Source organism: Nomascus leucogenys, chromosome 3 (assembly GCF_006542625.1).
Source record: "Nomascus leucogenys isolate Asia chromosome 3, Asia_NLE_v1, whole genome shotgun sequence".
Lineage (NCBI taxonomy): Eukaryota > Metazoa > Chordata > Mammalia > Primates > Hylobatidae > Nomascus > Nomascus leucogenys.
This window is the reverse complement of record NC_044383.1, coordinates 105,501,373-105,789,730: the sequence shown is the minus strand read 5'-3', so window position 1 is coordinate 105,789,730 and position 288,358 is coordinate 105,501,373. Positions and strand designations below refer to the sequence as shown.

Genomic DNA, 288,358 nt, shown 5'->3' with positions numbered 1-288,358 from the left:
GTTACGCCTTTTACCATAAGATTCTGAAGTAACTGTTTAACCTTTTTAAATCTTTTCAAGAAATCTTAAGAGAAAGGAAAGCTTGCCCTCAAGAATACGTTTTCTGTTCTTATAAAAATCAGCTCCTCTATAAATAGCTGCAATGAGGCAAAGCTTCAAAGCTGCAGCCTAAAATGCCATAAGTACTGTCCTGTAGAGACAGCTTTCAACCATGTCTGAGTCGGCACAAAAAAAGGAACTTCCTGCCAGCTGAATGTGTGTCTCCCAACTTTCTCTCCTCTTGCATATCTAAAAAGGATACTGAGCTAGAATCGCTAGTAGTTTTCCTATTTAAGGCCTGTATGCAAGTGGTTCCCGCAATAGAAGCTGGAAACACACACACAGCCCACTCCTTCACTCACTCATAACCTAGCAGGACCAGCTCCGGGCCCGCTTAGCTCCCTGTGCTGCCTGATTTCTCATTTCTCGAAGCACACAGAGGCTCGAATGAGCCCACCATCTGCCCCAACCACCAGAAACAAAAACATGCCTTTTTCTATCCCCGTGTGTGCAGGCAACGTCCACCCATGCTGCTCAAGCCCTTTGATCCTATAGACCAAGCCACCACATCCTCTTCATACCCCCACATGCACCCATGAACACAAGCACGCACACACACACACACACACACATGCACAAACACACATGCCCACACAATGCTCACAGTGATGTCAGGACTGGTTACCCTTCCTTCCATATGCCTATCTACCATATGACAGAGACAGCAACAAAGAAAAACATTATTTCGCCTCCTCCCCAAACCAATCCTAAAGTCTTTCTTCAGTGAAAATGGTTCATGTTTCTGCACTGGGGTCCTCCGTGTAAGAGCCAGAAGTTCTGGGCTTCTCCAGATATGTACACATCGAGAAATAATAAGCACAACTGTATGGTAGTGAAGACAAACAATTGCAGTACAGTTAAAAACTGCTCTGTGTGGACTGATTACCCACGGAGTTCCATGCTCTGCCAGGGTCGGTGTGGTAGAGGGACATCTCCTCCGGTACCATTCTTCTAGGATCAGCTGTGTCAGCTCTTGTAAAAAACTCCTTACCAAAAAGAATCAAAAACAGAAACCAAGATAGCACTTGAGAGAAGATGGAGGAGATGTTCATTCCTATACCCATCTCTGGAGGGCCACATGCTTGGCGACTACAGCACAGTTTGCCTCTATCTGCTTACTATAATCCTGAGGATGGATTTTGAAGCATAGTTAAATGGTGTTGGCCATTTCCCCTCACTTTAATTATTCAAAATAAACAAACAAATAAAATGACTTTGCGAATGCTTCATCAGTGTTTTTATAGGCATATATATGCATCTTTAAAAATTAAGATGGTACTATATATGCTTTTGTTAAGCTTTTTCATTTAAATATTTTGTTTTTCATGAAATATACATTGATAAGAATTTTCTTAATTATATGTTCTTTGACACAACTTTTTTTGACATTTATCAATTTAATTAGATATTAAACATCTAGGTGTAATTGGGGATGAACTTATCTGTGGCATGGATCAGGTATAGTCTGCAGAAGCCTGGATTCTTACCAGCACCCAGGAGACTTATTTTTCTCTGTTCTGTAAACCATATCCAAAAAATGAATTTGTTTGTTCTTACTGATGGCTCTCAATTCTTGAGAATTAATTGGCCTTTATTACATCTAGGTGTGATACTTGCTAGCTAGGTATGAAATATCAGTTGTCTCATTTGTAAAAATAAATAATCCTTTGCTTATTCAAACTACAGTCACGTTTGTAGATAACCCATATGTCCATTTAGTTCTAAATTTTTAGGCTAAAAAAGCATGAGTCGAGCTAGTAATTTTCAGTGTTCCCTATCTCAGTGTAGACCCTGTTAAACTTTAATCACCTTGTGAAGACATTTGTCAAGACAAAAGTATAACAAGTATTGGCCACACAGGCAGTCATTTTGGTATAAATGAAAGATTGTTGACTGTCCTAGGCTTTCAACACTGCAAACCAAGAGCTTTAGTTTAAGCTGGATGCCCCCCAGCTGGCAATTCTTACACAGAACCTTCTCTTTAGCATCACCGTGAGAATTGGGATCCATAGAAAGCTTCCTAAAAGATCAAATTATAATTTAAACCTCTTAAACTTTTATTTTAATGAGGCAAAACCCCCTCAGGATATTTAAATGCACAGTCTTCAACTATAGAGAGAAAGAAAAATATCCCTTTCCTATGCTGATGACAAAGTTTTATTGTCATGAACTAATAACAGTAATAGAAAATTAATTGGTTCAGCTGTCTGAGTGTTAGAAAGAATAGGTTATGACCAATAATTCTGAAGATAAAAATCATTATTTTTGGCAGCTATTCCCTGGTTTAATTAGTTTATATTCAATAATTCCATCTAACAAATCATTCATGTGGTTACATAGGAACTTGGCAGTTTCACTGGGAAGCTCTGTTGCTCAGTTTCACTAAACCAGATGTTTTTTGAACAAACTACTAAGAACTCCCTATGACTGTTACAGGCAACCGACAAGTCTTCCTTTGAAAATGTTCCAGGATATATTACATCCACCACCATCTACACGCACAAACATACACGTGCCCATGCATTCTATAGTATAGCTTTGGGACACTGATCATATATATATGTTTTTTTGATAGTATAGATGTAGAAGGGCTTTCTACAGAAAAGTCTACACTCCACCCATAAATAATCTTTTGAGCCACCTCAGTGTAGAGCTGCAATGGCCATCTATTGAGCCATGAGTTTTAGTTAGATTTCAATAGGAGCATCAAAAATGAGACTGGTTGCTGGTGAGGAGATAATGGGGTCAGGGGAACATCTGCAGAGGGTGTGTCCTCTCATAAGCCTGAAGGGTAGGTGGGCTGGAGTTTGCTGGGGGAGAAAGACAAGTGGCACTCCAGGTAGAGGAAGCAGTGTGTGGAAACGGCACTGGGCATACAGCAGCGTAACACGCTCTTGAACTCTCAGGTTGTTGAGAATGGGAGGAAGGATGGTGCAAGAGGCAGGGATGTGGCAGGACATGTGGCTAAAGCATAGTCAGGGAACAAGCCATGAAACACATTCCATATTAAACCAAACATCTGATCCATATTCTGAAGAATATGAGCGGTTACGGAGGATTTAGAAAGTAGGGCATGACATGGTATGATTTGCCATTTAGAAAGGGTCCTCTGGCAACAGTGTGGACAATGGGGCCAGCCAGGACTGGAGGCAGATAGAACAATTCAGAAGCTGCTGAAGCAACGCCAAAAGGAAAGGGCACAGAAAAGTAGTGACAATGAGAACAAAGAGCAAGAGAAGGATGTAAAAGATATTTAGGAAGTGGGGTTAACAGGACCTATTGAAGATGGAGAAAGAAAAAGAGAGGAGAACTGTAAAGAGTAATCAGATTTCTGACTTAAAAGAATATGTGAATAGTGGTTCCAGTCTCCAATATAGGTAATACTGGAGTAAAATCAAAATCTTATACCAAGATAATGAATTTGATTTGGAATATGTTGAATTTAAGGTGCAAGTATGATATCTGGATAGAGCTCTCTTGCAAACAAGTAGATTATGTGAATATGAAGCCTAGAAGAGAGGTCAGGAACATGAGTATAGGTTTGAGAATCATCAGTACATAGGTGATAGCTAAAGCCTTTGGTTTGAAGGCAGTCACAGAAGAGTAAGTGAATAGAGATAAGGCAGAGGAGTCAGAAATGAAGATCATCATCTAGTGAAAGTCATCAGTAAGCTTAGTGGTAGCATTTGCTCTGAAGTGTTGGGGACCAGAAGCCTCACAGCAGTGAGCCGAGAAGGGAATAGCAGAAACAGAGATTATCAAATCTTTGGACTTTGATACAAGCAATCAATGCACACATGTGGGGAGAAATGTGTGCCTTATCAGGGATGTCAGTTATCAGTAAGAAAACTGTGAATCTACAATAAAGTCAGTACGAAACTGATTTGGTCACAGGCTGGATTAAAGAAGTGCTAGAACTGGAGCAAATAAAGTTGAGTGTGGCACTCAGTGCCACACCACATCTTACAGGCCAGGTTAATGAACTTTAAAGTTCAGAGATTCACTTCTCCTTTCCATCACTATTGCAAGCAAGGAAGAAAAAAGTGTGGGGAATTAAACCAAAAGAGGAATCAAAGAATTAGACTTGTTATGACAAGTGTACCTTCAATGTGCTGGGCTCTCTAGAAAAACAGGAGAAAGTTGGGGGCCTCCTCCTTCCCACCCACTCTAAATGAAAAACAAGCTTACAGGGCATAGCTGACCTAAGCATTCACCCAGGAAGTAGGGAAATTGGAAATTACAGCAAAAACATGAAACTTCCTTCTAGGCTGCCTCTCTACACTGAATGTGTTCACTGCTTAGAGGCAGAAAAGAGGAAGGAGGAAAGCCAGGTTCTTCCTGTGGATCCATGAGGCCAAGGCAGGCAGTGGAAGAGGCAGTACAGAGCCTGTTTGGCACCTCTGAGGTCGGGGAATCCTGGCTACTGTGAGAACCTTGGCCCAAAGGATATGGGATTCTCAAAAACCAGGTTTACTGTAACTCTTCCTCCCAGAGGGATGAGAGAGAATGTGGAGGATGAAACCAGTGTTCACACCCACTCTCCCCAGAGAGAGGGAAGAGAAATTCCCCTTCTCTTTGGAAACGTGGATTGGAACAGAAAGCTCCTCCTGGAACAGGGGATCGTGCACTCTAAGCAGATATAGTGGAAAGTAAACAATCTAAAGCTATGTCAGGTAAGAATGATTGGAGCTAGAGGAATGTGCTTTAAACGTGTCAAAATGGATGTTGTTTGGAAGAAAAAATAGCATTCTTCGCATAGCCCAAGATGGAGAATAAGGCCAACAGATGGCAATTAGAGGCAGAGTGATCAACTGTCCTGGTTTGCCCAGGACTGAGGGATGCCCTGGGATGCAGAATTTTCAGTGTTAAAACAGGACAGCACCAGACAAACCAGAACAGTTGGTCACCTGGGATGACAGATTTCAGTTCAATTAAATGAAGACATAGAGTCAGAGCTTTCTTACCACAAAGAAATGATCCATGTTTGAGGGTATGCTAAATACTCTGATTTGATGATTATACAATGTATATATGTATCAAAACATCACACTGAACCCCATAAATATGCACAATTTTTATGTGCATATTTATTTTTATTTTAAAATAAAATAAAACAACAAAAAGACAGCTGTTCAAAGGCAGATAACAATTTTACTACCACTGGAAACGCTCAAATATAGTTTAGCCTTTAGCTCAAGGCTGCCAACAAGAGGGAAGTGGGAGTTGAGGACCCCAAAGGAGAGAAGGAGAGTAATCTGGTACCATGAACTTTTTAAAGAATTTATTGGAATATAAGCATTTTCCAGTTGATTATTTGTTTGCTTTTGGCAGTCATTTAAGAACCTTTCTCTAAGCAACTCATTGGTTCATATGTTTCTTCCATTAAGTGTGTGTGTACACACACACACACACATACATATATACGTATATATGTATCTCACAGTTTGGGCAGGGAAGCAAATTTAGCTCTAATTCCAATCCCAGTACTTTTCTACTCTGTTTTCCCACCCACTCCACCATGCCCAACACACAAACACACACAAACTTACCATAACAGCCTATGGGTTGAATTAGACATTGTGTTAGAAAAACAGAAGCTTGTTCTGTCAAGCCTCTCTCTCAGTTCCTTCTTTCTAAAAGTGAATTTTTGAGGGCCTACTTTATTTTGTGGGAAGTGGGGTGGGAAATCTTTTTTTTTTTTTTTTTTTTTGAGATGGAGTTTTGCACTTGTTGCCTAGGGTGGAGTGCGGTGGTGCAATCTCAGCTCACTGCAACCTCCGCCTCCCAGGTTCAAGTGATTCTCCTACCCTCAACCTCCTGAGTAGCTGGGATTACAGGTGCCCACCACCAGGCCTGGCTAATTTTTGTATTTTTAGTAGAAATGGGATTTCACCATGTTGGCCAGAGTAGTCTCAAACTCCTGACCTCAGGTGATCCGTGCACCTCAGCCTCCCAAAGTGCTGGGATTACAGGCATGAGCCACCAAGCCCAGCAGGAAATCTTAATATGGCCCCTGTTATCATGAATTTGTGAAAAGATAACTAAAATGCACTTATAGCAATTAAAGAAGGCTCTAGTTAGTGACTAATTGTGCCTCTGTACACCTTCAAGCCTGTGGACCAAGGGCAGTAGTACTGAGTTACAGCTGCAAAGGCCAGAGCCTTTGTTTGGCTTGGGGAAGGCTGGATAGTTCCACACTTATTTTATAAAGTTAGGGTTAGAATGACCATATGTTTCCATTTTCTCAGAACAGCCCGTGTCTACTCATACTATTCCAGCATAATTATTAATAGTGTCCCAGTTTGGATGATAAATTAAATGACCACCCTAGATACAGCTATTGGACATGGTCAGAGTAAGGGCTGAAGTTGAACAACCAATGGTACTGGGTCATGCTCTGGGCATTTTTTTAGCGTTAGATTTCTAGCATATACGCATGCTGAGTCCAGGTCTCAAGAAAATGTTTATGCTTATGCTTTGTGCATATAGGAATATTTGTGTTATCATTAAATCATGGTTCAAAGAAAGAAATTCAAAGAAAACATACAGTGAAATTATCACTAAAAATTTCTCGATGATAACTTTGTGGGCTTTGTTTTCATGTTTGTTTAACAATAGAAGAATGGAAAATAACATTGTCTGGCTGGCAGTTGGTGATATTTATTAATTGGATATTCTTTTTGGTACTTTCGCTGGTTTTCCCCATCATGCTGGCCAAACACACCCTAGAAAAACATACAGGTTGGACTTATCATTGGAACACGCCTAATTTTCACTGTCAGTATGCTGCGCAGGACGGCCACAATAGTTTTGTGGCTAAATAACCAAAGTCAAGTCTGCAAATAACTTTGACCCAGATACTTAAGATTTCACAAGACTGGAGACAAGATCTGGAGCTTAGCCAGCTGGCCCTAAAACAAGGAAGTTTTCCAAACTATGGGGCAAATGTAAGACTGCTACATTCCCAAACTGGTTCTGAGATGCCTGTTCATTACCACCAACAGAGAAGCCTGTAGTTAGTGTTTAGAAAGAAGGAGGTTTTATAACTGAGGCTCATATTGAAAAAGAAAATAAAAGACTAGAAACCTGTGGCCAGAATAATGTCAGTGAGTCAGAATAAAAGAAGGAATAAAGGGAGGGAAAGCCCAGATCCAAAATTAGGCCGATCATACATGGGGCTTAGATATGTCCAAAAATGAGAGGGCCCACCAGGAAATCTCCTTGATTGACGGGCAAGGCAGCTTGTCAGCAGTGAACTCATCCTGATGTTAGAGAGAGTCAGGCACACAAACTCCATCCAGTTAACAAAAGCTGAGTTGTTGAAGGGGAGAGATGATTCTAAATAAAGCATTGTCTGTCACTCCAGAGATCCTTATTGAGCATCTGCGATGTGCCAGGCACTGTTCTAGGTGGAGGCATGAGACATACAGTGAACAAATGAACAAATAAGCACAAGATAAATTCAGATAATAAGTGCTATGAAGAAAATGAAGCAGTGATGTAATAATACCACAGTGGGGGAAGGGAGAGAATATTTCAGGCTGAGTCATTAGGTAAGGCCTCTCTAAGGAGATGTGATTCTGAAAGAAAAGGTGGAGCCATACTGTGAGCAAGTTAACTAAAGACTGGAGAGCATCCATTGGTTTGACAGCATAGAGCTCATCGGAGACCTTCACAAAGGCAGTTTCAGTGGAACAGTGTTGTAGATGCCAAATAGGAGAGGGCTGATGAGGTGGGGATAAAGAGAATGCGGGGTAAGGAAGCAGAGACAGAGACTGCAGACAGCGGTCCACTTCAGATCTAAGCTTCCTGGAAATTGAAAGGGTATATGCAGCTGCAGGAGAGCTTTTAAGAGAGGCCAGCCTGGAACACTGTGGAATGCTAAGAGAAGAATCCCCACTGAGAGGGAGAGTTAGACATGCGGAAAAGTCCTTGCGAAAACAGTAGGGAGTCAGATCCAGAACACAGGTAGAGGCTGGTCTTTGACAAGAAGAGGGACACTTCCTCTACATTAACAAGAAGCAAGGAAAGGAGGGAACTAATGCAGGGGTGGTTTTATGGACCTGTCAAGCTGGATCCCTATTAACTTCATTAGGGGTGGTACCAGGTTCAAGAGGCTCAAGAAGAGACCCAGACCGAGCAAACAAGACATAGGGTTTACTAAGGGGACTTAGATACAGAGTGGCCCAGTGGCAATGGGTTGGATGACAGAACTGCTACCACTTGCAAAAAACATGCAGTTTATATAGCATTTTGCATAGCATCCTCCCCCGGCAACCTCCACCTCACAGCCTTCATTTAACCCAAAACAAAGGGCCTCAACCCCCTGTACAGCCTGTGTTCCATGGGACAGGTGGAGGTTCATATGTTCTTCATAGATAAGAAATGAATTTCTGAGTTGGCCACTCCCAGTTTCCTTAACTTGTAACTCTGAACACATTCACGTGCATCTGCCATACAGGATCATTCTCAGTGTATGCTTAAGTTACGGCTATCGGGCGTGTCTGCCATACAGAGCCTGACAATGGGAAGTTTAAAGAGTTCCTATCTCATTATTTTTATTTTCTTAATGAAATAAGAAATGAGGTCATCAGTGAGAGTGAGTAAGATGTAAGGGGGAGGGGAGAAAGTATAAAATAGTTTTCTTGAGAATGATTAAGTTTATTAGGGAAACACTGTCAGGCAGTGCAGAGTACCTATTTAAGGCACCTAAATATGATGACGAATTTATTTAATGAAACAGGCAGCCTCCTTATTGATTTTTCTCCAGCCATACACATTTGTTCAGATCTAAATACAAAGAAGGTAGATAGGTCCAACCAGTGCTAAAGTTGTGGCAGATGAGTGTGCTCATCGCAGAAGTGAATAAGGGAGGTGAGAGTGTCTGTTGGGATATGATTATGACTTCTACCATAAAATCTAAGCTGGACAAAAAGGGAAGCGAGGAATAGTTGATAGATAATGAAACTGTGGTGGCATTAATGGAGTGGAGGTCTCAGTGAAATGGTACTAGCCTGCACCTGGAAAGCAGAATACAGTACCTGAGTCAGAAATTTCAGAGGCAGGATGCAGGATGTTTTGGCAGTAAGGTAGAGAAGCTAAAAGAAGAACGTTGTCACAGAAAAGGTATAATAGTCCATTCTCACATTGCTATAAAGAAATACCTGAGACTGGGCAATTAATAAGAAATTTAATTGGCTCACAGTTCCACAGGACGTACAGGAAGCATGACAAGATCTGCTTCTGGGGAGGCCTCAGGAAATGTACGATCATGGCAGAAAGCAAAGGGAAATCAGGCACGTTTTACATGGCTGGAACAGGAGCAGGGGCAGGGGGATTAACCACACATTTTTAAACAAATAGATCTCATGAGAACTCTATCACAAGAACAGCACCAAAGGAGGAAATCCGCCCCCATGATCCAATTACATCCCACCAGGCCCCATCTCCAACACTAGGATTACAATTCAACATGAGATTTAGGTAGGGACACAGATCCAAACCATATCAGAAGGCAAATGAAATAAGAGCAATGGTGGAGAATGAGTCAGCCTAGGCATTATGAAACAGCCTATGAGAACTACAGCAGAGTTGGCTTCGAAAGCTGTCAGCCAGGGATATCTCCCCTGAATGAAAAGAGGTTGGTAAAACATCACCTGGCCATGCATAATGACTAAGGATACGTGCTCTAAAGTCAGACTGCTAGAGTTTGAATCCCAGCTTAACCACCTTCTCACAGAGCCCCTAGGGGCAACAAAAATAACACCAAACACTCAGATGGTATCTACTAAGTACTTCACATATATTTATACCTCACAATAAGCCAATGAGTTAGACACTTCTGAATTCACATTACACAAATGAGAATAAGTTTTTTGTCCTCTTTAAACTTCACAATGATATGATAAATTTGTTCCTACCTTATGGGGTTTTTGTGAGTTTTCAGAGAAATAATTTTTGCAAAATGATTAGTACACTGTCTAGCTCCTAGAAGTGTTCAATAAATGTTAACGGATATTATTAGGAGAAAGTACAAGGAGCAGGGTTTTAATAAGGAGTGATGGTCTGGAAGCAACACTGGGGAGCCAGGAAGAAACTCACCCACTGCTGGCCTTGAAGAACATGGAAGGTTTTGCCTTTGTTTGGTAGGAAAAAAAAAAAAGAGAAAAAGAAAAAAAAGAAACATGGAGCATGGAACAAACCAAAAAGTACATCAGATTTATACAATTAAAAAAAAAATTTCTGCTGGGCATGGTGGCTCATGCCTGCAATCCCAACACTTGGGGAGGCCAAGGCAGTGGATTGCTTGTAACCAGGAGCTCAAGACCAGCCTGGGAAACAAGGTGAAACCCTGTCTCTACAAAAAATACAAAAATTATCCAGGTGTAGTGACCTGTGCCTGTAATCCCAGCTACTCAGGGGGCTGAGGTGGGAGAATCGCTTGAGCCCAGGAGGTTGAGGCTGCAGTGGGCCAAGATTGCACCACTGCACTCCAGCCTGGGGGACATAGCAAGACCCTGTCTCAGAGAAAACAAAAAACAAAAAAATCTCCTGGCTGAGTGCCCATCTGGGTGTCAGGTAAGGAAAGGAATTGGAGAAAAGAGTCAGATAAAAGTCTAGCAATACTGGACAGTTTGTTACTCAAGAAAGAGGGGTTTTACAGGATGGAGCAACAGGGAGGATAACGCAGGGCTGCTGAGTCAGAAGAGCCATGTACAAAGAAGTGTGCGGTTGGGCTGAGAGTTTAGTGACCCTCATGACATGCACGTTTACCAGACAGGCTGACTTTAGATCTTCCTAACCCTGTGACTCCACTTCAATGGCTGTGAAACTAATAGCTGTTCAAAGAGAAAAAGCAAGTTGGAAAAACAGGAAACAGGTGGCCGTTTTCGAAGAATAGTACACATGTTCATCTGACCAAGCAAGATTTAGCCTTGAATCCAGCAAACATTTTTCGAGCATCTACTATATGGCAGGGCCTGAGCTAGGCTCATCTGCATATGTTATCTTATTTAATCCTCAGAACCACAAAGCAAAGTGTATGTGTGTTAAGATTATAAAGGCTTAATACTAAAAGAGTGAAGTAATCAGCAGTCAAGCTGGAACATTCCAGAATCCTCAACCCTTTTTACCACCAAGGATGTAGTGGTTACCTTGAAGACAGTTCAGACACACCTGCCTATATCCTTTATCTTTGTTCTTTCCTCTTGTCCACCTTGGTGGTTCTCAAAGAACTTCTGAACAGAGCTACATCTTCAAAACTATATTCACTATCCTTTATGGATAATTTAAAGGATTTCCAAAAATAATTCTAATTTTGTCTTAAATACTGTGTCTGGAATTGGTGAGTTCTTGGTCTCCTGAACAAGAATGAAGCCGCCGACTCTCGCGGTGAGTGTTACAGCTCTTAAGGTGGCGCGTCTGGAGTTTGTTCCTTCTGATGTTCGGATGTGTTTCGAGTTTCTTCCCTCTGGTGGGTTCGCGGTCTCGCTGGCTCAGGAGTGAAGGTGCAGACCTTCGCGGTGAGCGTTACAGCTCATAAAGGCAGCATGGACCCAAAGAGTGAACAGTGGCAAGATTTATTGCAAAGAGCAAAAGAACAAAGCTTCCACAGTGTGGAAGGGGACCTGAGCGGGTTGCCACTGCTGGCTGGGGCAGGCTGCTTTGGTTCATTTTACAGAGAGCCTAGTGGTCTGTTTTGACAGGGCGCTGATTGGTGCATTTACAATCCCTGAGCTAGACACAAAGGTTCTCCACCTCCCCACTAGATTAGCTAGATACAGAGTGTTGACACAAAGGTTCTCCAAGTCCCCACCAGAGTAGCTAGATACAGAGTGTCAATTGGTGCATTCACAAACCCTGAGCTAGGCACAGGGTGCTAATTGGTGCATTTACAAACCCTGAGCTAGACACAAAGGTGCTCCAGGTCCCCACTAGATTAGCTAGATACAGAGTGTCAACACAAAGGTTCTCCAAGTCCCCACCAGAGTAGCTAGATACAGAGTGTTGATTGGTGCATTCACAAACCCTGAGCTAGACACAGGGTGCTGATTGGTGTATTTACAATCCCTGAGCTAGACATAAAGGTTCTCCACGTCTCCACCAGACTCAGGAGCCCAGCTGGCTTCACCCAGTGGATCCTGCACTGGGGCTGCAGGTGGAGCTGCCTGCCAGTCCCGCCCTGTGCGCTTGCACTCCTCAGCCCTTGGGTGGTCGATGGGACTGGGCGCTGTGGAGCAGGGGGTGGCGCTGGTCGGGGAGGCTCGGGCAGCACAGGAGCCCACGGAGGCGGGGGAAGGCTCAGGCATGGCGGGCTGCAGGTCCGGAGCCCTGCCCCGCGGGAAGGCAGCTAAGGCCTGGCGAGAAATCGAGCGCAGTGCCAGTGGGCCGGCACTGCTGGGGGACCCAGCACAGCCTCCGCAGCCGCTGGCCCGCATGCTAAGCTCCTCATTGCCCGGGGCCAGCAGGGCCAGCCGGCCACTCCGAGTGCGGGACCAGCTGAGCCCACACCCACCCGAAACTCGCACTGGCCCGCAAGCACCACTGGTTCCCACCCGCGCCTCTCCCTCCACACCTCCCCGCAAGCTGAAGGAGCCGACTCCGGCCTTGGCCAGCCCAGAAAGGGGCTCCCACGGTGCAGCAGTGGGCTGAAGGGCTCCTCAAGCACAGCCAGAGTGGGCGCCAAGGCCGAGGAGGCACCGAGAGCGAGCGAGGGCACATGCTGTCACCTCTCATAACTATATAATCCATCCTCCAAGTAAGATGTGATTCCTCTGTTCAAGAATTTATTGTTGTAGGGGAGAGGGGTGGGTGGGGAAAGAGGAGATGTTGATCAAAGGGTGCAAAGTTTCAGTTAGACAGGAGGAATAAGCTTTTGTGATCTATTGCATAGAATGGTGCCTATAATAAATAATAATGTATTGTGTATTTCAAAATTGCTAAAAAGAGTAGACTTTAAATGTTTTCATCACAAAAAAAGGTACTTAAAGGATTTGTTGATTGGCTTGATTTAATTATTCCATAATATAAACATGTATCAAAACATCACATAAATACCCCATAAATATATACAATCATTATGTCAGTTAAAAATAATTTTTTTAAAAAAATCAAGAAAAGAAGAATTTATTGGTGCATGGAGAGGCTTGCATTTGGGGTGGTGACGCATATAACAAGAAAAGCGGACAATATGGAATGGTTCCTACCCCTATCTCCACTGATTTAAGAGCTAGTTGCCCTAAAATCTCATTAAACAATTGGGACACAAGGCAATGGTACTTTGGCAACTTTCTAAGTGTATTAAACCAAATAAAGAGAGGATGTCTCCCCAGACTGGCTTAGAGAAGACAAATCTTGGAAGTGCAGCTGAAGGAGGAGGGAAAATAGGACAGGGGAGGGAGAGTGTAGGAGAGCAAGGGTAAGGCCACTTAGTAATTGATGAGACTTGTTTGTGTGCATATACATGTGAGGACTTCCAGACATTCCAGGAATTTATGAGGCTAGAGTCCTCCATAAGTAGGTAGAACAAGAGCCAATGAATGACGTTGCAGGTAGAAATTCTCACAAACGAGAAATATTTAGGTGGTAGATTTGAGAAGGATTTGCAGGTTTTGTGGGAGTAATAATGTTTATATTTTGGCTATTTGTTTACTTTTGACTTTTTAGATTAAAGCATCTTTAGACATGTCAGTTTATTAGACTGGTTTTCAAATTTACTTTGAATTATATATCTATTGTTTTCACCATTCCACACAGGTCCAAAAATGTCTAAAGAATAGTTGTGTAAAACTTTGCAACTGTAGTGCCTGATAATACATTTTAGCTCCTAATAATTCCAGGATATCAAAATTCCTGGCTGATTTTTTAACAATTCCAGGAAATACAGGCAAAAGCCAAAACCATTATTATAGGTCAAGGAGATAAAACACTCAGTTGACTGAATTAGTTTACTCTTCAATCATTACTTTTGACAAAGTAGAGACTAAAAATGGCAATGGAAACTTACTTTCTTATGGTTGTTAAATTTTCTGAATTGGTAAAAAAAAAAAGGGAAGCACTTTTTTTCTTTTGATTTTGAAATTATATAGTTAACAATGATTCTTATTTTGTACTTTGTTAATTGAGAACTTATACAACAGTCATGTTTGAAAAACATTACAGATTACAATAAAGCCAAGGAAATGTTAATTTTTCTAGAAGAATATCTTAGGAAAAGCTTTATTACAATGGATCCATTTTTATATACCTTACACCACTGAAAATAATAAGCAAGATTGCTTCAAGAGTAATTATCAGAGGATGTTGCATCTTGTCTTTTAGTCATGTATATATACTTTTATATTTCTTTGACATTACAAAATCTAAAATATATGTGGCTAGTAGACACATCCTTAATTTCTAACATATATTCTGGTCCTAAAATTCTATACTTAGGATATTCTATTTGTCAGGCCTCTGAGCCCAAGCCAAGCCATTGCATCTGCTGTGACTTGCACGTATACATCCAGATGGCCTGAAGTAACTGAAGATCCACAAAAGAAGTAAAAATAGCCTTAACTGATGACATTCCACCATTGTGATTTGTTTCTGCCCCACCCTAACTGATCAATGTACTTTGTAATCTCCCCCACCCTTAAGAAGGTACTTTGTAATCTCCCCCACCCTTAAGAAGGTACTTTGTAATCTCCCCCACCCTTAAGAAGGTACTTTGTAATCTCCCCCACCCTTAAGAAGGTTCTTTGTAATTCTCCCTACCCTTGAGAATGTACTTTGAGAGATCCACCCCCTGCCCCCCAAAACATTGCTCCTAACTCCACCGCCTATCCCAAAACCTATAAGAACTAATGATAATCCACCATCCTTTGCTGACTCTCTTTTCGGACTCGGCCCGCCTGCACCCAGGTGATTAAAAGCTTTATTGCTCACACAAAGGCTGTTTGGTGGTCTCTTCACAAGGACGCGCATGAAACTATTATCAAAATCTGTCCAAAGGAAAAATAGAAATCATCATCACAATTGATTCTGTCTTCTAGGTACCAAAATTGAGTGGCTCTCTCAAATCTCACTATGAGCTAGAACAGAATCTCAAGTTCTTTCTTAGGCTGTAACACAACAGCTAATTTTATTTTCATCTTCATTCATTCTTTTCCATTTACTGAACAACAATTACTGTGTTCTCAGTCACTGAGAAATCAGAGATAAAGGTTCCTGCTCTCCAGGAGTTTGGGGAGCAAAATAATTTTAATATAAATGAAAAAGCCCTATGAGCTAAGCACAGGATTTACAGTGAGCTCACAAGACAGACAATGAAACCAAACTGGAACATTTCTCTGAGGAGTTGATCCCTGCCCTGAGTTTTGAAGGATATACAAATGTGAAAGGGACAGGAAAGATGTGCCAAACAGCAATAATAGAGTGTGTAAAAATACAGAGGCAGGAGAGCACTTCGCCTTTTCCACAAACTGAGGGTGGTCTGCTACAATTTGAGTGATGGCTTCAGGTAATAAATGGCAGAGTGTGTTACAAGATGAGTTTGGAAAGTCAGTAGGGGTCAAATTAGGAAGGACTTGCTCTACCATGCTAATGAGTTAGAATTTTTCTCTAAAGGCAATGAAGAGTTATTAAAGGTGTTAAACTGGACAATGAATGACATGATCTGGTTTTGTGTTTTCAAAAACTTAGTATTTTTTAAGATGAAGAATGGATTTTAATGGGATCAAGGTTGGATTTAGAAAGAGTAGTAGGGTAACTGTTTCTAAATTCAGCCAGTGACAAAAGAAGGGGATGGATTCAGAGATATTAAAAATATAACATTTACAGGACTCTGCCACTAATTAGACATAATGTGAAGAGGGTACGTTGAAACCAAGATTGTTTCCCAGTTTATCTTGGTTAACTGGCTAGCTGCTCATCCATTGAACAAGAAAGCACACAGAAGAGGACCAGACTCAGTGGAGACTTCAGTTTTGTTTGAACACATTGGCTTTGAGGTGCCTGTAGCAGTCGGGATCAAAGGCCCAGAAGAGAAACCTGGGATGGAAATGTGGGTCTGAGATTCATCTGCATGCAGGTCATAGTTGAAGCCAGCAACCTAAATAAGGCCTTTCACAGAAAGTGTGTAGATTAGAAAGCAAAGCGGTCTGGCCGGGCATGTTGGCTCACTCCTGTAATCCTAGCACTTTGGGAGGTCGAGGTGGGTGGATCACTGGAGGTCAGGAGTTTGAGATCAGCCTGACCAATATGGTGAAACCCCATCTAAACTAAAAATACAAAAATTAGCCGGACACTGTGGCACACGCCTGTAATCCCAGCACTTTGGAAAGCCGAGGTAGGCGGATCACATGAGGTCACAAATTGAAAACCAGCCATGGCTAACATGGTGAAACCCTGTCTCTACCAAAAAACAGAAAAAATTAGCCAGGGCATGCTGGCATGGGCCTGTAGTCCCAGCTACCCGGGAGGCTGAGGTGGGAGAATCACTTGAACCCGGGAGGCGAAGGTTGCAGTGAGCCGAGATCATGCCACTGCACTCGGCCTCCAGCCTATGACAGAGTGAGACCTTGTCTCCAAAAAAAAAGAAAACAAAACAAAACAAAAGAAGAGAGGTCTAAGCACAGACTACTAGGGAGTATGCATGTTTTAGGAAAGCTAAAAGAAGAAGGAGCCAAAAAGATATCCCACAAGCTATAAAAGATTGGTATAATGGGAAAACAAGTGATGAGAATGTTTCATAGACAACATGGCCACTAATGCCGAACACTGAGAGATACAGCGAGAAAATGGCTGAAAAGTATCAGATTTAACAATGAGGACCCTGATGATTTGGAAAGATAAATTTTAATTATATGATGGAAGTGGACTGCAGTGAGTTCAGGTGCAAAAAAGAGATAAAGAGGTGGAGACAATTGTCATCTTCTTGGGATAATTTCAGTTACAAATGAATTAGAAAAATAAGATAGTGAATAGAGTGGAAGTCAGCGGATAGAATAGAGTCAATAAAGGGTTTTGTAGAGATGTGGGTTTGTGAATGTGTTTTTGCTTTGTCTTATTTGGTACAGAGACAGCACCGTGTTTACAGGCCAAGATGAGATCCTGGGAAAACAAAGGTGTAGGAGAGGGAGTAGTCTGCTACAAAATACTCAAAGACATAGACAGGAAGAGGATCAGCAAAACAAATGGAGATTAAATTTCAGACAGTGGGAGAAACAATTCCTCTAAAATGAAGAGAGTAAGCTACGTCCTGGCCTAGACAGAGCTATGTTAATAGAAAGAGGTGGAGGAGGAAATAGGAAGTTGAGAAAGTTGTCTCCTGATAGACTTGATCCTCTCCGTGCCTTAGGAGATAAGAAAAGCCATCTGCTGAGAGCATGGGGAAGCAGGTAGGATCTGGCTAGCAAAGAATGTTAAGGTCTAAAATTGTTCAATAGATGGAAGCCCTCATTTGCTTATTAGTAAATAGCTTATTGGAAAAATAATTTCAAAAATAAAAACATTTGTCAAAATGAAAGAATTAAAACTATTTTTATGACTACTTTCACTCTCTAACTTTTGTTTCTTAATTTCATTTGAATCCTTGATCCCTGCCAGTAAGTGGCACCAGCACTATAAGCATATTCTACACAGTCGGCAATGCTTTCTGTACAGCAAATTGCAACACTACTGCAACAAACATAAAAAATTATTGTCCCACTATATTTACCTTATGTATACATTTACCATAAATTCCATTATTTTCCAAGACAATGGAATTCCTTTACAATAGTAGTATTGAGAGACAGGCCTAAGGCTGTATCAATAGGAAAACTATAAATTTAATTTTTACATTGAAGAGAATACAATGTAACCACAGTGTATCTAAATCCTTTACAAAGAGCTATATTATAATAGACTTCTGCTTATAATTTTTTCTCTTAACCTTTCATTTTGTTCTAATTCCACTTTAATTGCATTTTGATTATCCAAAAGGGAATAGTAAAATAAAATAAATGACACAATGATTAAGACACGGCAATAATTTTAGCTTGGATTGAGGATAGATGATATACAACTGAGGTAATTGAAATATGCTATATAAGTGAGATAAAAAAAAAACGAATTTCATACAAGGCTAATAGTTGAATCCCTATGGAGTTACATTCTTAAGCCAAAAGTAATTATCTAAATCTGAGCAAAAACTTTTGGTGTAAGTCTCCCAATAATTTATTGAGGATATAATGCAATGAAGTATAAATTAATATTACCTACAAAAATTAAGCTGAACATTTCACAAAGTAATAAGTTAGCTCAATATATTTTTGTCAAAATCTGTTTCATTCCTAAAAGGACATATCACTACTGAGAATGACAAAAGATCAGTCAGTCAGAGAATATGGTACAAAATAATGTAGCTATGCCAGTAAACCTTTTTGTTATTATATGATCTTAAATTTGGCACTACTCCTCCCAACCACTTCCGTAACTGGACCATATCAAAATTAAATCCAAAGCTTTTTTTTTTTTTGAGATGGAGTCTTACTCTGTTGCCCAGGCTGGAGTGCAGTGGCACACTCTCGGCTCACTGCAACCTCTGCCTCCCAGATTCAAGTAATTCTCCCTGCCTCAGCCTCCCTGAGAAGCTGGGATTACAGGTGCCTGCCAACATGCCCAGCTAATTTTTTAATTTTTAATAGAGGTGAGGTTTCCCCGTGTTGGCCAGGCTGGTCTCGAACTCCTTGACCTCAGGTGATCTGCCCACCTCGGCCTCCCAAAGCATTTTTATTTTACAACAGTTAAAAATTAGTCATTGGCAAAAAATTTTAAACACTTAACCCAATACATCTTTTTAGTATTTACAAGAACTGTACAAGATTTGTGCATAGAAAACCTACACATATAGTCTCCTAATTATAGTGCAGTGCCTGATAAAATAATAGAAAATGAACTTGTAAAATGGGCAATCTGTTGATGAACTTTATCCATTAAATACTAATGCATAGTTTAAGCAAAATGTTTAATTAAAAATAAAATTCCCTTTTAATTCCCCAGCTTTAGAGTTTATAAATGTAATATACTTTTATAATGTAAAACAAAAATTAATTTGAAAGGAAAAATGGAAAGGCAGTGGGGAATTTATTTCTTTGTTGCCTCTTCTCAACCTTTAAACTTAAGATTAGAGAGTTGTACTTTTAGAATGCTATGTGACACTGTGGTGTATTTAGCAAATGTGCTCCTTTCCATTCATGAAGCTGTTGTAAAGGCATGCCACTGAAATTTTCAGCTCAGTAGCAATTCCATGAAACATTAGGCAAGCATTCAGAAAAGAGCTGGCCAACCTAACTAATGCAGAATCAGAACATACAACAGAGAGAGAGCTAACTGGCTCAAAGACAGACAATTCACACTGTTTTACATTAAAATTAAGTTTAAAGTTAGGGCTAAATTTTATTGCCTGCTCTAACTAATTGAGCTAATCACTCATTATATAGTGTTTACCTTCTTGCTTTTTTTTTTGCTATTAATTGTAGTAAAAAAAAATCCCATGTAACATAAAATTTACTACCTTAACTATTTTGTGTACAGTTTTGTAGTATTAAGTATATTCCCATTGTTGTGCAACAGCTCTCTAGAACCTTTTCATCTTGCAAAACCGAGATCCTATACCTATTGAACGACTCTCCATTTCCCACTTCCCCCACCCCATGGAAGCTACCGTTTTACTTTCTATTTCTAAGCGTTCAACTGCTTTAGATCTCTCATATAAGTGGAATCATTACAGTATTTATCTTTTTGTGACTGCCTTACTTCAATTAACATCATGTCCTTAAAGTTCACCCATGTTGTAGCATGTGACAGAATTTCCTTCCTTTTTAAAGCTGAATAATATTCCATTGTATGCATATAGCACATTTTCTTTGTCCATTTATCCATCAGTGGATAGTTAAGTGGCTTCCACCTTGGTTGTTCTAAATAATGCTGCAATGAACATCATGTGAAAATATTTCTTCAACATCCTGCTAATGTTTACCTTTTTTAATCAAATAATTATAAACTACATAAAATCTGTTTACAGAGTATATTATTCTGTAATGATGAGACAGATCTTTTATAGAGAAAGGGCTCAAACGAAATTAGGAACAATTACACACACAAATTGTAACTACTTAACTGAACGATGACATCAAAAACAATAACGACCTCTCAGATATTTGAAGTTTTGTTTGTTTGTATCTTTTAAGGCTCTTGCCTAGTTGTTTGACTTGCTTTAGTAATCAAGTTCAGTTTGTTATATCCAGGCAGAATAGATGCCTAAATGTCATTCTGGGAGAGGTTCAGATGAGGCTTATGTTAAGGGCTGCTTATTAGCCACAGGATTGATCCACGCCCCAAGCTTGGAGGCAGAGCAATCAGAAAGGAAACACAGAAAAGATGAGAAGAGGCCATCAGGAAACCATTTATATTATTTACTTTTGGGTCTGACTTATGCATATTTTTCCATCCTCTCTGAAAATTGAAGTTTTCAAAAGACTGCTGAAAATTCAGGTTAAAATGAGTGTTTTTTAAAATATACTCCATCCTAAAAGATTTTAATTTTAAATCTAAACTCATGCAATGAGAGTAAATCAGTAATGATAAAATATCTAAATTATAGTATTGTTAATTGACTTCTAAACATTCTTATTCACATGTTTAGTAAAAAGATGACAACCATATATTATAAACAATTTTAAGTATTAAGTAAAATGGATTCAGCAAGATGAAATCTCAAAAGGCCTTAAAATATTTGTCCAAATACTGTATTAGTCCGTTCTCACATTGCTAGAAAGAACTGCCCAAGACTGGGTAATTTATAAAGAAAAGACATTTAATTGACTCACAGTTCTCATGGCTGGGGAGGCCTCAGGAAACTTACAATAAGGGCAGAAGGGGAAGAGGTATGTCTCATATGGTAACAGGCGAGAGTGTAAAGGCGGAACTGTCAGACATTTATAAAACCATCAGATCTCATGAGAACTCACTATCACAAGAACAGCATGGGGGACACTGCCCCCATGATCCAATCACCTCCCACCAGGTCTCTCCCTTGACATGTGGGGATTATGAGGTTTACAATTCAAGATGAGATTTGGGTGGGAACACAAAGCCTAACCATATCAAATACATAGATTTTTTTTCTGAATCTTTTGCCACGAAATCTCTTATTTTTATCAGAAAGAAAAAATATGATATAGATTATTTTTTAAGTACACCAAAAATCAGTTAAAAGAGTCTATTGATCGGCAAGTGTGTGAGAATGTGAGTTAGAAAAATACTTGATGTTCACAGATCTGGTCAGGTGTGGTCAGAAAGAACAAAATTTGAAGTGTAAATATCAAACAGTGCTGCCATCTGATGAATCCAAGACTTTCTGGTGTCAGGTGAACTTTTTCATCCCTAGAGTGCTGGTGAAAATCTTTTTCTATGCACTGTAATGAAAAGCTGTGTCCTTCTAATGGCTCTATGGTGATTTAGCCTAGATTAAATATTTAATGCTACAATCTTAGAGCAACTAATACTAATTATCTTCCTGTTCGTAGTCCCAAAAAAGATCCCCAGATGCCCTCAATCCGGGGCCTTGCCTTCTGGAGCCAGGTTAACATCTGTCGTTGAAATAGTCTGGCAGGCTGACGCTGTTTCTTTCCTATCTTGGAGCTACTTTGGAATAAAAACTAAATACATATGCCTGCAGAAACATCAACTAGCACTTCTCAAAAACCTACAAGTAATTTATGAGGATTCCATCTTTTCTGATTTGTCAGGGTATTGAGGGGATTGGAGGAAATGTGAAACTATTTTCAGACAGTATTACTCTCTTTTAGCAGATCTAATTAGTTAACAAATAAGGGAAGCATTTCCCTGGCTTAATGGGAAATGAATAAAAATAAACATAAATAAATAATGCTGGAATGAACAAAGAATGTATGAGAATCCTCAGATCAACAATTTAGGCATACTCCCAAATATTTGTTTTGGCAATAAGACAAAACCACTTATTATATTTCAAATAAAGCATTTTTAATTATGAATGTTTCTTTTTTCCCTCACTTGAAATAAAAGTCAAGAATTCTGCTTTAAATCTTTCATCAAGCAGAGCTGCCCAAGAACCTGATATTTTAACTCTCTATCCAGTAGTTCTCAAGTTTTGCAAACTTTGCGAAAAATGCATTGTATGTTTATTAATATGCTGATTCACGGGCCTTAGCCCTAGAGGATCTGATACACTAAGAATCTGATTTATATTCCTGCACCAAGTGATTCTGAGGCAAATGGTCTGAGGAGCAGGATTGGCTACATAATTTGTAGAAAATGAAAATTCAGGCCCCTTGCTAAAAAATACTTGGAAATTTCAAGATGGTGACAGCAAACTAATAAACCAAGAGTGAGGACCTTCGAAAGGTGGGCCCCTCTGTGACTGCACAGGTCACAAGCCCATGAAGCCAGCCCCACTGGGTAGATTAGAAATGCTTCTCCAGGTAAGGTTTAAGTCAGACAATGCTAGATGTTTCCAGAGCCCTTAGAGACTGAAATAAAATCTATCCCCACATTAGCTCAGAAAGCATAGCCCACGATGGCTTCTCTTCCCAAGGAATCCTTGAGGAATGATGACAGGACCCTCTTCTAGATGAGAATGGAAAAATATCTTTTTAAGTTCAGTTTTTGGAAAAATTCAACAAAGAAAAAAATGTAAATAGCCAAATTTGGGGCCATATGTCTTTATTTTTATTTTTCTATTTGATAGCTATTCTATGGTTCTATTTCATCAATGAGAGACCATTATAAAGTATAAAGCAGGGATAGAGGATTTAAGAAACAATCTGGTGCTGTGAGGCTTTTCTCCAGCTATACACAGCCCCAGCTGCAAGCCACAGCATGATTTAAATTCTCTCAGCCACATATGGAAAAGGACAAAAAGCAGGAAGTGACCATGGACCAGGATGTCCATGTTTTCTCAAGGACTGTTCATCCAGTGGCATTTCAAGGGTCATGGAGAAAAAGAATCGGAAGAGTCCAAACTAAGATAGTAGTGTCTGACAATTGAACCACACAGCCAAAACAACCATGGCAATGTGGAAAACAAGAATATTATGCAATCAGAGAAATCACCAGTGCTTAAATGTCACCTGGACAAGGAGGCCTCAGGCTTGTTTTCTGAGGTACAGAGATTGCACATATCTAGACTGCATAGTTTAGCACAAGAAATGCATGAGGGAAATCAAGCTCAGCACAAAGCCCAAAAGCTCTGAGAAAAAGTAGAGAATTTGTTTGAGAAAAGATAGCAAGACATAATCCTCAACCATTCATGAAGGAAAATCCCCTGAGGGAAATTGAAATTCTATGTCAATACTCAGGAGGAGGTGAGGATCTGAGGAAAACTAAGAGGGCCTGACCAGGACTCAACAGCCTCTCATCCTGGAATGAGGAAAATAGATGATAGATAGATAAACAGACAGATGACAGATAGGTAGTAGATAGATGATAGACAGATAGACAGATGATAGAAGATAGATGATAGATACAGATGATAGATAATGATAGATGATAGATGATCATGATGATAGATAGATAGATAGATAGATAGATAGATAGATAGATAGATAGATAGATAGATAGATAATAAATCAATAGAGAAAATCTGCCTTATCTTGAGGAGGGAATAGTAATTAAATACAACCTTTTTTGTTATACATATTGCAGTGACTTCCCAAATAATTTGTTTTCTAATGTCCTGAGTTTACAATATTTTCTAAAAACCTCAATAATTATAAGTAAACATTTTAAACCAAAATGGACTTACAGACCATATCATGCCCTTTGGTTCCTAATTGGGGAAATTAAGTTTTCCAAGTCGCAAGTTATACATATATCCGTTCCTGTATACTGTTAATTCAAATCAGGTGTAGCTCTGATTGAGCATGTACAGATTATTTCATTTTATAAATTGTGTCAAAATTAGAACATCCCAATTGTGCTTTATTAAAGACAGTCTTTAAAGTATTGGCATCAAAGAGCACATGGTTGAAATAATCTAAACATATATCAGCTAATTAGACAAAAAGAGGAGTGGCAAGAAAGAAAATAGTAAGGCATTAAAGTTACATCAGAATATAGAGAGAAAAGGGAATTACAGTAGGAAAAATATCACATTAGACTACTTGAATTACAGGCTCCAAAAACACTGCTTTAATATTATTCATTAGAAGCAAGTACATGGGATTTTCACAAGACAATGGTCAAATCATGTAATTTCTCTGTAATTATGACTCCTTGTCAATAAAATGGGAATAACCTTTTGGAATTGTGAACATTACAACATAATATACATGTTAGCTATTTCAGGCCACCAGGGAAAGGAAGGTACATTCTGGTTGCTTCAGTCTCACAGCTCCAGTGCCACGCCTCCTGGATGGAAAAGCAGCTGAACTCTCAAAAATGAGTACTTCTGCTCCCTCCTCTAACAACTCTAGTGACTGCCAGCCTCTCTCTGTCTCTGCCTCTAAAGCCCTTTTCCCTCTGATATGTTATGTTCTCATGCTTCCATTGCCTCACGACTTCTGCTGCTGCTTTTCTGAGTACACGTGTTCCCAACCACTTCTGCCTATTCTAGTGACCTGCATTCAAACTCTCAAGAGTGATTAATTAGACACTATCCAGAAAGAGCATTCCTGCTAGACAGAGTTCTCCCATCAGGCTGCTCAAGGTCACTGACCTACCTAAGGATGGTGCCTTCAGATGAACCCTTTGTTCAATCAGCTGCAGGGCAAATCACAGGAATTTACTGCAATAATGTTCCTCAGGAGGAAAGGTTGGTAGGGACCCTTGGAACACCATATCCTGTCCCTTAGAATGGAAAGCTCTTAGCTCAGCAAAAAACAACTAGTATAGGTCCATTGTAGTGCTGCAAGTATGAAATGAAGGAATGGTGATAGGAACCAACCAAACCTTGATAAGTATCAATCTTGATTAATATTATGAAGCAAAAAAATATTATGTGGGTGTGCATTAGGGGGCAGGAGAATGTAAAAACAAAAGAGAGATATAAAGAAAGAGAAAAGAGAAGGTATATAGGTATGTGTCTGCAGGAATGAAAACAGCAGTGAATATGGACAATTGACAGAAAATGCAAACAAAGAAATGGAAGGATAGACCCAAGTAAAAGTGAGGCCAAGAAGAAAAATCCTAGGGAAAGGAACAAGAAATAAGAGTGCTTGACTCTACAATCACAAAAGAACATAGCTCACTGCAAGAGGCCAACCTCCAAGACATCATGCTCTTTCTACTTTTATCTTTATTCCTAACCAACCTCAGAGTCAAATGGGAATAAAGACAGAAGACAAGCGTCTGAGTCAGCTTCTCATTCCAAGGCACTTAAGTTCTGCCCCTTGAACTTCTGCATCTTTTCTCAGCTGAATCTATTTTTCTGACAGTAGCAATGTCTCATCAGTCATGTGTTAATTAGGAGAAAACATACTGGCCTCTTGCCTCTTTGCTATACTCAGAAATCAAGGACTTGATAAAGACAGAGCTTCCAGTGCAAAGAAAGATAGAAAACAAAAGGTTTCTTCTCTCTCCTACCTGTTCTTCCTGCTTACCCCCATAGGCCCATCTCAATGCCCTTAAGTTGAGGGATTATCAGAGTAAACAAATGTATTTATTAACTCACTTGAAGGTGGAAGTATCAAATACACTCAGGGCAGGTACAATGACTCCAACTAGAATAAAACTGGGACATTTGTCATCCCACCTTCTTTAAGGATTGTTTTTACACACTATCCCATTCAAAAGATTCACTTCTTTTGGAATTCATTTCTTTTGGATTTAGAATTCAATCCAAGTTCAATGACCAAAAATAAATGAAAGCAATTAAAGTCTTTACTGCTGTCTCTCAGAAATGCCTGAGTCATTATATTTAAAAGGTACAGCAAAAATTTAAATTATCCTTTACCACATCTTTCTCTCGATTTTTTACATAGTACGAAGTGCTCTCTCCTCACCTCTACTCCAAAAATTCCTAAAACATTTTCCCTGAAATGAGGTCCTTATTGAGTCTCTTCCTTTCTCTTTCTTCCTTCCTTTCCTGGATCTAGTCTTTTTCCATCCTGAAGAAATGTTTTTACTCTATCTAATGTAAGTAAAAAAAAAAAGTCTATGTAACTTCTTTGCCTCTCCTTTACCTGTTAACTGAATTCTGCACAAAGGCCCAAGGATGATCTACCCAAGACCACATGACAAGAGAAGGAGGAGAATTGGAGGATATTCATACATCAATTATTTTCTCCACCAAGTCATTTTTTTCATGTTTAATCCATGACCTTACAACTTTAGAAGGCTTGGAACACAGAAAAAGCTTTTCCCAGGGAATAAATATCACCACAGAAGTTTAGCTTAAAGGATCTTCAAAACCTTGCTTGGTGACCAGGAGGTTTTATTTCCATCCCAGCTTCAAACATATATGTCTTAACAAAAATTATACTTTAGGCTTTCTGTTTCTTTTATGTATTTGAGAAATCTTATTGTACAAGTAGTTTATTTGAGAAACTGTATTATTTCTAGAATATTTGTCCTCTCTACAGAGGAAAAGTAGGAAGCCTTCTCTCTCTGGTATTTTATAGAAAAACAAATAAAAATAAGTCAGGAAACTTAAGCAATCAGTCAAATCTTTAGCAAGCAAGAAATCAACCAACTAGCTCAATCAAAAATTTCACCCTATTTTCAGGGAAGATAAACTAGACAAAGCAAATAAGCAGTCAAGTTTACTAAACACATTGTGAAATATCATGAAAATATTTCATGTTAACTTTTTATTTAAACAATATAATCTATGTCTAAAACTTACTAATTTAAACTCCAAGTCACTAAAACAATCATTTCACAAATATAGGTCCTCATTGTTTTTTTTCTATGAAGGAGAAAACTCCCAAATCATCCCTGTATCCTATGGACCAAGGTTACTACTAATGAGAAACACATTCATTGTTATAAAAGTTTAAGAATGTAGAGTAAAATTATCAAGGTATGTTGCAAATAAATATACATAGCTTCCCACATCCATTCTTCTCTTTACACAAGACAAGAAGTAGGCTCTTTGGAGATACACGTGTAGGATGCTCTCTTCTTCCAGTTTATCATGTTATATTTTGTTTTCAAAAACTCACAAGATTTGCAGTTCCTTATAACACAGAACACCACCTGGGCCCTATTCCATTCTCCTCATTGTATCCTGCTTAATATTTCTGGGAACTGACAAGACAGCAGTCTTTGTAGACTGCCTGGACTCCCAGACTCTCTCTTCATCTGTCACAGGAGCTCCACCTGGCAGGAGAGGAGATTATTAGGGAGTATTGACATGTGTGTTTGGAGTCATAGCCAAGCCAAGGCTTTCTCACTAGACCAGCTGGGCACCAGTCTGAATTCTAAGCCGATGAATCCTAACTCTAAAGCTGGCCTCAGACCCAGGCATGCCATGGTCAAATCTCCTGGTATGCTGTGGGATTTGAAGTGTGGTGTTGCTGTCACACTTTCAAAAGAGAAAGTATGCTTTTCTGGCTTATAACAACATATCAAGACATTCGGAAAGTCTTCTCAATAGATTGTCCTACCTTTGAAAGAGGAAACAAAATGCATAATTTATTTTTAAGTTTATATAATTATAAACACAACATATTGTGTTTTTAAACTATATATGTATATCCAAAAAAGGAAGAAAAATTATCTGAATTATCTGCCTCGTTTACAAAACTTATAAAAGCATGAAGAAATATTTGTGATTAAAATTATGTTAATCAACTAAAGCAAGAAACAAAGTGATTGATTCTGCACTTGCTACTTTCACTTTAACTCAAATCCACAGAGCAGAAATTGTGCTGAAAGTCACTCTCCAAATACAACTGTTAACGTTTTGGTATAATTCTTTCTAGTTTCCTCTGCATGTGTTTTTAAAATCAAAGCTGCAATATATTTTGCTGGCAATGTTCTAAAAGTCCCTAGATGACTCTCTGTAATCACATCCTCCTATCTTTGACTCCAACTTGTGTGTTCATCATTCCTTGCTATTCTTTATATATTCGCCCAATGTTAATGTACCTGTAACATAATATTACTAATATTGCTCAATTTTGCCTCAGTTTTGAATGTTATATAATTGAAATCACGCTTTGAGTATTCTTTTGTGGTTTGTGCTTTTCTGCTTTTCTATCAACATTTTTTTATGAGAATCACCCATGTTGGTGCATGACTCTAGTTCATTCATTGTCATTGCTGTGTAATATTCCATCATACAAATAATCCATAGTAATCCACAATCTATATTTTCCATTCTACCATTAACAGGCATGTAAGTAATCTTTGGTTCTTTGCTACTATGAACAATGCTGCTATAAATATTTTTGTACATGTCCTCTTTTGTACACAGGAAAAAAGCCTATCTTAGTGGTGGTATAATCCAGGGTGCAGTCTTTGGACCCTTCTATTTTATCTGTACTCACTCTCCTAATCCCATAACTTTAAACACCATCTGCATGTTGCTAACTTCCATATTTATATTTTGATCCCAGCACTCTCCTCTGAATTACATATCCATATATCCAACACCTCATCTCCACTGGAAATCTAGCAAACCTCTTAAAGTGAATATAACTAAAACTCAACCCTCAACTTTCCCCCTCAAACACTTTCACATATATCCTTCTCATTTTAGTTCAGGCAAGGCCATCTCTCCAATTTCTTTGGCCATAAAATCTGTAGTTATTTTTGATGCCCTTGTCTCTCACATACATCCCCATCCAACCCTTCAGCAAATACAGTTGACTTGTTTCAAAAGACACCTGTAATCTGATCATTTAACACCACCGACACTGCTCTACCCCTGGTTCAAGCAACCATTTTCACTTATCTGCATTAGTATAATAACTCCTTACCTGCTGACACTGTTTCCTTCTTGCTCCTCCACAGTCTACTTAGCAACTGGCTTTTCACTGTTAAAATGTAATTTAGATCATGTCACTCCTCTGCTACTCATTTCTTCCATAATAAAAGCCAACATCCTGGCAATGACATTTAAAGCCCTAACAATCTGCCTTGTTCATCTCTCTGATATCATCTCTTAATGTTTTCTTCTCATTTGCTGCACTCCAGTCACACAGGCAACTTGGTTTCCTCAATGGTACCAGAGATGTTCCAGCCTCAGAACCCACTGTGAACTGAATTGTGTCTTGCCCAAAATTCATATATTGAACCTCTAATCCCAGTGTGACTGTATTTGAAAATAGGTCCTATAAGGAGATAAAGTTAAATTAGATCATAAGGGTAGGGCCCTGATCCCAATAGGATTAATGTTTTTACAAGAATAGACACAAGGGTTTCTCTCTCTCTCTCTCTCTCTCTCTCTCTCTCTCCCTCTGTCTGTCTGTCTCTCTCTGCCATGTGAGGAAACAGTAAGAAGCCAGCCATCTGCAAGCCAGGAAGAGAGCTCTCACCAGAAACCTAACCCTGCTAGAACTTTATCTTAGACTTTAGCCCTCAGAATCATAAGAAAATAAATTCCTGTTGTTTAGGCCATCCAATCTGTGGTATTTTGTTACGATAGCCCCAGAAGACTAAGACAGATATTGGTAATATGAAGTAGGGTGTTGCTATAAGAAATACCAAAAATGTGGAAGTGGCTTTGGAACTAAGTAATAGTTATGGGCTGAAGGAGTTTTGAGGTGCAGGCTCAAAAAAGTTGATATTGTCATAAAGAGATTGTTGGTAGAAATATCATTGTTACTGGTTATAATGGTCAGAATTTAGAAAGAAAAGAAGAGGACTGGAGACAAAGGCTCCATATTCTTAGAAAATACATAAATAATAATGAAAAGAATGTTGGTAGAAATATAGATGTTAAAGGCCATCTCGGTGAGGTCTCAGATGGATGAGGAACATGTTAATTGAAACAAGAGGAAAGGTGATCCTCGTTAGAAAGTAGCAAATAATTTGGCTGAACTGTGTTTATGTTCTAGTGTTTTGTGGAAAGTAAAATTTACAAGCAATAAAATTTAGATATTTAGCAGAGGAAATTCCTAAGCAAATTAATGAAAGTGCAGCTTGGGCCTTGCATAATGTTTATAGTAAAATGCTTTATAAAACTATTCAACTCTTCTAGTTAATGTCAACTTTTTTCCACAGTGTTTTGGGTTTTTTAATACTTTAAGTTATGGGATACATGTACAGAACATGCAGATTTGTTGCATACGTATACATATGCCATGGTGGTTTGCTGCACCCATCAACCCATAATCTACATTAGGTATTTCTCCTGATGCTATCCCTCCTCTTCCCCCAACCCTCACAAAAGGCCCCAGTGTGGGATGTTCCCCACCCTGTGCCCATATGTTCTCATTGCTCAACTCCCGCTTATGAGTGAGAAAATGTAGTGATTGATTTTGGGTTCCTGTGATAGTTTTGCTGAGAATGATGGTTTCTGGATTCATCCATGTCCCTGCAAAGGACATGAACTCATTCTTTTTTATGGCTGCATAGTATTCCATGGTGTATATGTGCCACATTTTCTTTATCCAGTCTAACATTGATGTGCATTTGGGTTGGTTCCAAGTCTTTGCTATTGTGAATAGTGCTGCAATAAACATACGTGTGCATGTGTCTTTATAGTAGAATGATTTATAATCCTTTGGGTGTATGCCCAGTAATAGGATTGCTGGGTCAAATGGTATTTCTAGTTCCAGATCCTTGAGGAATCACCACACTGTCTTTCACAACAGTTGAACTAATTTACATGCCCACCAACAGTGTAAAAGTGTTCCTGTTTCTGCACATCCTCTCCAGCATCTGTTGTTTCCTGAATTATTTTTGTTTGTTTTGTTTTGCTTTGTTTTTATTTTTTTTTATTATTATTATACGTTAAGTTTTAGGGTACATGTGCACAATCTGCAGGTTTGTTGCATATGTATCCATGTGCCATGTTGGTGTGCTGCACCCATTAACTCATCATTTAGCATTAGGTATATCTCCTAATGCTGTCCCTCCCCCCTCCCCCCACCCCACAACAGTCCCCGGAGTGTGATGTTCCCCTTCCTGTGTCCATGTGTTCAGTTCCCACCTATTAGTGAGAACATGCGGTGTTTGATTTTTTGTCCTTGCGATAGTTTTCTGAGAATGATGGTTTCCAGTTTCATCCATGTCCCTACAAAGGACATGAACTCATCATTTTTTATGGCTGCATAGTATTCCATGGAGTATATGTGCCACATTTTCTTAATCCAGTCTATCGTTGTTGGACATTTGGGTTGGTTCCAAGTCTTTGCTATTGTGAATAGTGCTGCAATAAACATACATGTGCATGTGTCTTTATAGCAGCATGATTTATAGTCCTTTGGGTATATACGCAGTAATGGGATGGCTGGGTCAAATGGTATTTCTAGTTCTAGATCCCTGAGGAATTGCCACACTGACTTCCACAATGGTTGAACTCGTTTACAGCCCCACCAACAGTGTAAAAGTGTTCCTATTTATCCACATCCTCTCCAGCACCTGTTGTTTCCTGACTTTTTAATGATGGCCATTCTAACTGGTGTGAGATGGTATCTCATTGTGGTTTTCATTTGCATTTCTCTGATGGCCAGTGATGATGAGCATTTTTGCATGTGTTTTTGGGCTGCATAAATGTCTTCTTTTGAGAAGTGTCTGTTCATGTCCTTTGCCCACTTTTTCGATGGGGTTGTTTTTTTCTTGTAAATTTGTTTGAGTTCATTGTAGATTCTGGATATGAGCCCTTTGTCAGATGAGTAGGTTGCAAAAATTTTCTCCCATTCTGTAGGTTGCCTGTTCACTCTGATGGTAGTTTCCGTTGCTGTGCAGAAGCTCTTTAGTTAATTAGATCCCATTTGTCAATTTTGGTTTTTGTTGCCATTGCTTTTGGTGTTTTAGACATGAAGTCCTTGCCCATGCCTATGTCCTGAATGGTATTGCCTAGGTTTTCTTCTAGGGTTTTTATGGTTTTAGGTCTAACATGTAAGTCTTTAATCCATCCTGAATTAATTTTTGTATAAGGTGTAAGGAAGGGATCCAGTTTCAGCTTTCTACATATGGCTAGCCAGTTTTCCCAGCATCATTTATTAAATAGGGAATCCTTTTCCCATTGCTTGTTTTTGTCAGGTTTGTCAAAGATCAGATAGTTGTAGATATGCGGCATCATTTCTGAGGGCTCTGTTCTGTTCCATTGATCTATGTCTCTGTTGTGGTACCAGTACCATGCTGTTTTGGTTACTGTAGCCTTGTAGTATAGTTTAAAGTCAGGTAGCGTGATGCCCCCAGCTTTGTTCTTTTGGCTTAGGATTGACTTGGCGATGTGGGCTCTTTTTTGGTTCCATATGAAATTAAAAGTAGTTTTTTCTAATTCCAAGAAGAAAGTCAATGGTAGCTTGATGGGAATAGCATTCAATCTATCAATTACTTTGGGCAGTGTGGCCATTTTCATGATATTGACTCTTCATATCCATGACCATGAAATATTTTTCCATTTGTTTGTGTCCTCTCTTATTTTCTTGAGCAGTGGTTTGTAGTTCTCCTTGAAGAGGTACTTCACATCTCTTGTAAGTTGTATCCTAGGTATTTTATTCTCTTTGTAGCAATTCTGAATGGGAGTTTGCTCATGATTTGACTGTTTGTCTGCTATTGGTGTATAGGAATGCTTATGATTTGTGCACACTGATTTTGTATCCTGAGACTTTGCTGAAGTTTCTTATCAGCTTAAAGAGATTTGGGGCTGAGACAATAGGGTTTGCTAAATAGACAATCGTGTCATCTGCAAACAGATAATTTGACTTACTCTCTTCCTATTTGAATATGCTTTATTTCTTTCTCTTTCCTGATTGCCCTGGCCAGAACTTCCAATACTATGTTGAACAGGAGTGGTGAGAGAGGGCATCCTTGTCTTGTGCCAGTTTTCAAAGGGAATGCTTCCAGGTTTTGCCCATTAAGTATGATATTGGCTGTGGGTTTGTCATAAATAGCTCTTATTATTTTGAGATACGTCCCATCAATACCTAGTTTATTGAGTGTTTTTAGCATGAAGGCTGTTGAATTTTGTCGAAGGCCTTTTTTGCATCTATTGAGATAATCCTGTGGTTTTTGTCATTGATTCTGTTTATATGATGGATTATGTTTATTGATTTGCATATGTTGAACCAGCCTTGCATCCCAGGGATGAAGCTGACTTGATCATGGTAGGTAAGCTTTTTGATGTGCTGCTGGATTTAGTTTGCGAGTATTTTATTGAGGATTTTTGCACTGATGTTCATCAGGGATATTGGCCTGAAATTTTCTTTTTTTGTTGTGTCTCTGCCAGGCTTTGGTATCAGGATGATGCTGGCCTCATAAAATGAGTTAGGGAGGATTCCCTCTTTTTCTATTGATTGGAATAGTTTCAGAAGGAATAGTACCAGCTCCTCCTTGTACCTCTGGTAGAATTCGGCTGTGAATCCATCTGGTCCTGGACTTTTTTTGGTTGGTAAGCTATTGATTATTGCTTCAATTTCAGAGCCTGTTATTGGTCTATTCTGAGATTCAGCTTCTTCCTGGTTTAGTCTTCGGAGGGTGTATGTGTTGAGGAATTTATCCATTTCTTCTAGATTTTCTAGTTTATTTGCATAGAGGTGTTACAGTATTCTCTGATGGTAGCTTGTATTTCTGTGTGATCAGTGGTGATATCCCCTTTATCATTTTTTATTGCGTCTATTTCATTCTTCTCTCTTTTCTTCTTTATTAGTCTTGCTAGTGGTCTATCAATTTTGTTGATCTTTTCAAAAAACCAGCTCCTGGATTCATTAATTTTTTGAAGGGTTTTTTGTGTCTCTATTTCCTTCAGTTCTGCTCTGATCTTAATTATTTCTTGCCTTCTGCTAGCTTTTGAATGTGTTTGTTCTTTCTTCTCTAGTTCTTTTAATTGTGATGTTAGGGTGTCAATTTTAGATCTTTCCTGCTTTCTCTTGTGGGCATTTAGTGCTATAAATTTCCCTCTACACACTGCTTTGAATGTGTCCCAGAGATTCTGGTATGTTGTGTCTTTGTTCTCGTTGGTTTCAAAGAACATCTTTATTTCTGCCCTCATTTCGTTATGTACCCAGTAGTCATTCAAGAGCAGGTTGTTCAGTTTCCATGTAGTTGAGTGGTTTTGAGTGAGTTTCTTAATCCTGAGTTCTAGTTTGATTGCACTGTGGTCTGAGAGACAGTTTGTTATAATTTCTGTTCTTTTACATGTGCTGAGGAGAGCTTTACTTCCAACTATGTGGTCAATTTTGGAATAAGTGTGGTGTGGTGCTGAAAAGAATGTATATTCTGTTGATTTGGGATGGAGAGTTCTGTAGATGTCTATTAGGTCCGCTTGGTGCAGAGCTGAGTTCAATTCCTGGATATCCTTGTTAACTTTCTCTCTCGTTGATCTGTCTAATGTTGACAGTGGGGTGTTACACTCTCCCATTATTATTGTGTGGAAGTCTAAGTCTCTTTCTAGGTCTCTAAAGACTTGCTTTATGAATCTGGGTGTTCCTGTATTGGGTACATATATATTTAGGATAGTTAGCTCTTCTTGTTGAATTGATCCCTTTACCATTATGTAATGGCCTTCTTTGTCTCTTCTCTTTGTTGGTTGAAAGTGTGTTTTATCAGAGAATAGGATTGCAACCCCTGCCATTTTTTGTTTTCCATTTGCTTGGTAGATCTTCCTCCATCCCTTTATTTTGAGCCTATGTGTGTCTCTGCACATGAGATGGGTTTCCTGAAGACAGCACACTGATGGGTCTTGACTCTTTATCCAATTTGCCAGTCTGTGTCTTTTAATTGGAGCATTTAGCCCATTTGCATTTAAGGTTAATATTGTTATGTGTGAATTTGATCCTGTCATTATGACGTTAGCTGGTTATTTTGCTTGTTAGTTGATGCAGTTTCTTCCTGGCCTCGATGGTCTTTACAATTTGGCATGTTTTTGCAGTGGCTGATACCAGTTGTTCCTTTCCACGTTTAGTGCTTCCTTCAGGAACTCTTTTAGGGCAGGCCTGGTGGTGACAAAATCTCTCAGCATTTGCTTGTCTGTAAAGTATTTTATTTCTCCTTCACTTATGAAGCTTAGTTTCGCTGGATATGAAATTCTGGGTTGAAAATTCTTTTCTTTAAGAATGTTGAATATTGGCCCCCACTCTCTTCTGGCTTGTAGAGTTTCTGCTGAGAGATCAGCTGTCAGTCTGATGGGCTTCCCTTTGTGGGTAACCTGACCTCTCTCTCTGGCTACCCTTAACATTTTTTCCTTCATTTCAATTTTGGTGAATCTGACAATTATGTGTCTTGGAGTTGCTCTTCTCAAGGAGTATCTTTGTGGCATTCTCTGTATTTCCTGAATTTGAGTGTTGGCCTGCCTTACAAGATTGGGGAAGTTCTCCTGGATAATATCCTGCAGAGTGTTTTCCAACTTGGTTCCATTCTCCCCATCACTTTCAGGTACACCAATCAGATGTAGATTTGGTCTTTTCACATAGTACCATAGTTCTTGGAGGCTTTGTTCATTTCTTTTTTTTTTTTTTCTCTAAACTTCTCTTCTTGCTTCATTTCATTCATTTGATCTTCCATCACTGATACCCTTTCTTCCAGTTGATCAAATCAGCTACTGAGGCTTGTGTATTCGTCATGTAGTTCTCATGCCTTGGTTTTCAGCTCCATCAGGTCCTTTAAGGACTTCTCTGCATTGGTTATTCTAGTTAGCCATTCGTCTAATTTTTTTTCAAGGTTTTTAACTTCTTTGCCGTGGGTTCAAACTTCCTCCTTTAGCTCGGAGTAGTTTGATCTTCTGAAGCCTTCTTCTCTCAACTCATCAAAGTCATTCTCCATCCAGCTTTGTTCCATTGCTGGTGAGGAGCTGTGTTTCTTTGGAGGAGGAGAGGCACTCTGATTTTCAGAGTTTCCAGTTTTTCTGCTCTGTTTTTTCCCCATCTTTGTGGTTTCATCTACCTTTGGTCTTTGATGATGGTGACGTACAGATGGGTTTTGGTGTGGATGAACTTTCTGTTTGTTAGTTTTCCTTCTAACAGTCAAGACCCTCAGCTTCAGGTCTGTTGGAGTTTGCTGGAGGTCTGCTCCAGACCCTGTTTGCCTGGGTATCAGCAGCGGAGGCTGCAGAACAGCAGATATTAGTAAACAGCAAATGTTGCTGCCTGATCATTCCTCTGGAAGTTTTGCCTCAGAGGAGTACCCGGCAATGTGAGGTGTCAGTCTGACCCTACTGGGGAGTGCTTCCCAGTTAGGCTATTTGGGGGTCAGGGACCCACTTGAGGAGGCAGTCTGTCCGTTCTCAGATCTCCAGCTGCGTGCTGGGAGAACCACTACTCTCTTCAAAGCTGTCAGACAGGGTCATTTAAGTCTGCAGAGGATTCTGCTGCCTTTTGTTTGGCAATGCCCTGCCCCCAGAGGTGAAGTCTACAGAGGTAGGCAGGCCTCCTTGAGCTGCGGTGGGCTCCACCCACTTCGAGCTTCCCAGCTGCTTTGTTTACCTACTCAAGCCTCGGCAATGGCGGGCGCCCCTCCCCCAGCCTCCCTGCTGCCTTGCAGTTTGATCTCAGACTGCTGTGCTAGCAATGAGCGAGGCTCCGTGGGTGTAGGACCCTCCGAGCCAGGTGCGGGATATAATCTCCTGGTGTGCCATTTGCTAAGACCATTGGAAAAGCGCAGTATTAGGGTGGGAGTGACCCAATTTTCCAGGTGCCGTCTGTCACCCCTTTCTTTGACTAGGAAAGGAATTCCCTGACCCCTTGTGCTTCCCGGGTGAGGCAATGCCACGCCCTTCTTCGGCTCATGCTCGGTGCACTGCACCCACTGTCCTGCACCCACTTTCTGACACTCCCCAGTGAGATGAACCTGGTACCTCAGATGGAAATGCAGAAATCACCCGTCTTCTGCGTTGCTCATGCTGGGAGCTGTAGACTGGAGCTGTTCCTATTTGGCCATCTTCGATTTCTTCTTTAGATATAAATTATTTCTAAATATGTTTTTAAAAATGCTCTGTAACACTTATTCTGTGTTTTCAGAGGTCACAGGCACCTGCTGCCAGATGCTGCTGTGGGGCTGGCCTCATAGCCCTCTGCACAAAAATTTGGACAAATTATAATCTGCAGGAAGGACTGGCTTGGCCTCAGGAAGGAACCATTCATTTCTATACCATCCTGCAGTTAGACCTTTTCTGTAAATGTGAGGGCAAATGGCCTGAGGCCCCATATGTGCAGGCTTTCCTTACCTTGCAGGGTAATCCAGACCTTTGCCAACAGTGTAGGATTGATCCAGTCCTCCTATTTGCTATCTCAGAAGAGGCTGCAAGGGGCAACCCCAGGGAACTAAAGAAATCCCAGAGGCATCTCCAGCAGGGAGGCCAGCTCCCTCCAGCATGCTTTTCCAGGTCCACCCCATCCTTCCTATCCAGTTTCTCTCTCTTGCTTGCCCCCTGAAATCCTCACCCTAGACAAGCCCCAGTCTCACTCTTGCCCCTCCAACAGATGCCTGGTGAATATGGCCACAGTAAGGGTCAGGTCTCCTCTCTACAGGACTTAAGGCAAATTAGCAGGGATCTTGGTAAGCTTTCAGATGACCCTGAAATATATAGTCTTTCCAGAATAACCCAAGTATTTGAACTCTGCTGGAAAAACATTGTTACTTTTGATTCAAACCCTGACTAACACTGAAAAGCAGGCTGCTCTGCAAGCAGCAGAGAAATTTGGGAATGAGCTTTGTATCACGTGGTGTCAGGGAAAGGGTCAAACATTATCCAACTGGAAGAGAAGCAGTACCAGCAGATGACCCTAAATGGGATCCCAATGATGAGATGGGAGAATGGAAGAGGAGACATTTTCAGGTGTACATAATGGAGGGCTTGCATAGGACTAGAACTAATCCTCTCAATTATACCAATCTATCCATGATAGACCAGGGATTTCATGAGAATCCCACTGCCTTCCTGGAAAGGCTAAGAGAGGCCTTGGTAAAGTACATCTCTCTGTCTCCTGATTCAGTTGAGGGACAACTAATCCTAAAGGATAAATTTATTACTCAGGCAGTCCCTGATATCAGGAGGAATCTGCAGAAATAGGCCCTGGGGCCAGAGAGTACTTTAGAGAACCTCCTGAAAGTGGCCACCTTGGTCTTTTATAATATAGATAGGGAGGCCCAAAAGAGAGAGGAAACACAGGAAAGAGATGGAGGCTTTAATGGCCAACATGCAAGCACACAAACCCCAGAATTCCTGAGGTGCACCTGTTAACTGATACAAATGTGGTAAGCCAGGGCATTTTAGAAAGGATTGCAGAGGTAGCATGAGAAAGTCACCTCAGTCCTGTCCAAACTGCCACAGGGACCACTGGAAGATGGACTGTCTCCAGGGACACTGCTCACTGGGCCCAGAGCCAATCTCACAAATGGTCCAGCAGAACTGATGGGTCCTGGGGCCCCTCTCCCCAGCTGCGGTGGTCCAGACCACCATTACCATCCAGGAGCCCCAAGTAATTCTAGAAATTGAAGGAAGAAAAGTAGACCTCCTTCTAGACACCAGGGCTGATCTCTCGGTTCTCCTCTTCTCTCTTAGCATGACCATAAGGGGTGTCTCAGGAAGGCCTTTAACCCAATATTTTTCCCAACTTGTGAGTTGTAGTTGTGGAAGCCTCTTGTTTACCCATGCCTTTCTAAATATGCCTGAAAGCCCAACTCCTCTGTTGGGCAGGGATATTCTGACCCATATGGGACCACCACCCTGATGGCCCCAGGACAAACTATTTTTCTCCCCCTGGGGAGACGGCCCAGCAGTTTGGGCAATTCAAGGGAAAATTGGTCATGCCACAGCTGCTATACTGGTCAAGGTCCACTTTAAGGATCCCATCTTTCCTAGCCAGAAACAATATGCCTTCAAACCAGAAATTAGGAAAGGATTGGAAGCCATCATTGATAACTTAATGTTGCAAGGCCTCCTCAAACCTTGCAATAGCCCTTGTAATATCCTGATATTGGGGGTACAAAACCCAATGGGGAATGGAGACTAGTTCAGGACCTCTACCTCATTAATGAGGCTGTGGTTCCAATTCACTTGGTGAGTCCCAATTTGTATACCCTGCTAGCTCAAATACCTGAGGGAATGAAATGGTTCACAATCCTGGACCTAAAGGATGCCTTCTGTGTACTGTTACAACCCAACTCCCAGTATTTGTTTGCATTTGAGGATCCCTCTAACCAAACCACCCAGTTAACCTGGACAGTGTTGCCTCAGGAATTCTGAGACAGCCTCCACTTGTTTGGGAAGACATTGTCAAGGGACTTCTCCAAATTCCTTTATCTTCAGGTTAAAGTTTTACAATACGCAGATGATCTTCTTTGTGCTCCACCTGAAGAAATCTCTCAGGAGAGCAGTAAAGCTCTTCTTAATTTTCTGGTTAACAGAGGATATAAGGTTTCAAAATCTAAAGTTCAGCTCTGTCAGACTTCAGTGAAATACCTAGGTTTGGTCTTGTCAGAGGGGACCAGGACGCTGGGCAAAGAAAGGATTAAGCCCATCTCCTCCTTTTCCCCCCTCAAAACCCTCAAGCAACTAAGGGGTTTCATAGGCATTACAGGATTCTGCAGACTGTGGATACCTGGGTATGGTGAAGTAGCTTGTCCCTTATATCACTTAATAAAGGAGACTCAGGCAGCTAAAACTCACTCTGGAAATTGGAAACTGGAGGCTAGAAAGGCCTTTCACCAACTCTCAACTCTAACAAGCCTTACTTCAAGCACCAGCCCTTAGTTTCCCCATAGGCAAGATGTTAAATCTTTATGTGTCAGAAAGAATGGGAATGGCCCTGGGAGTTCTAACCAAGGCTTGAGGTCCAGCCCACCAGCCTGTAGGATACCTAATTAGGAGCTTGATTTGGTAACCAAAGGATGACTGGCCTGCCTCTGCACAGTTGCAGTGATAACCTTGCTGGGACCAGAGACTACTAAGTTACCATGGGCAATAACTTAACTATTTATACTCTGCATAATGTGGCAGGACTATCTTCTAAGGGGAGTATCTGGCTAAAGGACAGCCATCTCCTCAGGTATCAAGCTCTGTTATTAGAGGGATCTTTAGTACAATTAAGAACCTGCCCCTCCCTAAATCCAGCCACCTTCCTCCCAGAGGAAGCTGGGTTGCTTAAACATGACTACGAACAGGTAGCAGTACAAACCTATGTGGCCGGAGAAGACCTCAAGGAAACCCCCTTAGAGAACCCAGGCTGGATTCTCTTCATAGAAAGAAGTTCTTTTGTAGAAAAAGGGATCCATAAAGCAGGGTATACAATAGTTACTCTGGATGATCCTGTTGAGAGCGCCTCTCTCTCCTTGGGCACAAGTGCTTAACTAACCAAGCTAATTGCCCTCAAGAGGGCACTTGAATTAAGCAAAGGGAAAGCAGTTAACATTTATACTAACTCTAAGTATACTTTCCTAGTCCTCCATGCCCCTGCCACTATCTGCAAAGAAAGGAACTTCCCCACAGATAACAGGTCCTCCATTAAATACCTTCAGGAAATTAATAGACTATTATTCTCAGTTTTCCTCCCACAGGAAGTGGCGCTAATACATTGTAAAGGCCACCAAAAAGGGATGGATGAAGTGGCCAAGGGAAATAGGTTGGCAGACCAAGCAGCTAAATCAGCAGTGAGAAGATTCCAGATTTCTGGTCCACTTGAAGCCCCATTAATCTGGGAGGGCCCCATAAGAGAAACAGAACCTCAATATTCTCCTGTGGAAATAGAATGGGCCACTTCTTAGGGATACATCTTTCAGTCCTCAAGATGGCTACAATCAGAGGATGACAAGCTTCATCTACTACCTGCCAACTAATGGAAAGTTCATAAAAGCCTTCACCAGGCCTTCCACCTAGGACACTGGGCAAAGAAAGGATTAAGCCTATCTCCTCCTTTCCCCTCCCCAAAACCCTCAAGCAACTGAGGGGTTTCATAGGCATTACAGGAGAAAACCTACCAATTGTCCCAAAGATTGTTCTCAGGTACAAACCTGATACAAATGGTTAAACAGGTTGTTAATGCTTGTGAGACTTGCCTTAAAAATAATACCCTCAACCAATGGCTTCTTCCCTCAGGAATCCCAAGGACAGGAGGCTACCTGGGGAAAGACTAGCAAATGGATTTCACCCCTATGCCAAAGGAAAGGGGCATCCAGTATCTCCTAGTATGGATAGGACAATTTCCATGTCAGACAGAGAAAGCCTCTGAGGTGACGAAAGTACTAATTAATGAGATAATTCCTCACTTTGGACGCCCTAAGTAACTCCAGAGCAATAATGGCCCCTCATTCAAGGTCGTTGTCATCCAGGAGGTCTCAAAAAGCACTAGGCATACAGTACCATCTTCACCATGCTTGGAGACCACAGTCCTCAGGAAAGGTAGAAAAGACAAGTGATATTATCAAAAGGCATCTCAGGAAACTGTCTCAGGAGACTCATCTCCCCTAGACTACTTGTCTCCCCATAACCTTACTACATAGTAGAAATATGCCTTCAAGGCTAGGTTTGAGTCCCTTTGAAGTGATGTATGGATAGAATTTTCACACCAGTGATTTCTTACTAGACCAAGAAACCCGTGATTTGATTAAACATATAACTTCTTTGGCCCATTTCCAACAGGAACTGAAACAACTGTCGGACACCCAACCCCATGAACTAGGACCACCTCTATTCAACCCAGGAGACCTAGTACTGGTAAAAGTAGTCCCTTCCCTTTCTCCCTCTATAAGCCAGACTGGGAGGGACCTTACACTGTACGTCTTTATACTCCTACGGCAATGAAGGCCACTGGAATAGATTCTTGAATTCATTATGCCTGAGTAAAGGCCTGGGAAACCAACAGAATTACCTCTGTCAACCCAGAAGAGCACCCAAAGTACCAATGAGAAGATATTGGGGACCTCAAGCTAAAAAATCACAAAATAATTAACCTTCCGTCAATATCCACTTTACAGTCTTGCCTATGCTTGCTGTTCTTACCTTCATTCTGTTCTATACCATGGGGTACAATGTTGTTTTCAGAATAATTAGTATATTTCATCTCTTATTTCTGTAATCTTTCGCACTAGATTCTTTCCTTTTAACTCCTTTTTGTATAATACACATGTTTGATCCATGCATACCTAACCTTGTAAAACTTGTTTCTTCTCACCTAGAGGCCATCAAATTCTAAATGGTCAGGCAACCAGAGCCTTGGACAATGGCTCCCTTTTGCCAGGGACCCTTAGGTAGACCTGTGGGAGGAATCTGACTGCTGTCCTCCCCAAAACAATGCCACCTGTCAGCAGGATGTAGCTAAGACTGGTCATCATCTGTATTCTAATAGCAGTTAGATGTGCCTCTTCAGAGGTGGGGAAATGATAGGGACAGAGTGCAGGGAAATTCTGGGCAGAAGAGGATGGATCCCCTGCAAGCGCCCCACCCTCAAGCCAAAAAGCCCGATACCACAAACCAAAGTGAGAATTTCATATCACTGTTTTCCCGCTCGAATGTTGTCTTTTCCAAAACCACTCATGGCCCACTCCACCCCCATCCTGCACCCATAAAAACGCCAGGATCAGCTGGCAGAGCGAGGAGAAGCAGCTGGACATTAGAGGCTACAGTTGGACGTTGGAGAGAAGCAGCTTGATCTCAGAGGGACAGCTTGACAATGTACCTTCAGAGAGGAGTCCAGCCAAGGACAGCTGGACTTTAGAGGAAGATTGCCTTCCCATTCTGTCCCCTTTCAGCTCCCTTTCCCGCTGAGAGCCACTTTCATCGGCAATAAAATCCCCCACATTTACCACTTTCAATTCATTCATGCAACCTAATTCCTCCTGGATGCCAGACAAGAACTCAGGTGCCAAGAGTGTAGGTACAAAAGGCTGTCACACTGACCCTCCACTGAGCTGTTAACACTTAAGCCATCCATGGACAGCAAAGCAAAAAGGGCACTGTAACACTCTTCCTGGTATTTCAGGGGTCACAGACACGCCCCCAAGATGCTGCCGCAGGGCCGGTATGGAGTTCACTCTTTCCAGTGCCAAAAAGAACTTGCTCTGGCTCCTACACCCACTCACCTGCATTCCCCGTCCCATGAGGGGTGGACCAGCGAATGAGTGGAGTTTGCCCCTGCCAGCTCTGAAGCAGCCAGCTAGAGCTCGTGCACTCCAGCTCCCACCTGGGAAGGCATCAGGTAAATATCCTGCTTCATTTCTTCATTTTCTATCTACAGAATTTGTTTGTTAGATAATTATTTTATTAAAATTTTCTAGCTTAATTTTATTGTGGTCAATAATATGGTTTGCAAAATGCCAATCTTTAGAAAATGGACCCCTACTTTAGGGTTCAGTATGAAGTAACTTTTTTAAATGTTCTATTTATACACAGTTATGTGTTTGCGGAAAAAATGTTGACACTTTAGTTGTGAGACACCCTGATTATTTTATCGTTAATCATGTTCAAATAGCCTATATCTTACTTTTTTCTACTGTATTTGTCAGTCAGTTACCGAGACAAGTATATTAAAATCTCTGAAAATTGTTAATCCTCTTTACTTATTTTTATGCTTTTTGCCTAAAACTATTTTGTATGATAAAAATAATAAACTTATACCACATTTCTTTTGTCTGGGTTTTGTCTAAAACATCTTTCTGTTCTTTTACTCTTAAGTTTTTGTAGCATTATACTTTTGGTATGTCTACATTCTCAATTTTATTTTATTTTTCTGATTATCCAGCCAATAATCTTGGATTTTTTGACTGAAGCATTTGGATTTCTTTCTACCTGAATTTTTTAAACTCTGTCTTTTCTGTTTTTCACTTTCTTTCTTATGTCACTTTAGATTGTAGAATGTTTTATCCTATTATGAATTTGGTCGTTGAACATTCTATGTGTTCTCTTTTGGTGGTTACCTCAGAAATTTCAATATCCATAGTTAATTTCACAATGTTAAAAATTGATCAATATATTTTTCTTCTACCTGTATATTACAATGGTCTTAGAACACTTTAATTTCATGTAATTCCCTCCTAACTTGCATGCTATTAGTATCATGAATTTTATTTGTCTTGTTTTTTTAACTCCAAAGAATTGTTTGTATAGATAAATGTTTGCTAAAATTTATCCTCATATTTACAGCTTTCTTCACTTTCATTTCTCCTTGCATCTCAGATCTTTCATCACTTTTCTTCAGCTGAAGTAAAACTTTTCAAATTTCCTTTGGTTAGCCTCTGGTTGTGGCAAACTCTCAGTTTGTCTTGTCTGAAATGTTCTTATTTCACTCCCAAGCAGAAGGTACAGCCCTTTAGTGTTCCAGCTTAGTGAGAGATGTTTTCTATTTAATCCCACACTGTGGGCAAATTCTGGGCTTGCTTTCTCGTGCCTACGCCACACTCCAAAATCACTACCCCCAAAATGCAGATCAAAGTTCAAGTTCACCAGGTTATAATAATATCCCAGCCTCAATCCTCTGTTTACTTACCTGGGTTCCTGATTTTATTTTCGTTTTGGACTTAATATTTCATACTTTTAGGTCATGGATCCCTTTTCAAAAATTTAAAAATATATGCTTAATCCAGTATTTTTAAAAGGTCGGTCAAATTACTTAGTGCTATGTTTTTATTTACTTATATGACAATATTTCAATAATATTTTTTCAATTTATTTCATAGCATTTGTAAATAATGTTTTTAAAGAATTTAATGTTGGGTTTTCATTTCCAGTTTTTACTACTATAAATAATACAAAAAGGGAAACCATAAAGCAGAAAAAAAAAACAAGTGAAAAGAATATAAACATTTCAGAGACCATACATTTGCTTTTCTTCAATTATTTGAAAAGGTGAACATTTTTCTGTGTCCTGTTTTTTTTTTATTCCTTTTACAGATTTATCTATCAATGTCTTTGTGTATATATATATATATATATATATATATATATATATATATATATATATTTTTGAGACAGAGTTTTGCTCTTGTTGCCCAGGCTGGAGTGCAATGGCGCAATCTTGGCTCACTGCAACCTCTGCCTCCCGGGTTCAAGCAATTCTCTCACGTCAGCCTCCTAAATCAGCTTAGCTCCCATACGCCAGGTATCTTCAAATGCTAATCATATGTAACTACAACTTTGAGAGGTATATTGTAAAGTTGGAAATTCACAGATTTAGGAAGATGGTTTCTAACTGCTTTTAATTATTGTATTTATATACATACACAATTCATATTATCTAGAATTTTTCCAATATTATATTTTCTTGATTGACACACATATGAACACAGAAATTGACACAGATAATAATAGGATGTCTAAAAATGGAGATATTCACACATTTAGTTTCTTTATTTTTTTGCAGCTGTTATAGGTAGACATAACCTTTACTTTGAGCCAACCATGAAAAACAAGGTGATATAGCATAAGTTGGCCTCTTCTCAAAAGTTAGGGAAAAAAGAGGTATTGCAGGAAAAGAGGACAGTAGTGATAATAAAAATGACTTGCTTTGTCACCAACTAGAGTGGAAAGGACCTTAAAGAAGAGCTAATATCTGTCTATAGAGGAAGAAGACAAAACTAAAAGGTGTAGTGACCAAACCTAGCCACACAACTGGAGCTGCAATCCAGTTTTTCAGAGTACTAGTCCGGAGCTTTGTTTTATGCACTTTCTACCTTCTTAAGCCTTAGATGATGTATATGTCCTCTTTGAGCTGCAAGATCTATGACATGAAGAACTTTATAAAAATGAAATATGTACCCTTGTGTAGGATGGGATAAGAATTATAAATTAACGAGTCAACTATATTAAAAGAGAAATTGAAGAATGACTTAAACCTCCTCAGTCTCAAATTACTTTTATTGAAACCCTCCTAGTAGTTGGTGACTTTCAGATTGTTAATTTTAAAGTAACATAATGCCTAATGGATATACGTTTTTGATTAAGAAGATAAAAATTTTACATATTTATGAACTAAGGAATGAGAATGTGTAAAAGGCAAGTTAGATCTGATCTGTTAAAAACATTATGCTAATTTCAAAGAATGCTACTCTATGCCAAGTTAAATAGTTGGTTTCCAAAGTTGGTAGATAAAATGTTACCCTTAAATAGTTCAACAAATTAATTTTTAAATAAATATTTTATAGGCTTTGCAGCCATATTATAAGTACTTTAAAACAGCATGCTGTATTAAAACTGCTAAAATATACATAGTAAAATTATGATATTTGATAAGAAAATTGTACTACAATTTGTGTTAAATAGCTTAAAACAACTTATCATTATCTTTCATAGTTCTGAAGATTTCCTAGGCTCAAGTGAATAATCCCCACTTAGAGTGTCTTAGGCAGTTGCAGTCAGATGGTAGCTGGGCCTAGAGTCATTACAAGTTACAACTGAGTTAAACAGCCATGATGCCTTCATGTGGTTTGTGACTAATGATGGCTGTCAACTTGGAGCTCAGCTGGGTTTGCCAACTGGAGCATCTACATATGGTCTTTCCTATGGCTTCAGATTCTCAGAGAATGGCAGCTGCATTCCAAGAGATATTGTCCCAAAAGCAAGCATTCCACAGCTCAGGAAATGAAAGCTAAGATAAGTTAGGAGTTCTGCTTAGAACTGGCACAGAGTCTTGCTTCCACTAGATTCTGATAGTCAAAGCAGTTACAGTACACATCCAAACTCCACCTCTTGATGGAGTAGAAGTAAGATCAGATTGCAGAAGAACATGTGAGTGAAGAAATATTATTTAAACCACTTTTGGGAAACACAATCTGTTGCAACTTGTTACTAAGTTATACAAAAAAAGAATAAATTATCATTTAGTAATAATAAATAGAATTTACTGAATGTTAATTAAGTATCAGTCACTTTTCTCAGTACTTTAGTATGGATCAGTTTATTTAAATCTCAAAAATAAACTTACGAGGAAACTGAAGACTGTTTAAGGTCTTGCCTCTAGCTTGTATGTGTGGGAAGAGCAAGTGGTATACATTACTCAGACAAATAGTATAACATTCATATTAAAATCCACTGAATTAAAATATAGTAGTTATATTTAAAGTGTTATATTTAAGTAATGATTTATGCAGCTATACCTAAAGACCAAATCAGAATAATGGCTTTATAGTCCATGGGTATCTTACTAGAAAACTTATTAAATTATTTTATTTTTTAATGCATTGATTGATTGTTTTTATAAAAGTAACAGTCATCCATTGTAACCAGAAAAATAATAGGGGGAAAAAGTTGTGCTTCTTAATTCCCATTACCAGCAAGGTATGTTGATAGCTGATGTAAATCTTTTGCCACCCCTCTCCATTATCACACAAATATATACATTAATTTATCATCTATAAATGGTTTATTGTTCCTTGCTTTTTTTTTTCTTAAGTGGAGTCTTACTCTGTTGCCCAGGCTGGTGTGCAATGTGCAATCTCGGCTCACTGCAACCTCCACCTCCTGGGTTCAAGTGATTCTCCTGCCTCAACCTCCTGAGTCCTGGGACTACGGGCACTCACAACCATGCCTGGCTAATTTTTGTATTTTTAGTAGAGATGGGGTTTTCACCATATTGGCCAGGCTGGTCTCAAACTCCTGACCTTGTGATCCGCCCACCTTGGCCTCCCAAAGTGCTGGGATTATAGGTGTGAGACACCACGCCCAGCCTGTTCCTTCCTTTTACAAAAATGGGATCCTAATTTGTTATTCTGCAATTTTCTTTTACTTTAATATTACATTATGGATAGCCTTCCAGGTCTATAAATGTAAACTTAGTTGATTCTTCTGAAGAGTTGTGTTTTATTTTATGGAGTGAATATATTATAATTTATTGAACTGATCTTTTAAGTTGTTTCAAGCCAGAATTGGAAAATAAGATGATCTCTTAAAATAGCAGAATAACATACAATAAAAGGGTCCATGGATACATGTAATAGGAAACAATAGATCATATTTCTGCTTTCATTGTAAAGTTTCTTAAATAAAACTCTGCCTACTATTTAACTTTTAGATAGGACAAGTTATTTTTGCTGGGAAAAAATAAAAGTACATTTATCAGCTTTATTATAATGCAATTTTAATCACCTTATTGAAAAACACAATTGACATACAATAAATTAAAGTGAATAATTTTAACATATGAATATCCTCAAAACAGCACCACAATAAAGATAATGAACACAATTATCATTCCCAAAAGTTTCCTCATACCCTTTTGTAATCCCTTCATCTTGTAAGCTTTATTGGTACATATTCAATATTTTTGATGCTATTATAAATGGTATTGTTTAACATGAATTTTTGATTGCCATTTCAGTTATTTAGAAAGGCAGATATTTAGAAAGATTGATTTTCATATCAATCTTGTATCCTACAATCTTGCTAAACTCACCTCTTAGTTCTAGTGCCTTTTTTCCAGATTTCATAGAATTTTCTATATAATGATCATATCATACATGACTAAAGGTATTTCTTTTTCTTCCTTTCTAATGTAGATAACTTTTATTTGTTTTTCTTGCTTTATTGCTTGGCTAGAACCTCTAGTAGGATGTTGAATAGAACTAAGTGGTAAGAGCAAAAATCGATGCCTTGTAGGGGTAATACAGGAAGTCTTTCACCATGATATATGATATTAGCTCAGTTTTTCATGAATGCTCTTTACCAATGTGAGGATATCCCCTTCTATTACTCATTTGCAGAGAATTTTTATCAGGAGTGGGCACTGAATTTTGTCAAATGTATTTTCTGCATCTTTTGAGATAATTGTGTTTTTTTTTTCTTTTTAGTCTGTGTTATACACTGAAAGTTTGGGTCCCCCTCCCCCTCAAAATTTATATATTGAAACCCTAACCCCGTTGTCACTATATTTGGAGATATGGCCTGTGAGGAGATGATAAAGGTTAGATGAGGTCATAAGATTGGAATACTAATCCAATAGGGCTGGTGCCCCAATAAGCAAATGAAGAGACACCAGAATTACTGCTTTCTCCACCATGTGAAGACAAAAAAGTGACTGTATGCAAGTGAAAAAAAAAAAAAGAGTCCTCACCAGAAATGAAACTATGCCAGAACCTTGATCTTGGACTTCCCAGCCACCAGAACTGTGAGAAATAAATTTCTGTTGCTTAAGCCACCCAGTCTATAGTATTTTGTTAGACAGCCTGAGCTAATACAGTCTAGTAATACACGGACTTGCTTTCATTATTTTTTAAATGTTAAGGTTGGTTAAACCTTGCATTCTTGGAATAAACACCACTTGACTGTCATGTGTTCTCATTTCCATATATTATTTGATTGAATTGGCTAAAATTTTGCTATGAATATCTTTAGCTATATTCGTGATGTATACTGGTCTGTAATTTTCTACTGTTCTATTATCTTTGCCTGCTTTCTGTATTAGAATAATACTATCCTCATAGAATGAGTTAGAAACTTTTCCTTTCCCTCTATTTCCTGGAAGAGTTTGTGTAAAATGTATATTATTCCTTTCTTAAATATATGGTAGAATTCATCAATGAAAATATCTTACATGGAATTTTTATTTTGGAAAGATCTAAACTACAAATTCACTTGTTAAATAGATTTAGAAGTATTGAGGTTATCTATTTTTTCTTGAGTAAACTGTGGTAGATTGACTTTCAAGGAATTTGAACACTTCATTTAAATGGCTAACTACATTGGCACAAAGTTATACCCGTAGAATCTACCATAATTTTAATTCATATTCTTGGTGTTTATATTTTCTTTTAATCTTGATTGATTTAGCTACAGGATTATTAATTTTTTTGAGACAGGGTCTCACTGTGTTGCCAAGGATGGAGTGCAGTGACACAATCTCAACTCACTGCAACCTCCACCTCCCAGCTCAAGCAATCCTCCCACCTCAGCCTCCCGAATACTTGGGACCACAGGCATGCAACACCATACCTGGCTAATTTTTGGTATTTTTGGTAGAGATGGGGTTTCACCATGTTGCTCAGGCTGATCTCAAACTCCTGAGTTCAAGTGATTTGCACATCTCAGCCTCCCAAAGTGCTAGGATTGCAGGTGTCAGCCACCATGCCTGGCCAGGATTATTAATTATATTAATCCCAAAAACCATCTGGCGAGTCCATTGATTTCCAGTATTTATTTTCTATTTTCTAATTCATTTATTTTTATCTGATCTTTATTTCCTTTCTTCTGCTTATTTTATGTTTCATTTGCTCTTAGCTGAGGTCATTAATTTGAGACCTTTTTCTTGTCAAATGAATATAAATCTTTTGTGCTAGAAATATTTCTGTAATTACTATATTAACTGTATCAAATAATTTTTGTTTAGCATTTTATTTGTATTCCATTGAAAATACAATTAACTTTTTAAAAATTTATTATTTAATTTGCAGATTCTTTAGAAAAGTGTTATTTAGTTTACAAATATTTAGAGATTTCTTAGCTATCCTCCTGTTATTTTTTTATTATTATACTTAAAGTTCTCAGATACATGTGCAGAACATGCAGGTTAGTTACATAGGTATACATGTGCCACGGTGGTTTGCTGCACCCATCAACCCATCATCTAGGTTTTAAGCCCTGCATGCATTAGGTATTTGTCCTAATGGATCCCTGCCCTTGCTCCCCATCCCCCAACAGGCCTCAGGGTGTGATGTTCCCCTCCCTGTGTCCATATGTTTTCATTGGTCAACTCCCACTTATGAGTGAGAACATGTGTTTGGTTTTCTGTCCTCCTGTTATTTATTTATAATTTAATTCTATTGTGGTCAGAAAACCTACTTTGTGTACCTTGAATTTTGTAACCCATACATAATTGGGTCTTGATTTTTCTTCTACTCAATCCCTGCCTTTTAATTGGAGTATTTAGACCATTTATATTTAATAATTGTTCATGTGTGATTGAGTTTAAATCTATCACATTTCTATTTGTTTTCTATTTCTCTGATCTATTGTTTATTCCCTTTTTCCTTGTTCTCTTTTTTTGAATTAATTTTTTATAATTTTATATTCTCTCTTTTATTGGTTTATTAGCTATGACTTTTTGTTTTGGCATTTTACTTGTTGTTTATGGTTTATAGTGAGATATATATATATTTTTAAAACTGAGTCTCTGTCACCCAGGCTAGACTGTAGTGGTATGATCTCAGCTCACTGCGACCTTCACATCCCAGGTTCAAGCAATCCTCCTACTTCAGCCTCTTGAACAGCTGGGATTATAGGTGCACGCCAGTACACTCAGTAAATTTTTGTTCTTGTTTTTGTATTTTTTTGGTAGAGATGAGGTTTTACCATGTTTCCCAGGCTGGTCTCAAACTCCTGGGTTTAGGCAATCCTCCTACCTCGGCCTCCCAAAGTGCTGGGATTACAGGTATGAGCCACTATCCTCAGCCTATAGTGTATATCTTTAAATTATCACAGTCTACCTTCAAATAATAATTTACCACTATACCTGTAGTGTAATAACATAAAAAACATACTTCATTTCTCCTCTCCCTCCTCTCCCAAAACTAACTCAGGTACTTACTAGAATGCAGTTTTCTTTCTGGGCTAGTTCTATAGGCTAGCCACTGTTCTGGGTCCTGGAGACAATGAACAAATGGCTATTGTGCTATTGTTGATATATATTTTACTTCTTTTTTTTTTTTTTTTTTGAGATGGAGTCTCGCCCTGTCACCCAGGCTGGAGTGCAGTGGTGCAATCTCGGCTCACTGCAAGCTCTGCCTCCCAGGTTCACGCCATTCTCCTGCCTCAGCCTCTCTGAGTAGCTGGGACTACAGGCGCCCGCCACCATGCCCAGCTAATTTTTTGTATTTTTTAGTAGAGATGGGGTTTCACCATGGTCTCGATCTCCTGACCTCATGATCCGCCCGCCTCGGCCTCCCAAAGTGCTGGGATTACAAGCGTGAGCCACCATGCCCGGCCATTTTACTTCTACATATGTTATAAATCTTGTAATTTATTGTTATTTTTACTTTAAACAGTCAATTTTCTTTTTAATCTATTTAGATGTAAAGACAATAAAGTATTTTATATTTAGCTATATAGTCACCATTTCCAGTGTCCTTCATACCTCTGTGTAGACCAAATTTCTATCCAGTATAATTTTCTTCTGACAGAGGATTTCTTTTGCAAATATAAATACTATCATGTTTTTCTTCCACTAAAACTCTCCAAGAGAAAGGGCAAAGCAAGATGGCTGAATAGAAGCCTCCACCAATTGTCCCTCCTATTAAATTTGGAACAACAAATTTAATAACTACACCAAAAAATTACCTTCATAAGAACCAAAAATCAGGTGAGCAATTACAGTACCTGGTTATAACTTTATATGGCTGAAAAAGGCATCAAAGAGGGTAGGAAAGACAGTCTTGAATTACTAAAAGCACCCCTTTCCCATCCCCTAGCAGCAGTTGTGTAGCACTGAGAAAAATCTGTGCACTTGGTGGAGGAAGAGTGCAGCAACTGCGGGACTTCGCATTGAACTCAGTGCTGCCTTGTCACGATGGAAAGCAAATCCATACAGAAGGAAGATTTAGGCCAGCCCTAGCAAGAGGGGAACTGCCCATTCCAGCAGACAGAACTTGGTTTTGGCAATCATCGCCACTAAGACTAAAGTGTTCTGGGATCCTAAATATACTTGAAAGGCAGTCTAAACTACAATGACTGCAATTCCTGGCCAAGTGCTTGTACTATATGGGCTCACAGCCAGTGGACTTGGGAGGCAAGCAACATAGTGAGACACCAGCTGGAGCACCTAAGGGAGTGCTTGCACCACCCCTCCCCCATCTCCAGACAGTACAGCTCACAGCAACAAAAGTGACTCCTTCCTTCTGCTTGAAGAGAGAAAAGGGAAGAGTAAAGAAGACTTTGCCTTGCATCTTGATATCAGCTCAGCCACAGTAGGATAGCGTACCAATCATGAGGCCCTCAGTCCAGGCCCTAGCTCCTGGATGACATTTCTAGACACACCCTGGGGCAGAAAGAAACCGTTTGCTTTAAAGGGTAGGATCCAGTATTGGCAGGATTCATCACCTGCTGACTAAAGAGCTCTTGGGCCCTGAATAACCAGAAGTGATACCCCAGTATACACCATGGGCCTTGGGTAAGACTCTGAGACATGCCATCTTCAGGTGAGACTCAGCATATTCCCAGCTGTAGTGATTATAATAGAGATTCTTTCTGCTTTAGAAAAGCAGAGGGAAAGTAAAAAGGACTTTATCTTGCACCTTAGGTACCAGCTCAACCACAGTAATGTAAAGCAGCAAGGAGGCTCTTAGAGTCCTCTATGCTAGGCCTTGGCTCTTGAATTGCATTTCTGAACCTTCCCTGGGCCAGAGAACAACTCAGTTCCCTAGAGAATAAGTCTTAGGCCTGGTAGCATTCACCACAAGCTAACAGAAGAGCCCTTGGACTTTAAGTGAACATCAGTGGTACTCTGACAGTAGTCCCCATAGGCCTGTGGTGATCGTGGCCATAAGGCATGGTTCCTCTCCCTGTGGAAATTGAAGAGTGGGAAGAACACTGTCTTCTGATTTAAGTGCCAATAGCCATGGTAGGAAAAGCACTGGTAGATTTCTAAGGTTTTTTACTCCATTCTCTGTCTTCAGGATGACATCTCTGGACTCCGACCCTAGGGCCTGGAGGAACTTGCTAACCCAAAGAGAAGGACACAAACCTGGCTGGCTTCACCACCTGCTGACTGCAAAGCCCTGGAGACTTGAGTGAACATAGGAGGTAGCCAATTAGTGGTAACAGAAGGCCTTTGTTGAGAAACAGTGCTGTGCTGGCTTCAGGTCTGACCCAGCACAGTCCCAGTGGTGATGGCCACAGGGGTAATTGTATCACCCCAACCCTACCTCCAGGAAGTTCAGCAGAGAAAGAGAGAGAGAGACTCTGTTTGGGAGAAAGTAAAGCAAGAGAAGAGTCTCTGCCTGGTAATCCAAGAAAATTCCAGATTTTATCAAAGAAAACCAAGGTGGTACCTCTATAAGTCTGCAAGAACCATAGTGTTCTTGCTATGGGTGCCCCCTAACACAGATATGACTTAGATCTCAATATCCAAGTCCCTTTGAATATGTGAAAAGCCTTCCCAGAAGGGCTAGGTAGAGAGAAGCCCATACTGCAAAGACTACAATAAATACTAAACTCTTCAGTGCCCAAACACCAACAAACATCTGCAAGCCCATCCAGAAAAACAGGACCACATAAAATGAACTAAATAAGGCACCAAGGACCAATCCTGGAGGAAGAGGGATATGTGACCTTTCAGACAGATAATTCAAAATAGTTGTTTTGAGGAAACTCAAAGAAATCCAAGATAACACAGAGAAGGAATTCAGAATTCTCTCAGATAATTTTAACACAGAGTTTGATATAATTTAAAAGAATCAAGCAGAAATTCTGAAATTAAAAAATTCAATTGACACAATAAAGAATGCATGAGCTCCTTAATAGCAGAATTAATCAAGGAGAAGAAAGAATTAGTAAGCTTGAAGACAGGCCATTTGAAAATACACAGTCAGGGAAGACAAAAGACAAGAGAGTAAAAAGCAATGAGGCACATCTACAAGATGTAGAAAATAATCTCAAAAGGGCAAATCTAACAGTTATTGGCCTTAAAGAGGAGGTGGAGAGAGAAATAGGGGTAGAAAGTTTATTCAAGGGCTAGTAACAGAGAACTTCCCAAACCTAAAAAAAAGATATTAATATTCAAGACACGAAGTGGCTAACAAGAAGGATATGGAATATGAAGCAGATTTAACCCAAAGAAGACAACCTCAAGGCATTTAATAATCAAAACTCCCAAAGGTCAAGTGTAAAGAATGAATCTTAAAAACAACAAGAAGAAGGAAACAAATAACATACAATGGAGCTCCAATATGTCTGCCAGTAGACTTTCCAGGTGAAATTTTACAGGCCAGGAGAGAGAAGCATGACATATTTACTGCTAAAGGAAAAAAAACCTTCACCCTAGAATAGTATATACTGCAAAAATATCTTTCAAACATGAAGGAAAAATAAAGACTTTCCCCAGACATACAAAATCTGAGAGATTTCATCAACATCAGACCTGTGCTAAAAGAAATGATAAAGAGAATGCTACAATCAGAAGGTAAAGGACACTAATGAGTAATAAGTAATCATCTGAAGGTACAAATCTCACTGGTAAAAGTAAGTACACAGAAAAACACACAATATTATAACACTGTAACTCTGGTGTGTAAACTACTCTTATGTTAAGTAGAAAGACTGAAAGATGAACCAATCAAAAATAATAACTACAACAACTTTTCAAGACAGTACAATATGACATAAAGAGAAACAACAAAAAGTTAAAAAGCAAGAGAACAAAGATAAAGCATCGAGTTTTTATTTTTTGTTTGTGTGTTTATGCAATCATTGTTAAGTTGTCATCAGTTTAAAATAAAGGATTATAAGGTAGCACTTGCAAGCCATGTGGTAACCTCAAAAAAAGAAACATACAATGGATACACAAAAAAATAAAGATCAAGAAATTAAGTCATATCACCTGGGAAGTCACCTTCACCATAAGGAAGACGGGAAGGAAAGAAACGACAGAAGACCATAAAACAATCAGAAAACAAATAACAAAATGGCAAGATTAAGTCTGTACTTATTAATAATAACATTGAATGTAAATGAACTGAACTTTTAAATAAAAAAACATAGAGTAGCTGAATGGGATGAAGAAACAAGACCTATTGATCTGTTGCCCGCAAGAAACACACTTCACATATAATAATATACACAGACTGAAAATAAAAGGATAGAAAAAGATATTCTGTGCCAATGGAAACCAAAAAAGAGCAGAAGTAACTATACTTATATCTGACAAAATAATTTAAAGACAAAAACTATAAGAAGAGACAAAGGTCATTATATCATGATAAAGGGGTCAATTCAGCAAGAGGATATAACAATTGTAAGTATACAGGCACCCAACACTCGAGCACCCAGATATATAAAGCATATATTACTAGAGCTAAAGACAGAGATAGACCCCAGTACAATAACAGTGAGAGAATTCAACATCCCACTTTCAGCATTAGACAGAAAATAAAAAACATTGAATTCAATCTGCACTGTGGGCCAAATAGACCTAATAGATATTTACAAAACGTTTCACCCAATGGCTACAGAATACACATTCTTCTCCTCAGCAAAAAGATCATTCTCTACAATAGACCATGTTAGGTAACAGATATGGTTTGGCTGTGTCCCCACCCAAATTTCATCTTGAATTGTAATTCCCACAATTCCCATGCGTCATGGGAGAAACCCAGTGGGAGGTAATTGAATCATAGGGGCAGATCTTTCCTGTGCTGTTCTCATGATAGTGAGTGAGTCTCACAAGATCTGACTGTTTTAAAGCAGGAGTTTCCCTGCCCGAGCTCTCTCTTTGCCTGCTGCCATCCATGTAAGATGTCACTTGCTCTTCCTTGCCTTCCACCATGATTGTGAAGCCTCCCTAGCCACGTGGAAATTCAAGTTCATTAAACCTCTTTCTTTTGTAAAATGCCTCAGATATGTCTCAGATATGTCTTTATCAGCAGTGTGAAAATGAACAAATACAGTAAATTGGTACCAGTAGAATGAGACATTGCTGAAAAGATACCTGAAAATCTGGGAGCAACTTTGGAACTGGGTAACAGGCAGAGGTTGGAAGAGTTTGGAGGGCTCAGAAGAAGACAGGAAAATGTGGGAAAATATGGAACTTTCTAGAGACTTGTCGAATTGCTTTGACAAAAATGCTGACAGTGATATAAACAATAAGGTCCAGGCTGAGGCGGTCTCAGATGGAGATGAGGAACTTGTTGGGAATTGGAGTAAAGGTGACTCTTGTTACATTTTAGCAAAGAGACTGGTGACATTTTGCCCCTGCCCTAGAGATTTATGGAACTTTGAACATGAGAGAGATGATTTAGGGTATCTGGAGGAAGAAATTTCTAAGCAGAAAAGCAATCAAGATGTGACTTTGATGCTGTTAAAGGCATTCAGTTTTACAAGAGAAGCAGAGCATAAAAGTTTGGAATATTTGCAGCCTGACAATGCAATGAAAAAGAAAATCCCACTTTCTGAAGAGAAATTCAAGCTGGCTGCAGAAATTTGCATAAGTAATGAGGAGTCAAATGTTAATCACCAAGACAATGGAAAAAATGTCTCAAGGACATGTCAGAGATCTTCATGGCAGCCCGTCCCATCACAGACCCAGAGGCCTAGGAAGAAAAAATGGTTTTGTGGGCTGGGCCCAGGGTCCCCATGCTATGTACAGTCTAGGGACTTGGTGCCCTGCATCCCAGCTGCTCCAGCCATGATTATAAGGAGCCAAGGTAGAGCTCAGGCCTTGGCTTCAGAGGGTGCAAACCCTAAGCCTTGGAAGCTTCCACGTGGTGTTGAGCCCGCGGATGCACAGAGGTCGAGAATTGGAAATTCCAAACCTCCACCCAGATTTCAGAGGATGTATGGAAACACCTGGATGTCCAAGCAGAAGTTTGCTACAAGTGTGGCACCCTCATGGAGAACCTCTGCTAGGGTAGTGCAGAAGGGAAATGTGGTGCAGAGCCACCATACAGAGTCCCTAGTGGGACACTGCCTAGTGGGGCCGTGAGAAGAGGGCCACCATCTTCCAGACTCCAAAATGGTAGATCCACTGATGGCTTGCACTGTGCATCTGGAAAATCCACAGACACTCAACACCAGCCCATGAAGGTAGCTAGGAGGGAGCCTGTACCTTGCAAATCCACATGGATAGAGCTGCCCAAGGCTGTGGGAATCCACCTCTTGCATCAGCATGACCTAGATGTGAGGCATGAAGTCAAAAAGAGATTATTTTGGAGTCTTTAAGATTTGACTTCCCTGCTGGATTTCAGACTTGCATGGGGCCTGTAGCCCCTTTGTTTTGGCCAATTTCTCCCATTAGGAATGGTTGTATTTACCTAATACCTGTACCCCCACTGTATCTATGATGTAACTAGCTTGCTTTTGATTTTACAGGCTCATAGGCAGAAAGGACTTGCCTTGGTGCAGATGAGACTTTGGACTGTGGACTTTTGGGTTAATGCTGAAACAAGTTAAGAATTTGGGGGACAGTTGGGAAGCATGATTGGTTTTAAAATGTAAAAAGGATGTGAGATTTGGGAGGGGCCAGGGGTGGAATGATATGATTTGGCTGTGTCCCCACCCAAATCTCATCTTGAATTGTAACCCCCACAATTCCCACATGTCATGGGAGGAACCCAGTGAGAGGTGATTGAATTATATAGGTGGGTCTTTCCTGCACTGTTCTTGCGATAGTGAATGAGTCTCACGAGATCTGATGGTTTTAACAATGGAAGCTTCCCTGGACAAGCTCTCTCTTTGCCTGCCACCATCCATGTAAGATGTGACTTGCTCCTCCTTTTCTCCCACTATGATTGTGAGGCCTCCCCAGCCATGTGGAACTGTAAGTCCATTAAACTTCTTTCTTTTGTAAATTGCCCAGTCTTGGGTATATCTTTATCAACAGCATGAAAATAGATGAATACAGTAACAAATCAAGTCTTAAAATGTTTTAAAAAATTGAAATAATATCAAGCATCTTTTATCACCATAATGAAAGAAAACCAGAAATCAATAACAAGAGGAATTTTGGAAACTATAAAAACAAATGGAAATTAAGTAATATGCTCCTGAATGACCAGTGGGTTCAAGAAAAAACTAAGAAGCATATTGAAAGTGTTCTTGAAAAAAATGATAATGAAAACACAACATACCAAAACCTATGTAATGATACATCTTAAAGGACTAGAAAAGCAAGAGCAAAACAAACCTAAAAATAGTCGAAGAAAATAAATAATAAAAATCAAAGCAGAAATAAATGAAACTGAAATGAAGACAACAATACAAAAGATCAATCAAATAAACAGGTAGTTTTGTGGAAAGATAAACAAAATTGACAAAACTTTAGCCAGACTAAGAAAAAAGGAGAGAAGACCCAAATTGATAAAATCAGAGATAATGAAAGAGACATTACACCCAACGCTGCAGAAATTCAAAGGATCATTAGCGACTACTATGAGCAACTATATACCAATAAACTGGAAAATCTAGAAGAAACAAATTCGTAGACACATACAACCTACTAAGATCGAACCATGAAGAAATCAAAAACCTGAACAGACCAACAACAAATGAGATAAAAGCAATAATAAAAAGCCTCCAAGCAAAGAAAAGCCCAGGACCTGATGGCTTCACTGCCAAATTCTACCAAACATTTAAAGAACTAGCATCAATACTATTCAAACTGTTCCAAAAAATAGAGGAGAAGAGAATACGTCCAAACTTATTCTTCAAGGCCAGTATTACGTTGATACCAAAACCAGACAAAGACACATCAAAAAAAAAAAAAAAGCTACAGGTTAATATCCCTGGTGAAAACTGATGCAAAAATTCTCAACACAATGTTAGCAAACTGAATTCCACAACACATTAAAATGATCATTTATATTATGATCAAGTGGGATTTATCCCAGGGATGAAAGAATGGTTCAACATATGTAAATCAATCAATGTGATACATCATGTCAACAGAATGAAGAACAAAACCCTATGGTCATTTCAATTGATGTGGAAAAAGCACTTGACAAAATTCAACATCCCTTTATGATAAAAACCCTCAAAAAACTGGAAATAGAAGGAACATACCTCAACATACTAAAAGCCATACAGGAAAGACCCACAGCTAATATCATACTCAATGGGGAAAAATTGGAAGCCCTTCCTTTAAGATCTGGAACACAAAGGTGCCCATTTTCACCACTGTTATTCAAGATCATACTGGATGTCCTAGCTAGAGCAATCAGACAAGAGAAAGAAATAAAAGGCATCCAAATTGGGAAAGAAGAAGTCAAATTATCCTTGTTTGCAGATGATATAATCTTATATCTGGAAAAATCTAAAGACTACACCAAAAAACTATTAGAACTGATAAATTCAGTAAAGTTCCAGGATAAAAAATCCACATACGAAAATCGGTAGCATTTCTATATATCAACTGTAAACAATCTGAAAAAGAAATCAAGAAAGTAATCCCATTTACAATAGCTACAAGTAAAATACAATACCTAAAAATTAACTTATTCAGACAAGTGAAAGATCTCTACAATGAAAATTATAAAACACTGATGAAATTGAAAAGGCCACCAAAAAAAATGGAAAGATATTTCATGTTTATGAATTGGAAGAATCAATATTGTTCAAATGTTGATACTACCCAAAGCAATTCACAGATTCAATGTAGTCCCTATCAAAATACCAATGACATTCTTAATGACAGAAATAGAAAAAACAATCCTAAAATTTATATGGAACCACAAAAGACCCAGAGTAGCTAAAGCTATTTTGAGCAAAAAGAACAAAACTGTAGGAATCAAATTACTTGACTTCAAATTATACTACAGAGCTATAGTAACCCAAAACAGCATGGTACTAGTGTAAAAACAGACACATTACCAATGGAACAGAAGAGATAACCCAGAAACAAATCTATACACATACAGACAACTCATTTTTGACAAAGGTGCCAAGAACATACATTGGGAAAACGACAGTCTCTTCAATAAATGGTGCTGGGAAAACTGGATATCTATATGCTAAAGAATAAAACTTGACCCTTATCTCTCCACATACAAAAATAAAATCAAAATGGGTTAAAGACTTAAATCAAAGACCTCAAACTGTGAAACTACTAAAAGAAACCATTGGGGAAATGCTGAGTCTGTCTTGCAGACTCTGGCTGAGCAACGGATGAAAGGAGTACTCAGACACAGGTATCCAGTGAAAGAGCGGGATACAGGACTGCCGACATTAGGGGCTGAAGAGAGTTAGCAGTTCCCCTAACCCAGTGACACTCACATTTATTTAGTACAGATTTAATGACAAAGGCTTGGAGCATACAAAATTTTGGAGTAATAAGCATTGTTGACTGCAAGAGCAATCTTGCATGTGAATGATCAAAGGTTTGTTTCTGGAGAAAAGAGTAAATAAACTTATCTAGATAAGTTCATTTACATTCCCTTGTTATCTACCTTTCGCTCTCAGGCTCCAGATAAGAGAATCTGGCTGCCTTCAGCTACATCCTCATTCAAAGCTTTTGCAAAACCTCCTGACCTTCTAAGAAGGTTTGCATCTTTCCCTATAATTTTTCCCACCACCCTGGCCCATCTCCTACAGAGAAACTCTCCAGGATATTGGACTGGGCAAAGATTTCTTCAGTAATACCCCATAAGCACAAACAACCAAGGCACAAATGGGCAAATGGGATCACATCAAGTTAAAGGCCTTCTTCACAACAAAGGAAACAATTAGCAAAGTGAAGAGAGAACCCACAGAATGGGAGAAAATATTTGCAAACTACCTGACAAAGGATTCATAACCAGAATATATAAGGAGCTCAGATGATTCTACAGAAAAAAATCTAATAATCCAATTAAAAGACAGGCAAAAGATCTGAGTAGATATTTCTCAAAAGAAGACAAAAAATGGCAAACAAACATATGAAAAGGTGCTCAACATCATTGATCATCAGAGAAATACAAATCAAAACTACAGGCCAGGCATGGTGGCTCACACTTGTTATCCCAGCGCTTCGGGAAGCTGAAACAGGTAGGTCACTTGAGGTCAGGAGCTCGAGACCAGCCTGGCCAACATGGTGAAACCTTGTCTCTACTAAAATTCAAAAATTAGCCAGGCGTGGTGGTGCATGCCTGTAGTCCCAGCTACCAGGGAGGCTGAAGTGAAAGGGTCACTTGAACACAGTAGACAGAGGCTGCAGTGAGCTGAAATCATGCCATTGCACTCCAACCTGGGCAACAGAGTGAGACTCTGTCTCAAAAAAACACAAACAAAAACAAAAAAACAAAAATTAGCCAGGCATGGTGGTGTCGGTATGTAATCCTAGCTACTTGGGAGGCTGAGGCAGGAGAATTGCTTGGACCCAGGACGCAGAGGTTGCAGTGAGCCAAGATCATAATTTCACCCAAGTTAAAATAACTTTTATCCAAAAGACAGGCAATAACAAATGCTGGTGAGGATGTGAAGAAATAGGAACCCTAGTACACTGTTTCGGGGAATGTAAATTAGTACAACCACGATGGAGAACAGTTTGGATGTTCCTCAAAAAACTAAAAAGAGGCTACAATATGATCCAGGAAACCCATTGCTGGGTATATACCCAAAAGAAAGGAAATCACTATATCAAAGAAATATCTGCACTCCCATATTTATTGCAGCACTGTTCACAATAGCCAAGATGGGGAAGCATCCTAAGTGTCTGTGAATAGATGAATGGATAAAGAAAATGTGGTACATTTACAATGGAATACTACTCAGACCTAAAAAAGAATGAGATCCTGTCATTTGGAACAGCATGCATGGAACTGGAGGTCATTATGCTAAGTGAAATGAGCCATGCACAGAAAGACAAACTTCACATGATTGCACTTATTTGTGGGAGTGAAACTAAAAGCAATTGAACTCAGGGAGATAGAGAGTGGGATGATTACTAGAGGCTGGGCAAGGTAGGGGTGGTGGGAGTGGTAAGTGGGGATAATTCATCATACGAAAAAATAGAATAAAGAAGACCTAGTGATGGCACAACAGGGTGACTATAGTCAATAATAATTTTAAATAACTAATAGAGTATAATTGGATTGTAACACAAAGGATAAATGCTTGAGGAGAAGGATACTCCATTTACCCTGATGTGATTATTATGCATTGCATGCCTGTTGATATGGTTTGGCTCTGTGTCCCCATCCAAATCTCATCTCAAACTGTAATCCCCACATGATGAGGGAGGGAGGTGATCGGATTATGGGGGCAGTTTCCCCCATGCTTTTCTCATGACAGTGAGTGAGTTTTCATGAGATCTAATGGTTTCTTAAGTGTTTTACAGTTTCTCCTTCATGCACTCACTCTCTCCTGCTGACTTGTGAAGAGGGTGCCTACTTCCCCTTCCACCATAATTGTAAGTTTCCTGAGGCCTCCTAGCCATGCAGAACTGGGGTCAAATAAACCTCTTTCCTTTATAGATTACCCAGTTTCAGGTAGTATCTTTATAGTAGTGTGAAAATGGACTGATACACCTGTATCAAAATATCTCACATAGCCCATGAATACATATACCATATACCCACAGAAATTAAAAACAAAATACATGTACTTTTAACTCTCAATAGATTCCCATCATACTTAATGTAAAATGTAATATCCTAACCTATGACCTCCTAGGTTCTCTATGATCTGTTCTCAGAATACCTTTCTAATTGTTCCCTTCACACATACTCTGACTCTGCTCCAATCACACTGGTTTTCTGCCAAGCACATGCTTCCCTCAAAGCTTTTGCACTTGCTCTGTTACCTGGACAGCTCTTCCCTCAAATTATTGCTTGCCCTGTTCTCTCATTTTGTGGAAATCACTTATCCATACATTACCTCAACAGAAAGGATACACATACCCATCATTTCCTATACTTTATCTTGCTTTGCTTCCTTTCAAAGTACTTAATGCTACTTGAAATCATATTATATTTTTGTTTATGATTATCTCTCGGCTCTATCATTGGACCTAAGCTCCAGGAAACAAGAACTTTGTTTGTTCATACATTGTCTCCAGGTCCTAAAACAGTGGCTGGCATACGAAACTAGCTCAAAAAGAAAATTGCCTTCCAATAACTACCTGAGTTAATTCTGATAACCATTATTATCCTACACCAAACAAAATCCTAAAAAAGAGGATCCAGAACAGACTGGATTTTGGAAATAATTTGGGAGTAATCACAACTTTGCCTATTCTGAAATGACAGTTCCCTTTCTATTAATCTAAATAAGCTACCTTTGAATTTCAGAACTATAATTAAGGTTCTGCCTTGGGGCAATAGACAGCAAAGAACAAAGGGCAAGAAAGGCTCTGTTCTTCTTAATTATTCCTTCATTCTTTCCCAAACCCCTACATTTATAGAATACACAAAGGCATAAGGAAGGAGAGAAGGGAGAGGAAGATTAAATGCCAAACTTCTACTCTGGCCATCACAACCTAACAGGTCCAACCAGATTTTAGAGTCCAAATAATTTAAAAGTAGGTAAAATCTGGGAAGCTGTTCCATCTCTGAGTGCTCAGTTATTTTATACATTAAACTTGCTGTAGTTGTGAGGAATTAAATGATGACCAGAAGTCTGGATTTTTGGACCCAGCCAAAGGAACCAATACCATGGTCCTCTGTCCCTTATATCTTCATTTTTTTCTGTACTCTGGATACCCTGCTAGGACAAATGGATAGTCTTTCAAATTTTACTATTAGTCCCTAATTTATACGTAATAATTTTTTAACTTACATCATTCTCAGTCATCATTTTATGTGACCTACAGAAGTGAATTTATGCTACATAAATTCTGTCTAATGCTAATAACTTCCTCTTTTATATTTTTCACCCACAAAAATATCTATATTTGCAGCCAGAGGAGAAGCCATTATAAACTGTTATGGTAGTAAATTTGGAATAGGACTCCATAAGCAATAATTATTTTCCAAATTTTTTTACCACTATGTTTTGATAATTTATGTATTTCAGATGTACAAAATACCTCCAGAAAATAAAGATACCACACTGACATGAGAAACCATTTTTTTCTATGCACCAGGTCTGTTTATGATTACAACAGGAGTAAGATATTCTGACTGTTCTAACATGTATTTGTATCTAAATTGTCTAGATCCATTCTTATATAATCCATAGTTTACTCATAAGATTATTTTGTAGATTTAAAAAGATAATTTATGCATAGCTTATAACATATAATAAGCATTTAATAACTTCTTTCCTTTATAGATTACCCAGTTTCAGGTAGTATCTTTATAGTAGTGTGAAAATGGACTAATACACCTGTATCAAAATATCTCACATAGCCCATGAATATATATACCTAAATAGCATATAACATATAATAAGCATTACCTAAATATTAGGTGCATCGATTAATAAGTGACAATATTTCACTACATAGTCTTATGCAAAATATTATAAAATGATCTCCAGACATTTCTTCCAGTTTTCACAAACCTAAATTACAATAAATAGTCAAAACAATATACACTAGGACTTTGGGAGACAGAGGCAGATTGATAGCTTGAGCCCAAGAGTTTGAGACTAGCCTGGGCAACATGGGGAAACCTCGTCTCTACAGAAAATACAAAAATTAGCCGAGTGTGGTGGTGTTCCTGTAGTCCTAACTACTTCGGAGGCTGAGGCAGGAGCGTAGCTTGAGCTTGGGAGGCGGAGGTGAGCTCAGATGCGGCCACTGCACTCCAGCCTGGGTGACAGAGTGAGACCTTGTCTCAAAATACAACATGTGACAAATATTAACAAGGAGAATTCAAGCCACTAACAGCCTTCTAAATCAGAGGTGATCTGAATTGAGAAAGGCTTCTTTGAGGTAATGGCATGACTTTATATTTCATCTAGATATATGGATGTCATTTCTTTAGAGATTTCAAAATACCAAGAACTGAAATTTCAAATTTATATTTGTGGATACAATAATTTTAATAGAGTCATCTTAAGCAGTAGATTCTTTTGTTGTTGTTGTTGTTGTTGTGCTTTTATTTTTTATTATACATTAAGTTTTAGGGTACATGTGCACAACGTGCAGGTTACACATGTATACATGTGCCATGTTGGTGTGCTGCACCCATTAACTCGTCATTTAACATTAGGTATATCTCCTAATGCTATCCCTCCCCCCTACCCCCACCCCACAACAGGCCCCAGTGTGTGATGCTCCTCTTCCTGTGTCCATGTGTTCTCATTGTTCAATTCCCACCTATGAGTGAGAACATGCAGTGTATGGTTTTTTTGTCCTTGCGATAGTTTGCTGAGAATGATGGCTTCCAGCTTCATCCATGTCCCTAAAATGGACATGAACTCATCATTTTTTATGGCTGCATAGTATTCCATGATGTATATGTGCGACATTTTCTTAATCCAGTCTATCATTGTTGGACATTTGGGTTGGTTCCATATTGCTATTGTGAATAGTGCCGCAAAAAACATACGTGTGCATGTGTCTTTATTGCAGCATGTTTTATAATCCTTTGGGTACATACCCAGTAATGGGATTGCCGGGTCAAATGGTATTTCTAGTTCTAGATCCCTAAGGAATCGCCACACTGACTTCCACAATGGTTGAACTAGTTTACAGTATCACCAACAGTGTAAAAGCGTTCCTATTTCTCCACATTCTCTCCAGCACCTGTTGTTTCCTCACATTTTAATGATCGCCATTCTAACTCGTGTGAGATGGTATCTCATTGTGGTTTTGATTTGCATTTCTCTGATGGCCAGTGATGACAAGCATTTTTTCATGTGTCTGTTGGCTGCATAAATGTCTTCTTTTGAAAAGTGTCTGTTCATATCCTTTGCCCACTTTTTGATGGGGTCGTTTGATTTTTTCATGTAAATTTGTGTAAGTTCTTTACAGATTCTGGCTATCAGCCCTTTGTCAGATGGGTAGACTGTAAAAATTTTCTCCCATTCTGTAGGTTGCCTGTTCACTCTGATAGTAGTTTCTTTTGCTGTGCAGAAGCTCTTTAGTTTAATTAGATCCTATTTGTCAATTTTGGCTTCCGTTGCCATTACTTTTGGTGTTTTAGTCATGAAGTCCTTGCCCATGCCTATGGCCTGAATGGTATTGCCTAGGTTTTCTTCTAGGGTTTTTATGGTTTTAGGTCTAACATTTAAGTCTTTTGGATAAAGAGTCAAGACCCATCAGTGTGCTGCATTCAGGAGACCCATCTCACGTGCAGAGACACACATAGACTCAAAATAAAGGGATGGAAGAAGATCTACCAAGCAAATGGAAAACAAAAAAAAGCAGGGGTTGCAATCCTAGTCTCTGATAAAACACACTGTAAACCAACAAAGATCAAAAGAGACAAAGAAGGCCATTACATAATGGTAAAGAGATCAATTCAACAAAAAGAGCTAACTATCCTAAATATATATGCACCCAATACGGGAGCACCCAGATTCATAAGGAGAGTCCTTACAGACGTACAAAGAGACTTAGACTTCCATACAATAATAATGGGAGAGTTTAACACCCCACTGTCAACATTAGACAGATCAATGAGACAGAAAGTTAATAAAGATATTCAGAAATTGAACTCAGCTCTGCACCAAGCAGACCTAATAGACATCTACAGAACTCTCCATCCCAAATCAACAGAATATACATTCTTCTCAGCACCACATCACACTTATTCCAAAATTAACCACATAGTTGGAAGTAAAGCACTCCTCAGCAAATGTAAAAGAACAGAAATTATAACAAACTGTGTCTCAGACCACAGTGCAATCAAACTACAACTCATGATTAAGAAACTCACTCAAAACCGCTCAACTACATGGAAACTGAACAACCTGCTCCTGAATGACTATTGGGTACATAACGAAATGAAGGCAGAAATAAAGATGCTCTTTGAAACCAATGAGAACAAAGACACAACATACCAGAATCTCTGGGACACAATTAAAGCAATGTGTAGAGGGAAATTTATAGCACTAAATGCCCACAAGAGAAAGCAGGAAAGATCTAAAATTGACACCCTAACATCACAATTAAAAGAATTAGAGAAGCAAGAGCAAACACACTCAAAAGCTAGCAGAAGGCAAGAAATAACTAAGATCAGAGCAGAACTGAAGGAGATAGAGACACAAAAAATCCTTCAAAAAAAAGCAATGAATCCAGGAGCTGGTTTTTTGAAAAGATCAACAAAATTGATAGACTGCTAACAAGACTAATAAAGAAGAAAAGAGAGAAGAATCAAATAGACACAATAAAAAATGATAAAGGGGGTATCACTACCAATCCCACAGAAATACAAACTACCATCAGAGAATACTATAAACACCTCTATGCAAAGAAACTAGAAAATCTAGAAGAAATGGATAAATTCCTGGACACATACACCCTCCTAAGACTAAACCAGGAAGAAGTTGAATCCCTGAATAGACCAATAACAGGTTCTGAAATTGAGGCAATAATTAATAGCCCACCAACCAAAAAAAGTCCAGGACCGGACAGACTCACAGCCGAATTCTACCAGAGGTACAAAGAGGAGCTGGTACCATCCCTTCTGAAACTATTCCAATCAATAGAAAAAGAGGGAGTCGTCCCTAATTCATTTTATGAGGCCAACATCATCCTGATACCAAAGCCTGACAGAGACACAATAAAAAAAGAGAATTTTAGACCAATATCCCTGACGAACTTTGATGCAAAAATCCTCAATAAAATACTGGCAAGCTGAATCCAGCAGCACATCAAAAAGCTTATCCACCATGATCAAGTGGGCTTCATCCCTGGGATGCAAGGCTGGTTCAACATAAGCAAATCAATAAACGTAATCCATCATATAAACAGAACCAAACACAAAAACCATATGATTATCTCAATAGATGCAGAAAAGGCCTTTGACAAAATTCGACAGCCTTCATGCTAAAAACTCTCAATAAACTAGGTATTAATGGGACGTATCTCAAATTAATAAGAGCTATTTATGACATACCCACAGCCAATATCATACTGCATGGGCAAAAACTGGAAGCATTCCCTTTGAAAACTGGCACAAGACAGGGATGCCCTCTCTCAGCACTCCTATTCAACATAGTGTTAGAAGTTCTGGCCAGGGCAATCAGACAAGAGAAAGAAATAAAGGGTATTCAATTAGGAAAAGAGGAAGTCAAATTGCCCCTGTTTGCTGAAGACATGACTGTATATCTAGAGAACCCTATCGTCTCAGCCCAAAATCTCCCTAAGCTGATAAGTAACTTCAGCAAAGTCTCAGTATACAAAATCAATGTACAAAAATCACAAGCATTCTTGTACACCAAGAACAGACAGAGAGCCAAATCATGAGTGAACTCCCATTCACAATTGCTTCAAAGAGAATAAAATATCTAGGAATCCAACTTACAAGGGATGTGAAGGACCTCTTCAAGGAGAACTACAAACCACTGCTCAACGAAATAAAAGAAGACACAAACAAATGGAAGAACATTCCATGCTCATGGATAGGAAGAATCAATATTGTGAAAATGGCAACACTGCCCAAGGTAATTTACAGATTCAGTGCCATCCCCATCAAGCTACCAATGACTTTCTTCACAGAATTGGAAGAAACATCTTTAAAGTTCATATGGAACCAAAAAAGAGCCCGCATTGCCAAGACAATCCTAAGCCAAAAGAACAAAGCTGCAGGCATCACGCTACCTGACTTCAAACTACACTATAAGGCTACAGTAACCAAAACAGCATGGTACTGGTACCAAAACAGAGATATAGACCAATTGAACAGAATAGAGCCCCTGGAAATAATGCCACACATCTACAACCATCTGATCTTTGACTAACCTGACAAAAACAAGAAATGGGGAAAGGATTCCCTATTTAATAAATGGTGCTGGGAAAACTGGCTAGCCATACGTAGAAAGCTGAAACTGGATCCCTTCCTTACACCTTATACAAAAATTAATTCAAGATGGATTGAAATTCCCATTCTTAACCTCATAAATTGAAAGCTAAACTGCTCATCCCCACTGATGAATGGAAACAGGATGCTTATTAACCAAATTTTGGTTAAGTTTTTTTCCTTTCCCAAAATCCCTGAACTTTGGCTTACCCTCAAGTTGAGCCAGCACACAACTTTCCTTAAACAGCACCCCCAAGAGAGCAGACTGGTCTCAGAGTCAAACATACTCTGTCAGATCATGCCACCATTTCATCCTTCTTCCCCTGACCCAGTTCATTGTAGCCTAGGTTACTCCTCTCTATAAAAGAAAAGCCAAATCTTTTTTTTTTTTTTTTTTTTTTGCCTAACTCTTGAGATTCTTGCCCTTTCTCCACCTTGTAATAATCCCTGCAAATAAAATCTCTCTTTACTGTGTCCAAATTTGTTTTTTATTTGACACTATGCACTGGAAACCAATACAATATTTCTCAATAAGGACAATACAATGAGGTTTACTCCAGCATTTAAAGAATTTAATGTTTTCTAACTTCTTCAACAGATAAAATATTTACTTGGCCATGTGGGACCAAAAAATATGTGGCTTCAAATGCTACAATCACAGAGCAAAATGTTCACATCATGTGAGCCCTGAGAGTAACTGAGATTGAAGTTACAGCAAAGACCTGTCCTCTATCCCAACCTCATGCCAAAATATATGCCCCTTGAGTAGAGTGGCTGGTTAAAAAATATATATATATTATTTTCTTCATTCTTTCACTTCAACTTTTTTTTTTGTCCTGAATACATATAGTTGAATCCTGTTAAGTTAAATGCAAGTGTAATATGTCATCCCCATGCTCTAAAACACTACAATAAGAAAGGAGACAAAAGAAAGAAAATTATAATAAAATCTTACCTTCAGGAATCCTTAAGAGAATATGTCATTCTGAAATGTCAAAGATTTGCTCACTTGAATCTCCTTATAAAAATCTTTCTAAATTGCATTGCTTATTTCACTACATTCTTAAACAAAGTACTCTACACCTAAATCTATTCTTAGATGATATATGATTATTGTTATTTTAAAATAAAAGTCCACTCTAGTGTACAGCAATGGTGGCTACATGATCTACTGTGGTGGATAAGACTGAGTATTGCTGAGCTTTGTGAGTTGTTTTGTTTTGTTTTATGGATACTGGTATAACAGATTTGGCTCAGGGCTCCGGAATCTGTTTTTAATTACCCATTCCTGGTGTATCTTATCTTCAAGCAAATTTGGGAAACACTGCTATGTGGCATGGAGTTTCACCTTCAGGACCCTTTCATGTTGCCTTCAATGAGCCCTAATATTGGGAACTCTGCTGTAAAACATCCCCCATTCCGTGTAATAATTCAGTAAGTCTCTGCTGAGCATTTCTATGAGTTAGACGGTATGTTGAACACCATTTGAAGTCCCATTCCCAATTGCCATTTATCGTAAGAGAGACTTAGATATTAGCAACTCTGTAGCCATGTGAAGTTTATTAATATTTCTTTCCAATTGAAACTACCATTGCAAAAATTATAACTGAGAAAATCATTACAGTGAAAGAGATCTGATCTAATCAACTCCATCTTGCTTCTAACCTCCAAGCTGAGCCTGTTCATTCCTAGGCATAGGCTGCACTAACTTTGGAAGGAACTTGGTTTACAGTTTAACTTTGAAACAAGGACAATAATAGCCCTTTCCTGAAACAAACCCCCTTCTTGCCTGAGGACTAGATTGCCTTTGAAGGACTAACAAATTAGCCACAAGATTAGAAATCATGGTTTAGGAGTCATGCAGCTAGATTTTGACCCTCCTCAAATTGCTCCTGGGGATAACATCTTGAGATATTTTTGCAGACCCTGCACCTGATGGATCAGCTGGCACCACTCGAATCAATAAATTGGCTCATCTGGTCTTGTGGCCCCCACCCAGGAACTGACTCAATGCAAGAGGACAGCTTCAACTCCCTATGATTTTATCTCTGACCCAACCGATCAGCACTCCCGCCGACTCACTGGCCGCTACAGCGTTTTCAGGGAGACTGATTTGAGCAGTAATAAAACTCCGGTCTCCAGCTCTGTGTGAATTAAACTCTTTCTCTATGGCAATTTCCCTGTCTTGATAAATCCGGTCTGTCTAGACAGCAACAAAGAGAACCTGTTAGGCGTTACACTGTTAGGTATTAGCAATTCTGTAGCCATGTAGAGTTTGTTTTTTTTTTTTTATATATATACTTTAGGTTTTAGGGTATATGTGCACAATGTGCAGGTTTGTTACATATGTATCCATGTGCCATGTTGATTTCCTGCACCCATTAACTCGTCATTTAGTTTTTTCCATGAAAACTTCTTTATCTCAAGTGGGTCCTTTAGCAACATTTGATCAGAATATTTGATACTACAAAGAGGCCAAAACATTGCCCTCAGGGCATATGAGCCAATTTGTTATTCAGAATGAAAACAGTTTTATTTTCAACTGACTGCATCTGTAGCATATACTAACTCAATGGTTAATATAACAAAAAGTAAAAGTAGCATTATAATCTTTTCCCAAACAATACAAACCAGGCTAATGTTCATTCATTCATCATTCATTCATGTATTCATTTATATCACCCATCACATGGTTTTTACCTTAAAATTTCAACTTCTATTTTAGATTCAGCAGGTACATGTGCAGAGTTGTTACATGGATATATTGTGTGATGCTGAGGTTTGCGGTATGAATGATCCTATCACCCAGATAGTAAACATAGTGATGCAAAATTTTTGCTCCTTAGTTCAGCTAAATCTGGGTTCTTGTGTCACGACCAAGAAAGATTAGGCATACAGACACACTGAAGGGTGAGGAGAGCAGAATTTAGTGGGTGAAGAGGAAAAAAACAAAAACGAAAAAAAAACAGCTCTCAGCAAAGCTAGAGGGATTCCTGCCAAGGGGCTCCCACCTCACAGATTGAATACCAGGCCACCTTCAGCTTGAATACCAAGCTGAAGAGCCCAAGCTCATCTTTGCAGAAGGCACAAACTTCCAGTGGCTCCACCCCATTCCCCCAGTGTGCATGTGGGCATTATTCAGAAAGAATCAGTCAGGAAAGTGTGGGCAAACAGGGGCAGTTCTCCCTCTAGGTCGTGGGTTTCATCTGAGACCAGCAGTCTGCTCTTTCAGCCTTCAGGCTGTTTTAGGCTTGAAGGTGGAGTTTCACCAGAAATCCTTGGCTGTCTCCTGTCTCTGTCAATAGTACCCGACAGGTAGCTTTTCAACTCTTGCCCGCCTCCATCCCTCCTGCTTCTAGTAGTCCTGTGTCTATTGTTCCTATTATATCCATGTATACCTCATGGTTAGCGTCCACTTATAAGTGAAAACACACGGTATTTGGTTTTCTGTTTCTACATTGATAGGCTTAGGATAATGGCCTCTAGCTGCATCCATGTTGCTGCAAAGGACATGATTTTGCTCTTGTTTAGGGCTACATAGTATTACATGGTGTATATGCACCATATTTTCTTTATTCAATTCACCATTGATGGACCTAAGTTGATTTCATGCCTTTGCTACTGTGAGTAGTGCTGCAATGAACAAATGAGTGTCTGTGTCTTTTTGACAGAATGATTTACATTCCTTTGCATATATACCCAGTAATGGGATTGCTGGTTCAAGTGGTAGTTCTATTTTTAGTTCTTTCAGAAATCTCCAAACTGCTTTCCACAGTGGCTGAACTAATTTACAATGCCACCAAGAGTGTATAAGTGTTCCTTTTTCTCCACAGCCTCACCAATGTCTGTTATTTTTTCTACATTTTATTTTCACTTAACTTTTGAGTTCCAGAGGTACATTCAATGATTTACTATATAGGTAAACTTGTGTCATGGAGGTTTTTCGTACAGATTATTTCATCACCGAGGTATTAAGCCTAGTACCCATTCATTGTTTTTACTGATTCTCTCCCTCCTCTCACCCTCCACCCTGATAGGCTCCAGTGTGTGTTGTTCCCCTCTATGTGTCCATGTGTTCTTATCATTTAGCTCCCACTTATAAGTGAGAGCATGTGGTATTTGGTTTTCTGATCCTGTGTTAGTTTGCTAAGGATAATAGCCTCCAGCTCCATCCATGCTCATGCAAAGGACATGATCTCATTCTTTTCTGTAGCGCATAGTATACCATGGTGTATACGGTACCATATTTTCTTTATCCAGTCTACCATTCATAGGCATTTAGGTTGATTCCATGTCTCTGCTGTTGTGAATAGAGCTGCAAAGAACACGTGTGCATGTATCACATGGTTATTGAGCATTCACCGAATGGCTGAGTGCTGGGCACTTGTAAATGTTTATCTGTAATTTACTTTAAAATGCTTTCGCATAAACGATGTGATAATACATGTTGAAGTTGTACCCTAAATGTGTGTTTTTTTCTTTGTTGTCCTAAACAAAAACTGCCTGTCCCTGAACTTCAGGGTCATGAACTAACATATGCCATACTCAGAAAGGCCACATTTTAGAACCAGCTAGTACAAGGGTTTCAGTCATCCTTATACATGGCATTCTTATACATATCAAGCAGAGGTTTCCACGAATTAGTATGAAGAATATGAGAAAATAATTTTCTTTGGTAACATTAGTGGCTTGTTAGTTAGTATAGGGGATATTAGAAATGGATACCCCTTAGTGAAATTAGTGGTATTCAAAATAGGTGGTTAAAGTAAAGTATTTTAGAGCCCCCTTCCCCACTCCCATGTTTCCATGAACAGGGGATAAGAGTCTAGTGAACAGTTCATCTTCATCCTTCATTTTTCACCATTTGGGACGACATTGAAGGCTTGATCTCTTGAATCTAATCATTGGTTCAGACAATTCTGACATCTGCTGCTAACTATAAAGATAACTGAATCCTGACTCTAAATTGATGTTGCATCTGCTTTCAGTGAAACTTTCTTCTCAAATGTAATTGAAGTACATAAAAGAACTGAATACTGGGATTTTACAGTTTACCAGAATAGATAATATACACTGGCTTTGCCTTTTTATTAATCCTTATTTGTTTAATAAATGATTATTTGAGTGGCAGGAGTTAGTCTAAGACTTGCTTTCATCATGACCTGGAGAAGAGATTGTGGGGGAGCACCCAACCTTCACCCGTATCTATCAGCAGCTTCTGTTATCTATAAAACAGAAATACTCATTGTGCTTGTCCAGATTGGTTTACATCAGTTCTTACAAAGAAACACTGGTGAGAAAAGCCAAACAAGATCCTTGTCTTTGTGGAACTACCCTCCTAGAAGTAGACAAATAATAATCACACATCATCTAAATGAAATGTAAAATGCAACCAGGACAAGTACTCTAAGGAAGAGTTACATGGGACAATGAGAGCATACAATAGGGATTCTAACCTTGCCAGGGAGTTTGAGGAAGTCAATTGCCATGAATTGAATCTTGTCTCCCCATCCTCAAATTCATACTTAAAGTCTTAACCTCTCATATGATTTGGCTGTGTCCCCACACAAATCTCATCTTGAATTGTAACTCCCACAATTCCCACATGTTGTGGGAGGGACCCAATGGGAAGTAACTGAATCATGTGGGTGGGTCTTTCCCATGCTATTCTCATGATAGTAAGTCTCACGAGATCTGATGGTTTTATAAAGGGGAGTTTCCCTGCACAAGCCCTCTTCTCTTGTCTGCCATCATGTGAGACATACCTTTCACCTTCTACCATGATTTTGAGGCCTCCCCAGCCACGTGGAACTGTGAGTCCATTAAAACCTCTTTCTTTTGTAAATTGCCCAGTCTCAGGTATGTCTTTATTAGCAACGTGAAAATGGACTAATACAACCTCCATGTGACTATTTGGAGATAAGGAATTTAAGAGATAATTAGGTTAAATGAGGTCATAAGGGTGGGGCTCCAATATGGCAGGATTGGTAGCTTTATAAGATTCTCTCTCTCTTTCTCTCTGTCCATCTATCTCTCTCTCAACCTCTCTCCCCCTTTCTCCCTCTCTCCCTCTCTCCCTTCCCAAGCACACACCAAGGAAAGGTCATATGAGGACACAATAGGGAGTTGGCAATCTGCAAGCCAGGAAGAGAATCCCCACCAAGAACCTAATCTTCCAGCACCTTGATCCTGGACTTCCCAGCCTCCAAAACGGAGAGAAACAAATTTCCATTGTTTACACTACCCCATCTGTGGCATTTTGTTCTAGCAGTCCAAGCAGAATAAGACAGCAATCATAAGGGAAGACTATGAGGTAGAAGGTGTGAAGAAGGATGAACAGGAATTAACTATGTGGAGGGAGTAGGGGAAGAAGAGAATTCCAGAAAGAGGAAAGAGCCTGGAGGTAGGAAGCAAGGCAATTTCCCTGAGGGAGAAAGTGGAAGTGGCTGGCTGGAAGGGTAGTGTACAACATGATCAGATTTTACATTTAAAGGATTTGGGGAAGAATGGGTTGGGAGAAGAAAAGAGCTTAGATTGAACAAATACATTGTTGTAGTTCAGGTGAGACATGAGGATGGCTTGGACTCAGGCGTTGGTGGTGATGGTGGTAGAGCTGGAGAGCAGTGGATAGATTCAAGGACAGAAATCAATAAAATTTAATGATGGATTAGACATGAGTTGGAGAAAAGGGGATTATCAAGAATACACCCTGGGTTTTTGGCCTGTTCAATTTGTTCACTGAGACAGGGAATATTAGAAGAGGACCAGGATTAGAGAGGAAAAAATATTAGGGTGGTTTTAAATTCTGTGTCCAGTAGGATGCAAACAATATAAATGAACTCTGATTATCTAAAAACATGAAATTGGAGGAGAAAATCAAGAACTCACCAAATCAAAGGATGCTAGAGCAAAATGCCTAAAAACCAGAGAGTGTCTTTGGACAAGAATCATCTGGCCAGGAGACCCGACACTATAAGCATCATGCCACTGTACTACCAAAAATGAATCCTAATCCTGTCTTCATTTTTGTCCTTCTTACTTAAATTTACAATCCCTGGCAGCAGTGTCTAATTGATGAGGTGACACACCCAAGCCTTGGCTTCTATAAGTATACGGAGAGAGAGAGCATCTGCCACCTTCATGTCAGTAGCAGGAGATGAAGCATTTATACTTCCTAGACTATATTCACTGGGGAATGCTTCCAAATAGAGAGCACAGCATACAACAACAACATGGTTAAATATTAGACAGTCAGAAATAAAATGGCAAGCGTATACCACAACATTCACTCATATCCTTCTTCTCAAAATTACACTGCCCAAAAGATTGTTCCTCCTAATGTAATATAGGTATTACTTGTACAGGTTGAGCATTCTTCACCCAAAAATCTAAAGTCCGAAATGCTCCAAAATTCAAAACTTTTTGAGTATCAACATGATGGTACAAGCAGAAAATTTTACACCCAAAAGTGAAAAATTTGACCTCATGAGCCTGGTCATAGTCAAAACACATATATAAAATTACTTAAAGTATTACATAAAATTACCTTAAGCCTATGTATATAAGATGTATATGAAACATAAATGAATTTCATGTTTAGACTTGGTTGTCATACCCAAGATATCTCATTATGTACATGCAAATATCCAAAATCCAAAAAAATCCAAAATCTGAAGCACTTCTGGTCCCAAGCATTTTGGATAAGGGATATTACAAAAGTATATTCCTTTTCCAAATGAAGGTAATCACAAATCTCATCAGTTACTCTATTTAGTCACAAATCTACATCTCCAGGTTATATCCTTTCTCCCTCTAGTTTCATTGTGATATGTATTCTGTAGTCTAAACAATAAATTTTAGAATTAACCTCCACTAATAAAAGATATATATTTTATTCTACTATATACAGAAAAGAACTCTGTTCACCAGACTTGGTTTTTGGATAGTAAAATCAAACGTGGCCTTAATGGAATGTTCTATTTCAGCCCCAAGAATTCTATGATCCATTAGTCCCTGTTAGAGATTTCTGTAGTCATCCCATTTCATACCCTGCTGCCATTATGGTGACCAGGCCCACCGTTTATTCCTCCAGTGATAAGTGACTCACCTGGCTTCTCCCCTCTCAGGGACTCACTATTCCTACTGAAATCAAGAAATTGATTTCTATTTCAGCTTCTCGAACAACCTGCAAAGAACAACCAGTACATCCCCTTTGAAATATGTCAAAGCTTTGAATACAATGTATATCTCAAAAGCCCTAATGAATGGAATGTTTTCTGGGCCTGTTTTAGGGATACATTTTTGGATGGGTGGCAGGACACATGATAAATCAAATCCAAGATTTCAATCTCCCACTTATTTTAATAATCTTCATGTTATTCTAAGGCATTTGTGACACCTGAAGTTCAGATGTAAGTTCAAGTTAGTGTTAACCAGCCCAGCTTCTATCACATGGCATCAGGAATCCCTAGTAAGTGAACTCATTTTGATAAGTTCAGACTAACCTAAAACTTTTCTCCATCTCTGGTCATACACCCTAAAATTCCATTCTTATATATGTGATTGCTACTGATATAAACTGGGGGAGTCCTACAATCTTTTGATGTCTAAGCCTTCTCCTCCTGGGTTTTACTTTATAATTGTTGTCCTGAGGCTGCCTGGGTTTCTAACTCTAGATATAAATTTGCAAATCATTCTATTTCCTTCTAGCAGCATAACCACCTCATTTAAGGAAACAGTAGTCACATGTTGATTCTGTGAGCCTATGTATCCTTCCAATATCCTTCTAATAAATTCCTTTTTTTTTTGTGTGTGCTGAAGGAAACCAGTATAGTTTTCTGTTATTTGCAATCAAAAGCACTGTAACTGAAAGAATTTGGAATCAGGAAGTAGGGTGTTACATAAAACCATGAAAGTGTCCTTAATATTTTGGGAAGATAATGTAGAAGTATATGGCATAAAATGACTAAATGGTAATTAAATTATCTTCTTTGGTCACCTGAGCTCAACTGCCCAACAGGACATAAAGCTCTAGGAGACAATGTTGCCACCACCAGTGAAGAATTCAAACAATTCAGTGACTATGGGTAGAAGTCAGTGTTTTTGATGGTATTAGTAATCTTAAAGAAAGAGATTATCAAATTCAAATACATAAATTCTTGTCTCATGGTATGAACTAAAACCTAGGAACTTTTAGTTACTTGGCTAACAGCACCTTCTACCTTGCAAACCAAAACCAAAACCAGACATTCACCACTCCCAACATTAATCCACTTTTGGGCTGCCACATTTCAATATTAATCTATCTAGTTCTCACATGAAAGTAACAGTTGATTGTGAAAGAGTGATTCCAAAAGAATTTGGATGAGGGCACAGGGAAAGACTCCTTCCAAATAAGCTCCCTTATAGCAATCTCTACTCTTCTGAATGACCAGGCTTGAAAAATAGACAAAAACTGAGGTTACTTTGGAGTTCCTACAACCACAGAGGACCATAAACATGTTCTAAGAGAAACAGGGGTGTTGGAAAGAGGAGCATCTAAGAAAAGAGGCAGATGTCTATTAGAGATATGTTGAAATTGAGATATTTTGAGACATACAAAAAAAGAAGTAGGTACCTGGACATACAGACTTCAAACTCCAAGTCTGAAACAGGAATACTAATTTGAAAATATCTTGTATATACATACTCACTAAAGCAATGGGTTTGAATGGCATGAGTTAGGAAGCCAGTGAAAATTGAGAAGTTCCAGGACTGAGCCTTAAGGAAATGCCTACATTTAAAGGCCAGGAAGAAGAATCCATCTGAAACAAAATAATTGACCAGAGATGTTGAAACCAAGAGACTGTGTCTTGCAGAAATCAAGGGAAGACTGATTCAAAAAGCAGGGAGAGATAAGCGTTGTTGAATGCTACTGCGACGTGAAGTCAAAGGAAGATTTAAAAATACCTCAGGAATTCACAACATGAGGGGCATTGGTGACTTTCATTATTGCTATTTTAATGGAATGGTAGGACCAGAAGCCAGACTGGAGTAGGTTGAGCAGTGAGTGAGAGGTGACGAATTGTAGACAGCTGGTATCATTAACAACCACTTGGAGAAATGTGGCTGTGAAGAGGGAGGACAGGGCAGTACCTGAAAGAAAAGAAAGTCTTTTGGTTTGGTTTTGTCTAGTTGAAGAAATTGTATTGTTTTAAAGTCAAAAGGGCGAATATAAAAGGCAAAATTGAATATACATGAACAAAAAATGGATAAAAATAGTATAATGTTAAAGAGAAAATGAGAGGTTTTGAAATCCAACGCATGGGTGGTAGAGTTAGCCTCAGCCAGGAGAAGGGTATCATCGCTCTATGGTAACAAGATGTGAGGCTCAGTGCTGAAAAACGTGTTTTGTGTTTGAAATAGAAAAGATGAGGGAGTTCCCAAAAGCTAGCTGCTATTTCTCTGTAAAGAAAAGAAGGCATCTGCCGAGATGAAGGTGCTAGAGTAGGGTTTCTCACCTTGGCATATTGACATTGTGGACAAGACAATTCTATACTGTGTGGGAATGTCCTGTGAGTTGTAGGATGTTGAGCAGCATCCTTGGCTTTTACCCACTACATTTCAGTGGCACTCCTACCCACCCCAAACAGTGACAGTCAAAACTGTCTTCAGGTATTGCCAAATGTCACCGAGGGGTAGGAAGCATAATTGCTCCTCCCACCACAACCCCACTCTCTTGTGACAACCACTGGGTTGGAGAGAGTAGAAGAGAATGGAGAAACTCTGAAAGTGTCTTGTTAAGTGGGAAAGTAAATCAACCAAACAGACACAAGGGGCTTGCCAGACAGTGTTTAGGATCATTTGAAGTCAGATTTGAAACCTGATGGAATCAATCTGCCATACTGTACTTTTTCTGCTAAGAGCTGGGCTGCTAGGGTGCAGGTACTGAAAAAGTTGATGTTTGCTAAAGTTAGAGGGTTGGACAAAAAAAAAATGAAGTAGAAAAGGGCTTGAGATACTGGCAAAGCACATCTTGAAATTATGAACTACAGAATTTAAGTAGGTTGGTGGGCAGAGAGGACAGTTAAGAAAAAGATCTTTTAAAGAGGAATACTGAGGTAACTTCAGGAGCTAGAAATGAAGTTTTGGCCAAACATCTTAGAGATACACACACACACACACACACACACACACACACACACACACAACTATTTCAAAAACAGCTTATGCTTCCCTTCCTCGTGTACTAAATGAAGAAAATGAGAATATAAACAATTATGTGTTGTTTACTTTGTATCCTAATTACAACTCATTGTTATAGCATTCAGTTTATCAATAACTACTTCTGAAAACTGCTGCAAAGAATTTTATCTTTGCATTTCAGATTTCCGAGCCTCTTGTTTGCTACAAGCAATATATAAACAGCAAGGTATTTATGAAATGAAAAAGGACTCTGTTTTTACTTAAAGATTGGTCAACTAAAATGTCCTGTATGGCTTCTGTAGGGCAGTGCCCAGAATTAAATCTTTATCTCTTTGAAAGAACAGTAACACTGAAAGGGGAAATTAACAATAAATCTATTTTGAGAAGTGGAAATAATTAATGTGCCACGTTCTTCTCAGTAGATTTCGTATGTGACGGGCAAGAGAAAACAACAACAACAAACAACCAAACATTTTAAATTTAACTAAAAACTTCTAGCCAAGGAGAAAGCAAACCACAACAAAAAGTGGAGAGCAGCTACAGCTTTTAATTAACCAAACAAGGTTTGCATAATTTTAATCTACTAAGAAAAACAGCATAGGCACATAGAAGAGCTGATGCTAAGAGAAGTCTGCTTGGACTAGTTCAGATTATTCTCTCTACACTTCTATGGTTTGAAAAAGAAATTGCACCTGAATGGTTTAGCAGTTTTACATCTTTGTGTTTAAATATTTTTGGTTATATATAACTACATATATATATAACCATATATATAACTACATATATATAAAACCATATATATAACACCACATATATATGGCAGATATAAAATATATATATGGCAGATATAAAATATATTAAATATGATTATTTCTATGAGGTATGAATAACTGGTTCTTTTTATAATGTCTTTTATTTCCCCAAATCACATTGTAATGATTTGGCATCCAGTAAGAGTAACGAAATAGGTGGTGAGAGTAAACAGAAAACTCTACTGATTAGAAAGAGGAATCAGTGATAATACTTCTTTCATTTACCACTGGTTACTGTTTTTCAAAAATGAGAACATTTAGAGATTTAGCAAAAGCATTAGGCATCTCCATCTGCTTTCCATGTCAGGCAAGAAAGACAGATACTACTCACTACAAATAATTATTTAAAGGATGGAGGGAGGAGGAGGAAATCCAGAAACAATGTTTATTTGAACATCTTGAAAGACAGCACAATTATGCTGTTTTATAAGACATGTACAACTTATTGGAAGAACTTTAAGAGTTTTTTTTTTTTTCATTTTTTTTGCTGGTCCGTATATTCTAAGTTTTATTTATAGCTATGTATTATATTTGTTTTAAGAATATATAACAATAAAAAGTAAAGGATAAAAATCCATTTAAAATAAATATAAGTTAAATGGGGAATACTATATGAAAGCAGAATAGATCTCAGGATATACTGATACTAGCTATTGAAGGCATGAAAGATAATGGTTTCTATTTTGATGAGATTAACTGAACATGGAAGAGTCAGTTATAGGTTTTGCTATAAATTTGATAATGTCTTATTAAATATTCATGATTTCTCTAGAAAATGGAATAATAGTAAGTTCTTCAAAATATTTTAACTTTTTGAGTTCAGGATCTCGGAGGGAGAGTGAGAACAAGAGTGAGGGCAAGAGACAGAGAGAGAAATTTTATCCCTTTGGTCTTCTCAATGATAATTTTATCGTTTTTTGTTTGTTCGTTTTTGAGACAGAGTTTTGCTCTTTTGCCAGGTGGGAGTGAAGTGGCGCGATCTTGGCTCACTGCAACCTCTGTCTCCCGAGTTCAAGCAATTCTCCTGCCTCAGCCTCCCGAGTAGCTGGGATTATAGGCACCAGCCACCAAGCCCGACAATTTTTGTATTTTTAGTAGAGACGGAGTTTCGCCATGTTGGCCAGGCTGGTCTCGAACTCCTGACCTCAGGCAATCCACCCACCTTGGCCTCCCAAGGCCAAGCTAGGATTACAGGCGTGAGCCACTGTGCCCAGCCTGGAATTTTAATGCTAGGTTCTCCAACAACAATAATAAAAGTGTTAACAAATAATATTAGTGTTACATCTTTTTTTTTTTAGACCATCTTGCTCTTTTCTAGGCAGTACAGTGGCATAATCATAGCTACCTGTAATCTCAAACTCCTGGGCTCAAGCAATCCTTCTACACCAGCTCCCTAAGCCGGGACTACAAGCACATGCCACCATGCCAGCTAACATTTTTATTTTTTGTAGAGACAAGGTCTCACTATGTCGCCCAGGCTGACCTTGAACTTTTGGCCTCAAGTGATCGTCTTGCCTAGGCTCCCAAAATGCTGGGATTACAGGCATGAGCCACTGTTCCCAATGATTTATCATATTAATAATTGTTATTCCAGCACCTTACAGTTGTACAGCGTTCTGCAGTACACATACATCTATTCTGATCTTCACAACAAATTTTTCAGTTAGGAGGAGTCCCCACTACTTTACAAAGGAATTGAGGCTGTTTAAATTCATAAAACTCATAGCCAGCTTTAAAAATAGATCTTCTGATTCCCAATTCAGCTTTCTTGCCTCTGCATTATTGTGTATAAGTTTCAAAGCTGCTGGCCAGGTGCAGTGGCTCACGCCTGTAATCCCAGCACTTTGGGAGGCTGAGGCAAGTGGATCACCTGAGGTCAGGAGTTTAAGACCAGCCTGACCAACATGGTGAAACCCCGTCTCTATGAAAAATACAAAAAATTTCCTGGGCGTGGTGGCAGACACCTGTAATCCCAGCTACTCGGGAGGGTGAGGCAGGAGAATCACTTGAACCCAATAGGCAGAGGTTGCAGTGAGCGGAGATCATGCCATTGCACTTCAGCCTCGACCATAAAAGCAAAACTCCATCTCAACAACAACAACAAAAAAAGTCACCAACTACAAACAAGTTAAGTTCTCCTGGAAACATCTTGGTCAGTACAGTGCTGTGAGGTACATTTAATTTAATAGTAATTTTCCACACATCAAAAATATGAATGATATTACTTGACTATGTTTTACTTAATAGGAATGAGCATACAGCATAGAAGTGATTCATAACTTTAAAAAATTCCCTTGGTTTGACTACTAAATAAAAATACATATTTCTCAAGCTGAGAAACAATAGCATTTTCTTCTGTGTTTCTGAAAATGGTTCTTGACCTTATCCTCTTAGTACTTTTTGGACTTTAAAATTTAATAATGCTATTTAGTATCATGTCAACTTCATCTAGTTATTTTTATATATTTTTAGTAAGATATTCCATGGTTCTTAAGATTCTTATAAAACAGTTCTGAAAGGAAAACATTATTTTGGTAATAGCTTTATTGAAATATAATTCACATCATAAAAATCAACTGTTTAAAGTACAATTCAATACTTTTTTAGTATATCCACAAAGTCATGCAGCCATCCCCATAGTAAATTTTAGAACATTTTTATCACCTCCAAAAGAAATCTTATACTGTTATGGTGACCCTCCATCCTCCTATCCCTCCAGCCCAAGGCAACCACTATATCTACTTTCTGTCCCTATAGATTTACCTATTTCAGACATTTTATATAAATCTAATTATACCATATGTGGTGTTTTGTAACTGACATCTTTAACTTAGTATAATGCTTTCAAGGTTCATGCATGTTGTAGTATGTGTCAACATTTCATTCCTTTTTATTGCTGAATAATAATTCTTGTATGGATATACAACATTTGTTCATCCACTTAGTTGATGGACATTTATGTTGTTTCCAGCATTTGGCTATTATAAATAATGCTGTTATGAACATTCATGTACAGATTTGTGTGTGCACATATATTTTCATTTCTCTTGAGTGTATCTAGGAGTGGAATTGTTGGATCATATGGTAACTCTATATTTATCCTTTTGAGGAACTGCCACACTGTTTTCCAAAGCAGCTGCACCATTTTACATTCCTAACAGAGAGAAAAACACTTTTTTTTAAGAAGAGAGAAATGATGAAGCTACATACACTTAATAAAACGTACTTAATGGCACATTATATATAGCTCTCTAGTAACTGAAGTTTCACAAATTTAAATTTCCTTTCTTCTTATAGTAATTTTTTCTACCCCATGAATACCTATGAAATAAAAAACAATAGCCCTAGAATTACTTAAGTAAACTATTTATAATGCTGACTTGCTTTTAACAATACTGAAGTCAATTTCTTGGTGAAGATATACATGAATTTTAATAATAAAAATATAAAATAGGTGGCACTCTGTTAACACTTGATATTTTCATTTCTTGTTGGTTATTGTTGAAGATATGATAGTATTTTCATGGTAGAATATATCACACAAATTTAGCATTTGGAGAAAACTGGAGAACCTAATGATCTCAATGAATGTTCAAAAACTGTTTATAATCTAGGGGTCAGGCTAAGTATCTCAAACTCATCACATTTTAAGCCCAGTAATTTAGAAACCGTATATGAGATCCTGCCAGTTCCAGCCAATTAAGTCTAATAAATACATGGGTCACTGATTTGAAATTCTTCCCTTCTTTTTTCCGATGGTAATTTCAGCGTGTCTCTCTCTCTCCTTCCCCAAATCCAGACCAGTATTAATTACGCCAAATGAAATGACTACAAATCAAACATACAGAAATATAATTTGTCAAGGTACTATCTGCAACACAGATCTGCTTTTACCTTATCCCATAAATGAGTCTATATATTCCAGGAGAATGCTCCAAATGAACTTTAAAAATAAGTTTAGTGGACAAAGAACCGCAGGTAAGTTTCTATCAATTTACAGGGACCCAAGGCTAAGACAAGGTTCTGTCTTCAAGGACCATATGAAAGACAGAACATGTTGTGCAAACAGTACATTTATTTTGCAATGAAATTGGGAAGCCAAGTGCTGTCGTGTCATAGTTGTAGATAGTTTCTCCAAAATAGGAACAAGCACATGTGGTGGTTTCATTTCACTTTATTTCATGAAAAATAATTATAACTGGGCAGAATGACGTCTCACTATTTTTTTTCCCTTTCTGAATTTTTTGTTGTTCTGGAAAAGCATGTGGTTTTTATGGGACAGAGAATGGAGAGAAAAAAAGATTTCCTCAAAGAAAAACTGATTTATTTTAAAAATATATCTAATGTACTAGAAACTGAAAAAGGAAATATTTTATATCTTTCTCTGGCTATGGAAATAAACTTTTCCTTTGTTTCACTTAGTTGAAATAGTATATTCTCCTCAAGTCATAGAATTCAAATATTTTATATACAAGGACCCCAGTGGTCATTGTTAGCATTCTCAGTGCCACCTTTCTGCTCTAAGACCTTGGTTTCCTGATTCTTCACGCACTGAACCATAAGGCCATTCTCCTTACTTTGCGACTTTGCCATCACTCACATTTTCTCAAGGCTTTAGGAACTATAAAGAATACTATTCAGTCTTAAAAAAGAAGGAAATTCTGTCATTTGTGATGATGTGGATGGAAATGGAGAACAATGCTAAGTGAAATAAGTCAGGCATGGAAGATACCACATGTTCTCCCTTATATATAGAATCTAAAACAACTGAACTCAGAAGCAGAGAACAGAATCATCATTCTACCCTGCAGAGGCTGGGGATGGGGAGATAATGGTCAAAGGATACAAAATCTCAGATGAGAGGAATTTCTGTTTCTAGTTCTATCACACAGCATGGTGAATATAGTTTATGATAGAATACTGTACATTTACAACTGGATGAGAAAGCAATTTTCAAATGTTCTTACCACAAAAGATATTAAGTATTTGAGGTGATGGATATGTTAACTACCTGGATTTAAGTATTCTGCATTATATTCAGATACCATAACATCACTTTTTACCCTACAAATTTATACAATTAGAAATTGCCAATTAACAAGTAGTAGTAGTAGCAGTAGGTTAGTTGGTCAACTTTTTGATCCTATAAAAGGTGAAGAAACATTTTAAGACTCTCCAGCTACCAAACCCAAGGCTGTCCTCCCAACCATACTTTCTTCTCCAGTGGATATTATTCAAATTAGGGCTGGGAGTTGAAAAGTGACAACCATATGAAGAGCCACATAATCTAAAATATCCTTCCTGCCATCCTTTCTTGGGTCTTCTTTATAAGAATCCCACAGACACTGTTATTTCCTCATTCCCAACATTAATGACCCTTTTAAGAGAGGGGAAAAATGGACTTAAATTTCTTAAATGCCTACTGTGCCAGACACATTAGTTACATCATTTAACCTAAAAGGCACAACAAAGTTGCAGATGAAGAATGAGAGACACAGAATAGGTGACTTCTTGGCCAGGGTCACATAGTCAAGCAGATGCGCATGCACGTGCTCTATAATAAATTCCTCTCTTATTCAAACCCTTGCCCAGTGACCTCAGGAAAACCTCCCCCTGTTATTTCTTTCAGTCCCTTTGTTAATCAAATCAAAACAAAACCAAAGTAAAAATACCTTAAGGGCAATAGTCGTGATATTTTTCAAACCAAAAGAAAGCTACACACATTGAAGGAAAACTATACCTAAGAACTTCCATACACCTTTCTGACCTTGCAAGTTGATTTTAGAATATTTCTGAAACTATCATTATATCTCCTCTTTCAAATAAATCTGTTTGTCCTCAGGCTCCAACATTCATAATAAATAAAACACTTTCTAATTTAATGTTACTTTGATTACCAGCATTGCAACAGTACTTTTTCCAACATGTTATTCTTCCCTAGGGTGAGGTCTTTGCAGTGCAGGCTAGCAACCCAAAGCACCATTTACAACCCTGTTTCTATGAAGAAAAATGCTCTGAAAGTTCCAAAGAGCCAATGCACACAAATACTTGCAAGACACAATGTTTTTAAGTTGGGGGACAGTTAATATTTATGAAATGTGTTCAAAACAAAACTGTATCTTTCAACAGGAGCCTGCAGGAACAGAGGGCTCCTGCCCTCACTGCCCCTGGCACCCATGCCCCCTCAAAAAAATGTGATTGGAATTCTATAAAAATAATCTGCCACTCAGGCAGTTGCAAAGTAAATTGAGGAAGGCCAAAAACATGGAATCAGAAATATAACAGCAGACTCCAATTTGCATACAAATAACACTGATAGTTTCCTTTAAAACTCTGGTTAATTTCCACCTTAATATATCTCATGTAAAATTGAGAGTGCCCACTGAAGTATTGAAACTTCACGATTAATATTCACAATGAATCATTTTTTACGTGTTACATTTGGATTTTTTTAAAAATAAGAGCAAAGACCTATTGTGACCTAGAAAATCTCCCATTAAAAGATTTTATCAGAAATCTAACTTGTTGGAGAATTTCAGTCATTATTTACTATACATGTAGATTAAATTCATTTCTTTTATTCGATTAAGTTTTATTTAAAGTAAGAGAACAAAAATCCTCAAAAGGATTCTTCCACAAACTTCTAACTAGTACTGCCTAGAAAATTCCTACTAAGAAATGTTTTTGCACTTCAATTTTTGAGAACTTATAATTTTATAAAAATATAAATTTATCAGTTTTATAAAAATATTGCCAATTTTTCCTCCGTAACTCTGCTCATAATTATTACTGTATTTCATTTTAGGCATGTCAATGTAAAAATTAAATCTACCTTTTGGTAATTTCTTTTGAAAGTAGAAAAATCTAAGCAACATTTATTTGGGGATTTCTTTGTAGTGTTTTGGGGTATCACTGATGATCAGGTTTTTAAAAAATTACTTGATTCTAAAGATATAATCTTGAAACACAAAAATTTACAAATTATTAAAGAAATACACAAAACCATTAAGTATTGAAAAAGGAAAATGTAAGAATTAAGTTTGCAAGCAAACCTGCAAAAATTACAAGAGAGTTATACTTCAAAAGGACTGGCTGGCCAAATAAAAAAACATAGCAAGTATTTTTTTAAAAATCCCACAAAATTACTAAGGTTCTTAGGTTTACATTAGACCATCCATAATGAGAAGCAGCAGTTTCAGCACTATCATTGCATTCATAAAGATGGTGACATTACCTTCAGGTAGATGTGGCTAGGGAGTCTTGACTTAGGGGACAAAGTCAAGGTTTCCTTACTTGAAGGACAAGAACCAATCACCTTTATTCTTATCTCAGGGTACAAAGTACTTTTTTCAATGGTAGAATGTCAAGTGCTTTGTAGTACTGAAATCAGAGGAAAGTGTCCGATTTTGCTTCTACAAAATGCACAATTTTACTTGTTGACTATTTTCTACTCCTCCCTTACCATGAGCACACAGGGCTTCATGTGATTATTTTAAAGAGGATGCATAATTCGATTGCTATGCCTCTTCAGAAACCTTCTTTGTGAATTTTTCAAATTTGCTCTGGCCCAAATACTGGTGTTCCCATATAGTTCTTATCCCACCTAATGTACACAGACACCCTTTAATATGTACCTATAATCAACCACCCATGTTAACTTCTTGTTTAACATATTATTAAAGCCAGGCTGCAAGTATAACCCTGTCATTTAAGAAATACGGAAAATAAGAAAAAAATCTTAAAATAAGCTTCATGATGAACTTAAAAAGAGTAGTTACTTTAAAAGATTTAGAAACAACATAGATAAATTTAAGTTTTTAGGGGAAAAAAAATCCCTAAACCCACGTACTAAATCTTTAATATTTCCGCTACAGAAGTTAAATGCCCAGACTGATTTGGTATCAAAATTAAAGTGTCAGAAATAGAATTAAGTTATAACTTTCCTTCATCACCATTTTAACATATACTTAAAAGTGGAATTTATTGTTTTGCTGGAATACTTAATAACATTAATTTGAAATAAAGCTTCTAAATATTTCTGGGGCTGTAATTCCATTCTTAAAACATAATTTTTAAAATAATAAATCATTCCAAAAAAGGATGATCATAAAGAGATTAGCGTTTGGGGTAGTTAACCCAGTTCCTATTTATCTATCCATTCAAGAGGTAACTCAGTTTTAAGGAAGTTGTTAGAAACATTATTTCACAGTGATTCAAACCTTTCAGCCTATGCACAACCTACAAATGCATAATCGTTTGAAATAAAAATTGCCTTTCCATCATCAAAAAAAAAATCACCCTTGTTTTCTTTTTCAGTCCTTCTGAACTTATTACCCTGCTTGGATATGCTGCACTCTTCTGGACATAGAATTTCATAGCAGGTATCAAAATAACCAAGCCATAAAGCCAGCTTTATCAAACAATAATTTCCTATTAACAAGAACTTTGAGTGTATGACTCATTTTACACAAAACAAGTAGACGACAAATAATGATCGTTAAAATAAATAATTAAATGAAAACTAGTAAGGATTTCTGATTACTTTTCTACTTTCTCATACAGCTTAACGCCTGTAAACAACTGTACTGGAGCCACCTTCCCGAAAGGTGCCACTTGCCAGCTGTTTCCTTTGCCTTAAGCACAACAGAACTAACGTCACATTTCCAGAGAAGGGTGAGGATGAAATAAGGCGACTACAAACCAGCTTTCAGAAATGCGAAGTCAGTCAACGTTTTCCCCTCTGATAACCCCTTATTTATGGAGCAACAGGGGAATTACAACACAGTTTGGAAAATAATTTCTATTGGACCAACTCCTCACTTCGCTGGAAGTAGTCGGATCCAAGGCTTAATTTCAACACAATGTTCGACTTATTGCTTGAAGCTACCGCAGCATAAAACTGGTCTTCGAACGGAAAATTTGACCAACTTCTATGAGGTAAATGAATAGTGAAAGTAGGGGTGGGCGGGAGAGACATACAAGTTTTTTCGGTTTTTTGTTTTTTGGGGGAAGAAAGGGCGCATACGAAAAAAAGTCCTAAGCAAGCACAGAACTGTGTCTCTTAGGATGTAAAAGGATGTTATATCAGAGGACTCAAAAGCTCCCAGGGTCACGGCTCCCCTAACCGAGGGACTTGGGGTTTCACTGCTACCAGGCACCCGGGGAACCCTGGCCTTGGATAAAAATAGGGTAACTGGAGTAAAGCCGTGCTTCTGAACGACCCAGTGCCCGGGACCCCATGCGAGACCCCGCCTTTCCCGGGACCCCCTCAGGAGCTCCCCCGACAGCCCCGCGCTGGTCGGAGGAGGAGGCAGGGAGGTCCCGCGCCCGGCCCAGGCGCCTCCCGGGCCAGTCGAGGATCAACCACCCCGGGGACCCCGGCCGAGGCCGGCGCAGGATAAACTCCCCGACCCCGAACTCTGCCTGCCGCTTCTCGGCGCTGGGCCTCAGCCATGAGTTCGACAGTCCTCACCGCGGCTCCCGCCTACCTCGCGCCTCCCGGCCCCGCGACCTCCCCGCCGCCTGCCGGGCCCCGGCGTGGCTGCGCTTCCCGTAAACTCCCCGCCCCGCGCATCCCCCTCTTCGCCTCGGCCCCGCCCCCGCGGGACCCTGGGCGGCCCGTGATTGGCCCCACCGCGCCGTCACTCTCCGGCCGCGTCGCCTCCCTAGTTTCCTACCGCCCCGAGACCAGCGGTGAGATTAGTGCTCGCGGGGCCGCGGCGGAGAGTACCGTGCTGCTCCGCTTGCTGCCACTCGCCCGCAGGTCGGCGCGCTCGCCCACCTGAGCAGCGCCGGGGCTGCGGGACCGCGGGGCAGCGCGCTCAGCCCAGCCTAGGAAAGCGGCAGCAGTCTCAGCGCGGAAATGAGGAGCGGGCGAAGTTGACGAGTCCCCCGCCCACGCTGCGCCCCTCCTGCCCAGAGGTGCGCTGCCCCTCCCCGAGGTGCTTGCGCGCTGCCCTGCCCCCCGCCTGCACAGGACACCCCTCCCCTACCCACGGGACCTGAAAACTTCACCCCAAGTCCGAAGAGTGGGCTGCGAGGGCGGTGCCCGGAGCTGGACAGGACTCTGCTCAAGGGGAGCGGTCCTGGCGGCTCGCCAGGAGTCGGAGGGCGGAGACCCGCTGGAAACTTTATCATCGCCGTAATTACTACGTTTTACTGTTTTTCTCCCCGCAGGGGCTGCAGCCAGCGGTCTGTCGCGCGTGCCTCTGTGCCCGAGGAGCCGCCCCGGGGAGAAGACCCGGCGCGGAGTTGTTCTCCCAGGGGAGACCCGCAGCCCAGCCGAGGGGGTCGGGCGGCCTGGATACGCAGGACCCAGCCCCGCAGCCGCGGACTCCCAGCGGCGGCGAAGTTTGGCTGCTGAGCGGCGCGGCGCCGGACCACTGGACAGCGGGCGCGATGCCCGTGGGGGGCCTGTTGCCGCTCTTCAGCAGCCCCGCGGGCGGCGGCCTGGGCGGGGGGCTCGGCGGCGGCGGTGGCAGGAAGGGGTCGGGCCCCGCCGCCCTCCGCCTGACGGAGAAGTTCGTGCTGCTGCTGGTATTCAGCGCCTTCATCACGCTCTGCTTCGGGGCGATCTTCTTCCTGCCAGACTCCTCCAAGCTGCTCAGCGGGGTCCTGTTCCACTCCAGCCCCGCCTTGCAGCCGGCAGCCGACCACAAGCCCGGGCCCGGGGCGCGCGCCGAGGACGCGGCAGAGGGGCGAGCCCGGCGCCGCGAGGCGGGGGCACCCGGGGACCCGGAGGCCGCCCTGGAGGACAACTTGGCCAGGATCCGCGAGAACCACGAGCGGGCTCTCAGGGAAGCCAAGGAGACCCTGCAGAAGCTGCCCGAGGAGATCCAAAGAGACATCCTACTGGAGAAGAAGAAGGTGGCTCAGGACCAGCTGCGTGACAAGGCGCCGTTCAGAGGCCTGCCCCCGGTGGACTTCGTGCCCCCAATCGGGGTGGAGAGTCGGGAGCCCGCCGACGCCGCCATCCGCGAGAAAAGGGCAAAGATCAAAGAGGTGAGTGGGCCGCGCCAGAAATCCCTCCCGACGGGCAGTGTTTTTCAGGGAGAAACGGCAAGCCTTTGAAACTCTGAAGACTGCAACAATGCAGTGTATGGGACGATGGAGGTTTGCCCCTTCCACCAGGTGCTGTGTCAAAAGCTCTTTCGTTTCCTGTTTCCAATATAGTAGTAGATGTGTCCAGTAAGATCTAAGGTCAAATCTCGTTCCTTTAACTTGCATGCTTTTGCTCTGGTGAGCACAAGCCACACGAGGTGGGTATGAATACATGGGCAGGTGATACACAAACCTCTTTTTCTGGCCGCTACACGGTTAATCGCCCCACCAGTAACAGCGACGGCACTGATCAGCCCCCTGGTAAGGATTGGGGACGTGGCTTTAGAGTGAGGCTTCACGCGTGGTAAAGCGAGCCAGCATACCCCGGGTTCAGCTATGTGGCCCTTGTCTGCCAGGTGGCATTCTGTGTGTACTTTCAGACTATAAAGGTGAAACTTGAGAACTTCCCATCATCGAGGGATACTATTGTTTACTTTTTTAAAAAATGAAAATATGAAAAGCCAGTCGGCTGCCTTTTGTATTTCTAATGCATAGCCAGAAAGGGTATTCCATGTGATGCAACAGGTTTGCCTCCACAGCAGCACAATGGTGACAAACTTAATCCAGGATAAACATGGACTTTGATAACATCTTTCCTAATTTCCTTCTCGTAATTTTCAGTTAGAACTTGAAACATGTGATTAGGTCAGGACCAGCTTAAAGCTGAAGGGGGCCGTAAAAAGTCTTTTCAGGCTGTCATTTTCAAGATGAAAATCGAAGGGCCCAGAGCTCTAGAACCCGTTAGTGATGAGTCAGGACTTGAAGCCCAAGGTCCGAACTTCCCCCAGTCACCTGTCACCACGCGGTCTGTGGACATGCCTCCTCTCTGAGCTACTTCCCTGTGTGAAACGGTGCCAGCCTGGGTTTTACATAGAAAAGCTGTAGGAACCACATTAAAAGCATGTCATTCCAAATCTTGGTTCAATTTTCTAAAATATGAATGGAAGTAATATTTTTGCCATTTAAAAAATAATACAATCTGTGAAAATAAATATTGTGTTTTCATATTGGGTAGGTAATCAGGAGAGGAAGTCCCTGATCCCATTTTCAGAGAGTAAACAGATTTTTGAGGTGGTTGAGAGGTATTTAGTTTAAGTGGCTGCAGAATGAAGGCAGCAGGATTGTCATAGGATTTGTGACTTTGTAATATAAGACCAGCTGAATTTGGTTAAGCTGTAATTGAGCAAGTTAAAGTGGACGTGGATCCCTTTCAGTTTAGGAAGAATGCCTTCATCCCTCCTGTGCAGATAGCTTCCTTCCACAGTCCATCAGCATATCTGCTTTTCTGAGACCCCTCCTCAGGGACAGAACCCTCCCATACTTGGGGGAATGGATTCTACTTTCCAGAACAACTATCTAGCAGTTTCCTTTCTCCATGAAATCCTGCCTGTGCTACCAAATCAGGAAGGTGGAACAAAGCTCTACGTCTTACCAAATCCTCCCAGACTCCTTAATAATATCCAACCAAAACCATAGAAAATTAACCCCAAATGATCTGTATCTGCGTGTGTTTCTGTTAAATTTGAACAGTGTAATTCATACATTTCATGCCTCCAAAGCCATGCGAGCTGCCAGTTAGCTAGTACAAAATCACAGTTGTCCAAGGAAAAGATTTTAATACGAAAGATACATAGATGTTAAGCTGTTGGTACTGACCAACAGTGATTACAAGTGCATTCAGAGCAGAACCAGTGGGGCAGCAGCAGTCTCAGACTCAGGACAGCATATTAACTGTGCATATCCATCCATGGTAGATCCATGTTGTCTGTGTCCCTAAATCACAAGGTCTTAATTAGCCGTGTAAACGAGATTTATGTAGTCTCTGTCTAACATCTTAGCACCTAGATGTTTTGAAACCGCTCAGTCTTGCATAAAGTAGTGGAACTAAATGTGTTCTTTAAAATTCCTTGTTGCTGTAAGAACCCAAAAGAGCCAGCATAATTAGCTTCAGCGTTTACTCAAAGGCTAATGGGAAGAAATGGATTATGATTTTCCATCAGATTAGTTCAGGCAGATGTATTCCTTTGTAAACCAAAAGAAAAAAAAACGAAATTATGATGCTGTTCTAAAAACTGTGCTGTAAATATTTGGCTTTAGAGAGGCAAGAGTGGTTGCCCATTGTAAATAGGGCACTGGACTTTACGTATTTGGATTCGGTTTCAGGCACCACTGTGGACTTTTTGTTATCAACCAGTAGATCTTTGCCTTAGTTTTTTTCTTTACCATTCCTGTGTTTTCTTTTTTCTTTTTTTTTTTTTTTTTGGAGATAGAGTCTGGCTTTGTTGCCCAGGCTGGAGTGCAGCGGCGCGATCTCGGCTCACTCCAACCTCTGCCTCCTGGGTTCAAGCGATTCTCCTGCCTCAGCCTCCCAAGTAGCTGGGATTACAGGCACGTGCCACCGCACTCAGCTAATTTTTGTGTTTTTAGTAGAGACGGGGTTTCACCATGTTGGCCAGGCTGGTCACGAACTTGACCTCAAGTGATCGACCCACCTGGCCTCTCAAAGTGCTGGGATTACAGGTGTGAGCCACCATGCCTGACCTGTTCCTATATTTTCTAATTCTCTTTATACTTAGGTTCTCTATCACACCTGAGTGCACTAACACTTATAGTTAAAATTTAGAAAGTGCACTCAAGTCTAACATGTTGGAAGACTGGATTGTAATTTGAGTCAACCTGTTATTTTATACTTGGTTCAAAGTCAGTCAATACTATTTTTTATATCTACGGCACAATTATGTTACTAGTACTGCAGTAGATTTTTAACAACTTTGTGTCTTAGGGGAGATACTCTGTTAATTTCAAATAGGTCATTGTACAGAATGCTTCACAAAAAATGTTAAATGCTTTCCACTACTAATTTGATGGATGGTAAATCTCTGATGTAAAACTTCAAAATAGAATTAAGATCTTCCTCCCTTCACCTCTGTTAAAACTTTTAAAATTAACTCTGGGATTTCTCTTGAGATTTATGATATATACATAGTGTATATTTATTTTCATGAGTTTGATCTTAAAATTGTACTCAGGTTGTCCTTAGCTTTAAAAAGCAGTGTTAGAATAACGAAGAACAAAAGTTAAAATAGCAGCATGGAAGTTTTAGGAAAATAGTCCATTTACTTTTTTTTTAATCAGAAATCATTTTTAGCTTCCCCTCTCCCCGCCCCCCCAACCTCTCCCATTTCCCCAATGAGCCTGTGCTGTCCTTTAGGATTAGAACTTTAATACAATTTGGAGGATGATTTTTTTTTTCATTTTCTGAAATTAAGGGGAGTCCTGAGTAATAGGGGCTGGGGCTAAAGACAGTCAAGTTGTCAGAGGGGTCTCCCTTCTTCTCAGGCTGGAATCCTCACCAACCTAAGTGGGGGTAGGGGTATGTGCAGACTGGCAGCCTCAGATTTGTCATGTAAGGCTTTAGGACCCTGCACGTGTGGGGTCACAGTTTTCTTCTCTCAGTTCTAAAACAAGACTTTAGTATTTTATTCCAGACCTATTTGTGTAATCACGAATTTAAAGAACATTTTCATATTGGTGGCTAATAGTTAAAATTCACATTTATTATACTTTATACTAGCCTTAGGCATATAGCCTGTAATTTATGTTAACTATTGACAGTTTACCCTTTTGGTAAAGATCAGATGTGAGAATAATCTGCCTTGGCAGGTTTAAACCAAACACTTTTATTTTGACACTTAACTTTCCAGTTTATTTGTATGGGTAGTTCTGGGGTGGAAAATAATATTTACAAAATAATAAAAGCCATGATTTGGAGACCTGACCCAAGAAGCTTCAACATCCTTAGGTTGCTTGCCTGTGCCACTGTGCCGTGACACATTTCCTACTGAACATGGGCCAGTGTGGGATTGCTCCACCCAGAGGCCCTTCCCCAGAGCAGGGAGGACATGGAGTGTTTGTGAAGGTTTTTCTCTCCTTAGCAAGTAGGTAAGTTTTCAACAGTGTAAGTACTGGAGTAAGTGCTTACTGTTATTATACAAAAGCAAAAAAATACATATATACACTAATGGGTAGTTAATTACGTTCAGCTTCATTTTCTGTAAGCTGTTGATAGTTTCTCCTAGAAGAGTATTCTGTCTTCCTCTTATCAGGCAACTAGGATTCATATAAGGGAGCTTCTTATGTATATGGGACTTAGAACCTAGTTAAAAGCGTGAAAAGAGGTTTTAAAAAATGTATTTTCAAACGCATCTATCTGTACTTCTTAGGTGAGCTAATGAACTAAACCATCTTGAAAAATTTATCGTCGTATTACACAAAATGCATTTGTATGAGATCTGAATTGGTTGGAATTCATTGAAGAACTTACATATTTGAATCAGATTATTTCATAAGCTGTGGTGGTATAAATTTTTTATTGAAGAGAATTTTAAGCATGTGTCCGAAGGTCAGAGGGGAGGAATGCCTGCAGATCCGTGTGAGGGATGAGGGCTAAATAGACAGGGTAGATCAGAATTGCACTGGAACCTGGTTATACCCCCTAACCCAGTCAAGCACCTGTGGTCTTTTAAATTTCTTTCTTTATAATCGTGTGTATGTTGGTCAAAGAAGAGTTTGATTAGTCAAAATAGGAACAGCCACTGTGGGCTCCAGAGATACTGTGAAATGAGTGGCAAAACAGCCTCTCCCCCAAGTAGACGAAAATAATAAACAAGATACCTGTTTGATAGTTTAGGGAAGAGATTCCCTCTTTGAGGAAATAAGTCTTGACTTTTCCCTCAGTATTCTTAGCCTAGTTCCTTGCTTGGTGTTCAGTGATTGAACTATATCTTATCCCCACCCCCAACCTCTCAATCTGTTAAAAGGCCCTTTACACAAACTCTGCAAATTATGCCATGATAACTTTAAATCTCAGATTTTAAAACTAAGAGTATGCTCCAAGTCATAAGGTATTGCATCTGAATGAGATCTGAGAGATAGCTCATTCATTTTACAGTAGAGGCAACCAAGACACAAAGATAATTCTGGAAATCACATCACCAGCTAGTGGCAGAGTTGAGTTGCAGAGGGAAGCCCCAATCTAATGTGAGTGTTGCTCATGGTCTCCCACATGGCTTGTCTCCTAAATAAAACTCCAAAGAATTGTATAAATTATCCGTGCTTATTATTTGCACACCCTAATAGAGAGTACAGAAAACATACAACTCTGCATTATCATAAATTTGACCTTGTACTAGGTTGGTGGTTTTTCTTTTTTTTTTTTTCAGCCAACCATGGATCAAAGTAGTTTTTAAGTCAATTATAGTAATTTTTTAAAAAACTTACCAGTGGCATAGTTTAGAAATCTTCTTTGTAAAGACACCCAGGGAAAGCTTGATAGGACATCTTGTTTTCTTTATAAAGATCTCTCCAAGAAGCACAGGCATTTGTAATCATTCAGTTAAACATTCTTTATGAGGAAAAGTGGGGAAGAAGAAGGAAGGGAGAGCAGAAGAGAGTGAGTTACTGTATATACAAAGGGTGAAAGGGGATCACCCAGAGAAGGGACATGTGATGACTAGAAGGCTGCTTTAAAATTATAAATGTGTGTGCTCTTCTGATATTGCACCATGGATAATAGAAGAATGGCAGCTAACCTAAAGGATGATTGTTTTAAAAGTAGACATGTAAAAATCACACCAATCTGTGGGCAATTCTCTCCACCCAAGTAGGTTCTGGCGATTCTCTTTTGGGGTGCACTTACCTGTCTCTGATCCATCCATTCGGAGCGATGTAGTGGTTAGAAGGATGGTTCTGGACTCGGATAACATGGGTCTGAATCTGGCCTCTACCATTCTCTAGCTTTGTGACCGTCTGCAAATTACTTAATCTCTCAGAACTTTAGTTTCCTCATTTGTAAAATGAGGTTAATAGTAGTACCCACTTTGTTGGATCCTGAGGCTTAAATGTGATAGTAAAGCACTTAGAATGGTATCAGACATGAAGTGGGCACACAATAAATGCTGCTTGTGATTATTGCTGTTACTGGTCACCACCTAAAGCCATCAAGCCAAGATTGCATTGATCCATATGCTGTTTAATAACTCAGGAAAGTGGATAATGAAGTTTCAAAAGGGTATCAAAAATAGTTAAAATTGAGTTTTAGTGCTTAAAGGGATACATTTCCAGTTCATCAAACAGACCTTCCCATATAGCTATAATTTTATTGTGCCACAGTCAACTCTGATTTTCTTTGATTTTTACCACATTCCAAAAAAACTTAAGTATCTTTAGGATGATATACTTACTGCATATACATCTTCAGCTTCTTCAGAATATGTGCTAAAGAATTAGTCTCTTTCTCATAGTCAAATATGCCTATTCCTGCAGATACCATCTTTCAGAGTAGTCACAGTCGAGTTATCTTAATTTCTCTTTCTTCTAATAAATAATTTTTTTATTTACACAATGCGGATCGGGTCTCACTATATTTCCCGGGCTGGTTTCAAACTCCTGAGCTGAAGCAGTCCTCCCACCTCGGCATCCCAAAGTGTTGGGATTACAGGTGTGAGCCACCATGCCTGGCTGAGTTATCTATCTTAAGTATTGAAGTTATTCTTCTAAATAGAGAGAGATTGAGTAAAGTGAATTTCAATCTGTTTCATCTTGGAGGAATGTTTTTAAGAAGTGAGAATTATTATTTTAGGCTTGGCAAAAATTATATAATTATGATAAATTCTATAATCAGAGCTCAGTCCATCACCCGGTAGTCAAAGTTAGCATAAATCAGTTTTATTTTGTAGCTCAGAGAGTTTGGTCTTTTTGAGAGCTTCACATTGAATTTAGATTTATTAGGATTCCAGACCCACTACTCATTTTACACATGAGAAATAAGGCCCGTGAGCTGTGACCTCCTGAGATTACCCCAGTGTACAAACAATAGCTGAGAATTGCTTCTCAGGTGTTGAGAAGTGCTGAGAATTGCTTCTCAGGTGTTGAGAAGTACTGAGAACCAGGCCCCACTCCACTTGGGATAATCTTGACTCTAATGAGAACGTGTGCTTTGGTGACTGGCTGACCAGGCCCTCCCTCCTCCTCAGCCCTAAATGGCAGGCCAACTGCCAGAAGCCCCACTGAGACCATCCTAGAGGGAGGTGGGACGTCTTTGCTGGGTAGGGGATTGCCTAAGAAAGCAATAGCGGCTAATTCCTTTGCTCCGGAGAATGTGGCAGCAGTGCCCCGCCCCCACTGAGTTTTGATAAAGACTTCTGTGATCATTAGGTACTTGAAAAAAAACCAAATGAGATTAAGGCTTAAGAGTATTTAAAAGTCACAGCCCTCATTTCTGTCATGAATACTCTGGTAGTTGCTTTAGGTACTTTAGAGCTGAGCAGTCCTGCAGATAATCCAGAACAGAGATAATAAAATTGAAAGGCACACGTATCCTTTGTGTTTACTTGACTTTTGTGACTAGAATAAATGACTCCTCCTCTCTCGCGTTTCTCAGTCTGCTCATCTCCCTGGCTCTTAAGTTTATCAAAAGCCCAGTCCCTGATTTGCTCTGCTGCTTTCTCATCACTCTTGCTCTACATCCTTCATTCAAGTGACACTCAGAGCATATTATATTAACTTTTCATTTGCATTTTTCATGTTTTTATGTGGGTCACTAATTAGATCGTCCTGTCTTGTGTGGGAGTGTTTAGTATTAGCAACTTAGTATGAGAGAGGGTGTGGAGATGAGGGGATAAAAACCTGATGAAGGACACCAAGTTCTGAAAGGGTGGTTTAATAACACAGCATTGCCACCCTCTGAAACAACCTTTGTTGCTGGTGCCTGTTTGTCTGTGCTAGGAGTTTATGAGAAAGGGGGTGGCAGTAATTGGTGTCCGAAGGCCTGTGAATGACTATGGCCAAGACGTGAACTCAAGCCATCCACAGACTACAAGCTATTGCTAGTGTCTCCATTTCTGCCAAATCCTTCCTCATTAAATGGTCTTCTCAAGGTCCCTTCAGAACACTCAATTCTTCTAAGTGACAGGATGATCTCAGAAATAGGACAGGAGGCCCGGGATTGTAGCCTACGCTGAGGGTGGCATGTCCAGCTTCCTGAGCTGATGTTTAGGTCGTGATTGTCTGTCCCTAGTTCCTCTTTCACGGGAATACATGCTGGAGCTACGTACTAAAAGGGGAGTGTGTTTCCTCACTGTATCTCTCTCTATCGGGGCATAAGACAAGAGAACAGACCTGTGGAATGATTAGGGAAGCTCAGGGGTTTCTACCCAGTCTCAAAATCTCATTCCCAGCTGCCTAAAATTCACCACCAGTGTTTCCTTTTTACCGTTTTTGTTTTGTTTTTGTTTTTGTTTTTGAGATGGAGTCTTACTCTGTTGCCAAGGCTGGAGTGCAGTGGTGCAATCTTGTCTTGCTGCAACCTCCACCTCCTAGGTTCAGGCGATTCTCCTGCCTCAGCCTCCTTAGTAGCTAGGATTACAGACACCTGCCACCACGCTTGGCTAATTTTTGTATCTTTGGTAGAGACAAGATTTCCCCACATTGGCCAGGCTAGTCTCAAACTCCTGATCTCAAGTGATCCACCCACCTTGGCCTCCCAAAGTGCTGGGATTACAGGCATGAGCCACCGTGCGTGTCCATTTATTGATTCTTAAAGGCTTGCTTTAACGTAAATGGATAAAGTTGCTCAGCAGAATTATTAATATTATACTTTGAGATTTGTCTTATCAAAGAATAGAATAGGTTTGTTGAAGCAAGTATCTTCCATTGTGTTATTTCGCTTTGTAAACTCACGTCTGCTTGGGAAAGAAAAATTTGAAACCACACTAGAGTAGAAAAAAAAACAAATCCTTCATAGTTTTATCAGTCACTAAGTAGTGTCAATAATGCTCCTCCCTAACCCCAATATGTAAGTTCATCTCCCCCCGTTATAACCACAGTATATATACTTTTTTTTTCATTTTCTTTGCAAGTGTCATTTTATGTTGACACAATATATCCATGTCAAAACATGATACTTTATTTAACGAGTCCCTTGGACCTGAACATTTAGATTATTTCCACTTTTTTGTTTTTATTAAAAATGCTGAGACAGACACCTTTGTCCGGTAAATTTCTGTCTCACTTCTTATTGCACCCACCCTGGTAAGTGGGATTTTCTCTTAAATTCTTAAGAGGGGAAATAAATTGGCCAACAGATAGTACATTTTGAGGGATAACTTTCCAGAAACCATTTATACTCCCATGTGTCATATAATGAATGGAGTCTATTGATTCTTTGTGAATTTCTTTTTTTTTTTCTTTTTTTTTAATTATACTTTAGGTTTTAGGGTACATGTGCACAATGTGCAGGTTTGTTACATATGTATCCATGTGCCATGTTGTTTTGCTGCACCCATTAACTCGTCATTTAGCATTAGGTATATCTCCTAATGCTGTCCCTTCCCCCTCCCTGATTCTTTGTGAATTTCATAGGTGATGAAGCAGTATATGGCATTTTCAATTTGCTTTTCTTTGATCAACACTTTCTCCTGTGCTGATCATTTGCATTTCTTCCTTGTGAGTTGTATAGGTAGAACAAGGAAATTTTAAAAGGAGGAAGATAGAGAAGATGGCAGAGCTTGGAGGCCTAAGGAGTGAGATCCACCAGGGGAGATGGATCTGGCAAGCTGGCTGAATGAACGTGGACTCCTGTGGGAGGCAAAGTCCTGAAGGCGAGAGTTAGGATTTTATAAAGCAAAGTTGCAAGAAAAAAAATTTTTCCCCTAGATTGCACACTTAGGATAAAATATCCTTTATTGATAGGAGCTCTTACCAGGCACTTGGGACAGCCCACATCCTTCAGCTGAGACCTATCCAGCTTTACCAGCACATCTTCATTTTTAAGTGACAGTTGGGATTTTGCCTCAGATACTTGAGGAAGGTATTGACCTCTCTGGAGATCTGCAGGAGGATCTTTCTCCTTTTGGAATGAATCAGGATGCTTTTCTAATAGTTGAAGATCAAAAGTAGTCTAAATAGAATTTCAGAAGTGATTTTAATGATGCCAGAAAATGGCAAGTCTTACAAAGCTGAATTCTTTTTTTTTTTTTTTTTTTTTGAGATGGAGTCTTGCTCTGTCGCCCAAGCTGGAGTGCAGTGGTGCCATCTCGGCTCACTGCAAGCTCCACCTCCCGGGTTCACGCCATTCTCCTGCCTCAGCCTCTCCGAGTAGCTGGGACTACAGGCGCCCGCCACCATGTCCGGCTAATTTTTTGTATTTTTAGTAGAGACGGGGTTTCACCGTGGTCTCGATCTCCTGACCTCGTGATCCGCCCGCCTCAGCCTCCCAAAGTGCTGGGATTACAAGTGTGAGCCACCGCGCCTGGCCTGCTGAGTTCTTAAAGAAGAAAAATTAACCAAAAGGAAATCGTGAGATTTCATATAAATATTTGTTCTTATGTGTGAAGAGGCAGGCTAATCTTTTGTATGTGAGAGGCCTTCAGTGTTTTAAATAGGATAAATATGCATTTTGTCAAAGATATTTTATTTTTAAAGAAAAGCATGATTTTTTGTGTGTGAAGTTTGGGCTTTTTTTTTTCCACCCTAAATCCTTCAAATGTTTTTAGTCATGTTTTTTAAGATAGTGAAGAGCTGCATATTTCAAAATGTATTTATATTCTGACCTTGGTTCATAAAAGTCTGCCAAACGCCAGAACTATTTAAATTTGGCTATAACACTGTGTTAACATGATGAATAACGATTGACATAAATGTACTATATTATTTTTATAAATTGTGGTTAGACATGATAGTAATTTTAGAATATTTACAACGCTATTTTTGGAGACTTTTTTTTAAGTCAACTAGCAGTGTTGAATGTTTTATCTAGCCAACTAGAGGTTTTCAGCTCATAATCAGAAATGCCTGAGAAGCCCATATTATGATTTAAGGAGTTATTAGCCCAAGTCAGCAATTTTGTGAGGCATTCTTATTAGGAAGTATAAAATGAACTTTATGTAGTAAAAAACGTATTTTATAATTGGCATATATCTAATGCGTTGTATACATTCACTCATATTAAGCACTTTGGTTAGTCTTCATTATTTAATCCTCCTGTGGTTACTTAACATAGAATGTGTAATGAAGAACTCAGTAGCTTTAAAGGGGGGTGGTTGAGGAGAATAGAAAATGAAGATGATTTATTAACTACTGTTGAAAGCTGCTTTAGCAGTTAGGGTGAATAAAAATGATGATTTATTAAGTATTCCATCAGTAATAAGATAAAGCCACAGTGTAGGGTTGGAAGTACTTCTATTTTCCCTGACTCCCAAGAATACAGAATTTCTATGACATTGGCTTTTTGCAGTCATCTGTCCCTTCCAGAACTATCATATTGAGGGCAGGAGAAAGAGCTTCCCCTATTCATCCATGTGTCCAACAGATCAGTTAGCTCTGGGCCCTGCCCATAATAAGGCCCAGTATGTATTTGTTGAGTGAATATGCTCTTTGAAATAAAAAAATGCCTACAGGAGTTATTCAGGTTAAGTGTGATTCCGTGCTAAGTAATCTGGTATTCCAGAAGTGGTGTCCACTCATCTTTGAAGTCCTTTCTAATGTATATACTCATGGGCTACAAGTCTTTGTCTTTTTCATTTTTTTTTTTTTTTACAACAGTCAGGAGTCATTTAGAATCAGACCTAGTGAATAAACAGACTAATGAATATAGGAAATGCCTTTTCCAGTTTTCAAGTTGTTTTCCAGGATGATTTATAAAATGAAAACTGCATTCATTTTCTTATATGATCGTAAACTGGTGAAAGTGGTGCAAAAAAAAAAAAAAAAAAAATCTTTTGACCAAATACAACACTGCTGAAATAAATATAGATGATTGTGAGATTCCTTTAAAGGTCAACACTCGAATATAAAGATTCTGTTATTTTATTGAAAAGTGTTTATATCTACAGCCAGTATTTTTTTTAGATATGTTATTTTTAAAGTAGTTAGGGTCTTCATTTATTTTCTTTATTACCTGGAATACTGGACAGTATTTAATAAAGGTTGCCATTTTTCTTGTATTTCAGTTTTCTACAGGATATACCTAGAGTTGGTTTTGTTTCATTTCCATTTTGCCAAAATTTTTTGAGAGATAAAGGTGTCTTAATGAGTAATGCCTACAGTACCACACTAAAATGAAAAGTCATAGGTTAGCTGTTATTTTCCACTGGAGAAATCAGAATTACATAAACATGTTCCTCCCTAAGAAGGTGTGATATTTTGAGAAAGACAAAGAAGCTTGGTTTTCTCTTTCGCAATTTCATATTGCTTCTCCCGAAAAGTGCTGTCTCATATAAATAATTGCATGGTAGAGGCTCAATGAATTGTATGCATTTGTCAATGGTCCCTTTTCCAGTTTATTCTACAGATGACTATTAATCTTCCTAAAACATCACTTCTCTCGTATTGCCCAACTCAGGTTTTAAGGGTCCTCCATTTCCTATAAAGTAATGATTCAGACTTCAACATGCATCAGAATCAGCTGGAGGGCATGTTAAAACAGATTGCTGGTGCCGGGCGCAGTGGCTCACACCTGTAACCCCAGCACTTTGGGAGGCCAAGGGGAGGATCAGTTGAGGCCAGGAATTCAAGACCAGCCTGGCCAACATGGGAAAACCCTGTCTCTACGAAAAATACAAAAACTAGCTGAGCATGGTGGCGTGAGCCTGTAGTCCCAGCTACTCAGGAGGCTGAGGCAGAAGAATCGCTTGAACCCAGGAGGCGGAGGTTGCAGTGAACCGAGATTGTGCCACTGTGCTCCAGCCTGGGTGACAGAGTGAGACTCTGTCTCAAAATATAATAATAAAAAAATTTAAAAAGCCTGGAGTTTCTGATTCAGTAGGCCTGGGTGGGCCCCAGAATTTGCATTTTTAGCATGTTGCTAGGTGATACTGATGCTTCTGGTCCAGTGACTTCAGCTAGAAAAACATTTTGCTCTAGAGTGAAGTCGCAATGAAGTCACAAATGTTTAGCTTGGCATCCGTAGTCTTCCATAAATCTGCCTCAGTTTATTTCTTGAGTTGTATCTCTGTTACTTACCAGGAAGGACTGTGCTTCCACAAAACTTACATAGTTACTATCTCCAGAACACATGTAGTTTAGGATTTCTCCTTGTTTACTTTACGGTTCTCAAAAGGAGAGTCTTCTCACTTGCTCAAAATCCATGTCCTCATGAAGCCCTCTCTACACTCTCAACCTTTACTGATCTCTCCCTTCTCCAAATTCCTATGTTATTTATTATTTCTGTCTTTGGCCTGTGTGGCACTGATTTCATGTGCATATATGTTATCTTTCAAGTAGATTTCAGACACCCTAGAAGTGAGGACACCTTTTTTATCTCATAGGTCCATGGCCCAGAATTTGACAATAAAAGACAATTCATCTTAAATGTAACCCAGATTAAGTATATCAACAAAATATTTTATAAATGTGAGGCAGTATGGCAGAGTAGAAACACTTCTGGCCTCCCTTTCCACGCCTTCAAAATGGAGCTAATAATTCCTCTTTTTCAGAGTTGTTGTAAGAATTAAAATAGAAAATGTATGTGACTCTCTCAGCACAATGCCTGGCATGTAGCATTCATTATTCAATACATAGTATATACTTACAAGCAGCTAGGAATTGGTGGGAGTGATAAGGAAAGGGTTTGGTAAGTAAATTGGATTCAGAAAGTCATTTCCAGGAAAGAAAAGTATGTTTTGGCTGCAGTATTGCTGTATTGACCAATAGCTTCTATTTTCTACTTCCCTTTTAGTTGTTGTTGCCAAATTTCTCACTTCCTATGGCAGGAAAGTAAGCATTATTTTGCCTTGTTAGAATTGTTATTACACAGAAGGGATGCTCATCCTCAGGAAAACCATAGAGAGGGTGTTGAATGGAGTGGTTCCTCATTCATTCATCAGCATCCAGTTACTTCTGACTTCTGGGCCTGCTGTCACACAACACTCATATGTGGGGAGGAAAGAAAGCCAGGGAAAAAAGAAATCTGGAGAAATACCTTCAGGGCATAGAAAGAAATAATTTTTGTGAGCTGAAAAGCTAGAAATGTTTCATTCAGAGATAGCTACGTGTATAAATTTAGCTCAATAATTAGGCATATGGTGCTTTCATTTTAGGATGTATCCACCCTTTGTGATAATATCCGTTGATTATTAGAGCTGCTGCAGCTTTAACTACATTGGCAGCAGAGATTCCTAGTGCATTTAAGACAAGAATTCAAGAGTGAAATGGAAAAGTGAATTAATAATTTGTTCTTGGGTGGTTTTAATCTGCTCCTTATTAACTTTGTAGTTTATGCCTGGAGGATTAGATTTGGAAACAGAACACCAACTAATGTTCTAAGAGTTTACTGCCTTTTATTGGAACATTATACTCTTAAAGATTTTCTGAAGAACATTTTGGCTGTTTTAGTCTTAACATACGAGGTACACTTAAATTCTTATGATTCAACCTAAAACAATAGAAAGCTTTTAATCTATGATATTAATTGTAACTTTTAAAGTATTTCATGTTAGACTTCAAGGCAGGAATTGTTTAATAAAAACCAACTAATAAAAGGAAAGATATTCTTTTTTGGGCATGAGGATATTTGGGTCTCTTTTCCCAAGCTTTTTAAAATCCCCTTAGGTCTATATTTTTCAATCTTAGAATTTAAAATCTGTTTGCTGTTGGTAGTAAAGAAAACAGGAAAATTAAAATCAAAGGTTATTTCTGTTTACTTCCTGTACCTTGTCAAATGTTTCTAAAATTGATCGAAAATAAATCATTGTAATTTTATGAATTGAAAAAAGAGTTATATTCCAAGATATAGCATAGTAGGATGAGCTGAAATAGGAAGTTTAAAAACAGGTGTCTTTGGGAGAGTGGGGGATGGTGATGCTGTCCATCTGCTTCTTGCTTAAAGCTTTAAGTATGGTCCTATTAGAATACACCTGAGAGTCTGGGAAGTCAGTGTATTTGCTTCTGTGGTTGTAGTTCTCCACCCACCTGTGATCTGAAGAATTACACCCTAGGTTTTTATAAGGTAAAGGCACTAGAATTTAGACATTTAGAAGGGACTTCTTTGAAAACTAGGAAGAAGTTTGGCAAAGTGTAATACCAGGTATTGGTCTGAGTTAACCAGGGGTAGATTATTTATTAGAAAATTAGTCTGAATTTATGTATTCTTGATAAATAGAAGTTTTGACAGAAATTCTCCACTTTTGACTGATGTGGTAATAGAGGTTGAGGATTTTACAGCCAGATATGCTGCAGGTAATCAGGTGTTAGTTATAGCTTAATAATTAGCTTAATTTAGTATTAGCTGTCTTTTTCTGTGGTACTTTACCCATGCTCTTAATCATCTTCCATCCTTCAGTGTGTTCTGGTGGAAAGAGGCTGTACTAATGGTGCAAAGGCAGACAGCAGGAGAGTTGCAGAAGTGGTATTATATATGCTACACACGTCAGAATACTAGTCACCTTAATACTCAGTAATTGACTATGATTGGCAGCTTGGAATGAGCAGCCCTCTCGCTTCCTGGAACCTTGAGAGGTGAATTCCATACACTACCACTGGTGTTCAGAAGGATCACCTTTTTCTGACCTGTGGGCACTCACTCCTACCTTTTAGAATTCCTGAGGGAGGAAGCTGTCTAGTTATATGATTAGTTAGCGTGTCTGTGGACCTTTAGCTATCAATAGAATTGCTCGAAAGCTATCTTAGGAAGTAATGCCTTTGATTGATTTGAAATCTCATGCATCACCCGTGTTGCCAGTGTTTTCCAAAACACTGGGGAATTTTTGCAGACAGCATTTTCAGGGGCTGATTTGAAGGTAATAAACCAAACTGGCAGGGAGGGAGGGTTCTTCCTCCACCTCAGGATGAGATCTCTGCTCCTTTACTTTACTCTGGAGTGCCCTGTCTTCACAAACCCAGGGGTCACACAACACATTAGTAGCCATAAGAGTGTCTGTTGTGTGTTATGCAGCCCAGAGTCTTTCACTGGTATATACCAAGTCCCCAAGTTAGATATTTCTCTTTTAAACAGAATTTTGCCTCCATATTTAAAATAAAAATTATATTCCTCAATTGGCTTTTTTTTTTTTGAGATAGAGTTTTGCTCTTGTCACCCAGGCTGGAGTGCAGTGGCATGATCTCAGCTTACTGCAGCTTCAGCCTCCCAAGTAGGTGGGATTACAGGTGCCCACCACCACGCCCAGCTAATTTTTGTATTTTTGGTAGAGACCAGGTTTCACCATGTTGGCCAGGCTGGTCTCCAACTCCTGACCTCAGGTGATCCTCCCACCTTGGCCTCCCAAAGTGCTGGGATTACAGGCGTGAGCCACCATGCCGGGCCAGTTGACTCTTAAACCTCAGCTATTAATTTGCAAGTATATTTGGTTTATGAATAACAGCAACAATAACAATGTCTGATAATTTTCTCTTTTTCTCTAGGTTTAAAACAGAGGCAACAGTTAAAATTATACTTTTAATAAAAAGTGCAGCTTCTCAGTTATACTCCATCATATATTCACTTTTTCTCCTAATAGAATGTGTTTGTTATTCTTCCTGTTCTGAGAGTAGCTTCTTAATTGATTTTACACCATCAGTTAGTGTTATTATATATAATTAAGGCAATCAATAATGAGATTTTTAAAATCTCATCTTGGCATAGATTTTGTCTCCTTTATCTGCAGTTTTAATTCTAGAATGGTGAAAAGTATGCCGGTAACTACAGGATACCATTTGTTGAGTGTTCACTTCCTGTTAGATGCCATGCTCACCACTTTATGTACATATTCTCATTAAATTCTCAGAACAACAAGTATTTGGTTTTTCTCAGAATACTGGTATTTGACATTATTCTCCTCATTTTATACATAGGAAATTGAAGCCAGGAAGGGGCAAGCAAATTGCCCAGGGTCGAGCAGCTCCTGCAAGGTTGAAACCCAGGTCTGTCTGGTCCCTGCCCCCACCCTCTTCTTGTGCACTCATCTCTGCTGGGTTCCCCATATCACCTGGGGCCTTGGCAGGCTCCGATCTTACCCACCTTGAATAAAGAATCAGGACTCCTGTTGCAGTCACTCCTCTGCCTAAGAAGGAAGTAAAGGGAAGTGAGGTGAGGACTGGCACAATTTCCACCCCAGCTTGTGGCAGACAACATGCTTTAATTCTGCAATGCTCAGTTTGTTTGGAAAAGCCTCTCAAGAGTAATATTGTGCTCAACTTAACCACTATGTTTACTAGTATGTGTTCATGTATGTTTATATCCCCTTGATGATATATATATATATATATATATATATGCCTAATATGTACATGGTTATGTGTGTGTATATAATTATCTAAAATAATGCCTTAAGTATTAATGAAAGTTATTGGGGGTTCTGGAAAGTTGTTTAAATCAAGAGAAAAACAATAGTCACTGGAAGAAACAAATCTAAATTTGCTTCCTTTTTTCTCCCTCATCTTGGGGCAACTGTGACTCCTAAAGTTTAGGATACATAATGTCACAATTATTTAATTTTTAAGCAAGAGATTCTATAAAATACGACCACATTAACAAAAATGCAGTTTGAATTTTAAATTCACAGTGAGGTATATCACCAAAAAGAATTCTGTGAGTCAAAATAATACATTGTTACTGACTTGACACTCAAGTTTTATATAGGAGTGACAACAAAGACTCTGTTTAATTGATCCTAAGAGATCTGGACAGTATAACTTTCTGCAAATGGGGCAATACAGTAATCATTCAAACCCGAATAGTTTTTTTAATTTTAATATTATTTTCCTTTAGTAAATCAGATTAAGAATCATTTCCAACAACCCTCCTACAAATATTTAGAAGTACCACCCTGTGCAAGGCACTGGAGAGATGACAGTAAACAAGACCATTATCACCACTGCCCACATGGAGCCCAAAGGGGTAGAGAGTAAGGAGGCCCTGTGACAAGTACCCTGGGAGGGGCCTAGAAGTACTATGGGAGCCTGGGGTAGAACATAACTCTGGCAGATTGGGGGGTTCAGGAACACTTTCTAAATGAAGTAAAGTATTAGACCTGAGGATGAGTGGGAATTAGCCAGTTGCAGGCAAGATGAAGAGGGCCGCAGGATAGGAATGGAATGTATGAAGGTCCCCAGGGCAGCCAGAGGACTGAGCCAGAGTAGTAGTGCTGAGAAGAGAAAGTGGGCCACAGAAATGAAGCAGAGAAGGGATCTGACCAGGTGTTTAGACTTTATCCTGTGATCATCAGGAACCATGGGAGGGTTTTAAGTTGCAGAAATAATATCAAATCTGCATTTTTGGATAAGACTGGAGTCCAGGACATGTGTTAGAAGGCTCGGCAGTAATCCAGATGAGAGGTGAGGATGGCCTAAATGCATAAAGGGGTAGTGAAGATAGAGAAAGTGAACAGATCCTTGAGATACTTAAAACCGGAATTTATAGAACTTTGTGGGCACTTAAAAATGGAGAGTGAGAGAGGAAATGGAGATAAAGAGGTTCTTGGGTTCCTGATTGGGTCACGGGTTTTTTGATGGTTGGAATCGTCAGGAGAAAGAGAGGAGTAGAGAGGGGTAATGGATGTGGTTTAGGGTATGTGGCATTAGAAGAGAAAGATGTCCAAGTGGAGGTCTCTTGTGAGCAGTTGCATGTATACAACAAGCACTGCAAAGAGAGGTCTAGGCTAGAGATGCCAATCTTGAGGCCATCAAACTATGGAAATAAATAAGATCCGTTAGGGATAATGTGTCCTGTAAAAAGAGTCAAGGGCCTAGAAGCCTAAGGAACATCAACATTTACAGGATGTGCAGAGTAGGCAGTGACAGAGGAGGAGCAATCAGAGAGATGCAGGAAGAAAACTGGCAGAGTGTGGCACTCTGGAGCGTTTTTAGATATTCAGTATTTGAAGGAGTGAGTCTCAGCAGTGTCAAATGCTGCTGAGAGTCAAGATAAGGACTAAGAAGTGTTCTATGGATTTGGTAAGAAGCAGGTAGAAGATGACCCTTACTGGGGCTGATTCAGTGCAGTATTCAGGGTAGCAGCTGTATTGCAGTGGAGCTAAGGAAGGGCACAGACAATTCTTTCAAGAAGGTCACTGTGAACAAGGCCAGAGAGGTGGGGTGGTAGCTGCAGGATGACAAGGGGCAATGAGAAGGCTGAGTAAAGAAACAGAATACTTGCTGGGCACTGCTGAGCACACAGTCGGAGCCGGCAGCTGGCCCCCTCTGCTCACTAGTTTGATTTTTCCTTAGCGGGATTCAACCACTCTGCCATATTTGGACAAGGCAAACAAGTAGATTGACCTATCAAGGAAGACACATGTTCCCAAGTGCTTTTTTGAGAATCTGATACAAGAGATCATTTGTTAGTAAGAATGTAAATCCACTCAATTTGGAGTCGGTGGGGATATTTATTATAAAAACGGATCTCTCATGGATTTAGGTGAAGACCTCACAGAGCCTGGAATTACAAATGTGAAGGTACCGGGAACCAAGACCGCTATTCCTCATTTCTTACTCTGGGCTACCTAGTCTTTTGTCTTCAGTCATACCTGCTTTATTCTTTCCTCTGCAGACAGGCTGTCTTATGAATCAGTTCTCAAGTTTACATGGCCAGTAAGTTTAAACACTAATAGACTTTATAATAAGCATCTCAGAGGCTCAATTCCAAATTCCCAGAATGGAGAATCTGACCCAGCTTTAGTTAAGTGTCTAATCATCTATGGCCAGGGGGTGGAGTATTGATTTTTAGTGCAAATGTAGGCATGGCACAGAGCCTCCTAAGTGACAGAAAGAAGAGGATTGCCTGGCTGCACAGAGGTTTTCTGGCATCTCTGCTGCATCCAGACATCTGCTTTGCTGTATTTATCTTATTGGAGATTTCTCTGTTGTGGGCCTACTTGTCAGAGGCAAGTTGTCCAGGTTCTGCTATATATTCATTATGGAAGGTTTTACCTTATTGAAATGACAGGTCCCCACCTTTAGCATTTTATGTTGTTCCATTAACTGTCATACAAACATTCCTGCAAAATATCAGTTCATGAATCAAACTTACTTTCCCTGAGATAGTAACCATTTCACAGCCTCTCATATTGCTGCTTCATTATGTGATGAAGTCTAAACACTTAAATGGTGACCAGTTAAAACGCACACCTGCACACATCAAATCAAGAATTTGATTCCAAATTTACAAAATAATCAGGTCTTATGTTTTGAAATCCTACCTGTCTATCAAGACCCAATTTAAATCTTATTCATTCCATAAATTCTTGCCTGTTCTTATCCCCTGAACAGCAGAAAATTATTTTTCTCTGTTTTTATGACTCACTTTGTTTTAACCTACTTACTACATTCTTAGTGTTAAAGGCAGCACGCGCAAAGGCACTGAGATGAAAGAGCTTGTGTCTTTGCCACTTATTGACAGTCCAACCCTGTGAAGATATCTATACAGTGCATTTGAGCTTTATCTCTTATCTGTGAGAGTGATGATAATGCCTACCTTTCCTGGATGTGAGGAGCCAGCAAGTGAATGGATGCAAAACTATTTGCATGCTAGGAAACCTTTGCAGATATTGATTACTTAAGGAAATAGTTTTGGGGTTTGAAGACCAGGTTTCTAAATCCCTGTCTGCCGCTTGGTAATTCATGGTATGGCAGTGGGTGACTTACTGTTCTTCCTTGGGCATGTTGTGTGGTGTGTTTTCTTTCATTGCTGTGACCAATTATCAAAGAGTGACTTAAAACAATACAAATTATTATCTTACAGTTCTAGGTCAGAGTCAGAGTGGGCTTGTTTGGTTTCTCTGCACTGAGTCTCATAAGGCCAAAAATGAGCTGTCAGCTGGCCCAGGCTCTTGTCTGGCTCCGGGGGAGAATCTGTTTTACAAGCTCTTTCAGGTTGTTTGCAAAATTCGGCTCCTTGCCAACTGTAGAACTAAGGTCCCCATTTCCTTGCTGTCAGTCGACTCTCAGTTTCTGAAGGACACCTGCATTCTTTGTCACTTTGATCCCTCCATTTTCTTTTCATTCATTCATTTAGACAAAAATTGTATATATTTATGGTGTACACATTTCAAAATATGTATCCATTGTGGAATGGCTAAATTCAGCTGTTCACCATATCTGTTACCTTACATACTTACCATTTCTTTTGGTGGGAGCACTTAAAATGTACTTTCTTAGCAGTTTTCAAGTGTACAATACAGTGTTCTTAGCTATAGTCACCATATTGTACTACCATCTTAAAAATATGGAATGTAGCCTGACGAACATGGCAAAACCCCGTCTCTATTAAAAATACAAAAATCAGCCAGACATAGTGGTGCACACCTGTAATCCCAGCTCCTTGGGAGGTTGAGGCAGGAGAATCGCCTGAACCCAGGAGGTGGAGATTGCAGTGAGCCAAAACTGAGCCACTGCACTCCAGCCTGGGCGACAGAGCGAGACCCTGTCTCAAAAAAAAAAAAAAAACACGGAATGCTTCATAAATTTGCACATGATCCTTGCGGAGGGGCCGTGCTAATCCTCTCTGTGTTGTTCCAGTGTTCATACATGTTGACAAAGCAAGAATTGAACACTCCTTTTTCAAACCAGCAACATCACATGGAGTCCTGTTCAACTGAATCTCTGGCTTTCTGTTCTGCCGTGTCTGTTCTGCCCCCAGCTGAAGAATGTTCTTTGCATTTAAGGGCTCACTTATTAGATTGGGCCCACCTGGGTAATCCAGGTTGATCTTTATTTTAAGGGCAACTTAATTGTTCTTAAGTAACTTTCATCATACCTGCCAACTCCCTATGTGAAATAACATATGCACAGGTCTGGGGATTACAGCATGGAAATATTTGGGGTGGGGTGGTCACTCATTCTGCTTACCACTTTTGGTACTATGTATGTGTACAGTGTGTGAAGTCAAGCACAGTCACTTGCATACGTAGAGCTACTCAACAGTCAGTGGTAAATCATGTGGTCTTGATATGGTTAGGCTTTGTGTCCTCACCTAAATCTCATTTGAATTGTAATCCCCATAATCCCCACAATCCCCACGTGTCAAGGGAGAGGGCAGGTGGAGGTAATTGAATCATGGGGGCAGTTTCCCCCATGCTGTTCTCGTGATAGTCAGTTCTGGCAAGATCTGATGGTTTTATAAGGGGCTCTTCCCTGCCTTGCTTCCCCTTCACCTTCCACCATGATTGTAAGTTTCCTGCGGCCTCCCCAGCCATGCTGAACTGTGAATCAATGAGCCCTCTTTCCTTTATAGATTACCTAGTCTCCAGCAGTTGTTTATAGCAGTATGAAAACAGACTAATAGAGGTATAATATACATGGATGCACTTTGGTCAAGAGTAGGCCAAGGCAGACATCCGAGCCTGCATGACTCAGTGAGTTTAGTGCACAGGTGCATACTCCACTTGTTATAACCTGTTTGTATAAGTTTGTACTTGGTTCTGGACCACTATTGTCTGTAAAAGGTATAACTGTCCTGCTGACGCTATACTGGCGCTCATGCCCAGAAAAAGAGCTAGAGCTGTCCATCTTTTCCGTCTTTGCAGACGGACAGTGAGGAGCCAGGACACAGCTCGGCCTGGTTATGTCCAGAGAGAGAAAGAGTTAAGCTGCTGACCCTGAAGGCAGGGAAAGCCGGCCACACAGGTGTACGTGGGAGCAGCCGGCTCAAGCAGCCGAGACAAAGCAGACAGTGTAAGAGATGCTGAATAAAGCTATATTTCCCCTATCTACTGCCCCCCTAGTGTTCTTTCAGCTATCTACCATTCATCCACCCACTCCCCTCGGACCTCAGCATGGGCTGGAACCTGACCCTAGACCTAACAACAGGTCTGTTGCTGTGATTTATGTTCAACAAACATAAACTGTTACCCAAGAGATACTTTGTGCCTCAGGTTGCTAGGAGGAGGAATGCAAATCAAAAGAAGCTAGGTTGATAGTCATACAGTAGTTCCTTTGTATAGCAACTTTTAGTATATGCAAATAAAGAGAGAAGGCAAGCAAACATACTGTATCCACATGTAAGGAATATTGATCAATAGGAAGAATATTCCTTTTTTTCCTTAGGACTTTTGTTGAAGCCTTTGACAAACTGTCTTATTTCAGTACCATTATTGTTCGTATTCTGGGCTCAGGGGTATTTAAAGTACCCAATGTTGTAAGACTACTGAAAATCCACACCCCTCTGCCCCCAGAGACGGAGTGTTGCTCTGTCACCCAAGTTGGGGTGCAGTGGTGTAATCTCAACTCACTGTAACCTCCGCCTCCTGGGTTCAAGCGATCTTCCTGAGTAGCTGGGATTACAGGTGCATGCCACCACACCTGGCTAATTTTTTGTATTTTTACTAGAGACGGGGCTTCACCATGTTAGCCAGGTTGGTCTCAAACTTCTGACCTCAAGTGATCCACCCACTTCGGCCTCCCAAAGCGCTGGGATAATAGGTGCGAGCCACCATGTCTGGCCAGACTACTGAAAATCTTGAATGAAAAATAATTCTAATTTTTGTTTATTCACCCTGCATCTTAGCAGGTATAGTGTAAAAGTTAGGAGCAAAAACTCTAGAGCCAGACTCCCTGATTTTGATTTCCCTCTCTTTTATGTGTCCAGTGACCTTGGGCAAGTTGCTTAACCTCCCTGTACCTCAGTTTTGTCATCTGTTAAGGTAAATATAGGCCCAACTTTGTGGAGTTATTATTGAGGATTAAATTAAATGTGTGGATATATGTAAAGTGTCTGGAATTGTAACTACTACATAGTGCTGTGTGAGTCTTAGGATTATTATTTTAATTGAACAATATGCTTTAACCATTGGCTCTCAACTAAGGCTGTTTTGCTTCCCAGGGTACATTTGCCAGTGTCTGGAGATAAGGGTTGTCACATCTGTCGGGGTGAGATACAGACATCTAGTGTGTACAGGCCGGGGATACCACTCTACGTCCAAAAATGCACAGGGCTGCCCTCCCCAACCCCCAAACACAGGCTTATCCAGTCCGAATTTCAGTAGTGTCAAGATTAAAAGCCCCTGTTTAAACCAGTGGCCTTTTATGTTTTTAGTAACAACTTCATTTTCAAATAAAATATTCATGTATCATGAGTGACTTTTAACAGTGAGGAAATTCATGACTGAGAGCCATAGGGCTCTGAGTTCTACAATAAAGTGAAAAGTAGAAAATAATTGTTCTGGTGATTATAAAAACAGATATCACAGGAAAAGAGTGTGCTTAACTTCTAGAATATATAATTAAGGGTAAGAAATACTCTGATCCTGTGAATCATTGAATGGGAGTTCTCATTTTCTAATTTTCCAGTAAAGTTTTTCTGGAGATTATAAGGGATGAAATTACAGGTGACCCTTGAACAATGCAGGGATTGGGGCACCAACCCCTCACACAGTTGAAAACCTTCGTATAACTTTCGATTCCCCCCCAAACTTAACTACCAATAGCCTACTGCTGACCGGAAGCCTTACTGACTAAACATAAACAGTTAACACGTATTTTGTATGTTATATGTGTGATATACTGTAGTACTAAGACAAAGTAAGCTATAGAAAAGAAAATGTTATTTAAAAAATCGTGAGAAAATATTTTTATTCAGGTGGAAGTGAGTCATCATAAAGGTCTTCATTCCTTGTCTTCACGTTGAGTAGGCTGAGGAGGAGAAAGAGGAGAGGTGTTCATGCTGTCTCAGGCAGAGGTGGAAGAAAATCCAAGTATAAGCAGACTCCCACAGTTCAAACCCATGTTGTTCAAGGGTCAACTGTACTTGGATTTGGAAACTTGCTGTTACTGTGTATGTTGAAATACAGTGAGAGTTAATTAAGATAACTATGCATTACAGTTGCTTATGTGGAATTTAGCTATGTTGTAGTAGTGGTAAATTGTGCAAGGCCCCAAATGTTTTTGCCACTGTTATTTTTATTTCTGAATATTATATAAGGCTTACGTGTTTGCTCTCTTCACTCCCTCTCATCCCGTAGGTATATTGAATAATTTAGAATTTAGGGTATTCTTCAACTACTTTTTTCTCCACCACTTCTCCTGTCAATTTTAGCTATTTGATTTGTCCATACAAGATTCTGTGGGACTGTCTGAGACTCTGTTCGTTCTCGTGGTTACAGAATTTGTCCTTTTGATGATAGGTCACTTCATCATCAACACTTGCATGACCACAGGGTGCACAAGCTGATGAGACTGACATCCTGGATCATGTAGGAAAGAACCTGGGCACATTCCCATACCTTCCACTCTGTTAACCTACATGGAGAAACTGAGAATCACAAGACACAAACAAAAATAACCTGCAGTTGTTCATCATTAAGATTAAGCAGAACACTGATATGCTGGGCATCAACTAAGTGCTAAAAATACTTGATAATTGATTACATGATACATTTGCTAAGTATTGGTAAAAAAATATATATAAGATTATGATCATATTAGAAATACATTTGTCTCGTGGTATTTAACAAATTTGTGGCTTACATCAATATGGCAAAAGGAAGGTGTTAATTGCAGCGAGGATGATAACCACTCCATCATTTTTGGATCATTGTATTACAACTTTGAATCTACAGGCATAAAGGGAAACACCCTGACTCCTTATTTAAAAGGAAGAAACAAAACCTTTTTGATTCAGATCATATCTGCTATATTTTTAAATTAGGGCTAGAACCTGGGAAAAGCAGCTTACAGCAGAACCACATTTTATAATGCAATCTTTTGTTCAATTTGACTAGTTTGTTTTTCTGACACTCTCTAAAGTGGTATAACAGTGATAAGTACTTCTTCACAGACTTTGTGATGAAGAGAGATCAGCCTTAAATATAATTGACACCTTTCAAGGGTTTGGGCAAAGTCCAGCCAGTGTGCTGTGATGTCAGGGTGTCAGAACAGAGAACCTCTTCTGTCAGCCACCACCTTGCTGTGGGCTCAGTTACGTGCTGAGCACCACATCAAAGACCCAGCTATGTAGCAGTTGAAAACTAGTTAAAGCCTTCCTTCTACTTTGAAATGATTGTTACCCAAACCTTGGTTTGCTACTTCCTAATTCAGAGCCTTATACTGAAGACATTTTTGGAAAAAACTCAACAGCTTTATCAGTGAAATATGGGGAAATACTTAAGTGTCTTCATCAATAATTAGTTGATCTGGGGAAGAGAGACTTGGATTAAACACTGGGGAAGAGAGACTTGGATTATAGTGAATCAGTGTGTATGTATGTTATAGAATTTCTATAAACAGGACTGGCTGAGTATTAGCAAATACCACACACAGGACCATGTTTCTTGCCACGTTTTGGTGTACATAGTGGCATTTTATTGTGGTACTCTGGACCAGTGACTAGAGGGTCCCAAAGACTAGAGCTCATACTAGGAAGACAATTTACAAAAGATGGTTACCATTAGTTCTGCAAATAGAACGGAGATCTGAGACTGGATTCCAAAGAATACTGGCAAGGCATATCATAGTAGTAATTGGTCTAAGCTGAGCAGGGCCCAGTACTGAGAGGGTCAAGCCTGGGAGAAGAAAAAAAGCAGAAATGGAACCAGAATGACAACACTTAGTAATGTGGATAAGATCATCACAGACATACAGCTGTACACCAGTGAGCTCCTTGTGGACAGGAATTGAATGCAGTATAGGCCATGTAGCTGTAGGTGCTCAAGATGATTGTGGAAGGAATGAATGGTTCTGCCTAGCACAAAGGAACATGGGAATGGCATTTGGTCTGGAGAGTCCAGTACTAGGACAGGTTCCACCCTGTTGCCCAACTGAATCTCTTGGGGAATTTGCTCTCTGCCTGGCTCAGAAAGCTGTGATCTGCTTCCTTCTCTATGAGTTCTACAGGAGTGGGCCACTGTTATGGAGAGCTGCGGCCCCTGGAACATTTTTACCATTGCTCAAAGTAAACATTTGCAGGGCCGGGGCGGTGGCTCATGCTGAGGTGGGTGGATCCCTTGAGGTTAGGAGTTCAAGACCAGCCTGGCCAACATGGCAAAATCCCGTCTCTACTAAAAATACTAAAAATTAGCGAGGCATGGTGGTATGTGCCTGTAGTTCCCACCTACTTGGGAGGCTGAGGCAGGAGAATCACTTGAGCCCAGGAGGTTGAGGCTGTGGTAAACCGAGATCGTGCCACTGTACTCCAGCCTGGGAGACAGAGCAAGACCCTGTCTCAAAAAAAAAAAAAAAAAAAAAAAAATTGCAGGCCATGTAGTCAATCCACTAGATTTCAGGACCTTGGTTCTTTGTCAGTAAAATTCAGAGGTGAGTAGTTAGTTGTTGGAAAGGTGCCCTTCTGAGACAGGACCAAGGAAGCAGGCGAGAGGGATAGATCCTTCATCAATCCTGACATAGCATCCTGTAGAAGGTAAAATATCCTTGTTTGGAGGAGCATTTTAAACAAGGATATTTTAAATCAAGTTAGAGAGTCCTAAGCCAAGGACAGCATTTTCTATTCAGTACTGGGAAGGTATTTTCTGTCAACGGTAGAAGGTCATACTTCTCTGTTTGGAACAACAGTCTTGTTTCCAGAAATGAAGGATATGGAATTCTGATATTGTTCAAACATTGAAAAGAAAACAGTGTGAGAGAGTCAGTTTATATGGAAATCGATAGTAGAAGATCACAAGTATACTGACCTATTTTAAATAAGATTTCATGTAGTTACAGTAAAACTTTGGGGAGAAAGTTGTATTCTTTCACGTATACATATTTGAGAGTCAGAAATTTTACATTTGAGAAAGAGAAATTGTAATTCAGCTATGATACCCTGTAAAATAAGGTAAAAATTAAACATTTCAAATAGTATTATCAGTTTTACTGACTAGAAGCATAGTATTTAATACAAATACTATTATAAAATGTTTTTTAACAAGAGCCCCTTTTCACAAAGCTAAAGCTGTTTAATGTTATTAACAGAGTGGTATGTAATTATTGGGATAATTCAGTTTTTACTAGCACTATGGATAAATTGTATTTTTGAAGATGCCTTAATATTTGAGGTTTATACCAAGAAATATAGCCTTCTTTGATAACAATATTTACTTGAATAATTTATTTGATTTTGGTCAAATATTTTACTTTTTTCAAAGAAAGTGGAGAAAAACTCCTCAGATTATTCCATGGTGTTGCTATTTTCTGAGCGAATCCTGGAACCCTGACCACATACCTATTTTTTTTTGTTTTTAACCATTTGTGCCTTCCCCCAAGCCCACATTAGTCTTTAAAACTTAGAGGACTTGGCTACTTTAATTTTTTTGGTAAATCATACTATTTATTATTACACAGTTGTCACTGTCAAACCTTTAGAGTAGTTTCACCTACCAAATAATATGAAAAATACTGCAGAGAAAAACTTCTGTTTTCTCAAATTGGAGCAATAGTACATAGCCCAGTTTTGAGCTGATCACTCTAGTTTTAAAAAAACAACCGAAGTGTAACTACTTAAATGCTAAATGCTTAGTGATTGGTGGTAGTTCAAACTTTAGTTTGAACTTTAAACACAACTGGCTGACCCCTCCTTAAGAGAAGATACTGGCTGGGTGTGGTGGCTCATGCCTGTAATCCCAGCACTTTGGGAGGCCGAGGCAGGCAGATCACGAGGTAAAGAGTCTGAGACCAGCCTGGCCGACATAGTGAAACCTCGTCTCTACTAAAAATACAAAAAATTGGCCAGGCGTGGTGGTGAGCACCTGTAGTCCCAGCCACTTGGGAGGCTGAAGCAGGAGAATCGCTTGAACCCAGGAGGCAGAGGTTGCACTGAGCCAAGATTGCGCCACTGCACTCCACCCTGGGGGACACAGCGAGACTCCGTCTCTTAAAAAAAAAAAAAAGAAGGAGATAACACTGCAGTTCTCCTGACTTTTAATTCATTCATGACAGCAGAATAACCACTGCGACAGCATATCTGCATGTGCCACACCTTTGTTCAAGGCAGAACGAAGAGGGAAAGCAAAGATATCCATTGACCTTGACAAATGTCCCATTGGCTGGAACTTTGACCAATAGCCACTTCTAGCTGTGAAGAGGCTGAGAAAGAACATTAGGCTTTTACAGTTTTCAGTTTCAGCAAGAAGCAAAGGAAAAAGAGGTTTGGTTGTGGGGTAAATATATCTATATTATCTGCAGTAGGTCTAATAGATATTCATATTTTTATTATTGTTTTGCAGCTTTGTGTAGTCTTTTGGAATAATAAAACAATTTCACCTCTGCTGACAAACTTGACATTTCTTTTACTTCTTAAATTTATGGAGGTCTTTGCCCGATTTTTAAGCCATAAAATAGCTGAAGAAAATTGGAAGTCATTGCATTCATAGCTCATATTAAGTAATGCAGTCTATTTTAACAGGTTGCCGAATCTGGCATATATTTTTGATGGCCGCTTGCCATCCATCAACAATAGAATGAATAATGATGATGATGATGATGATTATTATTATTATTATTATCATTTTGAAGAAAAAAAATCAGGCTCTATCAGATTTAAAACCCTACCAGAAGGGTTAGAGTAATGCATTTGCAGGCCCAGGAAGTATTTGCCATCACTTACAAAATACCTCAGATGATCTTCAGTCCATAGAAAATACGATTTTAGGGTGGTAATGATACAGGCATATTAGATGTTAGTGCTTGCCTTAAAGATGGTACTGTATCACATATAGTCTAAAATAATTATTTGCCATTTTTAGTGATAATCTTAGTAATGCAGAAGTCTAGATTAAACCATAGAAGAGAGCTTTGAAAAATAATCCATATCTCAGTACCTTTTTTCTGGATGTGTTTAATAAGAAATCTGATATTGCCATTTAGGGGCAATGTTTAGAGTATTATTGACATTCAAGCTAGTATATTGAGCAATATGTCTCTTTTCAGTAACACAAAATGAAATTATTAGGGTGTTCTTTCGGTAATGAAATACAATCCGCAATGAAACGAAGACTCATGGTGATGAAAGAACCCATATAGGATGCCCAAGTAGAGGTGAACAGATACCTTTCAAAGGAAGGAACTTTTAGCTATTAAAATGTATGTAAAGCAAAGTTCTGTTTTAGTATATGTCAGGTAACTTTTTCCCTACAGGGTACCAGAAGTGAGAGATACTCATATTTTCACTTTTTTAATATAGCAGTATGTTTAATGCTTTCCCTGCATCTGCAAGGTTTTCAAAAAAAGAAAGATTGGAAGTTGGTTTTGCATGTCATGTTTCTGAAAGCCTCACTCTTAAACATAATGTAAATTTTTCCAGAATAATGAGATAGGTAACAGAAACATACAAAGATGTATATCAGCAGCATATGAGTAACACTTTATTTGGAAGCCAAGTTTCCCCCAGATGGCATGGGTCACACATTTGGCTCAGGACAGTGTACAAGGTAATATACATTAGGCTTCAGACTCAATCTGAGTTCATAGCCAACCTCCACCACCAAGATCTGACGTTGGGAAAATTAACCTCTTGATTTCTTCATCTGTGCAATGGGACGGTCTCTGGGGAGACTACCTTCCTTGCAGAGTTGTTGTAAGGGATGAGCGGAGAAATACTTTACATACTTCCTGATGTGTAAGTGTTCAATAAATGCTATTTCTGTGACAAGGATGATGATAAGAAAATAGGTTTTTGGGACCCACCAATTATGGATTTTAAGTCTTGTAGAATCACTAGTTGCTACTTCAAGATTATCCTTAGGAACCAGCATTTCTGGTAGTATTACATTTCATAAGTAAAGTCCTTTTATACATTTTTATTATTGTTATGCCCAGATAATAATTTGTAAAACTGTTATCAGCAGTATGAAAGGATTACTTTCAGAATCTTACAAGATCATGGATTCTAGATGACAACAGATATTCCACTTAATAATGGACAATTTTAAGGACAGTTACTTCAGAAGGTTTTTTTTTTTTTTTAGGAAAAACAAATTTTCCTATAATATGTGACATTTTATGGCCAATGTATTTTTTATGAATTCTACCTTCAAGTAATAATAACTTACAGAATTACAATTCATAATCCTTTAATTAAGAAAATAGTGATTTTTGGCCTTAATTTGAAAAGGAAATGCTTATACTGTGCAGCTCTCTTCTTTAACAGCTTTATTCATAATTGCCAAAACTTGGAAGCAACCAAGATGTTCCTCAATAGGTAAATGGATAATTAAACTGCAGTATATCCAGACAATGGAATATTATTCAGCACTAAAAAGAAATATTATTCAACACTAAAAAGAAATGAGCCATCAAGCAATAAAAGGGCATGGAGGTACCTTAAATGCATGTTGCTACGTGAAAGAAGTAACATGGCTACAATATAAAAGGCTACATATTTTATGATTCCAATTATATGATATTTTGAATGAAACAAAACTGCAGACAGTAAATTACTGGGGATTGGAGAGAGTTAGGGATGAATAGGCACAACATAGAGGATTTTCATGGCAGTGAAAATACTCTGTATGATACTATGGCAGTAAATACATGCCATTATACATTGTCAAAACCATTGAAATATACAACACTAAGAGTGAGCCTTAATGTAAATCATGGACTTTGGGTAATAATGATGTGTCAGCGTAGGTCCATCAGTTGTAATAAGCGTACGATTCTGGTGCATAATGTTGATAGTGAGGAGGTTGTGCCTTTGGGGTACAGAGGATATATAGGAACTTTGTACTTTCCACTCAGTTTTGCTGTGCATCTAAAACTTCTGTTTAAAAAATGTCTGTTTTAGAAAACATACACACGCAAAAGAAAGGAAAAAAGGGAAATACTTGTGCCCTGCAATTCTCCTCTTGATAACTGAAGAATGGGGCTTGACTCTAGGGATAGCTTGTTTCAAAAAAAAAAAAAAAAAGAATAAAAGAATATAATTTAAAAAGGTAACTATATCTGACTTTGCTCATTTTAATGAAATTCAAGCTAATTCATTTTAATCGATCACTAAATAATTAGTAACTTTATTAACTACTAGTAATACTAGTGATAACCTCATAGTATTTGTAAAGTTTAAAAAAATCTAAAAGAAAAAGTTTAGTCTTTATAAGGTTGACAAATCTATAAACAAATCTTCTAAAGATAGCACATTTCAATTTTAAAAATCATTTTGTCACTACTGCAAAAATTAAAATGTAGTGAAAATTTGAAGTTGTAGAATGATATATGTATGAGTTAGAATGTTTGGGCTTACCTTTTTATTACAAGTATTAAAAAAAACCTTTTGAGATTAGACATTACATGAAAATAGTATTTGTTTTCTATGGAATACTTTTTTAGCTCTCCTTAGGATATTAAGGGAGCATCTGTGATATCCCAGCGAAGAATACCTTTTTTGACTGGGCATGGTGGCTCACTCCTGTAATCCCAGAACTTTGGGAGGCCAAGACGGGCAGATCACCTGAGCTCAGGAGTTTGAGACCAGCCTGGCTAACATGGCGAAACCCCGTCTCTACTAAAAAATACAAAAACTAGCCAGGCACCTGTAATTCCAGCTACTCAGGAGGCTGAGGCAGGAGAATTGCTTGAACCCGGGAGGCGGAGATTGCAGTGAGCCAAGATTGCGCCACTGCATTCCAGCCTGGGCAACGAGCAAAACTCCATCTCAAAAAAAAAAAAAAAAAAAAAAAAAAAAAAAACACCTCAAAAAATGAATACCTTTTTCTCTTGATCACTAAAGTTCTGTAGTTGCTGATGCTTCCCATGTTGGGAAAGCCCTGTAAGATCTTGGCCTGGGGACCAAGTGAGGAAGATCACCTGTCACCACAGGCCTGCAAGGGGTCACTTGCTGGCGTCACATTGACCTCAGAGGTCTTAGCAAGGCTAATCTAATGAATTCAAAGTTTCCGTGTTAATTAAAAATCTGCCGAATAAACAGGCCGAAAACGCTGAGGTTAAACTTTTAAACACAAAGTGACAACTTCTGAACTCAGTGACAGCTTCTGCCTGGAGACTTTAGTCATTAACCACAAGACAGATATTTTTGATGAGGAAAATAACTACAAATGGTAGACCCTAAGCTGATGCCAAACTATTCTATGTAAGGAAAGTGTTCTCAGCAATAGTGCTTCCTCCCAAAAAGGAATGGACTGGATATTCACCTATGAATAAGCCCTTTTCTGACCTCTAACTTTTGAGTTGCTAAATTATTATCCCTTAGAATGTTTTAGAGAAATGGACTTATATTTTGGTCAATTATTTCTTTATTCTTTTTCTTTTCCCCTGTACCCTCTGCCATTTGGTAACAGCACAAGAGTTTTTATAAAATAATGTCAAAATTTGGCCATAAAAAAGAACCATTAAATGCATATGATCCCTGTTTTTTGAGCTAGAACTAGAAACACTGGCTTTTCCTTAGGAGAACGAGATACTTCTTAGAAGCAGAACAATCTGTCCTTTACAAGTAGTGATTACTAGAATTCTGATTTTTAAAACTGGCTTTATCAGGCATTCTGACTCTTTTTCTAAAGAAATTGCTGTTGCTAACCACGCTTTCATTTCACTGGGGAATTAATGCTCAGTGGCACATTAGAATTCATGCAATAGCATTAAATAATTACTGTTTCTTTATATATCTCCTGCCAACTTAGAAGTACATTAAAATTGGCTGTAGGAGAATTCAGGACACCTCAGTCTGAAGAAAATCCCCATCCATATATATATTCTCCACTCAGTAGATAAGAGGCAACCTCGAGTACCTGGCAACAAACGAATTGCACACATAGCAACAAGAAAGAAGTCGAGTAATATAGAAAGAGGAAAGAGAAGCCGGTCCACATTAGCTCCCGTGGTGGTAGTAAACTTCAGAAAATATCAGAGCTGTAGACAGCAGCTTGGCATGAGGAGAGGAATTCATGGTTCTCCATAAATCTAGTAGACAGGCCAGGTCAGATAGGGCAACACCATCTTGTCTGCCCAGGTAGCATACAGGGCAGGAGGAGAAAAGTTAGGTACAGAGCTGGAGCTGAGAGCCGAAGTGGAGGAGGAGGAAGGCTGTGAGAATTGAAGGATGTAGGGCAGGCAAGGAAAGGTGGTGCTGTGAGTGTCTTCAGTTGAGCCAGCTCCCAAGCCTGATTCGGCGTGTGTCATTTTGGTGCCAGGCCTGGCCACAGCTTCTCAGACCCCAGATAGAGCTGCCTTCTGTGCATGGAGGAGCAGGAGGGCTCAGAGGCCTCAGATGACTGTCTGAGGTTTGCAAGCAGCAAAAAAGTGAGGGCTCTGTTCAGTGTATAGTGGAGAAAATCAGAGTGAGAGAGTTTCCAGCCTTGCTCTTCTCTATGCTACCTTGCGCCTCAGCTTCATATGTAAAACAGGGATAATAATACCCCAGAGAGGGTGTTGTAAGGATTGGATGTGTTAAATTATATCAAATTCCCCTCATAGTGCAGTGTGGTAGCTGTTTGACAAAGTTAATTCACTTCCTCCTTTACAGCCTCGGCCTCCATAACCCATGATGATAACCCATGATATTTGTAGAACAAAATAATACTTTCTAAAATGTGCAACTACTACTCATCCAGTGAAAGAATTGTTGAGAAGCTTACACATAATGCTTTATACACCTCAGATCTCAAAGACGTTTGCTAATTTGTGGCAAAGAGATAGCACATATGTTGCTACCAGAGCAGTCCAGGAAGCTGGCCCTGAAGGGCAGCCTGTGCTAGAAGTGGAATAGAAGCTCCTCGCAGAGCTATGGGAACCAGGGCTGGTGGGAAGCCACATGCCCACAGACCTAAAAACAGAGTGGTTAGTTCTAGACGCGTGCCTATAAAGTAGAGGTTGCAGTGCAAACTGCTGGGCTGTGGGCTAACTGTGGCTCACAGATTTTTTTTTTTTTAACCCTTAGCGTAGTATTTTTTTTTTTTTTTAATAGCTTTAGTCAGGGGCTTGACTCTTCGTTTTGTCACATTTCCCATTCACTCCTAGTTGCCCTAGACCTGGTGCTTCTGTTCCTGTCTGGCCCTTCAAATGTTCTGAGCCCTTTTTTGAGCCTACCACAGAACAGGGGCACAAACCAGAGAGCAGACAGTGGACTCAGAACCAGGGACTGAATGTGTCCTATCCCTTTGTCCTAGGGTTGCCAGATGAAATATAGCACTTTCAGTTAAATTTGAATTTCAGATAAGCAACTTCTTTTTTTTTTAGTGTACATAGGTTCTGTGTAATATTTCCATTTCCTAAATCTGTCAATACTGCTTTATTCCCATTTATAATTCTCATCCTCGCAACCGTAGCTACTAAGTAGTAATTGTCATTGTAACATTGGGGTAAAGAATCTTGAAAATAGAGCACCTTGGCAGCCTTTGGGAAAGAGAGAAGGGGATACATTTATTTCAGCATTTGAAAGAGCAAAGCATGTGAATGAGTGTTTGAATTTGATATGGGGTAAAATTGGAAACTATCACGGCTAGAGGGCTTTTTTTCACGTACTGGGTGATGACAGCTAGAAGGTGACTGGAGGTGGCCCTCACTCACTAAGAAATGATGTGAAGACAAAGATCATTCCTAAGACTATCTTGGGTGGCATCTTGATACCTGTTACATGAAAGAGTGCTAAATACTTTCAGATGTAATTGTGGTAAACTCCAGGCAGGCAGTCTTTGTGAAGGCGGAGTCACATCAGGCTCTGCAGTATCACCTGTTGGTGACATTGGCCTCTTTCCTTTCCCAGAATTGCTCTGCCCACTCTTGAGTTCAGCTAAAGGTCAAAGCATCAAAGGAAGGAGAACTTCCTTCCTAAGTTCTCCGTTATCTCTGTTTAACCTCCTGAAGCCTAGGAGGACTCTGAGGAGATGGTGTGAGTGGATAAAGGTCAGCCAGGCTCATTGAGTGTCTTCTAGTCAGGTGCCCTGTCACACCTGATCTCCTCACTGTGCTGTAAGGGAGATAATACTTATTTTTTTAATAAACTGTATTTTCTGAGCAGTTTTAGGCTCATAGCAAACTTGAGCAGAAAGTATAGAGAGTTCCCATATACACCCTGTCCCCACACAGGCACAACCTCCCAATCTCAGCACCTCAACCCACAGTGGTGCATTTGTTAAAATGGGTTATTCTTTTTGAAAGATGAGCGAACTAAGGGGTAGAAGGGCAGACCCTGAGGCAGCTGGCCTCAGACTTACCCACTGTGACCTGCTCTGCCATGTGGCTGTGATAGACCGGCCTTAGTATCAGGTCTCTTGCTGCCCAGTTGTCCTTCTGGCCCTCCAGATCTTCATTCCCATAAGGAAATGTAGGTGGTGGGGATAGCATTAGATAAGCAGAGGAAGGGGTGGTTAGATTGCCGTCTTTTGTTCATCCATGGAGAAATTCTCTTCCAATGGATAAGTGAAGGTTTGGAGAAATTGTGAATTAATTTCCCCCAAGTTGCTTTTTATCTATGTCCCTCCCTTCTGTTTTCCAATTCCACCAAAGATTGAAAGAAATAAGGTTCATTTAGTGACCCTAAAAATATTTTATCTGAAAGTTCTAGAAGTTACTTTTATGTGACAGCCAAGTAATTTTAAGCAAAGTTTGATGGAAATTGCTGTCAGGCTTTTAAAATCACTGTTTTTCAAAGCATCAACCCTAAGTGTAGTTTTAAGAGAAATGGCACATCACTTTCAGGTTTAACAATCAGTTAGATTGCTCTTCCACCTCAGACCTTGCCTGAACCAGACACAGCCCCTTGTGTCCCCAAGAACAGCAGGGACATGAGTATCACTGGACCACAGAGCTTCTTCCCTTTCATGACAAACAGCGGACTGTTACATAAGTGAGCCAAAGACAGCCTCTGTCTGTCGGTCTCTAGGTTATTTCCTCACTGCAGGCTGAGACCCGTTAATTCAAGAGCCCGCCAACAACAAACTAATTTTTAATACATCTAATTATTTTAAAAATAGCCCGAGCAAGCAGATTTTTAGCTATTTAGAGCCTGCCTTACACATTCTGTGAAACCTTACCTAGCATCTGTTGGCCATTGATAAGATAGAGCTTTGTGGTTTTAAGACACCAAGCTGCTACTGCCCTTCAAAGTCCTCTGATAATAGAGATACTCCACCATGCTGCGAAGTGACATCACTTAGTCCTAAGCCCTCATTCTGATGCACCTCTCCCTTGGGAGTTCCTTTGCCCTCCTCCCCTGCTGCATGGCAACCTCCTCACCCTAAGCCTCTGGATGCCCTCCCATGCAACCCTGTACAAAGCACCACTCATTAAAGCTTGTTGTGTGTTAACTGCCTCTGTGGTCCTGTCTTTTTCCCAGATCAACCTCAAATCCCTTGAACAAACCCCCCACACACACAGCAGTACCTTGGCACAACTAAGATTTTATGAAAGCCAGTGTATGAACCTCCAGAGCTAAAGGTTGCCCCACATTGCCTTAAACCTGGAGAGGACCTTTCTACTCTTCCTTTCTTCCTTCATCTTTTGGATACCAAATAGTTGTGTATATTTTTAAATGTATATATTGATAAAGAGCTTGTGTACAATATAAGTTTGCCTGGTTTCACATGTATTTGTCCCTCCTATTTATGTGTTATACTAGGAAAAATTATGAAGCTCTTTTAGATTGCAAAAATCACAGACATTCTTAGGTTTTTAATAAAAGTAATTATAATGCCTAAAATGCATTGAGCACTTACTGTGTGTCGGGCAACATGTTAAACTCTTTACATGCATTGTTTTATTTAATCATCACCACAACCAGTGAGGTGTTTTTATTCACATTTTATGTGTGCAGAAAGTGGGCTCAGAGAGATTAATTGCCTCGCTTAGAGTCACACTGACGATGGCAGAGCTCAGATATGAACCCATATCTGTTTCACATATGCGTTCGCCCATGACCCGCTTTTACGCATTACTCCTCAGTAAATGAGAAGCTTTTCTACAAGTACACATGGGGAAGTAAGCAAACAGTCTCAGCAGGCAAAGAGGAAAAGGGAAGATGATTCATCAACATTCAGGACTCCACAGCATTGTTGATAGTTCTATAGCTGCTGTACAGGCCTAACACAGTTCCACTGGGGAACCATCCAAGTGGCAAAATCATCTCTGCCTCAGCCTCCTCTTAACTTTTTTCTCCTTGCCTTTCTCGTCTTCTTTCTCATGGCTTCTACTGCTTCATGGCCCTTTTTCTTGTGTATTTGTACTTCTCTGTTTCTGTATCACTCTCTGGCCTCTAGGTTCTCTCTGAATGTCTCCCAGTTACACTTCCCTAGGTAGAGTGGATGGTTGGGTTGACTTGTCCCATCCATTAGTGAGAACTACACACCAGGGCGCCACCTTGGAGGCTCATGGCTGGCTCTCAGCTGCCTGCCTTTGAGTTGGGCACCAGGCCCTGGTTCATTCAGCTGGGCCAGCATCACATCCTACAAACTATGGAAATTTTATGTAAGATCCCATAGAAGGAGGCCATAAGTGGGACTTGAACTTGTAGGCTTCAATGAAATAGGGCAATGAAAGCCCAAAGTTTTCCTAAGATCTGTCTGGCAAAATCATGTAATTTTCAAAGACTTTTAATGTGTCTAATATAAAAATTTAAAGAGTATGTGTTTAAAACTTCAGCAAATAGAAGTATTTGCTAAGAGTAGTTCTAGCAATAAATATGCAAGATAAGAAGTCTATGCATACTAGGGAAATTCCAACGTATTTCTTTCTTCAGTGTGCTTGATTAGGTCAGGACATTAAACTTAATTTGTTAGAAACAACAATAGAGTTGTATACAACATTTAATTAGTTTTCTTAGTCTTCTATATTCATAAACATTTACTGAGTATGTAAACAGGCAGTATTTTATGTTTCCATACATTATCAATGAGATAATAAGTGAGACAGCATCCTGTATACTTCCCTTTTAGTCCTTTAGAATCTTTTCATAGTGTAGCAGATACTCAATAAATGACCTGGCCTAATTAACAGCCCTGATGCCAATTGAGAAGAAAGTACAAATCAAAGAATCTTTTCTTATAAGCATGGAGTCAAGGGGGAAGTAATACTATTTCTTTAATGCCTTATACCCAATTTAATATTTTCTGGGTTAAAATAATGGGTTGCAATTATGAAATTTTGGTCCTTTGTTTCTTTTCACACACTGTGTCAGCTCTACCTTTCACCAGGAGCAAGTATACGTATTCAGGAAGAAAACATCTTTGGCTTGCTTTAAGTTTATCTCTTTTTGTGAGGGTTTCACTACTGCATTTGAAATTCGGGCCCATTTTACTTCTACGTGGAATGCCAGGCTGTAGAACCCTAATTAAGTTAATGGAAGACTACAAAAGAAACCTAAGGAGCCTGTGAAGAGGGGGGATCAATTCTGTCCTTGTTAGTAGTTAACTTTTAGAAGTGACTTCCTTGTCCTGCCAGCTCATGAGAACATGAGAAATTAAATTACTTCATGCCCATCGCCACTCAGCTGGGTAATGTTTTAATACTACAAAATTAAAAGCTGGTAGCCTTTTGATGTTTTCAAATATTTGTGTAAGTCATAAATCTGAGTTAACAAGTTGATTTTATATTTGACTTTTAAATTGGAGCTTATAGTTATTCTATGCATGTGTACACACACACGCACACAGTGTCTTACAGTTAGCTTTAATGTGGTAAATCATTTCCAGAGGTGATCAGCTGGTGGAATTGGTTAACAATATGACGGTTCCTCTTTACAATTGCTAGATAAACCCCTCCCAGTGCTTCGTTCAGGGCATTTTGACCACATCATTTTCGTCTTTTCTAACTTTAACTCATAGAAATCCCATGGGATCAGGAACCCATTTTGAGAAATATGTCAGCAACTTTTGAAATGTAGGAAACTAACCAATTAGTGTCAGCTTTTCCCTTGAGGGAAGAAGATAGGAAAAGTTAATATATACTATAGAGGTTACTTTAGGAGATCCTTTACTAGTGGTACATTGTATAAATGATCATTTTTGACAAAGCTGAAACAAATCATCATAACTTTTTCTTCTGTTTTGATGTTCAGTATATTCCAAAAGCTTTTGAATTTATAAAATATCTTTGGAAATTTACAGGAGTGAAGAATTTACTAAATATAGTACATTTAATGGAAAAGCCAAATAAAACTCAAATATAATCTCTAGGTGTTCTGTAGATTTTTTATATACCTAGTCTTTCAGAGGCTCATTGGTTTCTATTTTTCTGTGATGTGAATTTAATTAGTTTTAATATAGATTTAAAATTTAATAAACATGTGATTACCTGCCATCTGTCAAGCAGTATACAAGGTGCAAAAACATAGACCACAAACATGTATTCCTTACATACATCCTGTAAGGAATTATCCCAAATTTTCAGATAAGAGTCACGACTCATCCTTAAGTATGTGACTCATCAGTGGCATTGTAGGGATTATAAATCAAGTCATGTGACCCTCAAATCTGTTTTACTTCTCAACAAAATTAATTTATAAGAAAAAAATCCTGAAAACACTACCATATACACATTCTTTTGATTGTTGGAAGATCAATAATCTGATTCAGTAAAGGAAGATTTTGTTGCTAACTCATTAAAGGAAGGTGGTGCAATGTGTTGGTTAATGCCATGGACTTTGGAGTCAGGCCAGCTTGGAGATGAACCCTGGCACCTTGTCTTTGGAAAAACGTGGTGACTTTGAGTAAAGTTGTTTTTTAACTTCCAAACCTCAGTTTCTTCATCTCCCTAACAATGGTAATAAAACATATTTCATAGGGTTGTAGCAAGAATTGGTTACAATACTAAAGTTACAGCATTTAGCAGAGTACTCAGCAGATACTACTGATTCTTGGTAACTATTAGTAGTAATAGTGGTGAGTTAGGAAGGTAATTTACAAATTGGTTAAAGATGCTGATTGTTATGTTCAGGAACATATGAAGACTTTGTTATTAGTAAAATATTGATCTCAATGAAGATTTTGAGTGGTAAACAGCCCGTAGATAATATTTATAACTTTGTGTGATGCTTTAAGATACTCTAAAATATGGAGCCAGATTGGAACCTTTTTCAATTATGTCTATATTTTGATTACTGAGTTCTAGACAGTTGAAGAGTCCAAACACTTTTTAAAAATATGTATACAAAAATAATTATATGTGTTCTTTGAGTCACTGAAAAAAGTTTATACAACTAATTTATGGCAGAGGAATTTGGCTTTTAAAACCATTATTGGTGTGTGGACTCTGAATTAGGAATATACTGGATCAATCTTCAGTTACATACATATACACATATATGTATCCAATTAAAGATTGATTACATTAAAATGTTTTCCCAAAATCTAGGCGTAATCACAGTTTTTTTTTTTCCTATAAATATTTTAAAATACTTCTCTATATTGTCTTGGTCAGGAAACATCAAAGTGGTTTAAAGGGATAACCTGAATATTTGTCTGTATGCTGTGAGGTCAACAAAGTAAGAAGAACTTTGTGCAGAAATATAAATTTTAAAGATAGTCTTTGCAGATTTAATCTGTTATGAAAATGAACTAGATAAATGTAGACATGATTCATGCTTTTAAGATAAGCTAAATTCCTGTTTTTGGGAACTGACTTTTGAAAATGGTATTTGTATTAAATAGGATTAAATGGACTCAAAAAACGAAAACTTTCCATTTGTAAACATAAAAGAGTAGTGTGTATGTGTACCAGCATGTTTATATGAGCGTGTGTGTTCTGGTTTATATAATCATAACCCTTTTACTTAGTCATCCTTTTAACTAATGAATTTTAATGTTTTAGCCTTTGCTCTTCAATATATTACCTATTTTGTAGCAAAAACATCTCCATTCAAACTATAATGCTGTTTTTATTTTTTTTCTCAGATGATGAAACATGCTTGGAATAATTATAAAGGTTATGCCTGGGGATTAAATGAACTTAAACCTATATCAAAAGGAGGCCATTCAAGCAGTTTGTTTGGTGAGTAGATGTGCTTTGGTTTCTTAGTGACAATAACTTCTCCCCAATTGCTTGAGCTTATGGATGGTGGAGAAGTCTGTGTAATATGGCCCTCCAGGCCATTTGGTTAGGAAACTTGCACACCTGATGGAATTGGATAAGGATTGTGCATAGTGTGTCCTTCAGATAGAGTAGTGGCTATGTGTTCCAATAACCTGAGTAACTTTAAAGAGTACTGATGCCTGGGGCATACTTCTAAAGATTCTCACTTAATGGTTATAGGGTGCAGTATCAGGATTTTTAGCCTCTGGGGTGATTCCTAGCATAGAAGCACTTGGTGGGCTGCACTAACTGCTTCCTGTTAGGTAAAAGTTGTGCCTTTATAGATAATCTGGGCAAGGCAGCTAGCCATGGTGATCTTCACTGTATCTCAATTTTGGCTGTAGGTTTCTCCTGTTTGTACCATGGAAGATAAAGTGAGGATGGATTAGGTTAATTGAACTTCCATTTATCCACTTTTGCACGCTTTATTGCATTTGGTTCCCACAGCAGCCCTCTGTGACTGGTACTGTGGGTGTTAATAACATTCCATTTGGAAGTAAGGAAGCTAAATAACACAAGAGTTTCATGGATTCTTTGGGTCACAGAGCTGCCCAGTATCCTCCTACTGCACTTGATTTCTTTCTAATCCTCAAAATTTGTCTGTAAGTAACAGGATTAAGGGAATACAGTGTTACTCTGGAACTTCTGAATTCAACAATAGAACACTTTCTATACTTTAACTGAAAATGTTAAATAGTAGCAATTCACATAATAACAGTTTCAGCTCACATTTATTGAGCACTTACTGTGTGCCAAGTGCCATTCATGCATTATTTCATTTAGCCTCATTAAAATATACATTTTATAGGTGAGAAAAATGAGGCCCAGAGAATAGTTTTCCCAGAGATAGCCACCTACTAACTGGCAGAGCTGGGACTTGAACCCTGGTGTGGCTAACATTAGAGTCCATGCTCCTAATTCTGACATTTTGCTTTTCCATTTATTTAGAACCTTCCATGTGTTTGGCTTTACTTGTAGCACTGGTGATAATGAAAATAATACAAGTCTTTGTACAGGTCTTTACACAAGTCTTTGCCTAATACACAACATATAATATGTAAATAGTGAGTTATCAATGCACCAGGTGGTTCAATATATACTCCATGAAGTTCTGAGGAACCAGTAGGACCTCATGTTGGGAGGAGGGCATTGCAGGATTTGCAAGAACAGGTAGAAAGAGCTGGGAAAAGTAGAAGAAAAGAGACTTGGTCTATCAGAGTGACACAGTTTTGAGATGAAGAGCGCCTATACCCGAAGTAGAGGCAATAGAGGTAATTCCAGACACTTCTAAAGTAGTGTTTTTAGGACCCAGCTACCAGTTAACATGGGTAAGGAGAGGTATGAATTGAAGAGAGAAACTAAAACTTCATGCAGAGCCAGAGGCCTTTATTTTTTCATTGTTTATTATAAAATTTTTTGAAAAAATTATAACTCCATTTTGCTTTTATCTCTATAAAAGTCGTTTGTACCACTAAGAAATCAGTTAATGTGTTAAATTGCCATAATCTTTATCAGAGGGATTATTTGGTTCTCTGTTAAAACATTTATGATTTTAAAAATTTTTATCGAACATTAAAAACATACTAGGTCTCTTAGGCCTGACTTTTGTTTTTTCGTTTTCATTGGCTTTTTCAGTAAAAAAACACTTTTCATAATCAAGATAAGAACTTGCTCTTAGAAAAAGAGCTTCAGGTATTAGCATAAGGAAATGAAATATTAATAATTCAAATGGTATTTAATCTCATTCCATCTTCAAATTAAAATAAGATACATAATGATTTTCTTATTATAGAAATACCAATATAGTGGAACTTGTTACAAAGACATACAAAGTTTTCATTTTTATACATGAGAAAAACTTTTAAATGACTTCTTTAGCCCACTTCTTAGCCAAATTTCTTATCTATGTAATATGTAGTCCCATATATTCGCTCAGCAAACCAGGCAGAAGATAGGAAAATGTAAGTTCTTTACCACCTGGCTTCTTGGGAAATAGTTTTTACTTTGAGATAAGTTATTTTGAGTTTTAACCCTAAAAACAACCTTTTTGGAGAAAGTATTAGGCATTATGAATCTTTTCCCAGTTATTAGCCATTGGGGAGCTCTTCAGGTCTGCTTCCTTCTCATGGTTGTTTCTCACCATTTATGTTGAACCTTCCATCTTTTTCCTAGACAGAGTAAGACTGGTTCCTTCCTAAACAACTTTAATGAATATAAAAAAAATGTTAAGTATTCATGATCTCTCAATTCCATCTTAAACAGGAAACTAGAACTATTTATTTCAAGATTTCAGTGGTAAAGAAGATTTCAAGTAAAACTGTACCTCAAAGAGAGGTATTTTGTGCTTGACCAATTATACTCATGTAAAGCTAAAATACAAGAAATAAAAATATTAACTTAAGGGTCTTAATAACTTAGAAATGAAATGTCAATGAAAATATGAAGGTGATATCATATTTCAAAATGCCCACTTTAAAATATTCCCTCCAGTGTCTCTCTGAATCCATAGTTCTAGCTTCAAAAAACGTAAAGGAAATTGGATTACAGTAAAACATTTCACAAAATGCAAGGGTCTTCAGGTTTCTTTCTCCTGATTATTAGATAAGATTTACAATTTTTATCTTTTTGAAAATCAAGTGTTTTAATATTCTATTATTTATAGTTTTCTAATGATAACTTCTCAACTTGGCATTTGAAAGGCGTGTGCCAGTGAAATAATTTTCACTTGTATTTATAGATTTGGTCTTGGATCATCCAGAATGCTAATTATGTATAAGAAGTGTAGTGCCCAGTCTTTCAGCAGCGACTTGTTGTGCTCCTGAGTGCAGGATCGGCTGCCTGCCACTTGCACAGCCAATAACAAGGATGAAGCTCAGTGAAAGGAAAATGACTTTTATTTCCAAAGTTAGCAGTGGCCGGCTTACTCCTCTAGAAACTGCTTCACACTTGAGGCTGGGAAGAGGGTCTTAAAAATGGAACTTGGGCTGGGAGGCATATGGGAAGGGTGCCTGAGTATAAGGTCTGCATGTCTTGTTCTGGCGGCTGTCTCTAGCTGTAGTCCACCTGGAGTGCAGGCTGATGTCATACCAACAATGGCTGAGTTGCTGACTAACTGCCTTGAGGTAGTCTCTGAAATTTTGCAGCTGGGTCTCCATGCTTGATCTGTTACAAGATTAGCCCCTGGAACTTCTTAGTAAGCACATAATTAGATCCAAGTATACAGTTACATAAATGTTCATGGGGTGAAGGAGTGCATAGCGGGAAAGGGGAGTGAAGTTTCAAAGCATGTTTCAAGGGCATATTTTAAGACTAAGGAAAAAGGTTTCTACAGTTTGTTTCAAGGTTACATCTTGAGACTGGAAGAAAGGACAAAGAAAAACATTTTAAAATGCGTTTTGAAGCTAAACTACTCAATTACAATTGGGCATTATTGTCACAATTCCACAGGACACCGTAAGGAATCTGGAGATAAGACGTGACTTGTTTGTTCTAAGTTTACAGGCTGAGTGCATGCCTCATGCCTCTAATTCCAGTACCCTGGAAGGCCAAAGTGGGAGGATTGCTTGAGGCCAGGAGTTTGAGACCAGCCTGAGCAACATAGCAAGACTCATCTCTACAAAAAAAAATTTAAAATTAGCCAGGCATGGTGGCACACACATATAATCCCAGCTACACAGGAGGCTGAGGCAGGAGAATCACTTGTGCCTAGGAGTTTGGGGCTGCAGTGAGCTATGATTGCGCCACTGTACTCCACCCTGGGGGACAGAGCAAGACCCTGTCTCAAAAGAAAAAAAAAGTTTATAGACTAAAAGATGCACACATGTAATTTTAATACAAGATAGAAGGTGATAAATGCCGGGGCAACATGAAGTCTCCATGTCATTGGAATTCAGAGGAAATAAACCACAGAGGTCAGGACTTGTAGGGGATGGAGGGCAGTTAGCATCAGTCAGAATTCATACGGGGGTGAAATTTCATTTGAAAGTAATGTCTTCTTAGAACTGTCACTAAACAATTTTAGATCTAATTATATTTAGAGTTTTGCACAGGTGCACTTTGATGTAATTACGTTAGTCTTAATAAGTCTGTTGCTCCTTGGTTTTAGGCCTATTCTTTTCTTGCTAGAGAATGCAATCACAGGCTGGGTGCAGTGGCTCACACCTGTAATCTCAGCACTTTGGGAGGCCTAGGCGGGTGGATCACGAGGTCGAGAGATTGAGACCATCCTGGCCAACATGGGGAAACCCCGTCTCTACTAAAAACAGAAATTAGCTGGGCGTGATGGCATGCGCCTGTAGTCCCAGCTACTCAGGATGCTAAGGTAGGAGAATCACTTGAACCCGGGAGGTGGAGGTTGCAATGAGCTGAGATCGCACCAACCTGGGCAACAGAGTGCACTCCAGCCTGGGCAACAGAGTGAGACTCCATCTCAAAAAAAAAGAGAGAGAGAATGCAATCACAAATGAAATTTCTAAGAGAAATTTCTGGGACATTTATTTTTTATAACTCAGAAGAAACTTTAAAGATTAGTATATCAGTCGATAGCCCATGATAATTTTTAGTTTGGTGCTGTTTTATACTTTCATTGAAAGAATTTTAGACTATGTTTAATATTATTGCTTATTAATAATTCCAGTATTACCCTCTCCCTTTCTTAGGTATGGTCAATTTACATATATTTTGTCTAGCCAAAGTATCGTATCAAATATTTTTCTGATCTTTTCAGGTAACATCAAAGGAGCAACTATAGTAGATGCCCTGGATACACTTTTTATTATGGAAATGAAACATGAATTTGAAGAAGCAAAATCATGGGTTGAAGAAAATTTAGATTTTAATGTGGTAAGTTGAATAAGAGTTGCTAATTCAGTCCTTAAATTTCAATTAACATGGATAAATTCTGTAGTGGGCCCTATTATTGTATTATAATGTACTCTAACAAAAATAATGCAACTTTAGATAGTATACAAGTATTATCTTATACTATATTCTTAAATTGTCCTCACTACACGAATTTGTGTCTTTGTTTTTTGGCAAATTAAGAGTAACAGAAAAGAAATTAGTATTTATTGAGACCTACATGTGCCTAGTATTCTTGTTCAGTCCCACTGCAACTCTATGAGATGGGCATTAATTTCACACCTTTGTATATTAAACATATGAACCTCAGAGGCTTACTCCAGACTGCACAGCTGGTTGTGTGTCAAGAGCTGTGATTCTGATGTCGGTCCGTGGGGCTCCAGTGCTTATACTTTTACACTGTGTCATGGTGTATCCAGCAGCAGCAGCATTCATTTTCCCGTAAAGCTTCAAATTTTGTGGATCTTAACTCACCTCTCAGTAAAAATAAATTGATTATATATGTGATATATTTTTTTAAATTCTGTATGCTATCATTCTTAGCAAATATTTCAAGGCCCATTGTATACTGAGAGAAAGAATCAGAATTAAGGATAGTGAATACTTCTAATACTTCTTGATAATTTTGACTGGGGAGGACTACGTCTTATCAGCTCTAATTTGATAGTCATTGTTTTACTTTATAATGATATTGACAAAGAACTTAGAAAAGAAAGCATGTAGGCCTTGGAATTTTTTAGTCATTCACTTAAGTGTGCGTTATCGGTATTATTTCTAATCTGAGACCACTTTGCAGAAATTCTCGTAAGTCTCTTGTCTGTCGGGTAAGCATTTGATAGTATCTGTAAATCCCAGTCACCATGCACAAGTAACATGCCGTATGCTGAAAGTGGACAAAGAGAATTTCCCTGCTGTTGCCTCTGCTTTGTGGCACTCTTGTTCTCTCAGAGACCAAATGAGGACACCAGTGTTAGGTAGAATATTAAGGATCAGTAAAGCTAAGTCTTTCCCCCATCTATTTCAATTGAAAACTTATATAAATTAAAAGTTTAGTATTTTGTTTCTACTCCCCTAATTAATTGCTATATATACCGCATTTGGGAGACCTAAAAGACAGGCAGATGAGTCTGTGTTTAATTTGCCTAATAATTGAATATAGAATATAAAGGAGACAATATTCCGATCAATATTAAGGGACCTTGGGGATCAATGTGTTAAACCCTTCTATTTTAAACATGAGAGAACAGGCATAAGGAGCTAGTGATTTGCTGAAGGTTATGGAGCTATTTGATTAGAATGACCTGTGGTAGTGCTGATATTGATAGAGCTAAATATGAAAAATTAAAGCACTGGAAAAAAATTGTTTCATTTTGGGGGCTTGCTTTCTTAATCGTACTTCTGTGGGCCGGGCATGGTGGCTCACACCTGTAATCCCAGCACTTTGGGAGGCCAAGGCAGGTGGATCACGATGTCAGGAGTTTGAGACCAGCCTGGCCAACATGGTGAAACCCCGTCTCTACTAAAAATGCAAAAAATAGCCAGGCGTGGTGGTGTGTGCCTGTAATCCCAGCTACTCAGGAGGCTGAGGCAAGAGGATCGCTTGAACCCAGGAGGCGGATGTTGCAGTGAGCCGTGATTACACCACTGCACTCCAGCCCGGGCAGTACAGCAAGACGCCGTCTCAAAAAAAAAAAAAAAAAAACTTCGTTTCTACCTTATTAAAATTAGCTCCTACCTTCAAAAACCTGCAGGCTTTTCTTTAGCTATATATGAGACCGACTGATATCTGTCTTTTCAAGGAAGGATAGGGGAATAATAACTAAATTCTTCTAAAACACTAATGATGGAAAACTGGAAAGCAAACTTTAGTAACACTTGACTTATGAATAGTGTCCAAGTTTCTTACTGAATCTTGGGTTGGTCCATCTGATAATTGTTTGTTGCCCCAAACCTCCTCAAATATCATAGCCGTTTTTTTCTTTTCACGACCTGTGCAACCTGTGGTAGTCTGAGGAGCTCTGGACTTGGGGCCAGGGGTTGAGGTTGGTGGAGGATGAGGAGCAGTTTTACTTAAAATGACTAAGTGCAAAGGTAACAGACAAGATGTTACTGTAACAGAAGGCAGTTGGCTGTCCTCAGACCACCACAGGATGCCTTGAATGTGTTCCATGGGTCCTGGGGACCTGGGAGAAGGAAAGATGAATTTAGTAGGGGATATCAGACTATGTAGAAGAGAAGAATTTACTGGGCTTCCTTACTTGTAAGGTGAAAGGATTAGACTAATATTGAGTTATTGCTAAGATACTGAACTTTGAAGTTTTCTTTGTTTATTTAAATTTTTATTTTAGTTTTTTATAAAATTTTACTCAATTAGTATGCAGACTTTTGCATATATATTTTAGGCCTGTTAATGATAGTTTTGGGTTATACCTTTCAAGATATAATTTTAAAATATATACAACTATTATGTATTCATAAAAATTAAATATATATATTTCAAAAAATTACAGGCATATTTCTCAGATGTCTTTATTATACTATTTTCTTAATATAAGAGGTCTTGAAAAATATTTGTTGCAGGTCTCTCTTTGGGTATTACCATGTTTTCCTTTTAAAAAATATGTTGTCAACAATATCCAAACAATATTGTTTCCCATATTAAAAATAGTAACATATAAATTCGGGAGAGATATATTGACTTACTTTTCTAATCATTACGTTGTGAAGTTTTCCAGCTTACTGTATTCTAGTTGGTTTTAATATGTCACATTAGAATTTGTCTTATATTCACCCATTCTATCCAGAAATCAAATGATTATTTTTTAAATTATAGGATTTTTCTTCAAAAACATTGAGAAATTTTTCTCATTTATGTGAAGAAAGGAGAAATTGAAAAAGCCTTAGCAAAAAAAAGAAAAATTATACTAAATAACATGTAGTATCATTCTAGCTTATAAATATTACTTATATTTTAGTTAACACTTTTTCCTGATAAGATATTCTAATTGACAGTGTAAGGGTATTATAAAAAAAGTTGGACAGGCGCAGTGGCTCACTCCTGTAATCCCAGCACTTTGGGAGGCCGAGGCGGATGGATCATGAGGTCAGGAGATTGAGACCATCCTGGCTAACACGGTGAAACCCCGTCTCTACTGAAAATACAAAAAATTTCCCAGGCATGGTGGCACGTGCCTGTAATCCCAGCTACCTGGGAGGCTGAGGCAGGGGAATAGCTTGAACCTGGGAGGCAGGGGTTGCAGTGAGCTGAGATTGCACCACTGCACTCCAGCTTGGGCAACAGAGTGAGACTCAGACTCAAAAAAAAAAAAAGAAAAGAAAAGTTAATGCGTCTAAATTTATTGCAAAGGGAAAATAAAATGAAACAAACACTATTGTTGAGAGTTGGTTTATCCTATTGTGCTCCTAAGTATAAACAAATTTTACACTCAAGAATAAATTTGTTAATGTGAAATATCCAATTTCTATCACTGAAAGGTATAAAGTAAATGTTTTCTATTGGTTTATATTATAATTAACTAAAACTCATTTTCTTTTCATTAGGGCATAGGAAGTTGATTCATTTTGCATACTTGGTAGCACAAAGTTCAAATGACTTTAATATCTGGCTTAAAATAAGTCACTGGGATAATATGTTCTGGGGAGTAAAGAGCAAGGACTTCACAGAAGGAGCTTGTATTCAGTTCAAGTATCTGTAGAGGCACATAGATATTGGCAGAAAACCCTAAGTATTGACTCCATGAATGCATTTTCTAATTTTAACTCAAAGTAATCTTAGGACAAAGAATCTAAAACTGATTCTTGGTTAGTCACTCTTCATTCACTCATGTTATTTACTAAGTATCTTCTAAGGATCAGGCATTTACCCTTATGGAGCATTTAGTCTAGCAGGAAAAGTAGTCAGAGAACCCTAGCTAGAGCCAAGCTATCTCAGGAGGGAAGAAATGAAAAGAGGAAACTACTATTTGGCCAGGCACGGTGGCTCACACCTGTAATCTCAACACTTTGGGAGGCCCAGGCTGGTGGATTTCTTGAGCCCAGAAGTTCAGGAACAGCCTGGGCAACAGAGTAAGACCCTCCCCGCCACCGCCATCTCTATTTAAAAAAAAAAACAAACAAAAAAACTCCAGCCTGGGCGACAGAGTGAGACTCCGTCTCAAAAAAAAGAAAAAGGAAACTATTTAGTAATATGTGATATATACCAAGTATTATGATAGGTGATTTTTTTTCTTTTTTTTTTTTTTTTTTTTTTTTTTTGGAGAAGGAGTCTCGCTCTGTCGCCCAGGCTAGAGTGCAGTGGCGCAATCTCGGCTCACTGCAAGCTCCGCCTCCTGGGTTCACGCTATTCTCCTGCCTCAGCCTGTCCCAGTAGCTGGGACTACAGGCGCCCGCCACCACGCCCGGCTAATTTTTTGTATTTTCAGTAGAGACGGGGTTTCACCATGGTCTCGATCTCCTGACCTCGTGATCCGCCCACCTCGGCCTCCCAAAGTGCTGGGATTACAAGCGTGAGCCACCGCGCCCGGCCGATAGGTGATTTTTTTCATGGGTGTATCTTGTTTAATCTTTGTGACAAGCATACAGAGTAGTAATTGGTATTTTTACCTATATTTATAGATAAATAGGTGGTTAATTAGGCTGTCGCAAATTATGCTGCAAGATCTCTGGTTTGAACACAGTCTGCCTAACTCAATGACCTTGTGTTTTTTTAATTGGAGAAGAAATGCAAAGAATCGAGAAATATATAGGCAGCCAGAGAATTTGAGTCCTCTGAGATTAGTCATGTCATCTTAATATTAGATTACTAATTAGAGTTTATTGTTCAATAGTGATTTGATAAATATTTGTTAAATGAATGAGAAGTTAAGGCATCTTGTCCTACTTCCTGACAGCCTATACTATACTCAGCTGGAAGAAGAGCTCAGGTGCAAGGAGCTGTATTGTGTCATCTGTTTGTATAGTTACAGATGATCTGGAGTTCAAGTCACTTGGTCTACCTGTTATTACCTAACCTATTTCCAGAACAGATTTGTAGTGGCCCCTGATAACAGGAAGATCAGTTGCATAAGAACAAATGATCAAGGGTTTCCTATTTGGGCATTACTAATTTCAATTGTGTTCTTTTACTGGCACTTAAAACAATATTGGTTACCTAGAACCTCACATGAGAAATATTGAAAACTATCTTCTGTAATGAATTTTATAGAATATGTAGAATTTTTCTCCAGATAACAGTTTCTTATATTAACCCTCTAAAAGCTAAAGCTGTGTTAAAATTTTCCTTAAAGCCATATTTCTGGACTGCGGTAAAGCGATATCTGAGTATGAGAGGCAGAGCCTTGAGAATGGCAAAGGATAGATGATCAGCCTGCTGTGGACACTAACTAGCAACACACTGCAACTGTGATCTTTGGCAAGCATCTGGATCATGCCTTTGGTTGTAATGAACACCTTGTGTTTTGGAGAACAGAAGTACTGGTGGCAACGGTGACTTTTTTTTTCTTTAATGTAAAGATCCAGATTGTTTGCATACCCAGTTGGAATGCCCTCCCACTTTTCAAGAAAGTAAGTTGTAGGGTTCCCTGTCAGGAGGATATATGTTGACTTCAAGAAGCAACTTTGGATCTTCTCAAATGCATGACTGAGTACTGGCTTAGGTCCAGAGGTCCATGCCATAGAGCATGAAAGAAGTTACTTTTGCCTTAGTGTTGCTCCTGAGAAAGGTCTGTTTTAGAGCCACATTACATCCTGATGGGTGCAGATAACTAAATTAATTATCCTGTTAAATGAAGTTATTGAGTGTGTTCCATCTGAATGCCAGGGAATACCTACCAAGAGTGATGATTTGGGTTTTGGTTTTCAGAGGATACTGTGCTGTTCTCTCTGATGGTAATTAGGGCTGCTGCCTGAGAGCCTCTGGACCTGCATGGTAAAACCAATCTATTAACATAGAGAAGATAGGTATTTGCATATCTTTGTGGCCCACAGAACTTGCACTTTGTTAGCAGTCTTTAGAGATTTGTCACGTTGCTTAAATAGGAAACCAAAGGCTGCCAGGACACACTGTGACACACTGACTTACACTGTGAAATATTGCAATTTAATTGTTTAAAGGAGTTGTATACTTTTAATCCTCAAAGTGTTAATCCAGCACACACTTTGAAGTATCATTTATAAATAAAGGTGTATGCTAAGCCTAAACATAGGCGAGGCTTATTGGTAGTTACCAGTCTTTAATCAATGGTTTTGACAAGTCTCATGTTGTTTCTAACAAAGCCATTGATTAAAGATAAAGTATCGTTATCATGTGTTAGTAATGGAGCAGTTGTTATTTACATTGGATTTCAGTGAAACAGTTGATACTAAACAGAAATATTGCATTGGTATGTAGTGGGCAGTTATTAAAGCTTGCTTGATTCTCATGTATGATAATAATCCCGTACCCCAGGCTCATAATTCACTAAGTAGAAAGCTGATACAGAGTTTGGAGGAATAGCTAGCAAAAGAGTGGTCTCTGATTGTAGAGATCGGAGAATTGTCCTTTTAAAAACAAAAACTATTACACTTTGAGTTCACTCTGAAACTCAAACACTCAGAATAGAATTTAAATATGTCTGATAAGTTCTTTTCCAAGAAATATTTTTCCATTTAATGCAGTCAATCAGATCTGTCATGCTGTATGGAATCATAAGATAATAATTAAGGAGAATTCTAATACAAGTGTGACTCTAAATAAACATCATAAGACTTGAAGGTCCAAAGAAACAATTTATCTGTTCCTCAGGGAAGGCTTGCATCTCGACATAGCTCCTCAAGCAAAAGGAAACTGGCTGAATCTGTTCCAAAACGTAAATTCGTTATTTTCATTGTCAAGCCTGTTATTTCATTTAGTGAAATCTATTAAAATACATCATCGTATAGCTAATTTTGGTGAATAAGTTGCCTATAAAAATATCAAATTTCAGAGTTGTTTAAAGTGCTGTCTTGTCTAGTGTGAAGAGGTTGGTCTTTCAGGTACTCATTTGGAAACAGATTTTGAAGTGTTCATTTTCTCTGTTGCCTAGATGGGGTTAGATACTTCCTGTCCATGATCTCATGATACGTTGGTTCAGAAGAAGCCTTTCTTTGCAGAGAGATGGAGCATGATGTTAGGATTGGAGGAGGGAAGCATACAAAATAATTTATAAATTAGACTCTCTTTTTCATGTTAGCAGTCTTTATCACTTTATCTCGTAAATTTACATACATGTATAGTAAATGAGTAGAGAAAAATATACAGAAAAGGGATAAATTTAAGGTGGAAGTTATCAATCTCAAACACCCAAGACAATAATAGAGATTAGTACTGAGGCATAATTTTTTCATGATTTGTAATACTCATCTCTTGATTTTAGGTGTAAATTTAGGCATACCATATATTTTATTCAATTTATAGATGAATCTGATTTAGTGTGTTCTTTGATTCAGTGGTCATTGCTGTAAATCAAAATGAAAGAACAATTTCTCCAATTCTGATTTTTTTATTGGTTGGTCTTAACCAAAAATTTCCAATCTCCTCTTGCTTATCAGTTGACATTAACTAATAGGTACATGGAATTTAAATAAAAGACGGGATGTACTTCTTAAACTGCCACTCATGTAAGACTGTGTACTAGAAGCCACAGAATACATGGGGCATACTGGAATGCAATCTTAAAGATTTAAAGGGGAAGTTAGTTTTATTTTAAAACAAACTCAGGTAGACTGCAAAATTCATGTTGTTAGGATAAATCTCACAAGATTTAGTGTTACAGGCTGCTTTGTCTACCTACTGTCTTCCCCCTGCTCCAAATACCCCCTCTGTCATTAGGGTAAGTCAGTAGAAAACTTTTAGAACATCATGACTATTAATAAGAATGTATTCATTTAAATTTATTATTTTAATGGAAATTAGAATCAGAAGTTTATAAAAATGGCCTGAGACCCTCATTTGTAGAAATTCACTTTTGAAAATCCAGATTTCATACAAAATATATCAAGCCCCAAAGGAAGTTGATCAGCTTCTATATTTCAAAAGAGGATTTTTAAGCCCTCAAGAAATAAGACCTCATATGGGCCAAAGAAGAAGAGTATTTATGATTCCAAAGTTTCTGATTTTCCAGCGACCCTGGGAAGGTAGGTTTTAGTTCGTTTAGGCTGAGCTGCACAGTGGTAGCGGCAACAGCTGTCTGTTGAGTGTCTGTTGAGTGTATTACTAGCTATTGTGTACATTGCTTTACATCATGGAGGAATGCATTGTCCCTTTCTACATATGACAAAACCAAGACTCAGAATAAATTAGTTATCTGGGACCTCAAACTCAGATGGCTTCCAAATCAGCCTTCAATCCCAGGTCTTTCTGATTTCTGCAGGATAGCCAACCAATTTGGTGTGGTGGGAGAATTTTTATCTTCTTAGTCCTTTTCATCTACGAATCTGTAAAGAGTGAACTAAAGGGTCTAAATTTCAGTCTTTTGGCCTAAAAACATAATACAACCTAGAATATTGAAAGAGACCTCAAATTAAGGTTTCTAAATTATTTAAACTTAACTTTGAAAAGGAGAGAGAAATAATTATATATTGGAAATTCGAATGTGGTTCTGGTTTTCAAACAGAGAAAACGGTGACTTGAGAACTAGTGATGGTGGTGGCGTGATGTTCCAGAGCAAGATTTATTAAAGACAAGGACATAGCAGTCACTGGGATCCTTCATGGATTAACTAACAAACCAGATTTGCTTCTTAAACAGGCTCACTGGACAGACTATTAGATCCATGAAATCCAAAGCCATAGCAAGTGACCTTGAGTATGGCACCTTGCAGGATCATTTCTCAATATCGTACAGTACAAGATAAATAGAATTTAGGTTTTAGAATATGTAATTGGATCAATAACTGGTTGAATAACTGCATCCAACAGTTGATTGATGTCTAGCTGAAGATATATTTCTGGCGGTGTTTGACATGACTCAGACCTCCACCTTGCAATAATTTTTATCAGATGTCTATATAAAGTTCCTGATTATCCAAAATTTTCACAAGAGGAAGAGAAAATGCATTATGTCAAGAACCTATAGCCAGAATAAGAATATAAGATCATCTTAACAGTCTTCAATAGGCAGAAATGTGGGAAACTGTTACCAGATTTAAAAACTGAAAAACACAAGTACTAATTGAGAGGAATATGATTTGAGGGTTTAAGTTTATTAGATTTTATTATTAGATATTATTACTCTTAAACATAGGAAACATAGTCACGTGAACCAAACTAAATATATGGATTATCTTCACTTTTCCTTATCAGTAATTTTGTAGAATATTAAAGCCTTTGCCAATATTTATGTAAAATTCAGAGTGATAGACCTCAAAGTTAAATTATACCTATATATAGTACTTTTAATCAGATTATATCAGGTGCACATTGCAAATTATAAAATACAGTTAAACACACCAGTCTTATTTTGTGATGTTTTTGCCTAACTTTGACTTAGTAATTCTGTTTCCTAACTTGTTTTCATAATTGTCCTTTTATAGGAATTTTTTTGAATTTTTTTAACTTAAGCAGTTACTTGGCTTTAATTGTTAGGTTCTTAAACCTTTTTACAGAGAGCATGTAAGGATAAAATTAATACATATCTCCTTTTTTTCTGGAAATATTTTATCCCACTAAAATGTAGACTCAAGTGAGCTTGAGGACCTTATCAGTCCTTATTGCCTTTCCCTATCACCTAGGACAGGGTCTGGCACATAGTAGCTGCTTGTTAAAGGAAATAACATCTCATGATTTTGACTAAGTTTATTTGCCAGATATTGACTCCATATATTATAAATTGCTGTGAGTCCCATGATTATTAGTGAATGGTTTGATGTTAGGCAAAAGTGAACAACTACTCAGTAGGCCCAGTGAACATGAAAAGAAGCTAACTAAAGCTTGAAATGTACTTTATAATCTAAATAGTAGGTTAGCTATTCTAACTTATCTAGTAACAGAATGTAAGACAGATCTATATACTAATCAAGTATAAAATATTAGCAGTAATTACTAATTATATGACCATGAATAAAGAGACTTGGTGCATTATCATGTGAGGTGTATAGAAGTCAGAATAGCAGAGCCCTGAATCAGGAGTCACAGTACTCAAGTTCAAATCCTGCTTCTACCAATTATTAGTTGTCTGAACTTCAAAAAGTCACATTAACCACTGTAGGTCTCAGCTTCAACATTTTAAAATGGACATAAGAATAGTAATTAATTCATAAGGTCATTGTGAGGACTAAAAGAGTCCATATAAAGACATTAGCACAGCACCTGGCACATTGTAAATAATAAAAGCAAGCTATTATTGATGCAAATAAGGGCTATTTCAGCATGGTATAGCATATATGATTATTATCATGTCCTTTATGCGAAGATGAAATATCTTCTCAGAGATGAGAAGAACAATCCCAAGCCACAGGCAAAAAGTTGGAAACCAGCACTAGAACCCAGGTCCTCAGACTTCAAATCCTATTTGCAGTCCAGCTGTGCATCATGATGAAAAGATTCCTAGACTAATGTTGAAGTACCAGCCTAAGTATAGGCTGTCCTTTCAGGAAGAAAAAGCAGACAAATGAATGAAATAAAGGAGAATGCAGAACAGAAAAAAAAAAATGCCCTGGCCCCATTGCATGTACACAAATAGAGAATATCAAATATTATATCTGCTGTTGAAGAGAGAGGAAAGAATTTTATTTGACAAATATTTTTATAATTTTGTTTAGGAGTCAAAATTATTTTTATCTATTGCATTAGTCCTTTCTCACACTGCTGATAAAGACATACCTGAGACTGGGAAGAAAAAGAGGTTTAATGGACTTAACACTTTCACATGGCTTGGGAGGCCTCACAATCATGGCGGAAGGCTAGGAGCAAGTCATCACTTACATGGATGGCAACAGGCAAAGAGAGAAAGAGCTTGTGCAGGGAAACTCCCTTTTTAAAACCATCAGATCTCGTGAGACTTATTCACTGTCACAAGAACAGCACAGGAAAGACCCCTCCCCATGATTCAGTTATCTCCCGCCGGGTCCATCCCACAACATGTGTGAATTATGTGAGCTACAAGATGAGATTTGGGTGGGGATACAGAGACAAACCATATCATTTATTTTAAGTATGTTTTTTCCTTTATTTTTAAAAATTGTCATATAATGATCGTATGTATTTTGGGGGTCCGTTAGTGATGTTTCGATACACAGTGATATTTAATACCTTAATTTTAAAAAGGAGAACATTTCCCCATGTATATAAACTTCTCTGGGCAAGCATAAGATTTGAACAAAATTTAAGTATTTAGTATAATTTATCACAGTAATGGTTTTCTGAATTGTGTACTATCATCATGTTTGAATTTTTTTTTTCCATAGAATGCTGAAATTTCTGTCTTTGAAGTAAATATACGCTTTGTTGGTGGACTACTCTCAGCCTACTATCTGTCTGGAGAAGAGGTAAGATGAAAAGTGGTATATAAATGTGAATTATAAAGTGTCTTAAACTACATTTTTGGTAAAATATGCCATTCGTGACATATATTTAGATGGAATCTATGGAATTTTTATATTTCAATGAAGCTGTAGCTTACACTGAATTTCTTATAATATGTACTAATTAAATGAGCAAGCTGGGGAAGTTTGGCAGAACATATTGTCAGGGAATGTTAAGTAATGCCTTTAGAAACTGGCTGTATTATGTTATGTATGGTGTGATTATAGCTACAAATTATATGTGCCTGTGGACAAATTAAAGAAGTTTAGTGTACTGGCAGGCTTGTGGATGAATTTTTTTCTTTGAGAATTATTTTAATGTTAATACAAATAAAAACTTTTTTAAATGAATGAAGCCTGGCAGGTAAGATATAAAAATTATAGTTTTTATGTAATTAAGGAGGTGAGACACTTAGCTACCAAGTAAACAGTCCTAAAGGCCAGCATCCCTGTATCAAGTGCTTTGGAACTCTTCTTGAGTCAAGGCTTCATTAATTATCCACTGCTTGGAGCAAAGCAGGAATTTTAAATTTAGCTGCCTTTTATTGATAGATTAAGAAAGGATTTTTGTATCATCCTCATAAAGGGCACTGATGCTATTTTCTTGAAAGGTTTTGGACAACTTTATGAATATCGTAAGTGTCCACTAAGGGTTGTTGGAATGGGCCTCATCTTTAATGTTGACAGTGTTAAATGTTGACATTATGGAAAAACTGTCATGTGTTTCAATTGCACGTCAATCAGATTTGAGTTAGCCTCAGCATTCTGGCTGGGGAAACAATAGATCTTACTCAATGCAGTATTTCATGTATTGCTATGCTCCTTCAAACAGATTTAAGCAGAGCAATAGATGTTTAATGAGAAAAGCTGCTTTGACTTTATTCCTGTCTCTCAAGTACTTTCTTAACCAAAAGATACAACCCTCACAATCTTACATTTCCTCTCTGTTTAGATTTTATTCTACCTTAGATCTTTTCAAAGTATATAGATGACTTCTGTATTCGTCTATATCTCTCCTGTTTTAGTGTTAAATGTTGTTCATTGTGAACTCTGTTACCTTCTCAGCCAGGGTAATGTGATCCCCTGGTCTGTTATGCCTCTTCCTCCCTTTTTTTTGGCTTTTCCACTACCAGATAACTTCATTTGTTCAGTTCAGTTTAGGGCACACTAAGGATTAAGCCAAAACCAAAAACCCCAAAACCGTATATTTTTAAAAAGTTATGTTGAAAATTAACTAATGTTATTTTAGTTAACAGGTTTCTACTTTTAGAATATTTGTCCTTGAGTATCCATTGCCAGGATGTTCTCATTGCTTTGGACATGATATACTAAGATGACCTTAGTTTTAACTTTTTCCAATTTGGAAGAAATAAGGATTGCATCCTTTTGTGTCTGGGCTCAATTAGGATAATAAAGCATACAAAGAAAAACATGTATCTATTCTAAATATACATCATGTTTGATTAGGATACTTTTTCACTCAGTGTTTTAAGTTTACATACATATATGTGTTTATATATATATGTATATATATAATTATAATACCCACAGATATTATAGTTTGCCTATAGATAAAATAATTTGCCTAAGACTTTCTAAGGATTTTTTAAATTCTGTATAGTGAACTTTAGTAAACAAATGGCTACAAAGAACACTTCTATTGCAAATAACTATTCTTTCAGTCTGTTTTGTCCTTATCACTATACAAACATGTTTTTATTACATGTAGGTTTTCTGTATTTTAATTTTTATGATAAAAATTTAAGATTTTTTTCTTTTATTTTGGTATCTGTAGAGTGTTTTAGTTATAGGGACCCATATTCTTAGCATGTTTTTTCTTATAGTTTCCAGAATGTTGAACAGTTAGATTATTTTCAGTATCTTTTTATTTTGAATAATATTGCTATAATCAATGAATATTCTCTGAAGTGGTGTTGGCAAGTGAAAATGATTAATACTGGATTGTTTTAACATCATCACTTGCCTATTTCTCCCAGTTACTTAGACCCTGACAATTGACTTTCATTTGATGAATGCATTCAGGGGAATTGGCCATTAGGAATGTGATCCAGAAAATTTTTTACCCCAGGTCTGTTCTTGAGCTATTTGTATTCGTATCAAAAATTTTTTAAATGAGCATTCATTTAATAGAACACCAACATAGCAAATTATGAATAAGTTGGTTTTAAATAGTTGATAAAGTTTTATACCACACACTTTTTACAAAGATCAGACAATTTACTAAGGTGTCTAGGACAATTCATCTTTCTATATATCTCATAGAGGGACTTTTAAACCACCATAATTTAACATTCTGGTTTCATCACTGAGGCTCGGGAGTATTTTAAGAACAAATCACCATCAGAAGTAGATAGACCCCACATTGATATCAGCTCAAGATTCTTAAATTTATATGCAAAAGCAGGAGAAGTACTACCACTGATTTGTGATACATGTTTCAGGAAAGTTATAGTTAGAAACACTGAACAATAGTTAAGAATCCCAGGAGAAGTCTAAGCTACCAAAAAAATAATAGAAATATGAAGTACCTGTAGTAAACTTTGATTACAGGCATATATTCAAAAATTTGAAACCACCTAGCTCAGTTAAAATATTTTGTAGCACCATAAAAAAGTCAAGCATCAATATTTTCAAATGCTATATAAGAAAGTCAACCACAAGAATTACAAACAGATAGGATGGGGATAAGATGAATATTAAATAGGAAGGATCAGTATTAAAAATAAATTTAAAAGGTAGCGCTGCTCTATTATAAGCTGGAAGGGAGCTAAAATTCTCACTGGAGATAGTAAATATAGCAGCATCTAGAATATGATTACCCAAAATATGTTCTAAAGACCACTAGTTTCTTTTGATATGGCAGGATAAATCTGTATCTGTATACATACTAAAAATAAGTTTGGGAAGAGCTACATCGTGTATTCTTTCTTGGAAATTCAGAATGCACAAAAAAAGAAGTGAATTAACTTTTATTTATCCTTGCATTTTCCACACTTACTTAACAATGGCCTTCCTCTATTAAAAAAAAGTGACATCTGCTAACAGTAAATTAGAATTATTTTTCAGAACAAATTTTGGAAATACTACTACAGAATAAGAGTAAAGCAAAGATGATATTGAAATTGACAAGTGAAAAACGTGTAAAATATGTCATTGCAAGAGAAGATGACACGTAGAAAAGAGTTTATGTGAATATACCATGTAATATTATTTGTTTTACAACAGAAACCAATATCTATATTGAGCAGAAAGTCAATATAATAGGACATAGAAATGTTGCAGAATCAGAGAGAGGGCTGAAGAGCAACTTGGAACAAAAAGTGTCAAGTTGGTGTAGGGGGATCTCTATAGCTGTACTATCACCTTGGGACACCCTGCAATTAGTAACATGGACTGTTTCTTCCACCCTTCTGTTACTCTACTCAAGACACAAAGTCCCTGGAGAAAGAGGCTAATTGTCAGAGTTTCAGTTACATGCCGCCTCTTTGGGGATCTTGGAGAATGAAAAGGATATGATAGAAGTCTTCCACAAAGTTTGGATTGAGTAGGATAAGGAAATATAGATAATTCCCGAACAGGAAATTGAGGCCCTGTGAGAAGGGTAGGGAGATAGGACGTGTAGGAGCCAACAATAAGATTTCACCTACTATGGTGAATATAAATATGGCAGAGAAAATAGACAAACCACATGGAAACTGACAATTGAATAAGATATCTGAAAAAATGTAATCTGATTTGCAAAACTATTTTGTAAGCTAAGAGACGACATTTAGACCAGAGTATTTAATCCTTGAAGAAAACATTCTGCCAGTACGTTTTAAGTTTATAAAATAGAAAAACAGTAGCCAACTCCTGGAAGCCAAAATGATTAAGAACTAGCTTTCAAAGAAAAAAGGTGAGGAAGACATCTTATCCAAGACTGGTAAAAGACACAGAATGGATTTTTACAGTAGATGAGTTTACTATGATAACCTTTCATTTTGAAGGCAGCAAAAGGCTTGTTCTTCAGATTCCCCCTAAAAGTTATCCACTGCTGCAAACACCAGTACGAAATATTGCTGAAAGATATTTACTCAATAAGTATAATCCTGCCAAATTTTAAGACTAACAAGGAGGAAACACGGAGGGGAGTAGGATTGTGGAGTAGGGAGGAGAGAGAGAAGATTAAGAATGTCAGTTTACTGGTAGGAAGATGTATTTGTTTTTTCATAATAGGGTTAAGACATTCGGAGTATTTGGGGGTTAGAAATTGATTTTTTAGAGTTTGTTTAGTTATGGATAATCATAAAAATGTTTAGAAATTCTCTAGAAAATTAGGATATATGACTGGTTACCTTTCAAACTCAGTGTCTGCCACAATTCATTAGAAAGTGAGTCATCTCCCAGACTATCCATCTGTCTCCTGCCTCATTCTGCAAAAAAACCAGAGTGCCAGAAAATGTGTATGATTCCAACAGAACTGTAGAAAAACGGAGAATAAAGTTAGCGCATATTAAAGTTTCAGATAAGGTTAGCACATAGCAGTGTATTCTGCCAGTTTGTAAATCATCTGGGCTTTGGATTGAAATGTATCTTCAGGTTTCCTAGTGCCCAGAGCAAAGAATGGAAGAGAATTAACAGCAATGCGGTTTTGCTACTTTTATGAATACAGAAAATTTGATAGCATAAAATAACCCACATATATTGCTTATATTGAATTTTCCATAAAAGGTAGAAATATATGGTGTAAACAAGAAAAATCCAACAATACATTTGGATCCACCAGAAATACGTTAGCACCCTCCCAAATCCTGCCTAAATTCTAAATTATAAAAATTGAGCTCAGATTTATCCTACTGTCTTATATATGGAAAGAATTTTAATTATGATCTCTAATTAAGTAGATTTAATTCCAGAAAGTAGAGATATCAACAAAAGGCCTAATTGGAAAAAAAAAAAAAAGAATTGAAAACAGTGATCACAATACCTTAAAATAAAAATATATGTTAATCCCATACAATGAAGAAATAACAGCTATGCAATACAGTTAAAAGGAAGAATTGAAATAGTGGTACAGTGAAATTAAAAATTAGGTAATCGATACAGTTTAGATGTGTGTCCCCTCCAAATCTCATATTGAAATGTGATCCCCAGTGTTAAAGATGGGGTCTAATGAGAGATATTTGGGTCATGGGGCCAGATCCCTTATGAATGGCTTGGTGCCCTCCTCCAGGGTAATGAGTGAGTTCTCACTCTATTAGTTACAGCAAGGTCTGGTTGTTAAAAAGAATCTGGCTGGACATGGTGGCTCAGGCCTGTAATCCCAACACTTGGGGAGACTGAGGCAGGGGGATCACTTGAGCCTCAGGAATTTGAGACAAGTCCAGGCAATAAAAGCCAGATTCTGTCTCTACTTTAAAAAAAAAAAAAAGTCTGCTACCTCCTTTCCCTTCCCCCTGTCTCTCTTGCTCCCCCTCTGGCCATGTGTGACACGTGCTCCCTCTTCACTTTCTGCCGTGATTGTAGGTTTCCTGGGGGCCCCACCAGAAGCAGATGCTGGTATTATGCTGCTTCTACCATCTGCAGAACCATGAGCCAAAATAAACCTCTTTTCTTTATAAATTACCCAGCCTCAGGTATTCCTTTATAGCAACACAAAACAGACTAATATAGTAATTAAATTCTTTACAATATTTTTCTTACGCTATAGACAATGAAAATTTTAGGAAAATATGTACATTATACCTCCAATCAAAATATAACATTAGAAATGTACACATATTTAAAATGGTAAAACAACTTGAAAATTTAAAATCTCTCAAATAACTAGATCAAGGAATGAGTATATAATATTAGACTACTTAACAACTACAGTATAAGCATCACATTAAATTTGTTGGAAAGCAGCCAGAGTTATACTTAAAAAAATACATAGCTCCAAAGGTCTGTATTAAGAAAAAATAAATACGTGGTTAAGTCTATATTTCATTAATTTAGGGAAAAAAACAAAAAGACATAACAAAAATAAGAATATAAATAGATTGCAAAATGAAAGAAAAGCTGATAAAGCTTTCTCTGCCCCTTCTCAACAGCGTCCTTATTGAGACAGTCTTCTGGGAAAGACCTTGAGAGCAGTAAGAACCATGTTGTTCACTTATTAAGAGACAAAGTTTTGATGACTGTGAGTTTGAGTGGTCCCCTCAGCAGGAAGACCCTTCTAGGCATGTTTTGGTATAGGGTCCTCATCTGTACAGAGCAGCACATGGAAATGGTGCTTATCAGGTTGGGCGATGATTGGGATAAAGCTGTGAGAGATGTGCTCCAGATTACAATCACTATTTGGAAGAAATCAAATATCTCTTCAGCAGATATTGGATGAGTGCCAACTACATGTCAGACACTGCTCATGGCCTCAAGATATGCCTGAGATAAAATAGCCCCCAATCCCTGGCCTTCTGGAGCTTACATTTTAGTGATTAAATGTAGCTCATAAACCAAAACTGGAAAACTTGATGAGACCTGTAAGAAAAAAAGTTGATGTTCTGGTTGGTCGGTTTTGTTATTGGAATGACATGCCAGTGCACAGGGAGAAAACCGACAGTGATGTTCATCCAACTGACCTTCATACTGCCAGCGTCTCCCCTCTTCGGTCTCTTCCCCACTGTGGCACTAAGGAAAGTTGTCATCACTCCACACAGTCTTCTTGCAAACCACCACTGGTCCATGTGGCCTTAAAAGTTGAGTCATTTTGATTTGGCCTACAAAGCCTTTGTAATTCAGCCTCAGCCTACCTTTTCTGGTTTTCTTCATAACAGTCCTCATGGACCTTCCACTGTATAACAGACCCTTTTTCTTCCAAAAAACGCACCAAGCACATCTGTGTACTTCTTGTATCTGCATTCCCTCTACCTAGAATGGCTTTCACCCTGCTCCTCCCACCCGCCAAGATAGATACAGCCCCTCCGAGGCCCTCCCTGGCTGCACAACACAAAGACACCCCACCCCCTCCCCCTTCACTTCCTTTCCTGCATTCTCTGCATATGCTACTATTATAGTTCATTGTTTATGGCTCTGTGAGCCCTCTCACCTACTCACTCCCTTTTCCCCAGTAGGATTTGTACAACTCAAAAATAAAAATGATGTTTCTGCTGTTTTCATATCCTCATGGTTAGCACTGTATGCCTGGCACTAGAAAACATTTAGTAAATGTTTAGTCATTTAGTCATTGACTAAAACTCTTCAACAGGTTTTCTGTGACCTTTACTTTTTAAAACCCCAACAGAAAATTCTTCCAGTGACTTTTAAAGTAAAATCTGTACATGGATAATATAAATAAGCAACTAGCCTGGAAGGCTTGGGGGAGGAGATGGGAAGGAGAAAATGTAATGTAGTAAGGTGATTGACAATATGCATGAACTCTAACCACAAATAGCCTCTGTGGCTCCACCTTCAAACCCGCCCCCCCCCCACCCGCTAGCAAAACATCTTCCTTTTTATCTGTTCTGTACATCCTGATTCTCTGAAAAAGAAAGTTTTCAAAATGAGCTGGAGACTATTTGTAGATTATATCATTACTAAATACAGTAGGTCATTTATTGTAGACCTTTAAAATAGATTTGACATAGAGCATTCTGAAATTATAAAACTAAGAAGAAATTATAAAAAGTAAATGTGAAAGTGATTCTACAAGGTATATATATATGGTCCTTAATTTGAGGAAACTAACTAAAACTTAGTGACACATTTATGCCAATTTCCTAGAAAGGAACAATTTTAATTATATTTATCAGGTGATACTGATTGTTATATTAATGTAATTATATAATTATGTAATTATTGTATGTTAATGTGTTTGGCCCTGTGATTTCTTAGAGGTTTAGATTTAGCCTTGCATATATTTTAAATATTAATTTACTATTTGGCATTATTGAAATTTTTATAATAAAGGAATGTAAAATACTGAATAGCTAATATTTTCATTTAAAAGTTTAATTCAGTAAAACAGAGAATTGTAATTTTGCTTATTGTGTTTATAATTAAATTTCCATGGTTAATGAGTTATAGCTGTTACACATTGACTATTCCATTATGATTGGTAAATTTAATTTGTACTTTAAAAGGAATATAGGAGTGTACAGAGTTGATTCAAAAACAACACATACTTTAGTCAGAAGAAATTACTACTTTTTCTTGTCCTAGAGTCAATTACAGAAACCATACGTACCCCTTAACTCAGATTTGTTCTGTTTGTCCCTCTGCATAAGCCCTATCTTGTACTGATAATTGTTTTTGAAAGCATAGTTTTATAAGCTGTAAAAATTTTATCTCCACAATTCATGAGCACATTTCTACATGTCACTAGTAATCCCAGCCCTAAAACTTATTTATACTTAATGTGTAAATGGTAGAAGCTGGCCTAGCCCTTGATCTCATTGCCAAGTGAGTGCTTGAAACCTAACGGAAAGGGAAAGTCAGAAAATTCAGTTGTTTTGTTTTGTTTTGTTTTGTTTTGTTTTGTTTTGTTTGTTTTCTGAGACGGAGTCTTGCCCTGCTCCCAGGCTGGAGTGCAGTGGTGGGATCTCGGCTCACTTCACTTGATCCTCCTCCTCTCAGGTTCAAGCAGTTCTCCTGCCTCAGCCTCCCGAGTAGCTGGGATTACAGGCTTCCGCCACCATGCCCAGCTAATTTTTTGTGTGTGTGTTTTTAGTAGAGATGGGGTTTCACCATGTTGGCCAGGCTGGTCTCTATCTCTTGACCTCATGATCCACCCGCCTCAGCCTCTCAAAGTGCTGGGATTACAGGTATGAGCCACTGCATCTGGCCAAATTCAGTTGTTTTTTAATGAAATATTTTTATCCCTTTTAGTTTAGCATAGTTCCCTACACATAGCAGCAAACTACAAATTCGTATCAGTGAGCAATAGGCCTGTGTTATCATTCAGCAACAGCCTGAAATCTCAATGGATTAAGACAGCATGTTCTACCTTGACTCTGCTTCTCATCATCCTTTCCTTCAGAGTCCAACCTGCTGGGGCAGCTGCCATCTAGGTCATTTCTAGTTGTCATGGGGAAGAGGGAGTGGTGGCAAAAGAGATTCTGGCAAATCCCACACTGGCTTTTAATGCACTTGTCTGAAAGACCCATGTTACTTCAGCTTACATTTCATTGGCCAGAGCAAGTCATAGGGCCACCACAACTTAAAGGGGTGAAGAGATGGTGATGAATAGCATTCATGACCACCACAGCGACCACTGACGGGTTAGACCGTGCAGCCCTCTTGACAGCCCAGAGTAGCAGAAGATAAGAATTACTGAGAAGATAACTTTGTCAAGAGTCCCCAAACTGGAGCCAGCCAGTCTCACTGGAAAAAAGCCTTCCATAAAGTGGCACCAAAGTAATAAGGGTGACGAGTGTGACTTGGGATACGAATCTTCACTAACACACATCTTCACTAAATTTTCAAGTAAAAAGCACTTGTTTACGAAGTTTCCCCTCTCCTGAAAATAACCTTCTACTCTGTAGGCTTCTCCCTGGCCTTCCAGATTTCAAACAGTGAAGTTGACAGACAGTCATATACTGCCCTCTATACCACCACTGCTGTTGTCTGTGATGGGAGCCAGTTGCTGTTTGGCAGCGGCCTGCCGTGTTGCCTGGATGTTAAAGACCTGGTGCTTTTCCTTCCACCACTTTTTCTTTGATTTAAGTACTCACTAGGTCAGTCACTTCTCATTTTTCAAAAAGCTAATGAAAGAGATGAGGTAATATGTTCTATTTTGATTTATATTGAATCACTTTATAATTCATAATGACTGTTGAAACCAATACTTCAAATCATTTTTATTGCCTGAGTTGTATTGACACGGATTTCTAACACAGATTTTTGCCTGTGAGTGAATGTTTTTCAACAAAAGTTGTTTTTTCCAGGAATGTTCTTGCAAATTATTTTTCTTTCAAATTGTGATCTCCTTTAGAAGGGTATATAAGATAGCTGTAGCAAGAAATTTAAAATTTAATAGGGCTAGCAGAAAATGCCTCAGAATTGTGATAATTTACCGTCTGGTAATTTCATTCATTAAGTGAATCAGCAGATGCTTATTGAATACCTGCTTTGAGGCACTGCAGTTGGTGCTGCAGAAACAACAGTGAATAAGAGAAACAGTCCCCATGGACAAATGTTAATTCAAATATTAATTTCACAACAACCCTATAAAGTAGGAGTAGGAACTGTTTTTATTCTCATTTTATGGAGGAAGAAACAGAGGCACAGAGTGTTATTTGCCCAAGGACATGCAAAGTCGCAGAGCTAGGCTTCAAACTTGGGCATTCTGGCTCCCAGCTACTGAATAGCAGCTAGACATTAGAGATCTCAAGCACAGAAGATAAGATATCGATAGGCCTGAACCCATGCGTCATCAACAACTAAATAATAATTGAAAGAATGGACAGGAATAAGATTGTCCAAGGCATTATACACTGAGAAAATAGGCCTTAATATTTAAGTGTTAATGAGAAGAAGGAGCTAGAAAAGGAGACTCAGAAGTCGTGGTCTGGGAAGTAGGAGGGAAACTAGTAGAATGTGACATCACAGAGTCCAAGAGAAAATAACTATTTTGAAAACAGATGTTCAGTTGTGTCAAGTGCTGCTGCTAGAAGTTGTATAACGGACTGTCTTTAGCATCTTACAACATGGAGGTCATGGATGACTTTATGGAGGGTACTTCGGTAGAGTAATAGGATAGAATCCAAATTGTTTTTGGTTGAAGAAGAGAAGGTGGTAAGGAAATTAAGATTAGTTCAAGGTCTTTAAGCAGTTAGGGGAAGGTGGCATTCACGAAAACAGATGGCCTTTGGGGAGGCATCCTTTGCAATATGAGAAAGTGGAGGAGAAGGTAGGAATACGAGAAGGTAGGAATACAAGTAGGTAACTTGTTAGACTTGTTGGCAAATAAATGAGATAATTATTCTCTGGTGGATCCTGTTAAATACAAGACAAGGATTTCTGCTGAGACTTAGGGGAAGAGGAGAGATGTTTGATGTGAACGTGTACAGTTTAAAATTGTCATTCCAAAGGGTTGACTACAGAAACATGGTAGAGGTTCTGGACAGTGTCTAGGCTGGTAGCCATGAATTTATGGTAGCCTCAGTCCTCCTAAGTGTATGATACTTTTTCCAACAGTGCTCAGCACTTCAGGTACAAGCATGGAGAAGGCAGTTAGTTGGTTTTAGTTGAGGTTTGGTAGCCAGGTAACACAGAAAGGCATGGATTTTAAAGTATTGGCAGAATTTATTGAATGTATAGACCATGCAGTCCAAGATTAATATAAGGCATTAGGAAAAAGGCAGGTAAGTAGTGGTTAGAGAGAAAATGGACTGGTCGAATTGCTGGAGGTTTAGCTGAAATAGCATAGGAGTAGTAGCCATAATTTAACAGGTTATTGGAAGCTTTTAAAGTTAAGGCTATATGGTGGGATGTATGAATTAAAAGAGTTTTTTTTAATGGAGCAGTTTCAAGTGATGTCATAATCTAGGATAACATGAGATTGAGTGGTTGAGGGGGGATTTTGCCAGAGTCTATCTGCATGGCTGTGTTAGTCCATTTTGTATTGCTATAAAAGAATACTGAGGCTGGGTAATTTATAAAGAAGAGAGATTTATTTGGCTCACGGTTCTGCAGTCTGTATAAGCAAGGCTCCAGCATCTGCTTGGCTTCTCGTGAAGCCTCAGGAAGCTTTCCACTGATGGCAGAAGGCAGTGGGCGAGCAGGCATGTGACACGGTCAGAGAAGGGACCGAGAGAAGGGAGGTGCCATACTCTAAACAACCAGATCTCATGTGAACTCACAGAGCAAGAACTCATTCATCACCAAGGGGACTCATTCATCACCAAGCGATTCATGAGGGATCCGCCCCCATGATCCAAACACCTCCTACTAGGTCCCACCTCCAACATTGAGGGGGGCACATTTCAAGATGAGCTTTGGAGGGGACAGATATCTATTATCACTGACTATGCAACATATTTCAATTTTAAAAATAATAAGATATAAAAATTGATGTTTAAAAAAAATCTAAGTACCAGTGAATTGATTTTTAATACTGCTAAAATATAAACGCTTTCTATAAAATTCATAAATACATACTAAAATATGTACTGAGCAAAGGTTCCTGCTTAAACAAAAAGCAGAGGGAAATATTCATGCAGAATGAAGTTTAAATATGTGATTGTTGAACAAACATTATGACTCTAGAGCCTTAAGAAGTAAGTCAGATAATTAGAGTTGGCAGTAGAAATGTAAACACGAATATCAGCTAATGAGCTGGATTTTAATGCAGCTATACCTATACAGAGCTGTTTCTTCTAAACTATACTGGAATTTTATCTGCATAGATAAATGTAGACAGTTTGATCGTGGTGCTGTGAATTTGTTTTGGATTTTTGTCTTGGTTTTTGTTTTGTTTTGTTTTTTCAGAAATGAGGGTCTCTCTGTCACTCAGGCTGGAGCACAGTGGCACGATCAAGTTCACTGCATCCTTGAACTCCTGGGCTCAAGGAATCCTGCCTCAGCTCTCTGAATAGCTGGGACTATATATGCACACCACCATGCCTGGCTAATCACTTTTATTTATTTATTTATTTTTACTTTTTTTTTTTTTTTTTTGAGATGGAGTCTTGCTCTGTCGCCCAGGCTGGAGTGCAGTTGTGCAATCTCGGCTCACTGCAAGCTCCACCTCCCAGGTTCATGCCATTCTCCCACCTCAGCCTCCCGAGTAGCTGGGACTACAGGCGCCCACCACCACACCCGGCTAATTTGTTGTATTTTTTAGTAGAGACGGGGTTTCACCATGTTAACCAGGATGGCCTCGATCTCCTCACCTTGTGATCCACCCGCCTCGGCCTCCCAAAGTGCCAGGATTACAGGCTACTTTTTATTTTTTTTGTAGAGATAAGACCTCACCATTTTGCCCAGGCTGGTCTTGAACTCCTGGCCTAAAGTGACCCTCCTGCCTCTGCCTCCCAAAGTGCTAGGACTATAGTTGTGAGCCACTGCCCCTGGCCTGGATTTCTTCTATAAATTAAGTCTTACTTAATGTATGAAACTATCATTTGATTCATAAAAAAATTTGTTTTTCTTAAAAATTTTTATGGTCTGGGAATTAGGTGCCTTCTAAAGGAAGTCCTCTAAAGATTTCATTTGCCAGACTTTCTTGTGTTATCACTTTATGATGTAGATTTATGGTTTATGTATTTTTTTAAGTTTTTTTCTTTAAAACATTTTAGAAAATAGTTCATTGACAGATCATAGGGTTAACCATTTTAATAACAAATTCACTTCTGCTACATGATGAAATGTTTTCCCAATTGAGGTCATATATCTGAGTATGCCACAATTTGTTTGCATTTGAAAGCAAACAGCTCCAGTCTTATAATTTAGCTGAAAATTCATTTAAATTGATAATAAAATAAACATAAGCCTTGAGGGCAATGTTTGTTTTTAACTTAACAGTTGATCTTTATTTTATAATAATTTGAAGTATCCGATTCCTCTGAAGTAATACAAATAGAGATTCTAAGGGCCTTCAAAAACAAAGAAATTCCGGAGCTTTAATAGGATAAGCGTAGAACAGAAGAATTTTTTTCATGGCTCTTTATTCTAAACACTTTTGTTTTTCATTCTTGCCATTAGGTAGAAGGCTAGAGTTAGAAAAGATAAGCAGAAGAGATTGTCATCTTAGTTTTATAAATACCATTTAGGTTGATGCATTTACTTGTGTAATCATATTTTATGTTATTTTTAGTTATTGACAAAACAATACCCACAGTTACTCTAATTTATAAATTACTGCTAACTTATGTGTTTCAGTTCTTAAGTCTAACTTAATATTATGATTATTAAATAGTGACTTCCTTAGTTTTCTCTCATGTAGTTACTATAGTCAGGTAGAAAGAACACTGTATAATACAGTTTAGGCTTAGCTATTAAGGCAAATAACAACTCCAGCATGTATGAGTTTCTGCCGTCTAATGCTTTACAACTAGACTTAGAATAATACTAACTTAGAATTAAGCCCTGAATAACTAGTTATAGTAGACTTCTCTCTATCATCTGGTCAGGCTTCCAATTTTTAACATGTCTAGTCCCTTATGATTCACTCCTTTATTCAGCAAATGTGTTAAGCATCTATTATGTTCCATACCATGTTCTAGTCTCTGGAGGATTCAGCAGTGAACAAATTAGACAAAGTTTCTGCTTTCGTGAAATTTACATGATAAGGGGGTAAAATGTTAAACAAGTTCACAGGATAATTTTAGATGGCAATAAGAGCTCTGAAGAAAATACAATATAACCATGCGATAAAGTTATGGAGGGTGGGAAAGGGAGATGATGAGGACTACTTTAGGCCAAATCGAAGCCACAGTCTGAATGACATAGAAGGGTCAACCATGGAAGATTTGGAGGAAATCACATTCTAAACAGAGGAACTTAAGAGTTCTGTATTGATGGTTCATTTCTTTCTTTCCTTTGAAATGAAGAAGAGGAGAAGGAGGGCAGCAGTGGTGATAAAACTGTTTTTTTATGGTTTATTTTGTGCCAAGTACACAGTATCAGTACTGGGGTAATTACACTGAAGCTCTGAGAAGCTAATTCCTTAGCCATATAGGACATGACAGAAATGGGATTAGACTGCTGTCTGTAGCAAAGCACATGACCCTGTCCACATATTATTCCCAAAACCAGTGTTGCCAGGGTTGGTACCACAACTTTTCTTCCTTTTCTGTTTAGTTGCTCATCAGTTACATACCTAAATCTCATAAAAATGAACTAGCAGTTGCCGGGCATGGTGGCTCACGCCTGTAATCCCAGCACTTTGGGAGGCCAAGGTGAGTGAATCACCCGAAGTCAAGAGTTTGAGACCAGTCTGGACAACATGGTGAAACCCTATCTCTACTAAAAATAAAAAAATTAGCTGGGATGGTGGTGCGTGCCTGCAGTCCCAGCTACTCAGGAGGCTGAGGCGGGAGAATTGCTTGAACCCGGGAGGCAGAGGTTGCAGTGAGCCAGGATCATGCCACCACACTCCAGCCTGGGCAACAGAGTGAGACTCTGTCTCAAAAAAAAAAATGAACTAGCAGCAACCTTCTAGCCCATGAAATCTTCCACTTCTTGAGCAACAAAGAATAATTAAGTTATGAAAACTAAACCACAATCACACTTATAATGCTTATGAGTTAATAGATTTTTGCACAAGTTATATTTGAAAATATTTATTCATTGCACTTAAGTCTTTCTCAAAACACAAAGCTGTCCTTGAATTTTTAATATAGTTCATTAAATTGAAAAAATTCTCATTTTCTTTCTCCATGTTTTTATTCCTCAATCTCTGACTCCCTTCATCAGTAGAGTAAAATGGTTTTCATTATCCAGTAAGTACATATAACAAAAACTTTCAATATATATAAAGACAGCCATGTGATTTCAGCTTTAATCTCTCTTTTTATTCTGAACTAAAGTCAGATATACTTCAAAATGTTGGTAAAATGTATATATTTTGGTGTGACATTGTGACAGTTAAGGTATACATTCAGCCTTTTCTCAGGCATATTGAAAGTGGTAGTAGTTGAGTCACTGAATGAGGTAGATGTTCACGATTTAGAAAAAGATATTACTTTCAATTTTCAAATCATATCTGATATAAAATATGAAGGGAAAAGGTAATACCTTGTCATTTCAAATGAAACTAAAATATTTTGGCTTTATCAACAGACATAAATTGTGAAGGCTTACCAATACAATTGGTATGCTTTTATGTAATTAAAGAACTCCAAAAAGCACTTAGAAATAGCTCGTAAATCTACCATATGTTGACAGCACTTTAATGAATTTCTCTAGACTATGAATAAAAATTTGGACTCCAGTGCTCTTTATATTTTATTCACTTAGAAAAAGTGAGACAGGACTGCTCACTTTTTTATTGTCATATATCATAAAAGTAACTACAAAATATCTACTCATTATAAAGATTTACAGTGAATATTTTATAGTATGTTTTCTCTGAATTATGTTAATTGTTCACAAATGAGAACACTCAAAACTAGTGTTTCTAAGGTTAAACTAAGATTAGATCCAGTGACCTGGCATCTGTCACGAGTTTTTCATAGGGATCCAACCCATAGTGAAATCTCAGGAGATCCCCTCAAATAATGGAGTTTAATTATTACTCATAAATGGGCAGTTTTCCACATTGACAGATGTTCTCAATCCCATGCAACCCCACTACATGGTGTTGCAGTTCCCACTACTTTTCCTTATCCATTCAGTGCTTTCCCCTATATCCAGATAGATGCTGAATCAGCATTTACCCACTTTATGAATACTCAGAATAAAATACCAACACTTAGACTCCTCTCCCCCCACCTTTTTTTTCCTATCAAATTAACAAAGACAAAATCATGTTAATACCTAGTTTGGTAAGAGTGGGGCAAAAATTTATTCTCAGACATTGCCGTTGGGAATGTAATATGATAAAAGTGTTGTGGAAAAGAAAAAAAACAAGTGCTGTATATATGAGTAGATCCTTTTAGCTCGAGTTACTCTTATCCTGCATTGGGGAATCTATCCAAAGGAAATAATCCAAAAATTTAATTATATTATGCCAAAAGCAGGTCTTGGAAATATTTTATATATTTAGTAAATAAGAAGAAACATCTCAAATATTCAGCAGTAAGGGAGTGCAGCAGATCATGGAATACTCACATAACAGAGTAATATGCAGCCATTAAAATTTATGCTTGTTTATTCAAGGGCATGGGCAAGTATGGATATGGTAAATAATGCAGGATACTTTCATGTATAATATGATTTCAGCTATGGAAAATATAGAGAAAAATGCATGTGGAGCTATTTCTAAACTATAAACCTGGTATTCCTAAATATTTGCTTCCGGTTGGTATGTGATCCTTCCCCCTGCCTGTTTTTCTGTACTCATCTGAATTTGCATACTGAACTTGTAATATTCTTTTGATCAGAAAATATTAAAGGAAAATCACAACAGATTTGGAAAAAAATCATTAACTAAATTTCTGCCCCAGTCTCACTCAGAGTTTTTCCAACCTCTAAAGACTTAAATTTTTTTAACTTTTCATACTAGAATTCAGCTTACAAAGTCTTGAAAGTCACCTTTTTCCCTTTCTGACATCTGTTTCGTAAAGAAAATGACTTAGTGGTAACTGGATTTCCTTCTTTATATTCAATTTATAGATTTCCATCTTAGGAGGTTGTTTATTTACAACAACATCTATTTGCTGTTAATATTATCCTCAATTCACATGGAAATGGAGGTGACATAAAGCTTAAATAAAGATTGGTCATAAATCCTTGCACAGTCTCAGATCCAACTACTTTGTCTTTATATTATCAAAAGCAGTTCAAAAAGACAAAGGCTGCAGATTAGTAACAAGATTTCTCCATTGAAAACACACACACGTTCATAAATCAATCGAAAGTGTGGTACAAAATAGTACGTATTTTGTATTCCTTAAAAAAAACTGAGCATTTCTAATCTCTTTTCATTTTCCTTAACCATTTAGAAGTCAAAAGTTGAATTATTTGTGATAAGTGTATATGCTCTATTAATATATTATTGCTATAGATAAGCATATAATAACGTTTATATTTATTACTAACATACATGGAAATTTTGGGCTACTCAGATACCTGGCACAATCAGTGACTTTGTCTATTCCTACAGGATCTAATTGAAAGGTGTTAGGAAAGGCATAGCAAAGAGCCTTTTTCCTGTTGTTACAAGCAGTAAATGGCCCTTAAGAAACTTCAAAAAGAATGAATACTTGCTTGAGAAAGGAGGGAGTGAGAGAAAAGCTGTTCAGTAATGAGCCGGAGAAAAAAGAAAACCTGGTCTGAGAGATAAAAGAGGTGACTATTAAAAGGGAAGGACACAGTCTACCAGAAACTCGTGAGGCTTTACAAATCAAAATCTAGACTCGCTTTACCATGGAAACCGAAGATAATTAGAAAGTATATGTTTAAAATTTTGTAATATTTTACTTTATTTTTAATTATCCAAAGCAAATATAAGACTATTCATGATAGTGAGAGGTGACAGTGTGCTGGCAGTCCTCATAGCCCTCGCTTGCTCTCGGTGCCTCCTCTGCTTGGGCTCCCACTTTGGCGGCACTTGAGGAGCCTTTCAGCCCACCGCTGCGCTATGGGAGCCCCTTTCTGGGCTGGCCAAGGGGGGAGCTGGCTCCCTCAGCTTGCAGGGAGGTGTGGAGGGAGAGGCGCGAGCGGGAACTGGCTGCGCGCAGTGCTTGCGGGCCGGCTGGAGTTCCGGGTGGGCGTGGGCTTGGCGGGCCCCTCGCCCGGAGCAGCCGGCGGCCCTGGGCAGTGAGGGGCTTAGCACCCAGGCCAGCAGCTGCGGAGGGTGTACTGGGTCCCCCAGCAGTGCTGACCCACTGGCACTACGCTCAATTTCTCACCGGACCTTAGCTGCCTTCCCACGGGGCAGGGCTCGGGACCTGCATCCCACCATGTCTGAGCCTCCCACTCCCTCCGTGGGCTCCTGTGCAGCCCGAGCCTTCCCGACGAGCACCACCCGCTGCTCCACAGCGCCCAGTCCCATCAACCACCCAAGGGCTGAGGAGTGCGAGCGCGTGGCGCGGGACTGGTGGGCAGCTCCACCTGCAGCTCTGGTACGGGATCCACTGGGTGAAGCCAGCTGGGCTCCTGAGTCTGGTGGAGATGTGGAGAACCTTTATGTCTAGCTCAGGGATTGTAAACACACCAATCAGCACCCTGTGTCTAGCTCGAGGTTTGTGAATGCACCAATCGACACTGTATCTAGCTGCTCTGGTGGGGCCTTGGAGAACCTTTGTGTCGATACTCTGTATCTAACTGATCTGATGGGGACGTGGAAGACTTTTATGTCTAGCTCAGGGATGGTAAATACACCAATCAGCGCCCTGTCAAAACAGACCACTAGGCTCTACCAATCAGCAGGATGTGGGCGGGGCCAGATAAGAGAGTAAAAGCAGGCTGTCCGAGCCAGCAGTGGCAACCCGGTCGGGACCCCTTCCACACTGTGGAAGCTTTGTTCTTTCGCTCTTTGCAATAACTCTTGCTACTGCTCACTCTTTGGGTCCACACTGCTTTTATGAGCTGTGACACTCACTGCGAAAGGTCTGCAGCTTCACTCCTGAAACCAGCGAGACCACGAGCTCACCAGGAGGAACGAACAACTCCAGACACGCTGCCTTAAGAGCTGTAACACTCACCGAGGGTCCGCGGCTTCATTCTTGAAGTCAGTGAGACCAAGAACCCACCAATTCCGGACACAATGGGAATTGATAGTTTGGTTATGACTACACTGATATTGAAGTTGTGTGTAAATTTGAAATACGTAATTTTTTAAAGCTGTTTCATGGAATCTATAGATGTGACAAAAAGCTAATAATGTATTCTGTCACTTTACTTCCTTGTCACCCTAAAACTGTGCCTCTCCTTCCAGTAATAGGATACGAGCTACTTGTCTGAGAACCTGTAATTGGAGTAGACTTTCATGTAGTGATCTGAGGCCCTTACTAGTTCTCTTTCTTTCTAAGGGAAATCACCAAATTTTGAGCCTATAGGTAAATGATTTGTAAACGGGGTTGGCTGGGCGTGGTGGCTCACGCCTGTAATCCCAGCACTTTGGGAGGCTGAGGCAGGCAGATCACCTGAGGTGAGGAGTTCGAAACCAGGCTGGCAAACATGGTGAGACCCTGTCTCTACTAAAAATACAAAAAAAAAAAAAATAGCTGGGCGTGGTAGTGCATGCCTGTAACCCCAGCTACTCGGGAGGCTGAGGCAGGAGAATTGCTTGAACCCGGGAGGCAGAGGTTGCAGTGAGCTGAGATCGTGCCACTGCACTCCAGCCTGAGCAACAGAGTGAAATTCCGCCTCAAAAAAAAAAAAAAAAGGGATGGGGGGCTACTTGAAATAGTCATTGTATTGGAGACATCCAGCTAATGAACTTAAGAAGTAGCTCTTATAGGGTGGAAAGAACATTACCTTTAGAATCTAGAATTCTGGTTTCTCAGGCTCTGTTTGGTTATTAGGTATTACCTAGAGCAAACCCTTTATCACATTTTTTTTAATTTAAGTAATGGAATATGAAATAAATGTCTTTTAAGCATTCCTTTAAATCCAGTTTTCTAGAACTATGATACACTAACATTCAAGTTCACAGAATATTATAAATTAGGGGAGGGGTATAGTGGGATAAATTTCCTTCCCATAAGTCAAAACTTCTTAACCCATTTTTGTATCTAAACACAATGACTTGTTGCAGTGAAATGTAGAGTTGCGTTTCTTGCCATACAATACTTAGGTAGTCCAGATATGTATCCATGGGAATGAAGAAGAAGTGGAAAAGTTGGGCATCTTTTTCCCCTGGAAAAATACTGTGTTCTATGGAAGAGAAAGTAGTTGGTGGATAGTAGAAAGAAGATGCTAAAAAGTAGAGAAGTCGTTCAAGGAAAACAATAAACTGCAGTATTCACAGAAACAGTTGGGAACATGTACTGATTCTTTACTTAGGGGATGACCACAGTTTTAACTCATTTCTTAGCCCAAATTTGCAGATTACATTCTATTATATTATAAATAGATCTCTCATTTTAATGACCAGCTCAAGGGAGATTCTGGCAGCCATGGTGAGAATGAGAAACAAAGATGTTTATACCCAGCAAAACTGACTTTCAGGTGTAAATGACACAAGCAGGCTATTATCAGCATGCAAGAACTTGGGAATATTGTTTCCAGGAGGCTTTCCTGATGAATCTACCTGGGAACAAGCTTCAGACAACCAAGTACATACTGTATGATGTCCAAAATAGGCGTATTCATAGAGACAGAGTAGATTAGTGGTTGCGTAGGACAAGAGGGGTTGGAGGGAAATGGGGAGTGACTGCTGATGCACACAACACTTCTTTTTTGAGATAATGATAATGTTCTAAAATTGTGAATCAACTCAGTGTAAGTATACTAAAGCCACTAAAGTGTATACTTTAAATGGGTGAATTGTATGATAAAGGTGTTAAAAAGAAAAACACTATATAGTTCTGAGTTTTAATTTAAAATATTAATGAGCATATGATATATCATATTTTAAATATATATAAATATGCATATATGTGTGTGTCCCCTGAAAAGGCCTAGAAACAGTAATGAAACCAGTAGCTCTGAGCATCTCTAACACACAGAGTGCGGGCTTAAATTAATATTTTCCACTAACCAGGGCTTCTTGGAGAAAAGACTGAAATTGGAAATTTACAAGATTAGTCTGAAATATCAAACCAGGTAACAAAGAAGCTAACAAAGACTACTAGAGAAGGTCAAAGGACTCAGGAGCCAACTGGAAGAGGCTTCCACTGGCCAAAAATGAGAATTTTGAGTTTCAGTAAAAATAAGAACTATAACACTAAAATCCACAAAGTACGTTTAAATTGGTAAGTTCAAGCCATGGGCAATGAAGCATGCATGTAATCACAGCTACTTGAGAGGCTGAGGCAGGAGGATAGCTTGAACCCAGGAGTTCAAAACCAGCCTGGACAGCATAGTGAGACCCTATCTCTAATTAAAAATAAAAATCAATAAATGGATAAGTTCATCATAATGAAAAGCAAAAATGATTGGTCACCTTCAAAGAATGACAGGAAAGCAGTTATCTTGAAAACTAGTATTTTCCCAGGCAGCTGCCAAAGACGGAGGGGCAGGTCCTGGTGCTCACTGGCCGAGGCCACCTTCTGGGCTGCCTGACAGCCATCATGGATAGGCGGGTACTGCTGGGCCAGAAGGTGGTGGTCGTGCACTGCAAAGGCATCAACATTTTTGGCACTTTCCACAGAAACAAGTTGGAGTACCTGGCCTTCCTTCACAAGCAGATGAACACCAACCATTCCTGAGGCCCCCCAGCTGCATCTTTTGGCAGACCGCTTGAGGCATGCTGCCCCGCAAGACCAAGCAAGGCCAGGCCGTCCCTGACCATCTGAAGGTGTTTAATGGGATCCCACTGCCCTATGACAAGAAAAAAGTGGATGATGCTTCCTGCTGCTCCCAAGGTTGTGCGTCTGAAGCCTGTGAGAAAGTTTGCCTACCTGGGGTGCCCGGTTCACGAGGTTGACTGGAAGTACCAGGCAGTGACAGCCACCCAGGAGAAGAGGAAGGAGAAGGCCAATATCTGCTATTGGAAGAAAAAACAGCTTATGAGGCTATGTAAACAGGCCCAAAAGAATGTGGAGGAGAAAACAATTACACAGAGGTCCTCAAGACCTATGGACTCCTGGTTTGAGCCTAGTAAAGACTGTTTATTCCTTGTGATTGGCCTGGCCTGCCCTTCCACCATTGCTGCCATGGGGTGTAGAGGACCCAAGGGTGGCAATCCAGGTGCCACAGACAGCCTGGAACTTAGGAAGCTGGGGGTAAGGAAAGGGCATTAGTCAAGTGCCTTTCTATATTGTTACTTTAAACGACTCTAAGAATTGTTCAGGCGTAATTCATCTATGGCCTACTCGTTCATGAGAGAGTTGTTTTAGAAAAATGAGGGCCGAGCACATTGGCTTACGCCTGTATTCCGAGCACTTTGAGAAGCCAAGAGATCGCTTGAGTCCAGGAATTCGAGACCATCCTGGGCAACATTATGAAATCCCATCTCTAACAAAAATGCAGAAATTAGCTAGGCATGGTTGCACATGCCTGTAGTCTCAGCTACTTGGGAGGCTGAGGTGGGAAGGTCACCTAAGCCCAGGAGGTCGAGGCTGCAGTGAGCCAAAATTGCACCACTACACTTCAACCTGGGTGACAGAGAGACCCTGTCTCAAAAAAAAAAAAAAAAAAAGTAAAACAATAGTAAGAAGAGCCAGTTACCTTGGTTTCAAGATTAGCAAAAGGGAGCTGGAACATGAATTGGAGGGAGCCCTACCTTCTGAATGGGCCATCTGTTTTAACTTCCCACCTTATCCTATACTCTGCAGGTGTGATAATGTAAAAAAAACACTTGGGGACAGTATGAGCTTGCCGTTTTACAAAGAGTATGTATAGAAGCATAGACTGGGAAGATGTGTGACCAGGACGTTACAGGGTAGCCCTTGCTCCTTCCCTGTATTTTGTGGTCAGAATCAAATAAATTGCTTTTAAAGAAAAAGAAGTCTGGTAAATAAAGGAAAAGAATTAGGCATTTATCTTGCCTCTCCTGTGTGAACTATATCACTGGTAACTAAATAGTAGATAAGCAACGTTTCTCTTAAAATTATACCTGCTTACAAATGAAAGTGAAATGATAAAAGTAGAAAATCACCATTTTTACAACCCCTGATGAATTAATGGATCTGGACCATGGTCACCAACAGCTGCTTGCTTCTCAAAAGGAGGGCAAAACACATACGTGCCTCCTGATAACATATCACCTGTAGTCTTGCCAAAGGCATCAAGTCTCCATATCCAGCTTCCAATTTGTCATAAATACAGAAAGAAGAATGAGCCAAACTCCACCACACATATGCAGTCAGGAACCCATAGAATAAGTCTCCTACAGTTCAAATAACCCAAATTTGTCCACATAAATTATAAGGAAAAGAAAAGAAAAAATGAGACGCTTATGGTTTACAATAAGAGGCTTCAAAGTCATCCTTTTTTAAAATGATCATGACTGTCTATAGTGTCTAATGATGTAGATTTGGTTGCTAAAACCAAATAAGATAGTAAATGCCAGGATGTGGTTACTTTGGGGGAGAGAGAAGGAAGTATGATTGGGACAAGGCCCACGTAGGGTTTCTAGGGTGGCTGGCAAAGTCCTGTTTCTTGATCTGGATGCTGCTTACTATGGCATGTGTCTTATAATGTTACACTAGGCTATACAGCTGTATGTTTATGTTGGAGAGTTCATATCTGTGTGTGTCTTTTTAATTAAAAATATGTTGAAATAACTACATAATTTTTAAAAGGTTATTTAGAAAGTCAAGCTTAGTGGAATATGCCTTAGATCTTGAGATGTATTTTGGATCTCTGTAAATAATACTTAATGTACTGAGTTATCTTGATGTATGTAAATTACAGATTATATTTCAACATAAAACAAGCATAATTCAAATATGTACATGTAAATATTCTATAATACATGTCTGAAAGTGCTGCTGTAAACATCTGTCCAGTTTTTTGTATGGTCATAAATTTTCAGTTCCTTTGTTTAAATACTAAGGAGTGCTATTGCCGTATCATATGGTAAGAGTGTGTTTAGTTTTGTAACTGCCAAACCGTCTCCCAAACTATCTGTACTATTTTGCATTTCCACCTGCAGTGAATGAGACTTCCCGTTGTTTCACACCTTCACCAACATTTGGTGGTGTTAGTGTTCTGGATTTTGACCATTCTAATCAGTAGGTATTAATTAGTATCTTATTGTTGTTTTCATTTGTGTTTACTTGATGGTTTGTGATGTGGAACATCTTTCCATATACTTATTTACCATCTGTTTGTCTTCTTTAGTGAGGTGTCTATTAAGATCTTTGTCCCATTTTTAAAGTTGGAATCTTTGCTTTCTCATTATTTTCAAGAGTTCTTTGTATATTTTCATTAACAGTTCTTTATTAGATACATGTTTTGCAAATGTTTTCTCCTAGGCCTTGGCTTGTCTTCTCATTCTCTTGGCAGGGTCTTTTGCAGAGCAGTTTTTCATTTTAATGAAGCTCAGCTTGTCAATTTTTTCTTTCATGGATCATGCTTTTAGTGTCATATCTAAAAAGTCGTCTCCAAACCCAGGGTCATCTAGATTTTATCCTATATTATCTTCTAAGAGTTTTATAGTATTGCATTTTACATTTAGGTCTATGATCCATTTTGAGTTAATTTTTTGAAAGGTATAATGTCTGTGTCTACATTCATTTTTTTGTATGTGTATATGGATATCTAGTTTTTCCAGCACGATTTGTTAAAAAGGCTATCTTTTCTTCATTTAATTGTCTTTGTTCCTTTGTCAAAGATCAATTGACTATATTTATGTGGGTCAATTTCTAGGCTCTCTATTCCGTTCCATTGATTTATTCTTTCACCAGTACCACGAATCAAGACCTTGATTTCTGTATCTCTATAGAAAGTTTTGAAGTTGGGTAGTGTCAATCATGGTCAGAAATTGGCTATTTTGGACCTTTTGCTTCTCCACATAAACTTCATAATCAGTTTGTATCTACAAAATAACTTGCTAGAATTTTTATTGGGATTGCAGTAATCTATTAACCAAGTTGGGAAGAACTGACATCTTGGTATTCAATCTTCTATCTATAAACATGGAATATCTCCATCTGTTCTTTGATTTTTTTCATCAGAATTTTGTAGTTTTCTTCATATGGATCTTGTACATACTTTGTTAAGTTTATACCTAAGTATTTCATTTTTTAGGTGTGTGTTCACAATGTAATCTAAATGGTATTGTGTTTTTAATTTCAAATTCCACTTGTCCATTGCTGATATATAGGAAAGCATTGATTTTCTATATTAACCTTTTATCCTGAAATCTTGCAGTACTCACTTAATAGTTTCAGATTTCTTTTGTTGATTCAGATTTTCTGCATAGAAAATATGTCATCTGCAGACAAAATTTTATTTTTCTTCTTTCCTAATCAGTATACCTTTTATTTCCTTTTTTATTTTTTCTTATAGGACATCTAGTACAGTATTGAAAAGCAGTGGTAAGAGGGGACATCCCTGCCTTGTTCTTGATGTTAGTGGGAAATCTTCTATTTCTCACCATATTATGATTTTTCAAATGTAAAAGCTCAACCAGCACAAAACCAGTATGTTTATTTTCCCCTACCTTCTAGATTCTAATTAATCATTGGTAGAGGAAGTTTAGGCTGTGTGAAGAGTTTGGAAAGACCTTAGGAAATTTTTTTAAATGTTTATTTATTTAAAATTTTTATTATAATTTATTAAAATGTTCAAGTTTCCTGAAGTATTTAGACATCAAGAAATATTTACATACATCTCTAGTTTATATTTCCATCCCGTTGATTTCCCTATTAAGAATTTTAATGAGGCCAGGCTCAGTGGCTCATGCCTATGATCCCGGCACTTTTGGAGGCCAAGGCAGGAGGATCACTTGGGCTCAGGAGTTTGAGACCAGCCTGGGTAACAAAACAAGACCATGTCTGTAAAAAAAAAATTAAAAATTAGCTGGGTGTATTGGTGCATGCCTGTAATCCCAGCTACTTGAGAGGCTGAGGTAGGAGGATCACTGGAGCCTAGGCTTTCAAGGCTGCAGTGAGCTGTGATTGTGTCACTGCACTTTAGCCTGGGTGACAGAGTGAGACCTTGTCTTTAAAAAAAAAAAAAAAAAAATTTAAAAAAAGGCACTTAAAAGAAGTCCAAAATGTATCTCAGGAAAGTTGTACATAAATCTTCACACTATTACTATAAGACAAGCCTCATTTTATAGATGTTGCTCAAATGTGTTATTCCAAATCTACAGTATTGGCATAGCTTTCACTGCTGAAAGGTGTTTCATTTCTTAAAAATGTTTTTAACCTCCTATCACCAGTCCTATGCTAAAACAGGGTATTTTACCCATGAACTACCACAAATAGATAAAATAGCTACTTTACATATAAATGGCCCTTTAAAACTAGATACTATCGTATGCCAATTTGCAACATAGTCTGTATGAAAAGAGAAAACACTAATAAATACTGTGTTATGGACCAATAATTAGATTCTCAATGTGGTGTAAAGTACTCACACGAGGTTCGTTCTTGGCCTCATAAATTTGACCATATCTTTTCATTCTAATGCTCTTAAATGACTTAGAGACATGACTTAACAGTAACATAAGCTCCTAAACAACAACTGCAAGCACAAAAACCGAAATTATGCAGTGATGGCATGCCATTTGTTCAGGAATTGGCTGTCCTATTTACTCAAATATAACAGCAAATGGAGAGTTGATTGTTAAACTGCATATTTAGGATCTCGTGGTTTACTATCTCATGTGCTGTTTGCCAGACTAAAGATTATTAACAATTTTTGCTTTGTTCACTGCAGGAACAATACAGTACTTGTATTATACAAATATTTTGATTAAAGTATTGTTTCCAATCAATTTATTTCCCATTCCTGTCGAATTACCTGAGTTAACCTAGTTCAATGGTTCTCAAATGTAGTGTACATCAGAATCCCAAGGCGAGCTTGTTAAAATACAAATGTATAAGCCCTGCTCTCAGAGCTTCTGATTCAGCAAATCTGGGTTGGGCCTGATAATTGGCATTTCTTAGTTTCTGCATAATGCTGATGCTGCCTGTCTTGAGGACCACATTTTGGGAACCACTGACCTATTACGATGAAACCATTCTCTCTACAATTAGCAGAATTCTTTTTTAAAAAGTTAGCTAAAAACAAAAATAGGCCTCATGATTTGGCTGTCACCACTCTTTAGGAAACCATGTTCTAATTTACTGGGTCAAAAACTGAAGGAAACATTTCTTCTATAGGAGATCATAGTAAAGTTTCTTCTTGAAGTCTTACAAATGTTGTATTTATCAAATGGAGTGTTAAACTATTCGAGGTTTCATTTATATTTGGGAAAACTCCCGTTAAATAAAGCAGGTAGAAGAGCCCTCTTAAAATCTCTGAAAAATGTATGACACAAATTTCTATCATTAATATATAATGAAGATGCTTTTTTTTTGTATTTTGTTTGTTGTTGTTTTTTCCTGTATTATATTTTGCTTAATCTCCCTGGCTGCATATTTAATTGAGTTACCTTTATTTTTAACTTTTACTTTAGGTTCAGAAATACATGTGCAGGTTTGGTATATAGGTAGGTACATGGCATGTCACGGAAGTTAGGTAAACAGATTATTTTTTCACCCAAGCATAGTACCCAATAGGTAACTTTTCAGTCCTCACCCTTCTTACACCCACCACTCTCAAGAAGGCCCCGGTGTCTGTGGTTCCTTTCTTTGTGTCCATATGTAATCAGTGTTTAGCTCCCACTTATAAGTGAGAACATGCGGTGTTTGGTTTTCTATTCCTGTGTTAGTTTGCTTAGGATAATAGCCTCCAGCTTTATTCATGTTGATGCAAGGACATTTAGTTAGTCAGGGTGCTCTTAGAGGGACAGAACTATATATCTGTAAGATCTATATATATCCTATAAGTATTAAATTAATACTTTTTTTTTTTTTTCTTTCAGGTTGTTTCCATTTAATCTTTTTTTTTTTATTATTATACTTTAGGGTTTTAGGGTACATGTGCACAATGTGCAGGTTTGTTACATATGTATCCATGTGCCATGTTGATTTCCTGCACCCATTAACTCGTCATTTAGCATTAGGTGTATCTCCTAATGCTGTCCCTCCCCCCTCCCCCCACCCCACAACAGTCCCCGGAGTGTGATGTTCCCCTTCCTGTGTCCATGAGTTCTCATTGTTCAATTCCCACCTATGAGTGAGAACATGCGGTATTTGGTTTTTTGTCCTTGCGATAGTTTACTGAGAATGATGTTTTCCAGTTTCATCCATGTCCCTACAAAGGACACGAACTCATCATTTTTTATGGCTGCATAGTATTCCATGGTGTATATGTGCCACATTTTCTTAATCCAGTCTATCATTGTTGGACATTTGGGTTGGTTCCAACTCTTTGCTATTGTGAATAGTGCCGCAATATACGTGTGCATGTGTCTTTATAGCAGCATGATTTATAGTCCTTTGGGTATATACCCAGTAATGGGATGGCTGGGTCAAATGGTATTTCTAGTTCGAGATCCCTGAGGAATCGCCACACTGACTTCCACAATGGTTGAACTAGTTTACAGTCCCACCAACAGTGTAAAAGTGTTCCTATTTCTCCACATCCTCTCCAGCACCTGTTGTTTCCTGATTTTTTAATGATGGCCATTCTAACTGGTGTGAGATGGTATCTCACTGTGGTTTTGATTTGCATTTCTCTGATGGCCAGTGATGATGAGCATTTCTTCATGTGTTTTCTGGCTGCATAAATGTCTTCTTTTGAGAGGTGTTTGTTCATGTCCTCTGCCCACTTTTTGATGGGGTTGTTTGTTTTTTTCTTGTATATTTGTTTGAGTTCATTGTAGATTCTGGATATTAGCCCTTTGTCAGATGAGTAGGTTGCAAAAATTTTCTCCCATTCTGTAGGTTGCCTGTTCATTCTGATAATAGTTTCTTTTGCTGTGCAGAAGCTCTTTAGTTTAATGAGATCCCATTTGTCGATTTTGGCTTTTGTTGCCATTGCTTTTGGTGTTTTAGACATGAAGTCCTTGCCCACGCCTATGTCCTGAATGGTATTGCCTAGGTTTTCTTGTAGGATTTTAATGGTTACTTAATAAACTATAATTATTAAGTTAATATTTAATAAACTATAAGTATTAAGTTGATACTTAATAAACTCCCCTTTTACGTATAAAACTTACACAATCACAGGGTCCCACAATAGGCTGTCTGCAAGGTAAGGAGGAAGGAGAACCAGTCCAAGTCCCCAAACTGAAGAACTTGAAGTCTGATGTTTGAGGGCAGGAAGCATCCAGCACGGGAAAAAGATGTAGGCTGGGAGGCTAGGCCCATCTCTCCTTTTCATGTTTTTCTGCCTGCTTTATATTCACTGGAAGCTGATTAGATTGTGCCCATCAGAGTAAGAGTGAATCTGCCTTCCCCAGCCCACTGATTCAAATGTTAATCTCTTTTGGCAACACCCACACAGACACCCAGGATTTATACTTTGTATCCCTCAATCCAATCAAGTTGACACTCAGTATTAACCTTCACAGACATGGTCTCATTTTTTGTGGCTGTGTAGTATTCCATGGTGTATGTACCACCTTTTCTTTATCTAGTCTACTGCTGATGAGCATTTAGGTTGATTCTGTATCTTTGCTATTACGAACACTGCACAATAGATACATGCATGTGTCCTTATGGTAGAACGATTTATATTCCTTTGGGTATATACCCAATACTGGGATTGCTGGGTTGAATGGTAATTCTGTTTTAAATTCTTTGAGAAATCACCAAACTACTTTCCACAATGGCTGAACTAAGTTTACATTCCCACCAGCAGTGAATAAGTATTCCTTTTTCTCCACAACCCCACCAGCTTCTGTAATTTATTTATTTATTTTACTTTTTAATAATAGCCATATAATAAAGTTTTTCAAACAGGCTTTTGAAATCTTATTTCCTTAAAGATCCATGTTGGCCTTTACTAGAATTGTTTGTTTTTATTATCACCCCCTAAAATAAGATAGTTTCTTTTTCCCATGGTTATCAGCCATTTGCCCTCAGTGGTACTGGTTTGGAGTGACTAAAATTAGGGCCAGAGTAACAGTACCTCACTTTTATTCTATTTTATAGCAGATGAAATGTTCAATGTTGACATTAAGTTTTTAACCAATGTGTTGCTGTATTTGTTTAGTGCTGAAACAGCTCGACTCCATTTCTTTTGCACCTTGATTCTGTGGGTTTTATAGACAGCCAGTGTTTGGTGCCTGGCCCCAGGATGGGACTCTGCACTGCCACCCATCTGCCATCGCTTCTGTTACTCCCTTTTACCCTTGCCTTGCCATCCACCATCGCTTCTGTTATTTCCCTTTTAACCCTTGCCCGCCCGTGTTTTTTCCACTTAGAGCTTTGGATCTTTTTTAAACACACATTCTGCTATCTCACTCTTTCTTTTAGAACTAGTCCTTTTGAACAAATCTAATAGATGAGTTACTTTACTACTTAGGATGATTCTTGTCTGAACAATAACCTTCAGGATGTTGGCCAGTCTCAGAAGGAAACATATACATGTAATGTACATAAATCATATTGGGTAGAGTCAGTTTTATCTAAAACTGAATTTAAGATCTTCAAAAACACTTAAATGAACTGTCTTTACAGTTTTGTGCTATTCTCCTTCTAAATTTGCCAATTGTATGTGGTAAGATTGATGGTGAGGATTTATCTGATTACCTTGTGTAGTATTCACAGTATTTGCCTTCATTTTCTTTTTGAAGAGGAGTGGAAGTTATTACTTGATCCTTTCCTATGTATCACATTTTTCCAGTGCTACACTTCAAAAACAAGTGTTATTATGAGTCATTGACCACAGCTGTCGTTTACTTACGTATCCCAAGTGTTTGGGCAACTTGGTATGTAAGTACATAGGCACTAAATAAATATTTGTTGAATAAATGGATTGACATTTTTAAAAGGTCAATTATGCAAGCAATTCCTTTTTGAAAGTTTGTAATTTAGAAAGTTTCAACTATGTTGAAATATGTGTGTGTGTGTGTGTGTGTGTGTGTGCGCAATAGCTTTAAAAAGCAGTAGGCCGGGCGCAGTGGCTCACGCCTGTAATCCCAGCACTTTGGGAGGTGGAGGCGGGTGGATCATGAGGTCAGGAGATCGAGACCATCCTGGCCAACACGGTGAAACCCCGTCTCTACTAAAAATACAAAAAAATTAGCCAGGCGTGGTGGCAGGCACCTGTAGTCCCAGCTGCTCAGGAGCTTGAGGCAGGAGAATGGCATGAACCTGGGAGGCGGAGCTTGCAGTGAGCCGAGATTGCGCCACTGCACTCCAGCCTGGGCAACAGAGCGAGACTCCATCTCAAAAAAAAAAAAAAAAAAAAAAAAAAAAAGCAATAAAAAAGCAAAACATTTAGATAGTGCATGAATAGCTACAATGGACAACATAAATTATGTTTCTTGTTATTATTTGTGTTTGTATTCTAAAGAGGAAACGCCTGCCAAACTATTTCAGTCTGGTATTTTCAAAACTCTTCTAGTAAAAAAGATACTGAGTTATGTGACATTTTGATATTCTGATGATGATCGTTATTAAGGCAGGGCATTGTTTCATTGAGTTGTTTATAGTACTGTAAGAATATAACACTGATCTATTAAAAACAGATGCAATGTTGTCATGAAATGGGATATATGAAAATATGTTAAAGCCTCTTAAGTGAAAAAAAATAAAGATGCTTTCAAGTAAATTAGCAATATTCAGGGGTTAGCAAAGTATAGCCAAGCCCATTCATTCACATTTTGTCTATGGCTGCTTTGACCCTACAACTATAGTTAGTGAGTGAGTGAATGAATTGAATGAATGCTGACCAGAAATTGTACTTTCAAACATTCAACCTGAGGAAATAGTTATATATACAAATAAGTATGTACAGGGATGTTCACTCCACAGCTGTTTGTAATATCAAAACAAGGGAAACCTAAATATTAACTAATAGAAAACTGACTAAATAAGTTCTCGTGTATCCTTATTATACCAGAACTAGTGTATGATATAGCTATTTTTAAAAAGATGTTACAGAAATGTATCCAGTGATAGGAAACAAGGATCAGCAAACTACAGCCCTTTGGCAAATTGGCTCAAGACCTGTTTTTATACTACCAGAGCTGTGAGTGGGTTGTTAAATTTTAAAGGATTATTAAAAATAAACATGAGGGCCGGGCGCGGTGGGTCATGCTTGTAATCCCAGCACTTTGGGAGGCCGAGGCGGGCAGATCACGAGGTCAGGAGATCAAGACCACGGTGAAACCCCGTCTCTACTAAAAATACAAAAAATTAGCCGGGCGTGGTGGCGGGCGCCTGTAGTCCCAGCTACTCGGAGACGCTGAGGCAGGAGAATGGCGTGAACCCGGGAGGCGGAGCTTGCAGTGAGCTGAGATTGCGCTACTGCACTCCAGCCTGGGCGACAGAGCAAGACTCCGTCTCAAAAAAATAAATAAAAAATAAATAAATAAATAAACAAACAAACATGAGACAGAGTATGTGACTAGTAAAACTTAAAATATTTACTATCTAACCCTCTATAGAAAATGTTTGCTGACCTCTGATACAGAATGTTGTATACAATGTAGATTAAATTGGTAGGGATGGGTTTAAAACATTATGAAATAGTACATATAGAACAATACCTTTTTTTAAAAAATGCAGTCAATACCATTTAGACACTTAAGATGTTAATAGTTATTTCTGGGGAGACAGGATTAATAAGATTCTATATTTTATGTCTAATTTTGTGATTTTTCAATAATGAGAATGTATTTAAGAAAATAAAAATTTAATATTGGCATGGGGAAAAAAGAGAATTTCTCTGAGTTTCAAGGTGCACAAATATGTTTTTCCATTTTGTAGATGAGGAAACTGAGACTAAGAGTTTAATTAACTTGCCTAGAGGGACACAAACATAAGAGAAAAATTGCATTGGTGCCAAATTTTCTGTCCAGCAGTGTCACCATTTGATAATTTAAAATGCTCATCTGTCAGCTGAAATAAAATTATAGACTCTGTACCCAAAGGCAGTTTAAAGATATCAGCGTATAATATATGATAAAGGAGGATTATGCAGAAATAACAAACTACGTGCCTAATGGTATTAGATGTGTACTAGATAGGTTTACATTTGGTTAAATAGAATGAAAAAATGAGTAGCTTACATTTTACATATTTTAAAAGAAACAAAACCTGTGCACATAGGTATTCAGTTGACTTTGTAAATTTGCAAACTATTACTGCTACATAATATGGTAATTATGCTCTTTCAAACCTATAGAATTTAATTGTTCAAATCCAGGCATGTGACACAAAAAGGGACCATGTCCTGAAGCTTGTGCCCTTCACTGTAAGATAGAGGAAGGACATTTGACGTATCAGATCCTTGTGCAGATAACTGTTTACAAAATAAGTCAGCAACTCAGAAGGAGAATGAATACAACAGTGAGAAGTCTCATTGTAATAACTGATAGCTAATAACTCGAAGAAGCAGTAGGACTATAGAAAGCAGACATGATAGCTCAGCAGCTTTTGGACCATTTAGTGTGTGGACAAAAGGCCCAGTATCCTTCTATTATTCCTGAGGAAACCACTATCTTGTAGCCAAGAATGATAACTATTATTGCTCTTTTAAAAAGCACTTATTCCTTTAATTATAATCATCTTGTGATTTGGGAAGATTATTCTCTACTCACATATTTAGAAACTGAGGCACAGAAAGGAGGTTAAGTGAGCGTTCAAGATCGTACAGACCGTTCAAGTGATAATGAAAAACTCCATCACCTAGTCCCAACTCTGTATGTGTAAGATGGTGATGCTGAGTAAAGGCAGGATCATTCTGTGTTTCACCGAATCATAAAAAACATAACCATGTCTTTAAAACTTGTATAAATTATTAAACTATAAATGTTTTGATGCCCTTTTTTTTTTTTTTTTTTTTGAGATGGAGTCTCGCTCTGTCGCCCAAGCTGGAGTGCAGTGGCGCAATCTCGGCTCACTGCAAGCTCTGCCTCCCGGGTTCACACCATTCTCCTGCCTCAGCCTCTCCGAGTAGCTGGGACTACAGGCGCCCGCCACCACGCCCGGCTAATTTTTTGTATTTTTAGTAGAAACGGGGTTTCACCGTGGTCTCGATCTCCTGACCTCGTGATCCGCCTGCCTCGGCCTCCCAAAGTGCTGGGATTACAAGCGTGAGCCACCGCGCCCGGCCTGATGCTCTTCAGAGATGAGGTTCAGTTAACAGAAAAAAATTCACTGGTATAGAATGCTTCGTAACTAAAATATGTCAGGGAATTATGATATACAGTCATGCCTAGGTATCTGTGGGGGTAGGTTTCAGGACCCCCTGAGGATACCAAAATCCACAGATGCTCAAGTTCCTTATATAAAATGGTACAGTATTTGCATATAACCTGAATACATCCTCCCGTATTCTTTAAATCGTCTCTAGATTACTTATAATACCTAATATAATGTCAGTGCTGTGTAAATAGTTGTTATACTGTGTAGTTCAGGAAGAATGACAAGTCTATACGTGTTGAGTACAGATGCAACCATGCATTTTTTTCCAAATATTTTTGATCTGCAACTGGTTGATACCACAGATGTGGAACCCACAGATACAAAGGTCCAACTGTATTTGCGTAGATGAGGCTATCATTTTTTCTTTTGTCTTTTTCTTAAACAAAGATTACCAAGCCTGGATTTCGTATATTTTAATGATTTCTGATGTCTGCTTGCAAAAGCAGTAGTAAAATAGAACAGCCCCAATTTTAACCCTATGATGTCACATATTAGCATCTATGTAGTGGAGTCCATAAATTCAGTTAGAAATCATAGCCAGATAGAGTATGTGCTTTCATAATTCCCTTCCCTTTAGTAGGCATTATATTTTTTAAAATAAAGATATTTTCCTTTTGAAGTGAAATGTATTTTCAGAAATTATTTGTCATATTTAGTGTAAACATTATTCACTATATACTGCATATTTTTCTAAATATCATGTTGGCGATTTGCCCATTTTTTAAACCTAAAATTGAGATAGAATGAGTAGCTTTAGGCATTGTATAATGACGTGGATTATTGTGGTGTTCTTGCTGTAATTTATTATTATTTATCATTCTTGGGCAGGTATTTTAGTAATTAGAAAGCCTACAATAACACATGTGGTACACTTAGGAATAGTTTGAAGCACTAGAGCTGTATAGCCATTGGGTTTCCTCTCCCGTTTTTAACTTCTATATTGAATGCATATTAGAAGGACATGTAACCTTTATCATACTGTTTCCTTGCACCCAGCCCACTGCTCATTTATGTGTACAAAAGCATATACTTTCTTCTTGAGGAAAATTTTTTAAAGGACCCTAATTATTTCCTAAGATTTATTTTCCTTCTATCAGGTAACCAATACAATATTTTTTTGATGTTGTCGTTCATATATGTTTGCCTCTTACAGCTCAGAAAAGTCCCATAACCAATGAGAACTACTGCCTTTCTTCCTGCCCTGTTTCTCCTAATCCTGATGACCCAGAAATCCCTCCACTTACCATAAATGGGAGGCACTAAGGTAGTGTTAGGACTTCCTTAAGACATCTGATGTGCTCTTTTAACCATCTTTTTAACTTCTCTTCCTGGTATTTAAGGCCATGAGCTTATCTTATTTAATCTGTCTCTCTCTCACCATTTTCTAGACCGTAGTAATCTAGCTCTCCACCTGCTATCATGAAAAGCACTTCCTCTTCCCTTTTGCTTTATCTCTTGTCTTCCTCCACATTAATCCAAAGCATGTACACAAACATGTACATACCTACTCCCAAATAAGTACACACCTGCATCTATGTAAGTGCCATCTCTTCAACCTTACCTCTCCCCCTAGACCTAACTCACTTTTATAAAAAAAATTCCCGCAGTTAACAGCATGTATCACTTAATTTATTCTCTACCTATGGTTTGTATTGTTTTATGTTGTATATCTTATGCTTATATGGTTTTATATGGCTGACTTACTTTCCTGGTTGTAAGCTTCTTGAGATCAGGGGTTTAATTTTTTCTCATGAATCTCTCTTATAGCCCTTACCACATTGGTAAATATGTAGTAAATGCTTATTAAGTCTTAAAATAAGCCTGTTCTGTGGAACAGAAACGTTCCTCAGGAAGTGTCTTATCGAGTGTTCCCATTTTACAAAAGAGAAAATTAGAACAGTGAAGTGACCCATTTTCTTTTTTTTTTTTTTTTCCAAGATGGGCACACACAATCTCCTTTAATTTTTTCAATGGTGTCTATGAGGAATATTCTTTTTTTTTTTTTTATTATACTTTAGGTTTTAGGGTACATGTGCACAATGTGCAGGTTTGTTACATATGTATCCATGTGCCGTGTTGTTTTGCTGCACCCATTAACTCGTCATTTAGCATTAGGTGTATCTCCTAATGCTGTCCCTCCCCTCTCCCCCAACCCCACAACAGTCCCCAGAGTGTAATGTTCCCCTTCCTGTGTCCATGAGTTCTCATTGTTCAGTTCCCACCTACGAGTGAGAACATGCAGTGTTTGGTTTTTTGTCCTTGCGATAGTTTACTGAGAATGATGGTTTCCAGCTTCATCCATGTCCCTACAAAGGACATGAACTCATCATTTTTTATGGCTGCATAGTATTCCATGGTGTATATGTGCCACATTTTCTTAATCCAGTCTATCGTTGTTGGACATTTGGGTTGGTTCCAACTCTTTGCTATTGTGAATAGTGCCACAATAAACATACGTGTGCATGTGTCTTTATAGCAGCATGATTTATAGAAGTGACACATTTTCTTTATGGCGTAACTGGTGAGTAGCAAGCCCTGAACTAGAACCTAGGGCTCCTGACTCTTAGTTCAGTGTGCCTATTCCCAGCCAGCCTTGACCACACTGATTCTCAGGGAAACACTGCCATGAGAACATGGCATTTACTGCTGCTCACGTGGACAGTGGTGATAACCCTGCCCTGAACAACAGCCTGAAGTTCTCCCCAGCATTCCCCATTTTTCATCTTGCCTTCTTAACTTTATAAAACCCTCCCTATTCAGGAACTAGGGAATGAATGAGTCTCCTCTCTCAGGAAAAAAAAAGAAATCAATAACGAGATGCAATTTCATTCATTTCATTTATCAACATTTACCCATTTTGACTAGGAGATAGCATTAAAGCCACTTCTCTTCACTACCTCTTTTTTCACAAGAATAAATATCTTTAAAAAGCTAGATAAATCTAAAATGTCTATTCACTAGAACATTCTACATTTAGATTTTTAAACTATGCTTACAATTGGAAGTGTTTTCCTTTGTTTAAATTTTATGCTTTTATATGTTAGTAAACTCAAGACTAAAGGACAGCTACATTGATTCTTCTTGGTTATAATCGATGGTTATTGGCAGGATAGCATGTGTAGCCTTTTTATTTTGAAAAAAACAAGTTGGGAAGATCTCTGTGCTTTAATATTTCAAGAAAATAAGCAACACTCTTTTCATCTAATTGCCTGAAGGCTAAAAATTGAATTGTATTGAATCACAGGGGAGAAAAACACAGTAACTGACGAAAGCAGTCATCTAATTAAATGTTGTTTTTTTTAATAAATAAAGTTTTATTGAAACACAGCCATGCCCATTTTTAAAATGTAATGTCTCCAGCTGCTTTCTGACAAATAGTGGGAAACAATGACAGAGTTGAGTTGTTATGGTGGAAACAACATTCTCCAAAGTCTACAACATTTTCTCTCTGGCCCTTTACAGAAAAAGTTTGCTGATTTCTGGCATAGGACAATATTATATAATATGCTTTCATTTTAAACATTGGGCACCACTGGTTAAGTCTTATTTTCTTCCAAACATAACAGCTGTATGAAATCTAACCCTACAGAGCCCAGGTGCCTACACACCATTATTTAGTTCTTACACCCATTGATATAAGTAATTTTTAATATCTTATTATTATTTCTAGAAGTCTTTTTGGTATGGTTCTTTCCATATCAGCTTGTGATTATTTTTAATTTTATTATTATTGTACTTTAAGTTTTAGGGTACATGTGCACAATGTGCAGGTTTGTTACATATGTATACATGTGCCATGTTGGTGTGCTGCACCCATTAACTCGTCATTTAGCATTGGGTATATCTCCTAATGCTATCCCTCCCCCTCCCCCAACCATACAGCAGCCCCCGGAGTGTGATGTTCCCCTTCCTGTGTCCATGTGTTCTCATTGTTCAATTCCCACCTATGAGTGAGAACATAGGGTGTTTGGTTTTTCATCCTTGCAATAGTTTGCTGAGAATGATGGTTTCCAGTTGCATCCATGTCCCTACAAAGGACATGAACTCATCATTTTTTATGGCTGCATGACATTCCATGGTGTATATGTGCCACGTTTTCTTAATCCAGTCTGTCGTTGTTGGACATTTGGGTTGGTTCCAAGTCTTTGCTATTGTGAATAGTGCCGCAATATACGTGTGCATGTGTCTTTATAGCAGCATGATTTATAATCCTTTGGGTATATACCCAGTAATGGGATGGCTGGGTCAAATGGTATTAATAGTTCTAGATCCTGAGGAATCGCCACACTGACTTCCACAATGGTTGAACTAGTTTACAGTCCCACCAACAGTGTAAAAGTGTTCCTATTTCTCCACATCCTCTCCAGCACCTGTTGTTTCCTGACTTTTTAATGATGGCCATTCTAACTGGTGTGAGATGGTATCTCACTGTGGTTTTGATTTGCATTTCTCTGATGGCCAGTGATGATGAGCATTTTCGCATGTGTTTTTTGGCTGCATAAATGTCTTCTTTTGAGAGGTGTCTGTTCATGTCCTTTGCCCACTTTTTGATGGAGTTGTTTGTTTTTTTCTTGTAAATTTGTTTGAGTTCATTGTAGATTCTGGATATTAGCCCTTTGTCAGATGAATAGGTTGTGGAAATTTTCTCCCATTCTGTAGGTTGCCTGTTCACTCTGATGGTAGTTTCTTTTGCTGTGCAGAAGCTCTTTAGTTTAATTAGATCCCATTTGTCAGTTTTGGCTTTTGTTGCCATTGCTTTTCGTGTTTAGACATGAAGTCTTTGCCCATGCCTATGTCCTGAATGGTATTGCCTAGGTTTTCTTCTAGGGTTTTTATGGTTTTAGGTCTAACATGTAAGTCTTTAATCCATCTTGAATTAATTTTTGTATAAGGTATAAGGAAGGGATCCAGTTTCAGCTTTCTATATATGGCTAGCCAGTTTTCCCAGCACCATTTATTAAATTGGGAATCCTTTCCCCATTTCTTGTTTTTGTCAGGTTTGTCAAAGACCAGATGGTTGTAGATATGCAGCATTATTTCTGAGGGCTCTGTTCTGTTCCATTGATCTGTATCTCTATTTTGGTACCAGTACCATGCTGTGTTGGTTACTGTAGCCCTGTAGTATAGTTTGAAGTCAGGTAGCGTGATGCCTCCAGCTTTGTTCTTTTGGCTTAGGATTGACTTGGCAATGCGGGCTCTTTTTTGGTTCCATATGAACTTTAAAGTAGTTTTTTCCAATTCTGTGAAGAAAGTCCTTGGTTGCTTGATGGGGATGGCATTGAATCTATAAATTACCTTGGGCAGTATGGCCATTTTCACGATATTGATTCTTCCAACCCATGAGCATGGAATGTTCTTCCATTTGTTTGTATCCTCTTTTATTTCATTGAGCAGTGGTTTGTAGTTCTCCTTGAAGAGGTCCTTCACATCCCTTGTAAGTTGGATTCCTAGGTATTTTATTCTCTTTGAAGCAATTGTGAATGGGAGTTCACTCATGATTTGGCTCTCTGTTTGTCTGTTATTGGTGTATAAGAATGCTTGTGATTTTTGTACATTGATTTTGTATCCTGAGACTGCTGAAGTTGCTTATCAGCTTAAGGAGATTTTGAGCTGAGACAATGGGGTTTTCTAGATATACAATCATGTCATCTGCAAACAGGGACAGTTTGACTTCCTCTTTTCCTAATTAAATACCCTTTATTTCCTTCTCCTGCCTAATTGCCCTGGCCAGAACTTCCAACACTATGCTGAATAGGAGTGATGAGAGAGGGCATCCCTGTCTTGTGCCAGTTTTCAAAGGGAATGCTTCCAGTTTTTGCCCATTCAGTATGATATTGGCTGTGGGTTTGTCATAGATGGCTCTTATTATTTTGAGATATATCCCATCAATACCTAATTTATTGAGAGTTTTTAGCATGAAGGTTGTTGAATTTTGTCAAAGGCCTTTTCTGCATCTATTGAGATAATCATGTGGTTTTTGTCATTGGTTCTGTTTATATACTGGATTATGTTTAAGGATTTGCATATGTTGAACCAGCCTTGCATCCCAGGGATGAAGCCCACTTGATCATGGTGTAAAAGCTTTTTGATGTGCTGCTGGATTCAGTTTGCCAGTATTTTATTGAGGATTTTTGCATGAATGTTCATCAAGGATATTGGTCTAAAATTCTCTTTTTTGGTTGTGTCTCTGCCAGGCTTTGGTATCAGGATGATGCTGGCCTCATAAAATGCGTTAGGGAGGATTCCCTCTTTTTCTATTGATTGGAATAGTTTCAGAAGGAATGGTACCAGTTCCTCCTTGTACCTCTGGTAGAATTCGGCTGTGAATCCATCTGGTCCTGGACTGTTTTTGGTTGGTAAGCTATTGATTATTGCTACAATTTCAGAGCCTGTTATTGGTCTATTTAGAGATTCAACTTCTTCCTGGTTTAGTCTTGGGAGGGTGTATTTGTCGAGGAATTTATCCATTTCTTCTAGATTTTCTAGTTTGTTTGCATAGAGGTGTTCGTAGTATTCTCTGATGGTAGTTTGTATTTCTGTGGAATCGGTGGTGATATCCCCTTTATCATTTTTTATTGCATCTATTTGATTCTTCTCTCTTTTCTTCTTTATTAGTCTTGCTAGCAGTCTATCAATTTTGTTGATGTTTTCAAAAAACCAGCTCCTGGATTCATTAATTTTTTGAAGGGTTTTTTGTGTCTCTATTTCCTTCAGTACTGCTCTGATTTTAGTTATTTCTTGCTTTCTGCTAGCTTTTGAATGTGTTTGCTCTTGCTTCTCTAGTTCTTTTAATTGTGATGTTAGGGTGTCAATTTTGGATCTTTCCTGCTTTCTCTTGTGGGCATTTAGTGCTATAAATTTCCCTCTACACACTGCTTTGAATGTGTCCCAGAGATTCTGGTATGTTGTGTCTTTGTTCTCGTTGGTTTCAAAGAACATCTTTATTTCTGCCTTCATTTCATTATGTACCCACTAGTCACTCAGGAACAGGTTGTTCAGTTTCCATGTAGTTGAGCGGTTTTGAGTGAGTTTCTTAATCCTGAGTTCTAGTTTGATTGCACTGTGGTCTGAGAGGCAGTTTGTTATAATTTCTGTTCTTTTACATTTGCTAAGGAGTGCTTTACTTCCAACTATGTGGTCAATTTTGGAATAGGTGTGGTGTGATGCTGAAAAAAATGTATATTCTGTTGATTTGGGGTGGAGAGTTCTGTAGATGTCTATTAGGTCTGCTTGGTGCAGAGCTGAGTTCAATTCCTGGGTATCCTTGTTAACTTTCTGTCTCGTTGATCTGTCTAATGTTGACAGTGGGGAGTTAAGGTCTCCCATTATTATTGTGTGGGAGTTTAAGTCTCTTTGTCGGTCACTAAGGACTTGCTTTATAAATCTGGGTGCTTCTGTATTGGGTGCATGTATATTTAGGATAGTTAGCTCTTCTTGTTGAATTGATCCCTTTACCGTTATGTAATGGCCTTCTTTGTCTCTTTTGATCTTTGTTGGTTTAAAGTCTGTTTTATCAGAGACTAGGATTGCAACACCTGCCTCCGTAGGCTCCACCTCTGGGGGCAGGGCACAGACAAACCAAAAGCAGTAACCTCTGCAGACTTAAATGTCCCTCTCTGACAGCTTTGAAGAGAGTAGTGGTTCTCCCAGCACACAGCTGGAGGTCTGAGAACAGGCAGAGTGCCTCCTCAAGTGGGTCCCTGACCCCTGAGCAGCCCAACTGGGAGGCACCCCCCAGTAGGGGCAGACTGACCCTCACACGGCTGGGTACTCCTCTGAGACAAAACTTCCAGAGGAATGATCAGGCAGCAGCATTTGCGGGTCACCAATATCCGCTGTTCTACAGCCACCGCCGCTGATACCCAGGCAAACAGGGTCTGGAGTGGACCTCTAGCAAATTCCAACAGACCTGCTGCTGAGGGTCCTGTCTGTTAGAAGGAAAACTAACAAACAGAAAGGACATCCACACCAAAAACCCATCTGTACGTCACCATCATCAAAGACCAAAAGTAGATAAAACCACAAAGATGGGGAAAAAACAGAGCAGAAAAACTGGAAACTCTAAAAAGCAGAGCACCTCTCCTCCTCCAAAGGAACGCAGCTCCTCACCAGCAATGGAACAAAGCTGGACGGAGAATGACTTTGATGAGTTGAGAGAAGAAGGCTTCAGACGATCAAACTACTCCGAGCTACAGGAGGAAATTCAAACCAATGGCAAAGAAGTTAAAAACTTTGAAAAAAAAATAGACAAATGGATAACTAGAATAACCAATGCAGAGAAGTCCTCAAAGGAGCTGATGGAGCTGAAAGCCAAGGCTCAAGATCTACGTGAAGAATGCAGAAGCCTCAGGAGCCGATGCAATCAACTGGAAGAAAGGGTATCAGTGATGGAAGATGAAATGAATGAAATGAAGCGAGAAGGGAGGTTTAGAGAAAAAAGGATAAAAAGAAATGAACAAAGCCTCCAAGAAATATGGGACTATGTGAAAAGACCAAATCTACGTCTGATTGGTGTACCTGAAAGTGATGGGGAGAATGGAACCAAGTTGGAAAACACTCTGCAGGATGTTATCCAGGAGAACTTCCCCAATCTAGCAAGGCAGGCCAACATTCACGTTCAGGAAATACAGAGAATGCCACAAAGATACTCCTCGAGAAGAGCAACTCCAAGACACATAATTGTCAGATTCACCGAAGTTGAAATGAAGGAAAAAATGTTAAGGGTAGCCAGAGAGAAAGGTCGGGTTACCCACAAAGGGAGGCCCATCAGACTAACAGCTGATCTCTCGGCAGAAACTCTACAAGCCAGAAGAGAGTAGAGGCCAATATTCAACATTCTTTTTTTTTTTTTTTTTGAGACGGAGTCTCACTCTGTCACCCAGGCTGGAGTGCAGTGGCGCAATCTTGGCTCACTGCAAGCTCTGCCTCCTGGGTTCACGCCATTCTCCTGCCTCAGCCTCTCCAAGTAGCTGGGACTATAGGCGCCCGCCACCACGCCTGGCTAATTTTTTTGTATTTTTTTAGTAGAGACAGGGTTTCACCATGGTCTTGATCTCCTGACCTCATGATCCGCCCACCTCGGCCTCCCAAAGTGCTGGGATTACAAGCGTGAGCCACCGCGCCTGGCCAACATTCTTAAAGAAAGGAATTTTCAACCCAGAATTTCATATCCAGCCAAACTAAGCTTCATAAGTGAAAGAGAAGTAAAGTACTTTACAGACAAGCAAATGCTGAGAGATTTTGTCACCACCAGGCCTGCCCTAAAAGAGCTCCTGAAGGAAGCACTAAACATGGAAAGGAACAACCGGTACTAGCCACTGCAAAAACATGCGAAAATGTAAAGACCATCAAGGCTAGGAAGAAACTGCATCAACTAACGAGCAAAATAACCAGCTAACATCGTAATGACAGGACCAAATTCACACATAACAATATTAACTTTAAATGTAGATGGGCTAAATGCTCCAATTAAAAGACACACTGGCAAATTGGATAAAGAGTCAAGACCCATCAGTGTGCTGTATTCAGGAAACCCGTCTCACGTGCAGAGACACACATAGGCTCAAAATAAAGGGATGATGGAGGAAGATCTACCAAGCAAATGGAAAACAAAAAAAAGTTGTTTTTTAAAAAATGAAGTTTGTAATGAAATTTGACAAATACAACACATAATTTTTTTTAATTTAAAACTTCAGTTTTAGGTTTTGATCGATTACAGAAACAGAATGAGAAGAAAGAGACAGTGAAAGAAAGATGTGTGCCCACAAGGGAGAGTACCTCTGGATCAAAAGGATCACCCGTCTCTGAGACGACAGGAAGCTGGTATTCACTTGGGTGTAGCTGGCAGTAAACCATCCCACATCAGAGCATTTAACTAGGAGAATAGGCCCTCTCTGAAGTTCAGTTTCCTCATCTGTATATCATATTATGGAACTAGATAACCTTTGATGTCCCTTCCAGCTCTAAGTTTCTGCTGGATTAGTTATTTTTACATATCTTTATTCTGATATTTCAGTCTTTCAAGGGTCTACTCTAAAAAGCCAGAATAGCTTAATAAGTATTTACTGGTTTAATGATTGATTTTGGCCCATATTATGTGCAAGTTTATCAACTCAACTAACAGTATATGGGTTATTTTAGTTATTTGCAGCCGAAGATATTTATTGTGTCTATGGCATCTTGTGCTGAAAGCTTTACGTAGTGAAAATGAGTAATAGGTAAACTATACTTGTACTAATGGTGAATTAGTGTTTGATCTTTTAATGGTGAAGTTTTCAACATGAGCATTTGAAGAAAGGCTTTGATATTGATTGTGCATTTCAAACTGAAGTATGTCTGAACTGAAAATATTTCCTTCCAAAGCCATCTGTTCTTATTCATTTCTTTTTTCCTTATTCTTTGCTCTGGCATGTATATATTCCTGTATAGTTGTTTAGGGAACTGCAAACTAGAAAGGCAAAGAAAACCATGTGTCTTGTTTACAGCCTTATCTGATACTATCTGTCACGGTAAAGTAAAAAGATAAATGTGTTTATTTGATAGATTTTAAATTTTGAAGTTTTTAAACCATTGATCAAAAATAGCAATAAGACTGATGATGATGTTACTTAAGTGTAATGAAAAGATATAGTTTTCATGTAGTTATTTTGAAATTCTTAACTTTAGGCTATAAAAGTTTTTATTTAAAGTTATTTGTTAGTTACATGCTCAAAAGAACTGTTTCATCATATTTTACTACCCTTCTTTCAGCAAGTTACATTGTTTTGACTTTTGCTATGAGTGTAATCAGAATCCTTAGAATGCAAAATCTTTTAGAAAATTCTTATTGGATCATAAGATGTCTGCCCATCCCAAACTGATTGCTAGTTGTACAAAAACCATATTTTCTTTTAGTGGACATTAAAAAATATCTTCTATTAGCAAGGATTACATTTTATGAACTGTAACTTTTCACCTGGCTCTGTTAGCTTTATATAAAGTCCTCCCCACCAAATAGAGGTACCAGCAAACACCAGAAACCAAGATTGGTGAAGAATTGGTTGGCAAATTAATATTTCCTGTCTTCAAAAAATGATATTTGTCTTGCTTTTTTCCCAGTCACATTTTAGTACAAGTTTTGTGGCTTCTGAGTACTTATTTTTCCAGTGATAAATCAAAAATAGAAATGATCAGCCTTACTCTCCCTTTTTTTTCTGGGGAAATTGAGAACCAGAAGAGTTAACTGATCAGCTCAGGCCTCACATGGAAACAGTAGTACAGCCAGTCCGAGGACCTGGGTCCGGGGCTCTCTCCATCATGCCTATCCCCATTTGAAGTAGCACTAAAGTACCATTTAATGTACTTTTTGTAATAATTTGCTTTTTAGCACATCATCTAATATGTGCTACTTAAAACTTAATTGCCCTTTAGAATGATTTGTGATATGCCTCCTTCGTTCTCTTAACAATTTTAATTTTACAAGCTAGTTTTATTACAAGCTCACCAGTTTAGGTAGAAGGATGTTCTCTTTTAGAATCTGGATTCTTCCTCCAGTAACCTCATCAGAGCTCAGGAGGAAATAAGAAATCAAACATTGAGAATTGAAGTTGACTCAGTCTCATGTATGATTTGATTAAAGCATCAATGAGCTAATTAATATTTTTATCTAAAAATATTTTGTAATTGTGCCCTAATTGTGCCCAAGGTTGAGACTCTAGAATACTGGAGATAATTATTTTCAGATAGTAGCAACTAGTGGAGTGGGGTGGAGCACTTTGCAAACAATATAATATGAATGGCTTCTTATTACAATGCCCCAGGTATGTTATTAGGTTGATGCAAAAGTAGTTGTGGTTTTGGACCATGAATTTTAAATCATTATAACTAGGCTAAGCACATCTTTATTAATCAAAATAGGAACCATTACAATCAACACATTTTTGCCAACAAGACATAAGTTTGTTTATTCCTGTAGTGTACAAATCTGTGCTTTGGGATTCGACAAACTCTTGGAAAGCATTTTCTGCATCCTTCTGGTTGTGGAAATGTTTTCCCTGCAAAAAGTTGTCGAGATGCTTGAATAAGTGGTCATGGGTTGGCAAGAGGTCAAGTGAATGTGGCAGATGAGACAAAACTTCATAGCCCAATTTGTTCAACTTTTGAAGCAGTTTTGCAACATGCAGTCGGGCGTCGTCGTGGAGAATTGGGCCCTTTCTGTTGACTAATGCCAGCTGCAGCATTGCAGTTTTGTTTGCATCTTACCGATTTGCTGAGCGTACTTCTCAGATATAATGGTTTCACCAGGGTTCAGAAAGCTGTAGTGTGTCTCACCGGCAGCAGACCACCAAACAGTGACCATTACCTTTTTTTGGTGCAGATTTGGCTTTGGGAAGTGCTTTGGAGGTTCTTCTCGGTGCATCCACTGAGCTGGTCATCACTGGTTGTCATATAAAATCCATTTTTTGTCGCACGTCGCAATCCGAGAAATGGTTCATTATTATTGTGTAGAATAAGAGAAGAAGACACTTCAAAACGACTATTTTTTTTTATGTTCACTCAGCTCATGAGGCACCCACTTAGCCAGTTTTTTCACCTTTCCAACTTGCTTCAAATGCAAAATGACCATAGAATGATAAACGTCCAGTTCTGTGGCAACTTCCGATGTAGTTGTAAGAGGATCAGCTTTGATGATTGGTCTCAGTTGGTCATTACCAACTTCCCATGGCTGGCCACTATGCTCCTCATGTTCAAGGCTCTCATCTCCTTTGCAGAACTTACTGTTTTTATTTTTATTTTTTTGAGACAAGAGTCTCACTTTGTCACCAGGCTGGAGAGCTGTGACACGATCTCGGCGCACTGCAACCTCCGCCTCCCGGGTTCAAACAATTCTCCTGCCTCAGCCTCCCAAGTAGCTGGGACAACAGCCATGCGCCACCACGCCCAGCTAATTTTTATATTTTTAGTGGAGATGGGGTTTCACCATGTTGGCCAGGATAATCTCGATCTCTTGACTTCATGATCCACCCGCCTCCACCTCCCAAAGTGCTGGGATTACAGGCATGAGCCCCCTCGCCCGGCCACAAAACTTCTTGAATCAAGACTGCACTGTATGTTTGTTAGCAATTCCTGGGCCAAATGTGTTGTTGATGTTGTAGGTTGTCTCCGCTGCTTTACCACCCATTTTGAATTCAAATAAGAAAATCACTCGAATTTGCTTTTTGTCTAACATCATTTCTATAGTCTAAAATCAAAATAAACAAGTAATAATTCATTAGGAAAAAAATTAATAAAGCAAGAAATGCCCATTAAAATTATATGTAACATAACCACATTTAAGAATGTATTCCAATATCAAACGGCCAATTCCAACAATGCAAAAACCACAATTACTTTTGTACTCACCTAATAATTAATCTTACATTGATTCATTTATTTATTAAATGAACATTTATTGAGTGCCAGCTGCTTCCATGCCCTTGTTGAGATCATATCTAGTGGAGTTATCAAACAATAAACAAGTGAATAAAATAATTAAGACATGATAAATAATGGAAAATAAACAAGGTGATATGATAATAAATAAGGATGGCCAATTTTGTGTAGGGTAGTCAGGAAAAGACCTCTCAAGGGGACATTTACGCAGATTCCTGAAGGTAAGAATGAGCGAGGCATGCAGAGGGCTCAGGAAAGAGCATTGCAGGCAGAGGAAACTGCAAGTGCAAAAACCCCGATATGGGAAGGGGCCACTGTTCCTGTCTGTTAACTGAGAATATTAATATCTTCCTGCCTACTACTCATAGGAGCCCTGTGGTGATATCAGTAAGTTTAAATAAAAAATGACTTAATCTGGGTTAGATCTGTATAATAGGCAGTGAAGGAGAAACTGGAGTCTTTCTCTCTACTTCTAGGAAGAAAAATTATTGGGGGATATGAGAGAAAACACACAATAAAATGTTCAGAGATCTCTCTCTTGCCTTCTGTATCTTGATTTAGAGATCTGTATCAAAGACTGCATTGTATGGTACTAGTTATCAGTGTGGGAGTTCACAGAAGGCAAAGATCTTGACCTGGAGTCTTGGCCTGGACTTGACTTTGGCCTTAAAGAATAGGTAAATTTGGATCAGCCAAAAGGAGGCAGAAAGAGTGATTTAAAATGAGAGAATGTGTAAATAAAGTTGCTAAGATGGACTGAACATGAATGAGTACTTAAGACCATGAAGACTCAAAAGTTGGAGCTGGAGCCAGAGCCAGACGGACAGAAAATAATTGAAGAGTCTGATTCATAGAGGTGGTTGAACAGTCAGTAGAGCAGATTTGACCCGATGTTAGACAACAGAGGAAGTCATTATCATTTCTTGAACAAGAAAATTGTGTGGTAGAAAGAGAAAGTTGATAACGTAAATACAGATTAATGGAAATGAGGAAAAATTATTAGTGGAAATAAGAAAACAAGCAGGCTAGATAGGAAGACCTTCTTTTTTTCTAATCATACATTTCATTGTACCTGGCAATGAGAACATGGCCTATGCTCCTATCAGAGAATGAACTGCATACAAGACATTTCAGATGAGTTAACAGTGATACTTGGTGACTGACGGGGGCAGTAAATCAAAAAGCAAAATGCCTGTTCACTGGAGTCCAAGGGACTGACTAGAAAATAATGTCAGTGATAGAGCTGGGGAAGTTTGCCCAGGATATTAAATGATTAATTCCATGTTGGACATGTTAAGTTTCAGAAAATAACAAAACACCCAAATTGTGATGTGTGTACACAGGTAGAAGTACTGAACTAGACCTAAAATAGAAGGTTGAATTTGAGAATGCAAATAGGTGATGAGAACTGAAGCCTTAGCTCTTGAGAATGCACGCACATGATTAAAAGTGTGTGTATGTCGGGGAAGAGGCAGGTGGGGAGTAACTAACATGCACGCGTGTGCGTGCGCACACACACACACACACACACACAGAGAGAGAGAGAGAGAGAGAACAAGAGAGAGGAGTCTGAATAAGTAGAAGGCACCAAAACAACAGCTGGATAAAAGCCATTTTCTTGAGGAAATACCATTATTATTATCACCATAAAAACTACAACTACCTGTTAGTGTTTACTATGTGTCTTAAAGTCTTTAAATATAATAACTTATTATTTCTTTCCACAGCCTTTAAAAAAGTAAATGCTGTTGTTATCTCCATTGTACAGATGAGGAAGCTTAGGACAGAGAAATTAGGCAAGTTGTACAAGATTGCCCAGTTTGGAGAAGCGGAGCTGAGATTTAAGCACAGGCATTGTGCTTCAAAGCCCTCAACTCCTGTGCCATATGGTTATATCCAACTTGGTGTTTTAATTACATGGTTTGACTTCGATCTTTTGTAAGTTTCTTGAAAAGGAGTTAATTAACAGTTTTTAAAAGTTGGGTAGAAACCAGAAAGTCAACAGATGGCTGGGCAGTGATTGGATAAATCATTGTAGCAGAAGACAACATGAAATTTCTCTAGGGTAAGGTAGAGAAAGGGAAAGAAGAATATACCCTTTGCTCTACTTTTTTTTCTCCTCTCCATACACTACAAGTTATTGATACAGGAAATTGTCGCCTTTGACAAGAGTTACAATAATTTGTGGAGAAACTGGCACCTCTGTTTTTTAGCATTTTCTATATACTACAAATGTATTTCCTTATTTGTATACAAGGAATGTCAGTTTATCTAAATTGACTGTCAATCAAAGTCATTTCTTTATTGACTTCCACTACTAAATGAGAGTTAGATTCCAAAAGATCTGTGGTATGCATAAGGAAAATTTTAAATTAAAAAAATATATTTTTTTTAAGATTCCAAAGGATAGGGCTTGGGAAGTAGCCTCAACGTTGATATTACTGGATTACCTTCAGTCGGGGAGCCCAAGTGCCTGGATGTCTCAGTGGAGAGGCTCAGGACTTAGAGCAGGAGTTAGACACTGAAGCCCTTCCCTCTGGAGAGGCCACACGTGACTTCTTTGTCGATTGCTTTAGTGAATGCTTCCCCGGTGGCTGACAGAGAACTTTGCCTCTATTTTCCATGCTCTTCAGGGCTCCTCCAGCCTCTCTCACTTCTTCCTTGTTTGAGGAGGAAATGGTACACTTCCAGTCCACCATGCTCAGTCATACGGCTTAAAGGAGAGGGGACCAGATTCCTGCTTGGTGCCACAACTATAGCAGCCCTTTCTTCAGTAAATAAGCTAGTGCTTTTCTTTGGACCTAAAACTGAGGATGGATATCATCTAAATAATCTTCCTAAAACGCAGTTCTGCACACTAGACTTTCATTATTTTTCCATTCTAACCAGAATAAAAGTTTTAGCCTCACATTTGTGACCCTCCATGTTTTGGCCTGAGCTGTGGATGCCTGACCTCATTTACCAGTATCCCCTTTTTGTCAGGCAGGCTGCCCAATTTCCTGTTTATTCTCTAGGGCCCCACTTGCCTTCTTCTGTGGGGAGGAGGCTGATCCCTCAGGGATTCCCTCTTTACTTTCCCATCTTCCCTCCGGTCTGTGGTATTATCGGCCCCAGTTCAATGCTGCATACAGTTCTCATCTAAATGCCATCTCCAGCATACAGTCTCACTGAACTTACCTAGTATTTTATCTACAGCTCTCATTATATCTGTGTTCTAGATATTTATGTGCATATAATTATCTTCCCTAGTAAACTCTGGGCAGACTCTGTACCTAATTTAACTTAGTATTTTTTATATCACTTACACTTAACATCAGAGAAAGTTAAAGCTGCAAGGGTTGAGGAGACACACAGACCTGTGATAATGTCTTTTTCAAACTTCTTCTTTCTCTGTGCTGTAGTAATAATAGTGCTGAAGGTGGGATAGACCAGATCTCCTGGTTCTCAGTCTGGGTCTTATCCTCCAACAACAGTGGTTCTCCCACTGGTTTGCACATTGAAAGCACCTGGCATCGCCTGTGATGCTTTTAAAATCCTGATCCAGAAGCTTACAACCATAGAAATTAGAATCTCAAGAGTAAGATGTTCACATCAGTAGCATCCAAATCTCCCCACGTGATTCTAATGAGCAACCTAGATTGGGAATAAATATCCCCCACTATGATGGCCCCTGGACCATTGTTGCTTTACTGGGTAATTCTGTTAATTTGGTAAACTTTTTGTCAGATATTAAAGTAGAAAATATTAAAATATTAAAGTAGAAAAGTGGTAACTATTAGATAATAGTATACTACATCTTGTTTTGCTTGCAACAGTAGCTTACAGTTAACTGTTTGACTTTTCAGATTTTTCGAAAGAAAGCAGTGGAACTTGGGGTAAAATTGCTACCTGCATTTCATACTCCCTCTGGAATACCTTGGGCATTGCTGAATATGAAAAGGTAAAACTCTTCATTTTCAACAACATGTTTTAAGGTGAAATATTCCAGATTGTTGCCTAATAAGTATACATTAGATAGATAATTACTTATATGATACTGGTGATTAACAGACTCCACTGGGAGTCTTGAGATCTGTCTTTTCTTTGGCAACTATTAGCTTTTCAGTGTTCCATAGCCTCAGATGTGTCCCCATTGTGGGATGGCATGACCTCAGCAGAGTCATTCAGGCCAGACACAATTGGAGGTTTACACTGTTTCATAGTGACATTGCATCATGATACTGTCTCTCTCCATAAATACCAAAAGAATCCAATTATCTTTTAATTGTCATCAAAGCATTTCACTTCCAAAGAAGCAAATTCCTAAGAACCTTTATTTAAGTTCAGCTACTGGTCAGAAATACGGCAGAAATACGATATTTGGCCTAATGAGATCCCCCATAAAAGGAGCTGGTATAACGGAGACTGGGAGCACCTGTGGTTACCCAGCCCCCAGTTGTAAGAAGGGAAGGCAGCCGATGCACTCACCCAGATCAATCCAACCTTCTCATCCTCTTTGGTGGAGAACCCTGATATGCCAAGTTCTTGAGAATGTGGCCCCAATTGGAAAAGACATACACACACACACACATCCCAGGCTGAACAGACTTTTTGGTGTTCTCCCAGAGAGTAGTTGGAGTTTTCATAACTTAAGCATTTCATTAATAAACAATTTTGTCTTAAGCTTCCTTCTTAACGCCTTCCTGCCCATAAGTTATTAATTGCCTGTACCTCTCTGTGATAATGATGAGACAGTGATGATAGCTATTATTGTCACTATAAAATGTGATGGGCTCTTTACTCCTCTTACCACGTGTTATCCTCACAACAACCCAGTAAGGTCAATGCTGTTATCTCCATTTTACTAATAGGAAGCTCTAGTCACAGAGATATTAATTAATTTACCTAATATCATACAGTAAGTAAATGGTAGAGCTAGAATATGTACTTAGATGTCTGTACGCACATCGATGAATATGTACAAATGAAACAGCTTTCTGGTTTAGAAACACCAAGAGAATGCATAGCATGGTTTGGCAAGATTAATGCACATTTCTTCCTAATTATTTATTTTAGTGACATTCTGTCCAAATGGTAATCATAAAACCATGAAATTAATCATTGTTTATTTTATTTTTCCCTTAACAAATTTGTGAGATGCCGTGCTTTAGTTTCATTTGTATATTATATATCTACACCTTGAAATCATCCTGTACCTATCTATAGGTGTGGGGAGTGGGGTGGGGAGAGTTCACACCTCTGGGCCATGTTAAACTGAGATATTAATAGTTCTCTATTGTAGAATGTGATGCCTCAGGATCTGTTCTTCCTTTAGGGGTCCTCAGGCTTTCTCTGTCAGCTTGAAGATCATACGTGTGCTGTAGGGCCTTAATGCGGGGGTGGCTCTGAGCTTGGCTTGGAAGCAGCTTGGTTTGCGTTTGGAGGCCCATGAGTATTTGACTCCTGTAGACCTTCTTTCTTACCTTTTATGTCTTCAGAATTTGTATTTATAGGTAGTATTCTGACCAAGATACTATTCTCTTACCTAAAACAAGATCTGGTCACAAAAGCACTGTGCACAATTAACTCATTTTTTTCCCTACTGAGAAAAGTGTTATGGACATAGTAGTACACTAAACTAATTGGTTATCAAGAGACCTGAATCTAGGTCTCTACAGCTACTCGAGGTTTGTCTTTGCAGCAGTCATTTAAACTCTCTTGGCTAATTTGTAACCAGAAAGGTAGGTGAATTCAGTAGTTACTTTGTGAAGATTTTGGGGTTCACAGACCACTTTCAGATTCCGAAGAACATATCCCTCTCATAAAATGCATATTCCTGACTACATGGATTTTTACACAATTTCCAAAAGCTAACAGTACAATGGAAGCCCACCAGTGACCCCCAGTTTACAGTCCTAGAGCAGATGATCACTCCAGCCTTCTCTTAAATTCTGTGAAGCTAGATTATCTTGTTTCCTGGAAGGTAATGAAATTGGAGAAAGGCCTACTAAATCTAATAGACGTGTGGGCTACATCTTTGCAAAAGTCGAGTTCATTTTTATGAGATGCTGATATTACTTAATTAGTTCTGGCCTCCCTTGAAATAAGCATAAGAAATTGGAATTCAAAATATACTATTTTGAAGTATATTTAACTTTACTGTTTATTTCTAACTGCCAAGTGGATTTTTCCTTAGTTAAATCTATCCTTAGTGTACCATGGAGATATTTTTCAGTACATAAATACTTAATTTATTGAATTGCTAAATCTTCTAGTATCTTTCATACCTATGTCTGTCAAGAACTTATTAACCAGGGCGTTCAAATTTTTTATAAGACTTCATTTTGCACGGTATTTTACATTAGAACTTATTTAATTTCAGAGATTACAGAAAAATTGCATGTGGTGAAAAATAATGTGTCATTTTCATTTATGTATTCGCTGATGTTTTGAAGTTAAACTGGATGAAATTGAGCAACCGTTTGGCAGCTGATAAAAATAATTTCTTCTTGGCAACATGCATGAATTTTTAATTATATATTGTATCCACTCTCAATCCCATTTACTAAATACCAGTGACTTACCCAAATTCACAATAAGCACTGGCAAAATTAATAGTGATATTAGTTCACTAAAATTCCCTCTGTTCCTTTGCCTAATCAAGTACACTCCTTGAATCAGCTGTACTTCCAGCTGTGAGGCTGATTTATCATCTTAAAAGTTTTCCTGTAGGGCAAGAAGTGACATTTCATAATTATCTACAGTATTACTTTTCAAAGTGTGCTGTTGGTGTCACTTGTACGTATATACTGTTTTGCGAATCACTTTATTTTCACAGTATGGGCCAAGGTATAGGGAACAGCTGGCCTAGAGCTGCTTTCCTAGTTTTGGAAGGCTGTCACCAGCAAAAGTTTCAAAGGAATGGGGAAACATATATCTGGCAAAATCATATTTTCTTAATTACCTTCTCAGAATAAGAGAATATAGAAAGCTGCCCAGGAGAAGAAAAAAGGGGGGCTTAAAGATGCTTTTTAGACTAGCTGTGCATTCATCGTTGACTGGCTTTGAAACTCTTGGCAAGAATTACCACTGGAGAGACACTGAATGTGCTGGCTGTAATATCATTATTTTGCTCTTCCCTCTCAATTTTGAAAATAGTTTTGAATGTGTCTCTTTGTCAACATCTATATGTTAACAACAGTGTGAACTTACTGGTATTATCTGTTCACATTCCTCTGGTATTCTCGTTATTGCCTAAAGATAATTGGTTTCTTTACCTTTTCTTTGTCAAAACTAAGCATTTATTTGAGTCTCTGCTGAGATAAAGATTTCTTACTAAGTCCTGGGAAGAGTCTCTACTTCTCTTCACTTTATTCAAGAAGATAACGGACATGTTCTTTCCCTCAGGGGACTCACAGCCTGATTGGTAAAGCAGAATTTATTTTTCTGTGTTATATACTCACACATGTAATTGACAAACCTAAGATGGACCAAGGAGAGATAATAAGTACTCACCTGGTTGAATTTAAAGCAAGCAGCATTTTGAATTGGGGAGGTTTATGTATTTGGAGACAAAACATTAATAAGTCAAGTTGTATTTCAGTATTTGTGCAAGCTGAATATATGCAGAGAACCTAAATAATTTATTCATATACTACATTAGGAACTCTATCCCAAAAGCGGTTCAGAAAAAAAAATATTTTTAAATTGTCTTTTCTGCCACATCTATTATAAATTCTTAATTCGGTAAGAATTCTTAATTCAATAGATTCTGAAATTGTGATTTAATGGAAAGTACTCATTTGATAACCTAGATGCTATGCACAGTTCCTCACTAGACTAACATGTTTGCTTCACCAATACGATCATAGAATGAGAATGCATAAGTTACATACCTCTGCTAAAAGAAAATCATTGCCTTTCTAATATTAGGTTTTGGTAGAACTCAATTTTTCTAATGTGAAAATGTCAAAGTTTGGTGTCTATTCTTGTTATTACTATTAGCAAGAGGCCTATGCCTTTTCTTCTCCAACCTGAAGCAGAAAATTACCTCTGTGATTTGTAAAATCAGGCATTTCACCATTTCTGTATTTCCAAAGGTAATTCAAGTCTAGGTAGAGTAGACTTAGATTTTGGGTTTTTTTAAGTGTGTTATTAAAATAATGTAGTTAATGTTCCCATTATTCATTTCTATCACAGGGCATACAGTCTGGGCATTCCTAATAATTATTCTGTCTTTCTTGATAAATGAGTTAGTTTTAGCTATACACTATTTTATCACTTCTATGTGTGGATTTTTCTGACACCTGCTTGGTGTTACATTAAGTTAGTAGAGCTGTCTACAATGTGTGCTTTTATTGCACACCATGAAGGCATGTGTAGGAAATGACTGATCTTCATTCAGACTCTCATTAGCCATTGAGGTGATGAATGAGGCACAACCCCTCACCTGTTTTATTTCCTGCTTTGTAAAGCTTTATTTACTGACTATTCTAATTATCTGATGAAAATACATACGATGTCATTAGTTACATTACAGTTTATATTATTATAATTAAATTGCAGATTGCTCTACTTTAACTGAAATAGGGCTTTAATTAAGAATAGTACATAGCTGCCTGTCTTCTAATAGTGAAAGATTATCCTAGGGAAGCATGTGTGTATATTTTAAGAAAAGGTGATAACCCCCTTGTTGGGTTTATTAATACTTTGGTGGTATAAAATGTTTAAATATTACATTATAGTTGGTTAATTTTAATAAGCACAAACTACGAAAGATGTTTTCCTGTATCTCCCTATGTTTTTACTTGACAATTAAAGCATAAATTTCTGCATTATTAAATTTGCTAACAGTTTTTTAAAGTTCCTGGTTTCAGATTTGAAAGAAGTATATTATATTTTCAAATGAAGCAGAATACAATTCCATACTTTAATATAATAGGAATAATATGAAAATATCAATAAACAGATTTCTGAACATAAGATCAAATTGATTTAATGGTGTTAGTATTCTATGAGGCAAAAATATTGCTTAATTATCCTAAAAATGTTCTGTAGTAGCGATATAAGCCTGAGTATAAAATCAGAGCTCCATCTTACACTTTGTTTTATTTATATACTTTATGGATCTGTTAAGAAGTCAGAGACAAGTTTAGCAACTGTAGAAAAGTTTTTTAAAAAGAAGTTACAGTCTTTCCAAGTATTTTAAGTTAACCTTCTTTATGGTTTCTTTTTCTTCCCCCAGTTGGATTTTTTTTTAATATTGGGTTTCCCACTTCCTTCTTTTATCTATTTTAATTCATTTGGCCATTTGTAGTCTTCTGGAAATAGTAATCAACAGTACTTTAAGATCTTAATAGTGGTATGTACAGTTATTAATGTCAAACAGTAGAGTATTATTACAATAGTTAAAGCTGCTGTTAGCAGTCTGTCTCTGGAAAATTCAGTTAACTATCTGCATTTATCTTTTCATAAGTAAAACTAAAATAATAGCAATAATAATACCTATCTTGACCTCATAAGGCTTTTATGGAAATCTGTTTAGTTAGTGTGCAGAAAGAGGTTAAACCTTGCAGAGTGCCATGAAACAGATGGACATTGGAATTTTTCTTAATTTATGGTTCTATTCTCAATATTTCATTATGACAGAGTATATACGAATGTGGTATATGATAAAATAGTATATATCTAGAATTGACTAACTTGGTTCTATGTCCTTTTATGGTAGTATTTCATTTTTAAGCCATCAGTGCTCCTGACCTGTTCAAGCTCGAGTCGTATTTTCCCCTGGCAGAAAAGAGATGATAGAACCAATTGGACGTGTGGAGAGAATGTCTCAGTGTGGTTTATGTAGGATAGTGGTGGCTCCATGCTCAAGCTTTTATTATTTTTTAAATTATTTGGGATCCAACCTATAGGATTAAAACTAAATTTGCTCCCTAAAATTATATTTATTAGTGAATTATATACTAGAAACTAGAACTGTTCAGCCGATTAGGTTTTAAAAGGATGTGAGGCAATCCAGGGTTATGGTCTTATCCCAAGTCTTACATGCTAGCTAGTGCCTAATTAATGTGGTGCAAACCCAGTCTATGAAAGTCTGTGTGTGTGTATGTGTGTGTGTGTGTGTGTGTGTCTGCTATAAATAGCCACATAGCCCTGTTTCCTAGTTCTCGGACTGTTCTGCTAAGGGTCTAACTGTTCTGGTTGCTTTATATCAGCAATTCTCAACTTTCCCATGCCTTAGAATAACTGGGATTCATATATATCTATCTATATATACACACACACACACATACATACATACATACATACATACATACATACATACATACATACATATAATTGCTGCCTTCGTCATTCCCCTTCCCCCAGTCTGTTTCAGTTGGTTTGGGGATAAAATCCCGGCATTTTTTAAAAACCTCCCAGGGCATTCTAATATTCAGCTAGGGTCAAGAATCATTGTTTTAAATCCAGAATTTATATGCTGAGGATAGCTTTATTTCTCATCTCAGTTGCATTTGGAAACGTTTCCCTATTCACTCATGGTCAATTTAATTATTGAAATCTTAAAATCCTAGAAAATTACTTTGAAAATACCCAGCTTTAATAGAACAGTGCTTCTCAAACTTTAGAATATATAAGAATTGCCAGGACAGATCATTAAAACATACATTGCTGGATCATAAACAGAGCCTGATTCTGTAGGTATTTAGTAAGGTTTGTTAATTTGCTTTTCTAACCAGATTCCAGCTGATGGGGAAGCTACTGCTGCTGCTGCTGCTGCTTGCCCAATGACCACACTTTGAGAACCACTGTGATAAGAAATGACTGAGCCATCAGAGCCATGTAGTTAAATCTCAGAGCCGTTCAGTGAGGCAGCCAGGTCCACTGTTGGGGAAGCAGGAGTGGGGCCTGTGTTATGTTTCTATCATTAGTTTACTTTCATTAATAGTTACACAAAGTTTCCACTTAACTCTAAGCAGTTTGTTGCTTCTTCTGGAAAGCAGCCAATTCCAAGCAGTAATTACCCAAACAGAGTTTGCATGTCCTTTTTCCCCTTGTACGTTTTTTTTAATCCAGTGAGGCTAGAAAGTAAACTTTAGGCGTTTTTAGCATAGAGGGGAAAAAAATAAGCATTTTTAATTAGAAACTTCTGGGTTACTGTTTAAAAGTAAAGCTGTTTCCATAAAGTCACACTTGCAGCTTCAGGCAAAGTGGCTTTACTATAAACAGCTGGTAACCTGGCCCTGTACCTAAGGGTAGTGTGAAGAATGAGGCAGAATCAGGGATGATGAGCAGGAGGGAATAGAGGTCTCTTCTGTGATCATTTAATCCTCTCACCAAACTTTGGATCACTACAGCTCTGCCAGGCACTCAGTACCTTGACCAAACTAAGGACATTTATTTATTGCAAGTGGACAGTTAAGGATAGCAACACTTAATTTAAATGTACTTTGTGTATAGCCCCCTTTATGGAGACATTAGGGACAAGCAAGTCTGAACAAAGGATGCTTTGATATTCTTAGTCATGCATTGTGAGGCAGTAGGAATTTGAAGAACCTCAGGATGCCTGAACAGTTTCCTTTCTTCCCACCTCTCTGGTCATAATTGAAGTTAACACTCAGGTAAATGGGTTTTTTAAGTGTCTTTTATTCTCTGAAGGAAGGAGCCGACCATATCTGCCTCTGAACACAGGCTGTAGCGGTCCTCATTTCTTCTGCACCCCACCCTCCCGCCTTTTCCGTGAATTCCCATCTGCTCAGGCTCCTGCTGTGTTTCTGATAGGGCAAGAGCAGGAAATTGACATGAGTGGAATGACCAGGTTCACGTTTTACTCGACAATAAATTAGATATTTTAAAATATTTTGCTATACTTTCAGAAGGTTCTACATTTTAAGGGTAAATTGTAGCATATGAATAATTAAAGTGCAGAAATTTATCCAAGGTGATGTGTAGAGAATTTAGAGGCAGTTTATCCCGAGAGTTGCTTAAATCCCTTTTTAAATGACTTGTATGTGGGAAGTCTGTTAAGAGGGCTTCCTCACCCTTCAATTTTGGGCAAATAGAACCTTGGTTCAAAGCAGATGGGACTGGATTCTTAAATATGACCACTACTTTTCCTACAGCATCTACCACAGTTTAAGCAGTTAACTCACTAGGAAAATTTCATGTAAGGACAATTATAGTTATTTTAATGCAACAGTTTCATAGTGGCTTTCATCTCGAGTTTTTCAAATGCACAAAACTAGTGTTTTACAGATTCAGCTTTGTTCACTCTGTTCACACAATTGGTTGTGAATCAGCCTCAGCAATTTGAAATTTATGCTGTGTACAGAACTTAGATTGGGAACAAGTCAGAATGCATAAATTCATATACCTCCCTCACAAGCTAGCAATGGAATAATCTTTTCAAGGAATTGAATTCCCCGGGTTTTTAATGACCCAGCAATCAATTTTCCTGTGATTAATCTCAAGACTGGTCTTATGTTGTTATTGTGGGACAAACCTTTCAAATATTTAATTAATGAAGTTTAATTTTAAAATTTATTAAATAGTTTGAATACATGGTTGAAAATCAACCCAGGTATCAAGGCACTTTATCAGCCCTCATAATTGTTAATCACTATAAATATTCAACTAACTACATTGAATCTTTGAGAATTAGAAGGTCAATATAAAATATTTAGGCTACAGCCAATAGTTTTAAAGGCCTCACAGTCTCAGTGGATACATTAACTACTCCATGTTTCCTGCTTCTGCAATAATAGTTGATCTGTTCTGAAAAATGGGATGAAGAATTATTAATTGCAGTTCTTTTTATTAACTAGAGAAAAAAGTGATGGAGAAATACTGAGAATTAATTGTAATTTACAAATCTGGAAATTAATGTGCAGCTACGCATAAATACAGGCAGTGCAATTTGGTGATTTAGCAATCATGACAAATTATCTTCATCTATAAGGTGGAGAGTTGTTAGGATTCCTTTATTCATCTTTAATAATAGACCCAGTTTCAGGAAGACTTTATATGAATGCTCATGTCGCCCTTTTATCCTGAAAATGTGAGTTGGAGTTTAACATTATTAATTAAATCTTGCTTCCCCTCTTTGTCATGTCATGCTATAGTTTTTATGGAACATTTGTACAAAACAGTGATTACTGGTAATTGACCTGCGTATGTTGAATAATCTTAAGATGCTACTGAGAGTTTAATGTACCTTGTAAATTGAGAGGCTTCCAATTAAGTCAAGTTCTTAAGATAATCACTTTCAAAACTAATCAAGTAATAGGACATTAGTAAAGCTCTTATTGACTTAATTGTGACAAATTAATAAACAGACCCTGTGCAATTACTATAATGGCTTTATCAGTGAACCGGTTTTCAAAATTTAAGCATAAATCTATTCTGACCCCCCAAAGTACACTAAAAACTGTATATGCCATTTTAAGATGGGTATCATTTCAAATAGCTCCTTATACAAGTAGTTTGAATTTGTGTTTCTTTTAAAATATGATTACATTTGTTTATTTCAAAGTTCAATTAATCTACTTGCTAAGCCCTTAGAGCATATAATTTTACAAGAGGTCTTCCATATGCCATGGACAAAACAATTACATGTTCTTATGTGTTCTCTCATCTCTACTTTTATTATGTCCTATGTCCTTGGTGTTATCTCTCCACTGAGAACTATAGAATATCTTGTCTTATTGTCTCTTTGTCCCCAAAAACTTTTTGGGGACAAAGTCAGCATGGTGCCTTTTTATACCTGGTAGACATTCTGCAATGGACATTGAAAAATGAATAAATTATGAATTACATATTTGCCATAATTTTTAATATCTGACAGTGCCAATTCCTATAACTGTGCTGACTGTGTTTAAGAAAAATCAACAGAAAAGAAAAGGCAGAAAGAGTAGGGACGTAAGTCTTACTTCCATCACTTTAAGAATAATGTGACAGTTACATATATTTGCCTAGGTCCATCTAACTGTGTGTATTTAAAGTGCTATGCTTTATTGAATGTAACTCTATCTTTTTAAGTGTGATCACATATCTTTTTTTATTTAAAAAAAATGTAGTATGCTACCCAGCCATTAGTCAACATACCTTGTCTAAGCATTGATTTTCTTATTTGTTAAAGTAGGACTAATAAGTAGTATCAGTTTTACAAAGATCACATTTATGACAGGACCTAGGAATTTGAGGAGCTGAGCAATATTTTACACCCAAGAGAATGGATCATTATGGAATTTGAGGACTTCATACAGGTTGCTGCCAGCATAGTACCCATCCAGATTTCCTGAAATCATCAAGGGGCCATCCACACCAAGTTTGATTTAGACCCTAGCAAGGAAGAATGGATTTTGAAGTAAAGAATTGTGTGTGTGTATGTGTGTGTGTGTGTGTGTGTGTGTGTGTGAGATGTATACACACATCTGTAGTTCTAACAATCCTCCATGTATTCATTTTATAATGCACAGTCTTCTGCAAACAAGGAAGCATTATAGAGTCCTAATAGTAATTCTCGTCATCTGGGACAACAAAGAGAAGTATACAATGAAACTACCCAGCTGAGGAATGATTATTTTTCAGTTATTGCAATACCCTAAAATGAAACTACAATAAGGACTAAAGTTGTGGCGATTTCTTTAATTATGAAATATTATGAGGCTCTTACATTTAACAGCAGAAAAATTAATGTCACACTATAATAAATGCAGTCCTTCCATCTATTTACATGTGAATTACTATAGCTAGTTGCATGATGGTGTAGGAATTTGCATCCCACAAATATATCAGGACCATAAACCAGTGGTCTTTAAACTGTTTTGATTGCTCTCTCATCAGTAAAATATTTTTGTGCATTCACCTCAAAACATGTATTCTTACTTACAAATTATATTTACATGCACCACTGTACTAATATGTCATATTCACTTTGATGCATTCAAAAAGTAAAGTTGTAAAATGATAATATATAGATGAAGAAATAAAATCTTTATAAATTACTGAGAATGGATGAAAAGTTTTAGTAAGAGCAGTGTGAGATACTGATATTTTTAGTGAATACATTCATTCTTAAAATTCCAGTTTAACATTTGTGGTATAGTGAGTGATTCAGAAGTCTATGTTGCTTATTTCAAAACTTGGTTTTAACATCTGTCCCACATGTTGAAAAGACACAAAGTGGTGTTGATGAAAGAAGTATGTTATTGGCTGACATTCCTAAAACGTGTTTATTTCAAATCCCATCTTCCAGTTATGCAAAGAATTTTCTTAAAATTCTGCTAGAAAATGTCTGTGTTTCCTGATATCATCATACATTCTTGCAAATTAATAGAAAAATAGGTGTTGTGTGTATGTAATTTTAATATGTAAATACAGGCATACCTGGGAGGTATTGCGGGTTTGTTTCCAGACCACCACAATAAAGCAACTATGGCAATAAAAGCGAGTCACACAAATGTTTTGGTTTCCTAGTGCAAATAGAAGTTATGTTTCCACTATACTGTAATTCATTAAGTGTGCAATAGCATTATGTCTAAGAAGAGCAATGAATATACTTTCATTGAAAATATGTTATTGGTAAAAAAATGCTAACAGTTATCTGAGCCTTCAGCAAATAGTAATCGTTTTGTTGGTGGAGGGTCTTGCCTCGACGTTGATGGCCGCTCACTGGTAAGGGTAGTGGTTGCTGAAGGTTGGGATGACTGGCAATTTCTTTAAATAAGACAACAGCAAAGTTTTTTTTGTTGTGATTTTTGAGACAAAGTCTCACTCTGTTGCCCAGGCTGAAGTGCAGTCGCACAGTCATGGCTCAACTGCAGCCTCAACCTCCTAGGCTCAAGCAATCCTCCTACCTCAGCCTCCAAAGAAGCTGGGACTATCAGCACGTGTCACCATGCCTGGCTAATTAAAAAAAAAAAAATTGTAGAAATGGGGTCTCACTAAGTTGCCCAGGCTGGTCACAAACTCCTGAATTCAAGCAGTCCTCCCATCTCAGCCTCCCAAAGTTCAGGGATTACAGGTGTGAGCCACCACCACACCTAGCCAATAATGAAGTTTACTGCTTTAATTCTTCCCTTCACGAAAGATTTCTCTATAACATGTGATACTCTTTTATGGCATTTTCCCCACGGTAAAACTTCTTTCTAATTTGGAGTCAGTCCTCTCAAACCCTGTTGCTGCTTTATCACTGTGTTTATATAGTATTCTTAATCCTTTGTTGTCATTTCAACAGTATGCACAGCATCCTCACCAGATCCCATCTCAATAAAACATTTTCTTTACTCCTCCATAAGAAGCAACTCCTCATCCATGAAAGTTTTATCATGAGATGGTAGCAATTCAGTCATGTCTTCAGGCCCCACTTCTAATTCTAGTTCTCTTGCTGTTTTACCACATCTGCAGTTACTTCCTCCACTGAAGTCTTGAGCCCCTCAAAGTCATCCAGGAGGGTTAGAATCAACTTCTTCCAAACTCCTGTTAATATTGATTTTTTTTACTTCCTTCCATAAATTACAAATGTTCTTAATGGCATCTATAATGGCAAATCTTTTCCAGAAGGCTTTCAATTTGCTTTGCCTAGATCCATCAGAGAAATCACTGTCTATAGCAGCTATAGCCTAATGAAATGTACTTTTTAAATAATAACACTTGGAAGTCAAAATTATTTTTTTTTTTTGAGACAAAGTCTCACTTTGTCACCCAGGCTGGAGTGCAGTGGCACAATCTTGGCTCACTGCAACCTCCACCTCTGAAGTGTAAGCCATTCTTCTGCCTCAACCTCCCGAGTAGCTGGGATTATAGGCACCCACCACCCCGCCTGGCTAATTTCTGTGTTTTTAATAGAGACGGGGTTTCACCGTGTTGGCCAGGAGGTCAGGAGTTTGAGACTAGCAAGTGATCCACCTGCCTCAGCCTTCCTATGTGCTGGGATTACAGGCGTGAGCCACCACACCCAGCTCAAAATTACTCCTCAATCCATGAGTTGCAGAACGGACATTATGTTAGCAGGCATGAAAACATTAATCTCCTTGTACATCTCCATCCAAGCTTTTGGGTGACCGGGTGCATTGTCAATGAGCAGTAATATTTTGAAAAGATTCTTTCTGTCTGAGCAGTAGGTCTCAACAGGGGGCTTTAAATATTTGGTAAGCCATGTTATAAACAGATGTGCTGTCATCCAGGCTTTTTTCTTCCATTTATAGAGCACAGGCAGAACAGATTTAGCTTAATCCTTTTTTTTTTTTTTTTAGACGGAGTCTTGCTCTATCATCCAGGCTGGAGTGCAGTGGTGCAACCTCAGCTTACTGCAACCTCCACCTCCCTGGTTCAAGCAATTCTCCTGACTCAGCCTCCTGGGTAGCGGGGATTACAGGAGCACACCACCACACCTGGTTAATTTTTTGTATTTTTAGTAGAGATGGGGTTTTGCCATGTTGGCCAGGCTGGTCTCAAACTCCTGACCTCAAGTGATCCGTCCACCTTGGTCTCCCAAAGTGCTGGAATTACAGGCATGAGCCGTCACACCCAGCCAGATTTAGTGTAATTCCTAAGGGCCCTAGGATTTCTGGAATCATAAGTCACCAGCTGCATTTAGCCCCTAACAGGAGAGTCAGCCTGTCCTTTGAAGCTTTGAAGCCAGGCAATGATTTCTCCTCTCTAGCTATGAAAATCCTAGATGACATCTTCTTCCAATAGAAGGTTGTTTCATCTACATTGAAAATGTGTTAGTGTGGCCACTACCTTCATCAATAGTCTTAGCCAAGTCTTCTGCACTTCTAGCACTTGCTGCTTCACCTTGCACTTCTATGTTACAGAGACAGCTTCTTCTCTTCACCTTCATGAACCAACCTCTGCTAGCTTGAAACTTTTGTTCTACAGATTCTTCACTTCTGTCAGTCTTCGTAGAATTAAAGAGAGTTAGGGCCTTATTCTGGAGTAGGTTTTGGCTTAAGAGAATGTTGTGGTTGGTGTGATCTTCTATCCATACCACCTAAAACTTTCTCCATATAGCCGTAAGGCTGTTTTGCGTTCTTATCATTCATGGTTTCACTGGAGCTTTTAATTTCCTTTAACTGTTTGGTACAAGAGGCATAGCTTTTGTTCTGTTTTCACTTTTGATACGCCTTCCTCACTAAACTTAATCATTTCTAGGCTTTTGATTTAAGGTGAGAGGCATGCGATTCTCACTTTCATGTGAGCACTTAGAGTCCATTGTTGGGTTATTAATTGGCCTGATTCCAATACTGTAGTATCTCAAGGAATGGAAGGTCCTGAGGAGAGGGAGAGAAATGAGAAACAGCGGGTCAGTGGAGCAGCTCAGAACACACATGCTTACAAGTTAAGTTCATCATTTTATGTGGGTGTGGTTGGCGGCACCCTAAAACACTTAGAATTGTACCATCTGATCACAAATCACCATAACAGATATCATAATAATGACAAAGTCTGTAATGTTGCAAGAATTACCAAAACTTGATAGAGACACAACGTGAGTACAGGCTGTTAGAAAAATGGCACCAATAGACTTGACACAGGGTTGCCACAGATCTTCAATGTGTAAAAAACGCAGTATCTGTGAAGTGCAGTAAAGCAAAGTGCAGTAAAATGAGGTATCCCTGTATGTAAATTTTTTAAATGTATAGTTTTTAATATATAGAATTATGTGGCTGGGTGTGGTGACTCATACCCTGTCATCTCAGTACTTCGGAGGCTGAGGCAAAAGGATTGCTTGAGCCTGGGAGGTCAACAGCAGCCTAGGCAACAAAGCAAGACCTCGTCTCTACAAAAAATTTCAAAAATCACCCGGGCATGGTGGCACATGCCTGTAGTCTCAGCTACTCGGGAGGCTGAGGTGGAAAGATTGCTTGAGTCCAGGAGATCGAGGCTGCAGTGAGCCATGATTGTAACACTGCACTCCAGCCTAAGTGACAGAATGAGACCCTGTCTCTCAAAAAAAAAATTTTTTTAATGTTTATTTTATATACATACACACACACATATACAAACAGAGTTCTTAAAAATGAGTTCAGAGACTCCTGAAACTTTTCCTCTGGAAGATTTTAAAACAACGTAGAAAAACTCAATTTTTAAGTTAAATGCAAACGTGAATTTTAAAGGTGAACCACTTTCACAAATATTTTCATTAAATTTAGTTTCAAAGTAATCTTTTCTTAGAATGAGTTTCTTTCAAAATGCAGATTTGTTCTATTGCTAAATTGTCACCTCCTTTATCTTGAAGTGGGAGATTCTTCTTTTCAAATTATCTGGTAGGAAGCATACTTGCTGACAACCACTTGTCACAGAAAAAAACATCAGCAAATGTGGGGATACCTTTCTATTTTGTGAAATGACAACTCTTGATTAAATACTTTGCCTCAAGACAATCCAAAAATCTGTTCGGTGCAGATATTATTGTGGTCACTGTCCAGCTCTTTACAAAGTACTGTGATAATGTAATAATTCTACTGTGCAAAGGTTTTAGATTTTAAAATTAATTGCATTGGTGGCACTCTATAACTCATAATCCACAATACATCAAAAGCCTCTGAAAGCTGTAGAACAGTGAGGGTCCCATTGCCAACCTCTTATTGTGGAATCTCTGCAAGAATCCCTAATATCTCTTGTGTGTCACCTTTCACAGAAGCACCAAGGGACGGGAGCAATGTATGTCTGAAGATTTAAGAAAGCCTTTTTTGTTGCTTTTAGATTTAAGAATTAGCAGCTTTGATAATTTCCTCTTGTACCCTGTGCTTATTGCACTCTAATTAAGAGTCTTGCATTTGGCTTCAAAGGCTGCTGCCATAAACAATAAATATCTAAATGTCATTTACCTTTAAGCCCAGACCAGTTTCTTATCATCTGACAGTTTATAATGGGCATATTGTCTCATTACATTAAGTGGACTTTGATCCTCTTTAGATTACTCTTGAGAATATTTTTTAAATTGGCTTAAAGGAAAATTCTAAATTATTTTTAACTAGATGTAAATATTACAAGACTAAATTTGCGGCACACTCTTTTATTTGTATTAATTTTCTCCACTTTAAAGTAGGCCAAACTGTGTTCATGTGCCCAGGGAGGTTATTGATTAGATAAAGAGCTTTTCTTAGGTGGTTTTCATGTGAAATCGCTTGGAAAGTATTTAAACACATTACTCTATAATATTGGTTGGGTAAGCAATAAAGTGGTGGAGGGTGTCAATCTGTACTAAAAGAGTGATAAATGAACAACGTATTTGGTGCTAATATCCAAAATTTTTGCTAGATTCAAAGGGATTCAAATTATAGAATTCACTAATCTGAGTTTCTGAGTCTAATGAGCAAGAAAGTGATAATTTCATATTTATGTTTGATAAGTTTCAAAAAATGGAATTTGTGGTGTAAGCATAAGCACTATATAGAATAATCCTTAAGAATTATAAATTTGCCTTTCAAGTTTTTCTAAAGAAGGGAAAATAGGTCCCTTTTCAAACTAAAGATGTTACAAAATACATTATTGTGTTGATTCTAAAGGAAAAGAGAGTAAAAGAGAAGAGGCGGGAGTCAGGAAAATTATGAATTTAGAAGCTGTAGGCAGCCAGATAGGCTAATATTAGTGCCTTATGCTTCTGTAATTTTCTATAGCCTACAAGGATTTCCAAATACACACACACACACACACACACACACACACATATATATGTGTATATATAAAGTCTCATTAATTTGATTTAATCTAATCTGGTACAAGCATGAATATCCAATTTTATAATTTGAATTTCCTCTTGAAATAGTTTGGAACTATTGGAACCGAAAGAAATAATTTTGTGCTTTTAAACTTCCCAATACTCGGGGCAAAGGCAGGGAAGATAAAATTATCTTAGTATTTTATTGGCATTGTAGGCTATCACTTATTGGCATTGTAGGCTATCACTCTATTTGTAGTATATTTATCATTAAGTAATTCCAATTTTTTTTTTGAGACAGAGTCTCGCTCTGTCGTCCAGGCTGGAGTGCAGTGGTGCAATCTCAGCTCACTGCAAGCTACACCTCCCAGGTTCACGCCATTCTCCTGCCTCAGCCTCTCGAGTAGCTGGGACTACAGGTGCCCACCCCCACGCCCGGCTAACTTTTTGCATTTTTTAGTAGAGACGGGGTTTCACTGTGTTAGCCAGGATGGTCTCGATCTCCTGACCTCGTGATCCGCCTGCCTCGGCCTCCCAAAGTGCTGGATTACAGGCGTGAGCCACTGCGCCCAGCCTCCAGTGTTATTTTTTAAAGTTTTCTATGGGTCAGGTTGAATTCTACATACCTACCAGAACTATATTTCACCAGTAATCCTAGGGTTTGATATATACAACCACCTTTCATTAGGCTTATTCTCACTATTTAAAGATAAAAAATAAATGTAAAGTTCAAAATCTTTCTCTAAAGAGTTAAAAGTGGCAACTATATACATAGCACCTTTCTTACCTGGATGTGAAAGCTAGGATTATGGAACCTGAATTCTTTTAAATGTCTTTTGTTAGAATTGATTTTCCTTCCTTTATGCCATCTTTTTGACTCCACTACTCTTCTGTCTTCTCCCCATCTTTGTGATCATGTGATCGAATGTGAAACTATATTCAGTGAGAGCCTCAGTGGTAAGAGTGAAAGCATTTCCCTCCAGTCCAGGGGCTTCATCCTACCTTCAGTGCCTTGGCCAGGCCCTCAGGGAATGAGGAGACTTTTGGTCTTCCCTCCACCTTGCCCTGACTCCTCAAGCCTCCAGCCTTGAGGAGGCTTCTCTAGATGAAAGCTCCTCAGTAATTGTATTAGTCTGTTCTCACACTGCTATGAAGAAAAACCCAAGACTGGGGAATTTATAAAGGAAAGAGACTTAATTGACCCACAGTTCCGCATTGCTGGGGAGGCCTCAGGAAACTTACAATCATGGTGGAAGGCAAAGGAGAAGCAGGCACCTTCTTCACAGGGCAGCAGGACGGAGTGAGTGGCAGCAGAGGAAATTCCAGATGCTTATAAAACCATCATATCTCATGAGACTCACTCACTATCACAAGAACAGCATGGGGGAAACTGCCCCATGATCCAGTGACCTCCACCTGGACCCACCCTTGACATGTGGGGATTATGGGGATTATAATTCAAGATTCATTGTCTCAAAACATATTAGCACTCTGCTTTTCATACTTTTTCCCTTTAATCAAGAATCTTTGATAGTTTTCCAAAAGCTTCAGGTCCTGTCTTTAAGTAGGCACTGCCCTCTGTAACCCTATGTTCATCCACATGTAGCCCCTTTGAAGGACTTCACCTCCAACAAAACCCTGCTATTTTTAAAGGTTCAGTTGTGTCATCTCATCTGTAAAAGATGTCGTCATCTCTTTCATCCTTGTCCCTTCCCCACTTTGGAAAAGTAATCACCACCTCCTTCTCATAACACTTGGTTTCCCATTGCCAGTATAAGCTATACCATGGAGTTGAGGGACTCCACAGAGTTCCATTAATACATAACTGGGTTGAAGGCAAGAAAATGAAAGCTCTTGGGAGAATTAAAAAGTAATATGTTCACTTGGGGTTTTTTTCCCCTAAAACAAAAAAATGTTCATTATTCAGGAAATATCAGGTGAACACCCTTCTCCTAGATCCTGGACCAGGTGCAGGGGATAAGTGGTAAACATTTTCTTGGTGACTCTTACAGAGTTTATAGTCTAGGGGAGAGACAGATGTTAGTTAATCACAAAAGCATTTCCAATTGCAGGACGTGAAGTCATTTTTGAGCTGAGATCAAGGGGATGTGTAGACAAGAGCTAGGGGAAGAGAAGAGAGTGGATGGTCCAGGCAGCAGAGCATGTGGAGTGTCAAATCTCTGTATTGAAAAGGAGCAGGACAAGGCCAAAAGGCTGAAGGATGGCAAAGCCACCTGGGGCAGAGAGCAGCAGGCTGGAGAGCGAATACGGACAGACTCTGTGGCGGGGTCTCGGGTTTGTCTTGGCATCAGTGGGAAGCACTCAAGGGCCTGAGGAGGACATGGTTGTGTTTGTGTTTAGTTGATTCAGGTTCACTGCTCGTCCCTGTCTCAAGAGCCGTGAAGCATTATGACCAAATTATGCCAGCTATCAGGAGCGATCGTTTTAGATTGTCATGTTTTACCTCTTTGATATTTGTTTACCTTTTCCCAAAAACACAAGCCTGCAATGCAAGTTGCTAGCTGGATAGGCCCTTGAAATGTTGGGTATAGTATTAAACTCTGGTTGGTCTCCTAGAATGGTTTCACCATCAAGCAGTAAAGATTTCATTTGAGATTATCTGTCATCAGATCATTTGACTAGAGACTGCTACCAAAACAAAGGCCTCACTTGTGAGAAAGAGCATGTATTTGACACAGCTAGCAAGTTTGTATGTTTTAGTTCTGTTCACTTGTTTCAGATAGTCAAAAATAACTTTAAAAAAAGAATTTTCACTTAATTTGAAGATGAGAATGTCGTGTAAAATGGTATCAGGTTCACAATTGCTACAGCTTAGAATTAGTCCAGTTACCAAAAAACTAAAGTCAGAATGTGCAGATATATGTACATATCTTTATCTGTTTATTTTCTTTATTTTTCAAACAGAGAAGAGGGGATTGCCTGAGTTGAAAACATGACAGAGGGATTAGCACTGTAGGAAACCAAGACAAAGGTTCATGAAAAGTGAAATGTTCTGTGCTAGTATTGTTATTTACACTCAGAGGACATAAGTGGGTGCCATTGATTTTCAGTCAAAAATGCTTGCAGCCCAACTGCATTTGCGAAATATATACCTACATATTTAAGCTAACATAACAATTTATAGATAAGTAATATTTCCCAAATTACATTACCCAGAATGTTATGTCCATGAAATATTAATTGATGATCTATGAGAAAAAAACAGCTCTATAGATAAATAAGTTTGTCAACACTGGATTTAAAAGGCTTCATTACTGTAAACTTCTCATAACTATTAACTGGCTAATGTGCAGTGTACATTGCTCATCTCTGGGATGGAGCTTTATTATAACACTGCTTCCCAAACTTCTTTCACCATGGAGCCTCTTTTTTCCAAAACAATTATTAGTATTTCTGATCTGCGTTTTTTTTTGTCTCCAGAACACAGTTTGATAGTCACTGATTCTGATAAATGTTGTTATATGTCCTTCAAAATAGTCATCTTAATATCATTACCCTAGTAATACAGTTCTTGCCTCAAATATATTTGAAAATAATTTGAGGTAAGTCATTTATTACATATGTATACTAGTTACTAGTATACATATGTACTAGTATATACTAGTACATATGTATACTAGTAACTAGTATACATAATATACTAGTTATTATTCAAATATTCTAATTTGAATACTAGTAACTAGTATACATAATATACTAGTACATATGTATACTAGTTACTAGTATTCAAATTAGAATACTCTGTGATGTGTAATATGAAATCTTAAAAAGTACCCACTGCAGAAAATTAGCATTATTGCTGTGTTTATGCTTCTTTTTAATAAAAAATAAAATAAAAAAGCAGGCTTCTGTTTGCCCTCAATGAGAGAATTGAACACTGGGAGGCCAAGTAGTGAGAACAAGGGAGAGTCACACATAGTTACACATGTGAAGTTTTGCAATGGGCCACTATATAAGGGCCCACACTTTTTATGCCTATATTTTGTCATTTTTTAAAAAGTATAAGATTGATATACTATAATTGTAACTATTTTCATTTATGGATAGGTACATAATTTGTATCTTTATTTAGAAAAATTCTAACATTTCCTTCCAAATTTTTTTTAAGTTCTTCAGATTTGTTCTGAATTTCATATTCTTGTGGCTAAGAAATTAGGGATTTTCCTTTAAAAAAATAGTTTTCTAAAAGAGTCTGAGCTATTTAATTTGTGATAAAAATTTAAGATGTATAGTCATAGAATTCTTTTTCTGCATTACAAGGGTCTTTTGTGTTCTAATAACGTATTCCATTATGTATATTTGAATGGCAAGTCTAGATGGTTGAGTTTCTCAGTGAAAAATTTGGTGAAAGAATTATTACGATTTTTGAAAATTATCTCTATATATTATTAAAGAAAACCCTAAGTCAGTACCACAATGTCATGATACTTGCATTATGATCATTTGTGTTACCCAAAGCTTCGGATTCATTATAAATACATGAAATACCACTAGGGTTGGAATGAAGTTAATCAGATTCTTTGCTCTTAAACTGAAGGTAAAACTTTCTTCAGTTAAGTTATTGAGGAATAAATATGCTGGTGAACAATCAATAAGTAATTACTACAAAACTGTATTACAAGGGTCTCTCTGAACCATATCCCTTTCACGAGTCTAATAAATTCAACATTGTTTAACTTTTTAGTTGAATATGTTAAACTAAGAACTAGGATATAAAATGTTTTGTTTCTTGTCTCTCTTTCTCTCCAATAGATACTTTCATATTTTTTAAAAAGTTTTGGTTTCCTAAGCATTTCAATGAATAGAGCAATGAAATATTGCAGGTGTATTTCTCTATATATAGTGCATTCTCTTAAAATTTTAGTGAATAAAACTTTTTGTTAAATTCACATTTTTTATAAAACAGTTTCTTTTTTCTGATTATAGAAAAATGTTCATGGAAAAAAATAATCACTCAGAATTTCAGTCCAGTGTTAACATATGCATCACACAAGTCTCATTTTTAAAAAACAGGCCAGGTGCAATGACACATGCCTGTAATCACAGCACTTCAGGAGGCCAAGGCAGGAAGATAGCTTGAGTCTAGGAGTTCAAGACTAGCCTGGGCTACGTAGTGACACCTCATCTCTACAAAACATTTAAAAATAGCTGCTCATGGTGGTGTGCACCTGTGGTCTCAGCTACTGGAGAGGCTGAGGCAGGAGAATTGTTTGAGGTCAAGGCTGCAATGAGCCATTATCACACTGCTGCACTTAGCTTGGGCAATAGACTGAGACCATGTCTCAAAAACAAAACAATGAAATTGTATACTTTTGTTCCATTCGTTTTTGCTTTGCATCCACTTTTTGGAGGCATAATTTACCTAAAGAATGCACCCATTTTAAGTGTAAATTTCAGTGTATTTTGACAAATGTATACATCTGTGCAGACACTGCCACAATTAAGATATACAACTTTTCATTACTCACAAAACTTTCCTTGTGACCCTTTGCAGCCATTCACTTGCAATCATCTGACCCTAGGCAACCACTGTTATGTTGCTGTCACTATACATTAGTTTTGTCCCTTCTACAATTTTATACAAGCAAATGTGCAATATATACTCTGCTGTGTAGTTTTTTTGGTACAGCATGGTGTTTGAGGTTCATTAGTAACTATTTTGTGTATACTAGTTCAATCCTTTGTATTGCTGAGTAGTATTTCATTGTATGAATATACTATAGTTTATTCTCCTGTTCATGGATGTTTGTGTTATCTCCAGTTTTCAGTGATCATGAGTAAAACTGCTTATGAAAGTTCACATTCAGGCCGGGCATGGTGGCTCACACCTCTAATCCCAGCACTCTGGGAGGCCAAGGCAGGAGGATTGCTTGAGGCCAGGAGTTCAAGACCAGCTGGGCAACATGGCAAAACTCTGTCTGTACTAAAAAAATATAAATTAGCCAGGCCTGGTGGCTCACACCTGTAATCCCAGCTACTCAGGAAGCTGAGGCACAAGAATCGCTTGAACCCAGGAGGCAGAGGCTGCAGTGAGCCAAGATTGTGCCACTGCACTCCAGCCTGGGCAACAGAGTGAGACTCTTGTCTCAAATTAAAAAATAAAAAGTTCATATCCAGGTCTTTATATGAACATTGTATATATTCTTCTTGGTAGATGCCTATGAATGGAATTATTGATCATATCAATTTTTATTCCCTACTGTCTTTTTCAAGGATATTTATTAAACAGCCTGGGAAGATGTGTCTAAAATGTCATCTTTTAGGACAATGGGCAGTTTTTTGTTTGTTTGATTTCATTTGTTTTTAGTTTGTTTACTGTCCACAATAATGATGTTTCCTTCTGGAACAAAGATTGGGCACGTTTCCTAGCAGCACGTTTTAAAGATTAGGGTTCCCTCAGCTGTGCATGTGCAGCGTCCACCCAGGCTGCTGTGCGTCACCCTTGTGTAACGTGAAAGGCAAGGGGCACTGATGCATGGATGAAGCTCATGCTGCCTGCTGTTCCTTTCACTCCTTTCCTGTGCTTTGTGTGTGTATGTTATGGCAATCAAATATTTTTAGTATTCATTTTGAGTCCTCTTTAGACATGTTAGTTGTCTCTCTTCATATTAGTTTCTTTTCTCATGGCTGCTCTAGGGATTACAATTTACTTAGAGTTAGTATTGTATTTCAAGTAAATTATAGGACCTTTAAAATAGTATAGATCTTTTTAACCATCTTACCTTTTGCGAAAAATTTCAGATAGATGGATGGATAGGCAGACAGATGTACTTTATATATCTACCTACATAATTTGCCATTTTCAGTGCCTTTAGTTTTTTCCTCTATAGCTATTCCCTGCAGCCTAAATATGTTCTTGTAGTATTTCTTTTACAGCAGGTTTGCTGGTGACAAATTATCTCATTTTTTGCCAATCCAAAAATACTTCCCTTTCACTTTTGAAGTAAAGTTTCATCAGATATATTGTTGTTTAAAAAATATATAAAGAAGGGTTATTGGTTTTCAGATTTTTTATCAAATTTTGAAGATGCCATTCTTGCGTCTTATGGCTGTTCATTGTTTCTGAGAAGTCAGCCATTAATCTTGTCATTGTTTCCATGTATGTAATGTGTTATTTACTTTCTGGGTACTTTCAAGATTTTCTCATTATCTTTGGCTATCAGGAGTTTGAGTTTGATGTCCATAGCTAGGGTGGTTCTTGTTATAGTTATCCTGCTTGTGTTTGCTGGTTTTTTAATATTGGTAAATTCATGGCTTTCACAAAATCTGGAGTTTTTAGCCAGCACCTCTTCAGATATTTTTTCTACCCTTTCTCCTCCTCCTCTTCCTTTTCCTCCTTCTCCTCCTCCTCCTCTTTCTCTCTCTCTCTCTCTCTAAGAGACAAGGTCTCACCCTGTCACTCAGGCTGGAGTTCAATGGCACTTCACTTCAGCCTCTAACTCCCAGATCAAGTGATCCTCCCACCTCAACCTCCCAAGTAGCTGAGACTACAGGTGTGAGCCACGGCACCTGGCTCCAGTTATACTTTTATTTGACCCCTAAATGTTATTTCACAAGTCTCCAAAGCTCTGTTCATTTATATTTAATCTTTTCTCAATATTCTTCAGATACAATTTTTTTTTTTGAGACGGAGTCTTGCTCTGTTGCCCAGGCTGGAGTGTAATGGCGCAATCTTGGCTCACTGCAACCTCTGCCTCCTGAGTTCAAGCAGTTCTCCTGACTCAGCCTCCTGAGTAGCTAGGATTACAGGCGTGTGCCACCATGCCCGGCTAATTTTTGTATTTTTAGTAGAGACAGGATTTCACCATGTTGGGCAGGCTGGTCTCGAACTCCTGACCTTGTGATCTGTCCACCTCAGCCTCCCAGAGTGCTGGGATTACAGGCATGAGCCACTGCACCCGGCCCCAGATACAATTATTTTTAGTGATATCTTCTAGGTTACTGTTTCTTCTGCCCATTTATTTAGCACATTTTCTTTGAATTCTTTGAATGTATTTAAATAGTTGCTTTGGGCCGGGCGCAGTGGCTCACGCTTGTAATCCCAGCACTTTGGGAGGCCAAGGCGGGCGGATCACGAGGTCAGGAGATCGAGACCACGGTGAAACCCCGTCGCTACTAAGAAATACAAAAAAACTAGCTGGGCGTAGTGGTGGGCTCCTGTAGTCCCAGCTACTCGGAGAGGCTGAGGCAGGAGAATGGCGTGAACCCAGGAGGCGGAGCTTGCAGTGAGCCAAGATTGCGCCACTGTACTCCAGCCTGGGCGACAGAGCGGGACTCCATCTCAAAAAAAAAAAAAAAAAAAAAAAAAAAAAAAAAAAAAAAAAAAAAAAAAATAGTTGCTTTGAAGTCATTGCTAAATCCAGCATCTAGACCCACTCAAAGTTCGTTTCTGTTCATTGTTGTTCTTCCTGAGCATGGGTCACATTTTCCTGTGTCTTTGTATGTCTGGTAACTTTGTGTTAAAAACTGGATATTTTAGATATGTTTAGTAGCTTTTGATATATTATGTTCTTCTGAGAATTATTTTGTTATTATTTACCTAGCTGTTAACTCTCTTGGATTCAAACCATAAACTGTGTCCCCTGCCATGTGCAACAGCTGTTATTTCTGCTCAGTTCTTTCTGTTTCCAGCTGTTGGTTTTTAACCTGGCACCCTGGGGATCTTCTCTGTACCTGTGCAATTTAGCATTTGGTCAAGGATTTTGGCAAATTTTGTAGACATTGCTAAGCTCTGTCTTCTGACACTTCAGTAAGGATTTCGCTTCCTGCATCCTGAGTAGAGCATGTGTTCAGGAGTACTCACAGTATATAAAAGTAGCAAACATGAAATCTTGTCTAGTGCAGTCTGTCTTTCAAAGGTAGCTATCCCTCTGGTTTCTCTCAGCTATTTTGGTGATCCCCAGTGTCTCCCTTATAGCATGTCTTATTTAGTGGTCATCCAGGGATTTCAGCAGAGATTATACCCAGAGTTTTGGTCCCAATCCTCTATGCCTTACTTGTTTCCAGGATTCCACCCTGAACTTTCAGCTACCCTGCCAGCCTTTAACTCTGTCCTGTGCCATCTTAAAATACAACTGCAATTTTTTAAAATTAGATTTTTTTTAAAAGCCTTTAACTCAAATTCTTACTAATTGCTGTTGCTGTCTTTCAATGGTTAATTGCTGTTAGTTTGTGCCTGCTTTTGGTCACTTTCTAATGCCTTTAAATAGTTGAGTTTTATAATATATAATATATATAATATTATATATTATAAAACTCAACTATTATATATAATATATATTATATATAATTGTTATATTATGTTATATATATTATATATACTAATATATAATATATACTAATATATATTATATATATACACTAATATATATAATATATATACTAATATATATATATATATATATAATGCCCAGATTTTATAATTGCTATTACTGGAGTATTTGGTAACCAATTTTCTTCACCATTACTAGAGGCCAGAAGTCCCTCCATTTTTTAAATATCCTAAATAATTTTCTGTCATTAAACATTCTCTTACAGCCTGACCTTTAGTAGCTGCATAATATCAGATATCCTAAATAGGCCGTAATTTTTAACCTGTTTCCTGTTTTTAGATATCCAAACACTTTTCAGTTTTATAATAGTATAACTAGTACTATAATGTAGAAACCATTTTTACTTGGGCATATAAGTTTTCTTGGGGATAAGATTATAATTTTTAGGGCAAATTTCTAGAAATGAATTCAATTAGTAAATATGAATATTAATACATTTGATACATTTTTCCAAACATCCCTGCAGAATAGTTGTGCCAGTTTTCAGTGCCTTCTATGAAATGTAAGGTTACTTACTTTTTTTTAAGTCAGATAACTTTAAACTTATGAGATTTGGTGTTGTTTGGTTTCTGCTAAAAGAATTATTTGATTTGTTTTATAAGCAAAAAAATTATTCCTGATCATTTTATAAACTGCATAGGCTATGCTTACATTAAGAAAATATCACTTGTAATATGGTTATATAACCAAAATAGTAGAATGAGTAGGACCTTTAGTTTATTTAGTTTAATTATTAGACTGTTATTTCAGTAAATACAAAAACATAGAAAATTTTTAAATTCCACTATAGGGAACTAATTTTGTTCACAAAATATTTTAGAATGAATAAATATTTTAGAATATTCATTCTAAAATATTCTTTTCCTATTTCTTATTTCTTCCCTTCCCCCCTTTTTAAACCACTTTGAGATGTAATTCACATACCATACAATTCATCCACTTAAAGGGTACAATTCAGTAGTTTTGAGTATATTCACAGAGTTGTGCAACCATCAGCACAACAAATTTCCCTTCCCTTTTGAATAACAAAATGAGAGTACCAGATGGATCCCGGTGGCAAGGTCAGGAAGGAGAGAGATTATGGGGCAAGGAGAAGAGAGATTCTGCCACCAGAGAAGCTGTATTTTTCTCCTCCTCACTCCCAAACTCTGCCCAGGATTTCAGCTGTGATTATATAAATAACATTTTAAAGGCAATTTTGTGCATTTTTCAAACTGTAGAAAACTAGTCGTGGTGAAGAAGTTTCTCTGTGCTAATGTGAAAATGAAATCAAGATCATTTTGTGTTGTCGTTGTTTTGTAAAGATGAAAGGTGGACCGGGCATAGTGGCTAATGCCTGTAATCCCAGCACTTTGGGAGGCTTTGGCAGGAGGATCTCTTGAGCTCAGGAGTTTGAGACCAGCCTGGACAACATAGCAAGACCTTGTCTCTACAAAAACTTAAAAAATTAGCCAGCCATGGTGGCATATGCCTGTAGTCCCAGCTACTTGGGAGGCTGAGGTAGGAGGATCGCTTGAGCCCAAGAGGTCAAGGCTACAGTGAGCCATGACCACAACACTGCAGTCCAGCCTGGGCAACAGGACAAGATCCTGTCTCAAAAAAAAAAAAAAAAATCCTTTAAAAAAAAAAAGATGAAAGATACTATAAAATAATAACAACAACCAAAATAAAAAACACTTCAGGGTGTTTATTAGCTAAAAAGTATTATCTGTAATACGTTTTATATTAGCCAAAAGTATAATATTTATCTTATGCTAACAGTACTGTAGCAAAAATGAACTCTGGAAAATATGGCTTTTCACATTTTGAAGTCAGTTGGGGAAGTTTGAATATGGACAACACTAGGTCATTTGAGGAAATTATTGTTCTTTGTAATGTTCTTTGTTGCCATATGGTGTTGTGGTCGTAAAGGAGGATTTCTCTACTTTTTGGAGATGCATAGTAAAATATTTAGTGAATTGATACCTGTGACTTCTTCAAAATAATTTCCCAGAAGTATATTAATATGGAAAAGGAATATTATGCTTATATATAGATAGGTGAAGCCACTACAACAAAATAATTATTAATATTTGTTAAATCTAAGTGGTGGGTATATGAGTAAATTTAAGTGTTTATTTCACTCTTGCTGTTACTTTTTTATGTATTTGACATTTTTCATTAAAAATAAAGTTTTGGAAAATAGGTCTCTGAGGCCGGGCGCAGTGGCTTACACCTGTAATCTCAGCACTTTGCAAGGCCAAGGTGGGTAGATTACTTGAGGTCAGGAGTTTGAGACCAGCCTGGCCAACATGGTGAAACCCTGTCTCTACTAAAAATACAAAAATTACCTGTATTTTTTTGTATCGGGGAGGCTACAGCATGAGAATTGCTTGAATCCAGGAGGCGGAGGTTGCAGTGAGCCAAGATTGTGCCACTGCAATCCAGCCTGGGTGACAGAAATGAGACTCTGTCTCGAAAAAAAAAAAAAGAAAAGAAAATGGGTCTCTGAATATTCTAGACACAAAACAACAATATGATCTTAATGGTATGTTTAGTTTGCTAGTATTAGGTAACATGAGGAAGATATCTATTCATATTTGTCAGTGTATGCAAAAATTATCTTTAAAATGCGATTGAAGAAACAAGTAACAGTGGTTATCTGTGGAAAGGGAATAGGAAAAGTGTGGATGGGGCAGGAATTGGAAGTAAAATTTGTGATTACTTTTTTATGCTTTTTAATATTTTGAAACATTTTATTATCTAATAAAAATTACATATTGAAAGAGAAAGAGAATATTGTCATTAAAGATTGGAGCCTAAAAAAATAGAAAAATTTATTTTATGCTCAGAAATTTTTTCAGATAATGCTAAAGCACTGGGCTTGTAACTGTTGCTGACCTGCTGATAATACATTTAGAATTTGCTTCAGGGGTATTAAAAAATTGGACTTCTTTTTCTTTGTTACATGTCAGCATTGTTTTTCTTTTATTGTCTTTTTATAACATGTTTTCACTGGGGACTTTTAAAGAAAAAAGTATATTATGAGTCAGTTTTGTACATATTGGTTTTTTTTAATGCCGTGTTGTTTCAAATAAATATAGATTGGTGATATCTCAATTTTCAGTGCTAATAAATTTCCTTTGCTCTCCTCGGCTCAGGAAATTGGCTAATTTAACTGCTAACCTATATAGAAGTATTCATATGAAAAATGACATCCTGTAGTATCTGAAAAAAGCAGAGCACACATTGTTAAACTAGTCAGACCTGGTGTGGAAACCCACCCACCCCTGCCACTTAATAACTGGAGCAAGTCACTTAACCTTGTAGAGTCCCAGTTTCCTGTGCTAAACAGTAATATCCTACCACCTACGAGGTTATTGTGGTGATTAATTGAATTACATAAACAACTCTTACTTGTAGTGTCCTCATTTAAACAAGGTGCCTGTTTATTTTTTTAATGTGGATTACCAATAAGTATGAAGGACTAGAAGTTTAACATTGGTTATATGCATTGCTTTATTTGTTTACAGGTCATTCTAAAGAGAAGGAGACTTAAACCATTTTACATATAAAAGGATACTACATGAAAGTAATGTTTAATTAAATTAAAATTTAATCAATGTATCTTTAAACTCACCAAGTAAAGTAAATTCCTGTGTTATCAGATGTTTACCTCTTGGAATTAAGCTTTAAATTTTCTATTGCATTTGACCAGTGGGTTCACTGGTGATTGGATCAGCACCTCCAAATATCATGATGTCCTTTACAAACCTTATATATTGTCCATAGTGAAGTAGTTGTCATAATGAACAAGTTTTGGCAGAAGAAAGATTTCTGTGGTAGTCTTTTGAAAATCATTCTAAAATGAAGATTGTGGTGAAAGTCCTCTTATGAGGGGATAAAGAGAATAATTTTTACTGATTTCCTGTGCATGTGGATATTCAAAAGTGTATGGATTTTTTAAATGATGGTTGTATAAGAACTCATAGTTGATTACTTAGCCACCTGCAAGATATTCCTTTGAGAAAAAAAAAAATCACCAGACAAGATTTTCCTAGCTTTTCTTACTAAGTTGTATAATGTGTCATTGATGTCTGTGGCTGTCTCTTACTATTAGAAATATTTTTATTATCTGTTTCTAGAAGACTTATGACATGTAAGAGCTTTCTTAAAATGCTACATATTTGGTAGTTGTGTAGCAATTATATTGCTTTAAGAAAGTTGGCTGTTAACAGTAGCAATTTGTTACACTTTTAAATTTTGGGAATACCTTACATTGTTTCATTACTATTTGTGTTACAATTCTATCTCCAAGTGAACATTTGGTGATTTTTTTTTTTGAGTAGATATCTAAAATTGAAGGGAAAAAAAACAAAAACAGATTTCTTTTGGTTAGCTAAATGTCAGTTGCTTAATCCAAAAAGATAAAAATGTTTTGCTGGACTAATCCCTATAGTTTCAAAGCATTTTCATGTGTATTATTCCGTTTGATCCCACTAAAACTCTATAAGGTGGGGTAGGCAAGTGTTACTTTGTTTTATAGATCAGGAAATTGCTGCCAAAGAGTTGAAGGGACATGCCCAGGATAACACCTGAAAATTCTCTAAGTGCATATATGCTGCTTAATGATTATCTGACCCATTCCCTAATTTACCTTTAGTCTCTCTATTGTCAAAACTCCTCTGGATAAAATGTTCTCTATTGTTTAAATGCAATGATTTTCCCTTCTCTTTATGGAGAAATATTGATGAAAACACTAAATCTCTATAAAGAAAAAATAAATCAGTGAAATTTTGCAGTAAGATGGGAAAAGAGAAAGAAATGCTAAAGTGAAAATTAACTTCAGAATACAGTAAGTCCTCACTTAATGTCATCAGTAGGTTCTTTGAAACTGCAGCTTTAAGCAAAATGACATATAACCAAACCAGTTTTACCCTTGGCTAATTGTTATAAACAAGGGTTAAGTTTCTACGGCACATTCATGGTCACAAAAACATCACCAAACTTCTAAAGATCAAAGCACTTCTAATATTAAACATTGAAGTAAATGTGAGCTATACTTAACATTTAAGAAAGATTAATTAAAAGAAAACAGATAATTATTTACCCAGTTATTCCAGTTCAAGGTCTCTGGTTGCCAGAGCCTACCTTGGCAGCTCAGGGTGCCAGGTGTGAACCAGCCCTGGCCAGGACGCCATCCCAGTGCAGGGTGCATTCATACATACATATTCATTCATTCATTCAGACTAGGACCATGTAGACATGCCAGTTCACCTAACATGCCAGCTTTGAGATGTGGGAGAAAAGCTGGAGTACTCAAAACCCATGCAGACATGAGACAACTTGCAAACTCTGTACAGACAGTGGCCCCAGCCCGGAATCAAGTATTTTTTTTTTAATCAATGTTATAAGTAAAGGACATTTAATGAAAAGACCTTATTTGAGGATCTTCAGTGGTTTAATATTCGATAGCGATAATTAGCTAAGATATTGAACAGGTAAGCCTAATACAATGTGTTATCTGATGTGAAAAACAAAAATATTTATAGTTTAAAGCAGTAAACTTTACATACTGTATATACTACTATAACTTTCTCTCCTGAACCTAATTAGGAAAAAATAAGTTATTGTACAGATTTTCAGGGTCTTTTAAACATAATCTTAGGTGAGAGGAGAAGGCTTTCTAAACAGGGTACAGAACCCAGAACACATACGGGGAAAAATTGAAAATTTTTATCAAATAAAAATTAGTATAACCCAAAACGTGACTAAAATCGAAAGACAACAAATCAAGAAAAAAAATTGCAAAACATAGGATGGATAAAAGGCAAATTTTCTTAATGTATAAAAAGCTCTTTCTAAAACCATTAGGATGACTACTGGTGGCTAATGTGGCATGATTGTAGAATTTTTAAAAATTAGGAGATGTCTACCTGTTTGTCAATAGAGGATTGGTTAAATGAAATGTGATTCTTCACTTATGGAATGTAACTATGCAGCTGTTAAAAATTATCCTAGAAAAGTGTCTATGATGAGCTACTACTAATTGAAACAGGCATGTTGCTAAGTAATGTATACAATGTAATCCTATTTATCAGAAAAACAACGAATTCCCTTTCTAGATATCCATATATGTGTGTGCATGTGGATGGATAACATTGGTGAACTAGGATTGGCAGGTTGGAGGCGCAGGAGGAATTGCAGTGGGGTAGGGATACAGTGTTAGATTTTTCTCTATCATCTTTATATTGTTTCACTCGTTACAATGAGTATGCATTACTTGTGTAATTTTTTTAAATTATAAAGCATAATAGAAGTGAAAGGGAGTGACACTCAATATGTAAATGAGACATTCATAAACAGGTGTACTTCTCAGAAAAAGAATTCCATTTGCTGCCGAGCACAGTGGCTCATGCCTTTGGGAGGCCGAGGCAGACAGATCACAATGTCAGGAGATCGAGACCGTCCTGGCCAACATGGTGAAACCGTGTTTCTACTAAAATACAAAAAATTAGCCAGGTGTGGTGGTGCATGCCTGTAGTCTCAGCTACTCAGGAGGCTAAGGCAGGGGAATTGCTTGAACCTGGGAGGGGGAGATTGCAGTGAGCCGAAATTGGGCCACTGCACTCCAGCCTGGCGACAGAGCAATACTCCATTTAAAAAAAAAAAAAAAAATTCAATTTGCCATTCAACACTGGAAGCTTATCATTAAATAAATGCAAGTTAAAGCAGCATTAAGGTGATATTTTTAACCTAAAAGATTGACCAAGTTTTAAAAGTTTGATAAATGCCCAATTAGTGAGCAACTATACCATTCTCATGCCCATTAAGAGGGAATGTTGGCCAGGCGCTGTGGCTCACGCCTGTAATCCCAGCACTTTGGGAGGCCAAGGTGGGTGGATCACGAGGTCAGGAGATCCAGACCATCCTGGCTAACATGGTGAAACTCCGTCTCTACTAAAAAATACCAAACATTAGCCGGGCGTGGTGGCGGGTGCCTGTAGTCCCAGCTACTCAGGAGGCTGAGGCAGGAGAATGACGTGAACCCAGGAGGTGGAGTTTGCAGTGAGCCGAGATCACGCCACTGCACTCCAGCCTGGGCGACAGAGCGAGACTCCGTCTCAAAAAAAAAACAAAAAAAAAGGGAATGTGTATTAGGACATACTCTTTGGAAGGTAATTGGGTAATGTTTATCAAATTTTAAATACATACTGTATGACTTGGAATTAGACTTGTAGGATTTTATCCTGGAGACCTATCAATGCATGTGCAACATTGTTTATCATAGCAAAACTTGAAGCAAAAGAAAAATGTTGAATAAGTAACTACCGTACATCCACAGAATACTGTGCAGCTGTAATGAGGTAGAGCACCAGGATACTTCCTGTTTTCAGCAAACACAGTATACAACAACATGTATGGTATACTTCTATTTATTTATTTATTTTTTTGTTAGGTTTTTTTTTATTATTTTGTCTCTTCATTACATGACCGTGCACTAGGAAATTTTGGAAGAGATTTCATTACATCGTTGACATTTACTCTGAGAAATGACAGTGGGATCTGGAGTATGTGGCAGATTCGTTTCTATTACATAATCTTTTCAATTTTTCACCATATGTATGTTATTTTTATACTTTTTAATGATTTCAGGAAAGCCATTGCAGAAAAAAATGTTCCTCAAATTAAACAAGTTGATCTTTATAAATAACTAAAAAAGGAAAATTAAAATGCTTGAATTTGGCTTTTTCCTTGTAATTGTGGGTAATAGTTATTATAGCAAACTCTGAAAAGAGAACGCATGCTTGTCTTTACCACACCTGCTCCTACTTCACTCTTCCCCATCTTAAATGCTGTCAGTACTTGCCCAGCTGCTAGAGCTAGCAAGCTAGAAGTCATCTTTGATCCTGTCTTCCCTCATCCCCAAATCCAATTCTTCCTGACAACTCTTACCTCCCGAACATCGCTCCAGTTCCTCCACGTCAGTCCATCTCTACTATCAGCACCCAGACCAGGCCACCAACCGTCTGCCTCTTGCCTGTACAGTCATTTGCTTGCTTGCCTCCACTCTTCCTTTTATGTAACCTGTTCTTCCCACAGTATCCAGAGTGAGCTTTAGAAATGTGAATCAGACTTTATCATCCCGTTTAAAAGCCTGGAGTGCTTTTCCACTGCACATAGAATAAATCGAAACGCTTGATCTGGCCTAATGGCCCTGTGTAATCTGCCCCTGTATCAGCTCTCCAGAGGCCCTGGCACCGGAGTCCCCTTACTGACTGTCAGCTACACCAGCCAAGCTTCTGTTTTCACACTTTGCAGACTCATGCCTAACTTAGGACACTTGTAAGAGCCACTCCCAGGTCTTCACTGGCAGGTTCATTCGATCCTTTCTGGTCTCAGCTTGAAGATCTCTGCTTCTACATGTTCTTCACAACAAGCCAGTCTAAAGAAGCTTCTTATCAGACTCCACCACATCAACCTGTTTTATTTGCTATTTTGCACTTCACATTACAAGACAGTTTTACCATTTTTCACATTGGCATTCCACTGTTAACTGAAATAAGTAATCTTAAGTTCTAAGAATATCTGTTTTCCCCCGTGGGATCCAAGAAAACATTTTCATTTGAGTAAAGAGAAAAATAGCCCAAAAAATATTGTTATTATACTTAAATTGACATTCAAGGAAAAGGAAGGAACTCATCCCAACTGTAAGATACATTTTGTGCCAAGTGTAGACCCAATCTATAAACTGTGGAATCTTCCCACTGGCTCATTGCTTTATTTCTCAACAGTTCATTTCACACCAGATCTATCTGGAAAAGTCTGGTATTAGTCTAGTATAAACAGTCTGAAGTTCAGCCTCTCTCCTGCTGTTTCAGATTCATCTATCTCATAGGGACTCTTCTTACCACATTACCAATCTCTACCCCTAATGATTCCCTAGAAGTGAGAGTTTTGGGCCTAATTATTACATAAACTTTTCTGTATCCTTTGCCATTTACCTCATACTATTGCTTGATGCCATGTAAAGCCCGGATTCCATTAGCAGAACATAAAGAAGAAAGGTTTTTATTTTCTTTCTTGCTTTTCCTTAAAGATAAAATGAGAATGATTAGTATCTCTAATTTCTGGTTTTTTTTTTTTTCTTTTTATACTTTAAGTTTTAGGGTACATGTGCATAACGTGCAGGTTTGTTACATATGCATACATGTGCCATGTTGGTGTGCTGCACCCATTAACTCATCATTTAACATGAAGTATATCTCCTAATGCTATCCTTCCCCCCTACCCCCACCCCACAACAGGCCCCGGTGTGTGATGTTCCCCTTCCCGTGTCCATGTGTTCTCATTGTTCAATTCCCACCTATGAGTGTAGTATCTCTAATTTCAAAATGCTATTCTGAGATTTTTATTTTAGCATTTTATAATGCTTTCTAAAAAATACAGTTTCCAAAAGTTAACAGTTTTCTTGTAGCATTCATTTATCTGAGTATTTCCTTAAAGGCAAAATAATGATGGTAATTTGTTTCAAAATACTGTAGTGGGCCAAGTGTGGTAGTTCATGCCTGTAATCTCAGCACTGTGGGAGGCCAAGGCAGGCAGATCTCTTGAGCTCACAAGTTCGAGACCAGCCTGGGTAACATGGCGAAATCCCATCTATACCAAAAATACAAAAAATTAGCCAGCCATGGTGGTGTGCGCCTCAGGAGGCTGAGGTGGGAAGAGTGCTTGAGCCCAGGAAGAAGAGGCTGCAGTGAGCTGAGATCATGCCACTGCACTCCAACTTGGGTGACAGAGTGAGACCCTGTCTAAAAAAACAAAACAAAAATACAAAATACTATAGTGATGTTTTTTCTTTTTGCATTTTACAAACAATTTAAAAACTTCTTTTATAAACTGCAGTTATTTCTGTCAACACTGATGTATTTTGAATATTTCTTCTAGAAAATATGTAGTTTTACTATCAGCCAGTTACTTTGTTCTTTGAAACATTTTTTAATGTTAGTATCATTATTAGGAGGCTACCAGAAGTTCAGAACATGAAAAATAGCCCCATTTTGATTATTCTTACTTTATAAAAGTTTTTAGGGCTGGGCGCGGTGGCTCACACCTGGAATCTCAGCACTTTGGGAGGCTGAGGCAGGCAGATCACGAGGTCAGGAGTTCGAGACCAGCCTGGCCAAGATGGTGAAACCCCATCTCTACTGAAAATACAAAAATTAAGCCAAGTGTTGTGGTGCACACCTGTAATCACAGCTACTCAGGAGGCTGAGGAAGGAGAATTGCTTGAACCCAAGAGGCGGAGGTTGCAGTGAGCCAAGATCGTGCCACTGCACTCCAGCCTGGCTGACAGAGCAAGAATCCATCTAAAAAAAAAAAAAAATGTTTTTAGGAGTTTCATTACATTTGCAATATATTTATCCAATAATATAATCTTAATCACTGAAAATGTATAAACATGTAAATTAAAGGCAAACATAAATTGAAAGTATCAACACATGAAAATATTTTAACTTGAGTAATAAACCTTGTTTGTTTTCTATTTCATAGAAAATATAATGGATTACTGTGATATGTTAGAAATGGATTTGTCGCTGCCTTATAAATGCAGCAGTTATAAAATGGCATCTATTACATAACTATCTTTTTGAGGGAGTGGTGGTGGTAATAAGAGAAACAATTGTTTTTCTGCCTTTAGATCTGCATGAGAAGTTGAAACACAGAAGATGTCGCAAGGCAGCAAAGAGCTGATTATATGCAGATTGTCCTTTAACGCTGACTATGTTTTATATAAAGGTGTTTCTAAGGACCAAAACAGGGTACACATTGACTTCGTTGTAGTCGTTTATGTTCTGTTGAAAAGATTATCTATCTTTATTGCTGAGTTTTCCTCATTTTTTTATTCTTTATTGTCCTTTTTATTCTTTTGTCTTTTTCTTTTATCTTTATGTTTTTAAAATTTTAGATGCCAAAGTGTTTCATAACACAGCATCCAACAACCTCCAAACCATAAGTTGTCGGCAGAAAGAAGGAAAATGAGAATGAAGTAGTTTGGTAGCTTTATTCTTCAGCGTCTGTTTGACAGTAATCTCTGAATCTGTTTTTATCACAAGCTATGCGCACATTTTTATTTGTGCATTACTTCTTTCATAAAAAAAACAAAAGTAAGAAAAGCTACCATTTTAAATTATAAGATGGTTTAATTAACTGTCTGGTTTCTTTTGGTTGGGTAGACGCATTTAATTTGAAGAGAAATATCTAAACTTACCTCATGCAGCTTAAAAATTACACCCTAATTATTGATCCTGATTACCTAGACATCATCTGTTTTCCTAAACTCCCTTCATATTAATTCATCATTTGGGAATTTGAATACCATTTTCTCCCTGTGGGTTTCTTAATAGCATCCATTTTACTGATCCTGCCTTAAAACAGTTGATTACCCACTCTGAAGTGTAGTGATAATTAATGTATTAGGCATCAAGGAATGAATCCGTTCCACTTAATCCTAAGTAGTTTAACATCCGGAAAAGACCTACAGTAAGGATCTGCTGAAATGGGTAATAAGATATCAGTGTGTTTCATATACCAGTCAGATGAAATTCAGTTTATTTTATAGAAGTTTAATTAGACCCTCTTGATCTTGGCTAAGTAATGCCCAGAGGAGGAACATAAATGGTTTTCCAAAAACTGTTTTTCCTCTACTCAGCTGTCAGAACAAAATTTAATTGAGTTGCAATTGAGACCCCAATCCTCCAACATTTCAGGGTAGAACATCTTGGTCATCAGAAATAACCTGAGCATATTTCCTAGGGTGTTTGGTGTTTGGATGGCACAGTAACGGGCATAGAGTAAGCACTCAGTAAATTATGCCTGACTGACTGGCTCAGTCTTAAGTTGCTGAGTTTGGCAAGATGCATCCCCGAAGTGCTACTTTTTAACCTGTTGAACAGAATCACTTAATATTGGCCTTTATGCCTCAGAATTTCTGCCAAAAACTACCATTACTTTTGGTATCATTGATAGTGAACTGTTCTTTCCAATAGTAATTGCTCTGGTGCTTCAGCTGGGCCCTGAGACTAATGGTGCCAGACTTGTAGCTTTCATAGGCCAGGTAAAAATTTTCCTAATTATTGAGAGACTGGCCTTAGGTTACCAATGTTTTTATTTCATTTAAAAAGTATACCAAAAAAAACCTACTATTGGCTGGGCACAGTGGCTCACACCTGTAATCCCAGCACTTTGGGAGGCCGAGGCAAGCAGATCACGAGGTCAGGAGATCGAGACCATCCTGGCTAACACGGTGAAACCCTGTACCTGCTAAAAATACAAAAAATTAGCTAGGCGTGGTGGCGGGCACCTGTAATCCCAGCTACTCAGGAGACTGAGGCAGGAGAATTGCTTGAACCCAGAAGGTGGAGGTTGCAGTGAGCCAAGATCGCGCCACTGCACTCCAGCTTGGGCGACAGAGCGAGACTCCATCTCAAAAAAAAAAAAACAAAAAAAAAACCCTACTATTATTTCATTTAAAAAAAAAGATAGGCTTAACATCACAAAAATAGGAAGGACAGAGATTCAGAATAAGAGACAATCATTTAAATTGAATAAAATTTGAGCCTTCATAAGAAGTTACCACCCTGTCATTGTTTTCCTCATTTCACCTTTTCTTGACTCTTAGAAGTCACTTCAGACCATTGCAAATTTGTGATAGTAAATCATGGGATCAGCCTGGAAGAGGAAGTTTTCCTTAAATTGGCTGTAAGAGGGGCATGTATGTGGTGACACTCAATATGGGATTAGATTATCTAGATGTAAGTTTGGGGTGGGAGCCAATGACACAACCTCTTTGTTTTTGCTTTTCGGTTTTATTAAATTAAGCATGTATTGAACACTGCTGTTTCTTGGCACTGCTGTAGACTTTGGGATAAAACATGTGCGTGATGCACGGATCTCTGTTGCTGATGATCTTAGAAACTAGGAGAAGCGAGTAATACTGGCCACACTGGCTACAGTAAGAGACCATAGGACAGAATTTGGAGAGTTACTAAAAGCCTGAAGTCTGTACTGACTTCATGTGTCTTAAGCCATAGATGATCCACAGACCCATAGAATGAAAGAGATGGACAAACATAGCCAAATTTCACTATGGTGTTAGTGTCTTAAGTACTGTCTTGAAATGAAAATATGTATTTAACTCTTACAATGATGGGACAGTTGTATCTAAAATCAAAGTAAGGGGAAATTTTAAGAGATGTTTGGCAAACTAATTTCATATATTATTATTTCCGAAGATGGAATATACTATGCTTCTATTCCATCTTGAAGCTTATTAGAAAAATATCTTGATATAAATGATTGTGTGTAGATTTCCCCTCCCCAGTTTTAAAAGGACTCAATATGATGATTTACAACAGGTGGATGTGCAATATCCCAAGGGCTATAGAGGCTACCATATGAGGTGGGATATCATTGGCCCACACTGTAAAGAGAAATAGCTCTGTAAGTAGTGGATGTTTATGTCTCTAATACACATTCCCAAGTCCTTCCTCATTATCAGTTTAGATAATTAAACTAACATCTTCCAGCTGGAATCTTTGTAGACATTTTTGTCTGAAAATAAGTTAGCTTTAAAAAGAAACGATTCATAAACATGACAGGAATGGAAAAAAAAAGAAACTAGACACACCACTGAATGGTTTATAGTGGCAAAAATATAAAAATAAATTAGCTTTGGCCGGGCACGGTGGCTCACGCTTATAACCCCAGCACTTTGGGAGGCCGAGGCAGTTGGATCACGAGGTCAGGAGATCGAGACCACAGTGAAACCCTGCCTCTACTAAAAATACAAAAAATTAGCCGGGCATGGTGGCGGGCACCTGTAGTCCCAGCTACTCAGAGAGGCTGAGGCAGGAGAATGGCGTGAACCCAGGAGGCGGAGCTTGCAGTGAGCCGAGATTGCACCACTGCACTCCAGCCTGGGCGACAGAGCGAGACTCCGTCTCAATAAATAAATAAATAAATAAATAAAATAAATAAATAAATAAATAAATAAGCTTCAGTGTCCAGTGCTGCAGTGAGTTTAAATAAATCGGAATATATCCTTGGAAAATTTTTTTAAATAATGTATCTATTAGTCAGATAGTATGCACTCAACAGCAATAATGATGTACATTGATTGGCATGGAAAATGTTTGTGAAAAATGCAGTGTATATTTAAAGCAACATGTAGGACTGATTTTTTTTTAAGTGGTGTATATGCATGCCCATCTAAATACACCAAATTGCTTTTTCATCAGTTTTGCTCGCCTTTTTGGTGGTGTTCTCTGAAGCTATTGTTAGAATATCCCAACTTGCCCAGTAACTGGACAGAAACTGCACTCGACTTATCTGCAATTTGTTGACAGAAGTTAGCAAGGAGATCTTACCCAAAAGATACATGGGAGCGAGAAATATGGCATCTTTGAACCTCTCAGGAGCAGGTTATTTGTGGAATCAGAGAGTGCCTCTCGCCATCTTTGTCTTCATAACCCCCGTCTTCCTGCACAGCCCAAGATAGTCAGATGTAAGAACAGCAGTACTGAGAGTCAGAGTAAGCTAAATTGTTACATCTTCAGTTTCAGCTGTGTCTAAAACAACTACCTGTGATGAGATGGAGCAAGTTATGACTAATTTTAAACATTATCTTGGCCCTTAGTTAAAAAGTTGTGTGGAGATTTACCCTGCTGCTGTTTGAAAGCAGGAAGCTGGGGTTTATGGGTTAATTCAGTAAATAGCTGCCCTCTGTTAGCCACCTTTCCCCAGAGGGATAGTTATTGGGAAGTAGTCTTCCACAGTCAGAGTTTCTGCAAGCTGCGATAGAATCGTGGCTAGTCTTATAATGCCAGTCCCCTGGAATTGTTATTCCAGCTCTTAGTGAGGTCTTAAGAGTGTAAACTTGAAAGATCGGCACTGTGCAAACCTTTTCAGGAAGGACGCATTTGTAAGTGAAGCCGAAATTGCTTTATCTAAAAATCAATTCACTTTGAGAATACAGCTAAATGACACAATCATTGATGAAATTTCTGATTATTCTTTCCCAATCTGTGCTAAAATCCAAAAGGAATAATGTTGGATTATCTGCTCTTTTGAATTAAATATCCCTGTTTGCCATTCTATTTGCATACATGACTGAGGCTTTGCAATAATTGTATGGGATATGAGGGAGTCTTTTTCTTCCAAAAATTGGTAACTGTATAACCCCAAGGAGTCAGCTATATTCTGGACTATGAACTTGAATGAAGTTTCTTTACGGCTCAGAAATTATTCAAACCAGAATTCTCAAGAAAATTAATTTTGGTTCATTTCCCATTTTGCATAAAATAGCAAGCCATGAGGAAGAATAAATCGAAAGTCATAGCTAATCAAGACTTTATAACTATTTAATGCTTTGTTTATATATTCATCTGGCAATTTTTAGAGTTGCTTCAGTTCTATAAATTATCTGGTACATTTGATGATAATAGGTAGCCAAATATATGTGTTAATGATCCAAATTGTATCGGGACAGTCACTGTAACCTATACCTTTTTTTTTTTTTTTTTTTTGGAGACAGGGTCTTACTCTATCACTCTGGCTAGAGTGCAGTGGCAATCAGCTCACTGCAACCTCTGCCTCCCAGGCTCAAGTGATCCTCCTGCCTCCACTTCCCAAGTAGCTGGGACTACAGGTGCACGCCACCATGGCCAGCTAATTTTTGTATTTTTTGTAGAAATGGGGTCTCACCATGTTGCCCAGGCTGGTCTCGAACTCCTGGACCCAAGTGGGCTGGCTGCCTCAGCTTCCCAAAGTGCTGAGATTACCAGAATGATGCATCACACACAGCAACCTGTACCTTGAGTTCCCTTAAGATTATTTTGAAAGAATACACCATCAATCCAGAACAATCCTCTAACTAGTTGAATCATTACAGGCTCTAGGAAAAGAGTTAGCATCTCTCCCACAGGATTCAGATATGAATAGATTAGCACCATTAGTACTGCGGTTCCTTCCTCTGGCCCTATTAACCATTCCCAGGAGACAGGAGGAAAAGCACATAAAGCCCATTGCTATCAGAGCTCTGAGGTCTGTAAATAATTATGCCTTCTTGTTTTTGAGTAAAGTAGGATGAAGTATATTACCAGTTAATAAACTACATTCAAATTATAGCCTCCAAAGCAACAAAAGCATTCCACACTTTCAAAAGATCATAGTGACTCAATTCCTTTAAAGAGATGTTTCTAATTATAGTTGCCAAAATCTATTATTTTAGTCGGGATATATTTCTTTTTAAATATTTATTACCTTTATAGAATATGGAAAATTTAAAAATTGAAACATACACATTAAGTAATACTGCAATTTAAAATGGAAGAAGTAGGAATTGGAAGAAATAGAAAATAATTAGAGTGATGTAGAAGTTGGAAGTTCTGCTGCAGAATCCTTTGAACCAAACACTTGGCAGCTCCCCAGACCACATTTATTGCCTTTTTGTGTATATATTTCCACTGGCCAACTTGTCGTCTTGGCTTAAAATGTAGTCGTTGTAACAAGATTGGTAATATTTAAATATCTTTTCCTTTCATGCCTGTCTTATGGAACTAATGGTTTCTGAACACAAACTATTATTTTATCTTTAAAATATTTTTCTAAATATTATTAGTTTTTGTAAAATAGGCCAGATAAAGAACACCATAGCTGCCTTTAAAATACTGTCATAATGGAACTGAAGTTAGAGACATTTTAAATCTCCCACTGCCATAGATAAAATTCGTTTTTGGTCCAGCCTCACCTTTGGTAACCGGGAATGCCCGAGACACTGTGACCCCTCCACCAGACCAAGGGAGCTGAACTCTCTCTGGCCTCATTTCCCTTTGTCACCAACCCCCCCCATTTTAGTGTCAAATGCCCATGTCCATACATCATTTTAAACATTAAATCCTTACAAACACATAGATTCCTCGGTAGATTTATAGAATTTAAAAGACAAAAACGACTTTAGAAATCATTCAGTTCATCTCCCTCAATCTGTGAGTGACCAAAGCTTATATACTTGCTATGCAAGACAGGAGGCAGCCATTTCTCTGAGACACACACACACATGTCAGCTGTGGCGGCCTGTGGTAGATAGGTGTGTGCCCCATGTCCTCATCTAATGTCTATAGTTGTGCCATCTCTAATTTCTTGATCCCTTTCCCTGACTTATAAAGAGCCATTACAACTGTTGATCTCATAAGTAATCTTACTGAAATACATTAATTCTGCAGACTGAATGAATGGTAACCAAAGATGTCCTTTCATATGAACATACTTTATATTCTAAATCCTGTTTTCTTTCTATTAGCATAACATTTCCTCTGCTAGTGATTTTAATGTTCTTGCTTCCGTGGTTGAGGGTTGGGGGGGTGGTGACAGAAAAGAGTACCATTTTCCTTCTGATATGAATGTGTACAAAGAGGGAGGAAGGATAAATTTAACCCTTTTTAAATTAAAAGTTAAGAAATGTTTCTAAACATATTGAATGCTTTTCCAGTATATCTCTGGTTTTCTCTTGATTCACCACATTAATGGCAGAGAACAAATACATGGATACAAAGTAATTTGAGGTTTTGTTTAGTACATATATATTGCTTAACTTTCTCATCTGAGTGTGCTACCACATGCTCTAATCCCCAAACTTAAGCAGTCCCTGAAGATCTGGAAGGCGGGCTGGGCTTCCTCAACACTGTTCTCCTTCTTTTCCAGGATAAAGTCATCATCTCCTCTTACCCTGATATTGCCTTATGTCGCAGCTTTGTTTTTAACATTTCTCCAGACCACAGAAATTTCTAGTTTTGCTAAATAGGCTTATTGACGTTGGTCAGTGATGGAGTGATTAGAATAAAACATTGATATGTCATGACAACTAGTTAATGACCAATTACAATGTGCATTTGCCATATGTTAGTAAACTTTGAAAGTAGCTATTCGTCCTATTTGGATGATTGGAAATTCTTTTTTATAAGCCAACTATGAAAGTAAAACCTGACTCACATTCCCAGAGCCTAATAAATTTAAGGCATTTTGTAAAATAAATGAATATATTATTTTCAGATCTCTGTGTCTTATTTCTCTTTACTTTTTTTTTATTTTTTATTATTATACTTTAGGTTTTAGGGTACATGTGCACAATGTGCAGGTTTGTTACATATGTATCCATGTGCCGTGTTGTTTTGCTGCACCCATTAACTCGTCATTTAGCATTAGGTATATCTCCTAATGCTGTCCCTCCCCCCTCCCCCCACCCCACAACAGTCCCCCGAGTGTGATGTTCCCCTTCCTGTGTCCATGAGTTCTCATTGTTCAATTCCCACCTATGAGTGAGAACATGCGGTGTTTGGTTTTTTGTCCTTGGGATAGTTTACTGAGAATGATGTTTTCCAGTTTCATCCATGTCCCTACAAAGGACATGAACTCATCATTTTTTATGGCTGCATAGTATTCCATGGTGTATATGTGCCACATTCTCTTTACTTTTTCTTAGATGTACTGTATATCAGTGTTTTGGAGGAAACTCTAGGTTTTGCTGTAGAAGGGAGCAGGAAGTGAGAGTGAGGCGAGCCCAGGACTGCAAGCGCCAGTCATCCTCATGGTTTCTCTCTTCCTCAGCATTCCTCAGCAGCCTGGCAGCAGACACCAGGACAGGACTGAAAGGGTTTACCCAGAGCTGTGACTGATATATGGCAAAAAACAAAGTGGGGGTGGACACCAAGAGCAGCATTTTGATGGGGTCTACCTTAGAAAGAGAGGAAAGTGAGAATTCCACAAGCCGTTAAGACCTGGCTCCAGCCTATCCTTCCAGCCTTCTCTCCCACCAACCTCCCTTCCCTCCATTCTGCAGTGTAAGAGCTGCCTCTGGTTCCTGGCCAGCCCCACTGCTCGTGTGTTCTCCCTTGCCCAGATTCTCATCATTTTTTCCTCACCAACTCGTACTTATCCTTCAAGAATCAACTCAGGAGTCTCTTCCTTGAAGAAGTCTTCTGTGATCCATCCCCACCATGCTGGATTGTGTGTCCCAGCTTTAGATGCTCAGAGAACTCTTCACACATTTATCTCGGCATTCATCATATGTGATTAGAACTATTTATGCTTAGTTCTTGTTCTGTCATTGCACTATTAGGTCTTTGAGAAAAAGTGATTGATTATCATAACCGTGCTTGTAACCCAATGCCATGTATAGGCATGCACTAAATGTGCATCTAAACTAAAAGTGTGGGATTTTAGCTGTCAGAAAGGGAATTCATTAGGAGAATAACGAACTTTGTTCTTTTGAATTACCACATCTTTCTTGAAGTGTTAAGTGGCTCTCCAGAAATAAACTGTACCCAAGAGTACTGCCATGTCTCAGGAGTCACTTTATGTGTATTTGTATGTACGTATGTTTGTAACTTTTTTAAAAGGCCTAGTTTTTTTAAAAAAGCATTTCTCCAAGAAAGGCCATGAAGCAGTAATTTCTGAAGCTCATGGCTTTGACCTTTCCAGATTTTTATAACATAATTTTGTTGAGATTCTTGATCATAGGTTATATAGAGTACAGAATGAGTTAGCACCTTAGGTAATATGCTTAGAAAAAGATAAAATAGTGTGAAGATACATGTAAGAAAGAAAGTCTGGTAAATGCAGGAAGATTTGGAGAGGGATGAAGTGAGTGTATAATTAATGAATCTTTGAAATTTATCTTCTTTCCAAATAAAATTTTGTATAGAACGTGAATGTCCAAAATTCCTTGGACTCTCAGGCTGAAATTAAAATGTTGAAGAGCTTTATGTGGCATTTGGGCATGGTGGGAGTGTTTTGGTCAGATTTTCTTTTATATTCTACGTGGAATGGTGATACATCTATATAGCACCTGTACTTCCCAAAAGATTTGCCTGTTCACCAACAGCAAGTACTCAGCAGCTTTTTTCTAAATTAAGTCAACAGTAATTTTCAATTTGGAGATAGGAGTCAAACCCTAAAACTGGTAGCCAAAGAAGACAGTGCTTGGTTTTATAATATCTAGAGTGGACTATTAGCTAGGATGCCTTTTTTTAAAAGCTGTCTATTTCATGTCTACTATTTAGATCATGAAAAATGGAGTTAGTCTGACCCATAACTCTTCGATGTCATCTCTTCTTTAGTGGTATTGGAAGGAACTGGCCCTGGGCCTCTGGAGGCAGCAGTATTCTGGCAGAATTTGGAACCCTGCATTTGGAGTTTATGCACTTGAGCCATTTATCAGGAAACCCCATCTTTGCTGAAAAGGTGAGATTCTTCCATGTGCCTTGGCCTGCAAAGCAACACTTATGAGAAACAGTATCCTCTCTGAGAAGGTTTAGGAATTTTTGATGTGGAAATAATAACCAAATTTGTTATAGCTCTTTCTGAAGTTTTGCAACATGCAGCATTTCATTTAGCGAAACTGTAAACCTACAGCCTTTCCAGTGCACCACTCTAGCTCAGGATGTGAGGACACAGCTTCCACCTCTGGTTCCCTCTACCTTAAGTTAGTTACTTAACTCATCTGAAGTTTGTTTCCTTATCTAAAAATATTTAGTAATAAATGCACTACATGAGCCACCTATATGAAAGACAGACTGAAAGTGTTATACAAATGTGATGTTGCACCTGAATTGGTCCCTCGTTTTCCAAAAGCAAACCCATCAATATTTGGATAAATTCATGTTCCCCCCATCACTCTACTTTTATTTTCAACCTGCTTTTTGGCTTCCCTTTACAGTAAAATTCCTTGAAAGAGTCGTCTCTGTTGTCTACTTTTCAAGTCTCTTGAACCTGCTCCAGTAGGACTTTTCCCCCAGCCACACCTGTCGCAGTGACCAGTGAGCACAATAGTGCTAAAGCCACTTACCATTCTCCCCTTCATCTTCCTTGCCCTCTCAGCATTCGACACAGTCAGTCAGTTCTTCATTCCTGAGATACACTTTGCGCTTGGCATGTAATACTCTCCCAGTTTGTCTCCTCTTTTGCTGGATGCTCCTTCTGTCTTTTTTGTGTCCTCCTCAACACCCCACCCTCTAAATATTGAAAAGCCCTAGCACTCAATCCTGTGCCTCTTCTTTTTTATATTCACTCCCTACATTGTTGCATCCAGTCTCTGGGCTTTACATACCATCTCTATACTCTAGACTCCAAGTTTATTATTTCAGTCCCAACCTGTCCCCTGAACTCCAGACTCTATATCTGTTTATTAAACATCTCCACTAAGAGGCCCGATAGACAGGTCCCACTTAAAATGCCTCAGACTTAACGCCTAGACGTGCTTCTCCTGCAGTCTTTGCTATCTTGGTAAATGACATCTCACTGTACCCAGTGGTCTCCTCCTGGTTCTTGTTTTTGGTAAACCCCAGGCCCAGTCCACTAAAAAATCCTTTGGGTGTCTCACTGCCTCTACTGCTGTCCTGATCTGAGATCCATCAGGTCACCTGGTGTACTGTATGTACACCATACAGTAGCCACCTGACCACCACTTCCTCACTTACCCCCTCAGCCTTCCCATGACACTCAGAGTAAAATAGGCCCTTATTGTGGCCTGTGGGGCCTGGGTGACCTGGGCCCTGGCTCTCCTCTCCTCTGCCTGCTGACATTCTCCCCTTTGCCTCCTCACCTCTGGCCTCAGTAGCATTGCAAACCTGCCCTCTCCTCAGGGCCTTTGTACTTGCTCCTCTCTCTGTTCCGAGTGCTCTTCCTCCGCATTTCCACGTGGCCTACTCCCTCACTTCTTTAATATTCTGCTCAAACACCTCCGCCTCGCCGCGCCACTCTGACTAACATGGGATAGCTTCTCCACATCACCCTGTCCCGTTACTCTCAATCAGCTTGGGCTACCATAACAAAAATGCAGCCAGAAACAACCGAAATTTATTTCTTACAGTTCTGGAGGCTGGGAAATCCGAGATCAAACTGCCCATGAGAGGTAGGTTTCATTCTGAGCCTCTTCCCTGGGCTTGTAGATGACGAGCACTGTCCCAGTGTGTGTTCACATGATGTCTTCGTTGTGCTCTGAGGGAGAGAAGGAGTCACAGAGAGAGAGGGAGCTCTCGTGTCTCTTATGAGGGCACTAATCCCATTTAAGGCTCTACCGTCATAACCTAATTGCCATCTCCAAATAAATCTCCAAATACAATCACACTGGGAAGTAGGGTTTCAGCATATGAATTTAGGGGTACACAGTTCAATCCATAGCACCCTCTTATTTTTTTCCACAGTATTTATCATCTCCTGACATAGTATACAGTTAGGTGTTACTTAACAGTGTTTCAGTCAACAATGGACCACATATGTGACAGTGGTCCTGTAAGTTTATAATGGAGTTGAAAAAATTCCTATGGCCTTGTGACATGATAGTTGTCATAATGTCATAGTGCAATGCATTACTTACATGTTTGTGGTGGTGATGGCATAAACATACTCTACTGCCAGTCATATAAAAGTATAGCACATATAATTATGTACAGTACATAATATATGATAATTAAATGACTGCATTACTGATTTATGTACTACTATGGTTTTTATTGTTATTTTAGAATGTACCACTTTTTTTTTAAGTTAGCTGTAGAAGCAAGGTCCTTCAAGAGGTATTCCTCTTCAAGGCATTGTTATCACAGGAGTTGACAGCTCCGTGCGTGCTACTGCCCCTGAAAGACCTTCCAGTGGGATAAGATGTAGAAGTGGAAGACAGTGATATTGATGGTCCTGCTCTGTGGAGTCCTAAGCTAATGTGTATATGTGTCTTAGTTTTTAACAAAAAGTTTAAAAAGTTAAACAACTTTAAAAAGAAATTTTAAATAGAAAAAAGCCTATAAATAAGAATATGAAGAGAAAATATTTTGGTACAACTATACAAAGTGTGTTTTAAGCTAATGGTTATTACAAAAGAGTCAAAATTTTTTTTAATTAAAAAGCTTATAAAGTAAAATTACAGTAAACTAAGGTTAATTTATTATTGAAAGAAAAGTACTTTTATAAATGTATTAATAATGGCTAAGTGTACTATGTTTATAAAGTTTACAGTACTATACAGTAATGTCCCAGGCCTTCACATTCACTCATTACTCACTAACTCATCCCCTGCAACTTCCAGTCCTGCGAGTTTCCTTCATGATAAATGCCCTATACAAAGTGCCCTGTATTTATGTATAGGGTTATAAAATGTATAACCCTATAGAAAGGTATCATTTTTCATCTTTTATAGTGTATTTTTCTATGTTTAGATACACAAATACTTCAGTACAGTAACATACACTACACAGGTTTGTAACCTAGAAACAGTAGGCTGTGCCAACTACATTCGTGACAGTGTACTCTATGATGTTCGTACAACAGTTAAATTGCCTGTGTTTCCCAGCATGTATCCCTGTCATTAAGTGACACATGACTAGACTTATGTATTTATTTATCTATTTATTTATTTATTGTCTGTCCCATCCCACTAGGATGCACAATTCTAAGAGTGCGGTGACTTTGTTTATCCACTGGCCCCTTGTTCCTAGTATGGCATCTGGCTAATGGTAGATAACGAATCACTGTGACTATATTCACTTACTGCCATTATGTTTCTAATAATAAGCTAACAGCAATTATCTTTGTTCTAACTCTGCATAATTTAAGTCAACTTGTATGTTCAAGAAGAAGAATGGCATGAAAATTGTTTTTTAGATTTTCACAGTAACATTTTATTTTCTATTATAGGTAATGAATATTCGAACAGTACTGAACAAACTGGAAAAACCGCAAGGCCTTTATCCTAACTATCTGAATCCCAGTAGTGGACAGTGGGGTCAACGTAAGTCAGAAGATTTGCATTATTATAGCTCTTTTCGGTACTGTCCTCAGAGAGAGAGAGGAAGCACAAAAGCAGCACAGATTTTGTTGAGAAATGTTTAGAAAAGGAGAAAAGGGCATGGCTCCTTTAATAAACAGGCTTCTGTCATCAGATCGTGTTACCAGGAAACTGGATTGTGTATTTTTCATATATAACTCCAAGTGTGATGACATATAAGCACATTTAAAGCTATGAATCAGAAAGGGAAGATCTGGCCAGAGTAGTGTGGGGATGTTAACCTGTAACAAGTTGGTCATGTGGATAGAAAGAAAATTCATTCCTTTGTACTAATGACGATGAGGGTTTTATAGAGAGTAGGTAGACCATTCTGCTTCCTAACATTCTGTTTCTGCATGGCTATATAATGAGAGAGGAGCCTGAATTTTTAAGAGTTGGGAAATTGGAAGAGCAAATAGCCTGTTTTTCTCTTCTTAATTTTAAGCTGCCAGATATAAAGGTTTCTTGCCAGTAGAATTACCTTTAGGATGGGAGAAAGTATTGCACAAGGACTTTTGATCCTAGAAGCCTGCACTTAAGACTCTTCAGACGATTTTGAGCAGGGGCATAAAGATTCAGAGTAGTTGAAAGAAATGTTCTCAAGCTGATTTGGAAAAACAGTAGTAGATTAAATAGCTGAAAACAAGTGAGGAATATTGAGATACCCAACTGTGGCAAGAGTACACTGCCTTAAGATTTTACTCTAACTTGGGTTTTTTCTTTATATTTTAATATCATGTTCTTAGATACCTCACTATTACTTTAGAAGTACTTTTCTTTAAGAATAATTTAATAGGAAAGAATATGCTAAAATCCATATGCTAAAATATGTCTGTAGCTCTGGAAGGCCTAGCTGTTGAAACCTTAGGACTATAGTCAAGGTTACCACTTACCTAAGTGTGGTCGACAGATCACTGGAAGTCCTTGAGACCTCTGAGGAGGCCCACAAGGTCGAAACTATTTTTATTATAATACTAGTATAATAATATATAATATAATATCAAGACATATAATACATGTCTTAGTCATATTCACTAAGCCAGTACACAGTATCTTGCACTTAGTGGATGTTTACTTACTTAAATTTTGTGAATACATATGTGCTGTGTATCTCGTCTCTCTTTCTGCGTCTGCTTTTAATAGTGGTACTTTGAAAGACTTTCTGCCTTTTCTAATGTGTTGATATTTACACCTACAGTGTCAGGTGAAACTGCTGAAGCCTCACTGAGAACAAAGGCAAACAAACACCAAATAGTACGAATATTCATATTTTTTCTTTTTTTTTTCTTTTTTGTGGGACAGGGTCCCACTGTGTGTCACCCAGGCTGGAGTACAGTGGCATGATCTCAGCTCATTGCAACCTCACATTTAGAGCAGTTGAACATAAAAATACCATATTATGTTATTTCTAGAAGTAGGTTGATCCTTTCCTGCTGATAAAATCAGGCCTGCTCTCCCCCACATCCGCTAAGATGTTTACACAGGACTGTGTTGACAAACAGCCATCCAGGCCTGAAGGAAGCTTAGTGAGTGACATGCTAAATTAATGAGAAGACCTGTTTCTCTTCTACGTTCCTTTGTCTTGTTTTTTTTTTTTTCAAATGTGAAATTTTTATAGGCAGGAAATTTTAAAAATAGAAAACTAGCACTTTACCAAAATTAATTAAAACAAATGTATTCTTATGTAACACTTTTTTCTTTTTTTAAAAAAATCCCCAACTGCCCAAACTTGCTTCTTCCATCTATTAGAAAATCATAACCCAGGGGAAGGAAAACATCAAGCTGCTTCTGGCCATGGGTTTTCAGCTCTCATTGCTTTAACTCCAAATGACACGTCTGGATCCTGGCCATCATTTCCTATCACTTCATCGAGTCAGTGTTGTTTTGACAGTGCCAAACCATGATTTGCTTTTCCACGCATCGCTTGCATGTGTCTCCTACAATCACGTTGATAACAACAGAGCTTATTATTGATGAGTTCGTACTTAGTCTATTTAGTTTGTAAATTTCAGAGGTTTCTATGTTGATTTAGGAAACCATAAAGGTCACTTCAAGAATCAGACTTAGAATTTTTTAAATATATTTTTACACTAAAATTTAAACTATAATTCTACACTTTCTGCAATAAGAAAATCACATACTTAACTACTTTAAAACATAGCTCTTTGGCTTGAGTAGTTACAGCCCTTTATTAAGGTTGACATAGAAGAATTTTGCTTTGTTCGTCGATTATTTGTTGAGTACCTACCATGTGCAAGACACTGTCCAGGGGCTGCGGTGGACTGGGAAACATAGTAGGTCTGGTGTCTGCCCTCTTGGTTCACGATCTTGTGGAGGAGGCAGAAGAAAATCGTTACCACATTATGAAATTGCAGGTGATAAATGTGTGCTACCCAAAGGTGTGTGACAAGGGAACCTAGTGGGATTGTCAGAGAACACTCCTGTGAGGAAGTGCCATTTGATCCCAGATATGAAGTATGAGTAAGAACTACTAAAGAAGGGGAAGGGGGTCCTAGGGTCCATTTCAGGCAGAGAGAACAAGGCGTAGAAAAGCCCTGCCTGAGATGAGATGGAACCTGATGTTTTTGAGGAGCCAAAAGAAGGGGTATAGCAAGTGAGCAGAGAGCAAGTGAAGCAAGACTGAATGGCATAGACAAGATTGAGATCTTGCATGGCACCAAACACACAGGATTGAAAGGCTTCGAGTAAAGGGTGATCGCATTCATATATTAAGAGGGCTACTCTGACATTAATGTGGGGAATAGATTGAAGGGGCACTGTCATTAGAACTCTGGGCCAGGCGCAGTGACCCATGTCTGTAATCCCAGCACTTTTGGGAGGCTGAGGCAGGCAGATCATAAGGTCAGGAATTCAAAACCAGCCTGGCCAAAATGGCGAAACTGTGTCTCTACTAAAAATACAAAAATTAGCCAGGTGTGGTGGCGGGCTCCTGTAATCCCAGATACTCGGGAGGCTGAGGCAGAAGAATCGCTTGAACCTGGGAAGTGGAGGTTGCCGTGAGCCAAGATCGCGCCATTGCACTCCAGCCTGGTGACAGAGCAAGACTCCGTCTCAACAAAAAAAAAAAAAAAAAAAAAAAAAAATGAAGATACCTATCCTACAGTTGTGAGATTGTTGATAATACATGTAGTGGATCTGGCATGATAAATGGCAGTGAAGGTGGACTGTAGGAATGGAGTATTAGGAGGAAAAACTTCTTCTTCTGCCCCATATCCTTTTTGACTGCCCCTGTCCCATAGGTATTTGACCCTTCAGATTCATAGCACTAGAAAATTTATCAAATAATAATAGGCTGAGCACAGTGATTCATACCTGTAATCCCTCTTCTGTGAGAGGCCCAGGTGGGAAGATCGCTTGAGGCCAGGAGTTGTAGATCAGCTGAAGCAACATAGCAAGATGCCGTCTCTACAAAAAATTTTAAAATGAGCCTGGCGTGGTGATGCGTGCCTGTAGTCCCAGCCACTTGGGAAGCTGAAGCAGGAGGATCACTTGAGCTCAGGAGTTCGAGGTTATAGTGAGCTATTATCGTGCCTCTGCACTCCAGCCTGGGTGACAGAGTGAGTTTAGAAATAATAATAATGGCAAGAACCTGAGGAGCTTCTTGTTTTACTTATTACAAACCACTTGTTAAAAAAGATTTGCTAATACTCATAGCTTTGCCAGAATTTTATATTATTCAGAACTAAAGCAAATAAAAATGTATTTAAATATATACTGTGAACATTTTAGTTGGGTGTTTTTCACTAGAGAACTAGATTTTTAGAATTAGGGGTAATTACATATCTTTTATCTTCCATGTTTACAAAACTACTCTGGTAATTATTTAGAGTATGTTACATTAGTTAATAGCCCATCTGCTCATTTCAGAATATCTTTCTGAAAATAAGAGATTTGTTGGAATTTAAATGTAACAGTGACTTGCAGTTGACATAGGGTTGCATCCTAGTTGCTAATGTGATTTTGTTGCATTATCTGAATTAAAAGCTGAATCACTCTAAAATTCATTTCCCTCTCTTTCCAGATCATGTATCAGTTGGAGGACTTGGAGACAGCTTCTATGAATATTTGCTGAAGGCCTGGTTAATGTCTGACAAGACAGATCTGGAAGCTAAGAAGATGTATTTTGATGCTGTTCAGGTAACCCAATATTTAAATCATCTTTGCCACTCAGCCCTAACTTATAATTTGTATATTAATCAAGTTTTAATGAATAAGTGGTGTACTACATGAGTGAGTTACAAAATATTTCCAGTTAGGTAGAGTTTGATATCTGCTAATATCATTGTAATAATGGTAATCATATTTGATGTTTATTTCTAATAGGGCAGTTAAAGTTTTTGCATGGTTTAAACCTCAGTTAAGAGTCACATATCTGAAAAAGTCATATTCTTTAATAAATATGAATTCTCTCCTTAGGACCACAATTTAAATTATGCAGGGGGATATCCTGAATTTGTATTCTGACAATTGCCTAAGTTAAAATTGTCCGAGAAGACAGACAGTCCCAATGGCTACCTCCGTGTGAAGTAAACTTGTCCCCAGAGATATATGGACAGTACTCTAAGGAAATCCACACATAAAAATCTGAACAAACTCATATTTCAGGGAAGATCATTAATAGTATCAAAGATTCTTTACAGTGGAGAAGTAAGAGGCAACAGTTGTGTGTTGAATTGCCTGCCATGTGCTAAGCAGTGTGTTAGGTAGCTCCTTTAAATGAAATGGTGGAGTTGGGTTTTTTTTCTCTCTCACGGTACTTGAGATATTACCTAGTTTTACAGATAAAGTTGCTGCACCTCAGAGAGATTACATGTCGAACCAAAATTAAGATTAAAGTTTGTCTGTATCAGCACCTGTTCCTTTTAACTCATCCACTGTGGATTTATTTGTAAGAATTTCCATTCTACATGTAAATCTTCATTTACTAATTTGCAAGCAGTAAGTTAGTAAGGTAAGTTAGAAACTACTTAGTCTCTAGGAGAAGGCCAGTATAAAAGTAAACTAAGAAACACCTCCAGTTAAGCCTCAATCAAAACTGAAATAAAGTTAGAAAGTAAATAAAGTTAGAAAGAAAATCACTTTATCTAAAATATTTGTACTCTTCAGGAACAAAATTTTTTAGTGGAATCAGATGCTTTTGCAATTAACTATTTGATGTGGTAACACATATATTCTTTTAATATTATTATCAAGGCTTCTCCAGTAGTGTTGTAAAATAGTGGCTCAGTCCTCAGAAAAATTTTCTTGACAGCTTAGAAATTTTTTAATAAAGTGTTAATTCATGGGAAAAAAATGGAAATTTGTAATCCCAAAGATGTAGCCATTATAAAATTGGTCTTTCTAACAAGAGGTCTGGGTTATTTTGACATAGGCGTACTTGTTTATTTAAATATAAATGCAGCTTGCTTTGTTGTGGTTAACTACACTGAGTATGACATTGGTTTCCTTTACAAGTCTTCACTACTTCACGTGTAGGAACCAGAAGTGCCTTAGTGAGAACATTGTCCTACATTTGGCACAGCCTTTATAAAGGCACGTGATTAACATCAAAAGCGAACTAGGTTATGAGCCACATGGCCTCTTTTAGGTTTATTTTTCCTCCTTGCTATGAGGTTTCAGATTTTAACCTGGGGAGTTCTCCGTATTTTATAGTTTCCATTCTGTCATCCTCTAATTACCATACTGGCAGACATTTTAATTATTCTAATCTTAAATTGGCCTTCTAGGATCTTGATGTTCAAAAAAAGACAGCTTTCAAATATTATTTGAAATATTTTCTTCCTAATTCCTAAAACCATACCCACACAACTTTTAGTATATTGTATTCAGACAAATCATTGACAGGAAAATCCATTAGGAACAAATGAAGTCAAAGTGTTTCCTGCTTCTCTTAGTAATAAAAGCTAATTTTCAATCCATTGTATATTTTCAACTTAGAAAGCAAAGCTAGAACAACTAAATTTCTGTTTTGAGAAGTAGCCGTGTCTTTTACAGCAAAGTTTATTTCTGCTAAGTTGTACTTTAGAAGATTATTGTAACCAAAGGGAGGATGTTGTACGCTATTGTTCTGGACAGTTGATTACTGAAGATACAGTTACTCTGTTGTAGCTTCAAGTAGATTTTGGGAAGCATTTAATCCCAGAGTGATATGTTTTATTTGATTATTTTAATAACAAAATATTTTGAGCTTTCAGCTGGCTATCATGGCCCTATCTGGAGACTACACTAGGAACTCACAATGGTAAATGATACCTGGGCAGATGACATATCAGACACTTACGATTCTGAAGGCTTCATCAAACCAATTTTTTAAATCAATTATAGAAGGATTAAATCACAAAATATATAGTACTCTTTTTTCTAATCAATTATCTGTATCCTTGACACAGTTTTTTCAGATCTACTGAAGACTATCCTTCTTTGTATTTATTTATATTTTCCCATGGCCACACAAAATTATTGCTTTGAAGGTCTTGGAATCTCATTGTAGTTTTTATTAAGAGGTAGCAACTTGGTCCGGATCATGCCAGAAATAATACTGTACTTTATTTAGGATCCATAACAGGGTAATAATGTTTCTCTAATTCATGCTCAAAAGCTGTTACTCTTGCCATGTAGAAAGAATAATTTCTTAGGTGATGAACAAGTATCTGCTTGAAGGACCTTATTGCAATTTGTGTTATGAGAAGTGTAAATAGCTAAGATGTTCAGTTGCATAAAATAATGAAATATTAATGTAATAACTAAACCATCAATAACATTAGCTTAACCACAGTTAATGAGCACAGTAATATGTTCATTTATTTCTTACCATCTTGGTTTCATTCGTTTATTTCTAATAAAGGTAGGAAAGGTTTTAGCTCCCTGTGTATTCATTTTCCTTCATTCTTCTTTATCAAAAGTTTTTTTCTGTGTCTGTTATTCCCAAATGTGCTTCCTAATAAATCCCTCTCTCTTGATAGCAGTGTACAGGTATAGACACAGTCATGTCCTTTCTCCTTCCATGAAGTAATTGTGGGGCAGCAGGGTGAGCATTTTCTATTAGAGTAATTGGAGATTAGCAATGCCAAACACACTTTATTTTTGCTTTTTAAAATATAAGGCATATTTTACTTACCCGTCTAGCTTAAGAGAATATCAACAGACCTGGGATAGAAATAAAAGATGTTTTATAAATCATTTTTGTAAACATTACCATTTCTCCCAAATTTAAAGATTTTTATTCTGATTTTTAAAATATGTATATTTATTCATTATATAATAGTGTGCTTTTTAATGGAAGTATTAGAGAGAAACTTGATTCAAGTGTCACCACATTGGAGATGTAAATGATAATTATAAATGACTTTTATCAAGTGCAACTTGGATTAGTGACTGCTTTATAAACAAAATGTGGCAGAGTCCTATCAGGAGATCCTATTGTTCCCATTTATGGAATAGGATGCTGAGATTTAGGGATATAGTAAGCAAATTGTTCACTCCCACAAATTAGAGATAGTGTCAGAGCTGGAATTTGAAGCCAAGTCTTCTGGCCCCAGAACACCTCCTCTTTGCCACTCTATTTTGTTATCCCTTCAAGCCTACGGAAGTGAAAGGAAGAATTCTGCCACCATTCCTGGATCTCATGCACAAATATGCTGTGTTCTTCATCCACCTTAGGGCCTGGGCTTTATGTTATTTCACCACTTGTGGAAATGAAAATGTACCAGACCAACTATTACTGCTGCACAGTGGCCTGTCTTTGGGAAGGGGAAAGTTTTTTGAATATAAGAAATACAATGTTTGGTCACAGAACCAAGCAAAACCAAATGTGCTGGCGCAGCAGTGTTAATTCTGACTAACCAAACAAGGCATAAACTAGAGGAGGAATACAGAAAGCAATAGCATGTAATTTCAGGTTGAATGGATTTGTAACACCAAGCTCTGATTGTGAGTTGTGTTTTATTCTTTTTTTTAATGTTGGGCATATTTTTAGTATGAATTTGAGACGAGATTACAAAATGTTAAAAAGTAAGTGTTTTTCACAGGCCATCGAGACTCATTTGATCCGCAAGTCTAGCGGCGGACTAACTTACATCGCAGAGTGGAAAGGGGGCCTCCTGGAGCACAAGATGGGCCACCTGACCTGCTTTGCGGGGGGCATGTTCGCACTTGGGGCTGATGCAGCTCCTGAAGGCATGGCCCAACACTACCTTGAACTCGGGGCTGAAATTGCCCGTACTTGTCATGAATCATATAATCGAACATGTGAGTACGTGTTATTCTTCATTTACAGTCTATTCCCACATGCTTTGATTTCATGCAGTTTTGTCATTACTGCCCTCGAAAGACTATCCACTCTGCCTGTGAAGCTTGATGATCGTGATTAATGTCTTAAAGGAATGTATATTTTTATTTTAAAAGGCAATGCTTTTCTACCTAAATATATCTACCATTAGTTTACCAAGAAACAAAAATCCAGGCCATGAAGAGTTAAAGCCAGCCTAATTTACTGACTTCTGCTTTTGCCAATAACATTGGGCAAGGGTCTCTATCTCCCTGCAAAGAGAAACTTAGCATTTTATTAACCATTATTAATCTTCTCCACATCCCCCATGAAATAGATCATGAATCCTCCTCCCTTCTTATAAAATAGGAATTTGAAACACAAAGTGTAAATAACTGTCCTTTTGTTGCAAAATTACTTAGGATTGTCAACCACTAAGTTTCTGGCTAACTCAAATGGTATTTCATGGTGTCTTGTATCTGCCTGGTAGGTGCTCAGTAAATGGGGGTTAAATGAAAAAAAATTGTTAATATTTTCTAAAATGGACTCTTTTCGATGACTAAATTTTTTAAGTATATGAATATTATCTATTACATGATGTTTATAACTCTTTCTTAAAACGACTGCTTTGACATCTCTCTTCAGTGTTGTTAAAGTACAGTCAGACCTTCATATTCCTGGATTCCACAACTGCAGATCAGAAATGTTCCCAAAAAATGGATGGTTCTGTCTGTACTGAACATTTATAGAGTTTTTGTTCTTATCTTTATTCTCTAAACAATACAGTATAACACCTAGTTACATAACATTTACACTGTATTAAGTATTATAAGTAAACTGGAGGTGATTTAAAGTATATGGGAGGATGTACCTAGGTTGTATCTAAATACTTTGCCATTTTATATAAGGGACTCAAGGATCCATGGATTTTGTTATCCTCAGAGGGTCCTGGAACCAATCCCTCATAGATACTGAGGGATGACTGTACTTTCTAGTTTCATTTAAGTTTTTGACTGTAAGCACTGTCCAGAACAATAACCCTTATTCATTCATTCCATGCCCTTTAGTTATGAAACTGGGACCAGAAGCTTTCAGATTTGATGGTGGTGTTGAAGCCATTGCCACAAGACAAAATGAAAAATACTACATCTTACGGCCAGAAGTTATGGAGACTTACATGTATATGTGGAGACTGACTCATGATCCAAAGTACAGGAAATGGGCCTGGGAAGCCGTAGAGGTGATGTTTTAATTTGCATGTTTCTTATAGATAAATGTCATAGTAAAAAATGTTCAGTGATACCCGTAAATCAGGCTTATCATCTTTCCTATAATTTTTCATGCTTCGACCAGGATTTTTTCCACCCAGGACTGTATTTTCATTGAAGTCATTTTATATCCCTGGCTTCAGCTTTGCTTTGTATAACATTGATATAGATATACCTACTGATAGACTTAGATATTGAAGGAGATAACTAGAAAGGCATAGTCTAAAATTAAGTTCCCCTTAATACAAAAATGATGATATCTTAATGCCACCTAAGAGTTGTTGGCAGCTTGGGGATATTCACCTCTGTCTGTTTCAATAAACCACTTCATGTTTTTTTCTGTCTTTGGGCTTTAAAATGCTAGTATATGCTTTTACTTAGAGTAAATAGCTACTTAGATCTAACTTTTAGAAAGCACTTACAGAAGAATTACTTTGTATAAGGATATTCCTTCACCAGTCTCAGGTTTCTTGGAATATCTGTAAGCCTTCCATCTGCCCAGTGTGTTGTTTTAATTGTCTGTCACCTCTTGGGTCTCTTCCTGCCGAGGATGGTGTATCTCCTTCCTAAACTAATCTAGTGAATGCTTTGTGTGCCGAATGCCTAAGGAGGCACCCTGCAGGATATGCATCTAACAGTGTCTGTCTGATTGTCTGAATTCCCTCAAGGACTGGGAGGGAATTCAGGGGATAAGAACAAGCAAATGCTTTAATTACACTCTCATTCTCCAGCACTCTTTGTTAGAAAGTTAGCTATCTTGAAAAACTGTTCATAAGGAATGACTTCTCTCAGGAAATCTAAAATGAATATTGCCTTTGGTAAAATTTAACTAATATCTTAGGAAGCCATCGGTGAATCTTGCTTATTATCTTCTTCATTTAGTATGTGTCTTATCATTAATCATCAGTCATTTTAAATAACAGCAATTCTCTAGGCCTCTTTGAGGGGGCAGTTTTATTACATTTAATCAGTAGTCATTGTAATTTCTTTACATTTCTGTTTTTTTCTCTGGAAAAAAAATGTTAAAATTGAAGCTTTTCTAAACTTTGGTGATAGGGAATTGTTTTGGTCTTCAATTGGCCAACAAATGAATTGAATATCAGTTTAAGTTGAGAATATCAGGAATAATGTACTCCACCAAATCTAAAACACCATAATTAGTAAGAAGCATCATTATTTTATATACCACTAAGAAAAATAACACTGCCAATTAAATTATGACATCCATTTTATAGATGTTAGAATGTGCAAAATGTATAGCCAAGAAGGGATCAAAAATGGGAAGTAAGCAAATTCGTATTGCGAGGTAGACAGGATGCTTTGGTTTGCTGTGTTCTTCAGGGGGTTGGTTGTTTATGGGATCATAAGGTTGGTTTATGTGTTGTGGTTTTTATTTCTTGTCAACTCTTTAACATAATATATGACGTGAAATTGTTTCCCTGTGTCACAACACTGAGGTCTCAATTTTGGGGACCCCCCCAGTAACCTCTGCTAGAACCTGAGCTATAGTGGTGAGCCAGGAGTGCTGTAGGATCTTGCATTTTTTAAACCAGAAAAACTGGGACTTTGAAGGCATGGCCGCATGCTTTTCCCCTGGTGTTACGCCCGCCCTCGTGGCCTCCTGTGTTTTAGCAGCAGCCCTGCATGTGCTGGCAGCTCCCACCTCCAGCACCTCCAGCACTTGGCTGTTCTGATGCATACTTGAAACCACAGCTGGAAACCATGTCAGGAAAAGAAGGTGGAAGAGCTTTTCCCTAGCCAGCTGGCTGTGGTCTGGGAAGTGCTGGGGAGTTAATGGCTGTCAACCAAGGAGGTTTTGGAGTTGATGGATAACTATTCCAGTTATCCATCAGACTGGGATAGAAGACTATCCCAGTCTTCTTTCCTTCAAGAATCATTCTGGAATGCATGCTACATGGTTCTTCAGAGGGTTTCTAGCAGGAGTGAGCCTAGTTGCACACAGTTGTAACTTAATATGATTCATTGGCTCTTCTGTCCCTGTTTTGCTCTTCCCACTTGCCCACTTCCTGATGTCACCTCCCTGATAGACTTCTTGCATCCTGTGTCCAACCCTTGTCTCATGCTTTATTTTTAAGGGAACCCAAACTGAAACATAGGGGGTCTTAAAAATCACCTCATCCAGCTCTCCACTTAAAGACAAGACTTCCCTCCAGATCTTTGCAAGATAGCTGCTCCTCATCAACCCAAGGACTTTCCAGCAAAGGGGAATGTATCACCTAATAAAGTAACTCATTCCAATTGGTAATATTGAAGGTGTTAGAAAGTTATTTTGAAGCCACAATTTACAATGTTCTGTGCTCTGGAGAGGGAAAAAATCTCCCTCCTACATTTCAGCTCCTCAATTATCTGAAGACAGCACGTTCTGCCATCTCTTCCTTTCCTCATCCATCATTTCCCTTGATTTTCTTCTCCTGACCTGGTTTCCAGCTGTGGTCTTTTAGGGCTGAACAGTGTGTCTCAAAAACCTTTCTTCCTCTCTTCACAGTGTGATTTTTTCACAGCTTATAGTCCAACTTGTTCTTTTAGTAGATTTATATTTAAAAAAAAAAAAAAAAAAAACTGGGAGGCCGAAGTGGGTGGATCATGAGGTCACGAGATCGAGACCACCCTGGCTAACACGGTGAAACCCCATCTCTACTAAAAATACAAAAAAAAACAATTAACCGGGCATGGTGGCGGGCACCTGTAGTCTCAGCTACTCGGGAGGCTGAGGCAGGAGAATGGCATGAACCCAGGAGGCGGAGGTTGCAATGAGCCGAGATCGCACCACTGCACTCCAACCTGGGGGACAGAGCGAGACTCCGTCTCCAAAAAAATAAAAAATAAAAAACTGGCTTATATTGAAAGTATGGTCAGTGTTAGCTTCTCCATTTGCTACCGCTGAGTCACATCTCCTTTGCAATGTACTTTTTCACCCATACTTTCAGTTTATAAAGTATTTGTAAGCCGTCTTCCTATCTTCTAACAAAGCACTCCCTTCTCAGCCTTCTTTCACTGATACACTTGAGAAACCTGCTTTCTGTGTCTTAATTAAATTTCTAATAATAATGTCAAATAAGATGTGAAAGGGTATATAATCCAGCAGTACAACACTAGAGAGTTCTTTTGTGGGTTAACAGCACTCCATTAATCACAGGTGTTCAAGCACTTGTGAGTCTGCCTGACAGAAATAATATTTAACTAATAATTTCTTTTGCTTTTTCTCAAAAATGTCATGAAGGCCAGGCGTGGTGGCTCAAGCCTGTAATCCCAGCATGTTGGGAGGCCGAGGTGGGAGGATGGCTCGAGGATAGGAGTTTGAGATCCAGCCTGGGCAACAAGTCATCACCCTGTCTTTACAAAATTTAAAAATTAGCCCCTCATGCTGGCACACTCCTATAGTCCCTAGCTACTCAGGAGGCTGAGGAGGGAGGATCACTTGAGCCCAGGAGTTCAAGGTTATTTTGAGCTAAGATCACACCGCTGCACGCCAGCCTGAGCAACAGAGCGAGACACTCTCGAAAATTAAAAAAAAAAAAAAAAAACATGAGAAACTGACAAATTCCTTCCATAAATCTGATAACCTACAGCATGAGCTTTATCAGAATATTATATGTATATATTCACATAGATTATATAATGTCTCAGCTGATCTGTGGTAAAGGCTAAAGCCTTACATGGGGATTTGGGATTTTTTTTGGCTCTAGGGGTTTTTTTAGTAGTTTCAGGTTTTTTTATTTTGTTTTTTTGCACAGACATTTTTCTTTGCTCTTCTAAACCTAACCTTTTCCACTCAGACATTTCAACTCTCAGAAAGTGACTTATATTCCTCCTTCCTACTCCTGCCTCTTCAGGCTTCATCCTGTTTCCAAACCCTCTTTGATTTGTTCAAGGTGCCTGATTCTCTGTGTTCTATGCTTGAGTTCAGACGACACTCAAGCAGACAGCCTTACTCCATGGATCAGCCATTTATATATCTGGTAGGCATGAGAATACTCTTCTGTCCTCTGACTTAGGATTTAACTCATGATGCTTGGTAATTTCTTACCTACCCTTCATCCATTGTTTAGCGCTCCAGTCACTATAAACATTCTCATATCCTGTTCTCTGCTATGAGCACATCCCAGTCACATAGGATCACTAATAATAGAAGCATTTACTCAAAACCAAGGTGGTCCCTATGTCTAGAGGCTGAGAGTCCCAAGAACAGATTGTAGTACAATGATGATCTGGTTAGACTTAGCCATACGAACACGTGGCAGCTTCCACTGTTGAGATGCTGATAGAATCAGGGCTGTTGTAAGGGCCCAAGAAAGCTATTATTTGTCCCCAGCTTCACGTTCCTAAAGTCTTAAAATCTAGACTTTTGCATAAGGGGAGGGGGCGGTTCTTTGGTGCTTTTCCTTTAAAAAAAAAAATTTTTTTTTTTAATTTACCGAAAACTGAAAGTGGCTGGGCCTCTCTAAACCTCTGAAGCCCTTGTTAATTGTCTAAGCGTTTCTTCATTTTGTTTTATTCTCACGTACAACCCCATGTTGAGAAGGAAGATGCTACCGGGGACATGGAGCCTCTGCAGCCACTGATAAGGGGGGTCTCAAGCTGGAACTTGGCCCACGACTCAAAATTTTTGGCCGTGTTCTTGAATAGTATAGCTTACCCCAGGAGGACTTGTGGGGAACAAGAATGAGAGGGTGAACTAGAAAGAAAGGTGATTAGACATTGTCCACCCCAAAAGCAACTCCTCTAACAAAAGAAGGAGCTTAGAGCAGTTTCCATGGGGAGGAGGAGTGGCTGTTTATCATGGCTGGGCCTCTCATTAGCTCATCACCAAAAAACCTCAAGGGAACAACTAAGAAGAGGTTTTGGGATTAAAATCTGTTTAAAGAAATATCTGGAAATGGGGTTTCCCATAAAAAGCTTGCCCATTTTTTCTAAATTCTGATTTTTTCCTTTTTTTAACCAATAATTTTTGGCTTACTCTGCGTATCTGGTATTTGACTTTTTGTCAAAAAAAAAAAAAAAAAAGGAAAGAAAAAATAATAGGACTTGAAAGTTTCTTTCTTCACGCTCATCCTCCATTTGGAGCACTGTCTGGAACTTAGAATTTAATCGAAGCATCTGTTTTTAAGTTGATCAGTCTTAGTTTCTTGGGGGCTTTTTAAAATTACGAAATCATGAGGCATTTTCTTTATTTTCTGTATTCACGTGGCCTGCTGGTCAGATTTTCTTTAACCAGGTAATTTAATGCTTCTCCTCATAGTCTCTGCTCTCTCCCTTCTGTCCTCCAGCCCTGATGTGAAAAATCAATAACCTCATTATCAGTATCTGCAGATGGGAGCTGAGCTCTCAGTGCAACATCTCTGCTTATGAGAATCCATGGCTGGTATTTACTTTCCCTCGCCTCTTTTCTGGGCTCTGCGTTCTTAGAGCCTTATTTTCCTCCAAAATCCTTTCTAGCCAGAGAAGATTTTTCTCAACTAATAAGGCAAGGTCTATGCTTTCTATCTTCTTGGTAGTTGGATTAAATGGGAGAAAAATGGGGTACAATTATACATGTAAAAAAAAAAAGAGGGACAGAATTATGATCCACAGGGGAAAACTAAAAAGTGAAAAATGACGTGAGAAACTAAGAGTAAGTATATCTTGTTTATATTTTCTTTATTTCACTATAAAATATATTAGGGTTTTAGTCTTAAACTTTTATTATTTTTGTTTACAGTCAATAAATTAGAACCAGATTGCAGATGGCAATTTTTGTACAATGGAAATTTTTATTTGACCATATAATTAACAGGATTAGTAGGATGTGATGAGTAGAAAATAACTTTCCTAGAGATGAATATGCCTGGTAACTAGCAGAGCAGCAAATGTAATTTCAAAATATAAACAGCACAAAAAAACCAACTCAAAATGAATTAAAGACTTAAATGTAAGACCTGAAACCATAAAACTCCCAGGAGAAAACAATGGGGGAAAAGCTCCTTGACATATTTGACCCAAAAACACAGGCAACAAAAGCAAACATAAACACCTGAAACTACATCAAACTAAAAAGTTTCCTTACAGCAAAGTAAACAATCAACTAAACAAAACGCAACAAAAATGTGTGCAAACCATGTGTCTGATAAGGGGTTAATATCCAAAATATATAAGGAACTTACAATTCAGTAGCAGAAAAACAACCAGATTTCAAAATAGGCAAAGGACCTGAAGAGACATTTTTCCAAAGAAGATATACAGATGGCCAGTAGTGAAAAGATGCTCAACCTCACAAATCATCAGGGAAATGCAAATTAGAACCACAGTGAGATATCACCTCATACACCTTTTTAAATGGCTATTATCAAAAATTCAAGGCCGGGCGTGGTGGCTCACGCTTGTAATCCCAGCACTTTGGGAGGCCGAGGCAGGCAGATCAGGAGGTTAGGAGATCAAGGCCATCCTGGCTATGATGGTGAAACCCCGTCTCTACTAAAAATACAAAAAATTAGCCAGGCGTGGTGGTGGGCGCCTGTAGTCCCAGCTACTCAGGCAGCTGAGGCAAGAGAATGGCGTGAACCCGGGAGGCGGAGCTTGCAATGAGCCGAGATCGCGCCACCGCACTCCAGCCTGTGTGACAGAGCAAGACTCTGTCTCAAAAAAAAAAAAAAAAAAAAATTCAAGAGATAATCAGTCTTAGGATGCAGAATAAAGGGATCCTTTGTACACTGTTGGTGGCAATGAAAATTGATATAGCCATTATGGAAAACAGTATGGAGGTTTCTCAAAAAATTAAAAATAGAGCTACCATATGATCCAGCAATCCTAATTCTTGGTGTATATCCACAGAAGATCACGTATATCCACATCCGAAGATGATGTATATCCACCACAGAAGAAGGTGTATATCCACAGAAGTGTATATCAAAACATCACACTGTACACCTTCCAGTATATACTATTTGTATTTGTCATACATCGGTAAAGCTGGAAAAAGGTTAAAGAAAAATAGAAACAAACAAAAGAAAGAAAGTGGGCTCTGGAAGGGGAAAAGAAAACACAAACAGCAGCCATCTTAGTGGTAACCAACAAAGTGGAAGGCAGGTTGGTTTAGGTTGTTACCTAAATGTTCATCCTCACACTGCCCAAACCATGTTTTCCAAATATTCATTAAATTCAGACGACTACAGAAATGTAGGATCATTTCTCTCTAGAGAGTTGTCAGTGGAGTCATCCCATCTTCTTCCATACTAGACTAAAAAAAAAAACGTATTTTAGGAATAGATCCCAGCCACATGTCTCTCACTGTCTTTCATTTTATTCTTTTAGCTGTTACCAATATCACTGATTAGTACCCTACAATCAATTTTCAAACTCAGATATTCTGATTATAGTAGCAGCTGATTTTGTTCCAGTACAGTTTCTCAACCAGTGGTTTATGATCCCAGTTGACATTAGCAATCTCTCCAAACTAGGAGTCAGCAAACTCTTTCTGTTAAGGGCCAGACAATATCAGGCTTGGTGGACAGTCAGCCAGTCTCTTTTGCATCTACTTAGCTCTGTCATTGTAGTACAAAAACAGCCACAGACAATATTTAAACAACACTTTTATTAAACCACAGCGGTTTAATAAAAGTTTATTTACAAAAATAAACAGTGGACTGGATTTAGCCTATAGTCCATACTTTGCCAAACCCTGCTCTAGACCATAGGGGGAACTGGTAAAAATCAGTGAAAAATTTTTCCAAGACTAAAGGCAGAAGTGTTTCAAATCAGGTAAGATATGTGGTCCATATGTTCTGTAACTTCATTTTTAATTTACATTTAGTTTATGGTTTTTGTTTTTTTGTTTTTTTTTTTTTTACCTAAAACTCTATAGCAAACGTTCATTTAAGTTGAATCCAATTTGTAAAAAATAAATTTTGGCTGGGCACAGTGGCTCATGCCTGTAATCCCAACTCTTTGGGAGGCCGAGGCAAGCAGATCGCTTGAGCCCAGGAGTTTGAGACAAGCATGGGCAACATGGCAAAACCCTGTCTCTACAAAAAATACAAAAAATTAGCCAGGCATGGTGGTGAATGCCTGTGGTCCCACCTACTTGGGAGGCTGAGGCAGGAGACTCACCTGAGCCCAAGAGGTAGAGGCTGCAGTGAGCCATGATGGTGCCACTGTACTCCACCCAGGCAACAGAGTGAGGCCTTGTCTCAAAAAAATAAAAAGTTGTATCTGAACTTGACAATCTAATAATAAAATTAGTGACAATCAGCTTACTGAAATGTGACTATTTTTTCCCCCCTCTTTGTAATTTAGGCCTTGGAAAACCATTGCAGAGTGAATGGAGGCTATTCAGGCCTAAGGGATGTTTACCTTCTTCATGAGAGTTATGATGATGTGCAGCAGAGTTTCTTCCTGGCAGAGACATTGAAGTAGGTGAAAATTATTCTAAAACCATGTGGCTAGGGTACCTGGACAGATCTTTGTAGATGTCTTTATCATGAACACATTCAAGTAATATCAGGCATGGCTATAATTGCAGGCATATTCTCAACTAGGTTCAGTGACTTGGTACTGCTAACACCAAAGCGTTGAGTAGCTTCTTTACCCCATGTTAATGAGTATAACCCCTCAGGGTTTTGATATATTTGACTCTTGTCCATGTTTCTCGGAAAGATGAATGGAGACATTGATGTGGTTTTTGCTGTGTGTTTGTGGTTTCACTGCCTGTCTAGTCTCTTGGGCCTCATATACTTATGTTTCTCTCACCAGATATTTGTACCTAATATTTTCTGACGACGATCTTCTTCCACTGGAGCATTGGATCTTCAATAGCGAGGCACATCTTCTCCCTATCCTCCCTAAAGATAAAAAAGAAGTTGAAATCAGAGAGGAATAAAAAGACATTTTATATTTTATTCTGCTCCATTCCCTTCACTGCATACCTTAATAATTCCTTTTCTGGTAATCAGGCACATGATGAACTTTGATTAGTAGGTCTGTGATTAAGTTCTTAAATTGTTTTGCAGTCTTTTATGTTTATTATCACAGGTATAGGTGGACCTAAATTCCTTATCATATCCTTTATTAATTCAGCCAGTGTATCCACCAGTTTTTTGTTTATCTTTTTAAGTAACCTATTATCTCTGGAGTTCATGAAGGTGTAATATCATTTTTATTAAACTGAATAGAATGGTATAGCTATGACCTCTTAATTATAATTTGATTTGACTGCAAAACTTTTTCCTCCTCTAAGAGGAGATGATGTCTGCTTTAAGCTGTAATGTTTTGCCATGTTGCAAAAAGCCATAATAATAAGTATAAAAAAGCTTTTTCCTTTTCAATTTCATGTTAATCTGGTTTGTCTGTCCACCAGAGACAGATCTTCTAACTGTGACAGCCTCCTTATGCAGGTCTATCATTATTTGATAGAATGTCTTCTAAAATACTTCACTCACATTGTAATTCAAATTAGAAAGTCATTCCAAAAGGATCATCTCATTTTGACCTCATTTCATTGGAACTGCAGTATATTTTTATTGGTTAATTATATTAGTGTTTTCTATTTTGTAAATGTGTCCTTTAATTTTACTTTAAATGCCCTGTGTCATTTCTGGATTGTATACTGGTTAATTTCTTCCATTCCCTACTACACAGAGAGGTGAGCTCTCAAATTTTGCAGAGCTCTGCTATCACTGAATTACATTTATCTAAAGAAAACAGTACAACTTAATGGACTAGCTTTTGGGTTTAACTTGAATATATGAAGAAATTGGGTCGTCTAAAGAGAGGGTATTTCATATGGCTTTTAGTTCATTTGTTTGTATTTCATCTTGATTTTTTTTCTTGGGAAAATAAAGCATTCTATTTGGTTCAGATTTCTCAGATTTGAAAAAGGCTCTATCTCAAATGTAGTAAATTATTTCCTGTGAAAGCAGGATTTGACTCTGAAAGAAGCTTTGCCAATTTTACTTATTCATGATCAATCAAGGAAAATCTAATAAACTTTAGGCCAAATAAGAATATAGCATATTTAGTATGGTTATCGTCAACATAGAGATCACAACTTAGAAGAAATATAAAGAAATGGCCACTCCCCATCCCCCACAGTCCTGGAGTAGATCAAAATCAATATATGATTTTATAAACATTAAATTTGAAATAGGAATGGTTTTCTCAAGAATAGATTTGGTGATACCTTGTGTTTGCTTACATTGGCTCACTATATATACATATATATTTATGTCGATATACTTCCATGAAAGGGCTAATACGTTGCATATACTGAAGTGCAAAGACTTTGACCATGTGAATTTTCAGCTGAGAATGGTCAGAAAGATCAGTACAACCCCATGGATTAGGCTGAAGCATATGATTGCTGCATTTGTAGTTTAAAAACTGTCAGCAGTTTCATATGGTTCCACCTAATATTATTGAAGACAATTATTTTCTTAGCTATCAATAGGCTTAATCGTTTTAGTTATTTTAGCTTTTGAAAGTGTTTTAAAAGATTTCCTTTATCAGACAGGACCATCTTTATGACCTGCTTTCTCTTTTTCAATATCATACATTGGTGTGTGTCAAAGAATAAATTAGTAAAATTAGTAAATGAAAAAGACTCTTCCATACATCATTATTTCCATGCTAATGTGTCTCTGTGATCCAGAATAACTTCTCCCACTCATATCTTCAGTTCACCTAATGAATGGATAGCAAGAGCCCTTTGTTCCCAGGACTTTAAGGCAAAATATTAAAAATTATTGCCAAAATTGGGCCATATGTATAAGATTATAATGTTTGTATAAATGCCCTTGAACTTGCCATTTAAATTAACTCATTTTTTCAATTTGATTGATTTGAAAGCCGATAAGTATTTCTGCAGCAGATAGAGTATTAAAATCAGGTTGTATGTACACACTGCACTGTAAGGTACCTTGGTGTCCTGATGTGAATAGACAAGAAGCTGTACTATATGTTGCTCTCAGTGGCAACAATGAAGTTTTTGCAATTCTAGAACTTGGATTTTTTTTAACAAAAGTCCCAAAACACCAAAAATGTAAACAAGATAAGAGATTAATATTGTAGTGATGTAATTTAATTAAAGTTATATTTGGGGTTAATTTTAACAACTGAAGTCTTATTGTTGAAACTTATTTTCAGCAAAACTGTGCAGTAAAATTTATATATGTATTCACATACTGAAAGATGAACAGTTAAAATAGCACTTAATTTTGTGTTTCTTCAATATGTCTTGATATACTTTGTGCAATTAATATTACACATGTAAGTTGTATGGCAGTTTACAGAACTCAATGACTTGTCATGAGGTTTTCATATGAGCTACACATTGTGTACATTGATTGTTTTTGATTTTTACATAAATCCATTCTGTCATTTTCAAGTTTATATATAAATCTCCAATGTTATGGGAAACAATAGATTGACACATAATTTTTAAAAATTATATTTGTAAAATTTCTCTATTGTGAATAAAGTCTTTTAATATATCTCCTCATTTGTTATATTTTTCTCCTTTTTAGTAGGCTTTTGTATATCTCAGGGGTGAGTGCCTTCAGTTGCAAATAAAAATATTTGATCCTAACAGCATTTCCATACCACACCTGCAGGATCTTGACAAGGAAACATTTCCCATTAAGAAACTTTACATTGCACATAATTTTGCATATACAGTGTTTGGGTAATCAAATAACCTTTATTAAGGATCTAACATGTTCAACACTGGACACAGAGGCTAGAAGCTTTGGTGTCAGAAATAGCACAGACTATGTTCTTTGTTCATAAATTTGCAATGCAACTAAGAAAATTAGACTAACCCCACACCACCCCTCAAAACAAGACAAAAATAGCATTTAGTTGTGTTAAATTATAAGCTAAAATTCTGTATAAGTTCATGGGAACAGGAGGTCCGTAGCATTTGAGTGGTCAAAGAGGCTTAACAGAAAAAGGAGAACTTATGCTATAAGAGATCCTCCAAAATTTTTCAAAAAGCCCAGGTTCTAAGTTCTTCAAATTCATACTGTACTTTTTAGAATATTTCAGATATTTTGCTTGCTGTTGCCACTGCCTGGAACTCGCTTTCCCTAATATTTTTATAGCTCATTCTTTATCAGGTCTCTGTACAATTGTCACCTCATTAGAATGGCTTCTTTGACAAATCAGTGTAAAATTCTCTCCACCTTTTGTCCCCTACCCTATTTTATTTTCTACTTAGCATTTGCTATATTACATATTTATTTTCTTATTTGTTTGTCTTTCTAATCCCTTAGTATGAAACCCCATGAGAACAGAAACTTTAATTGGCATTTTCCCTCATTTCTCTGTCTAGTGCCGAGAGTGTAGTACACAATTGAGTGAGAAAGTACATGAATTAGGAAACATTCAGTCTTTGCTACAACTATTTGCAAATGTCTTTTACTGAGCAATACACTTTTAAAAAAAAATATTAAAGTACATGTTTGTGACTCGAATCAACTCTCAATCAACAGGTTATTTTTAATCCACTTACATCATGTAAAATAAAGTAAGACATGACTCCTCCAATAGAGTTTTCAGTATTCAATAGCCCATTATTGTTTTATGTGACTTAATGTCACAGTCCCTGCCTCATATGTTAAACAAAAAACAAAAAATGATTACAACAGCACCAAGCAAAGAAATTAGCTTATTACCTAACAGAGAGTCAAATGGGAACCTTCTAAATTAAATTATTGGTAGCACAAATGATGTTGGTTGTGTTTATGTTGTTGGTTACAGAATTATTAAAATTTATTCTAAGCATGGTTTCTAGGTATACTAATCAGCCATCAACACAGAGATGGCAGCTTGGCAACAAATACATCTAATATGTAGACGGCTCCTTAAAAAGTTTTTCAAAGTTAACAAGATAAAACCTTTTTCATTTGAAATAGAGTTCATATATAATTGCCATTCGAGGCTCTCTACCTTGTGGCTGAAGAGTGAGGGCAGGGAGGGGAGTCTTATGAAACTTTTTAACTGATTTTATGGCCTGAAGGCTCCCTTCTATTTTTTCCAGGCTCATTCCATCCTCCACACTAGCCAATACATGAGTCACAGTTTTCAAGAAATATTTGCCAGCCATCAGATACATATTTAAAATATTAGAATTATAGGAGAATGTAGACAGCATTTAGTCCAACTCTCATTTTAAATAAGGGAAATGGGGATTTTCCCAGCAACAGGAACTGTTTTTCTATCCTTCCTCTGTGCTGCCAGACACACGAATATGGTAAGAGTTCATGTTAATCCTAAAAATACAAAAAAATTAGCCGGGCGTGGTGGCACGTGCCTGTAATCCCAGTTACTTGGGAGGCTGAGACAAAAGAATCACTTGAACTCGGGAGGCAGAGGTTGCAGTGAGCCAAGAACGCACTACTGCACTCCAGCCTGAGCGACAGAGCCAGACTCCACCTTAAAAAAAAAAAAAAAAAAAAAAAAAAAAAAAAAAAAAAAAAAAAAAAAAGCCATATATGAGAGCATATGTTATTTCCATCCAGCCACTCCAAAATAAAGGTATAAATTCAGAGTTCACCCTTAGGAATTGGTCTACTGCAGTGTTTCTTTCTCCAGATGTGGGCTACAATTTACCTAATCCGAATCTCAGCTAAGATTTGTTAAAATGCAGATTTCAAAGCCTTCCCCCAAATTGAACAAATCAAAATTGTGATGGGGTCCTGGTATACCCATGTTTAGCCCTTTGTGCTATTCCTACACACACTAAAGTTGAAAACAATTTTAAGTTACAGGTAAATGGAAATCCCAAGACTATCAGAACAATTAATGAGTTAATCAGCAAATCATGACAAGAATATGTACCTTTTCCTGCATTTTTGTCTCTACCTCAAGGTTTAAGTACAACTTGACATAACTTTGGTCACTTTGAAAACATAGATTCTTCCTTTTCTACAAAAGCATTAGTCTGCAATAAGCCATACACCTAAATCTTTTAGAAACAGGTTCACACTAGATTATTATACATAATTCTTATTAGGGGAATCTCAAAAGTATTAACTACAATCATGCTTGTTTTTATTCAGCAATTGTTTCATTGGCTTTCTTTTCCCAATAACTGCATTTTTAAGTCATTTTTCAAATTGTTTTCTACTGTTCTTGTTGATTTTAACATGAGTGTCACTTGCACAGACTACATGGAATTTCTAGTTTGGCTATATATCATGTAAATGTACAAAATGTTCTTGGAAATGACCTCTGAAAAATACCTTCATTTCCTCCGCCCGCATTTTTACATTCATTGCTATGCTAATTGTCAAAGATTTGTTGGCTTGCCATTATTATTACTTTGAGTCCCCTTAAAACATGCCATTACTGACAGAATAAATGTGTATCACAGATCCATTTAATTCCCCAGTGAATGCAAATTACCGTGAAACGTTAGAAAACAGTGATAGATGTATAGTTTTTAAAAACTTTTACACGTACTGGGATATTTTGGTCTTAGGCTACAAGCACTTACTAATTCACAATTCTGCAAACAGGGCCATAAAATGTACTGCTTTTCAAACAGTACTTTCCAAAATCACTGGCACCTGAGAGGTTTTTGTTTTGTTTTGTTTTGTTTTTTTAACTCTCCTAGGAGAAACAAATGAATGATTCCCATTCACAAAATCTTTGGGAACTTTATTCCTGACTTTCCAACTCTTGGCATTCTTTGTGGAAAATAGAAACACAATCACCTCGCCGAACCAGGATGGGAGGTTCCATAACAACTTCTTGAGGTAGGCACAATGCTATTGGTTCCCTTTCATGTATGTGACAGCTTTGGCTTGTTATGACCCAAGGCTCTCTATTTAATAAGTGACTGAAGGAGAAGCAAACTAAATCTCTTCCTTCCTGTGCAAAACCTCTTTACCACTCTGCCTTTCAATACTGCACTTCACTGGTTAAATAAACCTCGCTGGTTAAATAAACCCTAAGTGCCACTCAGCTATCCACATTCCTTCTCTATCTTGCTTTTGTCAAATTGATAACTTCGTGACTTATATAATCATGGCAGGGAGTTGCAAAAATATATTTTTAACGCCCCCATTAAAATACATTAAGCCTAAGTCTCTTTTCTGTATACGATGCAGTATACAGAAGGGGTAGAAAGTAGGTGCAGTCCCAGACAAGGGTTCCCAACCTTAGCTGGTGTCATTAACTCCCTGTGTGATTTGGAACAAGCACTTACTCTTCACATCTCCCTTTCCTTAATCTGTAAAATGAAAGGAGTGATTAGCCCAGGCCTAACAGCTAGGCTGTGCATTGCATGACATCTGTTGTGGATACCTGAGGAAGAAACAGCAGTACACATGCCTAGAATATTTCCATGCATAGACTAGAGACCACCACACCCAAATTACAAGACATCAAAACCTTAGTGTCCTTATTCATAAAATGGGAGGGATCATATCTACTTTCCAGAGAATTAAAATAACTAATATATGTAAAAGGTCTTAGCTCATGCCTTCAATCCATGAGTTCCAGCCCCTTCTTTCAGCTTTTGCATTCTGTAAAAGAATCATCTTTCCTCTACCTTGGGAAGCCTCCAGCTTGTTTTGTTATGACAACACATTTGTTATTATTTTATTTGCTGTTTCCAATAACCCTAGGCTTTTTTGGATGCCTTCCTTCAATCAGACTGCTTCAAACACATGTTATTACTCATCTTCTAAGGTCAAAGTTCAGCTGTTTTCTGACATGAGAAGACAGAAATAGCCAGCTCTTCTTCTTCACACCTGCATCATGAACTAATTGGACATTTTTCCACTTATTTTTTTGTTAGCGAGCAGTCTGTGGTTTGTGGGCGTTTTTTAGCATTTGTAGAAGACAAGAAATAGGGATCAAACTGCATGATTGTTGCACTATTATCAATTGTGTTATTTGTGTATTCAAACAATCCAATGAAAATAAGACAGTGTCTACAACAGCTAAGAACTCCTTTTAGATTGAAGGTCAGTTGTATTTTCAACCCAGAGTAGCTTTGGAAACCAACAAAATCAGTTTTATGAACTAGGAAGGCTTACTGAAATAACTCTTCTGAAAGAACCAGCATTGCTTCCAAAATCAGCTTATATGTTTGAAAATTACTTACAGTGACTTAAAACTGATCACTTTCAAAGAAAAATGTATAAGGTGATTTTGATTGAGAGTCTACTTACCTATTCCCCCCCCCAAAAAAAAAACCTCTTGGTTTTTATTGCAGTGGAGATGTAAATTATATGCAACTAACACTTACCTTTTCTTCTGGCACTCCCCACACAAGAATAAGGCTGTTAGCTTCTGAAGAGAGGCTAACACTGTTGAACAAAGTACCCATAGTCCACTTCCTTCCCCCCATATGCCTCACTCCTGCTGGCCTTCACTTTTCTGTATTATCCCTGAAAAGGCCTTCCTGGTCTACCTCCTTCCACTTTTTGGGAAATGTCTATTCCTCCTTTTAAGTCTCAATTTATATGTCTGTGACCAGTTTGCCTCTCATTCCAATTTGTTCTTGCTTCTTATGGGACTCCAAAGGACTTTGTGCAAACTCCTATTCATGTATCACACTATATTGTCATTACTGGTTTTCATTCGTTCATTCATTCCACAAATATCTCTTAAGTAACCAGAATATTTCAGATACTGTCATAGGTCCTGGGGAATTTAGCAGGTTAGACTTGCTTCTTGCAAGTCTTGACTAGGAAAAAAGGCAAATATGCAAAAACTAGAATTTTTAAAATTTAAAAAGGAGGGCATCATGGCTTATTTGCTAATATAAATACTGGATGTGATATAGCATCTGGAACACATTTGTTTTCAACCCAATTTTACCCTTCCATTCTTCACATAGGAGGCACTCAGTGAACATTTGGTGAAGAGTGAAGAAATTGTTAAGAAATGAAGAAAAAGTGAGTCTCAAACTCCTGTTCAAAAACATCCACATAATTTTCATCTTAAGTTTGCCAACAGAACACAGCCCTGCTAAGCCCTACTAACTCAAAGTGGTACTTCTATCTACAAAGTTGAATACAGATTCTATTTTTAGTCAAAAATCTGGTGTTTACCTTAACTGTGAGATACCTAAGTATAAGCTGCCATTAGAAAAACTGCATCACTATAATTTCAAAGCAAACTTACCAAAAGTAGGATGGTTTTCTCACATTTTAGTATGTTCAAAATATACCAACTGTCTTAGGGAAAACCCACAAGAGTCCAACCTATATTCTTTCCTTGTCATTGCTTGTGAACTATTCACTATCCTTGAGATCAACAGATATATCAGATATTGTCAATTCCGCTAGAGTTTGTCTTGTTTGTTTTTGGTTTGAGGGTAGGGGAGTCAGGGGATGTTTTTGTTTGTTTGTTTGAGCCATTATGAATACCTAAATTGGCATGCCCACACATCCAGGGCTGGCTTCCTCTGTTCAATGGAACACTTGAAGAGCACTGTGAGTGATGTAAATAATAAAGAACTTCTCTGTAGTGACTGCAACCTTTCTGTAATCCTCTCTAGTAATAGGACCAAGGATTCTAGGGCTAAAGCGAATCCATTAATAATGGTATTGCTAAATTTTTTCAAATAAGTTCACTTTGTTGTTCCAAGCTGACTTTTCTTCAACCATTCTAACGGAAACGAAATGATTATGATTTTGCCATCATCCACCTTATCTTCTTGTCTCTACCTCCAGAGGAGGTGCTGACATAAATGATCAAAGAACAGAGAGGGAGAAAAACAAAGGATCTCAGAGAGATTAATCAGTCCCTGAAAATCTGAAAGTGACTTTTGTTGCCATTATAAATCAATATACAGGATTTCTTTAAACACTAGATTTAAAAAAAAAACATATAGTATGTCAAAGCCACAATTAAAAAGTAGATAAATATAATGAATTTTAACAAGCTCTTGAATTTATTTTGCTGCTTTAAAAAATATAGGATAGATTGCTTTCTTCTTTCTGGTCTTCTTCATACAATGATGATTACATTAAGGGGAAGTTTCAAAATTTCCACATTGTATATCTGTGCTTTTAACCTCTCCCAAAGATTAGATAAAGACTGCCAAACCAAAAAAGCATTCTTGGCTCACGTACACAGCTCATTCTTTAAATAGAAGTTTCAGCACTTCCAGGCAAAGACTTCTAAAGAGTCTTTATCTATTGATTAACTGTAGAGGATATTCTGCTTAAAACGAATCTTAAATACTCTAAAATAAATGTTTTATTCTACATTAGGGTAAAAGGTGTAAAGGGAAAAATGAGACATTGCTACTTCTCTCCCATCCTACAAATATGTTACATTTTTGCCTGCAATATTTCTATAAAAAGTTGGAAGTAGGAAAATAACCCATTTGCCAATGAAATTGTATTTTTCCTCCTGAGGTGGATATTCAAGAACTACTACTCCAAGAATTACTACTCCAAGTAATTCCAAGTAGATATCCAAGAATTAATATTCCACTGGGCAGAGGTCACTTGGTGACTCCCCCGGTACACAGGAGAAACTCCCTTGAGACCACTGGCTAAACTATTGATGGACCCCACATCTCAAATGGGGTCAGAAAAAACCCCTTCCTTTTTCTGTGATTCTGATGGCTAAGAATATACCAATATACCTAGATAGAACCCTGAGAAGCAGGCAGCATATAGTGAAGAGATTAAGATGAGAATCCCTCTTGTGTTTTTTTTTTTTAAACTTTAAGTTCCGGGATATATATGCAGAACATGCAGGCTTGTTATATAGGTATACATGTGCCATGGTGGTTTGCTGCACCTATCAACCCGTCATCTAGATTTTAAGCCCCACATGCATTAGGTATTTGTCCTAGTGCTCTCCTTCCCCTGACCTCTTACCCCACCACCCCCTGACAGGCCCAGATGTGTGATGTTCCCATCCCTGTGTCCATGCGTTCTCATTGTTCAACTCCCATTTAGTGGGAACATGTGGTGTTTGGTTTTCTGTTCCCGTGTTAGTTTGCTGAGGATGATGGTTTCCAGCTCCATCCATGTCTCTGCAACAGACATGAATCCTTTTTTATGGCTATATAGTTCCATGTTGTAGATGTACCACATTTTCTTTATCCATTGATAAATCTATCATTGGTGGGCATTTTCTTTATCCACATTTTCTTTATCCATTGATCTATCTATCATTGATGGGCATTTGGGTTGGTTCCATGGCTTTGCTATTGTAAGTAGTGATGCACTAAACATGTGTGCATGTGTCTTTATAATGTAATGACTTATATTCCTTTGAGTATATGCCCAGTAATAGGACTGCTAGGTCAAATGGTATTTCTGGTTCTAGATCCTTAAGGAATTGCCACACTGTCTTCGACAATGGTTGAACTAATTTACATTCCCACCAACAGTATAAAAGCATTCTTATTTCTCCACAGCCTTGCCAGCATCTATTGTTTCTTGACTGTTTGTGTGTGTGTGTGTGTGTGTGTGTGTGTTTTGGGACAGAGTCTCACTCTTGTCACCCAGGCTGGAGCGCAGTGGCACAATCTCAGCTCACTGCAACCTCCATCTCTCAAGTTCAGGCAATTCTCCTCCCTCAGCCTCCTGGGTAGCTGGGATTACAGGAACCCACTGCCACACCTGGCTAATTTTTGCACTTTTAGTAGAGACGGGGGTTTTACCATGTTAGCCAGGTGGGTCTCGAACACCTGACCTCAGATGATCCACCTGCCTCAGCCTCCCAAAGTGGTGGGATTACAGGCATGAGCCACTGCACCCAGCCAATTTCTTGACTTTTTAATAATCACCATTCTGACTGGTGTGAGATGGTATCTCATTGTGGTTTAGATTGGCATTTCTCTAACGATCAGTGATGTTGAGCTTTTATTCATGTTTGTTATCCACATAAATTTCTTCTTTTGAGAATTTTCTGTTCATATCCTTTTCCCACTTTTTGATGGGGTTGTATTTTTTTTCTTGTAAATTTGTTTAAGTCCCTGGTAGATTCTGGCCAGGCGTGGTGGCTCACGCTTGTAATCCCAGCACTTTGGGAGGCCGAGGCGGGCAGATCACGAGGTCAGGAGATCGAGACCACGGTGAAACTCCGTCTCTACTAAAAATACAAAAAATTAGCTGGGCGTGGTGGCAGGCACCTGTAGTCCCAGCTACTCGGAGAGGCTGAGGCAGGAGAATGGCGTGAACTCGGGAAGCGGAGCTTGCAGTGAGCCGAGATCACGCCACTGCACTCCAGCCTGGGTGACAGAGCAGGACTCCGTCTCAAAAAAAAAAAAAAAAAAAAAAAAAAGTTCCTGGTAGATTCTGGATATTAGAACTTTGTCAGATGGGTCGATTGCAAAAAATTTTCTCCCATTCTGTAGGTTGCCTGTTCACTCTGATGATAGTTTCTTTTGCTGTGAAGAAGCTCCTTAATTTAATAAGATCCCATTTGTCAATTTTGGCTTTCGTTGCCGTTGCTTTTGGTGTTTTAGACATGAAGTATTTGCCCATGCCTTTGTCCTGAACGGTATTACCTAGGTTTTCTTCTAGGGTCTTTATGGTTTTGGGTTTTATATTTAAGTCTTCAATCCATCTTGAGTTAATTTGTGTATAAGGCGTAAGAAAGGAGTCCAGTTTCAGTTTTCTGCATATGGCTAGCCAGTTTTCCCAGCACCATTTATTAACTAGGGAACCTTTTCCTCATTGCTGGTTTTTGTCAGGTTTGTCAAAGATCAGATGGTTGTCGATGTGTGGTGTTATTTCTGAGGCCTCTGTTCTATTCCATTGGTCTATATGTCTGTTTTGGTAACAGTACCATGCTGTTGTGGTTACTGTACCATTGTAGTATAGTTTGAAGTCATGTAGCATGATGCCTCCTGCTTTGTTCTTTTTGCTTAGGATTGTCTTGGCTGTATGGGCTCCTTTTTGGTTCCATGTGAAATTTAAAGGAGTTTTTTTTAATTCTGTGAAGAATGTCAATGGTAGTTTGGGAATAGCATTGAATCTACAATTACTACAAATTACTTTGGGCAGTATGGCCATTTTCACAATATTGATTCTTCCTATCCATGAAGATAGAATGTTTTTCCATTTGTTTGTGTCCTGTCTTACTTCCTTGAGCAGTGGTTTGTAGTTCTCCTTGTAGAGGTCTTTAACATCCCTTGTAAGTTGTATTTCCAGGTATTTAATTATGGGTTTAAAATAAATAACTCTCATTATTTTGAGATACGTTCCATTGATACCTACTTTATTGAGAGTTTTTAACATGAAGGGCTGTTGAATTTTATCAAAGGTCTTTTCTGCATCTATGGAAATAATCATGTGGTTTTTGTCATTGGCTCCGTTTATGTGATGGATTACATTTACTGATTTTCGTATGTTGAACCAGCCTTGCATCCCAGGGATGAAGCTTACTTGATCATGATGGATAAGCTTTTTGATGTGCTGCTGGATTCGGTTTGCCAGTATTTTATTAAGGATTTTCACATCCATGTTCATCAGGCGTATTGGCCTTAAGTTTTCTTTTTTTGTTGTGTCTCTGCCAGGTTTTGGTATTGGGATGATGCTGGCCTCATAAAATGAGTTAGGGAGGAGTCCCTCCTTTTCAATTATTTGGAATACTTTCAGAAGGAATGGTACCAGCTCTTCTTTGTACCTCTTGTAGAATTCAGCTGCGAATTCATCTGGTCCTGGGCATTTTTTGATGGTAAGCTATTAATTACTGCCTCAATTTCAGAACTTGTTATTGGTCTATTCAGGGATTCAACTTCTTCCTGGTTTAGTCTTGCCTCCCATGTTCTTTCATAATCATTATCTTTGTCATTATAAGTGGTGTTATCAGCCAGGAAAAGAGAAAATACTGTCTCAAAAAGAAGAAATTTAACACAGGGAATTGGTTATACCTGTGATGACAGAGCTGAAAAGCCGCACAGAGGATGATGAATTCTGATGACAATACTGAAATTAACAACAGCAGGATGCTTCTGAGGTAGGAGATGGAAAGACACAATGTGGAGGTGATGTCACCACAGACCAGAAATAGGAAGCAGAGCATGAACTATTAATAGATACGCAATGAAGGAGGACTTCCCAGCAGAAACTGAGATGACAGAGAGAAGCAGTAGTCCAATAGGAGGCAGAATATGAAGGAGATGTAGCAATTGCCAGAGACATCACTGGAAGCGCAGTGAATAGGAGACATATCCTTGGATCTCCTTCCTTCCAATCTTTTGCCAGTACCTCCCATTGGTCAAGACTATTAGGAAAACAGGACAAGGGAGTCTGAAAAATAGAGTTCCCTGAGATGCAGGGCCAAGCTGAGGAAGTTTGGGAAATAGAGATGAAAGAAAACAGTTAAATCACTGGCAAAAATGACTATAGCCTAGTCACAATTCACCATTTGGAGACTCTGCATAGCTTGAGAGGTCTTCATTGAAATAAAGAAACCTCAAGACCACCAGCGACTAGACATTGACAGGTTGAGAGCCTTGATTGTGATCTCTGTATCCTCCCTGACCCTACGCAGCAAAAATATTGGATGTATTTTTTGAGCCTTTATGAGTTCCTTCATATTTCAGTACTGAACTTGCTAGCAAGAAACTACAAATGGCACACCCATGAAAGTTCAAAAATGATATTTAATAAGTGGTTTCCATTGAAGAATAGATTTCAGAGAAGAAAATCTCTGAGTTCATGAAAGACTTGTTCTCAGAGACTAGAAAGACAGATAAGCCTACAATAAAACCTGTAGAAGGCATGGCCGTCAAAATCATCATTTTAAATGTCAGTGATTAAACTTTGCCCACCCTGCTTTGGATCACAACTGATCCTAACTCCAAATTTTCATATAACTGACAGTAACACTTTCCTAAGCCTTCATCTGCCAACCCAAACATACCAGCCTCGTTTTATATTCTACCAAGTAGAGCATAAAAATGATGAAGACTAAATGATCATGTAAGAGAGAGAACTCAGATTATTTTTAGGACACTGACTCTATTAGTTTAATAGCACAGTACTCATCAGCCTGGAGCCCTGTGATTTTTTTAAAAGAATTACTCAGAGAAAAGACATTTTGGAACATCTTGTTCTGAATTTCTCACTGAGCCTAGATGGCAATAGCTACTCTTTCAAGCCCGGTTCAAATGTCATCTCTGAAGCTTTCCCTGTCTCCTTCCTTTTTGTTCTGTGAGTGTCTTCTATAAGCCTTAATGGATGTACTTATTACATTATATTGCAATTATTTGTTGCCAGTCTATCTCTCTCTACTAGTGATTTAGACAAAAACAACTTGTCGAAAGCAATTTAACTTTATAAATTGAATAACTATAAATCAGTCAGTGGGGGTGGAGCCAAGATGGCCGAATAGGAACAGCTCCGGTCTACAGCTCCCAGCCTGAGCAACACCGAAGATGGGTGATTTGTGCATTCCTGTTTGAGGTACAGGTTTCATCTCACTAGGGAGTGCCAAACAGTGGGTGCAGGACAGTCGGTGAAGCACACTGTGCGCGAGCTGAAGCAGGGCAAGGCATTGCCTCACTTGGGAAGCGCAAGGTGTCAGGGAGTTCCCCTTCCTAGTCAAAGAAAGGGGTAACAGACGGCACCTGGAATATCGGGTCAGTCCCACCCTAATACTGTGCTTTTCCAACGGGCCTGGAAAACGGCACACTAGGAGATTGTGTCCCGCACCTGGCTCGGAGGGTCCTATGCCCACGGAGTCTCGCTGATTGCTAGCACAGCAGTCTGAGATCAAGCTGCAAGGCGGCAGCAAGGCTGGGGGAGGGGCGCCCGCCATTGCCCAGGCTTGCTTTGGTAAACAAAGCAGCCAGGAAGCTCGAACTGGGTGGAACCCACCACAGCTCAAGGAGGCCTGCTTGCCTCTGTAGGCTCCACCTCTGGGGGCAGGGCACAGACAAACAAAAAATCAGCAGGAACCTCCACAGACTTAAATGTCCCTGTCTGACTGACAGCTTTGAAGAGAGTAGTGGTTCTCCCAGCACGCAGCTGGAGATCTGAGAACGGACAGACTGCCTCCTAAAGTGGGTCCCTCAACCCTGAGCAGCCTAACTGGGAGGCACTCCCCCAGTAGGGACAGACTGACACCTCACTCGGCCGGATACTCCTCTGAGACAAAACTTCCAGAGGAACTATCAGACAGCTGAATTTGTGGTCTCACGAAAATCCGCTGTTCTGCAGCCACTGCTGCTGACACCCAGCTAAACAGAGTCTGGAGTGGACCTCTAGTAAACTCCAACAGACCTGCAGCTGAGGATCCTGTCTGGTAGAAGGAAAACTAACAAACAGAAAGGACATCCACACCAAAAACCCATCTGTACATCACCATCATCAAAGACCAAAAATAGATAAAACCACAAAGATGGGGAAAAAACAGAGCAGAAAAACTGGAAACTCTAAAAAGCAGAGCACCTCTCCTCCTCCAAAGGAACGCAGTTCCTCACCAGCAATGGAACAAAGCTGGATGGAGGATGACTTTGACGAGTTGAGAGAAGAAGGCTTCAGACGATCAAACTACTCTGAGCTACGGGAGGAAATTCAAAACAATAGCAAAGAAGTTAAAAACTTTGAAAAAAAAAATTAGAAGAATGGATAACTAGAATAACCAATGGAGAGAAGGGCTTAAAGGATCTGATGGAGCTGAAAGCCAAGTTTCGAGAACTACGCGAAGATTGCAGAAGCCTCAGTAGCAGATGCAATCAACTGGAAGAAAGGGTGTCGCTGATGGAAGATGAAATGAATGAAATGAAGCGAGAAGGGAAGTTTAGAGAAAAAAGAATAAAAAGAAATGAACAAAGCCTCCAAGAAATTTGGGACTATGTGAAAAGACCAAACCTACGTCTGATTGGTGTACCCAAAAATGACGGGGAGAATGGAACCAAGTTGGAAAACACTCTGCAAGATATTATCCAGGAGAACTTCCCCAATCTAGCAAGGCAGGCCAACATTCAGATTCAGGAAATACAGAGAACACCACAAAGATACTCCTCGAGAAGAGCAACTCCAAGACACATAATTGTCAGATTCACCAAAGTTGAAATGAAGGAAAAAATGTTAAGGGCAGCCAGACAGAATAGTCGGGTTACCCACAAAGGGAAGCCCATCAGACTAACAGCTGATCTCTCGGCAGAAACTCTACAAGCCAGAAGACAGTGGGGGCCGATATTCAACATTCTTAAAGAAAAGAATTTTCAACCCAGAATTTCATATCCAGCCAAACTAAGCTTTATAAGTGAAGGAGAAATAAAATACTTTACAGACAAGCAAACGCTGAGTGATTTTGTCACCACCAGGCCTGCCCTAAAAAAGCTCCTGAAGGAAGCACTAAACATGGAAAGGAACAACCGGTACCAGCCACTGCAAAAACATGCCAAATTGTAAAGACCATCGAGGCTAGGAAGAAACTGCATCAACTAATGAGCAAAATAACCAACTAACATCATAATGACAGGATCAGATTCACAAATAACAATATTAATGTTAAATGTAAATGGGCTAAATGCTCCAATTAAAAGACACAGACTGGCAAACTGGATAAGGAGTCAGGACCCATCAGTGTGCTGTATTCAGGAAACCCATCTCACGTGCAGAGACACACATAGACTCAAAATAAAGGGATGGAGGAAGATCTATCAAGCAAATGGAAAACAAAAAAAGGCAGGGGTTGCAATCCTAGTCTCTGATAAAATAGACTTTAAACCAACAAAGATCAAAAGAGACAAAGCAGGCCATTACATAATGGTAAAGGGATCAATTCAACAAGAAGAGCTAACTATCCTAAATATATATGCACCCAACACAGGAGCACCCAGATTCATAAAGCAAG

The 288,358-nt window shown here is 38.3% G+C and overlaps 1 protein-coding gene, 1 non-coding gene and 1 pseudogene across 2 annotated transcripts; 2 read left to right on the top strand and 1 right to left on the bottom strand.

The window, feature by feature from the left end:
* The first annotated feature begins 91,364 nt into the window (after nt 1–91,364).
* MAN1A1 (mannosidase alpha class 1A member 1) lies at nt 91,365–274,050 on the top strand. Its single transcript, XM_030809626.1, has 13 exons — nt 91,365–91,583; nt 91,839–92,663; nt 134,516–134,612; nt 139,420–139,535; nt 150,995–151,075; nt 203,001–203,095; nt 249,318–249,441; nt 252,889–252,982; nt 257,061–257,176; nt 261,067–261,286; nt 262,373–262,545; nt 270,863–270,978; nt 271,319–274,050. The coding sequence occupies exons 2-13, from the start codon at nt 92,061–92,063 to the stop codon at nt 271,443–271,445; spliced, it is 1,962 nt and encodes a 653-aa protein (XP_030665486.1). The 5' UTR covers nt 91,365–91,583; nt 91,839–92,060; the 3' UTR covers nt 271,446–274,050.
* Nucleotides 114,193–114,302, bottom strand: LOC115834528. Its single transcript, XR_004029475.1, has one exon. It is a non-coding gene; the product is annotated as a U6 spliceosomal RNA (small nuclear RNA).
* LOC105739546 lies at nt 159,513–173,456 on the top strand (annotated as a pseudogene).
* Nucleotides 274,051–288,358: the final 14,308 nt, after the last annotated feature.

Coding starts and splice junctions, on each gene's coding strand:
- MAN1A1 (XM_030809626.1), top strand. CDS start 92,061: ATGCCCGTGGGGGGCCTGTTGCCGCTCTTCAGCAGCCCCGCGGGCGGC. Junction 151,076..203,000: donor ACTATCTGTCTGGAGAAGAG/GTAAGATGAAAA, acceptor TTGACTTTTCAG/ATTTTTCGAAAGAAAGCAGT. Junction 203,096..249,317: donor GCATTGCTGAATATGAAAAG/GTAAAACTCTTC, acceptor TCTCTTCTTTAG/TGGTATTGGAAGGAACTGGC.